The sequence below is a fragment of the Papio anubis genome, chromosome 7 (genome assembly GCF_008728515.1).
Source record: "Papio anubis isolate 15944 chromosome 7, Panubis1.0, whole genome shotgun sequence".
NCBI lineage: Eukaryota > Metazoa > Chordata > Mammalia > Primates > Cercopithecidae > Papio > Papio anubis.
This window is the reverse complement of record NC_044982.1, coordinates 148,621,705-148,910,062: the sequence shown is the minus strand read 5'-3', so window position 1 is coordinate 148,910,062 and position 288,358 is coordinate 148,621,705. Positions and strand designations below refer to the sequence as shown.

At 38.0% G+C, this 288,358-nt stretch overlaps 1 protein-coding gene across 2 annotated transcripts; it reads left to right on the top strand.

The window, feature by feature from the left end:
- The first annotated feature begins 149,143 nt into the window (after positions 1-149,143).
- Positions 149,144-253,119, top strand: SPRED1 (sprouty related EVH1 domain containing 1). 2 transcript variants are annotated; one of them, XM_021940405.2, is made up of 7 exons: positions 149,144-150,038; positions 196,922-197,096; positions 216,683-216,851; positions 219,192-219,238; positions 233,991-234,149; positions 243,938-244,039; positions 246,873-253,119. In XM_021940405.2, the coding sequence occupies exons 1-7, from the start codon at positions 150,007-150,009 to the stop codon at positions 247,521-247,523; spliced, it is 1,335 nt and encodes a 444-aa protein (XP_021796097.1). In that variant the 5' UTR covers positions 149,144-150,006; the 3' UTR covers positions 247,524-253,119. The 2 variants fall into 2 exon arrangements, with proteins under 2 accessions (XP_021796097.1, XP_009208153.1); XM_009209889.4 differs by lacking the exons at positions 149,144-150,038; positions 196,922-197,096 and adding an exon at positions 203,173-205,526.
- Positions 253,120-288,358: the final 35,239 nt, after the last annotated feature.

Genomic DNA, 288,358 nt, shown 5'->3' with positions numbered 1-288,358 from the left:
TTCTCATATGCTTCTTGTGTTCTTTAATCCAAAACCCTGCTGGTTAAACCTCTTTAAAAGATATGCTTTATTTCAACCTTCTGCCAGAGGAGATGGAGGAGTCACAGCTGAACTGATTTGAGGAGGAATCAGGAGATCTAATTCTTCCTTTATAGAACCCAATTTTCAGCTCCACTCATACCCACTTCCGGAGTATCTTGCCTCCAATTCCTGAGTTTTTCTTAAGTTCATCAGCAAGAATCCACTTGTTTCCTTTCATCCCATGTCCTACAGGTGCACTTTCATTTTTGGCCTTCCCTCCTTTACTAAGTCATAATGTCTTTTAAATTTTGATGAAATCTCTCTTTTACACTTCAAATCTTGTTTCTCGTTGAATGAGTTTAAATCTTTGTCACTTCTTTACTGTCAATTTAGTTGACTTGCGTGAGATGACTCATGTGTTTCATCCACCATGTTGACTGCAGATCCCTTAGTCCTCTTTCCGCCATGCTTTGTTAATGTACTTGACCAATATTCCCTCAGTATGAGTATATGCCAGGGGACAATAAGAAATACAAGAAGGCATAATATATATAGTTCCCCTATACATGTGCATTAGAAAATCCTTAAACAAATAAGCACAAATTTTAAAAATATCATGAAGTCCTAATTTGGTACTATATATGATTAAGTGAAAGGAAGTGATATATAGCTAAGCACTGCAAGTATTCAAAATTGAGAAAAATCTCCTTCACCAAGAAAGTGAAGGCAGGTTTCACTAAACACGTAGGAATTAAATTTCACAGAATTTGCAAAACTTTTGAGAGAAGGGAATTCCAGGTGAGAATATAGAAAACATAGAGAAGGCATGGGGAATGAGAAATGAATTTGGCAAGAACAGAAGACTCATGCAAGGAAACTATAACTTGGTTATCATCAATTTCACCACTTAGGTGAAAAATATGCTAAGAAAAATATAAAGAATAATTTTTAAAAAGCATTGTGCTGAGACTCCAGGTTGTGGTCCTCGCTGGACCTTGAACTTGATCTATAATTAGGATGAGTCACTTATACTGCCTCACATTCAAGTTCCTACCCATAGTTGGTGAATTCAATATAACAGGACTGCCCTTTCTTCTTTATAGTGGAACTCCCAGGCACAACAATTAGCCTCAGCTAAAGGAATTAGCAGATTCTACAATACCTGCTTTCTGAATACTTTATACAGAAGATTTGTGTATCAACCTGACTAAAAGTTAAAAAAAAAAAACTGAAACTAAAAGCACGTAGGTGGACTACAACTACAAAGACCATGATAATGAACTTTTAGAAAGAGAGAAAGTGAACGCAGTATCAAAGATTCTCTGGGACAGCAAATATGCTGAAGTTTGTACCTACGTAAGAGTTCAGAGTAGAGTATTTGCACTCCTATGTCTATTGCAGCACTATTCACAATAGCCAGGATATGGAATCAACTTAAGTATCTATCAACACATGAATGGATAAAGAAAACATAGAAAGAAAAAAATATATATATATACAATGAAATATTATTCATCCATATAAAATAATGAAATCCTGTCATTTGCAGCAACGTCGATGGAACTGGAGGACATTATGTTAAGTGAAATAAGCCAGGCATAGAGAGATAAATATCACATGCTCTCATTCATTGTGGGACTGAAAAAAATGTTGATCTCATGGAGGGGGAGGGTAAAATGGTGTGGAAATGGTTGGGGGCGTAGTGGAATGAAAAGAAGTTGGTTAATAGATTTCAAAAATACAGTTAGAAGAAATAAGTTCTAGTGTTTGACAGCCCAGAAAGATGTCTATAGTCAACAATAATTTATTGTGTATTTCAAAATAGCTAGGATTTGGAAAGCTCCCAATGCAAATAAATAATAAATGTTCGAGGTAATAGATATCCCAATTACCTTGATTTGATTGTTGCACATTGTATGCATGTATCAAAGTATCACATATAACCCCAGAAATTTGTACAATTATCATGTATCAATAAAGAAGAGTTCAGAATATAACTTAACACAGTATTAATGCATACTATCAAAAGAAGAAAAAGAGACAGGAAAAAACAATTCAATCTGGAACACTGTACATTTATAAGAAACTAAAATATAATTGATTTATTATCAGGAATGGTTTATAGCTATTTAGTGGGAGAAAAATATTTGTAAATATATGAAATTATAAATACTGTATATGGCATGCCAATATCTTCCAAAATGTACTAAAATCTGGATAATCAATCTGAACACTAGCAAGTTTTGATCCTTTTCTTTTCTTTCTTCTTCTTTCTCCTACCCCGGACCCTTCCAGGACCCTTCAATATTCACAGGTTGATATTCCTCCTTTCACTTTCTTTTAGTTTTCTTGTTTATTTTGTTTTGAAAGATACCAAGAAATCCTTTATAGCAAACTCCTATGGCACCTCTCCAAAAGTATAGATACCTGCCTTTTCCCTGGAAAAGCTGAGAATAGGTAAGTGTTTCCCCAGTGACCTTGCAAGGAAGCTGCCTTTTTCATCAGGGTGTAAGAAGGACCTTGCTTCTAAGAGGCGACCGACTGCCGGATCCCTGCTAAGACTTGCTGCAGGAGTACAGCTCTTCCACTAGCAGCAACAGATGCAGTTGCCAAAGGCAGGCTCAATGCCACACAGTGGCCAGAGAGAGGTCCAAGAAAGCCAAATTTGAAGTCACTTTCTTCACATCTGAAGAGAAACTGTGTTCCTAAATTACATCTCTATTTGCAGAAAAAGCCGACTGTCTGTAATTACCGTCAGTGCATTTTTCATGTGTGTTGTGCTGGATGCCTTCTACTTGGCCTTCCAGATCCAGTCTCCATGGTTCTCTGTGCCTTGCTGGGCTGACCTAGGAGGACCACACAAACAAGACTACCCCGCCCTCTGGCCGCCCACTGGGCTTTAGCCAGTGAGAGCCTTGGCGGGAGATCAGAGGGTGGGATGAGAGAGAGATAAGGTGTGTACTCTTCTGGCCTCCTCCCTGTGAGGTGGCCCTGGGTTGGACAGATCCTTTCATCTAGGGTCAACATGCCTCTCCCGGTGACCTTCTCCACACAATTTTTTGTTCAGGCCCAGGAACTGCTCCCTCTTCTGATCCTTCCAGATCTAGGTGTAGGGACACTTCATCCACAGCCCGTAGCCTCAGGTGGCTGCGTGGTATCTTGTGATTCCATTATGCTGTATCCCCCCACCGCGCACACACCTTTACAGTCTTTTTGTAAACAAACTCTCCTGGAATCTTACTTTGCGTCTGCCATCTGTTTTCTGCTAGAAACTGACAGAGCTAATCACTCAAGAAACAAATCTATTCTTTTTTTTTTTTTTTTTTTTTTTTCCTGAGACAGCGTCTCCCTCTGTCGCCCGCCCAGGCTGGAGTGCGGTGGTGCGATCTCCGCTCACTGCAAGCTCCGCCTCCCGGCTTCAAGCCATTCTCCTGCCTTAGCCTCCCGAGTAGCTAGGACCACAGGCGCACACCACCACGCCCGACTAATTTTTTTTTTTTTTTTTTTTTGTATTTTTACTAGAGACGGGGTTTCACCGTATTAGCAACGATGGTCTCTATCTCCTGACCTCGTGATCTGCCTGCCTTGGCATCCCAAAGTGCTGGAATTACAGGCGTGAGTCACCTCGCCCGGCCACAAATCTATTCTTAATAAAAGATTTTATCTAAAAAGCTTAAACTTGAAAAAAGGTTAAAATATTATTAATATAGTAAGTGAAAACATTCCAGCTTTGAAGTCAGAAAAAGGTTAGTTTGAGTTTAAACAACTGAGCCTCTGAAAGTTTGAGTATCTTGTCCAAGGACACACAGTTTATAAGAGGAACATCTGGAACTTGAACCATCTGAGCTTGCTAACATACTTTTCAGCTACCCAGTCTTGAAGACCGAATTTAAGTTCCTCTTCTGGATTAAGCTTCCTTCAGAAGAATAATTAATCATTAGCCAATAAATATTTATATTATTATTATGATTGTTTTTATTAGCTAATATGAATGGAGAACTTGCTTTATGGAACTCATTTATCTCAATTCATCATTTAAACTCATTTAAAATTATCTCACTTAATCTTCACACAAATTCTATGATGTAAATATCATTGTTATCTTTATTTTCAGGAGGGACTTACTGCAGATATATTTTTTTCCCACAGGATATAAGAATGGCTGCTTTTGATTTTCCATCAGTGTTATACTACTAGACTTCTAAAAGGAAAGTTACTTTGAGATTTTACAGAGTATCAAGATCCAAAGTCACTTCATTTGTTGCCAAATATAGTGACCACCTTGCCCAGAAATCCTCCCCAAGATGGTTATAAACAAGTACCATTACATATATCTGTTACTTCATTGAAAAGGAAAACAAGGACCATCATTCTGCTATCAGTACCATGAATTAATCACTAGCTTTAATTAAGAATCACATTGCAGAGGCCTCTATAATTGGAGAGTTAATTTAATGAGCTATTACAAGTTAAAGTAATTTCCACCTCCTTGAACTTAACTGTGTTGAATGGAGTATTTTCAGGAAAACTTCATTACCTGCCCCATTATCCTAAGCCTTCCAGGCCATGTACTTTTGATCGTGTTTGACTACAACATAGGGAGCAAAATCCTGCAAGGGTTTGAAATCAGAAAGAGGATGACAGTATGTTCATGAAGCAGATGTACTTTTGTTGCCCAAAGTTTACATATGTTAACAGATTTAAATTGATCTATGAACACTGTCAGTTGCCATTTCTTGATTATTCACATAAATTAAAGGATGGCTTAATTTAATTTGTACCATGTGTGCTCTCTGGAAATAAAGGTTGCTAAAGATTTCAGTTCTTCTTTTTCAAGAGATTGGAGAAGAAAGACTACCTACTATCTGCCAGTATTTAGCTATATTTCATAAGGGGCAGTTTATTGTGGAACCTATAATCTAATCAAGAAAACCATGGATCTGATGTAACTTCCCCCCACTCAGTTCCAGTGCCTCTCCTAGAAAAGATCATAAACTGCAAACAAAAGAAATAAAGCTGTATAGGATTTCACCACCAGGCACAGTCCCAAATCAAGACATGCAATTTTAAGGGTCTTGACATCATGGCCAAAATAGACAAAGCAGATGTGGTTAGCTTGGTTGACCATGGATTATTGGAATAAAATGGCAGCAGCATACATTAACCCCTGCACCCAGAATCAAAGAATAAGGTGCACCTGAAGACGAGAGAGTGGGATTTGTGATTCTTCACCCGTATTGCCTTGTATGTATGTGAAAACAAACATATTCATCGAACACTCATGAAATAGCTTCTTTTTCAGCACCTCCTTTTTTGGGGGGGGGGAAAAAAAAAAGCCCAGGTGTGGTGCCTCATGCCTGTAATCCCAGCACTTCGGGAGGCCGAGGTGAGCAGATCATTTGAGGTCAGGAGTTTGAGACCAGCCTGGCCAACATGGTGAAACCCCGTCTCTACTAAAAATACAAAAATTAGGCAGGCGTGGTGGCGGACGCCTGTAATCCCAGCTACTTGGGAGGCTGAGTCTGGAGAATCACTTGAACCTGGGAGGCAGAGTTTGCAGTGAGCTGAGATCATGCCGCTGCACTCCAGCCTGGGTGACAGAGTGAGACTCAGTGTCAAATATACTCCAGTGTATTCTAGCACCTTTTTGATAGAGGGTCTCCAATACGTGATCAAATAAGAAAAAGAGGAAAGTTTTTGACTTATCTCGTATATAGCTCTATCAAGGCTTGGTTTCCACAGTAAGAATGGGTAGGACCTAAAGTTCTTGTCTGGGTTTCCCAATTCAAGATAGATATACTGTGCCTCTACTATACTTGTCCTCTACCCTAAAAATAGGTAGGGAGGGAGGATCATGTCACAGCACCAGAATTGTTTCTAACCTCATTTCTGCCTCTAAGTCACTTTGTGTCTTTGGCCAGGTAACACAACACCAAGCCTCAAAGGTAAAGTTGAATTGTTACATAGACATGAATTATAGAAACTTTAAAGTGCTCTACAAATGAAGGTTGAATGACAAGAAACTTAGCTCTGTATTTCTATTTCTGGAGGCTGAGGCAGGAGAATTGCCCCACTGCACTCCAGCCTAGGTGACAGAGCGAGACTCCGTCTAAAAGGAAGTACAAAATTTTCTCATTGATATTTTTGTAGTCAATAAAAAAGGTAATTATAGGTATAAGGCAATACAGTTATACATTTCATGTAATAAAAATATATTATGTTAAGTTTTTAAAATGCAGCTTATAAACATTATTTTCTGAATCACCTTTATGGAAAAAAGGTTCTTAGACCAATGTCTTAGATAGACTCAAGGGTAATTTTACCAATGGTTTAGATACAATCAAGCTTAATAATTCCATGATAGGTAGCTATGAAAATTGTGATATAGAGTTATAAGAGTACTTTAAAAATAACATTTGGTATCTGATTGCCAGAGTAGCTCATGCTTATTGGAGAACATTTGGAAAATATTTTTTAAACACCATTAATATTTTTAAGTATTATGATTCTTTTTTTTCCCCTAGTCAACTTATGTATATATTGTTCCTTATAAAATTTTCTCCCCTTCACCAAAGATGAGATTATATTGACAATTGTATCCACCTCTATGCCATCTTCTGGTTCCATAATTAAAGTGATGGTACTAGACCCAGTGGGTGAGATCTATTCCTTGATAGTAGTTTTTTTTTGTATGGTCTATGTTTTAACAGAGCAGAGAAAGTAGTCAAGTTAAGAGTGTGGTAGGCAGAATTCTAAGATGGTTCTCAGGATACCCAGCCCCTGATGTACGCACATCTCCCAGGTATTCAATCAAATGCAAATCCAGGTGCTCCTGTAAAAGAATTTTGCAGATATAATTAAGGTCTCAAATCAGTTGACTTTAAGATAAGGAGATTTTCCTCAATAGGCCTGGCCTGACCAAATGAACCCATTAAAAAAGACAGGGCTGGCCGGGCGTGGTGGCTCACACTTGTAGTCCCAGCACTTTAGGAGGCTGAGGTGGGCAGATCATCTTAAGCCAGGGGTTCGAGAGCAGCCTGGCCAACATGATGAAACCCCGTTTCTACTGAAACATACAAAAATTAGCCAGGCGTGATGGCAGGCGCCTGTAATCTCAGCTACTCAGGAGGCTGAGCCAGGAGAATCACTTGAACCAGGAAGGCGGATGTTGCAGTGAGTGGAGATCGAACCACTGTACTTCAGCCTGGGTGACAAGGGTGAAACTCCATCTCAAAAAAAAAAAAAAAAAAAGACAGGGCTATTCTGAAGAAAGAGACTTGAAGCATGAGACAGATTTGATGAAAGAGAGATGCTCCATTGCTGGCTTGGATGATAGAGGGGGACACATGGCCGTGGATGTGGGCAGCTCTAGGAGCTGAGAATAGGCCTCCAGCTGACAGCAAATAAACAGGTACCTTGGACCTATAATTGCCAGGAACTGAATTTGCCTACAACCTGTATGAGCCTGAAGGCACATTCTTCTCTGTGTCCTTCGGAAAGCCCAACACCTTTATTTCAGCCTTCTAAAAGCCTGAGTGAAGAACACAGCCATCCCATGTTTGGGCTTTTGACCTACAGAACCATGAGTTATATATGAGTGTTGTTTTAAGCTGCTATTTGTGGTATTTTGTTATACAACGGTAGAAAACTAACACAGAGTCCTATTTTCAAAGGTCTCTGATTTGCTTTAAGAAAAGTTGTTCATTCCTTTGTATTGTTGCTGTAGTATTCTATTGCATAAATGTACCACCATGTATTTACCCAGTCAGCTGTTGAGGAGCATTTGGGTTGTTTCCAGTTTGGAGCTATTATGAATAAAGTTGCTATGAACATGTGTGTACAAGTCCTTTTTGAGGAACATCTGGTGCTAGTTTCAAGGCCAGCACAGGAAGCATATAAGGAACAATTAACTCCGGGATACATCAGGTCAACATCTCACCTGTTATTCAGTCATCCCTCATATATGAGTTCTGACCCCTGAAAATCAAGGGCCATGCATGGGTCCCTCAGCCTATTTCCCCATCTAGTCCCTGGCCATGCTCCTTAACACCTGCTTTGAACTTTTTGGCAATCCTATACAGATAAAAAGTCCAAAGATAACCAGAGACCACAGCAGCTTACTTTCACATTAGCCAGCAGATGAAAAGAAAGTAAATGAACAGAACAGAAATCACCTGATTTCCATACAAGCTTTACCATGAATGCTAATGCCAGTACCTCTGCAAATTCAATGCTCTTAGCAATGCTAGTAAGACTTTCCACTGGTTATCATTGCATTTTTCCTTCCCCAAAGGAACTACTGGAGAAGCATTTTATAATCACCCATATTTCTCACCCAGTGATAGAAGAGAATAACAATTTCCAGGCTCTTTTTTGTACAAAAAAGTGGAGAATAAGAAGTTTGGCGATTTACCTAGAAATTCAGTAAATCAAGAACAGAGTAAGAATGCAGGTGTCTGGAATTCCCAGAAGGTACACTCTATCTACATAGGCAAATAGTGCTTTTCACATGAAATAAACCTAGAATAAGAAACACTAGAAATATATTCAGCCACAATGAATACTTACATAGTTTTCGCTTAAACTTAACTTTTTTGTGAGTGTTTTTCCCCCCAAGGGGAGGGGTAAGATTTCTTTTTAATCTAGTTGGTTGGTTGAATGAGATTTGCTTTTGTCAAGAGTCACAGAAGACAAAATGGAAAAGGGGAGAGGGAAATACTGACTGGGGTAGCTTTCTCCAGATGCTCCATTCCAAATTTATATTGACTCAAAATGCCTCTTTTGGCTGATAAAAGTATCAAATTATCAGATACACGCACATTTTAGAAATGCTTACTTCAACAATGGTTATCAATCATGAGAGGTAGTACACTGAAATAACCAACATTGAGGAAAGAGAATTGTTACAGAAACTGGCACGATGGGATGTATAATTTATTTGAGAAGAGAGAGAAATTTTTCCTGACACATAAAAGTGGGCTACGTAACAGGAACATGCCAAAAAAGTACTGGAGAGGTAAAATTGCCTTTAGAGTCCAGCTAATTGCAGAAAAAGCATTTTTGGCTAAATACAATCTCCATTTGACCACCCTCTGCTTTTTGAAACCCTGGCTGACTGTGAAGTCCTTTCTTCTGTCTGAAGTCAACAATAACCATCGCCACTTAAATCTCCCACCTGCTTTCAGCATTTGGGCCCCTTCAACGACCTAGCTTGTACTTGTTCATCTCTCTCTCTCTCTCTCTCTGTGTGTGTGTATGTGTGTGTGTGTGTGTTTTTCCCGCCAGCTTATCAGACCTGTTCCCATTCATCCAGCACGAGGTCCTTACCTTGAATCCCTGAACCATTTGCCACTCTCACCTCCTTGATTGGTAGCCACAGGATGTTACTGGCAGGAGAAAAACTTTCAGTAAGGAATCCTTTGACCTTTTTAGTCACTCTAAACTAGGAGCACTCTGTGTGAGTGGGACTCTGGAACTTCCATATCAATTATTCAACTGATTAGTATCCAACCATACCCAAAGCCCCAGGGAATGGCTCATTTCCTTTTGGGATGATTCTTTCTCATATTCATTTGGGCTCCCCCATTGCTTTTTAGCACCCGCCTGTTTTGTGAGTTAAATCTTGTAGAGACTTTATAACCCAAGGGCCAATGCCATGGTTTTGAGACTATCCTTTATTCATTGTAGAACTGTCCCACCAGCGATTTTAGGAAACACTAGTCTTCGGCCTGCAGAGTCGGGGAGGGCAAATGCATTTAATAATACCTGCAATTCTTAAGGGAATAACCCCTACATTCCACTGGAGCAGGCAGCTGCCTCGGGCATGGAGCTTTTATAAATTTCCTGTTGTGTTACAGCCAATTCCAGTTTGTGAAATTGAGTCTTGCAGAGGGAGGTCAGTAATTGGTAGCACCTGGCTTGAATGAAGGGATTCACTCGTGTGTGTGTGTGTGTGTGTGTGTGTGTGAGAGAGAGAGAGAGAGAGAGTAGAGAAATACAGCAGCTTCTCACAGGTAAAAGTTTCTACCACAAAGTAAGACCTTAAGACCATTTTTCTTCATCTTTCTTCTCTGTTTGCCAGGGTTTGATCATTTCTTGAAAGACAGACTCCAATGAGAGGGGGAGCATAGGGGAAACAGCAAGTAACCTTGTGAACTTAAGTTAATAATTTAGTTCTTCATCTGTAAAATGGGAAAGTATCGTTTTGGCCACATGATGCCTCTTGAATACATGATCTCCTAAGAATCTGTAGTTCTATGATTGATCTACCTGCTTCATATGACTAAATACATGACAACCCTAGGAAGTCTCCCATTTGGCCACAAAAATATACACATGTAGGGATATGGGCACATACATTGTATCTACTCAAAGTGTTAACTAGTTATGCATACATATTTAAAATCATATTTATAAAATAATCTGTTGATTTTTAAAATACTGTATTTTTCTGCTTTCATTTTGTAAAACAATGTTATTCCTCACCACTGTCATTTTGTGACTAATCCAACAGTTTTCCCGGCACATCATCGTCACTTCCAAGTTATTTGAGATTTAACACTGAGTCCATGCACAATGCTGTCACTAGAAATGTTATCCCAAGTCACCAACACCCATTTGCATCACATGCAGTCTTTTTTCATTTCCTGTACGACTGTATTTGTAATCCCCATAATGTATCACTTACTGAATTGCAGTTTTACTTGATCTCTAAAAGGACTATTTTTTTAAATATCTAACACTTGCATTTCAGGGCTAAAAACTTCAAGAATAACTACTAAATCAGTGATAAATTTCTTTTCTTCTTTTTTTAACTAGTTCTAATAGATGATCTTCATAAGCATCCACAACAGACATTAACTTAGATCATTTCACCCCCAATTCATCTTCCACTAACAGTAGTTTTTTATTCCAAGTTTGGTATCAAGAGAGCACCAAAAGATGAATAAATAAGGATGTGTTACAAAAGGTGACTTCCTTTTTTTCTGGGAAGTAATTTTAGAGACAAAAAAAATCACCTTATGTTTGGAAAAATGAGTATACACAGGCCATGAATACAAATTAATTTCAGAAATGTAAAAGTAGCATATGCTTTGTTTTTCTCCATTTTTCCTTGGAACCCAAGGTCACATCATTCTAAGTAGAAAGTTTCTTTTAAAATTATATTATTATTATTCTCCATTTAAAAGGAAGCATCAGAATTTGATATATCTGCTCAAACAACAAGCCCCACTCTACACTGCAAGAAAACTAAAAGCGAGCTCTTTCAAAAGGAACCACCCCACTGGTTTATCAGGCACAGCCCAACACGGGCAACGATGGTAGAAAAAAAAGTGAAAATTTCACTCACTACTCTTTGCTTACAGTTTTCCCTCAGAATTCTACTTTACAACAACAATCTGAGCCCTGTCTTCTTCCTCTGAATTTTGCCCTTTACATGGAAGGAAAAAAAAATGTTGGTACCCATAATAGTTGCTGATAGTTACTGCCTTTAATTTCCTCTCCTGGTCATGAGAAAGTGTTTCCACTTTCTAGTGACCCTTCCCAAGTACTAGGGCATTCTTACCAGGACTCAACTATGGAAACTTATTCCAATTAGGCAGGAAATGAAAAGAAACCTGTCCTACCATTTGGCTCAAAGTAAGAACGAGTATATATAGAAGAGTCCCAGGGAAAAAAAAAAAAAAAAAGGCAAGAAAAATAAACTCAGCTTCCTACCACCAACACCACCACTGTTTTTTGTCCCCAACAGAAACCTACAGGCAATCTGTTCTCCGTAGATGTGAAATATTCAAAATTCTGGGAGGGAAGTGTTATGAGTGATTAGAGCAAAAAAGTGGAGCAAAGCTGTTGTGCTCTCTTTGACTCTATGACAGGCAAAGCTATTTGTATGACCCGTTGTCCAAAAGCCTCCTTCACCTACTTCAGCTGGGGGATGGGAAGAACAAAGAGGCTTTGGCCGCAACAACGAAATAAGTCAGTTCTAAAGACACTGAGAGTCACCTTTTTAGAGCTCAACTTTTGTTTCCACCTGAATGGAAAGCTCAGTCTGAGGTGAGAGCATCCTCAGGCAGCCAATCATTGGGATGCATAGTTCCTAACCCTTTGGAGTCGCCGGGAAATCCCAATGATGAATGTCCCCTTCCACATCCTGGACATTAGTCACTCAATTTCACCAGGTCTCTGTTTCCTCTCTTGAGGCAAAAAAAGAGAAAGATCTCCCAGTGTCTTTATTAGGAGAATTTTGAACAGAATTGTTTAAGAAGAGGGTTAATATTGACTTGGTATTGAAAATGGCCAACTCCTCTAGACAGAAATCTGAAAATAATTCTGATAAAAAGAGCAATTCTGCTTGTGAGCAAACCAGATGGCTACACACCCCTTCATCCAGTCTGTTGGTTTTCACATTGCTGCCTTGGAAGTTTCTCCCCAGAAAAACACATGGACGTGAGACTTTCTGACTGAGTTAGGAATCTGTTTTGAAAAAGGGCCTATCCACACTAACCCCTAGGTCTGCCCAACATAATTTCCCGCTTCATTTTCTTAAGGATATTTTCCCTGACAGATTGACTACCCTTCTGGATAACTAAATATATCACTTATGGTCAACAAAGAGGAAACATTGAGGCTTCTTTGTGGAGCATTCAAACCAAAGCTTAGTGTTTGACCAAATTCCCTGGATTCATGCAGTAAGTTGGGTCCAGGTGTGCTCTGAAGAGTTAGAACACTCACATTTAGAAAATTTCTCAGCTTCTACTTGAATGTTTATTTGTAGAGCTGATCATTAAAGTATGAGTAGAAAGAACATCAGAGGCCACCAATTAAGGGAGGCTTCCTGTTTCATCAGGAAGTGGTGATTGAACACCTTACAATCCCACACAATCCCACTTCCTCTAAGTAATTGTCATATCCCAAAAAGATGTGATAATTAAAGTTCAATCTTGGAACTGACACAGTTGGTGCTACAGAGTGTCAATTGCCCAAGACACTGTGGGAGTGCATTAAAAAAAAAAAAAAGTTTATCATCTCAGCAAATATAGGATTACTGACAATAGCTTGGATTTGACCAAAACAAGCATTAGTATGGACTCACCTATTCTCCAGGTTGGTATGGAGTTGTCAGCACTGGGTGAAGAGTCCATGGATGAACTTTAGAGTCAACCTCCTAAAAATGTTGTGGAAAAGCAATGTAGGGATCTGCACATGTGCATTTTAGAGGGAGGGCCCATAGCTTCTTTCATACTGTCATATGTCATGTTGTACCTAACAAAAACTGCTAATGACCATAAGCATTAGTCAAGACCATAAGCACTGTATATTAAGATATTATAACCTCAAGACTTGATGTTACCAAGTCAATCTTTGACATAAATTCGGTGCCCTCTTCCAAAACCCTAACTCTGCCATAAGTTAACGATTATATGTTATAGTTAATCTACTTTAAACCGTAACTGTGTATGAGATATTGATAAGCATATTTCCTTCTCACAGTTAATCTTTTTTTTAAAAAAATCTCTTTTTAATTATGTGACTCAATTAACCATTAATCAGAATAAGCCATATCTTGTGAAACAACTTTTTAAGAAATGAATGTTGGTGATAATTTAGTATCCTTCTCACTAATTCTAATTCAACCTTGATCATCACTATGGATTGTAATCTGTCTCGTACAATGCCTAATCTTGCTTAGGATCAAAGCACTCTCAAATCTTGTGTTATATGTGAAAAGTTTTTTTAGAAGTGTTAATTACCCATTATACATGCTAGATATAATCAAGGAGACCCAGTATATGATAAGATTTTTTAAAAGCATTAGATTTAGGCCAGGCGCGGTGGCTCATGCCTATAATCCCAGCACTTTGGGAGGCCGGGGCGGGCAGATCACGAGGTCAGTAGATCGAGACCATCCTGGCTAACACGGTGAAACTCCATCGCTACAAAAAAAAAAAATTAGCAGGGTGTAGGGGTGGGTGCCTGTAGTCCCGGCTACTCAGGAGGCTGAGGCAGGAGAATGGCGTGAACCCGGGAGGTGGAGCTGGCAGTGAGCTGAGTTCGCACCACTGCACTCTAGCCTGGGCGACAGAGCGAGACAGTCTCAAAAAAAAAAAAAAAGAAAAGAAAAGAAAAGAAAAAAAAGCATTCGATTTAAATAGAACTTCAGCACTTTATTAACTTCATCACTTGATCAATGAATGCTTAACCCAATTTTAACTATCTCAGTTAATACTTATGTACCAAAATTTTCATAGGAGTGTCTCAAAAATTTTTTATGATTAAGAACACTTTTATTGAGATTTAATTTATATACAATAAAATATACCATTTTTAAATGTATAATTTGATGTTTTACAGTATACCCACAAAGGTTGTGAGCCATCAAGTCTGTCCAATTTTAGAACATTTTCATCACTCCAAAAGGAAATCTCATATCCATTAGCAGTCGCTCCCTCCTCCTCTAACCCCTAGCAACCACTGATCTTTCTCTTTCTATTGATTTGTCTATTCTGGACATTTCATTTAAATGGAATCATATACTATGTGGCTTTTGTGCCTGCATTATTTTACTCAGCATAATGTTTTCAAGGTTCATCCACATTGTAGAGTCCATCAGTACTTCATTCTTAGTGACTGGCCTTTTGGAACTTTAAATGAGATTTTATTTTGGCTATTACTAAGCATTATGGTGATGTCTGTCAGATGCCATTGTGCTGAACAGGTCCTGTGACACGGTACACAGCAAGGTGTAGCAGTCAGTAAGAGGCATGGCATGATGTCAAACTCTTTCCAAAGAAGCATTGTGTGTACGTAGTTTGTGTAGGGAGTATATAAGAGAGCTCAGAAAAGGCATCAAGCCATGAGACCTCCTCATAGAATAGCGGAGTACTGAAGTCAGTCTGGTAAGAAGACAGTGGTAGCTGTGGGGTCATTTTAGAACACCGAAACATGGCTTTGGTCCTTCCAAGATTTTTATTCCCTTCAAGCAGGCTGCCCAAAATCTTAAGTGTTCAAATGCATACAAAGGACAGAAAATGGTTGAGAATTACCATTTCATCAACTCTCATTTTCTATACTTAACTAAACGATAACTGCCATCAGTATACACTGAATTCCTTTTTGGCTAAGCACAAAATGCTGTGGATTGATAGGTGCGGTTTGCTTATCTTTTAGAAGAGGATGCTTTGCTGGGTAATAACAAAGGTGGACTATTTTCCATGGCTTTTGCTCTCTTTTTCCATAGGCAGAAGTGGAAGGACAATCTACCTGGTGCTATGATGCCACTGAAACCATAAAAGGCTTGCTCCCTATCACAAAGAGATCCTTTTCCATTTGATTCTTATTAAGCATCACATCACACCCTTCTTCTTATAATGCATCCAGTAGTCACAAGAGTTTCAACTGATTGACTTGGAGGCAGATGTGATTTCATTTGACTAAAATTCCATGATTCTCACGTATTTCAAGCACAGTCCTAGAGCAATGGCTCCCAAATGATCCACGCTACATGTAGAAAGCATGTTAAAAATGCAGATTTCCCAGTCAGGCATGGTGGCTCACGCCTGTAATCCCAGCACTTTGGGAGACCAAGGCGGGTGGATCACTTGAGCTCAGGAATTCGAGAGCAGCCTCAGCAACATGGTGAAACTCTTTCTCTACAAAAAATACAAAAATCAGCCCGGCATGATGGTGCATGCCTATGGTCCCAGCTACTCAGGAGGCTGAGGTGGGAGGATGGCTTGAGCCCAGGAGGCAGAGGTTGCAGTGAGCTGTGATCACATCACTGCACTCCACACTGGGCAACAGAGTGAAACCCTGTCAAAAAAAAAAAAAAAAGTTCAGATTCCCTTGGTTTGACTCTGATTAGGTAAGTCTGAGGTAGAGCCCAGAAATTTGAATCTTAAGCAAGCACACTTGTCCCGTGTTGATGCGGGAGATTCATCAGAAGAGTCTGAGAAATACTGCTGTACTAGCTTTGGTTTACAGATTGCCTCAGGTGCCATTTCAAAAATGTCCTTCTTGAATGTTTATGTATTCCATGAAAAAATAAAGTTGGTGGGGACATAAACTTCAAGTTTTTGTTATTGCATCTCTCTTAGTATGCTCTTCTGTTGCCAATTTTTATTGATTCTCCACCTATGGTGTAAAATATCTCCACACACAGTGTAAAATCTACTTGATGAGAAGATGGTGGCAGTAGAAAAGACTCTAGAGAGATAAAGCTTGTTTAAAAATACGGAAACATGGGTGGCTTGTAAGATGGCCAAATGGGAACAGCTCTGGTCTGCAGCTCTCAGTGAGATTAATGCAGAAGATGGGTGATTTCTGCATTTCCAACTGAGGTACCTGGCTCATCTCATTGGAACTGATTAGACAGTGGGTGCAGCTCAACAGAGGGTGAGCCAAATCAGGGTGGGGCATCCCCTCACCCAGGAAGTGCAAGGGGTTTGGGAACTCCCTCCCCTAGCCAAGGGAAACCGTGAGGGACTGTGCCATGAGGAATGGTGCATTCTGACCCAGATACTATGCTTTTCCCACAGTCTTTACAACCTGCAGACCAGGAGACTCCCTCAGGTGCCTACGCTACCATGGCCCTGGGTTTTAAGCACAAAACTGGGCAGCCATTTGGGCAGACACTGAGCTAGTTGCAGGAGTTTTTTTTCATACCCCACTGGCACCTGGAATGCCAGCAAGACAGAACCGTTCGCTCCCCTGGAAAGAGAGTGCTGAAGCCAGGGAGCCAAGTGGTCTAGTTCAGCAGATCCAACCCTCACAGAGCCGAGCAAGCTAAGATCCACTGGCTTGAAATTCTCACTGCAAGCACAACAGTCTGAAGTCGACCTGGGACTCTCCAGCTTGGTGCGGGAAGAGGTGTCCGCCATTACTGAGGCTTGAGTAGGTGGTTTTCCCCTCACAGTGTAAACAAAGCCACCAGGAAGTTCAAACTGGGCGGAGCCCACCACAGTTCAGCAAAGCTGCTGTAGCTGGACTGCCTTTTTAGATTCCTCCTCTCTGGGCAGGGCATCTCTGAAAGAAAGGCAGCAGCCCCAGTCACAGGCTTATAGATAAAACTCCCATCTCCCTGGGACAGAGCACCTGGGGGAAGGGGCAGCTGTGGGCACAGCTTCGGCAGACTTAAATGTTCCTGACTGCCAGCTCTGAAGACAGCAGTGGATCTCCCAGCACAGCACTCAAGCTCTGCTAAAGGACACACTGCCTCCTCAAGTGGGTCCCTGACCCCCATGTCTCCTGATTGGGAGACAACTCCCAACAGGGGTCGACAGACACCTCATACAGGAGAACTGGCTGGCATCTGGAAGGTGCCCCTCTGGGACAAAGCTTCCAGAGAAAAAAACAGGCAGGAATCTTTGCTGTTCTGCAGCCTCTGCTGGTGATACTCAGGCAAACAGGGTCTGGAGTGGACCTCCAGCAAACTCCAGCAGACCTGCAGCAGAGGGACCTGACTGTTAGAAGAAAAACTAACAAACAGAAATAAATAGCATCAACATCAGCAAAAAAGAGGTCCACACAAAAACCCCATTCAAAGGTCACCAGTATCAAAGACCAAAGGTCGATATATCCATGAAGATGAGGAAAAAACAGCGCAAAGAGACTGAAAATTTCGAAAACCAGAACACCTCTTCTCCTCCAAAGGATGACAACTCCTCACCAGCAAGGGGAAAAAACTGGATGGAGAATGAGTCTGACAAATTGACAGAAGTAGGCTTCAGAAGGTGGGTAATAGCAAACTCCTCCAAGCTAAAGGAGCATGTTCTAACCCAATGCAAGAAAGCTAAGAACCTTGAAAAAAGGTTAGAAGAATTGCTAACTAGAATAGCCACCTTAGAGAAGAACATAAATGACCTGATGGAGCTGAAAAACACAGCATGAGAACTTTGTGAAGCATACACAAGTATCAATAGTCCAGTCAGTCAAGCAGAAGAAAGGATATCAGAGCTTGAAGATCAACTTAATGAAATAAAGCATGAAGACAAGATTAGAGAAAAAAGAATGAAAAGGAACGAACAAAGCCTCCAAGAAATACGGGACTATGTGAAAAGACCGAACCTATGTTTGATTGGTGTACCTGAAAGTAATGGGGAGAATGGAACCAAGTTGGAAAACACTCTTCAGGATATTATCCAGGAGAATTTCTCTAACCTAGCAAGACAGGCCAACATTCAAATTCAGGAAATACAGAGAATGCCACAAAGATACTCCTCGAGAAGAGTAACCCCAAGACACATAATCGTCACATTCACCAAGGTTGAAATGAAGAAAAAAATGTTAAGGGTGGCCAGAGAGAAAGGTCGGGTCACTCACAAAGGGAAGCCCATCAGACTAACACAGATCTCTCGGCAGAAACCCTACAAGCCAGAAGAGAGTGGGGGCCAATATTCAACATTCTTAAAGAAAAGAATTTTGAACATTCATATCCAGCCAAACTAAGCTTCATAAGCAAAGAAGAAATAAAATCCTTTACAGACTAGCAAATGCTGAGAGATTTTGCCACCACCAGGCCTGCCTTACAAGAGCTCCTGAAGGAAGCAAAGGAAAAACTAGTACCAGCCCCTGCAAAAACATACCAAATTGTAAAGATGATCGACACAATGAAGAAACTGCCTCAACTAATGGGCAAAATAACCAGCTAGCATCATAATGACAGGATCAAATTCACACATAACAATATTAACTTTAAATGTAAACAGGCTAAAGGTCCCAACTAAAAGGCACAGACTGGCAAATTTGATGAAGAGTTGACCCATCAGTGTGCCGTATTCAGGAGACCCATCTCACATGCAAAGACACACATAGGCTCAAAATAAAGGGATAGAGGACTATTTACCAAGCAAATGGAAAGGAAAAAAAAAAAAGCAGGGGTTGCAATCCTAGACTCTGATAAAACAGACTTTAAACCAACAAAGATCAAAAAAGACACAGAAAGGCATTACATAATGGTAAAGGGATCTGTGCAACAAGAAGAGCTAATTATCCTAAATATATAAGCACCCAATACAGCAGCACTCAGGTTCATAAAGCAAGTTCTTAGAGACCTACAAAGAGACTTAGACTCCCATACAATAATAGTGAGAGACTTTACCACCCCACTGTAAATATTAGACAGATCAACAAGACAGAAAATTAACAAGAATGTTCAGGACTTGAACTCAGCTCTGGACCAAGCAAATCTAATAGACATCTACAGAACTTTCCACCATAAATCAACAGAATATACATTCATCTCAGCACCACATCACTCTTATTCTAAAACTGACCACATACTTGGAAGTAAAACACTCCTCAGCAAATGCAAAAGAACTGAAATCATAACAGTCTGTCAGACCACAGTGCAATCAAATTAGAACTCAGGATTAAGAAACTCGTTCAAAACTGCACAACTACATGGAAACTGAACAACCTGCTTCTGAATAACTTCTGGGTAAATAACAAAATTAAGGCAGACATAAATAAGTTCTTTGAAACCAATGAGAACGACGACACAATGTACCAGAATATCTGGGACACAGCTAAAGCAGTGTTTAGAGGGAAATTTATATCACTAAATGCCCACAGGAGAAAGCGATAAAGATCTAAAATCGACACCCTAGCATCACAATTAAAAGAACTAGAGAAGCAAGAGCAAACAAATTCAAAAGCTAGCGGAAGACAAGAAATAACTAAGATTAGAGCAGAACTGAGGGAGATAGGGATACAAAAACCCTTCAAAAAGTCAATGAATCCAGGAGCTGCTTTTTTGAAAAGATTAAGAAAATAGATAGACCACTAACCAGACTAATAAAGAAGAAAAGAGACAAGAATCAAATAGACACAATAAAAAATGATCAAGGGGAGATCACAACTGAGCCCACATAAATACAAACTACCATCAGAGAATACTAGAAACTAGAAAATAAACTAGAAAATCTAGAAGAAATGGATCAATTCCTGGACACATACACCCACCCCAGACTAAACCAGGAAGAAGACAAATCCCTGAATAGACAATAACAATTTCTGAAATTGGGGAAGTAATTAATAGCCTACCAAGCAGAAAAAGCCCAGGACCAGACAGATTCACAGCCGAATTCTACCAGAGGTACAAAGAGGAGCTGGTACCATTCCTTCTGAAATTATTCCAAACAATAGAAAAAGAGGGACTCCTCCCTAACTCATTTTATGAGGCCAGCATCATCCTGATAAAAAAAACAGGCAGAGTCACACACAAAAAGAGAAAATTTTAGGCCAATATCTTGATGAACATCGATTTGAAAATCCTCAATAAAATACTGGCAAACTAAACCCAACAGCACATCAAAAAGTTTACCCACCACAATGAAATCAGCTTCATCTCTAGGTGCAAAGCTGGTTCAACATATGCAAAACAATAAACGTAATCCATCACATAAACAGAACCAAGGACAAAAACCACATGATTATCTCAATAGATGCAGAAAAGGCCATTGATAAAATTCAGCACCCCTTCACGCTAAAAATTCTCAATAAACTAGGTATGCATGGAACGTATCTCAAAATAATAAGAGCTATTTATGACAAACCCACAGCCAATATCATACTAAATGGGCAAAAGCTGGAAGCATTCCCTTTGAAAACTGGCACAGAAGAAGGATGCCCTGTCTCACCACTCCTATTCAACATAGTGTTGGAAGCTTTGGCCAGGGCAATCAGGCAAGAGAAAGAAATAAAGTATTCAAACAGGAAGAGGGGAAGTCGAATTGCTCTGTTTGCAGATGACATGATTGTATATTTAGGAAACCCCATCATCTCAGCCCGAAAACTCCTTAAGCTGATAAGCGACTTCAACAAAGTCTCAGGATACAAAATCAATGTGCAAATATCACAAGCATTCCTGCATGCCAATAATAGACAGAGAGCCAAATCATGGGTGAACTCTTATTCACAATTGCTACAAAGAGAATAAAATACCTACAAATACAACTTAAAAGGGATGTGAAGGACCTCTTAAAGGAGAACTATAAAACACTACTCAAGGACATAAGAAAGGATGCAAACAAATGAAAAAACATTCCATCCTCATGAATAAGAAGAATCAATATCTTGAAAATGGTCATACTGCCCAAAGTAATTTATAGATTCCATGCTATTCTCATCAAGATACCTTTCACAGAACTGGGGAAAAAAAAAAACTACTTTAAATTTCACATGGAACCAAGAAAGAGCCCTTATAGCCAAGACAATCCCAGGCAAAAAGAACAAAGCTGGAGGAATCACACTACCTGACTTCAAACTATACTACAAGGCTACACCAGCCAAAACAGCATGGTACTGGTACCAAAACAGATGTATAGAACAGAACAGAGGCCTCAGAAATAAAGCCACACATCTGCAACCATTTGATCTTTCACAAACCTAACAAAAACAAGCAATGGGGAAAGGATTCCCTGTTTAATAAATGGTGTTGGAAAAACTGGCTAGCCATATGCAGAAAACTAAAAGTGGACCCTTCCTTACAGCTTATACAAAAATTAACTCAAGATGGATTAAAGACTTAAGCATAAGACCTAAAACCATAAAAACCCTAGAAGAAAACCTAGGCAATACCATTCAGGACATACGCATGGACAAAACTTCATGATGAAAACACAAAAAGCAATGGCAACAAAAGCCAAAATTGACAAATGGGATTCAATTAAACTAAAGAGCTTTTGCACAACAAAAGAAACTATCATCAGAGTGAACAGGCAACCTACAGAATGGGAGAAAATTTTTGCAATCTATCCATCTGACAAAGAGCTAACATCCAGAATCTACAAGGAACTTAAATAAAGTTACAAGGAAAAAACAACCCCATCAAAAAGTGGGCAAAGGATATAAACAGACACTTCTCAACAGAAGGCATTTATGTGGCAAACAAACATATGAAAAGAAACTCATCATCACTGATCATTAGATAAATACAAATCAAAACCCAGTGAGATACCATCTCACACCAATTAGAATGGCGATCACTAAAATGTCAGGAAACAACAGATGCTGGCAAGGCTGTAGAGAAACAGGCACACTTCTACTCTGTGGGTGGGAGTGTACTTTAGTTCAACCATTGTGGAAGACAGTGTGGCAATTTCTCAAGGATCTAGAACCAGAAATACCATTTGACCCAGCAATCCCATTACTGGGTATATACCCAAAGGATTATAAATCATTCTATTATAAAGACACATGCACATGTATGTTTATTGCAGCACTGTTCACAATAGCAAAGACCTGGAACCAACACAAATGCCTATCAATGACTGACTGGATAAAGAAAATGTGGGCCACGCACGGTGGCTCACGCCTGTAATCCCAGCACTTTGGGAGCCTGAGGCAGGCGGATCACGAGGTCAGGAGATTGAGGCCATCCTGGCTAACACAGTGAAACCCCATCTCTACTGAAAATACAAAAAATTAGCTGGCATGGTGGCATGTGCCTGTAGTCCCAGCTACTTGGGAGGCTGAGGCAGGAGAATCGCTTGAACCTGGGAGGCAGAGGTTGCAGTGAGCCGTGATTGTGCCACTGCACTCGAGCCTGGGCGAGAGAGAGAGACACTGTCTTGGAAAAAAACAGAAAATAAAAGAAAATGTGGCACATATATACCATGGAATACTATGCAGCCATAAAAATTGATGAGTTCATGTTCTTTGCAGGGACATGGATGAAGCTGGAAACCATCATCCTCAGCAAACTAACACAGGAACAGAAAACCAAACACGGCAGGTTCTCCCTCATAAGTGGGAGGTAAGCAATGAGAACACATGGACCCAGGGAGGGGAACGTCCAACACTGGGGCCTGTCAGTGTGTGGGGGGCTAGGGAAGGGATAGCATTAGGAGAAATACCTAATGTAGATGATGGGTTGATGGGTGCAGCAAACTAACGTGGCACGTGTATACCTATGTAGAAACTTGCACGTTGTGCACATGTATCCCAGAAATTAAAGTATAATAATAAAAAAGAAATAAAAAATAAATTAAATAAAATAAAAAATAAGGGAATACACATAACTGTCAACTAAAATTGCCCACCTAAGTCTAAAGCATTCCTTTTTCATCAAAAGGCTATGTTCCAATATATAACAGCCGTTAACAGTCAAAGATTTTCAAGATTTCTTTTCTCCCAGAAGTTTTCTCTAGTTAAGGGAGAGCAGTAAGATTTCTATTTTACTTTGGATTCTATTCTTGGGCATCTAGCACTAAGTTCTACCTGCTCCTGAGATTCAAATTCCTAATTGACATAATGGAATATATGAGTGCACATGTCAGGAAGCATGGAGGTAGTGTGTAAATCAAGGGGCAGAAATATAATTTAAGGCCCTCCAAAAGAAAACATAAATCAAAGGTTAGAGTTAGCAGAGAGACAGGAACTAAGCAAGGAAGCAGAAATCAGATCATGTAAATATATGGGGAAATGAGAAGCAAACAAAGGCAAAATTAGAGGAAAGCTCAACACTAAAAGAAAGCTCAGGGGTACAAAGTTAGAATAAGATAGGAGGAATAAGTACTGGTGTTTCATTGCAGAGGTGGGTGATGATGGTTAACAGTAAGGCACTGTATATTACAAAATAGCTTAGAAGAGAGACTTTTGAATATTCTCACGGCAAAGAAATGATAAATGTATGAGTGATGGATAAGCTAAATATCTGATTTGATCATTATACAACATATACATATACACACATTAAATTGTATATACCACATAAATATGTACAGTTACAAAGTGCAATATAAAAAAGAAAGAAGAAAAAGAAGCTCAGGTAAGTGGTCAGTAACCAGGAGATCCATCTGCATAGAATGCTACGATAGTGCGGTCTCGAAACAGATGGGGTGCATCAGATGCAAAAAATATCTATTCCCAGGCCTTCAACTGTCCTACTCCAACGCTTCTTAGCTCTTTTCTGCTGAGCTTGATCCCAGCAGCTAACCTGGGAGGTAAGTGGGAAGGAAGACATATGAGTGGGAAATAAGAACAAATCATGTCTTTAAAGCTACTACTTATAAATTCAGATATGGATGAGAAGGGGAGCATGATGTGGAAATGGGAGGAAACCATTCTGAAGGACTTCAGTCAGGCCCTATGTCCTTGGGGAAGACATCCCGGAATCCCTTGCCTGGGCTGGAGCCCCTCCTCCTGCTCTCACAGACTCCTTCTCTTCCACCTGCCATGACATCTACCACACCCAGTGGTGACTGTCCATCTCCCATCCAGGTTGCAGTCACCTTGAAAACAAGCATGATGGCTTATTCACCTTTACATGCCCTATCTACAGCAGTTTTGCAATAAGGGCTTATCAAATGTCAACAATTACCTTTATCTTATCAAACCACGAGTTCCTTATAGACAGGAAGTGCACTTTTATGATACTTCATAAGGATGATATTTCAGTTGATAAAGAAGGTGAAGTAATGGCCTTTGTCCTCTTATGACTCATTCAAGCAATATCTAAGAACTTAGGTGTCTACAGTCATGCCAAAGAACTCTTCCTTCTTGACACTAGAAGTATATTCCTCTTACTGTTTCTCCAAAAGTGCTTGTCTGTGTTTGAGACTAAGTTTCAAGAATTTGGGTCTTTCAAATGCATTCCTCTCAGCTCTGTTTTCTATAATGGGCTCTTGGTCGTTTTTCAAAGAGGTAATTTCACATGGTGATTAAGAGGTTGGACTGATGAAACATATTACCAGAGTTGCAACCGAGCTCCTTCTCTTATCATCTGGTGACCCAGGGCAAGTTACATAACCTATCTGTGCCTCTGTTTTTCCATCTGTAAATGAGAACCAAGGTGGTTTTCAGGATTATCTACAATACTGGCAATTTTTGTAAGTACTGGAAACAGTGCCTGGCACATAGTAAGCTATATATGTAATATAAAAATTAGCTATTATATTTTGCTTTGCCAGATGCCAACTGATTAATCAATAATTTTAATAACCACAATATATTGGGGTCCCACCTCAAAACATTACTGCTCTAGCCCAAATTTTGGTAAGAGGACATTTTGTTGTAAAAACAAGTAAATATGCTTAAAATAGGGAAAAACAAGTACAGGTTAATATTTCTTCATTTGTCATGAAAATAAACCATAATAAACTTCCTGAATTTATCATACAAAATTCCAAGGATTTATCTGAAGAAACTAAAATTGAGGAAAGTATGTATCTTTTGCCTTAATCATGTCCTAAGAAGTTACTAAACCTGAGGTCATTACTATTTATATAGAAAGAGAATCTCTTATACTTCTGGATCAAAACATGGCCAACATGTTTTCTGATCATCCCCACTTCCTGTGGTGGGGTTTAAAAACCATGCCAACTTTCATAACTGCTGAGATTTACAGAGAAAAGGCTCATTTGATAATCTTGCAAAATGGATAGGCAGAATTTCTCTTCCTTTTCTAAATGCCACATATGCCAGCTTTGCAGAGAGTTAAAAAAAAAAAAAAATCCAACCAGCTCCAAGCCAGCTTCACGCAGGAGTACACACTATTCCTCAGCTCTGTCTCCAGGGTAGCCTGGGAAATCCCTCTTGCCTCATGATGTCTCCTAGATCTAGTTATTCCAGCCTGGAATCCTTCATACTAAAGGACGAAAGGGTTTCCTCTCCAGCCTCCTAGGTTCTGGCTAGTATCTCTGGTATCTAAGTAATAAAAAATAGGAAAGAATTAATCAGAAAAATAAAATTTTCATTTATCTAAAATAGCAAAGGACTAAGATATAATTTCAAATGATTGTGAATAACTTTCTCAGAATTAGCCATTTTCAAAGATTTTGTAAATAAAATAAAATAATGCATGGTACTAAAATCATGCTTGAACCTAACTTGATTTTTCAAAGATGTGTGCTATGCTTTATGATCGTCTCCAGAAACAGCAGTCCTGGTTTAATGGGATCAGAACGTGTAGCCTATGGAGCTAGAATTAAATGGTTCAAAGCATCCTTCCAACGTTGCTTTTTAAATAAAGCCTTGCTTATTTGTTTATTTTTAGCTTGCCATTTGTCTCAAGTTGAGGGGGAAAACAAATTCCACTTATTTAAGATTTTTATTTTTTTTCTGATTTTGTTTACATTGCTCATCCTGGCCTTTAAAAAATATCTTTTAAATTTTATATGGCTCATTTTGACTTCTTTATATCATGTGCTTACACCCTTCGCCCATTTATAGCTGTGTTAATAGGCATAGACAAGCCAGTAGTATCTCCTTTGTAAAATAGCAAAAATAACTGCTTTTTTTTTTGTCAGCCCAACCAGCTCACACTATTAGACATATAGAGCACATTTGAGTCAAAGTCCTCTTCCTCAGAAACCCTGCTGTTACCATGGGAAGACTGTAAAAATGCTCAAATGTGGGCATGTTATAATTAGAACCAAACGTGGGCTTTATGGGACCTGTCATGATGTTTCTAGGAAGCTAGTTCTGCGTTGGCTTCCTAAGACATCCTTTTCCTACAATCATGACTCACTCCTCCTTCTCCTCACTCACCCCCACTTGTTCTGGGGTGGAAGAATGTCCAAATGCTCCAGAGACAGATGCGTAGGCGGATGTCCAGTCCACTAACGAGAACACACTTCTAGGCATTGTGGAAGTGGGACAAAGGGTTTCGCTGGGCATATTCAGAGCCAACAATGTGATAGTTATATGTTGATCACACACGCAGAGACTCATTTCTTTGGCAACTAACCCTAGCCTACTCACTAATCCACCCAACCCCTCCCATCCCTCCCTCCTTTCTTCCTTTCAGGAAAGCGTGTGCAAGTTCTCCGCAAAATGATGAATCTCTGCTCCTCAGGGGAATGTACAAGTCAGAAAAGCTTTTAAAAAGGAAAGAGGAACCAAAGCCTTTGCATAAGTAGGCCAGCTGCAGAGCCTCAAGAGAGAAGGGAGGGGAGAAATCTCCTTGCGGCCGTGGCCCCAAACCTCCCGGCTGCCACTTGTCTCCATTGTCTTCCCACAACCCCAAACAAGTCAACCCACACCTCCGTGACTGCACCCGCTGTCATTTTCAGGAAAATAGATTTTCTGAGCCCATCTTGGCATTTCTGTGAAATCACAGAAATAATTCATTGAATCACAGAACTGAAAGAGATGATCTAATCACTTTTATTTTTAAGATGATGAAAAGGCCACCAGGGGAGTTTCACTGACCTGTCCATGCTCGCACAGCTCTGGAAATACAGAGCCAGAACTAGAGTCCAGATCTCCTTGTCCTACCCTTTAGTCTTTCTCACATGAGCTTGTAAAAGCAAATCCTGTAAATACTGGCTAGGTTTCCTTTAAAGCTTGCTTCTCCTTTGCCTGGTGTGATGTGTAACCGGGCATACAGTTGAGCGTTGAGCTGAGGCTGATTATAAAGACTTATCTGTAGTAACTGTTTAAAATGGAGATTCCCAGGCCTTTCCCTGTGAGATTCTGGAGTAAGGCTAAGGAATTGTTTAACCAGTTTCCTACGTGTGTTTTATGAAAAAGCCAGTTAAGGGAATAATGTAGTATAGTGACGTTGAAAAAAAAAAAAAGTATGTTTGATGGGCAGGGTGTCCCAATAAGAATAGAACAGGGGCATGGAGAGGACCAGGAATTTTGCCTTCTAGCTGCTTTTTTCAGTGGGTAAACCACCAGACCACACTTCCTCTCTAGGAGAGGCAAGGAATTAAAATCAAAGGTTTACCACTGATTCATGCTGCCTGCTAATGCTGCTTATTGCGCCATGCTGTGACCCTAAGCTCTCTGGCTTGGAAACAGATGTGGGGAGCGAGCAGCCTGAGGTACTAGGGGATGGAGGAGGCGGGCGAAGGCAGACGGCCAAGGAAAGAACTTCCTCTGCTGCTAAATTTCAGGCAGGAGTGGAAGTCAGTTTAAATTGTTACCATGCAGATCTGGAATCATTTTTGCAATCTCCTGGCTCCAATTCCAGGTTTGTGCATTCTGCAACAAGAATGGAAAACTCGTTAATTAATGCTCCTGGCCTGACTTTTGCCTCTGCCCTCATCTGGATACATATTAATATTATGAAGTTACACGTTTAGCTTGACAGTCATTTCATTAGGCAAGAGAGTTTGGTTACCCTCCTACTCTCGCCCCATTCCCTCCCCCGTGCACACTTTAAAAGGAAGTACAGAAAAGTTAAGCAATTTGACCAAGGTTGCGCTGATCTCAATATTGTAGTAGTTTGAGTAAAAATGCAACCAAGACACTTTCAACTAAGCTCTTCAGACTCCCTTCAATATATTCTTATCATTAGGCAACTGAAAAAACGTTTTGGATTTATTTTCTCCTATATGATGAGTCCACAGTATGTCCTTAGGCCTATAATTTACCATGTCAATGTTTATCAAAAACATGTAGCCTTCGAGGGTTAAATATCAATTGTAGACGTAGTTTTTGTACCTTCTGTGCTCATCTGGAAGTTCCATGAAGGCAGGGTGGGAATTTCAGCCTTGGTTGTCACTAGATACTGCAAATGTGGTAGTGCTTAATGGCCAGGGGGTATAAGAGCTGGATTTTAGGTCCGTAGGAAGTAGAGTTCTTAGATTTAATGAAGCAAAAAGCAGGATGGCCAGTTAAATTTGAATTTCGGGTTTTAAAAATGTTAATGTAAGCAAGTCTTATGCAATATTTGGTACATACTTATACTCAACAATCATTCATTGTTTATCTGAAATTCCAGTTTAACAGGTAATCCTGTCGTCCAATCTGGCAACCCTTGTTAAGGGTCATTCCCATTAGCACTAGGGTCTCCAAGGTAAAGATAATACAAATGCAGCCCCTTCTCTCCAGAAGGTTTTCAGCACCGCCCCTGAGGAGAAAGCAGTCTGGCACACAACAGTCCTCCTACATTGCATTAAATAGTGTAACAGAAGACGCAAAAACACCTGGGATCACAAAGCATGGAACAAACAAACAAGACCACCCCGGTCATAAAGGTTTCAATTGCAAATGGAATAAAACTTATATGAATAAATAAGTCAATAACTTGCTGAAGATCAAATTTTAAAAGAAAGAGTACTGCCAGGCGCGGTGCCTCACACCTGTAATCCCAGCACTTTGGGAGGCCGAGGTAGGTGGATCACCTGAGGTCAGGTGTTCGAGACCAGCCTGGCCAACATGGTGAAATCCCATCTCTACTAAAAATACAAAAATTAGCCAGGCGTGGTGGCACATGCCTGTAGTCCCAGCTGCTCGGGAGGCTGAGGCAGGAGAAGCCCTTAAATCTGAAAGGTGGAGGTTGCAGTGAGCTGAGCTCTCGCCATTGTACTCCAGCCTGGGTGTCAGAGTGAGAATCTGTCTCAAAAAAAAAAAAAAGAAGAAAGAAAGAAAGAAAGAAAGAAAGAAAGAAAGAGAGAGAGAGAGAGAGAGAGAGAGAGAGAAGGAAGGAAGGAAGGAAGGAAGGAAGGAAGGAAGGAAGGAAGGAAGGGGTATGAACTTTATCAGACAGAGGTATACAGAGGGTTGAAAGAATATGATAAGTTGAGTGTAGCTGGAGCATCTAGTCTGTGTGTACTTAGCAAGGGGGCAGGGTTGATCAACATCAAGAGGTAAGATTTGAAGTTTTGACCGGGGGAGCCTTGTGAAGTGCCTTTATGCCATGCATATGTTGGTGGAGAGAGGAGCCAGCAAGAGTTTTTCAGCTGAGTGGTATGATCATTGCTGTTTTTGAAAGATAATTCTGTGGCAGATTGGAGTGGGTAGAAATTGTAGGCAGGGAGACCAATTAGGAGCTTATTGAAATAGCCTGGGCAAGGAAGGACGAACTTGTTTCAACTAAGGCAGTGGTGGTGGAAATAGTGAGAGGAATTACAGAGACATGTAGGTGATAGAATCAACAAACCTTGTTGATTGATTGCCTAAGGGCAGTAACATAGAGGATGGAGTTAACATAGTGTAAATCTCCAGACAAATATTAGGCATTGTTTTTAATCTAATTGTCTATCTGTAGAATGGGCTAATAAGACTGACTCTACTGGCCGGGCGCGGTGGCTCAAGCCTGTAATCCCAGCACTTTGGGAGGCCGAGACGGGCGGATCACGAGGTCAGGAGATCGAGACCATCCTGGCTAACACGGTGAAACCCCGTCTCTACTAAAAAATACAAAAAACTAGCCGGGCGAGGTGGCGGGCGCCTGTAGTCCCAGCTACTCGGGAGGCTGAGGCAGGAGAATGGCGTGAACCTGGGAGGCGGAGCTTGCAGTGAGCTGAGATCCGGCCACTGCACTCCAGCCTGGGCGACAGAGCGAGACTCCGTCTCAAAAAAATAAAAATAAAAATAAAAATAAAAAATAAAAAAAAAAGACTGACTCTACTTACTTCATTAGGCTATTGTGAAGACCAATTAAGATCATTTATGTTAAAGTGTTTTTTGACCATAAAGAGCTATAAAATATACCACTGTTAAGAGTATATGGATCTATCTCAGTAGACACTGAACTCTTTCAGGACAAAGATTACATTTTGTTCATCTTTGGTACCCCCAGCACCTAGCACACTGCCTTGAATGTATAGATAACCAACACATTTGGAGCATCGAACAAAATTTGAAATTCTCCCCTGACAAACCAAAATAATAAATACAGTTTTTCAATGGATCTGGCTTGGTGAAAACTTCAACAAAATCAGGGCTACAAATTCCAGGAGAAATACCCACTTAAGGAATGTTGATGCTGAAGACAATCTCTTTCTCTTTGTTCACAGACACACTAAACACTGAGGACCATCTTAGCTGCTCGTCTAGCTTTCCCTCTTTGTATCCCTCCCATTACAAATTATTTAAAATCCTAAAGAAATGATCACTTATCACGAGGTCAGGAGATCGAGACCATCCTACCTAGCACGGTGAAATCCCGTCTCTACTAAAAACACAAAAAAATTAGCTGGGCATGGTGGCACATGCCTGTAGTCCCAACTACTTGGGAGGCTGAGGCAGGAGAATCACTTGAACTCTGTCTCAAAAAGAAAGAAAGAAAAAAAAAAAAAGATCACCTAACCTGTTTTAGGTATCACTCTGGTAGTGTCTGGTAAGTCCCACTAGACTCTGAGCTTAGCTTAGCTTAGGTGGGGAATACTCTGTCCTTTCTCTCTGTATTTCTGTATCTACCACCAAGCCTACTCTGTGGCTGGTGCTCGACAATAATCTCATAACTAAAAAAAGATAATAATTTGCAAATTAAATACCACTCAAACTTTGAATATGACCAAGTCTCTATTTTCAACCAAGCAAAAAACTTGTGAATTTTGTGGCAAAATATAGGTACCACATTTTCAAATAATTTCATTGGAATTTTATCCTCTCATAATAAATTGATCTCTCTTGATGTTTTTTCTTCTTTCTTTCCTTTTCCTTGTTGATTCTGTTTGCTGTTCCTTAGAATATTTTGATTCTAAGGATGATTTTTTATACTTCCCTGTGACTTTTTAATTCTATGTATATTCAAAACAATCTCCAGAGAGACTGCCAAAAGCAGTCTTCCACTTCCATCAAGTAGAAATTATTATATATGGGTATCATTATTATTATTTACTATTGTTTATGGTTCTCATTTATTGAGCACATATGATGGGACAATTATTACACTAAAAGCTTTAGCTAAATTATTTAATTTAAACCTTAATCATAAAACACCTCCTACTATCCCCTTTTTATATATAAAAACCTGAGGCTTTAAAAATGTTAAGTAAGTTATTTCAGGTCAAAGAGTTTAAAGGCGACAGCGACAGTATTTAAGCCAGGTCTCACTGATTCCACAGTCATTTTCTCGCTACTCAACCAATTACTCTCAAACTCTATCAGGCAACAGAGTCTCCTGGAGAGCTTTTTAAACTACAGATTGCTATGTCTCCCCTCCAGAGTGTCTGATTCAGTCAAGCTGGATGGGACATAATTTATAACTCCAACAAGTTCAGCCAGGTGATGCTGATGCTGCTGATCCAGGGATCACACTTTAAGAATCAACAGACTAAACAATACTGCCTAATATTGGCTCATTATTGATCTCTAGTTGTATGACATAGACCTGAGCAGCGAGGATACGAAGATAAGTGAGGCACCAGACTGGGCAACATAAGGAGAGTCCATCTCTACAAAACAATTTAAAAATTAGCTTGGTGTGATGATGCATGTCTGTAGTTCATGCTAGCTGGGAGGCTGAGGCAGGAGGATCGCTTGAGCCCAAGAGTTATAATTGCACCACTGCACTCCAGCCTGGGCAACAGAGCAAGACCCAGTCTCAAAAAAAAAAAAAAAAAAAAAAAAAGATGAGTGAAGCAGTTGTTTCTGTCCAAGAAGTTCCTACACACCCTGCTCATCTGGCTCACTGCAAAAAGTTCCTCAAGACTGCAACTTTTCAGATCAGCCACCCTCCCAAGAACAGTTGCCTAGCAATGGCTGTCTTCACTGATGAGTTAACATCAGCTCCTGCAACAGGTCCCTGTGGCCAATGAGGTTTGTCTCAAAGCAGCTTATGTGTACTTCTTCTTTTTGCCTTTAAGAGTTTTTCCTTACCCCAGTCTCTCCAGACATGCCTATGATTTGTCATAGCATGTGTTTTAACCCCCTGTTTATTCCTGATTAAATGATTAAATTCATTTCTATGGATAGCCATTCTCTCTGTTGTTATTTTAGATTGACACATATGAGTAAACAGAATATCAATAATACAAATATAAGTTCTATGGAGCCGTATGCAAGAGTGCTATGAAAACACTGAGTGGCAAGGTAGGAGGTAGCCAAAGAAGTCATACTACACAAAAGTAATCCTTAAATTGAATATTAAAGAATGATCAAGAGCTAGGGAAAGAGGGAAAGTGGGGAGGGTATTTTCCTTAATGGAAACAACATATTCAAAAACAGAAAGACATTACATTTTTGGTGTACCAAGAAAACTACAAGAATTTTGTTACAACTGGCACATAAGCAGTTGCAGATATTAGGGAAAGTCTTACATGTGACTCTGAGTTTGAATTTTATACTTGAAGAAAGACCATCCTTTTTTGTTATATGGAGACTCCAGATGTGGGAACTAGAGTTACAGTAAGAAACGGGGAAATCAAGAGGGTATTTGAGTATCATAATTATCTGTGAGAAGGTCAATAAAAATTGATGAACCTCTAGCCAAATTGAGGATAAAAAGACAGAAGACAAAAATTACTGATAGTAGGATTGAAAGAGGGTATATCGCTACAGACTCTACAGATATTAAAAGGGAAATTAGGAAATATTAGAATAATTTTAAGCCAAAAATTTGACTACTTAAATGAACTAGATATGTTCTTTGAAATATATATACTAAAGCTTGCTCAAGAGACATAGATAAGCTGAATAGTTCTATATTTATTAAAGCACTCAAATTTGTAGTTAAAAGCCTTTCCATAAAGAAAATGCTAAGCCAAGATCACTGGGGAATTCTACCAAATACTTAATTAAAAAAATATTAATTCTATACAAAATCTTCCAGAAAATTGAAGATGAAATACTTCCCAATTTATTCTATAAAACCAGCATTGCCCTGATACCAAAATGAGGTAAAAGCATAAAGAAAATGACTCCCAATACTTCTCATTGGCATAAAATTCTTAAGAAGATTGTATAAAATCAAGTCCAGCAATATATTTCTAATAATACATCCCAGGAATGCAAGGTTGTTTTAATGTTTGAAAAACAATCAATGTGATTAACCCTATAAACAGAATTTTTTAAAAGACTGCTCCAATGCATCTATAAACTCCAATATACATACTTAATTAAAACTTTCAGAAAACTAGGTGTATTAGTTTGTTCTTGCATTTTTATACAGAAATACCTGAGACTAGGTAATTTATAAAGAAAAGAGGTTTAATTGGCTCACGATTCCACAGGCTGTACAGGAAGCATGATGCTGGCATTTGCTCAGCTTCTGGGGAGTCCTCAGGAAACTTTCAATCATGGCAGAAGGTCAAGGAAAAGTAGGCACATCTTATATGACCAGAGCAGGAACAAGAGAGAGAAAGTGAGAAGGTGCTGCACACTTTTAAACAACCAGATCTTACAATAATTCACTCACTATCATGAGAATAGCACCAAGGGGATGGTAGTAAGTCAATCGCGAAGGACCAACCCCATGATCCAATTACCTCCCACCAGGCCCCACCTCCAACATTAAGGATTACAATTCAACATGAGATTTGGGTGGAGATACAGATCCAAAACATATCACTAGGAATAGAGGAAATTTTCTCAACCTGAAAGGGTAGCTATGAAAAGTATACAGCTAACATGCTTAATAGTATGAGATTGAATGCTTTTCCCCTAAGATAAGGAACAAAGCAAAAATGTCCATTCTTATCATTGCTATTCAACATTATACTAGAGTTTCTAATCAGCACAATAAAGCAAGGGGAAAACAGACATCCAGACTGGAAGGAAAGAAAAAACACTGTTTTCATTAATGGGCAACTTGATTACCTATAAAGAAAATCCTACAAACTCTACAGAAATACTACTAACACTAACAGGTAAGTTTAGAAAAATTGCAGCATACAAGATCAAAATTTACAATGTCTGCTCCTTGGAACACATTGTTAAGATATAAAGAAGAGTCACAGACTGGAATAAAATATTTGTAAATCACATGTCTGATAAAGGTAAATCTGATAAATTTCTATAGAAATGTATTATATTTTTATGTGATAGTAATGGATAATTGAAAATTGAAATAAAAATATAATTTACAACAGCATCAAAAATACTTAAGAATGTGAAAAAAGATGTATATGACCAGTACACTAAAAATTACAAAATATTTCTGAAAGAAATTAAAGAAGACATACAAATAAATGAAGAGCAATAGCATGTCCTTGGACCAGAAGATTCATTTTTGTTAAGATGTCAACTCTCTCCAAATCGATCTATCATTTCCATGCAATCTCAATCAAAATCTCAGCAGGAATTTTTGGAGGAATCAAAAAGGGGAGGCTAAAATTTGTTTGGAAATGAAATGGACCTAAAGGGCCAAAATAACTTTTAAAAAGTGGAGCAAATTCAAGGACTTAATATTATCTCTCAAGATTATTCCTAAAGCAACAGTAATACAGATTGTGTGATGTTGGTATGGAAATAAACAATACATCAAATGAAATCAAATGGAACAGATTAGAGAATAGAAAATACAAAATAGACCAATACATGCATGAACAACTGATTTTTGACAAAAGTATAAAGGTAACTTACTGGAGAGAAAAGAATGTCTTCAACAAATAGATATTCATATACAAAAATAACTACAATCCATACCTCCTACTATATACAAATATTAACTGAAAGTGGATCAGAGAACTCAATGTAAAACCTAAAACTCTAAAACTTTTCTTTAAAAAAGTAAAATAAAATCTTTGTGAAATTAGATTGGGTAAAGATTTATTAGTTACTACCACAGAAGCATAGTCCACAAAAGAAAAAAATTGATATCTTGAACTTGATCAAAATTAACAGTGTCTGCTCTTTGGGTCACACTGTTAAGAAGATGTAAAGAAGAGTCACAGACCAGAATAAAACATTTGCAAATCACATTTCTGATAAAGGTCTTATATTCAGAATACATAAAGATATAAAATAAACACACACCTGTGAAACTATTTTCAAGATAATGAACATATTTGTTACACCTCAAAGTTGTCTTGTGCCTTTTGCAATCTCCTCTCAACCTCCCCTGTATTCTCCCCATTCCAAGGCAACAACTGTTCTGATTTCCATCACTATAAATTAGGTTGCAAAACTCAGTATGACAACAAACATCCCAATTTAAATATTTCGCAAAAGATTTGAACAGACACTTCATCATGAAGATATAAAGATGGCAAATAAGCACCTGGCACCTGAAAAGATCAGTACTCAACATCATCAGTCATTAGGAAATGAAATTAAATTGAAATAACAAAACCACAATGAGATACCCCTACATACCTATTAGAATAGCTAAAATTAAAAAAAAAAAAAAACCTACAAAATGTTAGGAAGGATGTAGGGCAACTGGAACTCTCAAGCATCACAAACGGTAATGTAAGTGGAACCACAATGTTGGAAAACAATTTGGCAGTTTCTTAAACAGTCAATCATACACTTACCATATGACCAAATCATTTCACCTCTAGGTATGCACCTAAGAGAAATTTCCATACAGAAACTTGTCCAGAAATATTCAGAATAGCTGTATTTGTAATATCCAAAAAGTGAAAGTAACTCAAATATCCACCAACGGATGAAAGGATAAACAAAGTGTATTATAGCCATGTAATAAGATAGCATTCAGCAATGAAATCCAACTCTTCACATGTACCACAACACAAATGAATCTCAAAAGTATTACGCTAAAAGAAATCAGCCAGAGAATAAAAACATCACATTCTATGTTATTCCATTTACATAAAATTTTATAATATGCAACCTAATTTATAGTGATGGAAATCAGAACAGTTGTTGCTTCGGAATGGGGAGGACACACGGAAGTTTGAGAGATTACAAAGGGCACAAGAAAACTCTGGGGTATAATAAATATGTTCATTATCTTGAGAATAGTTTCACAGGTGTGTGTTTATTTCAAAATCTGTCATATATAAATTTTAATGTTTTATGTCAGTTTTATTTTATTGCAGTTTATTTTATGTTGGTTATACCTCAATATGTCTATTTTTCTAAAAAAGAACTCAATCTGCATTGTGTGTTTTCAGTGTCTAGGACAGGAGAAGAAAACAACTTTATGATGTATTTCAAGTAGTATATGATGTCTAGATATTATTACTAAGAACTTTTCTACATTACAGAGTATGTGAATCACAATATCATGGTTTCTTGCCATAATAATCCCACAGGAAGAATTAATATGAGTCAAAAGACTATGATTCTAGTTCTAACTCTGCCGTTATCTAATGAGTAGCCTCAGAAATTTTCACATCCCTCCAGGCCTAGTTTCTGCATTCCTAACATAGAAGCATTGGTCTGGATGAAGAGGCATCAAATTATGCTGTGCTCAGAGGGAGAGAAGAAGGGTGGTAAGAGGACCCAAGCTGGCAAAGCTACAGAACCCCTTCTCTCTCCCCACCAACCAGTGTGGTTCTGCTTTCTATCAGTTCTACGTAGTAATTTTGTTCAGAAGATTTATTTCGAAAACATGGTTTTCATGGGTTTCAAAGGAAAATTGACAACTGCTGGAGTGGATGACCTCTAAAATTTAAGGTGCCAAATTCTATTATCCTAATTAGTAAAATTAAATCTGCGGCATCTATTGTGATTCTTCGGGAGTAAGCGTTTGTTTGGAAACCTGGGTTTTAGAATGTTAAAGCACTCTCAGAAATCCTCCAGGAGTTTCCTACCCAAATCCTTTTGGTATTTTGTTCTGCTCCAGAGCGAAGTGGTGCTCTTCCCTGTATTGATCAGAAGTGTGCTCCTGAGGGTTGGTCGCCCGTGCACAGAAGGGCAGGGAGCCGTGGGACAGACAGTACTTCCGGTGCCTCTGCGTGCAGAGAGCCCGGCTGCTGTCCCAGGGGCTCCTCCAGCCACATTTGCTCCTCTGCATTCTCATGGTGGTTCTTGGGGGCTCTAGAATTATTCACCAGTGAGCCTAATTCAGAAAATCAGCATTTAGACAACCATGCACCCAAATCTGCTGATGTGTGGGGGAGTCATGTTTCCCAAGAGACCCCATCTGCCTTGCAGCCTTCACAACTCTTCTTACCGGTTTATTTTTCCTCTAAGATATTTGTACATTGTGCCTGTGTTCTTTTTAATTCCCCTAATTGCAGTGATTCAGTTTGTTTTTCTAGTGCCCACATCCTTTCCCCACAAACTTGGAGAACTGAAAACACGGAATAGTGGAAAGAAAACCTACATTCTAGTCCTGGCTTTGCCATACAGCTTCCTGTATGACTTTGGGGGATTCATGTCATTCTTCTGGACCTCGATTTTCTCATCTTAAAATTAGAGAGTGAGATTAGTTTTTTTAATGTGTATCTACTTACTATTAGTGATATGGCAGGTGATTTTAGGTTGTCCATAACATACACTTAGTAATTGTATTCAATGCATTTATTTATTTTTTTTTTATTTTTTTATTTTTTTGTATTTTTAGTAGAGACGGTGTTTCACCGTGGTCTCGATCTCCTGACCTTGTGATCCGCCCGCCTCGGCCTCCCAAAGTGCTAGGATTACAGGCGTGAGCCACCGCGCCCGGCCTCAATGCATTTATTTTAATGCATATTTTAAAATATTGTTACATCAAACCAGCTTAAAATTCGTATTGATATTTTTAAGTGAATTGATTTAAAGTAAAACATTAAGCAAATTCAAGGAGTAACTGAATATGACAAAAATTAGAAAGATGGTACATAACAGTGACCTGACCATCTTCCCAATTTTTTGCCTCAATGTTTCACAGGAAAACTATGACCCCTAGAATCTTTGATGTTGAATTGGAGACATGTGCCTGAGTTCTGGCCAAGGAAATATGAACACAAATCATGTGTCACTCCTGAGAGTAGCCAGTATGGACCATCCATCTCTCCATTCTCTCACCACAGCAACTTTGGAAGCTGTGGCATTATCATCATATGGAAAGAGCTTGGAATGAGAACACATGGACACAGGGAGGGGAACACACACACTGGGGCCTGTGGGGGTAGGGGAGTGAGGGGAAGGAGAGCATCAGGATAAATAGCTAATGCATGTGGGGCTTAAAACCTAGGTGATGTCTTGATAGGTGGGTGCAGCAAATCACCATGGCAGATGTTTGCCTATGAAACAAACATGCACATCCTGCACATGTGTCCTAGAACTTAAAATTAAATCAAATTAATTTTTTTTTTTTAATAAAAGGCTTCGAACCTTGAATCATCAAGGTGGATGAGAGTGTCCGTCAGCCCAAATTAAACATCTCTCACTAAGAAATAAACTTTTGTTGTGTTAAGCCACAGATATTTCTGAGTTTACTACTGCAGTATAGCTTATCTTGACAAATACGAAACATGGTAAGATAATCAGGCTCCATCTACCTCTAAAACTCTACATTTTATTCTTTTGTCTCTTCTCTCCTTATTCAGTTTTAACCTATACTTTTTTTTTCTGCCTCTCTAACTTCAAAGGAAGTCCCTGCTGAACTAATTTGCTTATATTTTGCCCTTCCGACTGTCTCTGTTTTTAGAAGTGGTATTTATTTTAATGATGGCTGTAGTTCTGGATAACTACATACAGCCCTCCTCACATCCAAAGAGGACATGGCAATTAGCGTCACTGCCTGTTTGTAGTGCCTTTCTGAATAGCCTGGGGTGACCATCAGCTCTTTCAGGACACTTATGCATAAAGATAACACTCTGAAGAGCCTCCTTCGCTACTGGCGTCACCACTTCAAATGGCTTATGATCCTGTTGCCTTGGCTTGAGAAAAAGCCACTCTCATTGCCTTGTGTCAGACGTGCCAGCCTCTATCTATTGGCTCTCAAAGTCCACAAGCCAGATACATTGTTTGAAGTTGTGCTGTAGGAAGCTCATCTATCAACTCTGTTTGTAGTATGAGCCATTTTTAAGCTCCAAACAGCTGAAGGATCCTGCATTCTACCTTTATCATATGCCAGAACAGCCAAACTGTATGAGGAAAATAATCATTTTAATCCTTGGAAACTGGTTACATTTAGGAACTTTATGTTGATTTGTGTTGTCTTGTTTTGTCATTTAATGGCCATAGATTTTTTTTAACTAATTTTTTTGAAGAATTTTGATCAAAAGTCTGGGTCAAGTCACAGCCTCTAATCACTGCCATTGTTTTATATACCTTCAATTTATATAGGTAATCTGCCAAGTTTTTGTCTGCCTGTATTTCAAAAGATATTCACTTTTGATTCAATTTCTTTCTCTAGCGCTTGATCCATGTAGTAAATGCTCGGGCAGCAGAACTAAGAGACGGTTTTTAACAATGTAAGCTGATGAAAATTTTTTGATTATATAAATAGTGTCTTCCTTACTAAGTCAGCATAGAAACCTAGTCCTCTTAAGGCTCAATTTATATACAAGTGGTGACTCTTCAAATGGTCTAGGAAAGCAGCGGCCTTTCCTCTGTTGGCTTATAAAGGGAATGATTATTGGTTTGTTATTTATGCCCTAGAAACTTGCAAAAATAATTTGAGAATTTTCTTAGAACTACTAAGTATCATTAGCAATTAAAAACACCATATGTGTGACAATATTGAAGTCCATTGATAACCACAAAACCATGGAGTCACAGAATGGTGAAAATGGAACAATCAAGTGTATGACTCACCTCCTTTTTTAACAGATAGAGATGAGAAAACTGGGACCCTAACGGTGACATGCAATTTTATTTTTTATAACAAATTTCAGACATAATTCATATTTCACATAATTCGCTAATTTTAAGTATGCAAGTCAATGACTTTAAGTATATTCAAAAAGTTGTACACTCAGTATTACAATGAATTTTGGAACATTTTCATCATCCCAAGAAGAAGCTCATTTCAACTCTCATATCCCTACGCAACCATTAATCTAGTTGCTGTCTCTAATAATTTGCCCATTCTAGACACTTCGCTGGAATGGAATTCTGTACTATGTGGTCTTTTGTGACTGGTTTATTTCACTTAACAGATGTTTTTGAGGTTCATCCATGTTGTAGCATGTAACAGTACATTTTTCCTTTTTAATTATTGAAAAATATTCTATCATGTTGATATATCACATTTTGTTTATTCATTCTTCCATTGATGGACCTGTGGGTTATTTTCACCTTTTGGCTATTATGAACAATGCTATGAACATTCATGTATAAGTTTTTGTGTGAGCATAAGTTTTCATTTATCTTGGGTATATACACTTAGGGATAGAATTGCTGAATTATCTGGTAACTCTATGTTACCTTGTGAGGAAACACCAGACTGTTTTCCAAAGTTGCTATGGCCATTCTGCACTGCTACTAGCAATGTAAGAGGGTTCCAATTCCTCCATATCTTCACCAACATTTGTTATTATCTGCCTTTTCGATTATGGCCATCTTAGGGTCCATGAAGGGGTATCCCATTGTGTTTAGCATTTTCATTTTCCTGATGGTTAATGACATTGAGCATGTTTCCATGCACTGATTCATCATTTGCCAATCTTCTTCGAAGAAATATCTATGCCAATCTTTTGACATTTTCAAATTAGTTTATTTTTAATTTTATTATTGAAGGCGTAAGAGACTTTGTATATCCTAGATACAAGTCTCTCATCAGATACATGACTTATAAACATATTCTCCCATTTGATGGATTGTCTTTTATTTTCTTCATGGTATCCTTCGAAGTACAAAAATTTTTAACTTTGCTGAAGTCCCATTTGACTGTTGTTTTTCTTTTGTGGTTTGTACTTTTGATTTCAGATCTCAGAAACCATTGCTCAATACAAGCTCATGTTGATTTATGCCTATGTTTTCTTCTAAGGGTTTACACTTTTAATTTTTACATTTAGGTCTCTGTTTTATTTCTTACATTTAGTATTTGATCCATGTTGAGTTAGCTTTTGTAATACTGTGTGAAGCAGGGGTCCAACTTCATTCTTTTGCATGTGACATCCAGTTGTCCCAGCATTATTTGTTGAAAAGACTATTCTTTCCCTCAATGGAATGTCTTGAAAACCTATCAAAAATCAATTGATCATAAATATTACAGTTATTTCTGGATTCTCCATTCAATTCCATTGCTCTATATGTCCATCCTTATGCCAGTATCATACTATCTTGATTACTACAGCTTTGTAGTAAGATACAAAATCAGGAAGTATGAGACCTCCAACTATGTTCTTCTATTTTGAGGTTATTTATTCTTTTAGGGCTATTAAAAATGGAATTGTTTCCTTGTTTTTATTTTTGTATTGTTTATTGCTGGTGTATAGAAATACAATCTTTTACACTTATTGATCTTGTATCTTGACATTTTGCTGAGCTTCTTAATTACTTCTAAGAAGACTTTTTCTGATTTTCTTCTCAGGATCTTCTGTTGCAAGTGGTGACTATCTGGGGCTGGTGTCATGAGGGTGGTATAAAGAATTTACCAAAAGGGTTGTAGGTAAATAAAAGCAGATTTGTTAGAGAAAGTATTAAAATACGTTGCAAGGAAGCAATAGGCAGGTCAGAAAGGGGAGCTAACTGCAAGGAGACAAAGGTTTGTTGGGAATTTTATAGGATGGGCCTTGTGCTGTATGCTAAATAGGGCTTTGCACAGTACTGATAATGCCAAGGTTGCAGTAAGCTAACTTGCATTTTTCTATCAGCTGAGGTGTCTAGTGATAGCTAGGCATAGGAAGATTGTGAGTTATTTGCACAGGAGGGCTGTCTGCCCTGGACCATGAAGAAAGGCAGACTTATAGCTTACCTATCTTTTCTCTTTGCCTTCCCCTGCCCCTGCTAGCTTGACTTATTTTCCCTAATTAGAACTCTACATTTTCTTTTTTTTGCTTGTTTTTTGTTTTTTGTTTTTTTTGAGACGGAGTCTCACTCTGTCACCCAGGTTGGAGTGCAGTGACGCGATCTTGGCTCACTGCAAGCTCTGCCTCTGGGTTCATGCCATTCTCCTGCCTCAGCCTCCCGAGTAGCTGGGACTACAGGTGCCCGCCACCACACCTGGCTAATTTTTTGTATATTTAGTAGAGATGGGGTTTCACCATGTTAGCCAAGATGGTTTCGATCTCCTGACCTCATGATCTGCCCACCTCAGCCTCCCAAAGTGCTGAGATCACAGGCGTGAGCCACCACGCCTCGCCAGAACTCCACATTTTCTAAACACAGGATCATGTCATCTGCAAATAATGATAGTTCTACTTCCCTTTTTCCAATCTGGATGCCTATTCTTTCCTTTCCTTGCCTCTAAATTCCCTGGCTAGAACCATCGACAGTGTTGAATAGAATTAGCAAGAGTGAATATCTTTATCTTGTTACTAGTCTTAAGGGGAAAGCAGTCTTTCTGAAAAAAAATATGTTTTAATGAGAAAGCCTTCACCATTAAATATAATGTTAGCTGTGGGTTTTTCCTAAAGGCCATTTGTCAGGTTAGGGAAGTTCCCTTCTATTTCTAAGTTGTGGACTGTTTTTTTCATAAAAGAGTAGTGAATTTTGTCAAATGTTTTTACTGAATCTTCTAGCACGATTATGTGTTTTTTTCTATTATTCTAGTCACATAATGTATCACATTAAATAATTTTCAGATGTTAAGCCAACCTTGCATTCCTGTTGTAAACATAATTTGGTCATAGTGTATAATTATTTTTATAAACTGCTGGGTTTGCTTGCTAATTTTTTTTCCTGAAGATTTTGCATTTATATTCGTAAGAGATATTGGTCCATAATTTTCTTTTCCTGTAATGTCTCTCTGGTTTTGATATCAGGACTCATAGAATAAATTGATATTTTATTTTTAAAGTATTAAAATCCCAGAAAAAATTTAGACAGTAGGAAAAACTAAAAGTTGGAAAGTGTAAATCTCCTGTCCTGTCCCAAGTTTACTGTGTGTGTGTGGATACACATATATGAGTTTCATTCACAGTTTACTTGTATGTATATACATGTATTTATATGTGAGGGGTATTAATTTAGAGGTTTGTGGTTAATAAAAATAAAAGCAATTATCTTAGATCAGAGATCAGATGGTGTAAATTAACACAATCATCTTCTGATTCTTGGTTTTCGGATTCCCAAACCAATGGACCGTACAGGCTCAGGAATCAACATAAATTTTCTAGTCCCTTGTGACACATTCACCTAGGCTCCCAAAAATAGGTTGAATGAAATCAGTCTTTTGATGATGAATATTAGATCATCAAGCTTGCTATTAATTTGAACATGAATGACATACCGTGACAAGCAAAACCACTCTGCTTTTTATTTTAATAAATTTCTCAAACATACTGAATAGCATATATATGTGTGTGTATATATATACATATATACATACATATATATATATATAGAGAGAGAGAGAGAGACAGAAAGAGAATGCAAGACAAGTTTTTTTCTCTTTGGAGAGGGAGTCTTGCTCTATCACCCAGGCTGGAGTACAGTGGTGCAATCCTGGCTCACTGCAACCTCCGCCTCCTGGGTTCAAGCGGTTCTCATGCCTCAGCCTCCCAAGCAGCTGGGATTACAGGTGTGCACCACCATGCCCAGCTAATTTTGTATTTTCAGTAGAGACAGGATTTCACCATGTTGGCCAGGCTGGTCTTGAACTCCTGGTCTCAAGTGATCCACCCCTCTCCGCCTCCCAAAGTGCTGGGATTATAGGCATGAGCCACCACGACTGGCTAAATTTTTATATTTTATCACAAATCATTATATTAGATAGAGTGACATGGGTTGCTGTAACAAATGCCCCCAAAAGAGCTCCCACTGGCCAAAACTGAAACGATTTGAGAAAAAAATAAAAGGTAGTATTAGATCATAAGCCTAAGTATGGAATAAACATCCATGCATCTATACTGATATAAATAATTTAATAAAGAAATGGAGGAAAAGAGACAACTCTCTCATGAAGAAAAATGTTATATAATTTATTACAGAGTTTATCACCAAGGAGGTACAACGTAACTCCCCACTACTAAGCGTGGGTTGCATATAGTGAATTTCTTCCAAAGATATGGTATAGGAAGTCAGGGGAGAGTAAATTTACAGTGGAGAAACCTGACAAACATTACCTCATCCAAATCGTCTAGATGAACATCACAAGGTAAGCAATGATAAGCTTATGTTGATAGTATATACTCTTGATATAATATTATGAAAATGGCACTTCATTCCTGTGTTTTTCCTCCCAAAAACTTATAACCACAGTCTAAAGATGATAAAACCATCAGATAAATTCCAATTTTACAAAATGCATGACCAGTACTCCTTGAGTTGTCATGATCATCATCAAAGAAGGAAAATCTAAGACCTGTCACATCAAGAGGAACGTAAGGAAACATGACAACCAAATGTGATGTGGTATCCTGGATGAGGTCCTGGCACAGGATAAGGACATTAAGTAAAAACTAAAGAACCGGTATAAAATGTGAACTTTAGTTGACATTAGAGTATTAATATCAGTTTATTAATTGCAATCAATGTAACCTATGAGTATATATTACGGGAAATTGGGTGCAGGGTATATGGGAAGTCTCTATACTGTCTTCTCAATTTTTCTGTAAATCTAAAATATTCTAAACAAATGAAGTGTTTTGTTTTCATTCTTTGTTAATTTTAGAAAATCTCATTGAATGAAATAAAGAGTGGTTTGTGCATAGCTGAAAAACGACTTTTTTACCTAGGAAAGAAACTATGCAAAATTCAGCTCAGGGATACCAAAGAGAAGTTAAGAGACATTGCAGATATAGTGAGAAGCTCCAATCACATGTCTAATTGAAACTTTAAAAGGAAAATAAGGAGGGGAAGGAATGAATGATAAAAGTGAAAAATAGAAAGTCTGAGAATTTTCCACAATTGAAGAAGCATACAATTCCTTCGACCTAGGATGTTCAACAAATATCCAGTAGAAAAAAAAAAAAAATCCATACAATAAGACTTATTGTAGGCAAAGGGAGGATCTTAAAAGCAACAGAGAAGAAAAGCCTAGTTACCTATAGAGCAATATGAATTGGACTATACAACAACTTCTCAGTCAGAAGACAATATAATAATGTCTTCAAAGTGCCCTGTGTGAGATATCAACAGTTCAATCCATGGCTTGCTGCGCCAAATCTGATCCAGTTCTTTTTCATTGTCTTCACATATTAAGTGGAAAGATAAGCCTAGCTGCTAACGTGATAAAGATCCAGTGCCCATTTGCTATGAAGAAGTGCACTGGGAACATTGTATGTTAGGATGAACAGCTATAATAAGCAAGGTCAAAAATTTCAACAAAGCACAAGTTATTTAATTGTTTATTTTTTTTTCATTTAATGATCAAAGATAATATTCCAAGTCTGCAGGTCATTTTCCTGTAGCCGCTGAATTGCCCCATACAGGAAAATCACCTGGCACCTCTATACCCTTACTAGCAACTGCATCTATCAAGGGAAAGGAGAAAGAATGTGAAGAAGACACATCTACTTCTTAAAAAGCTTTAGCCTGGAAGGGACACACATCATTTCCACTTACATATTTTTTTACAAGAACCAATCACATGGAAACAACTAATTGTAAGGCAGATTGGAAAATATAGTCTAGCTCTGTGGTCAGAAAAAAAGAGGAAACAGTTTTTAAGCAAACAGCAGTTTTTGCAAACACACTCACATACAAATAATCAAAGAAAAATCTATTTCTATCTATAAGGCAATCTACATTGAGATTTTGAGAGAAAAATTATCTAATTCTGCTGGAGTTCAGTTGTGCTAGTACATTCAATTTACTTAAATTATTTTTAACTCAGTCTGAAGCAATAACAATTATATTACTTCACTGCATTCAGAGTTCTGTAAACAGTAGGTAGGTAGCTGCATGACTGAAAGCAAAATAATCCCTCCCAAGACAAAAAAATTTCCCCTGAAGACTAATTCCTGCTTCTCACTTTATAAGCCAAAATTGAATTCAACCTCAAAATAGTAGCATTTTATGTCCAAAAATTTCAAATTCAGTCTTTATTGACTCCCTGTTATAATTAGATTATAAAGTCTTTTGGGGTTCTTCATCTTCATATGTCACGTGATGATAGTGCATTGGACAAAAAAAGCCTGTCAGTAAACATTTGCAGAGTTGAACTGACTTGATGTCAAGGATCTGCTTAGCAGGTATTTTTGATGTGGGAACAAACCTGGGATAGTGCCTTGCAGAGACCCTTAATCCTTGTGTTCATTCAAAATGAGAGAAAACAGCTCTGGGGAAAGGTTGCTGATTTTTCCTGGCACGCTGGAACCAGATGTGCGTGCACAGGAAGAGGGCTGCCTGAACTAACTTAGCCTGTCCTCTAACAAAAAGTCATAATTTCTATACAGATTTTGGATTCAAACAAGCTACTTAAGCCAAGGTATTTGCAACAGAACTTCAAACACTTTTTTAATCCTGTCATGTTAAGTAGGCATGTCTTCCCACAAATATTTGTGAGTTGTATTGATAATTGTTCATAATTTCACTGCCCATATGTTTCACCAGGCTTTTGGGCTCCACTAGATTGATATACCTGTTTCTTCGAAACTTGAGTATCCAAGGCCTGCATGCACCAACCCAGCATAGCCTCAACATTCAATAAACAGAAACTTTTGGGCAATTAGGTTCTCCTGTGACTCATACTTCCTTTTCTTCCTGATTTTAAAGTGTAAGTCAATAGCTGCAACATTTTCAGCCTGCAATATATTTTAATTAGGTTTATTTTATAAAGAAGTAAACCTTAACCTCTAGCTCAAACAATTCATGAAGGCTTCAAATACGTCCACTGCATGAAGAAAATGTTTTTTTAATTATAACAAACTGGGAACAGAAGGGAATTTCCTAAAATTGTTAAAGAACATCTATTAAAAATACATGAAAGTTAATACTTAGTGGCAAACAATAGAAATATCCCTGGTCTACTCAGAAACAAGACATGCATGCCTGCCATTTCTGACTTTATTCAACATTTCACTGGTCTACCTATACAGTACAATAAAATAAGAAAATAAAGTAGAAATACAAGGATATGAAAGAAACACAATTGTTGCAATGAATAAAAGTACGTTTCTAGACAAAGAATTTGAAATAAAAAATAGTAATGTCTCCATATACTAGCAATAATCAATTAGAAAATATAAGATCTTTTTTTCTAAAGGTTTCATCCACTGTAGGAACAAAAATCCTAACCACCTCAACACACTAGGCACTGAAGGTACATACCTGAAAATAATAAGAGCCATCCATGACAAACTCACAGCCAGAATCATACTGAACAGGCAACAGCTGGAACCATTCCCCTTGAGAACTGGAACAAGACATGGATGCCCACTTACACTACTCCTGTTCAAAATAGTACTGGAAGTCCTGACCAGAGCAATCAGGCAAGAGAAAGAAATAAAGGGCATCCAAATAGGAAAAGAAGAAATCAAACTATCTATTCCCAAATACTCTGCCAAAAGGCTCCTAGAACTGAAAAACAACTTCAGTAAAGTTGCAGGATACAAAAATCAATGTATAAAAATCAGCAGCATTTCTATACACCAGTAACAACTGGTGTTCACTAACAATAGGTGTTCACTAACAATTGGTGTTCACTAACAATTGGTTCAAGCTGAGAGTCAAAACAGAACACAATATATTTACAATGGCTAACGAAAATTAAAATATCTAAAAATACATCTAAACAAGGAGATGAAAGAACCCTGCAAGGAGAACTAAAACACGCTGTTGATAAAAACCATAGAAGACACAAACAAATGGAAAAACATTCCAGGCTCATGGATTGGAAGAAACAATATCATTACTTTGGCCATGCTGTCCAAACTAATCTACAAATTCAACACTATTCCATTTTTCACACAATTAGAAAAAATTATTCTAAAATCCACATGGACCCAAAAGAGAGTCCAAATAACCAAAGAACAAGATCAGAGGTATAACATTACCCAACTTCAAACTACACTACAAGGCTACAATAACCAAAACAGCATGGTTCTGGTACAAAAATAGACACATATGCCAATATAACAGAATAGAGATCCCTGAAATAAAGCTACATACCTACAGCTATCAGATCTTCAGCAAAATCAACAAAAACAAGCAGTAGGGAAAGGGATCCCTATTCAATATATGATGCCAGAATAGCTGGTGAGCCATATGCAGAAGAATGAAACTGGACACCTACCTATCATCATATACAAAAATTAATTCAAGATGAATTAAAGACCTAAGTGTAAGAATTCAAACTATAAAAATCCTAGAAGAAAACTTCATAAACACCATCCTGGACATTGGCTTTGAGAAATCATTTATGACTATGTCCTTAAAAGCAATTGCAACAAAAACAAAAATTGACAAGTAGGGCGTAATTAAACTAAACAGCTTCTGCACAGCAAAAGAAACTATCAACAGGGTAAATGGACAACCTACAGAATGGGAGAAAATTTTTGCAAACTGTGAATCCAACTTAAGTCCAACATCAAAAATTGATAAGGAACTTAATTCAATAAGCAAAAACCAATCTTATTAAAAGGGGGCAAAAAAACATGAACAGACACTTTTCAAAAGAAAATATGCAAGCTACCAACAAACATATGAAAAAATGTTCAACATCACTAATCATCAGAGAAAAGCAAACCAAAACCACAATAAGATACCATTTCACACCATTCAAAATGACTTTAAAACATCAAAAAACAACAGATGCTGGCAAGACTGTGGAGACAAGGAAATACTTATATAGTTTTGGTGGGAATGTAAATTAGGTCAGCCACTGTGGAAAGCCCTTTGGAGATTTCTCAAATAACTTAAAACAGAACTACTATTTTTCTTTTTTTAATTGAGATGGAATCTTGCTCTGTCACCCAGGCTGGAGTACAGTGGCACAATCTCAGCTCACTGCAACCTCTGCTGCCCAGGTTCAAGCAATTCTCATGCCTCAGCCTCCCAAGTAGCTGGGACTACAGGCATGCGCCACCATGCCTGACTAATTTTTTTTTGTATTTTTAGTAAAGATAGGGTCTCAGCATATTGGCCAGGCTGTTCTCAAACTCCTGACCTCAGGTGATTCGCCTGCCTTGGCCTCCCAAAATGCTGGGATTACAGGCATGAGCCACCACACCTGGCCCAGAACTACTGTTCAATCCAACAATCCCATTGCTGGGTATATATCCAAAGGAAAATAAATCATTCTAGCAAAAAGACATATTCACTTGTATGTTCATCACAGTAGTATTCCCAATAGCAAAGACGTGGAATCTACCTAGGTACCCATCAGTGGTGGACTGGATAAAGAAAATGTGTACATATACACTATGGAACACTGTACGGCCATAAAAAAGAATGAAATCATGTCCTTTGCAGCAACATGGATGTAGCTGGAGGCCATCATCCTAAGCAAACTAATACAGGAACAGGAAACCAGATAACACATGTTCTTAGTTATAAGTGGGAGCTAAACATTGGGTACTCATGGACATAAAGATGGCAACAACAGACACTGAGAACTACTAGAAAGGGGAAGTAGGAAGGGGATAAGGGTAGAAAAACTATTAGGTAGTACGCACAATACCTGCGTAAGGGTTTCAATTGTACTCCAAACTTCAGAATCACACGATATACCTATGTAACTAATCTGTACCTGTACCCACTGAATCTAAAATTAAAAGGTTGAATATTTAAAAAAAAAATGTGAAAAGTAAAAACAGCAAAAACTTTAAAAAAATAAACCTAAGTAGGCTGGGGGCAGTGGCTTACGCCTGTAACCCCAGCACTTTGGGGGGTCAAGGCGAGTGGATCACTTGAGATCAGGAGTTCGAGACCAGCCTGGCCATCATGGGGAAACCCTGTCACTATTAAAAATACAAAAATTAGCCAGGCATGGTGGCATACCCCTGTAATCCCAGCTACATGGGAGGCTGAGGCAGGAGAATCGCTTGAACCTGGGAGGTGGAGGTTGCAGTGAGCCGTGATGGTGCCATTGCACTCCAGCCTGGCTGACAGAATGAGACTCTGTCTTAAAAATATATAAATATATCCTAAGTGTATATCTAACCAAATATATTCAAGATATCCCTATAGAAAATTTTAATAATAATACAAAACTCATAAGACAAGGTGTAAATCTATCATGTTTGTGAAGAAAACCCAATATCATTAAAGTAGCCATTCTCCCCAAGTTAAACTATAACTTCAATGCAATTGCAATAAAAATTTCAACAGCATTGTTATAAAGCTCATTTTAAAATTTCTATGGAAAATCAAAGGATAAGACAACTAAGACAATTTTGAGTGGAAGAAGGAGAAGAGATTAAGTGGTTATGTCCCATCAATTATCAAGACAATTATTACAAATCTGTAGTAAATAAAAGTATTCCTGCAGTGTATGCAGGAAGAAATAGACAGACTAATGAAACAAAATTGAGCCCAGGAAAAGATCCACATTTATAGAATGCTGTGGCTTGAATGTGTTCTCCAAAGTTCATACGTTGAAAACTTAATCACCAATGCAACAGCATTGAGAGGTGGGGACTTAAGAGGTGATTAGGTCGTGAATCCTCTGCCTCTATGAACAGACTAATGTCATAATCACAGGAGGGGATTCATTATTGTGGGGGTAGGTTTGTTATAAAGTGAGTTCAGTCCTCTCTTACTTGCTTGCTCTTTCTCTCTCTCTCTTTCTGTCTAGCTCTCTTTCTGTCTCTCTCTCTCTCACTCTTTGTCTTTCACACACACTCTCTTTCTCTCTGTGTGTCTTTCTCTCCTCTCTCTCTCTCTCTCTCTCTCTCTAATGCAAGCATGCACACTCATGAATGCTGTCTTGCCTTTCCACCTTCCACCACGGAATGATGTAGCAAGAAGGCCCTTGCCAGATAACAGTCTCTTGACCTTGGACTTAGCCTCCAGAACTATTAAGAATAAATATTATTCATTACAAATTACACAGTCTCAGGTATTCTGTGATAGCTGCACAAAATACACTAAGACATAGGGAAACTTGGTATTTGCCAGATGGATGGAAATGACAGTTAAATAAACAGTACAAGGGCAATTATTTATCCACATGGAAAAATGTAAAACATGTTCAAAATTATATTCCAGATGGATTAAAGACCTAAATGAGAAAAGCAACATTTTAACACTTTTAAAAGGAAATATTGGAGAATATAAGAAACCCTTTGGAAATAAGACAAAATAAGGACAAGCCTTTAAAAAAAAGACTGATATACTTCATTAAGATTTTAAATTTCCATATTCAGAAGATATCATAACCACACAAAAAAAGACAAACCATATACTGGGAAAATATATTTGCAACATACATAACAGATGAAGAATAGGACCAGAATAGATAAATAATGTTAACAAATCAATTAAAACTTTTTAAAAGCTCAGTAGAAAACCACAGAAGGCTATGACCAGGCTATGACCACACAAGGCTGTGACCAGAGGAAAGCAAGATGCAATTAAAAATGTTGAAAATGTTGACTACAATAGTAACAAAAGAAATGCAAATTAAAACTATGGGATACCACTTCATCCTCAAAAGATTGATAACCATTTTAAAGTTTGATATTTTGAAGGTTGTATGAAGACAGGAGAAACAGTATCTCTCATATGTGCTGGCAGAAGGGAAAACTGATACAACTATGTCATAAAAGGCAATATCTGATAAAACCAAGGAAATAATTTTTACCTAGCTCTCCCACTTCTAGTTACATATTCTAGAAAACATTCCCATATGTGTACTAAGAAGGGTATATAAGGATGTTAATTACAGTACTGTTTATGAAAGCAAAATTAAATTTTTAAAAACCTATGTATTACCTTTGGAAATAAAAAAATAAATTACACAATTGAATACTACACTGTAATATTTTTTAGTGAACCTAATTTTCATGCATTAGCATGGATAGAACTAAAAGCTATGTTTGAGTGAAATATGTATTAAATGTGGTGGTAGAAACATGACTTCCTATTCAATTTTTAACCTTTTTGTGTGCATGAAATATTCTATAATTTAAAAATAATAACAAACTACTGTTTTACACAACATCAGTCAGAGGGTTAAATCTGGGAATTTCCTAAATTATTTTCCTCTTGTGAATTAGTCAGTGGACAGAAGCTACAACATTTAACAACAAATTGATCAATAAATTCCTTCACTAAATTTCTACTGATAGTTTATTGTTCATTATCAGGATGTGTCACAGATAACAATGAATTTGTTAATTATTGAAGTGATAAAATAACTCTTGTCAAAATGGTAATATGGCCACCCTCCTTTGGATATGTTATAAGGGACTCTAAATGAAAGCAACCCATAAATTTTCAAGGTTTCAGGCCAAATCTCTGCCACTAATGAGTCCTAAGAATTTGAGAAAATTGCATTTTCTCTTTGACCCTCAGTGTCATCTTCTGTGTAATAAAGGTTTAAACTAGGGAATTCCTAAGAATATTAATACCAGTAACTCAGTGACCTATAATTTGACTTGAAAACAAAAAAGTAAACTCCAGCTCAAGCACTGAAGCTCAAGTAAAAAATAAAAATAAAAATCAGTATACTAACAATTTCTTAAGAAGAAAACAACTACTAATTAAACAGACATAATGGATTGATTACATTGAAAATGTAAGCCTCATCAACAGCACAAAGCATAATCTATTGATTGCCTGGTTTTTGTAGGTCGGTAGCTGGTTAGCAACTGAATTTAGAATATTTGCAAATATACAACTTTCAAAAACCAGTGCTCTTTTTGAAGTCAGACTCTGCTACAGGCAAACTAAACATAGCTTCAATTTAACTTCAAGATGTGTCCATAACAACTGATTACCCCCAAATCCTTCTATTTTTCTCTCTCAATGGCAAAATGCAAAAGTTTTAAATACCTCTATAATTATAGTAAACACAGACAACCATCTCTAAAATTGCAGTGTACTATTTGGTGTTCCTAACCTATGGGCTGTCTATAAAGAGCTCTATTAAAGGAATCCATCTGGGAAGTGGAATGAAACACCAGATGCCAGGTGTTTAAGAGGGAATGCAAGGTTTTTTCCTTCTTCTTTTCAGTATTAAATGAAAATGGTTTTTCTATAGTCATTTTCTAGATTATATGGGGAAAACTTGGGAAATCTGTCTGAAATTACATTATCTATAATATTAAATAAAGTTTTCGAATTCAAACTAACAATTGGATATGAGTGTAAAATAGTGCCGGTATCTTGAAGGGTTTTCACCTCCTTGCTGTTCCTTCTAAATCCCCAAAAGAAAAAAAAAAAATCTAGAGTAATCCAAAAGTCTATAATATGCAACCCATGATTAAAAATATGTTTGGCAGTCTTTATTCTTTCTGCACTTACATATATTTCACCCATCTTTTTTTGTTTGTTTGTTTTTTGTTTAATGGTTTTTCTTCTCCCTCCTTTCCTGCCATGGGTTAGGTGACATGGTTTTTTGATGGTGTGGAAGCTACCGATTATATTCTTGTTCTTCTAGTGGTTTCCTTGAACGTATATACTTAGCTATATGTTTTTCTAACAGAGTCTAAACCATTCAATATTATCTCCCCTCCAAACAAACAAGACAATGACCCTGGAACACTTGAACATTTCCCACCCCCATAAAGTTATTCCTATCTAGCTTTTGTTTCTTATGTTTAAACACAAGATGCTATTATTTTTAATAGTCAAATTGTTTCTTTAAATTTACCAACATCTTTTAAATTCTGTGCTCACTGTGTTTTTTACATCTCTCCTGTCCCCTCTGGGTACACTTGTCTTTATGGTGTCCTTGCTCTCTTAAAAAGGGTTTGTGGGTGGAATGCATGCCAGAAAATGTCTTTAGTTTACCCTCATCCTTGAATAACCATTTACCTAGGGATCACATTTGAAGGTTGTCAGTCATTTTCCCCTCAGGACTTTAAAGATGTTTACTTCATATCTTCTGGAATCTGTGATTAGATAAGAAGTCTATCGGCCATCTAATTTTCTTGGAACGTAATCTTTCTTTGGGATCAGGTAGTCCTTGAGATTTTCTCTTTATCCTTGATATTCTGCAGTTTTGCTCTGAGGTGGATTTATTTTATTTAAGTTACTTGAAACTTGAATTGCACTTTCTATCAAAGAACTCATGTCTCTCTTCAACTCAGGAAAATTTTCAGCCAATTTGCCTTCAAATATTGCCTCTCCAAGACTGCACTTTAGTCTTGTCCTCTACACAAACAAGATTCTCTAAATTTAACCTCCATATACTTTCAGGGCATATGACTTAGGGCCAGCTCCATTAAAATTCTGAGGCTCAGATAATATGAGAAGATTTCTAAGACATATGTCTCCAAATTTACAAGAGCTATAGATTGCCCAGAAAAATAACTTTCATAAAGAGATTCATAGCAAGGTGCATCATAGTGAAATGACAGAGAAATGGGGAGAAGGAGTCTCTAAAATATTCCTTTCACTGTATTACTGGAAACATAAGAAACCAGAAAATGTTTAGTTGAAAGGAAACTTCATTATCCAAAAGATAAACTTGAGATACAGGGGAATTAAGGATGATCTCATATTATGGTATTGTCAGATTTAAGGACTAAACCCAAAAATGTCCTGAATTTCAGTACAGTATTCTTAATGCCATTTCATATTGCCCTTCAAAAACATCAGAAATATCTTAGCTATCACATCAAAATCCATGTTTCAGATCATTTTCGGATCCATTACAGATGGTCTTGAATATCAGGGGACAATAGAGACCTACTGAGCACCACTGGAATAAAGAGGGATTAACTGACTTGCCCAGAAGCACGGGTAAATTATTCCTCCAACATTAAGCCATACCCAAGCAGCCAAACAAGAGTTATTCACTAACAAAACAAAATGAAACAAAACTATTGGAAATATTGTGAATTATAAGGTCTATTCAGTTGATGAACTGAACATTTGCTCACTGTATAACCAAACCCACACTGGTTTTCTGTGGGTGGTTACAAAAATAAATTTTCTACCAATTTCTCAAGAACTGCATTTAAGAGCTAATTGGTGGAAATTGATTTAATTAGAGGATCCTTTCTGTGGGCTAAAGGGTTTCCAATCATAAGTACCAGAGAAAACTGATGGCTGATTAAGGAGAAGGAAAAAAAAAAAAAAAAGGTAAATCAGGAATGGAGGCAATTAACCAAACCAGATGAACTATGCCAGGAACATGATTGTTCTTTAAAAGGAAGAGATAGATTGGTCCAAACAAGAGTCAGGTGTTACTTTAATCTGTCAATTGATCAGTAATTTCAGTATTCCAGTTTGTGCTGTATGCTCAGCACTAGACTAGAGGTATCATGGAGGAAAAAAAAAAAAAAATTAGCAGCTAAGCTAATAAATACAATACATTGTGTTTTCTTTACCCCTTCACAGCAAAATGAAAAGGAGAGGTTGCATAAAGGAAGGCATTCCATTTTGTCAACTCTGCATGAGGAAAAGCAGAATGTAACTGGACTTTGCCCCTAAGTGTATAAAGAAGCTATTCTAAGTCAAACAAATACAGGTCCTCAACCTGGTAGAGGAGCCCAGAAAGGAGAGAAAGGGTACATTTTAGCTGAGCCTGGAAGGAAGAATCGAATGTAGATAAAGAAACTTGAATATGTTAAAGTGGAGTGGAAAAATAGCCTTAATCTTGCAAAAGAAAGATTAAGATTGTCAGTGTTTCCTGAGTGGTAGAGAAAGCTTGGGGGCTTATAGAGAAAAGAATGTATCTAAACAATTGTTAGGGGATGGAATTAGGCAGGTAATAGACAAGAACAAATAGCAGAGCTGATGTACAGTGATCAGGAAGGAAACATAAGTTTTTTGTGGGCCATTTGGGTTTAATTATGAGTCTTTCTTTAACAGCTTTCTGTGGTTAGGGCCAGCGGACAAAAGAGGTGCCTCTGAAGGCTGAAGAATCTGATTAACAGGACTAAAAAAAGTCAGGCAGGCTGAATAGATCACCCCGAAGTTGCTGAACATTAAGTCCTTGGTGAGCAGGGAGGGGAGTCTAGCATACGTGCCCAGGGAAAACAAATTTTCAAGACTGACAATTACAACTTTCAGTGAATTGGCAAGAAAAGGCTAAGAGGCCAGAATTGATGGTCCTGGGGCAAATGAAACTAAAAGCAGGCCTAACTCCAAAGGAAGCTGGCCAGTGGTGCTAATTTCATTATCCCAAGGGATTTAGAAAACTCAAGTCATCTCTGAGGTAATGAAAATATGCTTGGATCCGTTTTGGGGTAGGGAAGCACAGCAGAAGAGATTAGGCAGCAGTAACGCCTAGTCAAACAGGTTGCAGTCAGAAGTCCAAGGAGGTGAGTACCTGTGGAGTTAAACAGCAACTCAGGCAACAATGCCTTGTGTACTGAGCAGGGTCCAACCCACAGGGGTAGAAGCTGAGCAGCAGTCAGTTCCTCAGCCAAGGGATCAGGGATCGGAACAATGCTTGAATCCCAGCATAAAAAAGAGCACAAATCAGAAACACAGACAAGAAGCCAACCACAAAGACTGAGCACCCAGAATGGGGCCTGGGAGAAAATGCTGAACTAGGAAGAGAACTCAGGGTTCATTCAAGGCTTTTTAAACTACAAACCATTTCTCCATTTCATCATGAATCCTACAGAATAAAAATATTCTTCTGACTCTTAATAATATATGTTCAGGCTTAGTCCTTATCAGCTAAGATTAAGCAGAGCTGGCCTCAAAAAATTATAGGGCTCCTCTTCTTGTCGCTTAGTGATTCTCCAATAGAGGCAATTTTGTCCCCCAGGGAACATTTGGCAATGTCTAGAGACATTTTTTACTGTCATTATAGGTGTAGGGGTTGGGGTTGTGGGGAGCTACCAGCATTTATCAAGTAGAGGCTAGAAATGCTGCTAAACATCCTACATGGACAGGAGAGCAACAAAGAATGGTCAGTGCAAAATGTGAATAGTGTGGAGGTTGAAAAACTCTGTCTAGGGATGGGTCTGGCAGGTACAGGCACCAACAATCAAGTGAGAAAATTGCTATTACATGGTGAGTGTTCATTCATTTACTCAATCACGGCTTCAGCAAACACAGCATTTATTATATAGTAGAGGCTGTACTGGGCACTGGGGAGACAGTGATGATTAAGAAATGGTCACTGAAATCTAAAATGAAAACCTTGACTTTACAGCCTACATTCAGTTTTATAAAAAATGCTGGGAGCCACAAATTAATTATTGTTTCCATCTATTCTATTTGTTGCAGGAAAATTTAAATTATTCCTTTTTTTTTTTTTTGAGACAGAGTCTCGCTCTGTCGCCCAGGCTGGAGTGCAGTGGCCGGATCTCAGGTCACTGCAAGCTCCGCCTCCCAGGTTCACGCCATTCTCCTGCCTCAGCCTCCCGAGTAGCTGGGACTACAGACACCCGCCACCTCGCCCAGCTAGTTTTTTGTATTTTTTAGTAGAGACGGGGTTTCACCGTGTTCGCCAGGATGGTCTTGATCGATCTCCTGACCTCGTGATCCGCCCGTCTCGGCCTCCCAAAGTGCTGGGATTACAGGCTTGAGTCACTGCGCCCGGCCTTAAATTATTCTTAAAGGCAAAATTGGTTTAGGCTTAAAATCACAGTGGGACGCCCTCAAAAGATACGCAATTTGTCTAACATTTCTAAGGGCACTAACTTGAGTGTGCTTTGGAGGCAAAAACCCAAGAACAAGAACGTGGGTAGCGGAAGTTGCAGATGGGGCCAACTTCATGAATAAGCCTCCTGAAGAGTCTCCACGGTTTGGTCACCAACCAGGAAGGGTCACTTTTTTAATGCAGGTCAGAAGTATTTTGGAGGGAATGTTTGGAACTCCCTTTGACATATATCAAATGTAATATGGATTGAAGTTGGATAGAAAGATGATACTTAGATGGAAATTTGAAAAATAAGAATATAACAATGTTAATAGTGGAGTCTGGGTAGTGGGTTCACTGTTAAAATCCTTCAACTGTTCTCTATGCTTGAAAATGTTTATAATAAAATGTTGAACAAAATGCAGCTTAACTCCCCATTCCTTATTTTAAAAGAAATTCAAGACTAAACCATATGTATTTAAATAGAGTATAAAAATGTATCTGGCAAAGCTTAATTACCTTTTGCTTCAGGAGCACAGCTGCAAGAGGGTACTTGATATATGGTCCACAGACCTGAATCATCAGTGTCACCTGAGATTTTGTCAAAAATGCAGACTCTCAGAACCCAAGACATTCTCAATCAAACTTCGTATTTTAACATGATCGCTAGATGATTTGCATGCACCTTAAAATTGGAAAGCACAGGGGTCATTGAAAAATCAATGACCAAGCAGACCCAAGTTCTACTTTCATTCATTCACATATGGTAAAGGATATATTTATTTAGTGCCTATTATGTTCCTGGAACAGTTTGTTTGTTTTCCAACTTTTATTTATTTATTTATTTATATTTTTTAGACAGAGCCTTACTCTGTTACCCAGGCTGGAGTGCAGTGGTAGAATTCTGGCTCACTGCAACCTCCAGGTTCAAGCAATTCTCCTGCCTCAGCCTCTCAAGTAGCTGAGATTACAGGAGTGCATGACTGTGCCTGGCTAATTTTTATATGTTTAGTAGAAATGGGGTTTCACCATGTTGGCCAGGCTGGTCTCGAACTCCTGACTTCAGGTGATCCACCTGCCTCGGCCTCCCAAAGTGCTGGGATTACAGGCATGAGCCACTGTGCCTGGCCTTCAACTTTTATTTTAGAATTAGAGGGTATATGTGCAGGTTTGTTACAAAGGTATACTGTGTAATGTTGAGGTTTGGGATATGACAACCTGTCACCCAAGAAGCGAGCATAGTACGCAAGAGGTAGTTTTTCAGCCCTTCACTTCCCCCATATCTCCCGCATGTAGTAGTCCCCAGTGTCTATTGTTCCCATCTTTATCTCCCTCTGTACCCAATGTTTAGCTCCCACTTATAAGTGAGAACATGCTGCATTCAGTTTTCTGTTCCTGCCTTAATTCACCTAGGATAAGGACCTCCAGCCACATCCATGTTGCTACAAAGTACAGAATGATTTCATTCATTTTTATGGCTGCATAGTATTCCATGATGTATATGTACCACTTTTTCTTTATCCAATCCACTGTTAATGGGCATCTGGGTTGATCCCATGCCTTTGCTACTGTGAATAGCACTGTGATGAACATATGGTGCATGTGTCCTTTTGGTAGAATGATTTATTTTCCTTTGGATATATACCCAGTAATGGGATTCCTGGATCAAATGGTAGTTCAACTGTCAGTGCTTTGAGAAATCTTCAAACTGTTCTCCACAGTGGCTGGACTAATTTATATTCCCACCAACAGTATATAAGTGTTCCCTTTTTTCTCAGCAGTCTTGCCAACATCTGTTATATTTGGACTTTTTTTTTTTTTGAGAAGGAGTCTCACTCTGTCGCCCAGGCTGGAGTGCAGTGGCCGGATCTCAGCTCACTGCAAGCTCCGCCTCCCGGGTTCACGTCATTCTCCTGCCTCAGCCTCCTGAGTAGCTGGGACTACAGGCACCCACCACCACACCCGGCTAATATTTTGTATTTTTAGTAGAGACGGGGTTTCACGGTGTTAGCCAGGATGGTCTCCCTATCCTGACCTCGTGATCCGCCGGCCTTGGCTTCCCAAAGTGCTGGAATTACAGGCATGAGCCTCCGCGCCTGGCATATTTTGACCTTTTAACAAAAGCCATTCTCACTGTTGTGGGATGGTATCTCATTGTGGTTTTGATTTTCATTTCTCTGATGATTAGTGTGATGAGCATTTTTTCATGTGTTTATTGGCTACTTTTGTGTCTTCTTTTGAGAAATGTCTGTTCATGTCCTTTGCCCACTTTTTAATGGAGTTATTTGCTTGTTGATTGCTGATTACAGTTCCTTTTAGATTCTGGCCATTAGCTCTTTGTCAGATGCATAGTTCATGAATATTTTCTCCCATTCTGTAGGTTGTCTGTTTACTGGTAATTTATCTTGCTGTACAGAAGTTCTTTAGTTTCATTTGGCCCCACTTATCAATTTTTGTTTTTGTTGCAATCGTTTTTGAGGATTAACCATAAATTCTTTGCCAAGGCCGATATTGAGAAGGTATTTCCTAGGTTTTCTTCTAAAATTCTTAAATGTAAGATTTCTTACATTTAAGCCTTTGATCCATCTTGAGTTGATTTCTGTATATTGTGATAGATAAGGGTCCAGTTTCATTCTTCTGCATATGGCTCACAAGCTATCCTTGCACCATTTATTGAATAGGGAGTTCTTTCCCCACTGCTTATTTTTGTCAAGTTTGTCGAAGATCAGTTGGTTGCAGGTGCACAGCTTTATTTCTGGGTTCTCTATTTTGTTCCATTGGTCTATGTGTCTGTTTTTGTACCACAACCATGCTGTTTTGGTTACTGTAGTCTTATAGTATAGTTTGAAGTTGGGTAATGTGATGCCTCTGCCTTTGTTCTTTTTGCTTAGGATTGCTTTGGCTATTTGGACTCTTTTTTGGTTCCATATCAATTTTATTTTATATATATATATATGTGTGTGTGTGTGTGTGTGTGTGTGTGTGTGTGTATATTTAGAAAGAGTCTCACTCTGTCACCCAGGCTGGAGTGCAGTGGTGTCATCTCAGCTCACTGTAACCTCTGCCTCCCGGGTTCAAGCAATTCTCCTGCCTCAGCCTCCCAAGTAGCTGGGATTACAGGCACCCGCCACAAGACCTGGCTAATTTTTGTATTGTTAGTAGAGACAGGATTTCCCCATGTTGGCCAGGCTGGTCTCAAACTCCTGACCTCAAGTGATCCATCCACCTCAACCTCCCAAAGTGCTGAGATTACAGGCGTGAGCCACCGCGCCCAGCCTGGTTCCATATGAATTTTCGAATAGTTTTTCCTACTTCTGTGAAAAATGACACTGGTAATTTGATAGGATTAGTGTTTAATCTATAAATTACTTTGGGTAGTAAGGCCATTTTAACGGCATTCATTCTTCCAATCTATGAGCATGACATGTTTCTCCACTTATTTGTGTCATCTCTCATTTCTTTCAGCAGCATTTTGTAGTTCTGCTGGTAGAGATCTTTCATCTCCTTGGTTAGATGTATTCCGTGGTATTTCATTTTTTCTTGCCTGGCACAGTTTTATATGCTGGGGATACAGCAGTAATTAAATCCTTACTTAAATTCTAGTGAAAGATACAGTCAATAAACAAGAAAATAAAATGGTTCAGAAAATGTATATGCAATCCAGAAAATAAAACAGGTATAGATAAAAAGAGAAATTGGTCAGGTTATTTTAGTTAAGGAATTCAATAATTATTGAGTAAAGTCCTGAATGATGAGGTGATAAGCTAAGCAAAGCAAAGTGGGGGAAATATTCCTGACAGAGGGAACAGCAAGGGAACAGTAGGTATAAAAGCCCTGAGGTGGGGCCTGGTGCGGTGGCTCATGCCTGTAATCCCAGCACTTTGGGAGGCCGAGGTGGCAGATCACGAGGTCAGGAGTTCGAGACCAGCCTGGCCAATATGGTGAAACCTTGTCTGTACTAAAAATACAAAAAGAAAAAAAAAATTAGCCAGGCTTGATGGTGCACACCTGTAATCCCAAATACTTGGGAGAGTGGGACAGGAGAATCGCTTGAACTCGGGAGGCAGAGGTTGCAGTGAGCCAAGATCGTGCTACTTCACTCCAGCCTGGGCAACAGAGTGAGACTCCGTCTGAAAAAAAAAAAAAAAAAGCCTGAGGTAGACCAGATGTACCACTTCACATTTCTGAGGCAAAGATTTCATCTGTAAAATAAAGGTATTGGATCTCCCAAAAATCTCTTAAGTCCTTTTTAATTATTTTATTTCATAACTCTTTTAAGATGATTATTCGTGAGTGTTCTAGGAAGAATACTGAGCTATATTTTTAAAGAAAGCAAACAGCTATATATTTAAGTGGTAAGTATTAAAACAGCCACATCTCCAGTAGTTCGGATCGGCATTTGAGATAGCTCATTATTTATAGATCTGTTCTTCTGGTATTATCTTGCCTCCTCATCTTTCAACTCATAAAGACAAGTTAAAGATAATTGCTACTTATTAATCAATGGCTAAAGGCTCAGGAAGCCCTTGTACCTAGGACCCATTCCCATCACAGTTTCCCTCATCTTAAATTTATTAGTTGCTACATTAAATACTGGATTCTACCCGCCAAGGATGCCAACATCCCAGTAGTTGAGACTTGAGATGAAGTTCTGATTTTTTGTTAATTGATTGACTGAGAAATACCTAAATCAGTTAACTGATTTTTTGTTAATAAATTGACCGAGAAATACCTAAATCAGTTAACTGATTTTTTGTTAATTAATTGACCGAGAAATGCCTAAATCCAACTGCATCAAATATCCCTTGAGTTTTCTTTGGAAGCTATTCACACACGGAACAGCAGCAAAAGGGGAAACAAGGAACCACGTTACACATCTATCTGGCAAGATTCCCTTGGAGTGCGTGGCTTGGGCCCAAAATCTACAAGGAGATTTACCTTCCCCTCAATCCTAAATCCAGACCAGCACAAGCTGCTGAAAGAAAGATAATGGGTATCCTGCTAGTCTCATCTTCAGCTATTCCTCCTGTTACATTTGGGATCCAGGTACATTAACCTGAATTTCGTTCCTCAGATCCACTCCACTCTTACTTCCAAGCATTGAGATACAACAGTCTTTCTACCCCTCCCTTTATCTGGCTAAATTCAGCTCATCCAATGAGTCTCCAAGTCCTCTCCTATGCCACCTTGTACTTCTGCGATCACTTTATCACACTGTGTTGTAAGGATGTGCTTACCTGTCTGCAGGTTCTTCTTTGTTAACCCAGAATTGTATATAGTCTCTGCTACAAAATAGGTGCTTGTTTATTGAGTGAGTGCATGTGATTTCCATTTGTCCCTTTATTAATTTGTGTAATCCCCACTCAACCGTCTTTAGATCTATGTCCTGTCAACAAACCTTTCTAATCTTTTCGAACAACAAAAGTTTGAAGAATTGAGAACTTGCTCCTCTGATATCTAATACCCCAAAATGAGTTTCTTTTCAAGAGTCCGTAGGAAGGGAACCACAGTATTTTCAAAAATACAGGAGAATTAGCAAAAAAAAAAAAAAGTTCAAGAATTCATTATTCCTGTGACAGCTGAAATAAATATACTGCCTTAGTCATCACTATTCTCTTAAACCAGCTTAAGGAAACATGTTTTGCTTTTTGTTTTAAATAGGAACAGATTGCTCAGGGTTTGGGGGAGCCAGACACAAATCAGAAAGCCTGTCCTCTTTCATCTTATAAGCCCTTGCTCTCTGCCCAACCCTGAGATATTTACTGACTTACACATTAAAACACCTTCTTTCTCTTCTCCAGGTGGCCTTATTTGAAAGCGGTGCTGAGCAGGAGGAGGTGGGCGAGTCCTGCTCACCTGGAACACAGGAAACTCTGAACTCAGGTAACCTGAATCTAAACTGGGAGAGGGCATTGGGGTTGAAAATTAACTCTTGAGCTGCTTGGCCAAGCTCAGCAAGTTATGGAATGATACTACTCACCAGATCAAAGGAGGAGCAAGCAGCTGATATCTGCTCCAAAATTCCTTCTGGCACTTTCTCTCTGGCTCTGGGCCAACCTGTTATTTTTCTTTTTTTATTTTTTTTTTCAATTTTTGGAGGTTTGGGGTTTTCTGAGTTCTTTTTACGTGTCAGGTACTGTGCTAAATTCTTTACATGCATTATCTAATTCAATCATCCATATGACCACATGAGGTATCTATTTTTATCCTCATTTTACAAAGAAATTGAAACTCACAGAAAGTAACTTAGTCACTGACTTAATAAAATGATAGAGTCTAGATTCAAACCCAAGTCTAATGGATTCAAAACTTAGTATTTTTTTCCTCTACATGTAGAAATTTGTACCTTGAAATAATCACAGGAATGTGTGCAGTCTTTTGGAGTTGGCCTAAGATTAAAATGGGTTCTACACAGCTTATAACACAACAATGTCATTCTGTAGGAAATCAAGAGTTGCTCCTAGCCAGAATACCTCTAACTGTATTGATGGACTAAGACTTTTCTGACAGTATTTTGACAAAGATTAGTTGTTTGCCCAAGTAGTTTAACTTACTTTAACAAAAAAGGATAATCCTAGCATCCAGGAATTAAATATGTCCATCTTAAACAGCAGCCTTTCCTTTCTATATGGTATTTCTCTGAATGTGCTGTGAACATTCATGTTTCAGTTACCTTTGCAAATGCTGTTCCCCAGCCTAGAACACCCTTCCTGTGATTTCCCAATGATGGAATTTAAAACTCTTTTCAAACTGTTCATCACTTAAGTCCCAATTTTATGAAGTCTTCTGCAACATCCCTAGACACTTAGAGTTTTCGTTAGCACTGTGTATCTGTATTTTATAACATCTATCCAGGGATATTGTAATGATTTGTTTATCTTCCTCACTACAGTGTGAGCTCCTAGAGGGCAGGGAGGGCAGAGAAAATATGATTCATCTTTGTGCTGCTTAGCCCAAGACCTGGCACTCATGGCCACTCATTGAGTGTCTGTTGAATTGATCTACACACAACTTTGAAGCCAGCAATTCACAAGTCAGAGACCACAATTGTGAAAACAGCTAGCTATAATGCAATTTGGAAAGAGGTGCCATTAAAATAGGTTCAAGATGCTGTGGAAGCATGTAAAAACAATCCAACAATTCTATTTAGAGAAAGAGCTGCTTCAGAAAGTTACACAACAAAATGATACATGAACTAAACTTTAAGAATGAGTAACACTTCCCCAGATGGAGAGAGAATGAGAAGGAAGGCATTTCAAAGATAGAAAAGCTAAAGTGAAGGCAATAAGGCAGCAGGGTGTGGCAAGATGATGAGAGGGGGACCCTGGATTTATCTTCTTTTTTTTTTTTCTTTTGAGACGGAGTCTCGCTCCTTTGCCCAGGTTGGAGTACAATGGCGCAATCTCGGCTCACTGCAACCTCCGCCTCCCAGGTTCAAGCAGTTCTCCTGCCTCAGCCTTCCTAGTAGCTGGGATTATAGGCACGTGCCACCACGCCTGGCTAATTTTCTTTTGTATTTGCAGAGGGAAAGGAACAAGAGCCAAAAGAGTCAACAATATCAAAGTATACCTACTTACTTCTTTACATTTTTATGTATTATTTTTTTTTTGGCTGATGTAGCAGGTATACCCCTCGATCTGCTGAATCATAATCTCTCCATCCCAGTTACCTACCAGTTTCTCTACTCTTTGGGCAGTAGTTGTCGGGCAGACTTGACTACACATTGGAATCACCTAGATGCTTGAAATGTAATGATGTCTGGGTTCGTCTCCAGACTTGTTTTCTGACTTGTTTTCTGACTTGTTTTCTGACTTGTTTTCTGACTTGTTTTCTGGCTTGTTTTCTGACTTATTTTCTGGAGATGAGCTTCGGGCATGTTACATTTCCAGCATCTAGGTGATTCAATGTATAGTCAAATTAAAATAGCTGCTTAAAGAGTAGAAACTGGTAGGTAACTGGGATGGAGAGATTATGATTCAGCAGATCGAGGGTAAGGCTCACACATCAGCCAAAAAAAAAAAAAAAAACCAGTGATTTTCAGACAGGTTGGCTGTAGATCACCTGAAATGTGCAACAAATTGGCCCATTAGCTATATAGTAAGGACCAATCCAATAGTAAAGTCTATTGGAGCCTGACAACCATGTATGAAAGCCATTATCTAATAATGAATCAGTTACATAACAGAAAATTCTAATCTATTATTCCCAAGGGCAATAATGAAAATATAATTCTAAGAAGAGCCATGGCACTATGTAAGAACATAGAGTATGAAATGTGATATAACACATAATTGCAATTTCACAGATTGCTTGTTCATTAAATTGTATCATTTCTCCAGCATCACCTACACTGCTGAAGGTTTTGCCAAACAAAAGCGTGTTCTAGCCAGAATACAAATGGGTGGGGGGGAGCCTTACTAATTTCAAAAGAAAATGCACTTTGAGGGCAAAAGGCAAATCCTTTTAAATAAATAGGTGTATGCAACTCTGCTTGTAATAGTTGAATATGAAATACAAGGCGTTTCTTTTCTCCTAATCAGGAGAAGAAAAGCTTTTTCCAAGGCTGAATCAAAATATGTCTTTAGTAGTCTTTATGTAATTAGTCTTAGTATAAGATATTTATAGAATTCTTTAAGTCTATAAATTAGAAAAACAGCTTTAGGCTTTAACTATTTAAATGGAACATGTATTGTGTTTGCAATTTTTTTTAATTAAGAAAGATTTTGTTTGACTATATATTTACCTTCTTGAAGAGCGGTTGTCTTTTGAATATATTCATGGGCTGGTATATATGTTGTACTTGATCAACAAAGCTGCACTGCAGATAATTATCTCAAGAACTCCAGGCCAGGCATGGTGGCTCACGCCTGTAATCCCAGCACTTTAGGAGGCCGAGGCAGGCAGATCACAAGGTCAGGAGATCAAGACCATCCTGGCCAACCTGGTGAAACTTTGTCCCTACTAAAACTACAAAAATTAGCTGGGTGTGGTGGTGCGTGACTGTAATCCCAGCTACTCGGGAGGCTGAGGCAGGAGAATCGCTTGAACCGGGAGTCAGAGGTTGTGGTGAGCCGAGATCGTGCCACTGCACTCTAGCCTGGAGACAGAGCAAGACTCTGTCTCAAACAAACAAAGAAACAAACAAACAAAAACTCCAGTCAGGGGTTAGATCCGTTTACAAATTATATGCCAGCTCTTCAGGTGTCTTCTCCAATGGCTAGAGAAAAGAGTTCAGAAGGAAAAAAAAAAATGTCCAGGCGTGCATGACATTGTCTAGCAGGACAATTTCCTACACACATAAGTACTGAGGTGAGTATTTTATGCCTTCAATATTCCCTTTTTATAATGTAGATTCTCCCAGGAGGGGCCACACCAGATGTTACCAATCACTTTTCCCTGCATAATTCACTGGGCTGCAACATGTAGATGCTCCAGAAGAGAGCAATTCTGGTCACTGCAGCACCTCCGAGTAGAGTAGAGCTGGTTAATCAGTACACTCTTCTGCCAAGAACCTTGATGGGTTTGAGAATGAAACTTGGGATTTGTAGATGGTTGGATAGACTAATTTGTAGAACTGGGAGACCCAACTGGCACCTGGTTTACAAAGCTGTTTTATTACTATGCTTTAAAGGAATGTCAAGTTGAAAGCCATGTACAAATTAGGTAAGTTACTTAGAAACCCATTTTTAAATACAATTAATTTGGTAGATTTAAATGCTATTCAGTCCAAGCTAGTCACTGCTGACGTCCTATCACCACTTCTTGTTAACTGATGGACTCTACCTGTAGCTGAAACTGTCCTTATTGCTACATTTTCTCCACTTCTATTCCCAATCCAATAGTAAGTTACTTCTCTGAGTTGTCTCTGTCCCTAGGAAAGCTGTATTTCTGTCCATGACCTTGATAGACTCCCTGATGTTTTAGGTCTTCTCAGTTACCAGATCCTCATCTTTATAGGTTCCCTGAGCTCCAACTACTGCAAACCACATTGCAGCTGCTCATGGGCTGAGCCTCTCTGTGATGGTTAATACTGAGTGTCAACTTGATTGAATTGAAGGATGCAAAGTATTGATCCCAGGTGTTTCTGTGAGGGTGTTGCCAAAGGAGATTAACATTTGAGTCAGTGGGCTGGGAAAGGCAGACCTGCCCTTAATCTGGGTAGACACCATGTAATCAGCTGTCAGTATGGCTAGAATATAAAGCAGGCAGAAAAACGTGAAAGGGCTAGACTGGCCTAGCCTCCCAGCCTACATCTTTCCCCCATGCTGGATGCTTTCTGCCCTCAAACATCAGACTCCAGTTTCTTCAACTTTGGGACTTGGACTGGCTTCCTTGCTCCTTAGCTTGCAGACGTCCTATTGCGGGACCTTGTTATCGTGTGAGTTAATACTACTCAATAAACTCCCCTTTATATATTTATCCTGTCAGTTCTGTCCCTTTAGAGAACCCTAACTAATACATTCTCCATCATAGAAGCCTCTGAATTCTAATGATTTTTCTCTTGGACTAATAATTACAGCTAGCTTCTCCATCACCTTCCAATCATTGTAGGTTATCTTACCAAAGCTCTTTGTGTTCTCTTCTATATCTTATTCAAAGCCATTTTATAATTAAATTACATTTTATTCGAGCTTCCAAGGTAAAGAAACCCATCCATACTTGTCAAACACAAAAGAGGTTTTATTGGAAAGATCTAGGATAAAAGAATCCAATGGTTGCTTCAGGGATGCAGACTATGAAATGGAAAGAAGTAAAAAAGCCTCTGAGACTATTTAATACCTTCTCACCTCTTCTTTGTGCTCTTTAACTTTTCTTTTCTTTCTGCAAAGTGACAAAATTCAGCCATGCTGCAGCTCCCTAGTATATATCAACTCAGTTCAAATTCCAGAGTCTAGCACATAAGAATTCAAATTCAGAACAGCCGAACTTCAATGAGCTTTTCACTCTTGGTTGAATCAACTATGGCCTGATCAAGTGGGAAATCATGTCTTCTGGGGCAACCCTCATGGGTGTGGGTGAAAGAGGATCCATTTTCAAAAAAGGAAAGATCATACAGATATATATTATATTGCAAGAGCCCCTCACCTTTCTCTGGAAATTTCCTTGCCCCTGCTACAATTTAGGATTTTAATGCAGATCATTTTAACAGATGCATCTTGTCCTAGGTAAATGGCTTCTGAGTATTTAAAGCAATGAAATCTGTTTTTTTTTTTTTTTTTTTCCAGCAAAATGTTTCACTGTAACCCAAGATGTAAAACATCTGAAAAGCACAGCTGTTCCTGTTGAATAGGAGAAGGGAACGACAGAGCCCACCTCCTTAGGATATTTTGCTCCATGGTGCTTCTGGAAGCACCTGCTTCAGCTCTCGAGGGAAGCCACTGCTCTTATGTTTATGATCAAAGACAGTCACTTCCATCACTATCAAAAATATGCTTCCATTGCTTCTTCACTTGTCAACTTTCAGCAGTATCTTTTGACTCCCCAACATAAAATATTATACATAAAGCATTTTAATTCAATTCTACTTCCTCCCTCTTTCTTCCTAGTTTTAAAAGGTAACTTATTTTAGTCCTTTTCTTCATTACTGTGAGAATTTTAAATATTATACTTAGACTATTTTGATGTTCTTTTGATTTTAGGAAAAATCTCATCTATCAACTAAAATTGCTTCCTTGCACCGCCCTCTGCCCCTCCCCACTTCCTATATGTGTGTGTGTGTGCATATATATATCCCTGATGGTTTAGGTCTTCTCAGTTACCAGATCCTCATCTTTATACAGTCCCTGAGCTCCAACTACTGCAAGCCACATTGCAGCTGCTCATGGGCTGAACTCCTCTGTGATGGTTAGTACTGAGTGTCAATTTGATTGAATTGAAGGATGCAAAGTATTGATCCCAGGTGTTTCTGTGAGGGTGTTGCCAAAGGAGATGAACATACATATATATATTCATGCGCGCGCGCACACACACACACACACACACACACACATATATATGTTGCTTTTAATGTCTAAACATAGGGAAAGTCACTAGTTTTCTGTCCATCATTTCCATTTCTCAATCCACTCTGTTACATGGTGTACTTATTCTCTCACTGGTCTATGAATGTGAAGTTCATTGCAGAGCATAAGCTCCTATGAGACAATGAGAGAGGTGGTTTGTATTCTTTTAAATGGCATCACTCACAGGAGAAAAAGCAGACAGCTACGGTGTAGGTAGAGATGATAGAAACCTCTGTTACTGATTTCAAGAAGCTTAAAATGTAAATGTGAAGCTTTGAAAGAGAAGAGGAATGGCTTCCTGCAGAAACTCAAGCATCCCCTAGATTTCATGGTCCATTTTCCTTCACAAATGCCTGTATTCTTGTTCTTCTACACAATACAACAGAACATTGCCTCATTCAAGCACTGCTAGGATCATTTCCAATTAGAGGCAGCCTGTTTCCCAGTGGCTTTGTCAGGCAGATCCCATACCATAACCACAGACAGATGTCATCTGTGAGAAGGTCATATTATTTTCCTTGTTTTTGACCTAGAAGAACTTTCTTACCAGTCTCCTCATGTTCTCTTCTACCTTCCTAGCCCTTTAATGAGACAAATAGAGACGCTTTTTCCATCAGCCTTCTCCACTGGCATTACTACTTTCTGTAAATGATTTCTTAATAATTCACTGACTCTCTTGGGCTCACTTCAGTTTCCAGGTAATTGGCCAGTAATTCAACATGCATGTTGGAGAAGGTGCTGAAAAAATGATTTGGAGAAGAAAACTTTCATTAGTGCTAAGTCGTCAATGGCTTTTGTAAGTGGTGATAAAGCATTAAGAATACTCAGGCAGAACAGATTATCCTGGCAGTGTTAGAAACAGGAATGAGCCACTGGGGGATTCTGTGGAATATCCTCTTCTGGAGTTTGTTTTTTTTTCTGTAGCTGTTCTTATTAGCGATGAATTTAGTATGGCTTGCCCCATGGGGAAGAGGGAAATATTTCATGAGCCTTCTAAGTCAAGGTACATCAATCATGAAGCATTTAATTGATTTTGAGTACCTGTAGGAATTTTGAAACCTTTTCAAGTGTGCTGTCTTGTTTGATCTTCCCAACAATACTGTGAAATATAAAGGCAGATATTATGTATTCACTTTATTTTGCAGATTAAGAAATCATGATGTATAAGAATTATGTATGTTTCACAAGGTCACACAGCTAGGATGTAGCAGAAAGCTCCTTATATCAAGCCATGTTGCCTTTTCCACTTCCACCCTGGAGTTCATCAGCAGGGCCTCTGGGAATGAAAAGGTTTAACCAGTATGTAACCAAACAGAAGTAATAGGGTAGGGGTATAATCACCAAGCAACTTTTTATTGTCTGCCCCTCTTCCTTTAAAGGTTAATGGATGGGGAACTTGCTTCCACTAACGTAGATAGAAACTCAAAAGTCCCGTAAAAGTCTTCTCCGGTAAACAGAAGTCTAACAGTCCCTTCGATTGCAAACATAGTCTCAAATTCATAGTTAAGAGTACCCAATTATAGACAATTATCAAAACTTCAAACCTGATTTGAAATGAAAACATCTTCTTCCCCCTTCCCCTGTAAGAATTTCCGCGGGTAGGAAGTAAGGAAGGGATAGGGAGATGGGGAGGAGTCCCTTTTCCTTGTACCACCCGTTTTCCATTTTGTTAATCTGGTTCAAATCTTTTCTTCCAAGGTCTAATGATGTTGAAAAGAGAAGCGAATTGAGGGTGGACAAGAAAACTCTCACCTAATTAGTACCATCATACTCTCTTATAACACTGAGTCTCAGAAGCTATTTTGTGGATTCTTAGAAAGAACTGCATCACTGAGAACTTCTGATCTGAGAGTCCCTTGATATGAGTCAAACATACTCCCCCAGTTCATCCATCTAAAGCAAACCAGCCTATCTCATGCCTGTTAGATTTCTCAAACAGGAGCAAACACTGGTCTACTCTGTGTCTTAATTTCATATCAGGTTCAGTGAGTGCTCCTAATAAGTCCTTTGCACTAGGCTTGAAATGAGATGTAGGTACTTTATCCTTCCCCCTTGGGTAGATTTAGAATCTCAGCACTGCTGTCTCTAAAAAATCCTCTCTAAGATCTTTTCTCCATCCTACTTTTTTAGACCATCCATGTAAGCAAGACTTGTAAGACTCCTGTAATTGGATTTAAAACAACTTTTGAAAATTTACATTTTGATCTGGAGCCTTTCCAGGAAATGTATCTATTAATTCTATGTGCCTTAGTCAAAATTTTCAAATGTTACATCAAGTAAGTATAAAATATAATCTCTGCTCTTTAAGTGTCTTCTCTAACTGGGAAGGCAACCAACATATGAAACTACATGAAAATAGAAGCCACACTGACCGCAAGTTTTGCCAATGCTAAGTGCAGAATTGCCATGGACTGGAATAACACATTCTACACGCCTTATGTTCAAACAAACAAATAACTAGAACAAAGGGGGCATTCCTAAAGATAAATTGCCATGAAGGAAAAAGTATATAATAAAAATGATCATGATATTTTAACTCTCTCTCTAAATTGTCTCTTCTGTTTCTACCACTATTGTCTTACTCTGAGCCAGCACTGTCACTCGCCTTAATTAATGCAATAACCTCTTTCCTGGGGTGCCTAAGTTTCAGAATCCTCTTCTCCGCCACTCCTTCCCAGCTCATTCTCATTATCTAGACAATATTTCTCTCTCAATTCATCTTTTGTTGTTTCCCCTATCCAGCCATCTCAGAAATTCCTCAAAATCTCCATGTTATTTTACTTTTTTTTTTTGTACATACTATTCTCTCCATCTGACTCTCCTACTCCCATCTCATTTTCACCTGGTATGTTTGGTAATTGATTTGCATTCTGCCTTTGTTCTCATCTCCCGGTGTACTCTCCTTCGTACAGCAAAGCCTAGAAAACTACAAATTTTATTTTCCAGACTCCCTTACAGTTAGATTCCTGGGTGTGAAATAGGTTTTATCGGGTGCACTCAGTCAGAGATCGGAAGGTAGAAGTGAAGGAAATACCACCTTCCAACTGCTTTTGACTGCTTCCTTCCTGCGGGCAAGGAGAGTTGTGCAGGTATGGATATTTCTGCATTCCAGCATACAGTTTCCAGTGTTCTGGGTACTGAGTGGTAGATTACTGGTAGTAGTGGCTTCCTGATCCCAGCTTCCCAAACCCTGGGTCGGAATTATAGCACCATGTTTTTTAAGTTAATTGGTCCAGTGAACCTCTTGATTCTCATCTCCTGAATATGGTAAGATAGTAGCTCCCACAATAGGTGGCATTCTGTGATTCATTTCTGGAGGCTCAGAATGGAGCTCATTCTTCTCATCCTTGCAACAAGTGCATAAGCATGTAAGTCCCTATAATAAATCCCTTTCTGCTTAAAATGCCTCAAGTGCCTCTTCTTCCTATACAAGTGCTTGTGTGGTTCACCTATCTAATGCCACGTTATTCTAAAGGCCCAATTCAAATGTCCATTCATCCAGGAAATCTGAGTCATCCACAAGATAGGCAACAACAAAGAGGGGAAGTATTCCAGATGGAAATTTGTGTTTTCTTCTATCTACTGTCATAGCACCCTGTACATACTGCTGTCATTATAAATCAAAGAGTATAAGGTTTTACTAATGTTTATCTTTCTTCCTTACTAGACTTCCCTACTTCTCTTTCAGAAGGAGAGACTTTGTCATACTGATTTTTGTACATTCAGCCCCTACTACATGATACAATTTCAATATATGTAAAATAAATGACTGACTGGATAGATGGATAAAAGAAGTGAGAATAGACCCTCAAACTGAAGTAAAAAATGATAATCTTTAATAAATCAATTATGTTCTAATAAGCTTCTAATAGCTTCTAATTGGTGGGGTTTTTTATCTTTATACTGAAAAAAATTTAGACTACCTCCTATAACTCTTAAAAGTCAGAGGTGAGCGCTCTCTTGACTTTCCTTTCTGAGGCAGTGTTACAGAGAAGGAAGTATACAATTGCATGAATGTTTTCCCCAGATTTAGCTTCATAATAAGGAACCAGAAATTCAAACAGTAGAGAGGTACTTTTTCCTTATCATGATATAATATGGTATTATAATAAGGACTACACTGGAATAGTATTTAATTGGAATGAAAGTGAAAAAAAAATGAATTCTGTATCTTAAAAAATAGATTGGCCAGGCACAGTGGCTCATGCATGTAATCTCAACACTTCGAGAGGCTGAGACAGGCAGATTGTTTGAGCCCAAAATTTCAAGGCCAGCCTAAACAATATGGCAAAACCCATTTACAAAAAATACAAAAAAAAGTAGCCGAGCATGGTAGCATGCACCTATGGTCCCAGCTACTCAGGAGGCCAAGGCAGGAGAATCTCTTGAACCCAGGAGGCAGAGGCTGCAGTAAGCTGTGATGGCACCACTACACTCCGGTCTGGGTGACAGAGCAAGACCCTGTCTCCAAAAAAAAAAAAAAAAAAAAAAAAAGTTGTGCATCTATTAAATAATAATAGTTGACAGTAACATTTTAGTGTGTGTTTGTGTGTGTGTATATATATAGTGTGTATTTTATATATACACACTAATTATACATGTATAATTATAGATAGCATATAGACAATCATATATACATCATCATCTCTACAGTCAAGAAAACTGGGCTTTAGATAACAAAGGGCAAAAGAATTAGGATTCAAGAATGACTCTGACAAGAGACACACCATAAATATAACGACACAGAAAATCTGAATGTAAAACGATGGTAACTTCATCCAAAAGAAAATTGGTGTAGCTATAATAATATCACATTAAGAAGACTCTGAGGCAAGAAGTATGGCAAGAAATTCAGAAAGACATTTTATAATGATAGAAGGGCCAATTCACCAGGAAGAAGTCATACATTTCTATGTATTTAATGACATAGTTTTGACATATATAAAACAAAATAGTCAAATTCGTTGTAATAACTAAAAATCATAACATAGTAGCAGCTGATAGAGCAGGCAACAAAAAGTAAGTATATAGATTTTAACAATATGATTAAAAATTGACATAACTGATACATATGTAAAATGATATGCAACAATTGGGAATATGCATTGTTTACAATGCACATGGAACAGTCACTAAAATAAATCTTATAATGGGCCATAAAGAAAATCTTAACAAATTTCAAAGAATACAATCACCCAGAGTAAGTTTTCTTTTACCACAGTGAGATTAATCCATAAATCAATAATGGAAAAGTAACTAGACTATCCCAAAATATTTGTAAATTAAGCAATATATTTCTAAATGACCAATGGATCAAAGAAGAAATCATAATGGAAATTAAAAAATATTTTTAGGTCAAGCACAGTGGCTCACACCAGTAATCTCAACACTTTGGGAGGCTGAGGTGGGTGGATCACTTAGGACCAGGAGTTCAGGACCAGCTTGGGCAACCTGGTGAAACCCCATCTCTGCAAAAAATACGAAAAATATTAGTCCAGCGTGGTGGTGTGCACCTGTAGTCACAGCTACCAAGGAGGCTGAGGGCGAAGAATTGTTTGAGCCTGGGGAGGTCAAAGCTGCAGTGAGCCATGATCATGCCACTGCCCTCCAGCCTGGATGACAGAGTGAAACCTTGAAAAAGAGAGAGAGAGAGAGAATATTTTGACCTAAATGATAGCGAAAAGATGACATATTAATGACCCCAAAGCACAGACAACAAAAGCAAAAGTAGCCAAATGGGAATGGCATCAAACTAAAATGCTTTTGCACACACAGCAAAGGAAACAATCAAAAGAGTGAAGAGACCATTTATGGAATGGGAGAAAACATTTGCATACAACACATCTGATAAGGAGGTAATATCCAAAATGTATAAGGAACACAAACCAGTCAATAGCAAGAAAACAACCTGATTTTAAAATGGGCAAAAGACCTGAGTAGACATTTCTTAAAAAAAAAAAAAAAAAAAAAGGACAACAGGTATATGAAAAATGTTCAACATCACTAATCATTAGAGAAATGCAAATTAAGACCACAATGAGATACCACCTCACACCTGTAAGGATAGCTTTTATCAGAAAGACAAAAGATAACAAGTGTTGGTAAGAAAAGCAAACCCTTGTACACTGTTCATGAGACTGTAAATTAGTATAGCCATATGGAAAACAGTATGGAAGTTCCTCAAAAAATTAAAAATAGAATTACCATATGATCCGGCAATTTTATTTCTGAGTATAGATATCCAAAGGAAATGAAATCAGTTATGTTGAAGAGATATTTACACTCCATGTTCATTGCAGTATTATTCACAATAGCCAAGATAAGGAATTAACCTAAGTGTCCAATAGTAGATGAATGAATAAAGAAAATATATACACAATGGTATATTATTTGGCCTTAAAAAAAGGAAATTCTGTCATTTGTGACAACATGGATGAACCTGGAGGACATTATGTTAGGTGAAATAAGCCAAGCATAGAAAGATACTATAAGCTGTCACTTATATGTGGAATTAAAAAAAAAATCAAACTCATGGAAGCAGAAAGTAGAATGGTAGTGATTACCAGAGGCTTGGGTTGGGGAGAGGAGTTCTAGAGGGATGGTGAGATGTTGGTCAAAGCGCATAAAGTTTCAGTTAGACAAGAGGAGTAAGTTCAGGAGATCTGTTGTACAGCATGGTGACTAGAGTTAACAACAACATTGTATGCTTGAAAATTGCTAAGAGAATAGATTTTAAATGTCTTCATCACAAAAAAATCAATATGTTAAGTGCTGGATACATTAGTTAACTTGGTTTAATCACTCCACAATGTATACATATATCAAAACATGTATAATGTACAATGTCACATTGTACATTATAAATATATACAATTTTTCATTTGTCAATGTAAAAAATATTAAAATATGATGTATGATTTGTTCTATGCAGCTAATGCAGTACTTAGAGGAAAATATATTACTTCGAGTACATCTTTTAGAAAGAAAGAAGGACTAAATATCAAGGATCTAAGTTTCCACCTCAAGAAACTAGTCTGGAAAAAAAACCCAGCAAATTAAACCCTAAAAAACAGAAAAAAATTAAGAGTAGAAATCAATAAAATAGAAAGCAAATATATATTAGAGAAAATTAAGGCAAAAGATAGTTATTTGAAAACAAATGTAAAAGTCGATAAACCTCAAGAAAAATTAATCAAGAAAATGAGACTATATTTTTTATGTTATATATAGTAAGGGGGACTTTATTACAGATTCCATAGACATTAAATTTGATTTTAGATGAACAAATTCCTCGAAAAGCATAACTTACCAAACATGAATTTCATAATAAAATTTTAATTGACAAAAAAATTATATATATTTGTCTTATATAACAAAATGTTTTGATATATGAATACATTGTGGAGTGGCTGAATTGAGCTAAATAACATATGCATAATCTCATATAGTTATTTTTTATAGTGAGAACAGTTAAAACCTACTCTCTTAGCAATTTTCCAGAATACAATACATTGTTATTAACTATAGCCACCGTCTTACACATTAGATGTCTTTAATTTATTCCTGGTATCTAACTGAAATTCAGTATCCTTTGACCAATATCTCTTCCCTCCTCCAATAGAAAATCTTATAGGCGGATCACGAGGTCAGGAGATCGAGACCATCCTGGCTGACACGGTGAAACCCCATCTCTACTAAAAAATACAAAAACTTAGCCGGGCGAGGTGGCGGGCGCCTGTAGTCCCAGCTACTCAGGAGGCTGAGGCAGGAGAATGGCGTAAACCCGGGAGGCGGAGCTTGCAGTGAGCTGAGATCCGGCCACTGCACTCCAGCCTGGGCGACAGAGCGAGACTCCGTCTCAAAAAAAAAAAAAAAAAAAAGAAAATCTTATAGCCCTATATCTGTTAAAGAAATTGAATCCATAATTAAAACAATGAAAGCTCCAAGCCCAAATGGTTTCGCCAGTAAATTTTTTTAATTATTTAAAGAATTAAGAACAATCTTATGCAAATTCTCCCTGATAATGGAAAGAAAAACTGCTTCCCAACTCATAAGGCCAGGATAACCTTGATATCAAACTTGACATTAGCATTGCAAGGAAGGAAAATTACAGGCCAGGATCGTTCATGAACATAATGTAAAAATCCCAAATGAAATAGTAGCAAATTGAATCCACTAATACACACAAACAGATAATAAATACATTCAAATCCAGTGAAGTTTATTACAAGAATGCAAGATTGGTTAACATTTGAAAATCAACAAACACTAATAGAATAAAGGAGAAAATTCACATGATTATTTCAAGAGGAAAATAAACCTGAGCCAGTCTCACTTACAATTCCAGGCCTTAGATCAGTAATAGAACAGCATTGTGTGGAAAAGAAATGCATTCAGCTTTAAAATAACAGAAAATGATCAAACAACTGAGTAAAATTAGCTTGAAGAGAAGGGGGTTCGTGAAGTCCAGAGATAGACAGTTAAAGATGCTGCAATGTTTAATGATGCCATCGGGGATTCAGATTCTTTCCTTCTGCTCTACTGCTTTTTAAAGCATCCACAACAATGCCTGGTACAATAGCATGTATTCAGTAAATATTTGTTAAATGAAAGAATCAATAAGTTGATCTTCACCCTGAAGATTATTATTTAATGGCCAGAAAACTAGACTCAGGTGCATGTTCCAGGCAGAAGGGCAAAGCAGAAAGGAGTGTGGTGCCTATATCTAGAAAGTCAGAAACCCTCAGCTTTCATCTCCTTGTATAGAACTGACTCATTTGGCCACCTGACTGCAAGGGAGCTTGGAGAGTAAGTATTTTTAGCTGGGCACAGTATCATCCTGGAAAAAAGAAAAAAAAAAAAACAGGAGTTCTGTTACTAAAGAGAAAGAGAGAATAGATGCTGGGTCCCTTTGTATAGAAGATACAGCAACATACACTGTTAAATCTGCAAAATGAGTAAGAACAGGCACCACCTCTAAGGAGACAGATATTTAATAAGTGGATGAGAGAAACAAGTAATCATTATATGAGGGAAGAGTAAGATCACAGGCATGCAAGAGGTTGAAACAAAGAGCTCTGGGAAATCAATGGAGGAAAAGACAGCATCTGGTTAGAGAGACCTGAACTGATTCATGGAATAACACCTTTAAGAAGTTTTCTTGTTGTTGTTGTTGTTGTTGTTTTTTGAGACAGAGTCTCGCTCTGTCACCCAAGCTAGAGTGCAGTGGCGCAGTCTCGGCTCACTGCAACCTCCGTCTCCTGGGTTCAAGCGATTCTCCTGCCTCAGCCTCCCTAGTAGCTGGGACTACAGGCTCCCACCACCACACCCAGCTTTTTTTTTTTTTTTTTGTATTTTTAGTAGAGACAGGGTTTCACCATGTTAGCCAGGATGGTCTCGATCTCCTGACCTTGTGATCCACCCGCCTTGGCCTCCCAAAGTGCTGGGATTACAGGCATGAGCCACCGCACCCAGCTTAACCTTTAAGAAGTTTTGAAGATGGCTAAGATTTCAACAAGTAGCAATGGGCGTATTCAGTATCCTATAGAATAATGCATTCTAGCTGTACAAACAGAAGCAAAGGCAATTAGTCAATAAACCTGGCACCTGAGAGTGGCACATGTATGCTGTAGTATATCAGGTATTCATAAAAGCCTACTTGGAGATAAAGCTGGAAATATAATTTGGACTATATTACGGAGGCACTGACTGCTGGGTGAAGAATTCAAATTTGATCCAATTGACAAAGAAGAGGCAATGCAGGATCTGGGTCAAGAAAGTCTTGAGACAGATGTGGTACTATTGAAAGCATATTCTGATGTGTAAGAAGTTTGGGGCTGGGAGCAGTGGCTCATGCCTGTAATCCCAGCACTTCGGGAGGCTGAGGCGGGCGGATCACGAGGTCAAGAGATCGAGACCATCCTGGCCAACGTGATGAAACCCCGTCTCTACTAAGAATACAAAAATTAGAATCCTTTGGATATATACCCAGTAATGGGCGAGTTGATGGGTGCAGCAAACCACCATGGCACATGTAACCTATGTAACAAAACTGCGTGTTCTGCACGTGTACCCCAGAACTTAAAGTATAATAATTTGTTTTAAATTCTACAGTTAAAAAAAAAAGTACCAGCTGAGCATGGTGGCATGCGCCTGTAGTCCCAGCTACTCAGGAGGCAGAGGCAGGAGAATCACTTGAACCCGGGAGGCGGAGGTTGCAGTGAGCTGAAATCGCGTCACTACACTCCAGCCTGGATGACAGAGCAGGACTCTGTCTCAAAAAAAAAAGTTTGGAATAGGGAGACAAGTTTCCAGGACATTCTGATTGTCTAGCAAAGAGATCTCTGTTCTAGGCATGAAGAAAAGCAAAGCAAAAAGTTCTTTGTCCTATACAGGTTTAATCAAAGTAATATGGGGAGCAAGAAAAGGGCAGTTGGCTGGATGCAGAGGGTTGAAAAATGTGGTACCGTTTTTTGTTGTTGTTGTTTTGTGACAGGGTCTCCCTACGTTGCCCAGGCTGGCCTTGAACTCCTGGGCTCAAGTGACCCATCTGTCTCAACCTCCCAAAGTGCTGGGAGCACAGGCATAAACCACTGCACCCACCCTAGTCTTAAACTTTACTGAAAGACAGTAGTGATGACGTTAACAGAAGGAGACGTGAGAAGAGGAAATCCAGCTGCATTTGTTCAGCTGGGTATGGTAAACATCAGTCTACAGACAGATCTAGAGATTGGACCCAAGAGACAACTTTACTATTCATCCACATGGACACACAGAACTTCTCTGAGGGAAGAAACCCAGGACAAAGTCATGAAAAAAGCTTAGTGGATGGAAAATTTAAGAAGAGCCAGTGAACAAACAAGAGGGGAAATAGAGGGAGGAGGGATTAGAAAGTTGAACATCAACAAGAAGCGGCCAGGGCTTTCCTAGCATCAAAAGCAGAAGCAACAAATTTTTGTGAAGTACTTGCTTGTTTATTTTCCTATGTGCCTCACCTTATCTTAAATTTCTTAAAAACAGGAACAGCCAGCAGGGTGGCATACACCTGTTATCCCACCTACTTGGGAGGCTGAGGAAGAGAGGATCACTTGAGCCCAGGAGTTCAAGGCCAGCCTGGGCAACACATTTAAAGATTGGCAACCCCATCTCTTTAAAAAAAAAAAAAAACTTTAAAAATATTTTTAAAAACCAAGAAGAGTCTAAATAATTCTTGTTTCTCCAGTGCACGGTCTGCAACTAAATAGTCAAATAATATGGAAGAAAAGAGGGAGGTTGGAAGGTAAAAACAAAGTTAGGAGAGACAGAGGAAAAAACTAAAAAGAGTTGGGTTGGAGATTCAGAGAGAGTGTTTTTAGTAGAATGCTAGAAGTAAAGCCAGATTGCAAGTGGTAAAAGGAATGACTGAAATAGAGTGAAGACAATAGATAGTGATTATTTTTTCAAAAGGACTGCCGGTGGACAAAAATCGGGTGCTTATAGAAGAATCAGGGACTAGTTTTTGTTCGCTTTTATTGTGTTTACTGTGATGGGAATACCACTTGATATATCATTCTGATTGTTTCCCTGACATTTAAGGCATTCAGTCCTTCTTGCCCTTATTCAAAAGTCTTTTTGGTTTTTCTCTTGTTGTTTCCCAAACTCTTAAGCCCTTGGGAGAAATTAGAGAAAGAACCCTAACTTAGGGTTTGACTAAGTTTGTCAAAGAACCAATTTCTTGAAAAAAAAAAAAAAAATGAAAGAAGACATATTTCCCCCTAGTAGAGATTTCCAGAGGCAGAGGAGGAGGAGGAAGTAGAGAGAAAGCCAACTGTGGATTCCAAGAGCAGACTATGAGGGTTCTGCCTTGCAGCAACCTCACAGAAGGAGCAGAGACCTGAGATTAAAAGGACTGTGTAATCTGTCTATGAATACAGGACTTTGAGTAGGCTCAGCAAAGTTGCCCCCTTGTCAAGAAGTATTGAAGCAGACTTCTTAATGGTGACCTGTGCAGACCAATAGCCAGGAGAACCATTGCTGCCTTTTCTCATTCTCTCCCCATTCTCAAACCTTCCCACTGCATAAGATCCATTAGGAGCAAAAGGTAAATGCTGAGAAGAATAGAAGTTCCTTTTTTCCCACAACATCAGCAAATTGGGCTCTGAGTTGGAAACTAAGATGCATTATAGAAAAGGAAGAGAGAGAAGCCATTAGCTGAGTTTTTGAACTGAGATCCACTGGAGCAGGTTTGTAGGCAGAGGAGAAGGTGCCACGGAGACTACAGTATAAAGCCAGAAGCACCATGCTCACCTACCATGATGTGAGCTGCACCCTCTGCAGATGTCCAACTGGATGGCCCTGAAAGAGAAGGCAAGATAGAACAGTTGGAAGTGAAGTAAAATCTCCTCAGATGGCCTCTATTTTTAAGAGAAATTTGAGGCCAAGTCATTGAAACAGAGAACAGAAAAGGTTTGAAAAAGCAGCCTTGTGAGGGGTATGAAAAGACAAGCCAGTGTGTACACAGGTGAGCAGCAGAGTGCCCAGCAGCCTTCTGAAAGCATGCAGTCAGTAATAATAGAGATCAGCACCGGTCTTTGCATTGATGTGTTGATTTATGTATGTATTTATATTCTGCTTTGTTCAACAAAGCATAGAGGTTGCTTACAGGGCATACCTAAGAACAGAAAATAAAAAATAAATCAGAGGCAGAGAAAATATATAAATATATATTAGAATAGAGTTCACATGCAGGATGATCCTGGCAACACAATTCTGTATGTTTCTCCAGCCCACAGTCAGCCACCTGTACAAAGGATCAGAAAATGTTAACATCTGGGGTGTTCTATGGGAACAGAGCAAGAACAAAAGGAAAAGTACTGAGATAAAGCCATTAGCTGCTCATGGCACTAAGCTTTGTTCAATGAGTGAAATCAAAGCGGGGTGGATGGACTAAAAGAATGTAGGGGAGGGGCCATAAAACACATTAAGACAAAGACCAGAAAGAGATGGAAAAATATATAGGAGCTTGTGATCAAAGACTGCATAGGACAGAGATATGCTTAGATGCTAGCTAAGGGAAGCCACTTAAGAGACTGTTGTGGATTAGGGAACAATGGCATATCCAGGCAATCCATCCCTTCTGAGCTAAGCAATGTCAGAATACTCAAAACATTCTGTGCTTTTAGCCATTGGGTCAATGAATATTTATTGATCCCCAACTATGTAACAAGCTAAAAAACTGAGGTCAAAAATGTTAATAAATAAGACAAGGTTCCTGAGGTGCTCTAACTCAATGGGAAAACAAGGTAAGCCAACAAATGCAGTGCAAAATGATCAGTGGCATAGTTGTGGATATGAGCACAACGCTATGGGGGAGTGAGCTTGGTTCCATGCACGACTGCCTTACCCTGAGAAGTCAGGGAAGCATCACGGAAGGGACCTCTGCCCTGTGTCAGGAAGGATGAATTGGAATTTCAGGGAGGAAGCGTGACAGAGTGCAAGTGTGTAAAGGCTAGGAAGCATGAATGAGTACTATGTGTTCTGTAAATAAAAAGATTCTGTGCGGCTTATTCAGAGTCCTTAGAGGTGAGTGGCCAATGAGGCTAAAAAGAGAGGCTGGGGCAGACTGTGAAGGGTATTGTGTGCTGCCATGTAACTCGTGGGGACTGAGGAACCATCTGAGGTTTTTATCCGGGAAGTGACAAGGTCAGTGGTGTGGAACAATACCTCCGCCAGCAGCATGGAGAATATCTCAGTGGAGGGAAAGACAGTATTCAGGGAGACCTGTTGGGAGGCTAACAGAACAGTTCATTTGAGATCTAAACTGAAGTAATAATCACAGGCGAGGTGTGCAATAGGTACTAGACAGATAGAATTCTTAACGGTGCAGCAAAATCGACCACCTTGTTCACTTTCAGGGGACTACAAATAAGCATAATCTTTCAGGAAGGTGGCTGCAATATGTACACATGACTTTAAAAATGTTTGTACCCTTTGACCCCAGAATTCTATTTCTAGGGCTCTACCTTAAGAAAATAAATCAGGCTTGAACCCGGCAGGTAGAGGTTGCAGTGAGCCAAGATCTCACCACTGCACTCTAGCCTGGGTGACACGGTGTAACCTTGTCTCAGGGAAAAAAAAAAAAAAAGAAAAAGAAAAAAAGAAAATAAATCAGTACTACAAAAGGAGATTTATGTTCAAGGATGCTCACCATCATGGTTTTTTAAATTTAAAAACATACTACATGTGCAATGATGACAGAATTCTTAAATAAATTATGGTATATTCATACAATAAACTATAATATAGGCATTAAAGAATACATTTTCAAAGAACATGTAATAATAGTCAGGTGCAGTGTTGTATGCCCATAGTCCCAGCTACTTGGGAGGCTGAGGTGGGAGAATTGCTTGAGCCCATCTAAGAGAGTTCAAGTCCAGCCTGGGCAACATAGTGAGGTCCAGCTTCTAAAAAAAAAAAAAAGAAAGGAAGAATATGTAATGGCATGTGAGAATCTCACAATAAAATATTTAGTTAAAAGGATATAAATTGAGATAGTTTGATATAAATTTTCTAAATATACATATGTATGAATTAAAATATTAGATTTAAACTCACCAAATGTTAATTGTGTTCATCTCTGGGTGGCAAGATGATAACGTTTATTTTCCTCTCTCTACCTTTGCATGTTTTACAAATTGTTTTCAGTGAATATGTATTGCTTATGTAATCAGTTATTTTTAAAAATAAATGAATAATGCAAAGCATATTTGCAACTATATAAAAAGAGTTTGAACTACTAGAGAAAACAAACAGTTGAGAGAGAAATAAGTCTGACTTGCAGGCATCAAAGATGAAGCAAGTCTAGATAATCAAATTGATACTGACATTGGCAGTGGTGATGACATCATCAAAAATTCAGAACCTATGTTCTCATTGCTGCTTCACTATCAAGGACAAAGGCAATTGAGAGGAAAAAACAAAACTGTTATCGCAATGCTATCATAGGTACAACCAAGACACAACTGGTGGATTTTTATGACGATAATTCTTAATACATTTAGTGACATCCTTTTTAAATTTTATATCTTTTGGAAAATTCTTGACATAATGTACCCAGATTCCAAACTGTTACAAAACTCAAATAACCAGATTTTCCCCTAAGATGTACAGTGAGCATTGCTTTTCATAACAATGGTACTGAAGTGCTGTTAGATATTTAGGTACTTACTATTACCCAAAACTCTCATGTGATATTCAGAGTAGTTTTTTTTTTTCCTACGGTTAATTCTACAAAAAAAAAAAAAAATAGTCATGGGTGATATAATGGAGTTAATTATCTAGAATATTCAATGAACCAGAAGCTCTCTCACAATTCTCCCATAATCAATGCTAAATGAAGTAGATTTTGCACAAACGCATCATTTCTTAATTATCTTAGTAGCTGGTTGTTAGACGTGAACAAGCATCTATGTTATCCTCACTTGCAGAAATGTTATTCTTAACCTGAACCTGTGCAGCCAAAAGGAGCTAGAAGAAGACATTCATCCGTACTGACAAGTCTGCCTTTAAATTCATGACATTCCTGACTAATGACTTTAAGCATGCAGTTCATGCTGCCCAGCAAGCATAGCACATCTCCCTGATTCGTTTACTATCCTACTCTCCTAGACAACAATTCTCCTGTCTCCTAAAACTTCCAACACCTCCTCCCCCATCTTCACTCTCAGCTCTTGACCTTGATTGCTACTTCCCTGAGAAAATAGAAACAATCAGAAGCGAACTTCCACCAGTTCCCACCAACACACAAGCAACTCCACCCGCCCACAAGCATCTGGGCCCAGATACGCCGCCTTCTCTCCTTTACCAGGGATGAACTTTCCATGTTGCTATCTGAGGCTGAACTCTCCGCCTGTTCACTAGATCCCAATCCTTTTAAATATTCAAGAACATTGCTCCAGAAATTCCTCCCTTTCCTTCTCCTGCATTACCATTTTCCCCCTCTTGGCCACATCATTCCATCAGCATACAAACATGATGCTATTTCTCCCACCTAAGTTGCCTTCCAGCTACGAATTCATATTTCCATTCTTCTTCACAGCAATTCCTCTGAAGACGTATCTACACTCATGTCTGTAAAACCTGTTCTCCCATTCCCTCTAGAATGTTGTTTAATCAGGCATTTGCCTCTTCCATGTTCCAAAACTGCTCTCAGCAATGATGTCTGCATTGCTAAATCTAACGGTCAGTTCTCTCATTTGACGCCTCAGTAACATTTTACATCATCGTTCGCTCTGTCCTTCTGGAAGTATTAATAAAATACTTGTTTCTCAGGACACCACACTTTCTTGGTTTTTCTCCTGCTTCCCAGCCACCTAACATTGCTTACCCTAGGACTTGATATTCCCTCCCATCTTTCCCAGCTGTCTCCAAGGCTCACTCTCTTGCCTCCTTCAGATGTTTGCACAGATGTCACCAGCTCAGTGAGACGTTTTCTGTCCATACTATTAAAAATAATGGCAAAAACTGCAATACCTTTTGCACCAACCTAACATTTAAAATTGCAACCCATCCCTCCTTCAATACCCTAATCTTTTTCTTCTGAGTACTGATTACCATCTCCAGTGTTATCTATTTTGTTCACCTGGCTAGAGGTTACTCTATACGTACTGTTTGCTGTAGCTATAGGTAGCAGAGGTTAAACTTTCCTGCGGTATCCTTATGTTCATATCCTCTGTTGTCCTTGGATTTCCCTAGAGACACCCCAAATACCTGAGATGCACAGTTCTTTCCCGTTATTATTAGACAGGAGCCCCATTGGTGCTGTGGGGAGGTGTGAGGGGAGAAGCAGCATTCTATAGTCCTAGGATTGGGTCTCAGCCTTTTCGTGAGCCTGTGTCCCCGGCCTGTGACCTTTCATGGGCGCTTCTCCATTTTGCTTTGATTGGGTTTGGTTTGTTTTTTTTTTTTTCCATAGAAGAGACAGGAAAGTTACTCAGGGCTGGAGTTGAGTTTTTTTCCCTCTCCCAGGTCAGTTCATCTGTAGGAAGATCCCAGTAGTTTACACTCTGGTAAAATACTTTCTCTTGAAGGCAGTCCTTGTTAGGAAAAACAGAATGCTCCGGGCACATTCAAAATAGCTCATTTTCATCTCCCCCTGCCAGAAGCACAAGGATATATTTCTCTGATCTTCACTATGAAAACCTATAGAGCTCTTGAGGGTAAAACTCATGAAAGCATGGGGGCCTCCCCTAAGACTGGGCCCCTCTGGGGTTTTTAACTCTCAAACTTGTTCAGACTGAGCCTTTGGCAATTTGGCACTTACAGATTAGGTTTTCCTACCCCCATACTGGCTCCCACTGAGTTTTATTGTAAGTTGTGATTCTCTGTATCTGCCTGGCTGGCTGGCCAATCTGGGGGCAAATTTTGCCCTATGACCTCAGTTCTCTGAAGGATCTAGAAAGTTGTTGATTTTCAGTTTGTTCAGTTTTTTTCTTGAGAAAAAAAGCTTGAGAGATGACTTTCACGCTCCTTGTATGTAGGACCAGAAACCAGAAGTTTATTTTACATAGTTTATTTATTTATTTTTATTAGCCTTCTCACCTACTAAAATGTAAGTTCAGGAAGAGCAGGCATTCCTGTCTGTTTGTCCACTGCTTTCTTCCCAGTGCCTGGAACAGTACCTGACACATGGTAGATGCTCAGATAATATTTCTTTGAAGAAATGGAATGAATGAACAAATAATCTCTCAGTAGTTTCCAGTAGAGAAATTTGTTAGTTGGGACCATTGAACATAGACAGTGCCTGCACCTGGAAAGCTCTTTCCTGTCCCCAGCCTTCCTCGTTACCTGGTAAACTCCCATACATTCCTCAAGTTTCAGCTTATATGTCAGCTCTTCAGGGAAGCCTTTCCTGACCTTAGGGTTGAAAATCACGGCACTGATAACCCTATTACCTGGCACACTTATTGTAATTAAATAATTAGATAATCGTTTATTTAAATTTGTATCCATCACAAGATTATAAGTTCTTTAAAGGCAGGTACTATGTTTTCTTCTGTTGATTTTGGTATAAGCAGCACCTAACAGACTGCTTGACTAGATGCTCAATAAATATTTGTTGTATGAATAAAGGCAACACCTTGTCTTGACAACTGGATTAGTGCCACTTCACAAAGTCCTCTAGAACTGAGTGCCTTAAAACAACAATAATCATATATTGTCTCTCACAGATTCTGCAGGAACTCAGAGTGGCTTAGCTGGGTGGTTCTGGCTGGGGAATCGCATGAGGTTACAGTCAAGAAATCAGCCAGGGCTGCAGCCATTTGAAGGCTTGAGTGGAGTTGGAGGAGGCATTTACATGCTGTATCTTCCACATGCAGGCTGTTGACAGAAGGCCTCAGTTCCTCCCCACACAGGTGTCTCTGAAGGCTATTTAAGTATCCTCACAACATGGCAGCTGGCTTCCCCCAAAAGTGGGCAGTATAAAAAGGAGCAAATGGAAGGGGTAATATTTTTTATGGGCTATCTTTGGAAGTCACAGATTATGACTTCTTGCCACATTCGGTCTGTTAAAAGTGAGTTGCTAGGCCTGGCGCGGTGGCTCACACCTGTAATCCCAGCACTTTGGGAGGCTGAGGCGGGCGGATCACAAGGTCAGGAGATCGAGACCATCCTGACTAACACAGTGAAACCCCGTCTCTACTAAAAAATACAAAAAATTAGCCAGGTATGGTGGTGGGCACCTGTAGTGCCAGCTACTTGGGAGGCTGAGGCAGGAGAATGGCGTGAACCCAGGAGGCGGAGCTTGCAGTGAGCCGAGATCGGGCCACTGCACTCTAGCCTGGGCGACAGAGCAAGACTTCGTCTCAGAAAAAAAATAAAATAAAAGTGAGTCGCTATGTCTGGTCGACATTGAAGTAGCAGGGAATTAGACTCCCGCTTTGAAAGGAGTTGTGTCAAAGAATTTATGGACATATTTTAAAACCACCACATAACCCATTAACAAATTAATGGATAAGGAGATGAGGAAAAATTTGATGTCGTGACTCAAAATCAATTTTCCTAGTTTTAGAATAGAAAAGCGAAAATAACTCAATAGTTTAAGAGCAGTATAATAAAAAATCAGACAGTAGATTAATATTTGGGATTACTTCTTTACTTTAATATCAACATGGATTCAGAAGTATAATGTTCACAAATGCTTTGACATCTGAAAGCACCCTGGAAAAAAAAATTTTTTTGACCAAATCCTGGAAGGTCAAAGGCCAATGGCCAGCACAGCTCTGCAGAAAATATCAGTGAGTAAGGTAAGGAACGAAACCACTGCAAAATAATAGCACCTTCTATGCCTACAGGGTTTACAGTCTGTCCACTCATTGATTGCAAGGAACAGGAATATAGAATTTTGTTCTCTGCTGGTTTATATCAGCCGTACATCTGATCCTAGGATTGGAGAACTGTGCTGATAAAGGGCAAGGTAAGAATTTGAAAAAGGCATAAATTACACAAGCTACTGTAATAGTACCATCACATGTATTGCCAAGTAGAACTTTAGCACACACCAAAATCCCTTAATCACTTTTTGTGAAGAAGAGGTTAGTATCAGTGTCCTGGCTCCCAGTTAGGGCATATACTGTCTTGTTAAAAAAATCTCGTTTTAATTGACTGGTGATGTCTCCTTCCCTTCCTTTCCTGGGCCATTTTTGAGCACGGAAGAATGGTTTGTGAACCATGTAAATAATAAATAACCCACACCACACCACATTCACATACAAAATGGTGGCGACTTATAGTGGCAAGAAGTCCAGTTTTAAAAATGTGTGTGTATGTCTGTATTTCTTTTGCATCTGAATTCCTACAAAGTAAAGATTTCACGTAAGTGATTTTTCCATAGGACAGAAACTTACTCCTTCAGGCACTCACACATTGTTATTTAATTTTAACCATTGTTAATGGAAACGTTTGTAAAATACAGTACAAGATTCTACACTTTTAATCTAAGTATCCTAAACTCCAAAAACTTTTCTGGATGATTCTAGATGCTCTTTAGGGTTATCAAAAGTTGTTCTTTATTTTACAAGGCAATGTTAGGCCGGGTGCGGTGGCTCCCTCCTGTAATGCCAGCACTTTGGGAGGCCAAGGCAGGTGGATCACCAGAGGTCAGGAGTTCGAGACCAGCCTGGCCAACACGGTGAAACCCCATTTCTACTAAAAATACAAAAATTAGCCAGGCACAGTGGCACACGCCTGTAATCTCAGCTACTTGAGAGGCTGCTAAAAATTTTTTTTAAAAATCAGCTGGGCGTGGTGGTACACGCCTGTAGTCCCAGCTACTTGGGAAGCTGAGGCAGGAGAATTGCTTAAACCCGGGAATCAGAGGTTGCAGTTAGCCAGGATGGCACCATTGCACTCCAGCCTGGACAACAAAGAGTGAAACTCCGTCAGGCAACATAATGCAGCAGAAAGTTTATTGAATTAGAAATCAGAATGACTTCATCGAGTTCTTTAACCTCCCTGCCACACAGTTTCCTCATCTGTAGCATGGGAATATTATCTTCCTTGGAGTTCTCTTTGTTGATGATAAATATTAAATTATATAACACATGTAAATATTATCAATAATTAAAACTAAGAATGTGGACACTGAAACAAAGGACTGTTTCAGCCCAAGAAGTGTTACATGGCTATGATTTTGGTATTCTTGTGTTTATTGTACATGCATCATGATTCCCCAAAGCAGTTAGATTATGTCTAAAGTTACAGCAAATAGATCTTGAGTAAATGGATTCTACTTTAAAAAAAAGAAAAAAGTATTACTTTTGTTCATATAGGTTTTATTTAAAATGCCATATATTTTTGATATATGGAGTTCTCTTTTGTTTGTTTTTTCCTTCTTTGCTCTATTTAGCTAGCTGAGTTTGATAGATGGGAGATTTCTGAGGAATTGAAGTTTTATAATCTGTGTAACATTTTTGAGCATGAACACAAATGTCATGAATATTTAATGTAATATTTCCCATGTTGACTGTTTCTAAAAATAGATCTAGGTATATAAAAATATGGCCAATGTTGACATATTTTTTTCAGTGTCAGTATAGCCCCTGAGATCAGCATAACCACATACCATGGCCTACATGGTTAAGTTTTCCAAGCATTTGGGGGAAGTGTTACCTTGACATAGTTCTAATATTACCATCAGGCTTTAGAACATTGATTCCTAAGAAACCATAAGTTCAGCCAGCCGCACTACTAAACAGAGTGGATGGCACTGGGGGCATCATCCCTCCAGAGTTGTTGCGTAAAGCAACGTGTCTCTCTTCCAGAGAAAACCCTTAAACCTCACCTTCATAATTTCATCACAGAGCAAAACAATAACTGAGCTACAGAAACTGGCTCCAGGCCAGGCGTGATGGCTCACGCCTGTAATCCCAGCACTTTGGGAGGCTGAGGTGGGCAGATCACGAGGTCAGGAGATAGAGACCATCCTGGCTAACACAGTGAAACCCCATCTCTACTAAAAATACAAAAAAAATTAGCCGGGCGTGGTAGCAGGTGCCTGTGGTCCCAGCTACTCAGGAGGTTGAGGCAGGAGAATGGCGTGAACCCAGGAGGTGGAGCTCGCAGAAAGCCGCGACAGCGCCCAAAAAGAAAAAACACGCAAAAAAAAAAAAAAAAAAAAAAAAAAAAAAGAAAAGAAAAAGAAGAAAAAAAGAAACTACAGGCTCCAAATTTGACAGTGGTTCTGAAAGTCATTTCAGGCAATGTCTAAAGCAGTAGTTTCTAAATGCTGGACTGTGGCTGAGGGCATCAGACTTAGCTGGCAAACTTATTCCTAGTTCTGACATCACACTGCTGAAATCAGATCTTTTGGAGCTGAGGCATAGGCATTTGTACTTTCAACAAAACATCACAATGATTCTCCTGAGCAGACCATATTTGAGAATCACTGGTCAAAATTAGGTAATTGAGGTTGCCCCACTCTGTACTATTTCACAATTGATAGAATGCTCCACAGAGAGGCACCAGACTCTGCCATTATCCCCCCACCAATAAGCACTTGTCAAACAATAGTACTCTGATTTCCATTCCTTCACCAACTATTTACTCAGCTCCTACCACATGCATTGTAATGGATGCCAACTTTACAATAATGAATAAGGCAGAGATAGTCTCTTCCATCCCTGAGCTCAAAACCCAGCAGGAGGAGGAGGGGGAGCTGGTATATTACATATTAAGCAAATAACCACTAAAATTTCTGTATATCATGAGTGCTATAAAGGGAAACAATATAGTGTTTGAGAAAGTATGACTGGTATTCAAATATTAATGGATATGAGAGTTGTCAGAGAAGACTCCATCAAGAAATAACATTCAATTTGAGATTTGAATAATGGGCATCGTTTAGGAGTATGGGCAATCCAAGATTAACAGCAGGTACATGCACCCTGCTGCAAGAGTTTCACTTCTTGCTCATGTTTATTCTCAAATTGTAGTCTTGGATCCACTGAACAATGTGCCTTAAAGCAGCTTAGGAAAAGAACAGTCAGAATAAGAAGGAAGTCCACAGGACCAGTGGAGCCTATTAAGAAATCCCAGACCTAGATGCTTGTTTATTGTCAGTTTCCAATCTAGGGGTCTCTTAATCAGATTTTATATAGTTTAATCTAAAACAGTGGTTCTCAATCTTGGCTGTACATTGGAATCTCCTAGGAAGCTTTTAAAAATTCTGATGCCTTGGCTTCACTCCTAGAAATTCTAATTTAATTGGTCTGTGGTGTAGTCTGAACATGAGGGTTTTCTAAAGCTTTCCAGATGATTCTAACATGTAAACAATTTTGAGAACCACTACTTAAAATAGGAAAATATTATATCTAAATTTATCAACAAGGAAAGTCAAAGGACAGTTATAACAATCTGTGTGTTTTGTGTATCTCTGTTGGAAAGTGAAGAACAGCTGGTAAAATTGAACCTTAAGTCACTAGCATACCAACCACTAAAGATGGCCTCATTTACTCTCTGCTTCACATATAGATGACTCTCTTTGGCACCTGATTTGCTTTTATGAGGCAATCTTTTATGTCTATGGCTCTGTGTGCTGGGCTAAGAAAGAAGATGTACATGAAAGTTAGCAAAATACCTTTTCCTTCAGAAAATTTGAAGTCCATTTGGAAAGACAGGACTAACAACAAAAAATAATAATAAAATGAATACAGTTTCAGGTACTAGCTAAGACAACAGAAGATCAAGAAATGGGGGCAAGAAAAGCTTCACTGAAAGCTGGGCTGATCAAAAGAGAAAAGAATATATGGGATCTAAGTGATATGGGAAGAGCAGAAAAACCAAGGCAAAGAAGCAGGAATAACCATGGTAGAAAAAGAGAATAGGGAAGAGACCTGCCACATCCCCCACAGTGGGAGTTAAGAGTAAGAAGAGATCAGTAATCTCTTCTGTTGAAGTTGGCCAGTGGCCAGCAGCAGCCATTGTATGTCTTGTTTTTCAGAGAACCATTCTTCTTAGGCATCTTCATTCATAGTGAAGAAGAGTGGTTTCATTTTTCCATTTCCTTCTGTAGGAAAGATGACTAAACATTGATTTCCAAATGTTTAGATGTCAACAGCCAGGTTTCACAATTTTTAGTTTCTCATAGATCCCCTTGTCCCCCTGGGCATAGGTAGATAGAATAATCTCTCATATTCAATCTCTCAGGTATAAGTTTCTCCAGATGACATACACAAAGGGAAATCATAACTATTATATGCTTACTAAGGCACTGGGGACCTTGAGGTAACACACATTATCTCATTTAATCTTCACAACATTTCATTAGGAAACTATGATTCCCCATTTTTCAGATGAAAACCATGAGGCTCAGAAAAAGTAAGAGATTTGCCAAGTTCACACAGTAAGCAGTGGAACTGGCACTTTCACCCAAGTTTAACTTGTAGGTACTGCCTTTTAAAAATTTTATAACAGACAAGAAACTGATTCTCTGTATTGCTCTACTAAATCCAAGACCTCAGTGATCACCGGGCAGCAGAACCATCTGTGGCACTTCTTTCAACTATAGAAGTTCGAACCATCCCCCCACCCCACCTCAGAACTGAGAATCTGCAGGGCAGGGCCTAGAAATCTATATTTTTTAAACCCCACAGATGATAATGACGTACAGCTTGGATGGAGAACAATGGTCCTATTCAGTGGCAAGAGCTGGGAAACATTTGTGTAGCTTAAATGCTACTTCCTGTGCTTATATGCTGGTCTATATAAGGCTCCTCACTTTGAAATATGTGTAGCATTTTTCTATTTAAACTGTTGGAAACAACCATGATAAAGAAAACAGCGATGATGAAAACTAATAGAAGCAAGTTTGAAAAGACACACTACTATGGAGAAGCTCAATAAATCCCAAGTTTGGGACACTTGTGAAATGTCACCATTTTTAGTCAGTAATGGCTAGAAAGTTGCATTCTGCAAAAAGTACTAAAACACTTAACCCTGTTTTTTTTGGTTTGCAAATGTGCTTGTGGAGCTGAAGTCTGTTTAAGACTAACCCAGTTGTTAGTTTCAACCTTTTCAGCATATATTTACTGCACCCTTAAAAATTACCTTCTTTAAGGTCGGGCGCGGTGGCTCACACCTGTATTCCCAGCACTTTGGGAGGCCGACACAGGTGGATCACTAGGTCAGGAGATTGTGCCCATCCTGGCTAACACGGTGAAACCCTGTCTCTAGTAAAAATACAAAAAATTAGCTGGGCACGGTGGCAGGCACCTGTAGTTCCAGCTACTTGGGAGGCTGAAGCAGGAGAATGGCGTGAACCCAGGAGGTGGAGCTTGCAATGAACCGAGATCGGGCCACTGCACTCCAACCTGGGTGACAGAGCGAGACTCTGTCTCGGAATAAAGAAGAGAGAAAAAACTTATCTTCTTTAAATACACACTAATAGAGGTCAGATGCTTACCACCATGGAAGAAAATGTGGTTTGAGACAGATTTGAGCATCATCAAATAATGAAGATCTTGTTCACCAGTCACAGTATCAGCATTTTTTAATGTTTTTACAACTAGCATGTGATTATTGCAGGCAAAGGGGTTTGGAGTAATCATGGTAGGCTGGGAGAACCAGAAGCGGACCTTTAGAATATTTGGAAATAAGGTGGGATAGGAAAATTTGGGTCAATCCTTTATCTTTTTGTTGGGTAGCAATTAGTTTTCATGTTGTTCAGAGTATCATTCTGAAATGATCATACTCAAAGCTAAATTTTCTTTCATTTGAAGCAAAGAACTCTCACTCAAGCGCTGTCTGTATGAAATGAGACCTAAAAAGGAAACTTCCTAAAAAGGAAATATTCTTTCATCTTCGTTGAGAACTGAATGAAAGACAAAAATGAAATAAAGTTTTATAAGCTTTATGAAGTCTTTTGCTGAATGTGGCTTTTTGGAAGCTCTACACTAATAAATTGTTTCATAAGCAACTGAAAATTACTAAGAAAGGTAATGCTGTCAAGTTGTTTGCTATTTCCTAAGTATAAATACAAGAGAATATAAGTGATAAGTCAACTTCTGGAGATAAGAGTTTACCTATCATTACATCTTATGTAACAACTTATAACTGCCCCGGTTTTCAACAACAGACAAGGACACAGCAATTAAAGAACAGTTTGGGAACACATTAACTCAATACAAGCAATAAAATTAAGGCCATAAATTCATTTGCCTACCACCTCTTGCATATTTATTTGTCACAAATGGTTTAATATAGATAGGGAGGGCAATCTACCGAGCATCACCACATTCCATGATTCGCTGGGAGGTGGCAATTATCCGTGGCAATTAACACAGAGAAGGTAGAGCAATTAACATCACAACTTCTGTTGCTTTATGTAAGTCCGAATTGCCACCGATTTTTTAGTGTTCGTTTTATACAATTAGAACCTTCTGCCATTTGATGAGACCAAATCATTGAAATTTATTTTTAGAGCAATCTCACCTAGTGGGAACCTCTCAAAAGCATCAGCCAAAATAATGGACATGTACTTAACAGAGGAAAACCTAAGATAGCAAAGAATGGAAAATTAACTCACTACGTAAAGCAGTTTTACCGAAATAACTTTGAAATTGTAGGCTTACAGGGGTCTACCAAATATTGGTGGCTCTTCTGAAAGCACCATCAACAGATAGATCTGGTATGTGCTTCAGAACATCACTACTCCAAGCCCCACTCTTCTCAGTAATGATCTTTTGCTCACAGAGTTTGGGAAGACTCATTTGCAAAGATGAAGACAAAGGTTAAATGATGCTGAAAACATTTTAAGATGAATTCCCCATTTTACACCTTAGTTCTGGGTTTACAGAATCATAAAATTCCATCTGGCGGGGACCTTGAAGATTATCCAGCAATCCCTTCATTTTACAGGTGAGGAAGCTGAAACCCAGAGGAGGTAGTGGCTAGTTCAAGATCATACTCATGGTTTGTTACCTAACTATTCAGTGTATCAGCAGTGCTCCAGCTTATTAGAGAGAGACAGAGACAGAGACAGAGAGAGACAGAGAGATTTCCCCCTCACATTCTACCAACTGGAAATTCCTTGAGATTAACAACTATCTTTTTTTTTTTTTTTTTTTTTTGAGACAGAGTCTTGGTCTGTCACCAGGCTGGAGTGCAGTGGCGTGATCTCGGCTTACTTCAATCTCTGCCTCCCGGGTTCAAGTGATTCCCCTGCCTCAACCTCCCAAGTAGCTGGGACTACATGCGTGAACCATCGCGCCTGCCTAATTTTTGTATTTTAGTAGAGATGGGGTTTCACCATGTTGGCCAGGATGGTCTCGATCTTCTGACCTCGTGATCCACCCGTCTCGGCCTCCCAAAATGCTGGGATTACAGGCATGAGCCATTGTGCCCGGACTTTTTTTTTTTTTTTAAGGTGCTGAACCCATTGGTTATTTCCATATTAATGCCTTGAGTGCTTTTGACGGGCGATATCCAGATGCGTCTGTGAATGTGTAAAAGGGAGGTCTGTTTGAATCTATGTATGTGGAGAGAAGCAGAGAGACTCCATCCTGCAGGGATATAGGAGGCCTGCTGAACCTGCCATTGCATCTTGCCAGGTCGTAAACATTCAATGTGACAAAGTCTGTGAAAGTGCTTTGTGAAGTGTATGCTGTTACACACAAAAGGAGTGAATTCTATCAGCCACATCCTAATATTCCAGACCCAACTTTCTGTTTTCTAATCTGCTTGAAATACCTTCATCTTTCCTCTCCAAGTACCTGATACTCTTCTTTAATCACCAACTTGTATTCTGCTCCAGTAAAATTAACAAACAGATCCCAAGTATGTGATGTGTGCTGGGGTGCTGTGTTGCAACCCAGTGTCTCTGTTCTTCCCAGGGTGACCTCTCCCTCCCTCCAACCCCTTACAGTGCTTGTTTATTGACTCATTTGTCACTTACCACATATTGTTAGCCACAGCCACCTTTTTGCTCTTACATCTTTGGTTTTTTCTACTAGACTATTGGACTCTTCGAGGACAGAATATTCTTTGGTTTTGCTTCTGCTTGTTTTTTGTTGCAAACTCTACAAGTCTAGCAGAGTACTTTGATCAGAGCAGGCTCATAATATCTATCTGTTGAATAATCGACTGATTACAGTATTGAACTTGGCCAATACTTTTGTTTTAGTTACTCTGCTGACATTAAAAATTACTGGAAAACTTAGTAGTGTGAAACAACTATTTATTATGCTCATAGATCTGTAGGTCATAAATTTGGACAGGCACAGAAAGAATGGTTTGTATTTGCTCCAAGATGTCTGATACTGAAAGAATTGAAGGCTGGAAGCTGGAATCATCTGAAGGCCTATTCACTCACAATTAATGTTAGCTGTCGGCTGGGAACTTAATAGCTGTTGACTGGAACATCTATACATGGGCCCTCCATGTGACCTTGGCTTCTTCACAATACTATGGCTGCATTCCAAAAGAGATAGCCAGGCGGAAGCCGTATCCTTTCTATGACCTAGCTTCAGAAGTCACACAGCATCACTTCTGTTATACCCTACTGGCTGGAGAAGTAACAAGCCTACTCAGGTTCAAGGAGAGGGGAAATAAACTCCATCTCTTAATGCAAAGTAGCCTAGTTCTAAAAGAGCATGTAGGAGTGGAAATACTGCTTCGGCCGTTTTGGACAATATAATCAGGTACAAAGATTTTATTGTCCTAATGAGATAACACCAAGTTTTTCTGTGTTTTAAATGTAAGGGAATATCTTACTCTTAAGTCTCTAAATATATGACAAGAAAACTAGAGGCCATTTGTTTTACAACCTGAGAAAGAGGCATGGAAAAGACATGGGTGTAGTAAGCATGAGTCCAAGCAAGCACTTCTCTCTAGCAAATGGTCAACTAGATATTCAGAGAGACAGAAAGGGCTGCCCTCCTATGACTGGCAAACCATCAGTTACTATTTAAGTAATAGGTAATTAGTTGTGCATTTGGCATTTCGTTGGAGCTTCTTTTGCTCCCACAAAGTGCCTTAACCTTGTTGACACGGCAAAACTAGCTCCCTGGTTGATTTCCCTGTCTAAGAGCTGACCCTTTCCTTAGTTCAAATAACAATCCATTCGGGATGCTGTTGTGCCCAGTAGCTTATGATGATTGCATGACTAAGGGCGTATATTTGTCCTGAGAAAGAGAACCAACAGGATATCTATATCTATATCTATAACTGTACTGAGAGAAAGAAAGAGATTTACTATAAGGAATTGGTTCATGTGATTATAGAGGTAAAGTCCAAGAGATGTAGTCAGCAAGCTGGAAAGCCAGGAGAGTCAGTGGCATGGTTCCAGTCTGAGTCCAAACACCTGACAATCAAAAGAGCCAATAGTGCAAGTTCCAGTTCAAGTATGAGTCCAAAGGCAGAAGACCCATGTTCCAACTTAAAAATAGTCCATCAAGAAGAATTCTCTCTTCAGGGGAGTGTCAGCCTTTTATTCAATTCAGACCTTAAACAGATTGGATGTGGCCCACCCACACTGGGGTATGGGTTCTACTGTATTCATTCTACCGAACCAAGTGTTAATCTCAGCCAGCGCAGTGGCTCACACCTGTAATCCCAGCACTTTAGGAGACTGAGGCAAGTAGATCACTTGAGCCCAGGAGTTTGAGACTAGCCTGGGCAACATGGCAAAAATCTCTCTGCAAAAAATGCAAAATTTAGCCAGGCATGGTGGTGCATGCCTGTAGCCCCAGTCAGTTGGGAGGCTGAGGTGGGAGGATCATCTGAGCCCTGGAGGTCAAGGCTGCAGTGAGCCATGATTACACCACTGTACTTCACCCTGAACAACAGAGCAAGATCCCATTAACCTCCCCCCAAAAAAACAATGTTAATCTCATCTGGTAATGCCCTTATAGACACACCAACGTTAACCAAATATCATTTCTAGCTGCAACATCAACATCTGTGCAGTTTCCCAAAGTGTGTTCTGTGGAATACAAGTCCAAAGGGATGCTAATAGGTAATTATCAGTAAAAGGGTCTGTGGAAAAAATATATATATATACTGGATTAAACCTCAAACCTAAATGAAGAATGTTCTATTATGAAGGGGAGCAAGAGCTAAATTCTTCAAAAATGTCAGTCATAAAAGACAAGGTCATCATAACAGTATGCTTATCAGATCTCCTGTCAAGAAGAACCTGCTGCAAGGAATGCAACTGACCTCTGGATGCCACATCTTTGAACTGGTCACAGAATTTCTGCTGAGACCACACCCCCTTAGCCTGCTCCTAACCAATGGCTGAGCATGGAGAGGGAATTACACTGGTCATTCCTGCCCAATGTAGGGCTCCTCTAAGGAGAAACCCTTGCTTTGGAGCTCCTGGTGGACCTGGCTGAGACTGTCTCATGGCTGTTCTACAGTGTCAGCCTCTTCCCACTTAATCTTCCTTCCCCCCACCTCCCTTCACAGGTGTCAGACCTGCATCTCAGCCTGAGGCTCTCTGTGCCTACTTTTACTCTCTTCCCACTTTGTCATTCATAGGCATTTTTTCCAACAAATCTTTTTTCCTTTTCATCCTGGCTTGACAGGATGAAATATTAACAATAGTGAATCTAGGTAAAGGATATATGGATGTTCTTTGTACTATTCTTATTGTAACTTTTCAGTAAGTTTGAAATTATTTCCAAATAAAAACGTTAAAAGAAAGAAAAAAGAAATATAAAGTCTAGAGAAGGGGGAAAGAAACTCCGAGTTAAATAAGTAAAATAGGTTTTCTTAATACAAGACTTCTTGGAACCTTTCTACAGAGGTTATATAATGTTTGCCAATACGTATTTGGCCACTAAAAGCTTGTTTGTGTATAAATCATGAGGGTCAAAAGTTCCAAAGAACCCATTGGAATGGAGGTCAGTAAGCCCAACTGAGGCATGAAGCCCCGAATTCAACTTCCACCCCTGCAATACTACCAGAATTCCTGGTTTCCAGAGGAAAGTAGCTTTATTTAATCAGCCCTGTCGCAATATTGCCTTTTTACTTGTGTTAAAGGTGTGAAATACAGGGGAAAAATATCTGTGATTATAGCATATTTTCAAGGGTTCAACCACAGATGAGGACATAACTTCATAACTATGAACAGCATAACATGTTACATCATGAACACATAACAAGTTATGAGGACGTAACTTCCTAACAACAGACATAACCTCAGATGGTCATGAACACCACTAACTCTAGAAAAGATAGAAGACAATGGACAAAACCTACTCTCTCCAGGAGTGCTCTATGATACCAAATTTTCTTCATTCTTTATGATCTAATTGCTTGCTTATCAAAAGCTATAGCATCTTCTACAATAAGGGTTTTATTTGAAATATTCTGTTATTTGTATGAGTATGGATCCTAACAATACACAGAATTAACAAAGGAGGCCGGGCACAGTAGTTCATGCCTATAATCCCAGCACTTTGGGAGGGTGAGGCAGGAGGATCGCTTGAGACCAGGAGTTTCAGACCAGCCTGGGCAACATAGCAAGACCTCATCTCTACTAAAACAACATTTAAAAAATAGCCAGGCATGATGGTGCACACCTGTAGTCTCAGTTACTTGGAAGGCTGAGGTGGGAGGATTGATTGAGACCAGGAGTTCGAGGTTGCAGTGAGCTATGATTGCATCACTGCACCCCAGCCTGAGCAACAGAATGAGACCCTATCTCAAATAAATAAATAAATAATTTTTAAAATTAACAGAGAAAGAAGGCCTGTTATTAGTAAATTTTAAAATTCACCTTACCTAGAAAAGCATCAGAATGGATAAAAATAAGGACAAATATAATAGACTCTCCTTATTCTCATGAATTTTTAAAATCATTTAACTATTGAAGCAAAGACTGTAATACCATCTGATGTGGTGCTCAATATATGTACAGGAAATACTTAAGACAATTATATTTTTCAAGTGGGGAAGATAAAGGACCTAAATGGAAGTAAGGTTTATTTCATGCCTATAACATTCCTAAAATGACAAAATTATAGAGGTGGAGAACAGATTAGTGGTTGCCATGGGTTGAGGTGGTGGGTAGGCAGGGAGAGAGCTATAAAAAGTGTAGCATGAGGGATCCTTGTGATGGGTTTTGCATCTTGTGTCTTTTGTATCTTGACTATAGTGGCAGCCTTACCAATCTACTCATGATGAAATTGCATAGAACTAAATACATACAGACACACACACACACACACACACACACACACACAAATAGAGGTAAAACTGGGGAACTCTGAATAAAGTCTGCAGACTCTGTCAATGTGAACTTCCTGGTTGTGATACTGTACTATGGTCATGCAAGATGAAGAAAGTAGGTGAAAGGTATACAGGATCTCTCTGTATTATTTCTTCCAATTGCATGCTATCTCAAAATAAAAAGCTCAATTATCTCAAAATAAGAAGTTCACGTGCACACACACACACACATTTTAACTTTTTATAATGCATTAACATTTACCTTTCCTAAGGAATAGATGTGCATTTTAATGGCACCAACCAGAGACAATGTCTTTATCCAGAAAAGCTGTTCTAATGGCTGGCTTCCTTACGGTATCTATGATAGACCCAAGGGATAGATATTTTTGTGCAGGCAAGTCTTTTGGTAATGTTCGAATCTCACGACATCAGCAGCTGCCTACTCCACCTACTCCCTTCAGTGGATTGAAAATAAAAGTTAGTTCTTATTCATGAAGAGCTGTGCTTAGCCTTGTCCAACTTGGGAACTGATTTCTGTACATTTCCCTGTGTTATAGAGTGAAAGTTAAACAGACAACTGTTTTATTCTAATTTTTCTCTTTTGAAGATGAAAGAACAGGTCTATTCTTGAAATATATGTCCCAGGCCTCAAAGTCTGAGAAATAAAAAAGCTGAATTGAAATGGGTGCATAAAAGCTTCCTCCCTTCCCCTCCTCCCTGATGCTATTGGAGGAGTAAAAGCCTTTTTCTCTGTTGACAAGCAATCAACAAATATTTACAACCTTTCAACAAGCTTTTTCCACCATTACTAGATCATTAGAAAGGACTTGAAACTCCCTGGCCCTTTTAAAGGCATTAAGGATTTAGCTGCAGAAAGATGAAACCACACACAGTTAATAGAGTTCCCACTCTGCTCCCATACTGCAACCACAGGTAGCTTTTAAGAATCAATTTGTGGTTCTGGACAAATGGTCTAGACTAGAATGAGAACCCAGGACAGAAGCAACTAGAAAAGGAGGTAGGCAATTAGAAAATTCTAGCTATTCTTAGAATTCTACTCAATTATATTAAACTAAAAAAAAAAAGGTATGTTAAACTAGAACATAAACATTCCTCACTAGTTTTGCTTCTTATTTGAATGATTAAAAGTGCTAAGCAATTAAAACATCTAGTAATTTGCCTTTAGTAATCACCTATGGTCGAAAGATGACAATCGATCTACTTAAAACGCTGATTTCGTAACTTCCTTGCATGTCTGAGCAGTTCTGCAGGTTAGAAATGCTGTGTTTATTCACAAGACTGCGTTTCTTCTTTCAGTAGTTCATGAGTTCCACATCTGAGTACTTAAAACCTCACTGAGTGTGGAGGAGAGGGTGTAGACAGGAACCCTCTGTACTATCTGCTCAATTTTCTGTAACCCTAAAACTTTTCTAAAAAAAACAAAGCCTATTAATTCAAAAACAAAGCAGAAAAACAAACAAAAAAGAGCCTTAGCTCTAGAGAGCCAGAGTTAAGGCTACAAATAGATCTAAATGACTTCCTTATTTTGTGTGCTGATATCCTGGATTCCTTTCCTTTCAAGCAAATGAAACAAAAGTCTGCCCCCCCCCACTTTGCTTCTCCAACCCACACCAAAAAAATGTGCTGGTTTTATTTTGGAAGGAATCTTCTGATGAAAGTGGAAAGAAAGAGCTGGAGGAGGAGATCCTGAGAATGTCACGAAGGGTAGAAAGGAGGACAAACCAGGATGGTTCTTAGGGACCCCACTCCTTCAAGAGGAAAATAAGATGGAACTGGCAGACACAGGCTGCTGAAGAAGAGACGGATAATCTAAGAAAGATCCTGGACGCCAGGGTCAATTAGCCTCTGTGCTTTCTCTAGTAGAGAAATGGCCAAATCCACTGGAAAGAAAGAAGAAAAAAGCATTCTGCACTGGCATGTGGCACATTGAGGCCTCAGAGACAGGGCTGGTAAGACTGGAAGATGGTTCTGCGGCTGCTGGCTAGGTCAGGAAACTAGTGTTGTCAGACACAGCGGTGAAGTATGTGGGAAAGACTGCAGTTCCTGAGACACCCACCCCTCAGGGATTCCCCTCCACTGTCTGAGCAGAGGAAAGGATTGAATTGAGACAGAAGTTCCCACAGGTCATGGGCAAGAGGAGCAGAAAAATCAATTTGCTACAGTAGGACATCCCAGCTCCATCCCATGACTGGTGTGGCCTGAGGGAAAACCTGTTAAGTAATCACTGAAATGATTCACCAAATCATGCAGTGTTGTTAAAATGCTGCATCCTTTGTAATAAAAAATACTCACTAATTTTTAAAAAAATAAACTTGGCCGGGCATGGTGGCTCATGCCCATAATCCCAGCACTTTGGGAGTCCGAGTGGGCGGATCATGAGGTCAGATCGAGACCATCCTGGCTAACAAGGTGAGACCCCGTCGCTACTAAAAATACAAAAAATTAGCTGGGCGTGGTAGTGGGTGCTTGTAGTCCCAGCTACTCAGGAGGCTGAGGCAGGAGAATGGCGTGAACCTGGGAGGTGGAGCTTGCGGTGAGCTGAGATGGAGCCACTGCACTCCAGCCTGGGCGACAGAGCAAGACTCCGTCTCAAAATAAATAAATAAATAAACTTACTTTCAGAGAATCAGATGATGCAACCCATTTCAAAGAGAGGCAAAGGTGAAGACTGCCATGTTCCAGCTGCCTCACTTTCCAATACTGAAAAGACCTTTCCAGGACATCAAACCCATTGGACCTAAAATCCTGGGACTTCTGCCCCTACTATAGACCCATGTCATGTCCTGGGCAAGAAACTCCACTGCAGAGTCTTCTTTTCAACTGTCTGTAAAATGTGGATAATATCTCCCCAGAAGTAACCACCATATCTATGTGCCACTGGGGACACATAATCAGCTATACATATACATCGAACTCTTAATGCACAGGGTAGAGTTTAGGATGTGAGATGCCAACATCTAATCTGAAAGCTCAAACTTTTAGAGTGGGTCACATGGACTTCTCAGAAATGTCAGTTATTCCGTTTCCCCAATCCCAAAAAGCCTAGAAGTGTATAACATAGTCATTTCCTATCATGGGTCAGTGTGGAAGAAGCAACATCTGGGGGTTTCCACAGTTCTTGCACCGTTCAAGGCAGTGGAGATAATATTGGGATTCCCAGCAGCAATCTCAGGAGTAGAGTTTCAGGATTATATATGGTGTGTGTTCAGGATTGTCAATCAACTTTCAATGCACAAGTAGCAGTCTGCAGATCAAGCCATAAGGGCTAACTGCTGCTCTCTATCGTACTTTGCCAGATAAAATTAGGATGACAGCTAATGTCAAAGTCCTACACAAAACTCCAAGCCCCACTCGTCTCTAGGTTCTCTGCTGTGCCAAAAAATGTGTTTTGACTTCCGAATAATCCCATTCTGTTGCCTTGTAAGTGAACATAGCTCACTTACACAAATGCTGGGAGGATATGGAAAGCCTGCCAGCCATAGGCACTCACCTCTGGAAACTGTCTAGACTATTTCCCTTAGACAGATGAAGAAATCTGCCCAAAGTTACACAGCCAATAACTGCTGAAACTGGGGTTCAAATGTAAGTTTGCCTAACTGCAGAGCCTGAGTGAGGATGATTGCATTAACTGGCTCCTAAGTGATCCTGTAAAGGGAAAACAATTCTGCCAATTTGGTTTGGCAGGTGACCTGGTCCAGGCTAAGAGCCCCAGTGTTCAAGAGGCTAATAATAAAACACACAAAGAATCTTAGGTCCAGATTCTCTCAAAATGTCAAGAGTTGTCGTTATTTTACCTGGCAGAACATATTTCATCTGCCTATATTCTACAGTGTTCAGTTTGCTAGTTACTAAATCGTAGTTTATTTTTTTCTTGAGATGGAGTTTTGCTCTTGTTGCCCTGGCTGGAGTGTAATGGCATGGTCTCGGCTCACGGCAACCTCCATCTCCTGGATTCAAGCAATTCTCCTTCCTCAGCCTCCCAAGTAGCTGGTATTACAGGCGCCTGCCACCAAGCCAGGCTAATTTTTGTATTTTTAGTAGACACGGGGTTTCACCATGTTGGCCAGGCTGATCTTGAACTCCTGACCTTAGGTGATCTGCCTGCCTTGGCATCCCAAAGTGCTGAGATTGCAGGCATGAGCCACCATGCCTGGCACTAAATAATATTAGTCAGTTTATGCGTATTTTGCATTTGCTATGTTCACTGCAGTTTACTGAGTATCATATGGGATTAAAAGACTAATAAAACATATTTCTTGCCCTCTGGCAACATAAGTCTAAGGGGCTGGAGGTGGGAGTGCAATTATGAAAAGTAAAGTAAAAACACAAATATCTCTTCAGCCCAGAGTAAGATAAATGTCATGAGAAAAAACAAGTCCTGTGGAAGGAGAGGTACTACCAAAATGATTTTTCCTGAAGTCCCTTAAGTTCTTTGCCATCAAGTCAACCCAAATTTATCTCATAGTAACTTGTAAATCAGTCACTTTACCTCAGTAGAAGTTGCCTGCAAACAGTCTTGACTTGCTATTCCCATAAGCCTCTCTTTCTTCTGTTCTCATAACAGAGAAGTAAAATTCTCCACTGGTGGTTTTTTTTTTCTTTTTTTCCTTTTTCCTCAGCATTCTTAACATGTTAAGACTTAGTTCAGATATTTTGGAGAACAACATAATTGGCAGGAATGTGATCAAGGGCCCTGTTCACTACGAATGTACACACGATTTACATGGCCAACTTATGTTGCTTTCAGTGGCATATTCTCAAGTCACGTAGAGGTAGCTTGAAGATCAATGCACACACACACAAAAAAAAATTCTTTTTTTTGCTCAGATTGTTACAGCAATATAGTAAGATGGTTCTCTCTGCTGAGCTTGTGTCAGCACTTCCAGTGTAACTGTATTTTGTCAAGTCTTTCAGACTTGGCTGTGAATCTGCCCTGTGGGTCTGAAATCCAGGAGACAGGACTATCAGACCATTTTGATTAGATTTTTGCAAGTTTCCCTCTGAGCTGTCTGCTCATTACATGATACCCACCGAAGGTTGCACAATTCTTAAGCTATTGTGTTTCCAGAACGAAATGGAATTATGAAATTATCTACCTGACAACCAAGAGAGGGTTTAGTATTGCTACTTAGGAATCAATTAGGAAACAGTCTCTTTGATTCTTTATAATTATATCTAAAACAGCCTTAAGTTGCATAAAAATAGAACATGAGATTTTAATCTCAATTTTTAATGAAATGTAACAGTATTACATTTTCTTCCCTTCATGCGATCAAACATTTTACGCTCTAAAATCTGCGGCTAACAAAAATTCTGTACACACTTATTCTCACCTTACTCAATTATTCAGAGGCAATAGATTCCACAATTTCCAGACAATTACTCTAAGATTGGTTCCATCTAAAGTACAGAGATAGCTTTCTCATTTCTCTTAGTAGTGTCAGGATTGGATGTGCTTTTAGAGATGAGACAATATGAGAAGCCCACAGATGGGAGTTTTGCCTTTGGTTTCTGCAGGTGCAGAGAAAGACAGATCGGTGTTGAGGAAAGTGCATGGACTCTGGGTCAACCAACCTAGGGTTGAGTATCGGTTTTGCCACTGTGTGACCAAGGGCATATATATCAACCGTGGCTTCCTTAACCTCTAGCCAATGAAAATAACACTTCACTTATAAGGGGTTCAAGTGGTTAGGATTCACTCAATTATTTACTTAATAAGTATCTGGAAGAAGTTTTACTACGTGCCAAGCACATAAGCATTGGAACCACAGGTACAATCCCTGCATTGGTGGAGCTTCCAGTCAGTTGGGGAGACAAATTCGAATCAAATAGTGACCCTAATAAAAGTAAAAGGGTAGAATTACAAAATGGCATTGCTGCAAAGGTGCATGCTGTTTTGAGAACATATCAACTTCACACCAAAACCAAGGAGACTTTAAATCTAAAGGATGAGGAAGTACTGGCTAGATAGACTGGGGAATGCTTGGGTGGGAGGGGGAGTATTCCAGGCAGAGGGATTAGCATGTGCAAAGGCCCTGCAGCAGGAAGAAGCATGGCACTTAAGCAAAGTGAGCAGAGGGGAATGTGGAGTTAGAGGAGGTAAGGGTCAGAACTGACAATATCTTATAAGTACAGGGATCCTATTAACAGCACTCCTCTTAATTCTCAAAAGTGTTCCCATTTGGATAATTATATGATCATGCTAATCATAGGACACATTAATCATTTTGACCGTTTCTTGAAGGCAGTAAAGAATTTTAAGCATATGAACAACATAATAAGATTATGGATTTAGAAAGCCAAGGTGTGGAGAATAAATCACTCTACCTGAGCTCTCCCCTATGACTGCATGTTTCTTATCAGCCTCATGTGGAAGCCTAGCCTGAGAAGTAGAATACAAATAACTATCTTCCACAAATAGGCTTCTAATCAAGTTTTAAGAACAAATTTTAAGGTATGGTCAATGCTGTATTAGCCAGGGTTCTCAAAGAAAACGGAACTGGAGGTATGTATGTATGTGTATAGAGAGAGGGGGTGGGGGAGGGTGGGGAGGGACAGACTGACTGATTTTAAGGAATTGGCTCACATGATTGTGGAGCTGATTGAGGAAGCTGGCAAATCCAAAATCTGCAGCCTACCCAGGGAAGAGCTGCAGTTGAGTCTGAAGGCAGTGTGCTGGCAGAATTCCCTCTTCTTTGGAGGAGATCAGTCTTTGTTTCTAGGGTCTTCAGTTGATCACATGAGGTCCATCCATATTATTAAGGGTAATCTGCTTTATTCAATGTCTACAGACTGAATGTTGATCTCATCCAAAAGCACCTCACAGAAACATCTAGAATACAGTCTGGCCAACATGGTGAAACCCTGTCTCTACTAAAAATACAAAAACTAGCTGGGCACAGTGGTACATGCCTGTGATCCCAGTTACACAGGAGGCTGAGGCAAAACAATCGCTTGAACCCGGGAGGCGGAGGTTGCAGTGAGCCAAGATGGGGCCACTGCTCTCCAGCCTGGGTGACAGAGCGAGACTCTGTCTCAAAAAAAAAAAAAAAAAGATAAAAAAGAAATAAAGGAAAAAAGAAACATCTAGAATAATGTTTGACCAAACATCTGGGTGCTGTAGACTAGCTAAGTTGACTCATAAAATTAACCATCACAAGTGTCTATTGGTACAGGTGAATGAGTGAGGTTTTTGTCCTGCAGGCTTGGGGACAATACATTGACCAATCCCAAGGATAGAGGAGCTACTCCCGTAGATTCTCATGGCATCTCTGTGCTGAGACACCAGTTCAATGCAGACAGTTTCTGTACAGACAAAGCAAAGTTTTAGAAGAGGGACAACTGGGTTTTGTGTTCCACGGGTTTCCCACCTGCCACAGGCCCCATAGGCCCCACATTCCTGAGTGGAGTGGGGAGATGTTCCAAGAAGAGCTGTGGCTGAGAGACCTCCCTCCTTGAATGTTTCCCACCTTGGAAGAATAAGGCAAGAACTGTTTGCTTGTCAAGGAAATTCCCTGAGGGGAACATTAACTTTGGAACTTCACAGTTTCAACAAGGACGTTATAAAGACCAACATCTAAGAGCTGTAACTGTTCCCCCACACTCATTAAAAGAGAGAAGGAAAAAATAGGGAAAGAGAGAAAAGCCTTCTCACGTAAGTAGTTCCCTGTGATACTACTATGCTTATGTAAAGAGACAGGAGTTATGTTTTATAGTTTAAACATAGTTGGAGAGGCCGCACAAACACTGACTGCATTTGTGATACCAAGTCATAATTTTTCCCTGGCATTAGCATTTGAGTTTTTAATTCACAAAACCCCTCCCTTCTGCTCATGAAGAAAAGAATGACATGCTCTGGTTATGTGTTCATATCACCCTCGATTCAAGAAGGTAAGAGGTAAAAATCTGAGAATCCAGGGTGTATGAGGAACTTTCTGAAGGTATTCACTCTAATGACACATCCATTTTGCTGCTTTCTTTTTTCCTTTGTCTTTTTATAACTGAGAGGAACAATGTATTTAATAAAGGCAAGAGAAAGTTTTCAAGGACAAGAATCATTATGCAGACTCACTGACATTTAGCTTTACTGTAGATAGAACAAAAGACAGTAGGCTTACACTTAGCATAAGTGACTGGAGTTTCTTATAGAGAACTATTGGACATAATAGCACTACAGATTAAAAGAGTGCCTGGGAAAGCCTGTGGACTTTGCTCCCTGAAAAGATCAGAGTAATAACAGGGATGGATTTTCTACACTAGTACTATTAAGACACACCAGAGTATTGAACCTCCTATCACTGCATCTCAGCAAATTCGACCTCACGTGCCCCAGGAGCCAGGTGTTCCAGACCTGTAACTGTCCAGAGACCCCATACTCTTTTTTTCTATTACACTCTCAGTTCAAAACACCCACAGGACTTTGGAGAAACACAAGTGGCTTGGGCTACCTAATCTGAGGTATGTCCCCACCCCAAGAGCCAGTACCACTGGTGTTGTTAGATTCCCTTGGTATAGCGTGCACTGTAACAAAACATGAAGATTCGTCTATGTTGACATACCCCGTATATCTACACATGCCAAGTTAAAAATATATACCAATGGCAAATCATTTCCAATAATGTTATCTTACCTTTTTCTCCATGTATAAAATAATACTGGCTTTCTTTTTCCTATCAAAGTGATAAATTACTCCTCTGGAGAGCTATGGTACTTCTACCAGATTAGCCAGATACCTGATGTGTGAAGATTCTTCATTATCAAGTGCCAGCTTTAAGAACTAGCTAACCAGAACTAGTCCACTATAGATAGTCCCTATCTTCTTCTTCAGAGGTGAAGACTGAGCAGAAAGAAATAAACTTGTCAGATTTATGGGAATGAAGAGTAGAAGTAGGAAAAGGAAGATAAACAGCTTCCATGACCACTTTTTTTATCCTATAATTTTTTATCCTATAATTTTTCACAGAAAACACGTTTGTCAAAGGATAAAACATTTCATCTATCCATGGAAGGTAAAACAGCTTCCATGACCACTTTTTTTATCCTATAATTTTTTACGGAAAACACGTTTGTCAAAGAATAAAACATTTCATCCATCCCCTTCTCTTCATCCTCAAAGCTTTTTTTTTTCCTTCTCTTCTCTTAATTAAACACCTCCAAGTGTGTTTTTATCTATGACTGGCAGCTCTCCTCTCCACACCCTTCTCATGTTGTACAAATAAATCCTGGCCACTTCGGAAATGTGTAAGTTCACATAGAATATTAAATATGACATAGACTGCATCTTACTAGGATGACATAATGTTGCTCTGCCTGAAGTTAGAATAGGATGCCTTAAAAGTAAATAGTATGTTAATCAAGGTCCTCATATGTGTACAGTTTAACATAATATTTCTAAATGCTTTTGAAAAAAGTTCACTCATTTATAAGAATTTAGAAAGATTGACACCTTGTAGGTATGAGGGGGAGGGAATTTTTTTCCTCCCTTGGAGGATCTGATTTTTGTTTTTGACCATGATGACTCGGAATCAATGCTAAGTCTGGGTTCCTAAAGAGGTACTGTATGGACTGAATTGTGTTCCCACAGTGTCCATATGTTGAAGCCTTACCCCTCAATGTGAATATCTGGAGACAGGACCTCTAAGAAGGTAATAAAGGTTAAATGAAATCGTAAGGATGGAGCCCTAATCTGATAGAACTGGTGTCTAAGAAGAGTAACAGCCACCAGAGAACTCTCCTCATGTGCACAAAGACAAACTTATGTACACACACACACACAGAGCAACTGGCCTCAGAGCGAAAGTCCTCAGAATGAAACCTAGGATGCTAGTACCTTGATCTTGGACTTCCAGCCTCCAGAACCATGAGAAATAAATTCTATTGTTTAAGCCCCCCAGGAGTATTTTTTATGGCAGACTAAAACAGAGATCAAGCTCCAGATTGGGAGGAACAGGAGATGGGCCAGGACTAGAAGCCCAGTGAGCAGTTTGAATAGCTAAGATATCCCATGGTTTAGAAAACACAAAGGAAGAACCAATGTATGTAGAAACATGGCATATAATGATAGTGAATTCTGAGATCTAAGCCAGAGGATCAGCTGGCATCAGAGCTTAGCAGTTTAGAGCAGAACGGAATTTGAATGCCTGCTCTTCCTAGCTGTGTGACTTTCAGTAGCTTTTTCTGCACCTCAGTTTTCTCATTTGTGACCTATGGACAAAGATAGTACCTATTTATTGTGATGATTTAATAAAATATATAAGTAAAAAAGCTCAGCACAGGACCTGACTCATAGGAAGCACTTACTTAAATTATCCAAAGCAAGACAGAGTCAGAGCAGAGAGGCCAAGGTTGTCACTTAAGCTAATATGGCCAGAAGCTAGAGGTAAAACACAGCAGAAGTGACCATTTATAATGGGAGCCTGTGAATAACATTTCCAAAGGTAGAACAACTACCAGAAACCCACAACACTGTAAAGTATGATTGTTGTATCCAGATCAGGGACTGGCTGTTTGCTTTCTGTTCTTAGTAGCCGTGCTGATATGGATAGATATCCATGTCATAATTCTAGCAGAAAACACATGGTTCATTGAAAGAGTAAGGATGGTGAAACATCTCTGGACTAGCAAAAGAGAGAAGTCACCAGCAATCCTAGGCCTGACAGCTAAGGGAAAGGAGTGGTTGTTGGATCCCGGGGAGACCTGCACAGTGGGAAAGGGTCCTGACAGGAGCTGTGGCCTTTTCTAAGGAACACAGCCACTAATAACCAGAGGGTTGGCAGCAAGGGCAGTAGGGAATAAGTTGATCCACCTCTCTTTCCTGCCACCCTCTGACTTCTTGCCAGTCCTTTCCATTAGCCAAACCCAAAAAGAAGCCAGAGGCAAGGGAGCCCAGTTGATGTAGTCCATAGACATCAGCCTTACAGGGTCCAGAGTGGAAAAGGGTGGGGTATAAATCTGTAGGGGACACAGAAGACACAGTGCAACTCACAAAGGAAAAGAGGAGTGTACTAACCCCAGAATAAAATGATGGTCTGGAAGCAGTGGTTTTAGAATTGAGACTAAGTATTCTTAGGAGCCCTTTTTAGTCTAACTACACACTCATCACTCATCAAGGCAGAAACAAGCTAAGAAATCTCTCTGTTCCCTCAGGGGCATGAAGGCCTCTCTCTCTAGCTACTTTATCCAACACGCATATTTCCTTCTGATGATACTCACCCAAGTGTGTTTCAGAATCTTTAGTACCTGATTTCTGCCTGGTTGGCTGCTCTTTCCCCCTCTAGCTTTCTGGAAGTTTAAATTACTTTCTAGAAATTCTATTTTCAAGTGAGCTCCAATGACTCTATTTTACCATACCTAGGGACAAGTTTGACTTGAAATGTTTTTGGATCTGGTACATATATGAACATAAATCAGAAAAAAATTAAAATCTTCTGTTTCATCTCGAACCTGTGTCCTGAATGAACTACTTTGTTTTCTGTTAGTCATTGAAGAGTAATGAGACTTTGATCATTTTCATCTTGGAATGTATTGCAAAGATGTTGACTTTGGGATCTAGTCCCTTTGCCTCCGCCCCACCGGATATGCACTCATAAGTCTTGTTGACATTAATGAATAGTTGTATATGCACAGCACAAGGATAAGAGAGACAACTGAGGAGTCAGAGCCGCAATTTTTTTGCTAGGAGCAAAAGCAATAAACTTTGTCCAACAAAGGAACTAGTGGAGTAGCAATACAGGCTATTATTTTTTCTTTATTCCATAGGGAGACATTATAAGTTCTTCTAATTAATAGAATCCTTTGTGCATCACTTTCAGAAGAGCTTTTCCCTTTCAAGAAGGAATCTAACAGCACAGCAAACATATGCATTTTTGGCTGCATTTCAAGCCATATTTATTAACTAAGTGCTAGGGTGGAGGATGGTTTTCTTGCCAACAGGATTCATAGGACACAGCACTTGAAAGCACATCAAGGAATGAACCATTTCTATGACAAGCACAATCACTGCCTGTAACTCCAACTTAGCTGATGCTGTCAGCACTAACCACATAAACCACAAACTAACTGAAGAACTTCAGGCACCTAACATTAAACACAGTCTCCCAGTATTACGAGGTGCTGGGGCCGATCCCCAGAGCCACTTCAGTTTACAGAAAATAGCAGCTGGCCATACAGAGACCATTTCCGACTTCTTTCCACCATTTTGGGCACAGAGATCTTCCTGGAGCTGAACTCTTCCATATCCTGTTGTTAGGAAGGGATGTCCTATTCACCAGCAGGTCTGCTTACTACACACAGCCTTTGCAAAACAACATTTCTGGAGGAAATCCAATGACCTATGAAACCCAAGCAGGGAATATTCCAGGTAATTAGGACACAGGCAGGTTTTGGTTTTTTTTTTTTTTTTTTTCTGGTGCCTCCCCCTTCACTCCCCACATTCCCTCCCACCTCTCCCTACTCCCAAAGTCAGAAATCTTCTTCCCTTTGAAGCAGCAGCCCCCTCCTACTCCCCCCTCCCACCTACCACTTCTTCGTAGCCTATGAAGATGAGGCTGGAATAAAAGGTAGTTACAGGGTTCATGTAAGGTGACAAAGCTGGCACATGCTAAACACTTAGCATTATACAGCCACCCCTTAAGAGTGCTCCAAATCCATCAGTCATCATGGAAAAATTAGAAGCTTTGCTGGATTCCTGCCTCTCCAAACAGATCTTCTGAACTCCTTAATGGACGCTATAATTCAGCACTTGAGAATAGAGCCTCAGACCAGCAAGCCTGTCTCTGAAACACACTGTCAGGCAACTTGAAACAGACAGAGAGGAGCAAGTCAAAACAATCAGCAATTTCATTAAGAGGATAAGATAAATCCTGAATGAGGCCCAAGTCTGACTCACATTGTCAATTATTATATATGATCTCTATGAGCAGGCCATTTTCCCAATTCACTAAAACATCTGTGCATGTCAGTGGGCTCAGCTTTACTCTGCCCACTGCCCTCTAGCTGTTTTTGTTGTGGATTATGTAATTTGGTGAGTGATGCAATAAGAAGAATGCTTTCTACCTGTGCTTTGTAAAGATATTGTCCAATGATTAGTGCAACAGGCTCGATGGCTCAGAATGTTGAATTTCAACACTCTAATTTGTTCTATGACCTTGGGCCTATTACTTCCTCTCTCCTGGCATCTGCTATAAAAATAAGAAGGAGCAAATATCCTTGCCTCTTTTTATCACCTGATCTGAAAACCCATTGTAACTGCCATGAAAATAAGCACTGGTCCATGAGACCAATGCCCAGAAAATTCAGGCTAAGATTTCTGGAAAATGGGCAGTGGGCATTATTTAAAACACACATACAAAATTTACCTTTTGTATTTGCTTTTGCCTTTAGCTGTGTGGGAAGCTTTGGTTAAAGGGATTTAGATTTTCATTTAGTGATGTGAAGAAGAGAAAGAGGAGTTACAGAAGTCTAAGAGGCAAAAAGTTTGCTTTGAGGGCTGGGTGTGGTGGCTCATGCCTGTAATCCCAGCACTTTGGGGAGGCCAAGGTGGGAGGATTGCTTGAGCTAGGCAAGTCAAGACCAGCCTGAGCAAAACAGTGAGACTCTCTCTCTCCAAAAAAAAAAAAAAAAAAAAAAAAAAAAATTAGTTGAGTGCATTGGTATGCACCTACAGTCCTAGCTACTCAGGAGGCTGAGGCAGGAGGATCATCTAAGCACAGGAGTTTGAGGCTGCAGCGAGCTATGATCATACCATTGCACTCCACTCTGGGCAGCAGAGAGAGAACCTATCTCTAAAATAAATAAATAAATAATCAATTAAAAATTATTTTAAAATGAAAAATAAGTAAAAATAAACGTAAAAGTTTGCTTTGTTAGGTAAAAATAAGCTCACACTTTACCCTAAAATATATTCTGTAAAGATCAATAACTTAAATGTTAAAAAAAAAAAGTGATGCCATAAAAACACTAGAAGAAAATGGGGGAATATTTTTGTAACCTAAGGATGTCATAAAATCCAGATGCCACAAATGCATACTGATGAATTTACTACATTAAACTGTAAAACTTCTTTGGAGAAGAGAAATAAAAGATACACACAAAGCCAATGTATCAAAGAAGAACTGGAGATGATGTTTGTATTTCACATACCAGAAAATGGCTAATGTCCTTCATGTGAGGTGCTCTTTAAAAATCAATATGAAAATCATGAGTACAAAAATGAAGAAAGGATGTGAAAAGGCCACTTGGAAAAAAAGATATCAAAGACCAAGCAACATATGGAAAGATGTTCAACCATGTTTACAGTTGAACACAAACTAAAATAAGGTAGAGATGTTTTTACCTATCACATTGAAAAACATTTCAATGCTTTTGGTGGAAGTATGGAGAAATGGGTATTCTACTTCTTAATGGCGAGAGTGAAAACTGATAGAAAACTGGCAAATTGGCAAGATACATTAGAGTCCTACTTATGAAGTCAAAGTTATTCTCTCTGTAGAAATTTATTCTGCAGATATGCTTTCAAAAGTGTACAAAGATTGTTCATTTTAACACTGTTTGTAATAATGGAAACCTGAAAATGAACATACAGTGCACAGTTCCAGACCATTAGAAAGACACAGTAATCTGGATGTATGGACAATGTAAGATGTCTAAGATAAGCTCTTGAGTGAAGAAAACAAGTTCCAAAACAGTAAGAATCGTATACTCCCATTTGAAGTTAAGAAAAGGATATACAATATTTAGAAGTGTGTGTGTGTGTGTGTGTGTGTGTACTTTTCCTGTTGTCTCTGAATTTGGGCTGAGGTTTCAAAATTGATAACAGCTGGTAACATGTTCCCCCATGTTCTAAATAGAGGTGCTATCTTATCCATTTAGGACTTGCTAAACGGTGAACGAAACCCTATACTGTGACCCTTAGCCCATCACCTACCGTCAGTCTCTATGTAAGAGGATATTAGAGGTTGATCAGAGTGAGGAAGAAGAGGAGAACCTGGATAAGAGTTGTTGGCCCAGTAGTGTTAGAGCTCCAAGGGGTTGCCCGCCTCATGAGAGAAGCTGCACAGGGTGCCAAGTTAGAGGAAAAGAGAGAACTTTGGAGAGAATGGGGGGCTCACTAGAGGGAGAAAATCCATCCCACCCCCAGCTCGACTGTTGCCAGTCTTCAAAAACTCAGAGGGCTTCCTCCTCTTTTAGAGCGTAGTGAGAGAAGTTTTAGGTGAGTTGACCTTTGTTCCCTAGAACTCAGGGGTACAGAACGAAGTGCCTGCCTGTTGAGGATGAAGCTAGGATGAAGCAAAGAAAGAGGGCTGTGGTGGGAATAGGCTGTTCTTCCAGGCTTCTGTGGGGCAATGATGCCAAGCTCTCCCATGGGCTAAGCGATCCTCCTGGAAGATTGCCAGGCTAGTGCCATCTTGAAAAGAACTTGCCCCCAGAGAGCTGGCGGCCAGGCCAAGATAACCCCAGCTGAAACATTCTGTGGAAGGAGGTGAACCACTCCGCTAGGCTGAGAGAGCATCTCCCAAAACAAATGGTTCAGGGAACAGAGAACAAAAATGCTGCTTCAGCAGAGGGCATTCTCTGAAAAACCTATAAAACCATCCATAAAGGAAAAAGCCAGCATTAGGTATGCACTATCCAGAGGGCACTGGTCTGATTACAAAGCACCTGTTGAGCAAGACCTTGTTCTGTTACCTCTCCTCCTGCCCCTCAGCTCGGTCCTGGAGTAGCCAGGTTCAGCAGGGGATCCAGAGGAGTGGGAAACCCAGGCAGAGTGGACAGACAAGCCAAATCCCACCTTCCTCTTCCTCACTGCAGATTTCTGACCCAAGGCCAGGCCTAAACTAAGGAGAGGGGAGAAGTTTAAAGTGAGATATGAGAAGGAACTTTTGATTTTGATCAGATTGACCTTTTAAATACATTTTAAAATAAAAGAATGTTTTAACATCTAGACATGTTTAGAAAAGCCATAGGATCTGCTCAAAATACTGTCCAAGGTCTATGGAGGGAGACTAGTGAATGGGTTTGAAGGGCTTGGGTTAGAGAAAAAAACAAAGCTGCTTTTCTGATTTCACCCTATTTAGTCTAGCCCATTCACTATACCAGATACACATGCACTAAACACTCCTGGAAAGACAAACAAGACACTGTTAGCTGTGCTTACTCAAATTGTAGGATTAGGGCATCACCACACAGGAGGGGGACTTTTTACCTTATATTCATCTAAGTTTTTATATTTTTAAATGACAAACATAAATTACTCTTAAAAATTAAGATGTTTTAAATAAGGAGCTAATACACACTTTGTGGCCAGATTTAGGAAAACTCATTGCCTGGGGCATTTATAGTATCTTTCCCAGAATCCTCTCCTTCACCTTTCACACAGTTAACTACTGCCTACTTGGCCTAATCAGCTTGTATTGGGTGGAGTTCCCTGACCATCTAGTTGGCCCCACAAGGCACCAGAATCTTCTGGCATTTATCCGTCAAAGTGTGCTAGAGAACAAATAGACCAGGGAGGCAGGCTCCAGACGGCCAGTGCTGTGGCCAATCAGTCTCACCTAACCAGGAGCATCTGCAGCTGTATTCCTTAAGACTTGAAAGCTGCTGTCAGGGCTCCTGAGGTATATATGATGTTTCAGAAGGTGTTCCCAGTATGAACAAGCCCAGGTCGGGAGAATTCCATATTTTAAACTGGGATGCCCTTTCATCACCCATCGATCCTTCATTCAATACATACTGTCAACCTAGTACACTGTATTATGCCCGATACCTATTTAGCATGTCATGAAAAGAAAACAAATTGCTGACAATGTTGAGAAAAGGAAAGAGGAAAGTTCTTCAATGGCCCTTTTTCCTATGAATTATTTTGTTTATATTCTGTTGTCTTTTCATGTCAGGCCAAAGGCATAGATGGTCTACGTACTTATTAACACCTATGACTGTGGTAAGCTAGTTGCTCAGCTTCAGGGCCAATGGTCTGAGAGTGGGCTGCTCACCTGATGGCTCCGTCAAAAAGAACAGAAGGAATCCAAGAAAGGCTAAGCTCAAAGGACTCCATCACAGCCAAAGGCCTCATGCTTTTATTATTTATTATTATTATCATTATTCTTTAGAGACAGAGTCTTGCTATGTTGCCCAGGCTGCAGTGCAGTGGCACAATCTCGGCTCACCGCAACGTCTGCTTCCCAGGTTGAAGCGATTCTCCTGCTTCAGCATCCCAAGTAGCTGGGATCACAGGTGCCTGCCACCACGCCTGGCTAATTTTTGTATTTTTAGTAGAGATGGGTTTTCACCATGTTGACCAGGCTGGTCTTGAACTCCTGAGCTCAGGCAATCCTCTCACCTTGGCCTCCCAAAGTGCTGGGATTACTGGCATGAGCCACTGAGCCCTGCCAGCCTCATGCCTTTAAATGACAGTAGCCAAAAAACACACCTCTCTTTGCAAATCTCTGTCCTCCTTTTCCCTGTGGGGGAGTTTATGTATCTCACTGTATTTCCTCTTCTGAAACCTATGATTACAGAGCGATATACTCCAGCCTCAGGGGGAAACACCAAGACCTCTCTCCATTTGCTCCAGGGAATACTGAGGAGACTGTGGAGAAAAAGGCAGAAGTAGATGGTGTGCTGCTACCTTGCTCAACCCTCAGCCCCTGGAGCCCCTTTCAGGCCTTCGACTCCCAGGGTGCCTAGGCCTCCTTACATGCAAGCACCACTCTGGGGTATGTGCCGGGTTGACTCTTAGCAGCTGTCATCCAGTCCTGTGGGTTGCAGGGCCCGAATCTCTGAAATCCAAGACAAGGTGAGAACCAAGGAAAAGGAGGGCCAGATGTGGGGAACAATCGGAAGGGAGGAGTATAGAGAGAGGCAGCATCTCTAGCAGTAGCCCAAATCCAGACCCATGGTCAGGAGCCCAGGCAGGTGCCTGAGGCCAGTGCAAGGCAGCAGAGGAAAAAAGGGGTTAGCCGGGCGCGGTGGCTCACGTCTGTAATCCCAGCACTTTGGGAGGCCGAGACGGGCGGATCACGAGGTCAGGAAATCGAGACCATCCTGGCTAACACGGTGAAACCCCGTCTCTACTAAAAAATACAAAAACAAAAAACAAAAAACAAAAAACTAGCCGGGCGAGGTGGCGGGCGCCTGTAGTCCCAGCTACTCGGGAGGCTGAGGCAGGAGAATGGCGTAAACCCGGGAGGCGGAGCTTGCAGTGAGCTGAGATCCGGCCACAGCACTCCAGCCTGGGCGACACAGCGAGACTCCGTCTCAAAAAAAAAAAAAAAGAAAAGAAAAAAGGGGTTGAGGGAGGGCCGAGAACTAGATTGTTTTCGAAAAGTGGAGGCAAGAAAGAAACTTGAAGCAGAGGCAACTTCCATTCAGGCCTGGAAGCTGGCTTCCCCTTTCAGTAGGCTCTCACTGTACTTAAGGAACATGACCGGCTGGGTCATGCCACCGACACCCAGCCCCTCCCCCCCGCCCCCCCACCGTGGGTAGCAAGGCTAGAGAAATGGCTAATAAAATAATTAACCTGGATTTTGGAACATGCATATGATGATAAATATAGATCCTATCTCTCTGACTAGTTAAGCACCACCACAAGACTGCTGGAAAAGGAAGTTGCACAAGGCTGAAATATAACAATTAATTAACAATGCAAAAGAACATACTCGGAAAGGTAAGGACAGGAAGCACTCCGTAATCCTATAAATTATTCCTGCTTATTGAGTGCTAAAAGCACAAGTTCCAGACATATATAAATAATATATTTGTATAAATAATTGAAAACACAGGGAAAATTACATAAGCAAGAACCAAATCTAAATTTAGCAAGGCCTCTGGCTTTTAGAACCCCTACACATTACGCTTCTCACCAAGCCCCAGGATCTTATCCAGGAGAAAATCAAGATGAGAAATATTTCACAGTATCATATGGACCTGGCCACAGCATTTCCTTTCTCTGGTTTTCAGTTTTCGCACCTACCAAAAAAAAAAAAGAGAGAGAGAGAGAGAGATCTGAAATCAATGAGCTCTAAAATCCCTTCCAGCTCTAACACAGTCTCTGAGCATCCCAGATATCTCTGAATTTCAAACGAATGGCTTGACCTATCCTTAAGCAGCACTTCCTGTAATGACATTGGTAATCTTGGTTTGGTGTTATTTAAGTAAGCTAAGGGATGATTATCTTTGGCCAAAAGAGTATACTGTGACTACAACCTCAGTTCATGAATTAGCTAATTGTTTCTCCCTCCTTGGGAAATTAGCCTGTTGTCTGTTTCCTCCAGAGGAAGACTTTACATGGTGCCAGAAGCTCTGGTGTAAATTAAATAAATGGGCTTCATTTTCTAAGTTGTGTGAAATATAGGAGTATGCATTCCACAGTCTTCTTTCCTCCAGCAATGGTCATACTTGAATTTAGAGATAAATTATCAAATAACCACCAGTAGCCTTGGTTAATGACAAAGTTAAGTGCACTCCAAATTTGACATAGCTTTCTTTCTCTATAACTCTGTTTGGACTCAGAGATAACAGTTAAATCACAACTACCATGTACTGAATATGGACCATGTGACATTATCTCTAATATTATGACAATACGGCAAAGTAGATATTACCAGGGAACTGAGTCTCAAAGCTTAAGTAACTTGCCTGTGGGCCCGTAAGAGACAGAAATGAGATTTAATCCAGATCTCATCATACTCCAAATCAAATGCTCTTTCCAGTATTCTCACAATAATTCTGAGGTCCTTCTCAAGAAACACGCTGTGCCAATTAAGCCTATAGGCCTTAGAGACAGTAGATCAGTGTTTGAATCCTTGATTTAGAATGTACTAGCTCTGAGGTATTGCATAAGTTTCTTAGCTAACTTGAGCCACTGTTTTGTCATCTGTTGATAGTAACAATATTTATTGCATAAGGTTAAATATGCAATACTACAATAACATAACGACGCAAATATATGCACTTAGCACATTCCTCGTATGCATCCCTTGGGGCTGGAGACCCTGGCATAGTGATCTAATTTTACAAGTCTGTTCACCTTAAGTACACACCCAACTAAATCACATGCAATGGTCACTTCAACTCTTTCCAAAAGTAATAGCTCTTCACTTTGGAATGATGTGGTTTAATCCTCACACAATTACTCTGTTTCAAATTGCATCACAATTCTTCAGGACTTTTTCAATGGCATTTTCAATCCTCATACAGAATTCTGGGATTCATGTTAAGGAACATTACCCAAGTACAAAAGTAACAGCAAAAGTAAGACTATTTCCCAACTACAGTGTAGAATAGTTGTTTTCCACTCCCAAAGTTTTAAGTTTATGTGAGTGAGAACACTATTTCAGATTCTAGTGCCGTACTATCTCAAGATTACGCTCATCCTTACCCAGTGTTATTATTTGAATATTTGTGCCCCTCAAAAATTCATTTAATTTCCAATGCAACAATATTAAGAGGTGGGGCCTTTAGGAGGTGTTAGGTCATGAGGGCTCCTTCTTTACAATGGTTAAGATCCTTCTAAAAGAGGCTTCACATGGCCTTCTGCCCTTTTTGCCCTTCCACCTTCTACTATGTGAGGACACAGAACTCAAGGTACCATCTTGGAATCAGATACCAGGCCCTCACCAGATACTGAACCTGCCAGCACCTTATGTTGGACCTTCAAGCCTCCAGAATGGTAAGAAATACATTTCTATTATTTATAAATTGCCGAGTCTCAGGTATTTTGTTACAGCAGCATAAGAGGACTGAGATACTTGGTCGTACAGCAGTTCTACTCAACTACTCAACTATGCAATTAAGAATGATTTCTTTGATGTCACCAAAATATTTCTACCCTGTATTACTACACATCTGATACCATAAAAAGAGAAAAAAATAAATTGTGTTATAACTACCACAACTTCACACCCTTATTCATTTTTCCCTAATTTTTTATATACATTTTCCCCTTAAAGTTGATCAATAGTCACAAATCAATATAAGTATTTATTACCATTTGCCATGTACATTTATAACTATTGATAACTAGATTAATGAATATAAAACTGAAGGGTTTCATCCTTTTTAAACACAAAACATATGTTGTGAGCTTCAAAATATTTGAAAACTTCTACCTTCAGATTTGTCTTAAAATCAATTCTGTTATCTTAACCAGAAATAATTGAATCTAGCCTGGGGTGGTTGTTAAAATCAAAGTGACTTCAAAAAGTGGATCTAATTCAAGTGAGAGTAGGCATATAAGCCCTAAACTTATCAAGCGTGCATCTAAGAGCATTGGAAATGCTGAATGGTTGTTGTAATGTGTGGAGCTTTCTCTTGATACAGAATTACTTGTAGTGTTGAACAGAGGATTACCAGAACAAATTTTTAAAATCTCATGCAAAAGTAACAGGATTAAATGTGTCTTTGATGAATGATATTTAAAGAAAAAAAATTCTTTAAAAAAAAATTCCACTCATATAAAACTATCCAATCCCAATTGGCCATCATCACTGTGATTTCCTGATCTATGACTTCTTTGTCTCCAACTCCATGCTCTGATTGCAACTGTCACTGAGTCACACAGCCTGCTCTAGGCATGGAGCCAATTTGATTACAACAACTGCTTGTGTGAGAGAGAAAGGTAGTTTTCAGGCCTTAGCAAATGGTTCACCCAAGCTTCTGACTCTGGGGCATAAATTTTGACTGTCATTCACAAGATGTAAAATAAATAGGCACTAACCTAGTAAACCAACAACCTGGAAAATACATATAAACACCAAGTTCTATAACTAGGACACAGAAAGAATGATTAGGTTGATCACACCCTAGTCTTATAAAAAGCACACATGAGCTCAACCACATTCCTCAAAAGCACAATTTTCATGTTCTCAACACTTTGGCAATCTTATTATTTTCCAGGGTTACAATTGTGGCTTGCTCATTTTTGAAACCCAGGAGGCTAGTACATGGTATATGAATAAAAAATATATGTTTAACTGAAGTGGAATAAAAGTAACTAAGCTACCTAGAGGCAGAAAGGTATCTGCTAGGTAGCCTTTTCCATGCAAAAAGCTGCTAATTCAGGGTTTGGGGGGTGGGCGGGGTGAAGAAAAATATAACTACTCTTTTAGTCTTTAAAATTGGACTGAATTGTTCGATTTTAAATTAGTTATTTTTGTTTCATGGCCTGCTTTTTTAAATAACATATAAAATAATATGGTATTCTACTAAGGTAGTTAAGATAATAAAAAATTATGCATACAAATAAGATGTCCTAACCACTATGACAACTGTACAGGATATAACTCTATTTTCATATTTCTATGTTGCTTATGATTTGGATCTCAAATATAACCTACAATACTAAAATTATTCAAACCCCTGAAAAGAAGCCTTTTGTTATGTCGTTCTCTCTAATAGTATATCCTTGTTTCATTCATATATTATAGTTTGCTCAACAAACCTGTATTAAATAGGCACTTGTGGGAGACAGAAAAATAGACTAAAAAATAAGAATAGTAGCTACCATATAATGAACACTTCTTAGTCTCCAGTTCTATGCTAGTGCTTTACATGTATTATCTCATTTTATTATCTCAGCAAACCTATGTGGTTGCTACTATTCTTACTTCCACTTTACAGATAAGGACAGCCAGAGAGGTTAAGTAGTTTGCCCAAGGTCACCTGTCTAATAAGTAGCAGAGCTAAAGTTCAACCCAGAACTCTTTGACCCCAGAATCTAGTTCTTTCCCGTTTACACACAGAGATAGAACCAAAGGGGAAGATACACTTTCTTATTCTAATGCGCAATTTGGATTGTCAATGAGACACGTGCCTGAAACAACTCAAATGTTTCTAAAGGAATATAAAAGGTAGTATAAGACAGCCCAAGTAAGCCAGGCACAGTGGCTCACGCTGGTAATCTCAGCACTTTGGGAGGCCAAGGTGGGAGGATCACGAGGTCAGGAGATCGAGACCATCCTGACCAACACGGTGAAACCCCGTCTCCACTAAAAATACAAACATTAGCTGGGTGTGGTGGTGGGTGCCTGTAGTAATCCCAGCTGCTCAGGAGGCTGAAGCAGGAGAATCGCTTCAACCTGGGAGTCTGAGGTTGCTGTGAGCTGAGATCACACCACTGCACCCCAGCCTGGCGACAGAGCAAGACTCCATCAAAAAAAAAAAAAAAAAAAAAGACAGCCCAGGTAAAGGACCACAGTTTAGTAAAGTAAATCAAATATATTTAAGCAAAGCAGAACTTCGTAAATCCCAGGAAGTAAACCCTAGGCCAGAAAGAATCTGCAATTGTCGTCATCCCCATACTTCCTCCCTTTAGAATACTCATCTCCCAGCTCAGCCCACTCTTCTGCGTTTCTGTTTTGCAGCTGGGCTGTCCCCCAGGGCACTCAGCTTTCCATAGGTCTCATGGCCTCAGTAGAAGCTGATCCTTCTGCCCCCTTATTTAGCTGAGTCAAAGCTACACATTTTCAAAAAATATTCTACTAAGAAATGAAGGGAGAAATGGAATGAAGAGGAGAAAGAAGAGAAAGAGGAAGGCAGAAATTTAAAAAATTAAGAGAGCAATAAAAAAGAACATTTGAAATTAATGAAAACTAATGTTTACAAATGCCAGCTTTTTTTTTTTTAAGTTTTTGTTTTGTTGCTTTGTTTTGATTTGTTTTCTAGTCCTAAGAAAAGCCTACTCAGATATCTATCTATTTAATTTAGTAAATTTAAAGATTTCAAGTTTCTTTCTTTGCATCTGTTGGGAGATGGAGGTAGATGACAGCTAAGGTTTCTCTGTGCCTATTGTGCATATATTATTTAATTATGACAGCACACTGAAAGTGTATTATCAACAGCTTTTTATGGCAGGAAACTGAGGTTCTGAAAAATGAAATACCTTTACTAAGGGGCCTTAGCTAGCCAGAAGCAGAGATGAGCAGGATTTCTATCCAGGCTCTTCTCATGGCTTTACTTTGCAACCATCAGAACTCTCGCTTTATTTTGTCTTAAGGTACTTCTTTGTGCCTCTCAGTCCTTTGCATTCTCTCCTGCACCCACAGCTTCTCCAGCAGTGGAAGCAAAAGTCTCGGCCCTTGGGCAGTATACTTAAAATGGGGGCTTCGAGATTACATGTGAAGACTCTCAGAATTCTCGGGTTCAAATCTTCATGGACCATGCATGTGTGTAACTGTCACTTTGGATAAATGCCTTAAGTTTTCTGGGATCAGGTTTTCTCATCTGTAAAATGGGAGTGAATAATGCTACTACACACTTACAGGGTGAGAGCTAAACATGTAAGTACTAAGACAAAGTGATCTGAGCTGTGCCTGACACAGATAAGCATTACACAATTGTAAGCTGCTGTTATTAGGGAGGTTGTTATGTGGAAAGAAATAAGACATTAAGACTTTAACACTCTCCTTAAAACATGACATATCCACACTCACTGAGTCACTCTGCTGCTGATGGGCCGGGTTTATGGTTTGAGTCAATAATGGTAAACAGCAAGGAATACCCAGAAAAAAAAAAAATCTTAGAATTTCCCAAGTCAATATATTCTATTACATTGGTTTTTGAAGTAATGTGTCATCTGGAAGAAAGAAATCCTGTGCTGGCCATTTTGGGGGTATATATATTTCTTTGAGCGAAACAGGAACTATAGCTACACAGTTATTTCTCTAGAGGCTAGAATAACATTCAGAGTTTGTAGTTAAATGTTTTTACTATACACAACTACAGCCTTCCAACTACCTTTCAATCCAATACAGATGTTATAAAAACACTCCCAGAGAAGGCAGATTGAAAGATAGCCCCAAATGTGAATTATTACCCCAAATGGACTTTTCCTCTTAGAAAAAAATGTTATTTTATTAAAGAGATATCCATAGAAAGATGATAGAGATAATATCTCTCTATCTCTAGTTCTATTATAGAGAGAGAGAGATAGATAATAGAACTAGATGGAGATATACTATCTATCTATCTAATCTAACCTATCTATCTAATCTAATCTATCTAATCTATCTATCCAGAATTTATCTGTCTAATCTAATCTAGCTATCCAGAGAGAGAGGATGATATAATTTAGAGGATGAGAGGAAAAGACTTTTTACAGCGATGGCCATTTAAAGAAACCCTTATTGCATGAGAGACAGCTTTAAGTCAGGCCTGCTTTCAATGACCTGAAGGATTTAATACGTCCTTTTAAAACAGACTGATTGGTTGGGAGATAAGCTAGCTAGGAAAAATCAGTAAGTCTTTGACTTAATATTTTAAGCATAATTAATAGTCCTGCTATACTGTATATTGAGTTCACATAAAGCCAAACTTCTCTCTTATCTCTAGAATTTATCAGTTATTCTTAGAATATTTTGAATGAGGCCCGGGCAATTTTATTTTTAATAAATTCCTCAGGAAATTCTGTTGCACACCACAATTTGGAAACCACCAACATACTTTTTAGGGGCAGCATCTCCTTTTCTTGGATATTTAGGTTTATTTATCTATTTATTTATTTGAGATGGAGTTTTGCTCTGTTACCCAGGCTGGAGTGCAATGGCGCTCTCCCGGCTCACTCCAACCTCCGCCTCCTGGGTTCAAGAGATTCTCCTGCCTCAGCTTCCCAGCTGGGATTACAGGCACGTGCCACCATGCCCAGTTAATTTTTATATTTTTAGTAGAGATAGGGTTTCACCATGTTGGCCAGGCTGGTCTCGAACTCCTGACTTCAGGTGATCCACCCACCTCGGCCTCCCAGAGTGCTGGGATTACAACCATGAGCCACCGCGCCAGCCCAGATATTTAGGTTTGATGGAAATTTTTCACCATTACGAATTACTCTGTGATGACCATCTATATAATAACAGCTAACTTTTTTTTGCATATTTCCCATGTGCCAGCCAATATGCTACATATTTCCTTAGAACAAATTCTCAAGAGATAGAATTACTGAGATAAATGTTGTGTTTTTTAAAGGTTTTCAATGCCCTTTGCAAAGTTGCCAGAAGGTTTCCTCTGTGGCCACTTCTGCGGTACGCTCCACACTTCCACGATGGGAAACACATTGATGGCTGTGTTACATGAAGACTAGCATTCAGCTATCAGTTCGGTAAGCACTCCCAAACAGTGGCTCATTCAAGAGACTTAGAAAAGATCTAGCACAATGCCCTGGCTGGCGCATCATATCTTAGCAGCTATTGTTGCTAAAAGTAGCACTCCTGAGTGGTTGCTTCCAGGAAGGCCTATCCAAAATCCAGCCACAGGGACTGTATTCTGTTTCTGGGAACTGGCACATTTCACATGCTGTCCCTTCTAGGGCCCACCAAGGCGTAGCTATCTCCGGTAGTCAAGGGAACACAGAGTAATGTGGAAATGCTTGGTCCAAGATCATTTTTTACAGAATTCAATATGAAAATGTTCTGATATCAGACAACAAATACATACACTGACCTATGTGCCCAGGTCATAAAGAAATTAAAGCTAGCCTAAAAAAATTCAATCACATAAGCACACTAGAGTGATCCAGTAAGCAAAAAAAGAAACGCTTTTTCTTCCATCCCTCTTTGCTTAGATTTTCAAGGAAGGAAATGTGTGGAGAACTCTGAATAATGTGTGTTACATTTTCATACCATATCTTAGCCTTCTAATGTGAGCAGAGACAGAAAAAATCATTTGGAAGGGTGGGATTTTTGTATATAGGACCAGTGTGAGATGCTTTTCAGTGGCTACCTACATACATATTTTTAGTATGACGGTCGCAACTTATTATAATGCTAGCATTAGAAAACAAAGCCACCTTGTTTTCAAAAACAAGGTTGATTTAATGAACATCACTACATGATCCAGGATCTATATACAAATAGTAAAATGCAGAGCTCTTTACCTCTAAATAAAGCAGAGCAAAACCACTTACTATCGTGGAAGTGTAGAATTTTAATAATGGAATGGACTTTACATTTAATTGGCTTCTCAAATCCTTCTAAGACCGTAGTAAGAGTACAGACTATAATTTCAATAGAGATTTAGCCCGTACTCTTACAAATTATGAAATTAAAGCACAGAGAAGTTAAGTGAACTTCTGAAGGTCTCTTCGCCAGCAAATGGCAAGTGTGATGTCTCACTATAAACCATGACTCAATTTAGTGTTCATCCTTTTATTTTCCTCTTGGTTTTCCCAAACAGCTCCCAAAGAATTTGCAATCTTTACATATAAATGTTTTCCCTTGAGGCAAAAGAGTAAATGGGGTGTAATATAAAAATAAAAGTGTATTTTTTCCTCTCCACTTACAATGTGCCTCCCATATAGTGAAAATATCCTTGTCCTTTCAAAAACCTTGTGTATGTTGGCCGGGCACGGCGGCTCACACCTGTAATCCCAGCACTTTGGGAGGCCGAGGCAGGCGGATGACGAGGTCAGGAGATTGAGACCATCCTGGCTAACACGGTGAAACCCCGTCTCTACTAAAAATACGAAAAATTAGCCAGGCCTGGTGGCGGGCACCTGTAGTCCCAGCTACTCAGGAGGCTGAGGCAGGAGAATGGCATGAACCCGGGAGGCGGAGCTTGCAGTGAGCTGAGATCGCGCCACTGCACTCCAGCCTGGGCGATAGAGCAAGACTCCGTCTCCAAAAAAAAAAAAAAAAAAAAAAAAAACAGGCTTTGTGTATGTTAAATGTGTGTCTCATGACCGTTTGTCTATCAGAGCAAGCAATCTTCATGTAGATTTGTGAGAAGATAATGTTAGAGTCCATTGGCAGATGGGAAAGCAATGAAGGGACAGAATGAAGTGAATATTTTCTGAAGTTTTCAATAAGGAAGACTGGAGACAGTGAGAAAAAGGAAGCTGTTTAGAAGATAGATCAGAAAATAATTTGTTTGCTTTGAGAAGCAGTATAGTGTTGTTTACTACTGCAGCCAACCTGAGCATCTGAAAGCAGGTCTGGCATGTAGTGAATGCTCAGTCAGTGTCTGTTGAATAAAAGTACATGAGTCTGGCACTAAGGAGACCTGGGATTTGTTTCTGGCTTTCTCTCCAGTCCTGGTCAACCCACGTTTCTGAGGCTTAGTTTCATTATTTATTATATAAAGGGCTTGGACTACATTCTTTCTGTGGTAGATACAGATGCTTTCTTTCTGCCAAGCAGCAGCTTAGTGAGGGACCTGCCCCCTCCAATTTCTTTTTTGTGGTTTTTTTTTTTTTTTTTTGAAATCGAATTTCACCCTTGTTGCCCAGGCTGGAGTGCAATGGCACAATCTCAGCTCACTGCAACCTCCACCTCCTGAGTTCAAGTGATTCTCCTGCCTCCTGAGTAGCTGGGATTACAGGCATGGGCCACCATGCCTGTCTAATTTTGTATTTTCAGTAGAGATGGGGTTTCTCCATGTTGGTCAGGCTGGTCTCGAACTCCCAACCTCAGGTGATCCAACACCCCCTTCGCGTCCCAGAGTGCTGGGATTACAGGTGTGTACCACCGTGCCCAACCTCCAACTTCTTTATCTATGTAGTTACAATGGGAACATGCTACAAACCATCAAACTGGTAAAATCTGACCCTGCCCAGATCGGTCAAGGTCGTGCTCATGGTCAAGGTCGATTGATCGAGGCATAGGCACTCCCAAGCTGGGCTGATATGAATCTTTCACAAGGAACTTCAAAACTGGAGCTAAAGAGTAGTATCAGCTTCTTTCTGGTGGCTGAAACTGAGGATATGCAAACCTACAACTGGTTGGTGGCCACCTTCCCCCAGTTTGATCTATGCGGTGAAAATGATCAATAGACAATGAGACAGAAGAAAGAAGTGACACAAAACATAGAACAGAAAGACAGAAACAACTTTTAAATCCATGATCCTGGTTGAATGTGATGCTCAATGTATCCCTGTCCTTTACATAATGAGAGGACTCAGAATCCTTACATTAAATTTCCCACTAAAAAAATTACATTAGCCACTTAGCCAATAAATGATCTATTAGTTGAGATGAAAACAGTTACATGCAATATATTCTAATATCTTTTTTGTTTCTAAAAGTTGAAAGTTTTAAGGACTGTAAAGGCTGAAGACATAGCCAGATAGGAACATTATACTTTGACAGAAAGCAATCGCAATTTAACTGGAACAGACTTGAAAACATAAGATGTCTGCTGAAGGGAGATTTCCTAGAGTTAAGATCAAAGGCGTATTTTTACATCGGGGAGTGAAATAAAGTATCATCTTACCTAAATGTGAAGGTAAATCATGGAGTATCTGGACAGAATGGATATTATTTCCACAGTCCTAGAAAAACTAAGAAGCAGATAGACTCCTCTGTCATTATTTAAAATTTTTCTATTTTGTTCATCATGAATTTTTAAGTATTAATTTGATTTTTATAAAACATTGCATTAAAGTATTATTTATCTTCACTACCGAGTTTTTTGGTCACCCTTTTACATTTTTAGCTTGAAGTCCGTCACTCATCTCATCTTAGGCCTGAGAGTTCCATCTGTACAAAAGTTTAAAGCAAGGGTACTGGTAAGGAGTGAAACAGGAGGAAATTATAGAAGCTTTAGTACTTGGTAAACCAAATTAAATAAAAATATTAAATGGTATATTTATAATTTGCCTTTCTGCACCTAATTCATGTCCCCAAGATTTCCTCACTCTGTAGTAGTTTTAAATTTTCAGTAGTGACCTCAGTATATATTTTGAACAATTACTGTGTAAGCAGTATAGGACGGGGGCCAGGCACGATGGCTCACGCCTGTAATCCCAGCACTTTGGGAGGCTGAGGCAGGTGGATCACGTGGTCAGGAGATCGAGACCATCCTGGATAACACGGTGAAACCCCGTCTCTACTAAAAATACAAAAAATCAGCTGGGCGTGGTGGCACTCGCCTGTAGTCTCACCTACTCGGGAGGCTGAGGCAGGAGAATCCCTTGAACCCAGGAGGCGGAGGTTGCAGTGAGCCAAGATGGTGCCACTGCACTCCAGCGTGGGTGACAGAGTGAGACTCTGAAAAAAAAAAAAAAAAAAAAAAAAAAGGAAAGGAAAGGAAAGGAAGAAGGAAGGATAAGAAATACAGGACATACAGGACAGGAACTAGAAGTGTATTTCCTTGGGACTCTGAGGTAAAGACTTTTGTAATGAAATGCTGGAAAGCTTTCAGTCTTGTGCTGTGGGTCTGCCTTGTCACACTATATTTTTAACCTGATGGTTGATGAGGGGGCAGAAGCCCCCCTCCTACCATATTGCACTGTTCTCATGGATGGGAGTCATACTCTCCTATTACTATTGTGTCATTTAGTTTTAAGTGTGGATCTGAACTGGGATTGACATCCAATACTGATCTGATAAGAAGCTGTTTCTAAGAGAGTTTCTGAAGAAGCACAGATAGGCTGGCTCTCCTAGTCTGATGTATACAGTGAAGAAGAACTGACTTCAGTATTCAAGTGGTCTCTGAAAGGGGTGAAAAAAATCCCAGGATGTACACAAAATGATTTTAAGGAACAGAAATAATATTTGAGAAATTTTATTTTTACTTGTTCTTTGTTGCTTTCATTGTTGAAATTTTATTTTGGAATGTTTATAATGAACATATTTTACCATAGCAATATATTTATATAATTTAATCATGATTTTTATTTAGGGGCATATTTTATAAATTACCAATAGAGATATAGTCCATTCTTTGATATTGGGAACAAGGATAATGAGATTGACAGAATCATATTATGTAAATAATGCTAGATTTGGTTTGAGTCAGAAAACATGAATTAAAATCCTAGTCTGCCTCATGCTAGCCTATATAAGCTTAGGCAAGTAACTTGAGTGTTTAGTTTCCATATCTGCTAAAGGGTTATACGAGGCTAAAATACAATCATGTACATAGGATTGAGCAGAGTATGTGGTATTTAAAATTTTAAATAGTGTATCAATTTCAGATACAATTATTAAATGTTTTTATATTCTTAGAATCTCCACATAAATATATCACATTATTATTATTAGACACATAAAAGAAACAACATTCAAATCTGTAAATTTTTTTTGAAAGAAGGAATATTAATCCAAGTGTCTGGGTCTAATTATTGGGTAATAATTACTCCTTAGACAGTTTCAGTGGAGTAAAGATTTTCCCTTTTTTTCTTCTATTATTATCCCAACAACACCTGCTCAGTTTCATTTTAATCCATAGCTTTCTAAAGAGATACCCAAATAATATCATTCACAAAATCCTTTGGCAAAATATTCCATGATCAGTGGTAGAAACCTCAGACAAGAAATTGCAAGCAAATATATTGGTTTGGATCTTTATACAACCTTTTTTTTTTTTTTTTTTTTTTTTTTAAATAAATGGCCTGGCCTTAGGCCAGACAGGAAGGAGTTGGAAAGGAAAAGAACTGTTTTTTGTTTGTTTGTTTGTTTGTTTTTTTGTGACAGAGTCTTGCTCTGTCACCCCTGCTGGAGTACAGTGCTACAATCTCCTCTCCCTGCAACCTCCGCCTCCCAAGTTCAAACAGTCCTCCTGCCTCAGCCTCCCGAGTAGCTGGGACTAAAGGCAAACATCACCACATCTGGCTCATTTTTGTAATTTTTAATAGAGATGGGGTTTCACCATGTTGGCCAGGCTGGTCTTGAACTCCTGACCTCAAGTGATCCTCCCACCTCAGCCTCCCAAAGTGTTGGGATTACAGGCATGAGTCACCGCTCCCAGCTAAGAAGAATTTGATTGGAAAGAAAAGTGTCACCTGTCCTGTCCTTGTATCTTTGCTAGAGAACAAATTCCCATGCCGCCAGAGAGGAGCTTTCACTTGAGCCTGGGTAGCATTGCCTCATGGAACAAGGTTTCTCATCTTTAGCACTGCCAACATTTCAATCAGATAATTTGTTGTGGTGAGGGGCTGTCTTTAGTAGTAACCCTGGCTTCTATGCACTAAATGCCAGCGGCTTTCCCTCCAACCTTGCCAGTAGTGACAACTAAAAATGTTTTAGACATCACCAACTGTTTCATCACCAAAACAGTTCTCGGTTGAGAACCACTGTCAGAGTGATTCTCATTACCTTCTCTACTCTGCCTAAGATGAGGGGAGCCTAATGAATTAAGGAGAACTTGAAATCCAAATCAGAATTCTATAATGTTTCTGCTATAATTTTTTTTCTATCTTATCTCTGCTATAACTTTTTAAGGGCACACTTTGTACATATGCCACTGGCCTGTATTAAGCCTAAAAGCACAAATCAATGAGTATAGAGTTGATCCCATTTTGCTTTGTAAGAGTTCATCTTTTAAAATTTTTGTCAGCCTTAGAAGTACAGCAGGGGGAGATGCTGGGACAATATTCCCCTATTAGAAGAAGTATGTCTATAGGTGGAGTGAAGGGGGTGGCTAGGCCAAAGACTAGGGAGGATTAGGAAGACCAAATCCAAAATGCAGTGCATTTCATTAGTGCTGATATGAGCAAGCTCGGGTTAGTTGGTCATTGTGTTGGTGGCATGAGAAGGTTGAAGGGTAGTTTTCCCCATTCCTTTTTTATTGCCTCCCTTTTGTCTATATCTCTATTTTTCTTTCTTTTTCTCTTCTCTTATCCCTTACTTCTTTCTTTTCTCCCCTTGTGCATCCTTGTGTATCTTATTCCTTTAGTTCCATTCCCCTCTGTTACTATTTTAGTCAAGCATTGGTCATGAAAGCCCAGCCTCATGGTTGTAAGTGGGGTTCTGGAACAAGATGGCCTGAGTTTGAATCAGAGCTCTGCTACTTTCTTGCTGTGAAACCTACTCAAGCATGTAATTTAACCTCCATGTGTTTTCATTTCCTTACCACTAAAATGGGGATGATATTTAATAGTACCCATCCCATGGTCAGCTTAGTATTAACATATGTAAAGTTCATGGAATGGAGGCTGTGGCAGGCAGTAAGCACCCAATAGATGTTAACTATTATGATTACTTTCACATCCCCTACCCTGCAGGGAAGAACACAACCACACACTTTTACATGAAAGAGTCTAGCAACATTTGCCTGTTTGTATTTATTGAGAGAATTATTCTATATTACTGGTTTGGGAGAGAAGAAAGTTAGGCATCTGTTTAATAACACTTTCAGGAATAAGGCTCATTTAACACCTTTGTGCTGGGGAAAGTGCTGAGGAAACACTATGAACAAATGTACATCTTATAGTAACAGAACAGAAGTAATTTCATTGAATTTCTCCCTGCAGTATGTCTATTGTTATTGCTCGTCTGAATATAATGTATGCAATATTTCTCTGTGGCTAGAGGGAAAGCAAATTTTAAAATTACATAAATAAAAATAGAATATTAAATACAGAAAATGAAATTTTGAAAAGCCTTTCTAGGCCGGGTGCGGTGGCTCACGCCTGTAATCCCAGCACTTTGGGAGGCCGAGATGGGCGGATCACGAGGTCAGGAGATCGAGACCATCCTGACTAACACGGTGAAACCCCGTCTCTACTAAAAATACAAAATTAGCCGGGCGCGGTGGCGGGCGCCTGTAGTCCCAGCTACTCGGGAGGCTGAGGCAGGAGAATGGCGTGAACCCGGGAGGCGGAGCTTGCAGTGAGTGGAGATCGCGCCACCGCACTCCAGCCTGGGGGACAGAGCGAGACTCCGTCTCAAAAAAAAAAAAAAAAAAAAAAAAAAGAAAAGCCTTTCTGAACAAGACTGTTATTTTTCACCTATTATTTTTCTTAGAAAAGACAGTGAGCTACTGCTAATAGTGTTTAATAAATGAATATTCTCTGTATTAGTCAATTTTTACACTGCTATAAAGAACGGCCCTAGACTGGGTAATTTATAAAGGACAGAGCTTTAATTGACTCACAGTTCAGCATGGCTGGGGAGGCCTCAGGAAACTTACAATCAGGGCGGAAGGTGAAGGGAGAGCAAGCCACTTTCTTCACAAGGTGACAGGAAGGAGACGAGCAAGCAAGAGTAGGGAAAACTACCTTATAAAACCATCAGATCTCGTGATAACTCACTCCCTATCACGAGAATAGCATGGGGAAACCACTCCCATGATCCAATCACCTCCCACCTGGACCCTCCCTCAACAGGTGGGGATTATGGAGACTATAATTCAAGATGAGATTTGCGTGGGGACACACAGCCTAACCATATTAATCTCATTACAGTTACTTCACAACAACAGCTAACGGTATAGCTAAGGAAATTGAAGCAAAGAGAAATTAAGAAACAGGTAAATTAGGGAACTCACTGAAGAAGAAACGTAAATAAAATTAAACCTAGTGATTAGGAAAACACAAAATAATACAACAATAAGATACCATTTTGGTAGGGCATCACACTGGCAAAAAATAAGAGGTTGTTAATATCCACTTTGGGTGCACCTATAGAGTAAAATGTACTCTTACACACTACGGGTTAAAAAATATTGGTAAAACGGGCCGGGCGCGGCCAAGCCTGTAATCCCAGCACTTTGGGAGGCGAGGCCAGGCCCGGGATCACCCAGGTCAGGGAGATCGAGAGACCATCACAAGCTAACACAGTGAAACCCGTCTCTACTAAAATACAAAAACTAGCGGAGGCCGAGGTGGGCTGAGGCGCCTGTAGTCCCAGCTACTTGGGAGGCTGAGGCAGGAGAATGGCCAGGAACCCGGGGAGGGCTTGCAGTGAAACCGAGATCAGCCACTACACTCCAGCCTGGGCGACAAGCCGAGACTCCGTCTCAAAAAATAAAATAAAAATAAAAAGTGGTAAAAACGAACACTGTTTTCTGGAGGACAGTTTGGCATTATCTTTCATTATTTAAAATATTCATCATCTTTGATGTAGCAATTTCACTTATATAAATCTTTCTGAAAGAAATCTTTGCCTTTAAGTCCAAATATAAGTGTACAAGGGTAATCACTGAAGAATTGCTTTTGTTTGTTTGAGACAGTCTCACTCTGTTGCCCAGGCATGATCCCGGACCACTGCAACCTCTACCTCCTGGGTGGGTTCAAGGGATTCTCCTGCCTCAGCCTCCTGAGTAGTTGGGATTACAGGTGCCCATCACCAGGCATGGCTAATTTTTGTATTTTCAGTAGAGATGGGGTTTCACCATGGTGGCCAGCCTGGTCTGGAACTCCTAACCTCAAGTGATCCATCCACCTTGGCCTCCCAAAGTGCTGGGATTATAGGCATGAGCCGCTGCATGGAGCCAAAGAATTGTTTTTAATAGAAGTAACAAAATCTAAAACAATAAATGATTCATGTCCATTTATAGACAGAAACAGATATATAGAAATAAATAACTTATAGTATACCCACATTATGAAATACTATATAACCATTTAAAATAATGAATACTCATATAAAAATATACACAGCTTGTTAAAAAGTAGCATTATAATACATAAAACCTGTATTTATTATGTGTGTGTAAATATATGGAAAGGATCTGAAATTATACACTTGTATTCTAAACTGCTAGTAGTGGTCACCTTTGAGAAAAGTGGGATTGGAGTCCTCACTTTTACTCTGCACACTTTTTAAAACAATTCTAAGTTTTTACAAGGAGCACTTGGTTTAAATTATCAAACGAGCAAAAATGCAATTTAGCATATTTGTCTTTGCACTTGGGGATTACTAGGGTTATATATGGAGAGTACATGTGGACTTTAAATTCCAGTATATCTGATTTGAGCTAAGTATTGAAATTTCTTCATCTTGCTATTATTTTGAGCCTTTTAAAATTACTGTTCTGGGCCAGGTGCAGTGGCTCACATCTGTAATTCCAGCTCTTTGGAAGGCTAACGCAGAAGGATCACTTAAGCCCAGGGCTTCAGGAGCAGCCTGGGAAACAAAGTGAGACCCTTTCTCTACAAATATTAAAAAATTAGCCAGGCACGGTAGTGCACTCCTGTGGTTCCAGCTACTTGGGAGGCTGAGGCAGGAGGATTGTTTGAGCCCAGGAGTTTGAGGTTATGGTGAGCTGTGATCATATCACTGCGCTCCAGTCTGGGTGATACAGCGAGACCCTCCTTGTCTCATAAATAAATAAATAAATAAATACATAAATAAAATTATTCCTTTGAATTACACATGAGATAGGTGCACATAAGTGTCTTTTAAATTTCTGAAAGGCAACAGGCAATTTCTACCTATCAACAATACTAGACATTTGGGGAAGATAAAGGAGATTTTAGAAAGTAAGGCTATTGTTTTCTTAATCTGATATTCAGAGCAAACACTAAGAACCAAGAACACTTTTTGGAATAAAATAAACACAACAAAAATATGTCTAGTGTAGAATTTTTACATGCATTCATAAGAGACGAGACAAACAGAAGGCCTAGTAAAAACTATATTGGAATGGGCAAGATGAGAATCAGAACAGGTGGCCCTGAACATGTATAATTTTTTTTTTGTTTGTTTTTTTGAGACGCGGTCTCGCTCTTGTCACCCAGGCTGGAGTGCAGTGGTGCGATCTCAGCTCGCTGCAAGCTCCGCCTCCTGGGTTCAAGCCATTCTCCTGCCTCAGCCTCCCGAGTAGCTGGGATTACAAGTGCCCACCACCATGCCTGGCTAATTTTTGTATTTATAGTAGAGACGGGGTTTCGCCATGTTGGCCAGGCTGGTCTCAAATTCCTGACCTCAGGTGATCTGCCCACCTTGGCTTCCCAAAGTGCTGGGATTACAGGTGTGAGCCACCGTGGACAGCCAGGCATTTAGAATTAATACAAAAAACAACCACTCTCAGTTCTTGGGTTGGGAATCATACCAAGTGCATTATGTAAAAGATAATTTTCTCAGAGTATTTAGGTACTAAATTAGGAGATTGCTGAAATAAGCCACAAAGGACCCACATAATAAATAACTGCCAGAAAGTATAATTGAAAACAAAAAAGTCAGCTACATAAATATCCACTGGGTCACTGTGTGGTACCAAACAGATATTTTCCCAGGGAAAATGAAATAGGTGCTGGTGAAAAGGCTAATATATTTAAATAGGTTAAAGGTTGGGCAATGGCTAAATAGCTTAATTCTGATGAGGTTTCCTCTTAAGCCAAGTCCTAGCCTTGTCATATAAAAGTGTACCTAAAAAAAAAATAACCAAACATGTATCAAATCTCTCTTAGCTTCAATTGGCCCTTTGAAAGTTAAAGTTATACAAATAAATAACAATTAGCAGAATTTTTCTATTTACGTTCTCCTGGAACACATGGTTAAGTCAGTTTAAAGGACTGTTTTTCACTTCATTGTTCTTGTTTATGTTTCACTATAATGCTTTACGGTAACTCATCTGCTGTTAATCCTCTATTTTATGTGAAGCAAAACCAGTTTCTCCTATAGTAACTCTTACAGCACTTACCATGGTAATGGTAATTACCAATTTACACCTTTACTAGACTATAAACTTCTTGAGGTCAAGAACTGCTTTCATTTCATCTATAATAAGAGCCTGGCAAATAAAATAAGTAAGTCAGTAAATTAATGTTGCTGATATAGATCTCTTCTGTGAGTTTATCAAAGATGGACCCTTTGAAAGTTGGACCTAAACACCACTCTCTAATGAAGTCTAGATGGCTCTGATAGTTTCCTGAAGGTTCTCTCTATCGTTTATTGAGTACTGTTGGCTCTGTAAAATAGGATAAATATCAGAAGTGAAGGTGATAAGGAAAAGTTTAAAAAGCACAAAAATGGGCAATAATAATTGTTCAAGTGATTTTCAAGCAAATTTGATATTTTAGATATAGGAAAAGTAAAAATAAACTGGAATTACTCATAAGTAGAGTTTATGAATTTGGATGAAAGAATGTCAAAATTTCTATGCCATTTATACAGTTCAGTGCATAGGAGCTCTAGAGACATAAATTCAAAATATAAACTAAGAGTTGTCCTACTACAGTAATAAATTACTACTCCCACAATAAAATAACATATAATAAGTGCCTATATGACATCTCACTTTACAAGTTATTATAGAAAATAATTTGTGTAATAAATGATATTATGAAATTTGAGACTTTATAAAATTTGGAAAGGATGGTTACCTAAATACAGACATTAAACAAATACATAGTTAAGGACAGTATCATGGAACCTGTAAAGGATAATTACATTTCTAAGACATATTCTGTACCAAATAACTTAAGATTGCAGAAAGCAATTTTATTTTCCCAGATCAATTCCAAAAAGCTTTATGGAAAATATCAGGAGATATATAGTAACATATTACTTAAAGACAAGGATAGATTCTGAGAAATGCATTGTAAGGCAATTTCCTCTTTGTGTGAACATCATAGACTGTACTTAGACAAACCTAGATGGTATAACCTATTGCTTCTAGGCTACAAACCTGTACAACGTGTTACTGTACTGAATACTGTGAGCAGTTGTTACACAATGGTAAGCATCAATATTTGTATATCCAAACATAGAAATGGTACAATAAAAGCGAGGTATTATAGTCTTATGGGACCAGTGTCATATATGCGGTCCATCATTGACTGAAAGTCATTATGAGGCATCTGACTGTACTTGAAATAGACAAGAATAAGACAGGTAAAGAGAGACTGTTCAAAATGCATGGTATCTTGGCAGGGGATCCAGAAGGAAGTCTGGGACGATCCAACAAAAGAAGGAAACTTGACATAAACAAAAATTGGCTAAAACCCAGGAGGCAATGAGGGTGTTAATTGTTTTAGGGCTTTTTGATAAAGAGCTTTAGAGTTGAAGGAGACATTCTCTAGGATGAAGGAAAGCCAGTGTCTTAGGATTTTTAGTCTTATGGAAAATGAAAACATCTCTTTCTGGTGATGTAAGAACTGGCCAGATGTCACTGGACTGAAAATTTCAGCATTTTCAAACACAGAAGTTTTGCTTCGGGTGTGTATTCTTTACTTCTTTACACAAAAGTACTAAAGATAATATCATAGAACTTCAAAACAGACACATTTGAGTATGCTAATAAGATTAGTGTCATTGGAGAAAAACGAGTTAATTTTATTACTTTTTATGGCACTTAGTCATATTGCAATTTATATTATCTAACTGTTTCCTTCTGGTTCTATGTCTCCCTAGCTAGACTGTAAGTTTCTGGAAAGCAGGCCTCCCTGTACCTAAAGTAGTCCTGTGGATTCTACCACCTACATATGTCTATAGTCATCTTCTTTCTAGCCCCATGAGCAGTGTCCTCATTTTTCTCCTGTATAGATGATTGCAACCACCTTTTTACTGGTCTCCAAATCTTACAGTATAGCTAGGGAGACGAGGAAAACCAAATGGAAATATTTAAATAATATAAAATGTTATACAAACATATAAAAATATAATATATAAAAATAACTGCTATTTTTCCCTTGAATGCTGACATTTTCTTTATAGCTCTCCTCCCACCTCTACCTATATTCTGACTTTGAATTATAACTATTAAACTGCACACACACACACTGTCAATACAGAGGGCTGGAAGGGCCAATGTTGTATGAAAATGCAGGGTCTTAAGTTTTGTTTTGTTTAGGTTTCTAAAATTATACTGAATTACATGGAAGCTACAACAAAATGCAAAGTTTTAAGGTCTCCTGAGTGAGTTATGTAGAAACACCAGGCTTTACACATGCCTAATGAAGTGTTAAAAAGTCCGATTAAAAAGTGTGATGTTGCAGTGGGAAGAGGAGGGAATCTTCAGGTAAGCTAGAGAGTTGGGGGGAAAAAAAGACTTTTTTTTTTTTTTTTTAGAAAAGCACAGAGATTTTACAGAAAAGAGTGAAAGCAGGGAGCAGCTGTTAAGGTCACAGTCCCCTACCAGGACTGCAGGGAGCTACAGGTGAGCAGTGGGCTTAATCCAGAGATGAGCAGAGACAAGGTGCTGAGTGGTCCAAGTCACAGGTCAGGAAAAAGAGGTTAAAGGAAAACAGGAATAAAAATCCTGTTTTGGGGTGGGGAGCACAGAAAAAGGGCTGGAAACGGTGATGGGAGTATCCGACTTTTGCATACTTGTAAGCTGAACGAGCTTGAAGAACAAGGTTAGGAAGGGACACTGTTAAAGATAAAGGGATTACTGGCCGGGTGTGGTGGCTCACACCTGTAATCCCAGCACTTTGGGAGGCCAAGGCCTGCAGATCACTGAAGATCAAGAGTTCAAGACCAGCCTGGCCAAGATGGTGAAACCCCATCTCTACTAAAAATACAAAAATTGGCTGGGCGTGGTGGTGCATGCCTGTAATCCCAGCTACTGGGGAGGCTGAGGTAGGAGAATCATTTGAACCTGGGAGGCGGAGGTTGCAGTGAGCTGAGATCACGCCATTGCCCTCCAGCCTGGGCAACAGAGCGAGACTCCATCTCAAAATAATAATAATAATAATAATATTAATAATAATAAAGATAAAAGGATTACTTACAACAGGGCTTCTTAAACTTTAATGCACAGACGAATCATATGGGGATATTGTTAAAATGCAGATTCTAATTCAGGAAGGCTGGAGTGAAGCCCAAGAGCCTGAATTTCTAACAAGCTTCCAGGTGAAGCTTTGCAGCTTTGAGTGGCAAGGATACGCAATATTAAACACGAACACTTAAACATTTTTTTTTTTTTTGAGACAGAGTCTCACTCTGTTGCCTAGGCTGGAGTGCAATGGCGCGATCTTGGCTCACTGCAAGTTCTACCTCCTGGGTTTGTGCCATTCTCCTGCCTCAGCCTCCTGAGTAGCTGGGACTACAGGCGCCCACCACCACGCCTGGCCAATTTTTTGTATTTTTTGTAAAGACGGAATTTCACCGTGTTAACCAGGATGGTCTCGATCTCCTGACATTGTGATCCGCCTGCCTCGGCCTCCCAAAGTGCTGGGATTACAGATGTAAGGCACCACACCCGGCCAAAACATTTTTATATGCTGGGTGTGGTGGCTCGTGCCTGTAATCCCAGAACTTTGGGAGGCCAAGACCTAGGGATTGCTTGAGCTCAGGAGTTTGAGGCCAGTCTGGGCAACATGGCGAAACCCCCTCTCTACAAAATACAAAAATTAGCTGGGCATGGTAATGTGTGCCTGTAGTTCCAGCTACTTAGAGGCTGAGGTGGGAGGATTGCTTGACTCTGGGAAGTGGAGGTTGCAGTGAGCTGAGATTGTGCCACTGCACTCCAGCCTGGGCAACAGAGCAAGAAAAAAAAAAAAAAACCTAAAACTAAACAAACAAAAACCACTTTTTTACAAAATAAATCAGTCAATGAATCTGTGCTTCCCAGTATAGATATCTTCTGTGGGTTTATCAAAGACTTATATATCAAAGATAATTATGAAATTATCCTCCCTTTTACCCTTAGTTAACGGCAATGAAGAGATAATCCACAGTGCCCCAGTTCACACCAATAATAATATATTTGAGAGCATAATCATTGTTACATGTCTATTTTAATAACAAGATAACTACTTTTTTTATTTACAGCAACACGTTTGCACATTAATGTGTCTAAGAAAACAACCTGTGATGACAGAAATGTTCTATATCTAGACTGTTCAATAGGATAGCCACTAACCACTTGTGGCTATTGAGCACTTGAAACATGGCTAGTATACCTGAGGAATAAACAGCCACATATTGCTAGTGGTTACCATGATCATCAATATCTGCTAGCATTACCCAGAGACAACCAGATGTTATTCGCCTTCTGATTGAAGTAGTCCTCCTATCAAGGCTCTAGATTGAGCAACCAATTTACAAAAGAGACTCCAGATGTCCCCAGACCCTACTCTAAGAACTGATGGTATAAAGGAACTTATGTACCTGAGGCCCACAAAAGGCAGCTGATAACAGCCAAGGAATTTAATTCTTTATCTAAAAGTAGGATTCTCCTATTCAATCATTACCCAAAGTAATAATGACTGGAAAGTCTAGCCCACCAAATATCCCATCTTTGAGAAATTATATATAATGCTGAAACATACACACACACATGCACACCCACACACACAGAATTTTGAAGGAGAAGATGATATGGGGTTGAGCTCTAGCCATGCCTTCACTACTGTGTAACCTTTGGGACCTCTCTGATCTTCAGTTTGCAAGTCTCTTTGCAAACTGGAGTTAATAATAATACCTACTGGAAGGGTGTTAGGAAGGTAAGTTTCTGAAGGGCAATGTATATTTTCAATATAATCCTATACAATGGTTAATTAGTAGTCATTAAAAGGGAAGGCAATGCCATATTTAAAGCAAAATTCAAGGAACCAACCTAGAATCTTTTGTTGTACAAAATTTGTGTTACACATGGCCTTGGATTCTTTTATGACAGGTATTTCAATCCTTCATATTTGTTGTAGTGGGACATAACTGTTAAAGAATGAGCATGCTGAAGCCATTTGGGAGAATAATGGTAAGTGCTTTATTTAGTAGTATGGGGTCTGGTAAGCATCCTCCCTGCTAAGATTATACAGAAAATAAAGGAAATTGCAGACTGCTCATTTCCCTTGTACTCATCCTAATCTTGTGGAAACTTCCTGTAAAAGGCAGTTATAGCATTAAAAGTAAACTGATTACATACTCACCGGATACTACCAAACCAACAATTGCAGTCCTTCGGGAAAAAAGGAAAATAACATACTTATCCTTTTTACTTTGTATTAGTTTGGAAGAACATGGAAATCCTAGTGATGGAGAAGCAGACTCATGCCAGAGGCAAGGAAACTATTTAGAAACATGGTTACCACTTAGTAATTCCACTGAGAGGCAGGCCTCATTAGCCAACAGACTGGTTAAACTAAAGAAAAAAAATCATTTATTAAACAAAGTACACCATGAAAATAGGAAGTTCCCATTGATCTAGGCACACATTAACTACAGTTTTAAAATACAAAATTTTAATAACATCTGCTAAGGAGTAATGTTAAGGGTAATTTTAGAAATGGAAATAGGCACTTGTATTTTATGTGCTTTTAGAACCTCATATTTTGGCATGGCTGTCTCCTCTTTTGGCTTCTCAAGAACACAAATATCTGATGAGAGCTTCTAGTGCAAGGCACAGTGTATGTGAAATGCTAAACTGCAATAGTATTAAGTCCCAATAGGAAGCCAGAGGGGATTCCTGATTTTGACTCCAGTGTCAGTCCATATAGCTTCATTTTTATACATAGTCAAGGCTTTGCACCTAATAAGCCTCTATTACTTAAAACCACTGCTAAAAAGGATGCCAAGAAAATATAAAGGGCAGCCTCTACCTTCAAGTCACTAAAATTTAACTGGGAAAACAAATTTAAACTCATAAAAAATGAATCAGCAAAAATAATAATTATCAACACAGGTATAAACAGCAAAGGCAAAAATAAAAGAATCTGAGAAGACCAATTCTGAATTCATAAGAAAGATAATTACTATGGGCTGAGCAATGTGCAAAAAAGAAAAGAAACTTTGAATTGGAGAGTGGCATGCCATCTGCCAGTGTCTCAGTGAGAACAGCCTACTTTTTGCTGTCCTTGTGAATAAACCCTGGTCTGATACCTATATGGAACTCAGAATCCACTTGTACCTTTCTTAACTTGGATCATATCCTATACTGACAATTACTTGGCAACTGTGCTTTTGTTCCTCCCTCTTTGACCCATGGATGCTATTGATAATTAATTACCTCTAACAGGTCATTAAATGGTTGTGGCTAATTCCTAAAGCTGAGTGCAATAATACAGTCACTTATGATAAGCAGTTATTGTGACTAGCTTCCTTCCCACAGGCCCATTTAGAAAACACAACTGAGCAAATATAAGTCTCTCTTTTCTTGCTGAGCCCGAATGTGGCCATAGAATTCTTCTTGATTAGTACCAACTGAATGGCATTGGAACTTAAGACAAAACTGTGATCTATAGTTAGCTTCTCACATCTGGCTGGATCCACCTTTCCTAACTGAACTATCCCTCTGGCCTTCACCAGTATCTGTCTAAGCTCATGGTACACCATGGACCACCCTTTTCTGTGTTTGGCTGGAACACAGCTTTCAATCAGGGATGTGCTGGGAGACAGGATGACAAAAATGGTTTCAAGGAAAGGGGGAGTAGATGATGAAGGACTAAAAAGAGCCAAGTACCTGGCATACTTACAAAAACATGGCCCCATTATAGACTTAGTGATTACAATTTCTGAGCTGGGGTCTAGGATTTTAAGTACTTGCAGTGTATTTTAAAAAAATTATTATAGAACATTTTAAATTATAAAATAGTAAAGAGAATGTGTTCATCATTCATCTATAACCAATCTTGTTTCATCTATATCCTTACCCATTCTTCCTACTCCTCACCTACAATCCACCCCTCCTCAGTGGATTATTCTGAAGCATAATGTTTCATCTGTAAATATTTTAGTACATATCTCTGAAAGGTAAGGACTTGAAGAAAATGTTGCCATAAACCAATACTTAAACAAAAATTCCTTGCTCTCATCGAATCTCCATGTTTCTCCAGTTGTCCCAAATTTAAAAATAATTACGTCACAATCCAAATAAGGTCTCACACATTGTCTTTGGTTGCTGTGTCTCTTTACTCTTAAGGTCCAGACACCTGGATAGATCAGTCAAGACCTCCTGAGTATAGAGCAGCCAGTGATTGACAGTCAGACTAGAAGATCTCTTGGCTTTGAACAGTAGCACCATTTCTGACTGCTTCAGAGTAGAAGACTCTGAGCTCTGCCAAACCAAAGCAAATTTTTTAAAAGCTGGTAAGATCTTTAACAACTGGGTGACAGAACTACAAATGCATTGTTGAAAGAAGGGCACCAAAGTGTCCCAGAAATGGCATAGGACCACCAAAGGTTGTGAATGGTTTGGTGATTATGTCTTGGTCGTAGAGCTGACAGCAATCTTTAAAGCATTAATTTGGGCTATTGATCACCTCTTGCTCCCTTTATGTAAGCTGTGTGTGGAATGTGGAAGTCGCCAGCACAGTGCCTGGCTCATGACAACCAAGATTGTCCCAAAGACTGTACTGACGATTTCCGTGACACACTGGAACCTCAAACAGATGCAAATCTTCAAAAGAGAAAGGCCTTTGCAAATGACCAACTTTCCTTCTATTTAATCATAATAACTGTGATAGTTTCATTTATTGATGGCTTACTAAGGACCAGGCCATGTGTCTAGCAACTGGTAATTATTTGTTGAATGAATGAACAAGAATACTGAATGCTTTACATTTAATCCTCAGAGCACAGAGCCCCTGTCACTATTTTGCCATGGAGTTTATTACTATCTCTGACAAAATAATAGTAAGAACTAGGACATATTCTTACTATGAATTCTTAAATCTGTCCTAAGTAACTATGTATATTATTATCTCGTTCATCAGCACAACAGCTCTATGAGTTAAGTGCTATTATCCCCATCTTATCCAGGCCCAGAGTTTCAGTAACTTGGATAAGAACACAGATTATAACTGATGGGACTTGATTGAAACTTGAGCAGCCTAACTGGTTAACCGTAGTCCTGCAAGGGGAAGAGGCCAGTATCAACACTCCCACGTATAGGTTCTTCGCAAGAATAAGTTCAAAAAGTCAGGTTTAGAGGTCATGTCTAGCACAGACCATCACCAACATTGCCCCTTTCTTTCTTAGAGTAAGGACAATGCCGCTGCTGAGGCAGGAAGCAAGTTACATAAAGAGACCTCAGAAATCAATGGGATGTTTTTTTTGGGCACGTTGACTGGTTTAGCACCTCTGTTCATTCGTCAAACATTTATTAAGCACCTGCTACGTGCAAAAAACTGCTAACAGGGCACTACTGTGCACGCTCATTCTCAGAACAACAATCCTGCGATTCCTGGAGAGGGATGGTAGGAGTGCTGCCTTGTTGCGAGGTTCTCCCAACTTCTTTTTTCCCTCGGGAATTGTTCTCTTCAATGTGGCACCAAGCGGCAACCTTCATTCTTAGGTCGCACAAACCCGAGAAGGAAGAGGAAAACACTGCACGTAGGGCGAGAAGAGACTTATATCTGGGAAGATGCGTCAGGAACTTGGGAGCGCTTGGGATTCAGTCCCCTAGGGTGGTTCATGCATAGGCTGGCTTTCTAAGTAGAGAAGAGATAATAGAATTTGCAGAGCCAGAAGCTCTGACTCCTGTGGCTGGGCTGACCTTAGGCTCCAGCCCGCAACCCCAGTAGGTTTCTGTGCAAATATCTTTTGAGATGAATGCATACATTGTCCTCTAACAATGCATTCGTGACAGCTGTCTATCCAATCGGTCCGCCTCCGTTCGGAGCAGTTCGTGCCACACAAGCATCTCCTGCGCTATAGTTATGCAACCTCACTCGCAGCGGGAGTTATTTCCTCCGTTCTGGCTGCGCCAGATTCATGTAACACGCCTACCCTGGGCTTCAATGGAAGTCGTTCTCCATTAACAATCACTCCGGCTTTCGGAGATGAATGCCCTGACAGCATACCCCTTGCGCAGTAAGAATCCAGGCAGCGAGGCGAGGTGTTAAAACACACATACATTCTCATATTCTCTCTCTCTCTCACACACACACACACACACACACACACACGTCGTGCATGCAGCTAGGGGACTGCAGTAATGCAACTAGGGGGACAGCAGGAGGAGCTCTCTTTGCACAGTCCCTGCTTCTAACCCCCACTAACTAAAGATGAACTCATGCCAGTTCCATTCTTTGCTCTGCGAGGAAAACATACACAAACACACGGCAGAAGAGATTAGCCTCCAGATTTCCCCTCTGAGCCACACTGTCCTTCTAGCCTCTTCGTTCAAGCAACCCGGATATTCCAAGCAGAGTAACGGGGAGTAAAGCGCCACAACAATGCAACCTCCCTAGCAGCTCCCCTCGCAGCTCCCACCCCCGCCCCCTTTCGCGGCGTGCCAAGAGTTTGGAGCGCGCGCACGCACACCGAGCACGGTGCAGGGCGGATATCCCTCCGCCTCCCTCCCCCTTTCCCCGCTAAGTGGCTCGACAACGATTTGGGAAATGAAGGGAGGAGGGAACTACTTTCCTGAAACTTGCTATGCTGCAAACGACTTCGAGTTGCAGTGATTCGCCCGGAGGCCGCGGCTTTTAGTCCTACCCACACACCCTCACAGCCCGGGCACCCCGCTCGGCAGCCCCACCCCGCGCCCGCTCTGGCCTCCGGGGGAAGCGAGCGGCCGGGAGAAGTCGCGAGGGACTACTTCGCCTCCTTCTCTCGCGGGCGCCCCTGGTTCGGGCAGCGGCGGCGGCGGCGGAAGGAGCGGGCGGCGTGAGCGCTTCCGCCGCCCCCCTCGCGGCTCCCCTCTCTCGGGCGTGAGGAGCTGGCCCGCTGAGCTGTTGGTGGGCACCGGCTGGTGGGGAACCTGCGGCCGCTCTTGTCCTCTCCCGCCGCTCTTCGGGATCCTGCCCCCCGGACCCGGGCCCGCCCGCTCTTCTCCGGCCGGGTGGGAGCGATCGGCTCGCCTGCCCCTCGCCTCACACGCTCCCCGCCGCCCCCTCCTTCCCCCTGAGGAGGAGTCCCGGCTGGAGCGTGTCTGGAGGAATCTGCCGCCGCGGGGTCCCTAGCCCGGCTCTGCCCGCGCCTGAGGACCGACCCAGGCGCCGCCGAGGGTTGAGGGGCAGCCAGCGGCGAGGCGGGAGATGGTGGGGTGGGCTCCGGCAGGACCGCGCCGCCGCTGCCCGGAGCCTGGGCTCGGCACCCCCCCGCCGGCCCCCACCGAGCGGAGCTCTGCTTCCTCCTCGCCGCATCCCTGAGGGAAGCGCCGCCTCTGCTCCCGAGTTCTCCGCCCGCCGGCTCCTTCCTGGCCGGACCCCGCTGCGCTCCACCCCAGTGGCTGGAGGAGCTGCTCTCCAGTCAGCCTTTGCAGCCCCTCTGTTTTTCCCTTTCCACCGGGCCTCCTCGGATCCCTTGGCTGGGCACTGAGGCGGGGGAAGAGGCTGGGGTCGCCACGGCGGAGGTTGCTGCCGCCACCCCCCTGTGGGGGTGGCCGGGGTTCCCGGCTGGGGGGGCACCGTTCTGGGTGAGGCATCCACCATGGTGAGGCCCCTGTGCCGCTGCCCCCGCGCCCCCCCGGCCGCCGCTGCCTCCTGCCCCTCGGTGCTGCTGCTGCTGCTCCCCCGCCTGCTGTTGCTCCTCCATCTCCAGATCGGATCACGGTGAGGGAAAGATGAGCGAGGAGACGGCGACTTCTGACAACGAGTAAGCGCCTCATTGATCTCGATTGCTAATCCCCCTCCCCCAATCCGCCCTCGGCTCTCCCCCGGACCCATCCGAGACTTGGGTGCCGGAAAGCTTGCGACCCTGGAGAGTTCGGTGCATCTTCTGGAGATAGCTGATTTCTTTGGCCATTTTTAGTGGCAGCACCCCTCCCCACCCTCCCACATTTAGTTGCTTTATTTTGGGGAAGGCTATTAAGTGTTGGGAGAGGATGGCAATTGTACGTCCATGAGATGGAATAATGTGGGTGGATGGAAGTGGAGCAGAAACTACCCCTTTGCCTGTTAGAGCCCTGTCCCGTCCTTTTTCACTCACATATCAGTCACCCTACCGTCAATATCTATCCTGCTTCCTTTATAGCTGTTTCACTTGGAAACTAATGTGTGGGAGCACCTCCTGCAGCAAACTGCTCTTGAATCTTAATTCGATGAGTCAGTGACTCTTAAATACCGATTAAGCCTTCACCCTCTCCCCCCTCCCGCTTTTAAACTTATGACCTATAAGATTCTTGTAAAAAATAGGGTTAGGGAAACATTTTTAGAATTTAATAGGATTAAGGACACCTGGAGTGTGGGAGATGTTGAGCTAGAGTTTACCTTTGTGAACATTGAACGTGTCTTCATTAGGAACGGAGGAGAATTTTGAACGCTAATTTTTACCTTTCAGCTATGTGAAAACACATGATTTACGTTGATTTAACCGAATTTACATTGCTGAATATGTTGGTGATTTCATCAACTTTTAGAGCATTCTGGTTTAAGTTTTTGCTTATTTGGGCTTTCTCCTTGCTTTCCAAACGAAATACTTCGTCTTTTAAATGTTTTGCTTTAACGTTAACAGCTGCATAGAGAAATAATGGTTGGCAACACTTTTCTATTGAGAAGGGATTTAATTCCAAGCGGAATATTAGCATCCGTTTTCTTGTAATTAGGTTCAACTTTTGTTTACCTTTGGAGGGTTGTAAAGAGTTAAGTGAGTTAGGACTTAGTCCTTTGGATGCATGCCTTTAAATACAGCGCATTACTAAAGTCAAACGTTTTTGAAAGAACTTTATAAAGTCTAGTGCCGAGTCCTGTTTAACGTAAAATAGCTAGAGAAAGGCCAAGCAACATTTCCTCCCCCCTTACTCCCTCCCCACCCCAAAACACACGCTTCTGCTGAGCGGGTCGTAGAAGGAGGTACACTGCTGCAGTGTCAGTGCAGTGTAGAAGCAGAAGTGGCAGCCATGTTCTCTCTCTTTTTGTGAATCGCCCTCATTTGCATAGCACACTCTTCATTCATAAAAAAAATAATTAAACATCCATCACCTTGGACATCTTGAAAGGATTTCCCAAGAAAAAAAATTCGCGACTTGTTTGTCTGTGTGTAGATTTTCGAGTTCAGAAGGTAAGAAGAACGTGAAATTTTAGGTTAAATTTAAAAACACACACACACACAAACAACTACCCCTGTTCTGAGAATGTTGACACAGTTATGTGGGAAATATCAGTTCGGGGAGGTGCTGGGATCACGTGATCGCCTCCATTCATAAAATACCTGGCTGTCCATTCACAGTGCAGTACAGTGTCTCCCTGCCTTCTGCAGATTAGATCTACTTTGAGGGAGATCAAGAAGTCTATTTCAGATAATGGTTATTTAGGAGAAAAGCTGCTAAAAACGCTGAACGGAATGACGGTAACTTTTATTGGCGTCTTTCAAACAAATAGTTTGGATCAAAAATGTTAGGTTTTCTTTTAGAGATGGGAAAAGACTTCTTACCAGTTGAATTTTTTTCTTAAAGCAGTTAATATCTTCTTGTTTCCTTCTTGTTGCAGCTAATAAAAAAAGCAGATGATGGAATGTGAATTCACACGTGTAAAATATATTTTTTCTAAATGGCCGTTTTTTAAATACTTGCCATAAATAACTTGAGAACACAGATTTTTTTGTGTGTGTGTAGTGATAGTGCATTCTACTGCTGTTAAAATAAACTGAGAAAATACTCCCAGTGATTTAATCCCCAAGATGTCGATATTTGAAACACCGAATGGTAATCTTCAGTGGGAGAATTGCTTTAAATATATATTTTTAAATCCAAATGTACTTAGAATGGGACACCTTGGAAATTACCTCACTCACCCAGACTTTTAAAATCGTTTTTTCACAGATTTATCCTGCTTTATTAATAAATTATTCCCTAGGAGCTTTGTAATACTTTTAAGTTTGGGTAGGGCGATAATAATATTTAGCATAATATTTTGGTTAACTCTTCATGGGAACAAAATCTTGGGGGTTTTACTTTAAAAAACTCTATTATATTAGAAAATAATGTGTTCTTCTGATAATCAGTTTTACTAGAGCCAGCAATTTTGTTTGCTTGTGCATTAGATAAACCAGAGTGAACTTATTTGGAATATAGCTTATAATATGGTAATTTATATCGCATCTTTAATAGGTGAACTAATGTTTTGAAATGGAAATTTATTATTTATAGTCATATATTATGAAGAAAGATATGTATCATGGCAGAAGCCATTAAGGCCTTAGCACAGTTTAAAACTGCCCTGTAACATGGATTTTATTTGGGCCTTACATTATTTTCCCCTTTTCTCTTTTTTAAAGCCATTGCTCATAGGGATTTAATTACAGTAGGGACTATTCTTAGCATTCTTTTGTTTCTTTTTCACCTGATTTCAACCTTCAAGAAAAGTGAAACTAACCAGTTTCTTGGGAAACCATTAACCCTTTCTAAATAGCCATTGTGGTAAAATCCAGTAAGGCCTCATTCTGAAATCCTCTAGTACATGCTCTATTATTTGAAATTAAAGTTCTGTATAGAGAAATGGATAACTCCTAGGCTGACTGTGAGAATATATTTAATCAAGAATTAGTGGGGGATCTGTTATGTGTAAGGATTTGCTTTAATACCAGACCAAATAAGGAAGAAATAAATTAGAATAGAGTAAAACATTTCTTAGATGGTTTCACATTTATGTTTAAATATCTTACTTTTCAAAAATGGCAAATAAATGTACTCTAGAGCGAAACAGTTTGTGTTATAAATAGTAGAGGAAATAGCCACATAAATGTTTGTTTTGTAGGTAATTTGCCCAGAGATTGTTTAATACTCCAGTCAAATGTTTCCGATAGATACAACTGTACCATATTTTACATTATTAGCCTTCTAAATAGAGTTTTAAACATTTAAAGGCATATTATATAATACTTAGTTTTTGTCCTTTGGTATTGAGTGTATGTAGCACTACATGTCCTTTTGTCAATTTGGCCAAAACATTTGGAGAAGTGAAGTAGCTGAAATAATAAGCATTTTGCTTATTAGGCTCACATTAGCCAGAAACACTTGCTATGTCAGTATTAGGTTTTCTAATAGCAAGTTGGGATTATATTAGATTTTGGAATTAGGTTAATTAGAATTGGAACACGTATGATAAACGTGCTATGTTGTAATCTGAGTTTGAACCATTTTTCCATAAATAGCAAATTTTTGTGGTTATATCATTTAGTGCCTCATTAAAAAATATACCCAGTGGTGAGTTATTTTTGATGATAAGTGTAAATAAACATATGTTCACCCCATACATTTTACATGTGCATATGTATGTACACATATACACACACATATGTATATAAAATTGGAAAACATTTTAGAAATAAATGGAAGCATTGGAAAGCTGTGTATATACATCTAATGTTTGTTTATATAGATGTGGTGTATACATAATATAAAAATTTGCTTATTCAGTTGACCAATGTAAAAATCAGTTAAATGACTGCATACTTGCTTCAACTTAATTTCCCTCTGCTTTCTCACTTAAAAGTTTATGATCCTGAATTATATATTTTAAACATATTATGATACCATACCTAGAATTCCTCTCCTTACAAACTTTTGTAAATTCGTCATTTTTCCCCAGAAGACCTTCTCTCTTACCCTCTTTCAACACTCTCTCCCTCTATGTTGCCTCTGTACTTTGTACATATGTATATTAGTTTTAAATTCATATAATATTGTGATTATTTACTTATTTATATGACCGCTATTCTGTAATCCCCCACTTTTGTTTGTATGCCTAGCACAGTGCTTGATGGCAAATGCTCTACAAATGTGGTTGAATTAATGGAGCCATATTACCTCACTTTTTTTGTTTTCTCTGAATTTGTACATTTGAGATCATTAGCTGTGTTAGAAAAATAGGCTGAAAAAGAGTATGGGAAAAATAAATTATTACCTGTTTAAGAAGGCTTACCGTATTTTTTTTAAAGAAAAGACCAAAATTGGCCTGATTTTTGACATGTTTTGTTTCTGCAAGTTTGAGAAATAACTTAGATCAGGCTTAAAACTGTCCTAAATGCTGTTGGGATGTTTGGATGTGCTGGGCCTCTGAGTTATGTGGTATATCTGAAGACCCGTGTTGTATCTACAAGAAGGTAGACATTTGTGTCTCTGTCTTTTTTGGCATAGGAAGCCCAACATTTAGGAATATGTATCTCCAGCTATTTATCAGTTTTAAGTTCTTTAAATTGCTCTCTCTTTCCATGGTTCCACATTAGTGCCAAGGGTGAGGAACTGACAAGGGATAAAGAAGTGAAATTGATCAGGAAAGGGTAAACAGCAGCAGATTCCCTGATTTTATACTGCAGCTGTTGGTGACTGAGAAGTGCCTAAGGGGAAAGTGTAACAATTTAGCCTTTTCTGTTGTATAACTTGAACTTGACTAGTCTTACCCAGTCTGGGGAAATGATTGGTAAAGACAAGCCTGCTTTTCTTCTCCATCTTTCAGTAGGAACTGGAACAACATTAAAAATGCCAATTTAAAAAATGCTTCACCCCATGTAAGAGTAGTAGTTTATTTCAGATAATGTACAAAATGATTTCTAAAGTGAATAATAATTTATTTGCAATTCTACCATTAAATAACAGATGTTAACATTTTGGTATACATGGAAACCTTTCTTATGTTGGTGATGAAACATACTCATTTATTAGATTTTTACTGTGTGCCAAGCACTTGCTTTATCAAAGCATTATGTAGTTTATGTAGCTATATATATATGTGTTCATTCTCAGTGGAATGGAATTGCACAGTGGGTACAATTGTAGCTTAATGTGATATTTTCTTAAGTGGTTAAATATTCTAGAATATAATTTTTAGTGGCTACATTATGTTCAGTGTATGATATACGTTAGTTTTAATCAGTCCGCTGTTGTTGGGTATCTTAGTTATTTTTGAACAATATTGCATACCATCCTGAGTTCTGTCTTCATCCATATCTCTTACTTTTCCCTTGAGATAGTCTAAGAATGGAGTTAAAAGAGAGACAAATATTTAATTTTATTCTTTCTGCTAAATTGCCCTCTAGAAAATAAGTATTTAGTATATGAGAGTGCTTACACTTTGAAATGTCTGCACAGTTGTCTGATTTTTCTTTGCCAATTTTGAAGGCGGAAAATGAAGTCTTATTTTTTAAATGTGCTTTATGGTAAAATAAAATTGATTTAAAAACGTATTAGGCTGTTTTGGGGTAACTGGAATGTCTTTAAATATTATAAATAGAATTTAAGTGCTCATGTAAAAGCCATTTGTACATCGTTTATTTAACTCTTACCATCTTCTATGCAGTATGGTATAGTCTAAAGAACACTGGCCTTGAAATTGGTAGATGCATTTCTTTTGTAGCTATTTTTAATTTATTCTCTAATCATGTACTCTGTAGATCTCAGTTTGCTGATTTGTAAATTAAAGAATTTGGACTAAGCATCATATGGGCTCTTCCTTTGTTGATGGTGTATGATTTAGACTTTAATTTTATTATATTGTTATTTTTGACATACTTAAACGAAATACTTAAGAGTAGAAGTGGTAGGATGATGAGGTAAAAGCACGCATTTTGAACAGTTAAGATGCAAAATTTGGAAACAATTGGTATATTAATAATCTTTCAAGACTTATGTTGGGCTTAATAGCCATGTATCTTTGATGACACAAAATTTTGTATTACTCGATTTTGTTTTTTATTTATCAATTTTTTAAAGAGGCAGGGTCTTGCAGTGTTGTCCAGGCTGGAGCGCAGTATAGTGGTATGATCATAGCTCCCTGCAGCCTTGAACTGCTGGGCTCAAGTGATCTCCCACCCACACCTCTTGAGTAGCTAGGACGACAGGTGCGCCACTACACCTGGCTAATCGTTAAAATTTTTTGTGGTGATGGGGTTCTGCCCAGGCTGGTCTCAAATTCCTTGGCTCAAGTGATCCTCTTGCCTTGGCCTCCCAAAGGGCTGAGATTACTGGCATGAGCCACCATGCACAGCCCTCATTTAAAAAAAGAAAAATGTATGGCCTCCATCTGTGGATGAATAAGTAAACAAAAGGCTATTGGGCTTAAACACCAACTTGATTAGTTCTACAAGGAATATGCTAACAAGATACCAGTCTTTATGCTTTACTTACAAAAGTAAACCTTTTCACTAGGTCCTTTATACAAATCAATAATCTAACACTAAGGGATAACAGTATATTAGTTTAAGAAGTTAACTCAGGTAATGAATTTTGTTATTCTTTAATGTTTAGATTTATGATAAGTATTGTGTCATAGCTGCATCTCAGAATCCAGAACCAAAATTATTACATATCTGTGAGATTGTTTTTTTGCGGTACTCAGAATGGAAAACAGTTCATTAATAATGAATTTTACGCTAAGGCGTTATGTTGCTATAGACAAAGGATTCTTAAAATTCAGAGTCTTTGTGGGCTTGAAGGAAAATGTGACATTAATCTTACTAATCTCTAACTGAAATATGTTAACATTCATAAATTAAAGGAAATGTTAACAAGCCATGACAGTATTAGAGATACTTGTGACAGCAAATGTATTAGTTTTAGTTTTCATGGCCGCTGTAACAAAGTACTACAAATTGGGTGGCTTAAAAAACAACAAATTTATCCTCTCACAAATACTAAAGGTCCAAAATCAAGGAGTTGGCAGGGCCATGTTCCCTCTAAAACCAGTAGGGGAATTGTTTCTTTTGTCCTCCTTGCTTCTGGTGGTGGTTGGGAATCTTTCACATTCCTGAGCCTGAAGCTGCGTAACTCCATGTCTTCATCATCACATAGCGGTGTTCTCCCTGTGTGTGTCTATCTTCATTTCAATGATACCAGTTATTGGATTAGGAGCCCACCCTACTGTAGTATGACCTCATCTTAACTAAGAAGGTCATGGGGCTAGGACTTCAACATGTATTTTGGAGGAGACACAGTTCAACCCATAACACCAATAGAAACTACAGATTTTTTTTTTTTTTTTTTGAGACGGAGTCTTGCTCTGTCCCCCTGGCTGGAGTGCAGTGGCGCGATCTCGGCTCACTGCAAGCTCCGCCTCCCGGGTTCCTGCCATTCTCCTGCCTCAGCCTCCCAAGTAGCTGGGACTACAGGCACCTGCCACCGCGCCCGGCTAATTTTTTGTATTTTTAGTAGAGACGGGGTTTCACCATGGTCTCGATCTCCTGACCTTGTGATCCGCCCGCCTCGGCCTCCCAAAGTGCTGGGATTACAGGCGTGAGCCACCGCGCCCGGCCCAGATTTTTTTTTTTATAGCACAATTGCTGTTAGCTGTTACAGCTATCTTGAAATACCATTTATAGTCATCACTAATTTGAAATTATTATAGTTATTAAACCTATTGCTAGAGCATATATTTTAAAGTGTTAATAAGGAACCACATTATTACTGTATCCAAATGAAAAATATTTTGGTCCCTATGTCAATATAATTAATTTCTTTTGTAATACTATATATGTTGTTTTAGGCCCCTAATATTGTTCTGAGAAAGGGGTCATAAGCTTTACCAGACTGCCAAAAACATCCATGACCGAAAAGGTTAAAATCTTCTGCAATGGACAGAAGCCCAGAAGCCTGAACCCAAAGATAGAAATATAAAATAGGAAGAGTAAGAAACATGAGGGTAAGATGAATAACTTCAACATACAGCTAACAGTTCCAAAAGAATAGAATAGAGGAGAGGAAATACTGCAAAATAGTGGCTGCAGATTTTTAAGAAATAGCAACTCAAACCTCACTCAGTGAATTAAAACAAAACAAAGCCTCACAGTCAAATGGGGTTTATCTTGAGGATGTAAGAATGGATCAACATGAGGAAAGCAGTGCATTTTATCACATTAGAAGATTAATGGAGAGAAATGATATGATCTTAATAAATGCCAGAAATGTCATTTAATCTCTGCCCATAATAAAGTCAATGTTCATAAATATAGAGACAAATTATTTTTCTGCTCTCTAGAATTTTAGGTTTTTAATTTTTCTGATTTAAAACAAGGGTGTGGGATTTACTCGACTTTGGGGTTTTAGTCCAAGAGTTCTAGAATCATAACTGATTTTATTTTTTTGTATTTCTGAATTAATATATCATTTCTGTTACTCAGATGTAGGATTGACTGGTGAAAATTGCCTTGTGTCTGAAATTTCTGAGTTACCTTGCAAGGCATTTCTTTCTGTGTTTGGAGAGCAAATAATAACCTTTAGTAAATTAAAGAGTAATTGGAATTAAATTTTAGTCTAATATCAGTTTAATAATTTTATGTCTAAATTTTATCTATATAACAGGAGTCATAATTTGGATAAAGGCCATTATGAACTTGGAATGTGGAATGTAATTCTTTTTCCTGGTAGTATTTAGTGATACCATTGCATGTGATTAAACACATTTTACTTGAGCTGTTCACGTGGTTAGGAATTACAGTTACAAATACACAGTGTTTTTAAATGACTTCTGTGTATTAGCATCCTGTAGCAGGATTACCAAAAATTTAGATAAAATTTAGTGAGTTGTGTCTTTTCTGATGCCACTTTTTCAAAGTTACTGTAACTTTTACCACTTCAGAGTGTTTTATTAACCTCAGCACAGTCATTAAACTTTTTTTTTTTTAACTGTTTTATTGTGTTATTTTTATACTGTGAGATTGGAATTGGGGAGTTCTGGGGTTTCCCCCCTTAATATGTAAAAGCATTATTAAATATTTCAGAATTTTTAGTTGCTGGATTATATATATTGACTTTTTACACTTTCAGGATAGATTTGAACAGGGACCATTAGTAACTTTTTCCCAAAGAAATTCAGTTCAGTGGCATTTGAATGAGTGCTTACTAGGCACTTGACTTTTGCCTTAACTTTGCAGATACAAAGATAAGTAAAACTTTAAAATTGCTATCACAGTCTAACAAGGGAAATAGATACTTCTGAAATGTGATGGGTGTTCTGGTTATAAAGTTCTTCAAGGCTCAAGGAGAAAATGATTCTACCTGGGAGTGGATGGCAGGATGGTGACTGTGTGTAAAGGAAGGCTTCAGAAAAGAAGTGGCATTTTAGGAGTCAGCCATGAATGAGAGCATGGAAAGGGGGAAGGGTATTCCAACCAGGAAGAGCGGGGGCAGAAGACAAGCATGGAAAGAAGGCAAAGTTGGAGAAAAGGCAACACCGTTATGGATACAGTTGTTTGGAGGAATTGTGAGGGGATAAGGAAAGTGTTAAGGGACCAGATTGTGAGTAGTATAGATTTGTGCTTACCTGTGTATCACCAACTGTGGGGCAAGGGGTGGTTGCTAGGCCTAAAATATGAGACACAAGATGAGCATGGCAGAAGCCCCTGGAAATCAGTTTTTCTTGAAAAGTTGAGGAATATTTATCTGACTGATTAGTAATAAGATGAATTTTGAACAGCGTTCCCATTAATTTTATAGATGAAACACTCAAGAGTTCAAAGAAAATTTGTTCTTTGAGCTACCCTCCCTCTTCACCACAACTGTCTTCAGTCAGTAAGCATACTTAATGAGAGGCACCAGGTGAAGTTTTCATTATGTAGGCAGTGGGGAATCAGTATTTTAAGTGAGGGAATGATAATCCAATTTGTGTAAAGCAGGGCTTGTTAGGACAGTTGATTGGAGGCAGAAGAAAATGAACTTCAGTTGATGAGGAAGATGTAATAAGGCAACAAAACAGAGCTGGGAGAAGAGCATTTGGAACTATTGGGGATTCATATGAGAAAAAATTAAAATGGCCAACGATTATTTGACTGAATGTGAAGGAAGGAGTAGGAAGGTTGTGGGATGACTTGAACATTTTAAATTTAGGCTGCTATAATGCTTTTAAATGAAAGTGGGAATAGAGGTGGACCCGGTTTTTTAAATGGGAAAATAACCCCATAATTTTGATCTTTTTTAGTCTGGGTGCTTACTGGATGTCAAGATAGAAAGTGTCCAACAAGGTGCTTTAACTATAGGTTGAGTTCTCAAAAAGGTTAAGAGCGTAGAGTTATAGTGACATCTTCAGCATACGTAGTAGTTGAGGCCAGTGGAAAATTTCCCATGGAGAATATTAAGTAATAATGGAAAGATGACAGATGAGAAACAGCAGTGTTTTTAAGGGAGAGCAGAAGAAAGAAGAGACACCAAAAGATGGAAGTGGCTTAAGTGGTAGGAGAGCTCTGAGAGGAAAGTATTTTAGAAGCCAAGGGAAAAAGAAGTAGTAAGAAAGTGTTAGATATCGCAGAAAAATTATATTGGTGATTTCTAAGACAAGGATTTAATTGTTAGGATGTCACTGACCTTTGTGGGAGTAATAATGGGGACAGAAATCAGGTTTTGCTATAGGTTAAGGGTGTCCAATCTTTTGGCTTCCCTGGTCTGCTTTGGAAGAAGAATTGTCTTGGGCCACCCATGAAATTCACTAACACTAAAGGTAGCGGATGAGCTAAAAAAACTCAATGTTATAAGAAAGTGTACAGATTTGGGTTGGGCTGCATTCATAGCCGTCCTACATGCGGCCCATGGGCCGTGGGTTGGATGAGCTTGCTGTAGATTAAAGAGAAAGTAAGTGCTGGAGCAGAGAAGTCACAGAGTGGATGCAGTCATTTAGGGCAAAGTTAGTAGTTGAAGTTATTTGTTGACTGATGTCAGTAGTGGAGAGGAAGAGAAAGAAAGACTTCAGGAATGGTGTAATTGATGGAGCAAGGCCTAGCACAGCCTATCAAATTGTTTTACTGGTAGTCAGACACTGTTAGGTTTAATCCTTCTAGAGATCATGTGAGCTGAGTATCCATAGTCTACAGATGAAGATATCTGAGACTCATGAAAGGTTTAGTAATTTGCCATGGCCACACAAGAGAGTAAAGTGGTAGAACTGAGATTCAAATTGCACAGTATTTATACCACACTGTATGTGATATACTGTATTGACAGACTAGATTTTAAAGAAAAAATTAGCTTGAAGTGGTAGATTGACACATAGAATTGACAGCTGTTTTGAGGAACTGAAAGTTTTGGTAAAGTTAAAGAGCATGTAGAGTGTAAGTGGGAAAAATGGAAAGACAGACAGATTTTGATCATAGAACAATGGCTCCAGAGTGATGACATGTAAGGGAAGATTAAAGTAGAAACAGGGATGAAGGTTGTTGGAGAGGCCAGGATCTGCTAAATTTCTTTTTTTTTTTTTTTAAGAAGTAAACAATATGGATGTTTGGATAGCTTAGGGTGGTATCAGGAGTTGAGGTGGAGAGAAATCCTAAGCCAGTGCCAGTGTATTTAATGAGTGTGGGTTGAGTGACTTAGAGTGCTAGTATCACTGCTGCCACCTCCCTCTGCAATCAAAAGAGACAGGGGTAAGGATTTTGGAGTTGGAGGTTGAAGAAAAGCGTATTGGGGAAGAGGATAAGGAAAGGGAAGGGTTTAGCTGGGAAGATTTGAGAGTATTAGCAATGATAGGATGTCATGTAATAATGGTCCTATCAGGAACGAGTGATTCTGAGAATTAGGAAGCAGAGGGGAAGAGAGACATGTAAATAAACTATTCAAATTAAAGTCTTGTTAAGAACTTTACGTTTTTATGAGAGGCAAACCAAGATGTTGACTGTATCAGCAGGGTTTTATCCACATAAATTATATTGTCATTTAGGGGATTTTGTAGCCTTTGGGTACTCCATTCTTAATGTGGTTAGAGAAGTCCTTTCAAATAAAAATTTACTAATTTAAATTTTACAGTTAACCTGTTGTTCACAACTAACATAATCCTGGGGTTACTGCTGACTGTAGCATTAAGACATTGGCAAATAACATAACCTGTCTTTGTGCTTGCTTTTTCATCTATAAAACCAGGATAATATGCCCCTGCTTCAGAGGGATACAACCTCTGAATGTAACCTCTCTCCCTACAATAACATTTTTGATTAGAGATAAAAGAATATTAAACAGAACTTTTAGTTCTTGAGAAGGAAAGTACTCTGTTTATAAAATAATCAGTGTTCATTTTCATTTAGCCTGAAGGTGGGGTTGCTTTTTAAAAAGGATTATTAACCTGCTTAGAAAAATTGTGTTTCATTTTAAATGTTAGAAAGCAACTTTTCAGAAAAACTTAAAATCTAAACATTCCAAAATCAGAAAAATAATTTATATTGTGAAAATTTTCTTCCATGTTCTGGGCAAAGACTGAAGAGGAAGATGTAACCAGTCTTGAGTAGGTTAGTAAGAGAAACAACTAGCTCTAGCTAGTTTTTTGTTTAATTTTTAATACAACTATTTAGTTATAAAAGGAGTATATTTCTAGAACTTATTAAAATAATTTTAATACCTGAGCACAGTTTGGAAGTCTAACTAGATTTGGTGTCTTGCCATCATTTTTAATGGAAAGAAAAATCTTTCTTACAGTTCAGTCCAGGAACTTTTTTAAATATTGTTGTATGGCAAGCAGAAATCTATTTTTGTGGGAGAGAATGGGAGAGGAAGATTTTTCAGCTTAGGGAAATTATTAAATTATTAAAGGTTTAAAATTTAATTTTTTTGCAGCTGTAATTAAACTAAGATTCCTACTAGATGGATGCACTAGTTCTGCCACCTAGAAATTCATTGTTCTTGATTTAGTATGTTAACTTTAATTTGGACAGTTGATGGTCTGTAAGCTCATGTTTAGTTAAGTTTTATGGTCATTAACAACTAAAGCAAAAATACATTTACATTTTGCTTTAGCCTGATGTTTAGTCCTAGTATTCTGAAAAAACTGTGTAATTTGTTAATTGAAAAATAATTGCCTTGGACACATAATCACAAACTTGGTTTAGGAATGAGTTATGTGTGAATCAAAATCTTAAATGAGCATAAATCAGGAACCTAAAAATATGATGAAGAATGCACCTACTTTTTCTTTTGCTGAAGGTTATTGGATCCAAAAATGAAACTTAATTAACTTAGTGACAGTTAAGAACATCTAACAGCCCCAAATGATATATCAAATTAGGGCCAGGCACCGTGGCTGATGCCTGTAATCCTAGCACTTTAGGAGGCTGAGGTGGGCAGGTTGCCTGTGCTCAGGAGATGGAGACCAGCCTGGGCAACATGGCAAAACCCTTTCTCTACTGAAAATACAAAAAATTAGCCAGGTGTGGTGACGCATGCCTGTAGTCCCAGCTGCTCAGGAGGCTGAGGCATGAGAAACGCCTGAACCCGGGAAGCTGAGGTTGCAGTAAGCCAAGATCGTGCCACTGCACTCCAGTCTGGGCAACAGAGTGAGACTCTGTCTCCAAGATAACTAACTAACTAACTAACTAACTAACTAACTAAGCTAAAGTAAAATAAATCAGAATATTCTTCAACTTTGTACTATCACTTTTAAAGAGAAGAAAGTGGCGAGAGATGAATGAGACAGACTAGCTTCTAGCCACCTTAGTTTTCCTTAGCAGTGTTTCCTGGTCTCGATACTTGAAGAGCAAGCAAACTTAGCTTCTAAGTGAGCCAAAAAGAAAAAAAAAAATTATCGGATGTTGTATAGACTCTACTGCTTTTGAGTTTGAACTGTGTTTTGTGTACTAGGCCCTAGCATATAGCACATAAGAAGGATAATTTGACTTACAATTACTGGCTAATATCAGATCATCCAATTTTTGCATTTACCCTATCTCAGATTTAGTCAGGTGGTATAAGGAAAAGAATGAAAGTAAGCTAAAACCCTTTAGGAATACAATGAGCAATAATTACATCAAAAGAAATAAACTAAAAACCCAGCATAGCTTTCAATTGCATCTAGTTCCATACACATTTTTGCTTGTGTATATATGCATATTATTTACCTGATTAAGTATATCATCTGATATACTTAATGTAAAGATTTAGGCATATGTATAGTCTTTAAATAATCATTTTAGTACCTGTAATATTTCACAGTTTTACCAAAAGTTTACCTACTTGTTATCTCTTTAAAGAACACTTTAGGTTTCTAGCTCTTTGCTATTACAAATAACATTTTTAATAAGCATCATTTTGCATGTAAATATTTTCTTCTGTTTAATTTCTTAAGATAAATTTACAGGAGTGGGATAACTGTGTCAAAGAGTACAAGTGGTTTTATAAAATTCTTAGTATCAATTACCACTTCTGAAAATTCACATTTTTTTCTATTGTAGATTATTTGTAATGATATTTGTTCTCAAATTTCTTAGATTCCATTTTTGTTCTTTGGTACCTTGTGGTTTTATGTAGCTCTCAGTACATAATTAAATGAGCTTGTATCTAACAGCATTGGCCTAAAATCATTTGATGCATTTAGTCTGCATAACAACCATTTAAGTGTTTGTTATATTGTTACTACTACAAGTTATAAAGCTGAGGAAACTGAGGTGCGGGAAAGTTAAATGACTTGGCAAAGTTTACATTCTTGGTGAAGTCTTATGATTCCAGAGCCTATGCTCTAAAACAATGGCTTTTAGGCTTTTTGACTGAGTCACAGTAACAAGTACATTCTGCATTTTGACATTAGCAGTGTTCCTACATACACATATGCCCATAGGATATACTTATGAAAAGATGTAGTGTTTAAAAAGCTTTCCATCTTTTCCTAATACAAATAATTAAAAACATTTCATATTGGGAAAACAACTGTCCCAGTGATTAGAATTCAGTGTTCACATAAATCTGAGTTAGTTTACTAGATTTAGAAATAATTATATACTTATAAAAGATTAATTTGCAATACATTGCCATATCATTTGGAGTACTTCAGTGAAGACATCTGAAAAAGCAATGATGTAATAACATTTGCTATCTCTTCTCTAGCCACAGCAATTCAATTCTGAATTCTTCTGCAATCTCTCACAGCTCAGCCTTGAAACCCACTCTTGTGAGTGTCCTATGCCTTTTAGTATTATCTCTTATTTTCATGAAATAAGCTAAACATAAATGTGAATCTTCACTACCAACAAGGAGATACATCCTTAGAGGAGAACAACATCCCAAATCACAGTAGTTTAGAGCAGGGACTTTTTCAATGACAGTGGGTCTCCATCAGCATTATCTTTTCATGTAGAATGGAATAGAGTACCAAAGTCAGCCTGTGTGTTGTTACAGTAAATCCTGTTGTTTTGTGAAAAGTTATGTGTGTGCATGATACACTTGCCCTAGTGACTACCAATCATCCCCAAACAAATTCACAAGGATGTTGAGACCATGTAAGGGGCGGGGGAATAGACTAAACATTTAAAAGTAACCAGAGTATAGTAAACGATAAATCATCATACAGGACCTATCATTTAAAAAGATACTGTTAATACTCTGTCTGTTATTTGAGCATACTTTCCTTATTGCTTTATGTTAATGAAAGTAAGGTAATTAAAAGATTTTTCACAGGCTGTGTTAAAAGTTTATGGCTTCAGTCTCTTAACCTTGTTTTCTAAGTTTTTAAGTGTTTACTGTTGGTTCCTTAATAGTAACCGTATCATCTTAGTTGGAGAGGGATTCCTGTCTACCTTAGTACATTTTCAGTCTTTGAAATCATCAGATTATAAAGGAGTTGTAGAAACAGAAATCATATTTATAGTACTAACCTTTTTTTTTTTTTTTTTTTGAGACGGAGTCTGGCTCTGTAGCCCAGGCTGGAGTGCAGTGGCGCGATCTCGGCTACTGCAAGCTCCCGCCTCCCAGGTTCACGCCATTCCCCTGCCTCAGCCTCCCGAGTAGCTGGGACAAAGGCGCCCGCCACCATGCCCGGCTAATTTTTCTTGTATTTTTAGTAGAGACGGGGTTTCACCGTGTGTTAGCCAGGATGGTCTGGATCTCCTGACCTTGTGATCCGCCCACCTGGGCCTCCCAAAGTGCTGGGATTCCAGGTGTGAGCCACTGCGCCAGGCCGGTATTTTTAAGAGACAGGGTCTCTCACTTTGTTACACAGGCTGGAGTGCAGTGGCACAATCACAGCACACTAACCTTGAACTGTTGGGCTCAAGTGATTCATCTGTCTCAGCCTCCTGAGTAGCTTGGACTACAGGTGCCTGCCGCCATGCCCAGCTAATTTTTAAATGTTTTGTAGAGACAGGGTCTTGATTTGTTGGCCGGCCAGGCTGGTCTGAACTCCTGAGCTCAAGTGGTCCTCCCACTTCAGCCTCCCAAAGTGCTGAGATCACAGGTGTGAGCCACCATGCCTACTAGCATTTAATTCACTGTCTCTCACAGTTTTTTCCAAATGTTTGTTACTTTACTGAAAGATACTACCTTTGTTATCTGCTAAAATTTTTACTTCCATTTGCTGCCAGTTGGACTTTATTAGAATCATTTGAGAATCTAAAGCAGTGAGTACAATAGAACATTCTGTGATGATGGAAACATTCTGTTTGTGGTATCCAGTATGGTAGCTACTATATAGTTATTTGGCTGTACTTGAAGTGGGTTTGAGTGACTGAGGAGCTAAATTTTAAATTTTATTTAATTTATATAGCCACAAGTGGCTAGCGATGACTACTGTATTGGATGGCACAAATCTGGAGCATTTCTTTCTTTTCCTTTTTTTCTTTTTTTGAGACGGAGTCTTGCTCTGTCTCCCAGGCTGGAGTGCAGTAGCGCGATCTCGGCTTACTGCAACCCCTGTGTGCCAGATTCAAGTGATTCTTCTGTCTCAGGCTCCGGAGTAGCTGGGATTAAAGACGTGTGCCACCATGCCCGGCTAATTTTGTATTTTTAACAGAGACAGGGTTTTACCGTGTTGGCCACGCTGTCACGAACTCCCGACCTCAGGTGATCCGCCTGCTTCGGCCTCCCAAAGTGCTGGCATTACAGGTGTGAGCCACCATGCCCGGCCCAAATCTGGAACATTTCTGTTCCTTCAAGCCCAACATGTTTTCTGAAAACTATGACATGTTCTCCATTCACTCTGTTGAAGAAAGTTTCTAATTTTCTTTTCATAGAGAGGTAACTTGAGGTAGCATAGCTTTTTCCAAAATGTGGAATTTGCCACTGGTATGTAAGATAATTTTAGATGTTTCACAGACATGGCATTTATATTAGTCTGTTCTCGCTGCTATAAAGAACCATCTGAGATGGGTAATTATTAAGAAGAGAGGTTTAATTAACTCAGTTCTGTAGGCTACACAGGAAGCTTGGCTGGGAGGCCTCAGGAAACTTACAATCATGGTGGCAGAGAAAGGGGAAGCCAGCATTACCAAGGCAGAGCAGGAGAGAGAGTGAGCCAAGTGGGAAGTGCTACGCACTTTCAAAAAACTAGATCTCATGAGAACCCTATCACAAGAACAGCAAGGGGGTAGTCTGCCCCTATGATTCAGTCACCTCCCACCAGGCGCCTCTTTCAACACATGGGAATTACGTATTCAACCTGAGATTTCAGTGGGACACAGAGCCAAACCAAATCAGCATTAAATTTAGAAGTTACTCCTTTCTTAATACTGGTTGAATTTTAAATTTAAAAATGTATGTATGTATATATACTAATTAGTATACTAATCTTCATATATAAGCTTTTGTACATAGTCTCTCAAATTGAGTGAAATGTTTTCTTTAAACATTTCTTGTTGATACCTTTGAGGTCGTTCTTTATAAAGCCAATCTTTATGATCTGCTAGATGAACCATAGATTGTCGTTTGTTTGTTTTGCTTTATTGTACCTTGTAGACACTGGGTTTTAAAAGATAAATATTATATAAAAATGTTTCTTCTGGTGATATGAGAATTTACTTAATAATTATTGAGTGGCAAAGTATTAGACCCAGTAATAAATACCTAATTATCCATATATCATGGCAAAGTGGGATATTATCTAAATGTCAGATGTTAAAGTGTTTAGATTCTATGAAAATAGTGTTTAGACCTGTTTCAGTAAGGAAATGTCTTTTAATTCAAAGTCATGTGTATGCTACATATTTTAGTGGTAATTAAATGTTTCAGTGCGGCAGACCCTGAAGGATCAATCATCCATGTGCATTGGAATGCTGGGCTAATAGAAACAGCCAAACAGATGGAGATCAGGATGTTGCAGCATTTCTTATTAGTCACATTTAGTCCATCTCCTGGATTTTACATTGCTCTTAGGTTTGGCAGTCATTAATGTTGATATTGAATGAAATAGATACAACATACATTTATTGAGCATTTATTATATGTTAGAGAAAGGATAGGAACTAACGTTTTTGAAGCTTATGTGTTCCAGGTGTTTGGACAATAGGCTTTGGAGATGAATAAAATCTAGATCTTTCCATCATGCATTTCTCAATCTAATATTAGAAGTAAATGATTGATTGGTTCTTTGGTAAAAAAGAACTTAGAGATACTGATTCCCTGCTAGGGGAAATACATTTTTCCCAGTAGAGTGAGGAGAAACTGCTGAAAATAAAAATGATTTCATTAAAAAAATTTACATTTGTATTTTAGATTTGGGGAGTACATGTGCAGGTTTGCTACAAAGGCATATATCATGATGCAGAGGTTTGGGGTATGACTGAACCTGTCGCCCAGGTAATAAGCATAGTACCCAATGGTTTTTCAGCCCTTACTTCCCTTCCTCCCTCCTGCCGTATAGTAGTCCCCAGTGTCTATTGTTCTCATCTTTATGTCCAGGAGTGCCCAATGTTTACCTCTCCCTTGTAAGAACAGTGGTATTTGGTTTTCTGTTCCTGCCTTAATTCACTTAGGATGATGGCCTCCAGCTGCATACATGTCGCTGCAAAGGACATGATTTTGTTCTTCTTTGTGGCTGCATAGTATTCCACGGTATATATGTACCACATTTCTTTATCTAGCCCTCTGTTAATGGGCATCTGGGCTGATTCCATGTCTTTGCTTCAGTGATCATATGAATGCATGTGTCTTTTTGGTAGAATGGTTTATTTTCTTTTGGATATATACCCAATAATGGGATTGCAGGGTCGAATGGTAGTTCTTTTTTTTGTTGTTATGAGATGAAGTCATGCTCCGTTGCCAAGGCTGGAGTGCAGTGGCGCAATCTTGGCTCACTACAACTTCTGCTTCTCAGGTTCAAGCCATTTTACTGCCTCAGCCTCCCAAGTAGTAGGGATTACAGGCACCGTCCACCACGCCTGGCTAATTTTTGTATTTTTGCTAGAGACAGGGGTTTCACCATGTTGTCTAGGCTGGTCTCGAACTCCTGACCTCAGGTGATCTGCCTGCCTCGGCCTCCCAAAGTGCTGGGATTACAGGCGTGAGCCACCGTGCGCGACCTCGAGTGGTAGTTTGGTTTTAAGTTATTTGAGAAATCTCCAAACTGTTCTCCACAGCAGCTGAACTAATTTACTTTCCCAGCATTGTGTAAGTGTTCCTTTTTCTTTGCAACCTTGCCAGCATCTGTTATTTTTTAACTTTTTAATAATAGCCATTCTGACTGGTGTGAGATGGCATATCTCATTGTGATTTTGTTTTGCATTTCTCTGATGATTAGTGATATGGAGCATTTTTCTTTAGGTTTGTTGGCTACTTTTATGTCTTCTTTTGAGCAGTGTCTGTTTATGTCTTTTGCCCTTTTTAAAATGAGGTTATTTGTTTTTGCTTGTTCAGTTATTTAAGTTTCTCATAGATTCTGGATATTACATCTTTCTTGGATGCATAGTTTGTGAATATTTTCTCCCATTCTGTGGGTTTACTCTGTTGATAGTTTCTTTTGCTGTGCAGAAGCTGTCAGTTTAATTAGGTCCTACTTGTCAATATTTTTGTTACAGTTGCTTTGGAGGACTTAGTCCTAAATTCTTTTCCAAGGCCCCTGAATGGTGATTTCTAGGTTTTCTTCTACGATTCTTTTTTTTTTTTTTTTTTTTTTTGAGACGGAGTCTCGCTCTGTCGCCCAGGCTGGAGTGCAGTGGCCGGATCTCAGCTCACTGCAAGCTCCGCCTCCCGGGTTTACGCCATTCTCCTGCCTCAGCCTCCCCAGTAGCTGGGACTACAGGCGCCCGCCACCTCGCCCGGCTAGTTTTTTGTATTTTTTTTTTTTTTTAGTAGAGACGGGGTTTCATCGTGTTAGCCAGGGTGGTCTTGATCTCCTGACCTCGTGATCCGCCCGTCTCGGTCTCCTAAAGTGCTGGGATTACAGGCTTGAGCCACCGTGCCCGGCCTCTTCTACGATTCTTATAGTTTGTGGTGTTACATTTAAATCTTTAATCCATCTGGAGTTAATTTTTGTATATGGCTGGGATAGCTGGCTAGCCATATGCAGAAGAATGAAATTGGACCCCTACCTTTCACCATATGTAAATTACCTCATTTTGAAGAAGCATCTTTATGTGTTATACTTTATAGTTCAGTAGTAGTCTTGTGATCTAAGTAGCTACAGTCTTAACTGTTTTTGATTCACTTTGAAGTTTGTATGGCATGATAGATTGTGTAAGAAGGGTTAAAGAGTTATTGTCTGTTAACAACATAGAACTCAGGATCAAATGAATATCATGAACTTAGTTTTTAACCTTAGCCTTAATTTTTATTTTTATGTATTATAAATATATATATATGAATAATTGTTTTTTTCCTATAGGATGTGTAGGACTTCAGTGTTTTTTAAAAAATTATTCCCTTCACTAGCAAGAGCTTGAAAATGGATAATTTGTAGCTAAATGATAATTAGCCCAGTTGGGTCTGGCCTAAGATGTATGAGATGTGTCATTCTAAATCTATAAATGGCCCAAACAGCCCAGATATCTGATTGGAAGATGAAGGGAGGATTTTATGTGAAGAACACGGTTGTAGTTCCCGACTCCTTAAATAACTTGACATGAACCTACTGAACTGTGTTTATTTCTCCCTTTCCCTTCAGTTATTTATATTAAAAACTTGCTAAGACAAGTAATGACAGACAAGCATGCTTAAATAATCCTGTCACTACTTCTGTTTTGACAACCTAGATAATCTTGAGAACTTTTTCACTATCACATATTAAAGAGTTATTCAAAGATATGTGGCCATTATTGGTAATTATGAGCGAGTCCTCCTCCTGTTGCTGTGTTTATTCAGAAAATTCTTATGCTTAGAGTCTACTTTAAGATCACAGTGACAGGGAGACAGGATTCATTGTTAAATGGTCAGATTGCATTTTTAGAAAAAGTTTTTCCCTTTAGAGTAGAAATTTAAGCACCCTTCGATACCCTTGGTTTAGAATAAGAATTCTACATGTAGGACCAGTTAACAATTCTGGTTCTTCCCACAGACTGGAAGGTGTATTGGGGGAAACTGCCAACAGGAAGTGTCAGGCATCTTGCAGCACCAGAGTCGGAAATGATAATGAAAGCTGCTAACATTTGTATATTACTTTAGAATTTACAGAGCACCTTTAAGTGCGTTATCTCATGAGATTCTCAAAGCAGTTTTGAGATTTATGAAACTACATATATATTCATTCTCACTTTGAAATAATTTTAGACCTACAAGAGTAAGAAAAAATATACAAAGAATGCACATATCCTTCAGGCAGCTTCCTAAAATGTCTCACATAGCTAAATCAGGAAACTAGAATCTATACAATATTATTATCAACTGGCAATATTCGTATCTGTTGATATTATTTAAATTTCACCAGTTGTTCAACTAATGTCCTTTTTCCAGTTCAGATTATGATAAATTATGTTGCATTAAGTTGTCATGTCTCTTTAGTCTCCTTTAAGGTGAAACAGCTGTTCAGCCTTTCTGTCTTTTATAACCTTGACACTTTTGAAGAGTACTGACCAGGTATTTTGTAGAATGTTCCTAAATTCAACTTACATGTTTTTGGTAACAATACTGTAGAGTGAATGGTATCCTTGTGCATCAATTCAGCAGGTAGATGGTGTTAATATATCCCATTACTGGTAAATTTTGATCATTTGGTTAAGAGGATGTTTGTTTTGCCAGGTTTTGCAACTGTTCTCTTTGTAATAAGTATCTTTTGAAGAGAGAGTTTGAGACTGCAGATACCCTATTTTCTGTCATTCACTTGTTACTATTTTTAGCATCTGCTGATGATTCCTGCCTACAACAATTACTGTGATGTTTGCCAAATGATTTTTTTTTCTACTTCCACCATTCCTTCCGCTTTTATTAACTGGAATTTTATAGAAGAGCCTTCTTTTCTCACATTTATTTAAATATTAATACAATTATAATCCATCACTGCCATCATTTTTATGCTCTGTTGTCCCAGATTTGGCCACTGGGAACCCTATCAAGTCTGTTTCTGTGTCTTTTTGACATATCCCTTCATTTTTTCAGCACGTCCTTTCTGGTATCACAAGATGTTCCAGGTTCATCTCATGCTTTTCTTGGCCAGCTTTAGAACCATCCCATTACTTGAAGGAGCTGTAGTTCCTTTTACTGTATTTAGAAACTACTCTGTGGGCGCTAGATGTGCTAATTGGCTTTGGAATGAGGCTGGTAGTATTATTATTAGTTTTTTTTTGAGACAGAATCTCGCTCTGTCTCTCAGGCTGGAGTGCAATGGTGCGATCTTGGCTTGCTGCAATCTCCACCTTCCAGGTTCAATCAGTTCTTCCGCCTCAGCCTCCCAAGTAGCTGGGACTACAGGTGCACACCACCATGCCCAGATAATTTTTGTATTTTTAGTAGTGATGGGGTTTCACCATGTTGGTCAGGCTGGTCTTGAACTCCTGACCTTGTGATCTACCCGCCCCAGCCTCCCAAAGTGCTGGGATTACAGGCGTGAGCCAGTGCACCCCACCGCTGGTGGTATTATTAACCCTCTTTACTGTTGGAGAAAACTAAGCTGAAATTAAAAGCCTTGTTCACAATACCTAGGTAGAGCGATCCACTTGAGATGTAAACTTGGACCTTCCTAGTGTAGAGTCTGGGTTCTTTCCTCTTACTCTCCTGTGTACTGTAGTATTCCTTTCTTAACGTTTGCTTTTCCATTAATTTTGTCATTTTTCTTGCCGGACAAGGACAGGACACAATCTAATTAAAATAGATTCAAGAAACTTATTTGTTAATAATAGATATAGTTATTTCAAAACAAAAAATAGTCATTGCAGTGCCACATATATTTATCATATGCTTGCCATGAGTAAGACAGTGTGCCAAACATTGCTGGTATGTATTTGCATATGTACTAGGAGACATTGTGCTGAGAATGTTTTTGTTTTTTTACTGTGGCTCTTTTCCCTGCATATATACTTAAGGGGTAGAGATAGGTGTATGACAATTGTAAATTATGTCATTATCCATTAATTCAAATGGCTTAGGATTTATATATTGTATAAATATACAGAAATGTTATATATATAGTATTTCTTTACATGTGCCTCTTTTTTAGTGCACTATTATTTCATAATTATAATAATACTATACACCCATTACATGATGCCGCTTCATAATTGTAATATTATACACTCATTAAATGATATATATTTGCTACCCACAGTTAAACACTTTATGTTGTTGCATTTAATTCTCACAATAGCTTCATGAGGTGGTCTTATTTTTCCCATGTTTCAGGTGACCAAACAGACTTAAATTGACTCACCCAAGGTGTAATAAATATTATAAGGTGGATTTAAATCTAATTTTTATGCTACCTACAGTGTGAAATACTGTTCCTATTGTAGATGTATTTTGTTCAGGCTTTCAACTATCATTTTAATTCTAATGTTAAGGATTTGGTGAGTACATCTATTCTGATTAAACATATTTTGATTTACATATTTTGGTCCTGTCCTTTCTCAGTTTATGCCTGATTTATGAAACACTGTAGTTTATCCTTAAGAAGTCTTTTCGCAGTATCATCTTGCTAACTTATGGAACATTCTTCTGGTCTATAAAGTTGTGTTAGGTTAGTGATCAGCATTCACAAGTAAAAAGAGATGGATATATTTGTGTGCTAGTTTGTAATAGCAGGCTAATGCTTGGTGTGCATTTCTTTTCTGGGTCACCATGATAGTTTGGGGTCTATCTTTATAAAAAATGATAGTAATATTCATAAAGGTCATCTTTGTGCTTCTACATTAAGAGAAGTAAATTTATTAAAATTTCTGGTGTCAGTATAAGGACTTTTTAAAACTTTTAGATTAAAAGTTACATGTGCAGGTTATATAGGTAAATTTTATATCATGGGGTTTGATGTACAGATTATTTCATCACTGAGGTAATAAGCATAATACTCAGTAGGTGGTTTATTTGATTCGCTTCCTCCTCCCACCCTCAAGTAGGCCCTGGTGTCTGTTCCCTTCTTTGTGTCCTTGTGTACTCAGTGTTTAGCTATTCATTCATTTGTTAACTTAGGATACCCATGGCTTCCAGCTCCATCTATATTTCTGCAGAGGACGTGATCTCATTCCTTTTTATGGCTGCGTAGTATTCCATGATGTATATGTACCATGTTTTATTTATCCAGTCTACCCTTGATGGGCATTTAGTCTGATTCCATGTCTTTTCTATTGTGAGTAATGCTGTGATGAACGTACATGTGCATATGTCTTTATGAGAGGATGCTTTATAATCCTTTGGGTATATACCCAGTAATGGAGTTGCTGGTTTGAATAATAATTCTGACTTCTTTCAGAAATTGCCAAACTGCTTTCCACAGAGGCTAAACTAATTTACATTCCCACCAGCAATGTATAAGCATTCCCTTTTCTTCACATCCTTGCCAGCATCTATTATTTTTTGACTTTTTAAGAATAGCTATTCTGACCGGTGTGAAATGGTATCTTTTGGTTTTGATTTGGATTCTTCTAATGATTAGTGATGTTGAGCATTTTTTCATGTGTTTGTGCTTGTTGGCTGTGTATGTCTTTTTTTTTTTTTTTAAAGTGTCTGTTCATGCCCTTTGCCTACTTTTTAATGGGGATGTTTATGTTTTGCTTGTTAATTTAAGTTAATGTAAGGATGTATTAATGGCAGTGGCAAGTAATATAGAATTAATTATATCTTAGATATTTAATATCAGATTTTACAAATGAAAACAGATAAGAAATAGGAGAAGGTAGAACTATTTGTGTGTGTTTATTCCCTAGCAGTAATGAAAATAGAAAACTCTCAGGACAAAAATTCGTGTTTGTTACTAGAGAGCTCTTAGAAATTATTACTCCTGGCTGGGAGTGGTGGCCTATACCTGTAATCCCAGCACTTTGGGAGGTCCAAGTGGACAGATCGCTTGAGCCCAGGAGTTTGAGACAAGCCTGGGAAATAAGATGAAACCCTCTCTCTACTGAAGATTTAAAAAATTAGCCTGGTGTGGTGGTGCGAGCCTGTAGTCTCAGCTAGTCTGGAAGCATAGGTGGGAGGATCACTTGATCCCAGGAGCCGGAGGTTGCAGTGAGCCATGGTTGTGCCACTGCACTCCAGCCTGGATGACACAGAGAGACCCTGTCTCCCCCTCCAAAAAAGAAAGAAATTATCCCTCCTTTTTGTAAACTTTCTGTGTACGTTACAGATTAATACTGTTATTTGCGGGGGATTGGTTTTAGGACCCCTGACCAAATACCAGAATCTGTGGATGCTCAAGTCCCTTATATAAAATGATGCAGTATTTGCGTATAATCTACAGATATCCTCCTGTATACTTTAAATCATCTCTGGGTTTTTATGTTACCTAATCAATGCAAATGCTGTGTAAATAGTTATACTGCATTTCTAAAGGAAGAATGACAAGGAAAAAAAAGTCTGTACATGACAAACACAACCATTGTAGCCTAACTACATTTTTTTTTTTTTTGAGATGGAGTCTCATTCTGTTGCCTAGGCTGGAGTGCAGTGACGAAAACTTGGATCACTGCAACCTCCGCCTCGTGGGTTCAAGCGATTCTCCTGCCTCAGCCTCCTGAGTAGCTGGGATTACAGGTGCACACCACCACGCTCGGCTAATTTTTGTATTTTTAGTAGAAACGGGGTTTCACCATGTTGGTCAGGCTGATCTCAAACTCCTGACCTCATGACCTGCCTGCCTCGGGCTTCCAAAGTGTTGGGATTACAGGCGTGAGCCTCCACACTCGGCCTCCTAACTACATTTTTGATCCAAGGTTGGTTGCATCCAAGGTTGGTTGAATCTGTGGGTGTGGTACCCACAAATACTACAACCGTGGTATACCCACGATATGATCTTACCATATTTGAATGTTAGTCAGTGACGAAGAAGAATTCTACCACATTTTCTTACTGTTGTACTGTAAATACGGTTGAATTTTCTCTGTAGAGCAATTACCAGTATGAGTCCAAGGCCATGATTTATGTAAGCTATAGCTCTGCAATTTAGATTGTTTACTAAAATTTAGTCTTTTTTTTTTTTTTTTTTTTTTTTTTGAGTCGGAGTCTCGCTCTGCGGCCCAGGCTGGAGTGCAGTGGCCAGATCTCAGCTCACTGCAAGCTCCGCCTCCCGGGTTCACGCCATTCTCCTGCCTCAGCCTCCCGAGTAGCTGGGACTACAGGCGCCCGCCATCTCGCCCGGCTAGTTTTTTGTATTTTTTAGTAGAGACGGGGTTTCACCGTGTTCGCCAGGATGGTCTTGATCTCCTGACCTCGTGATCCACCCGTCTCGGCCTCCCAAAGTGCTGGGATTACAGGCTTGAGCCACCGCGCCCGGCCAAATTTAGTCTTAGGAGTGGATGGCAGAATATTATTTCTTGTTTTCTTAGTCTTATCAGGTTGCAAATTAGCATCTCAATCAAAAGAGGATGTGTGTATGTTGTTTTGTGCCAAACAGAGCTCTCCTATTCTAATCACCACCTCTGAAGTAAACTTCCATGGTACTTTTGAGTTGTTTCTGCCCAGACCAAGGTTCAGCTCTGTTACTTACTGGTTATGTGGTTGTGGACTTCTGTAAGCCATAGTTTCCTCATCTGTAAAATGAGGATAATCATCAGGATTAAATATAATCCTTGTAAAGCATTGAACCATATCTGCACATAGCAGATACTGAAGTGTTGAGTGCCTGTTAATATTAGTGGTAGTAGTAGTAGTAATTCATTGCAAGGAGACATTAAAGTTCCTAATATAGAATAAGAACGAGGTAATACATGACAAACATTTGTAGGGGACTATCTCGGATAATTGTAGGAGTCTTCAGTGTTTCATGGAATCAAAGAAGTTTGAATTGGGAGGGGGTTTTGATTAGCATCTTTTCTTCCTTTTATAGATGAGGGTGCTACGTCTTGGAATGATAAAATAGCTTGCTCGAACTATTACAGTTGTATGTGTCAGTCTCAGTAGAAACTTGGTCTTCATAACTGTAAGTTCAGTGTTGCTTCCACTGAATGTTGCCTTGGTCAGTTTTTTCTATAATTTGCCGCTGGTAACCCCAGTGTCTTTAAAGGGAAATGATTTGTTTGGGAAGTCATCTTTTTGTTTATTTTTAGGGATCATTGATATCAGTAATCAACACTGATTCTTAAAGTGTAGATCATATAAGTTTGAAGAGAAATACCTCATTTGCCTCCTAAGGAACACAATAGTATAATAATTTTTTTTTTGTCAGAATCTCTTCATTAATCACTCCAGCAAGTTAATGAAGATCTCCAAAAGCACTATTCAGATTCTCATGATAGCCGGAAGGGTATTGGCAATAGATTGATTATTTAGCTTATAGATGAGTTGCTTGTTTACTCTTACACATTTAAAAAATACAGAAAGGTACAAAAAAGATAACCTTATCTATATCCTTATCCAAAATTAACATGGACGTCCTCTTTGTGTTAGAGTTTTAAAAATCCATTGTTTTTCGTGGAGATAGTTATAAGTGAATTAGACCATTAAATCTATCTTATCTAAAGAGAAGAGATTTTAAAAATGTTATTTTTAGCTTGGGGCTACTTAGGACATTTGGTTAGACATTGTACTAATAAAGACAGTAAGCGGATATGTGGATCAGCAAACTACGTTTCCTTTGATAATCAAAAGCAATTGTTTGCCAAACCACAATTTAGAATGAATGAGTAGAAATTTAACATCTCTTATAACTTAAAAATAACTACTTATATTGTGAACTCTATAGGCCTTCATTCAGAAAATGTAATTGTAAAATAGATGATACCTTAAAAGAGAAAACAGTGAATCGCTTTGCTAGTGAGTGAGCCTAGCTCATCACCTAAACATCCGTATCTCAAAGGTTATTATTTATTCTTTTTCCAGTACATATATAACCATTGTGATAAATTGATAACCCACCAGTATGATGATATATTTAGAAACTACATTAAATGAGGACAAGTTGTAGGAACTGGTCAGGTTGAACTTGGAGAAGACTTGATCATTGAAATATTAGTTATCTTCAAATAATTGAAAACCTCATATAATAATGAGAGTAAACTTAGACTCTTTTGTCCCTTAAAGTAAAACTAGAATCAGTGGAGGAAAGTAAAAAAAGGTGGGGGAGTAAGTTTTGTTTCTATGCAAAAGAGAACTTCCTAATGATATGATTTTTTTGATAATGGAATGGACTGTCTTGTGAAATTGGGAGCTTCCTATAGTTGTTTTCAAATGGAGAGTGAAAGGATTGACCATCTGTGCATCTTTGTAAAAGGAGTATTGTGTAGTGTGTCAGATTAGTCTAGATCTTTTAGGTTCCTTACAACTGCCTAAGTTCTGTTTTTTTGATTTTTTGAGACGGGGGTCTCTCTTAACCCAGCTTGGAGTGCAGTAGTGTGATCATAGCTCACTGCAGCCTCAAACTCCTGGGTTCAAGCGATTCTCCCCACTCAGACTTTCCAGTAGCTAGGACCATAGGTGTGTGCCACCATGCCCACCTATTTTTTTTTTTTTTTTTGGTAGAGACAGGGTCTTGCTATGCTGCTCAGGCTGGTCTCGAACTCCTGGCTGCAGGTGATTCTCCTCAGCCTCCCAAGGTGTTAGGATTCTAGGCATAAGCTACCGTGCCTGGCCTTTTGATTTTTATACATGTCATACACTGCTCTGTTTCTTACATTTCCACCCTGTGAGAAATGCACATTTTTGTATAAAAATACATAAAATGCATAGCTTTAGAGACATGCTGTACAGTTTGGGATTTATGGATGAAGAAGAAATTTTTGACCTCAATTAATCTTTTGGAATTTACTCAGTTCATGTTCACTTACAGAAGTTCCTGAAACTTCTAGATGTAAAGTCGATACCTAGTTCGGTATGAGCTCTTACAGGACAATAAAGCTGATTTTATTGCTAAAGAAAGTATGTTTTTGTGGTTATCTATGGAGTGAAAAAGCTTTACTTAAGGGATTAATTTGATGCTTTCTGAAGTTGTCATAGTCCAATGGACACCAGCATCACTGAGTTCATACATGGTCCATAATACTCCATGCATGTTCCATAAATACATCTTTTGGGAATGAATGTTGGTTTACATTCATTAAATTAACATTTATTATTCTGGCCGGACTCGGTGGCTCATGCCTGTAATCCCAGCACTTTGGGAGGCTGAGGCTGGTGGATCACTTGAGGTCAGGAGTTTGAGACCAGCCTGACCAACATGCTGAAACCCCATCTCTATAAAAAAAAAAAAAAAAAAAAAAAAAAAGCCTGGCGTGGTGGCGGGCACCTGTAATTCCTGCCACTTGGGAGACTGAGGCATGAGAATTGCTTGAGCCGGGGAGGTAAGTAGAGGTTGCATTGAGCAGAGATTGTGCCACTGCACTCCAGTCTGGGCAACAGAGCGAGACCCTGTCTCAAAAAAAAAAAAAAAAAATTCTTGTTCCATTCCTTATTCTACTCAAGAAGCCATGAATGGTAGGTTTGATTTACTCCAGCTATGTCTGATGTAAAAGCCACTGATGTCGATGGATAAGCAGTGGTAGGGTGGTTTGAGTTTGGGGATCTTGGAAACACTTGAAAATTCTTATCTGTTCCCGTTTCCTCATAGCGATGGGAAATATCTCCTGTACATCTTTACTGTTTTTATTCAGTTTAACTTTGCAGATGAAAAGTTTGTAATTTAAAATTTGTCTGATGATAGCTGTTTTTATTTCTTCATTTTCTACTTTTTGTTTAAGGACCCTGGTTTGTAGGTTTGTAAGTCCCTCACTGTTATGCGTTGTTTTAAACCACTGTTTTCTTGCTGCTTTGGGGACTGTGACACTGATTTGAATCTAGTATTGCTTATAGTTAAAAAGCTTCTTGTAAGTTCTAGTGTATTTCCATTAGATACTGGATTGCTGAACATTTTGGGGTGTAATGAGGTATATTAGTCTGTTCTCACACTGCTATAAAGAATACTACTTGAGACTGGGTAATTATAAAGGAAAGGAATTTAGCTGACTCAGTTCCAGAGGCTTAACAGGAAGCATGGCTAGGAGGCCACAGTAAACTTACAGTCATGACAGAAGGCGAAGGGGAAGCAGGCACCTTCTTTGCAAGGCGACAGGAGGGAGACGAGAGCATGTTAAGAGGGAACTGTCAAACACATGTGTAACCATCGGATCTAATGAGAAGTCACTCACTATCACAAGAACAGCATAGGAGAAACCACCCCCCATCATCCAGTCACCTCCCACCTGGTTCCTCCCTTGACGTATGGGGATTACTATTCAAGATGAGATTTGGGTGGGGACACAGAGCCAGACCATATCTTGAGAGGTATAGGGAATAATGTGAAAGGATATGTAGATAAGGTCAGCATGTTTATTTGTGAAATAGATTATAGATTTTGTGATTTGTTTCCTTGTAGGTGTCAGGGGCATGATGATGGAATCTACTTTTTTCAGTAGGTGCTATGAGCTTACATGTAGACATATAAAATTGTAGAAAATGAAATATATAATTGATGGAGATTATTTACTCCAAATATTCTTACTTTTATATAAGCGAAGCTGAGAGTATGATATGAGCGACTGTTTTCCTTTCCAGTCACAGCAGGACTACAACAGCAGGGATTTAAATCCTTACTCAGTGATGTGATCTTGTGCAAATCACTTACCGTCTTGAAGCTTTATTTCCCCATCTGTAATTTGGAGATAATACCCCTCTCCAGGGTTATTGTCAGAATTAAAGATAGTGTCTTTAACCAAATATTCAAAATAGATTAGGTAGATAGAGCTGCCTTACTATGGTCTAGCTGCCTTACTGATAGTAAAAACTAGTGGTAAAAATTAGATATTTACTATTAAATGTTTATTATTAGAGCTCAGATCACTTTATTTTAGATAGTTTTCTTTGTCCATGTGATTATAAAAGAAGAAAATAAAGATTATCTCTACTTCTACTGCCAAGGGATAGCCATTATGACATTATGTTGTAAATTTTTCCAGATTGTCTTTTAAGGCATATTTGATACATTTTAAAATGTTTTTATGTCTACAAAACTGAAGTTACACTGTTTTATACTATTTGGAAGTCTTTTTATTTACTGTGTCAGCCTGTGAAAATTCACATCATAATAGTGGCTGAAAATTTACTTTTAGTCAATTTCTCAGTGATGGGTCATTAGGCAGTTTCAAGGGTTTTTATTTTACTATGATAAACAATGTTATGATACACAGTTTTGTTCATATGCTCTTGAGTGCATGTCTCTGTTTCCTTAGAATAAATATTTAGATGTTACATTTCAGGGTCTAAAGGTATATATATTTTTAATTTGCCAAATTGCTCTATAAGATTTTCTTTTATATTATGATACTAATCTTTGCCATATATGATAACATGTTTTTTCCTAGTTTGTCATTTGTCTTCTAATATCTTGGTGTTTTTAACAATACAGAGATTTTACATTTTTATGCAGTTGAATATAGCACTCTTGTCTTATAATTTCTGACTTCAGTGGAAGTTTTAAATGGTATTACTCACCACACAACTATAAAAATATTTCTTTTAATAATTACATAGTCTTAATTTTAGTGTAATGTAGAGATTCAAGTTTTAATTTTTTTTTCAGATGGATAGACTTTTACTTCACTTATTCCTTGAGTAAACCTTCTGTTTTCTACAGATTTGATGTTCCTTGTTATTACCTACTAAAAGTTTGTATGCATTTGGATGCTTTCTGAGCTCCTGTGGTTTTTAAACTGTATTGTGCATAAGGGGTTACTTAATCTGGGATTTTTTTTAAAAAAAGCCTGTTTGTGGGCCTTGCCTCCGGAAATTTTGATTCAAAAGTTTTGGTGGGATCTAGGAATCAGTTTTATAATAAACACATTTGGTTATTAAGATGCATGTGTTTTATGAGCCACACATTGGGAAGCCTTCCTCTGTTTCACCTGTACCACACTATTTTGAATACTAGATCTATTTAAAAAAAAAATTTTTTTTTGCTCCCAGCTGCTCCTGGTGCCTGCCTGCCCCCTCCTTCTCCCTCTCCTTCCATTCAAGTAATATATTTTTACATTACACTTGGATAACTACTAGAAGAAGCACCACCTCCAAATTAAAATGTTTATTTATTCAGCAGATATTTTCAGTGCGTATTTTGTGCCAAGTACTCTTCTAGTTTAAGGATGTATTCAAGAACAAAACAAAGATCTTTGAGTTTTTAAGTAGGTGTGAGAGAGATCACAGAAGATAACAATGAAATTATAGTAATTAAATTTTAGTGCTGTGGTAGCACAGGCTACACGGTATGGATGGCAGATGGAGTGGAGATGGTGGCAGTAGGAGCACCCCATTGAGAAAGTGACATTTGAATAAAGCAGAGAGTCTCTTGTGAGGGAATCTGGCATACAGAATATCTGGGAAGGGGTTTAGGTGGTGAGCACAATAAGAGTAAATGTCCTGAAGCAGGCATGTGCTTGGCATGTTTGAGAAGGAGAAAGAACAGTATGTCTGGAACAGGGAATGGAAGGGAGAATGGCTGGAGATGAAGTCACAAAGATTACAAGAGCCAATTTTTGTAGGGTCTGTAGAGTTTGGACTCTTTCCATGCGTGAAATATGTGGCTCATGGAGGTTTTTGAGCAAGACTCACATGACCTGATTCATGTTAAAGGGACCGCTCAAATGTTCTTGGCTTTAATGTATACTTAAGGCTCATGTTTTTCAAGTTATTTTTTCCCAGAATAGTTCATCAGTATTTTAAACTCAATTTCTAATAAATGAGCAGAAATGTTAGAATTGTCATCCTTGAAATACTAAGCTTTGCTTCCAGAAAACATACAATATCTTCTTACTCATTCATACCCTTCATACCCTTATGAATGTTTTGTAGATTAGGCGAGTGTGGAGGCTCAGGCCTATAATCCCAGCACTTTGGGAGGCCAAGGAGGGAGGTTTACTTGAGGCCAGGAGTTCTAGCCTAGTCAGGGAAACATAGTGAGACCCTGTCTCTACAAAAAATGAAAAAATTTAGCCAGGTATGGTGGCAGGTGCCTATAGTCACACCTACTAAGCTGAGAAGCTGAGATGGGAGAATCACTTGAGCCCAGGAGTTTGAGGCTACAGTGAGCTATGATCATGCCAACTGCACTCCAGCCTCAAAAAGAAAGAAAAGTTTTACAGATGGCTTCAGATTAGCTCTGTACATCATTATCCTATCACTTTTATATTATTTTTATTATGAATTGGCTTTTTGTATGTGTGGCAATTTCTAAATCATTGGTAAATAGCTTTTAAACTTTCCTCTATCTAACCACCGTATTGCATTCTCTTATTTTTCTAATGGGAAATCTGCTTGTATCTTCTAAGTAATCAGTCACATAATCTGCAAACAAGAATAATTTTTAAATGAAGATTTATCTTTTTTCACCATCTCCTCGAATCATTACTTATGCCTTTTATTTTTTTTCAGTCTGTGGTAATGTTCTATTTCTGACTTTAATAGAATGCCACAGGTATTTCATTTTTAGGCGTGGTACCAATTATTGAAATAAATTTTTATTACTGCTGTAATTTACATATTATTAATTGAGCCTTTACAGTGTTGATGAAGTATTTCATACTTCTTCACCATGAATGGTTTTAAGAATAAATGTTGAATTTTTCAGTTCTTTTAAACCATCATTCGAGTAAGTAAGGTTTTTCTGAAGCAGTGTCTTTTGATTGCCAGTTTAGTTCCCTTTCCAGTATTTGAATCATGGAGTGCAAACTTTGTAAAAATAATGTTGTCCCACTTTATCAAATTTATGTTTGAAATTTCACTCCTCTTTTCTGTTTTTATGTATTTTTATTCATACTGCACATTATTATATTGCTACTGGTATTATATCTACAATCCTATTTAGATGGTGAACTTCTTGAGGGAAGGTATAGAATCTTTTTGTGTATTTCCCATCACACATGTCTTATGTAATAATGCAGCTGTTACCATGTTAAGTTGAATTGCATTACCTCCTTAATTATTTATTTAAAATGTGTAATAAGGCTTTTATTCTAGAGATTAGAAACAATTGAAAAAACAGAAAAATGCAACAGAGGTCAGAGTTTTAGAAGCACACTGGGTAGCACAGTTTTACCTCCAAAAGACATCTTCAGTCTATTCAGTTTTCTCATTTATTTGTCTAGTTATCTCATTATTCTAGTCCGTATTTCTCACCTGGATTTCTAACATGCCACCTTCATCCGCTGCTGACTCCCTTTCCCCCACTATCTTTTCAATCTGCAAAACTGTGATTTTTTTTAAACATAAATCTCTTTCATTGTTTCTTTGCTCAAAATATGTTTTTTCTTAAGATAAAGAACGAAATCTCTAATATGGCCCTGTATGAGCTGGTCCATATATCGCATTACTGCTCCCTCCCCACTTAAAAAAAAAGTCTATCTGAATCTTCTAGAATATCGTTTTCTCTAATACTCTTTCTTGGCTTGCTGCCTTTGTATCCATGTGTATGCTTCACATCTGTGAATTGAACCAGCTGCAGATTGAAAATATTTGAAAAAAATTGCATCTTTACTGAACATGTACACACTTTAAAATTTTATATCCCCTAAATAATACAGCGTACCACTCTTTACAGATGATTTAAAGTATACAGGAGGATGTGCATAGGCTTAATGCAAGTATTTTGCCATTTTATATCAGGGACTTCAGCCTCGAGGATTTTGATATTCAAGGGAGGTCCTGGAACCAATTTCACACAGATACCGAGGAACAACTGTAGCCTTCTGTCAGGAAAGCCTTTCTTCTCCTTCCTTTATTTTTTCTTGTTTTTCTAATTTCCTCTGTGCTTATCCTTCTGATCTCTTAGGATCCAGAGTACACCTGGTTCCTGGAAAGATTTGAATCATGAATCACTCTGAGATACGAGGTGGTCGTCTGTGAATGATACACAACTGAGAAAAGTTCTATATCTTATGGTTTTTGCTTGGATTGTAACAATATACCTGTTTTCACTTCTCTGTCTTTAAGAGTTGCTTCTGGAGTCATGTTTACCTACCGTAAGTCAAAATTACCTGATCACAAGGGTAAGGGGTAAATGAGTATTGGTGGAGGAATGGAGCTCAGAGGAGGAAGGTAGAGGAAGGTACTGAAAATTTTCTACTTCAGGCTTGTTTACAACTAAAATTTCATAACGTATTTTATTGTCTTCATAGAGATTCATGAATATGACAGGTTAATAAATTGAGAGGAAGGTTGGGAGTTTATATGCTTTTCTATTCATTTACTCAACAGTGATTGATATATTAAGCATCTATTGTGGCCCGGATAACACTCTTATTAGATACAGTAGTGAGCAAGGAAAACAAGGTTCCTACTCATCTGGAGCGTAAATCCTATTAATGGAGGACAGACAGTAAATAAATAAATAAATAAATAAATAAATAAATAAAATAATTTCAGATAGTCATAGGCATTATGAGGAAAATAAAACCAGAAAAAGAAATAGTGGAGAGAAGGTGGATGGATGCTGGTGCTACTCCAAGGAGGATTCTTACTAGCTGATAGTTTAGAAAGGAGCAACCAGTAGAATATCTCGGGAATACCCGAGTAAAGGAAACAGCGTCTAGAGACCCCATGGTAGAAGAGAACTATTACATTTCAGGAGTACAAAAATACTGTTGTTGCAGTATAGTGAGTAAGCAATAGGATAGGTGGTCAGAGAGGTATAGGCTTCTAAGTTATAGCTGTTAGAAGATTTTAGATTGCCAGGCTATGCTAACTCAGTATTTTTTTTTGCTTTGAATATTGTCTTTTTTTAGTGTTTTTCTTTGGAACTCAATATTTAGGATTATCCAAAGCCCAAAACTAGAGTAACTGTTGGGTTAAGCTACATAACCTGCAGTGATATGAGATAAATTATTCTGGATAGAATTTTACGCAACAGATTTTCAGTTAGTTTATTGAAAATGGTGATTAGTTTTCTAGTTTACCAATATTCCAAATACAACATCATAACTTCCTCAGAAACTTAAACTACAGGTTTCCTGGGCCTTAACCCTTAGGAGTCAGGGAATCTGTGTTTTTGGTTATCTCTAAATCAATGGAATTTTTCGCTGAAAGAAGTTTTGCCGTGATTCCTGATTATTAGTGTGGTCATTATTAAATGAATTTGTTGGAGTTTTACAAACTTTGTGTTCCATGTTTAAGAAAAAGTGCAGTCAATGCTTTGAAATGGAAAAAAAGGTCATCTCTTTAATTTGCATTCCTCTTATTCTGAATAGAATTACTTTTTCTGTATTTCATGGCATTTATATTTTTCTTCTGTGGATTTTATTAATGAACTTGGCCTGTTTTTCCTTTGTGTTGTTTGTCTTTTCTTACTGATTTTTGGAGTTACTTTTAAGGAATTATCTTTTTTTTTTTTTCCTTTTATATGCCATTCATGGTAGACAGAATATGTCCTGCCCCTCCCCAAAGATGTCCTTGCCCTAATCTCCAGAACCTGTGAGTATGTTAGGATTTTGCAACTGTGATTAAGGTTGTGAGCTTTGATATAGGGAGATTATCCTGGATTATCTGGATGAACCTAGGCTAATCACATGAGAACTTAAGCGGATAACCTTTCCTGACTGTATAGGACTGTGGTCAGAGAAAGATACAACTACAGAAGAAGGTTCAGAGAGAAGCGGTATTCATGACTTTGAGGGTAGAAGGAGGGAGCCATGAGCCAAGGAATGTGGATGGTCTCTAGGAACTGGAAAAGGCAAGGGAAACTGTTTCTCTTTTAAAGCTTCGAAAGGAATGCGGCACTGCCAATACCTTGATTTTAGCCCAGTGTGAAACTCTTTGGACTTCCAACTCACAGAAGTGTAAAAATTTGTGTTGTTGTAAGCCACTAAGTTTGTGGTAGTTGTTAGGACAGCAGTAGAAAGCTAATACGTGTGTGTTATATATTTTTTTCCCAATTTGTTATTTTTGTCTTTATTGTTTATCGTGTTTTTACCATGCGCGAATATGTTTAATATAGTTGAATTTATCCTTTTATATTTTAATGGCCTCTGGATCTTAGGCTTTCCCTACTATAGGATTATTTTAAAATTTTTCATATTTTACTCTAATGCTTTTATCTCATCATGAACTCTAATATTAATGTTGACTTCCTGTCTTCTGTGTTTTGATCTTTTGTTGAGAATGAATACTTTTTATAGTTCACTTCTTCTGCCACAGACCAAGAGAATTTCAGAATGAAATTATAGTATCAATGCTAGTAATTCAGGAGTCATGGGGAATGGACACTAGTAGTACCAGAAGGCAGGGGACATTCAAAGTAGTTATTGTTTGAACTGTTTCCATAGGTTGATGATACTGTCTAGCAGAACCTAAAATGATTGATTCTAAAGGTGTAGTTTGTGAAAACCTCTATTTATCCCGCATATTTTAGTTTTATTTCTTCTTCTGGAAGAATTCCCAGATGTCTGCATTACATAAACAGTTTGTGGAAGACTTAGATGACTGATATTTGATACTGTATTAGTTTGTTTTCACGCTGCTGATAAAGACATACCCAAGACTAGGAACAAAAAGACGTTTAATTGGACTTACAGTTCCACATGGCTGGAGAGGCCTCAGAGTCATGGCGGGAAGTGAAAGGCACTTCTTACATGGTGGCAGCAAAAGAAAAATGAGGAAGAAGCAAAAGCGGAAGCCCCTGATAAACCCATCAGATCTCCTGAGACTTATTCCCTATCACAAGAATAATATGAGAAAGACCAGCCCTACTGATTCCATTACCTCGCCCTGGGTCCCTCCCACAACATGTGGGAATACTGAGAGATACAATTTAAGTTGAGATTTGGGTGGGGACACAGACAACTCGTGTCATTCTGCCCTTGGCCCCTGCAGTTCTCATGTCGTCACTTTTCAAAACCAATCATGCCTTCCCAACAGTCCCCTAAAGTCTTGATGCATTTCACCATTAACCCAAAAGTCCAGAGTCCAAAGTCTCACTCGAGACAAGGCAAGTCCCTTCTGCTTGTGAACCTGTAAAATCAAAAGCAAGCTAATTACTTCCTAGATACAGTGGAGGTACAGGTATTGGGTAAATACAGCCATTCCAAATGGGATAAATTGTCCAAAACAAAGGGGATACAGGGCCCATGCAAGTCCGAAATGCAGCAGGGCAGTCAAATTTTAAAGCTCCAAAATGATCTGGTTTGACCCATGTCTCACATCCAGGTCATGCCGATGCAAAAGGTAGGTTCCCATGGTCTTGGGCATCTCCACCCCTGTGGTTTTGTAGGGTACAACCTCCCTCCTGGCTGCTTTCACAGGCTGGTGTTGAGTATCTGTGGCTTTTCCAGACGCACAGTGGAAGCTGTCAGTGGATCTACCATTCTGTGGTCTGGTGAATGGTGGCCCTCTTCTCAAAGCTCCACTAGGCAGTGCCCCAGTGGGGACTCTGTGTGGGGACTCTGACCCCACATTTCCCTTCCACACTGCCCTAGCAGAGGTTCTCCATGAGGACCCTGCCGCCGAAGCACTTTTGCCTGGGCATCCAGGTGTTTCCATATATCTTCTGAAATCTAGGCAGAGTTTCCCAAACCTCAGTTCTTGACTTCTGTGCACCCACAGGCTCAACACCATGTAGAAGCTGCCAAGGCTTGGGACTTCCACCCTCTGAAGCAACAGCTCGAGCTCTGTGTTGGCCCATTTCAGCCATGGCTGAAGCGGCTGGTATACAGGGCACCAAGTTCTGAGGCTACACACAGCACAGGGACAGTGGGCTCAGCTCATCCTGTGAGACCAGTTTTTCCTCCTGGGCCTGCGGACCTGTGATGGCAGGGGCTGCCATGAAGGTCTTTGACATGGCCTGGAGATATTTTCTCCATGGTCTTGGGGATTAACATTAGGCTCCTTGCTACTTATGCAAATTTCTGCAGCCAGCTTGAATTTCTTCTCACAAAATAGGTTTTTCTTTTCTGCTGCATTGCCAGACTGCAAATTTTCTGAACTTTTATGCTGTTTCCCTTTGAAAACAGCATAAAGTGGCACCCAAGTCACCTTTTGAATGCTGTGCTGCTTAGACATTTCTTCTGCCAGACACCCTAATCATCTTTTTCAAGCTCAAAGTTCCACAAATCTCTAGGGCAGAGGCAAAATGCCACTAGTGTCTTAGCTAAAACATAACAAGACTCAGCTTTGCTCCAGTTCCCAACAAGTTCCTCATCTCCATCTGAGACCACCTCAACCTGGACCTTATTGTTTATATCACTATTAGCATTTTTGTCAAAGCCATTCTCCCACATTTTCCTGTCTTCTTCTGAGCCCTCCAAACTGTTCCAAACTCTGCCTGTTACCCATTTCCAAAGTCACTTCCACATTTCTGGGTATCTTTTCAGCAATACCCCACTCTACTGGTACCAATTTACGGTATTAGTCCGTTTTCACGCTGCTGATAAATACATACTTGAGACTGGGAAGAAACAGGTTTAATTGGACTTAACAGTTCCACGTGGCTGGGGAGGCCTCAGAATCATGGTAGGAGGCAAAAGGCACTTCATTATATGATGGCAGCAAGAGAAAAATGAAGAAGCAAAAGCAGAAGTCCCTGATAAACCCATCAGATCTCTTGAGACTTATTCATTCTCACTAGAATAGCACAGGAAAGACTGGCCCCATGATTCAGTTAAGACCCCTTGGATCCCTCCCACAACACATGGGAATTCTGAGAGATACAATTCAACTTCAGATTTGGGTGGGGACACAGCCAAACCGTATCACATACTTAGCTGTGATGAATAATTCTTAAAGTTAAAAGTTCTGAGAGGAGACTGTCACCTCAGTTTTTTTTTTTACAAGATCATCATGAATAATGAGACAAATTTAGACAATTTGGTAATGCGGATGTAGTAACATAAAGTTAATTTAATATATTAAGTCATTGTAATAACATTTATTGGGCACCTAACAATGAGCCAGGCAAAATGCTAAGAAATGTACATGCATAACCTCATTTATTTCTTATAGCACTGTGATAAATATTATTATCTCCATTTTATAGACCAGGAAGAGGGATACAGAGAGCTTAAGTAATTTGCCCAAGATTACAACTTTTTTTTTTTTTGAGACAGAGTCTCGCTTTCTCACCAGGCTGGAGTACAGTGGCGTGATCTGGTCTCACTGCAACCTCTGCCTCCCAGGCTCAAGCAATTTTCCTGCCTCAGCCTCCTGAGTAGCTGGGACTACAGGCGCACGCCACTACGCCCAGTTAATTTTTGTATCTTTAGTAGAGACGAGGTTTCACCATCTTTGCTAGGATTGTCTCAATCTCTTGACCTCATGATCCACCCACGTCGGCCTCCCAAAGTGCTGAGATTACGGGCATGAGCCACCGCACCTGGCTCCAAGATAATAACTTTTCAGAGGTGACACTGCCTTTGGAACCTAGATCTGACTTGTTATTAAACAGAGTGCCTTGTTTAATATTTGCTCTAGTTTTTAGAGTTGCCAGTGCTAAAGGGATAATTCACATCTTCATTTTTCTAATCAAACCCAGCCTTTCTCTGTAAGATGAAGAAATCCCTCTTTCATTAGGGTTAATGCAGTAATGTTCTCCTGCTGCTCTTAGAGCTTTTAAAATACAAATCAGAACATTCTACTTTCTTGCTTATTGTCATCCTGTGGTCTCTTTTATCTTGATAGAGTACTAACCTTGAGCATAGTATGCATGGCTTGATACAGTAAGTCAACTACTATTTCTTTCTATCGCTTATGTCTACCATCATCTTTTGGACTTTATATTGGTTCTTAAATATGATGTACTTGTGTCATGCTCTCTCTATTGAGTGTCCTTAGCTTTTTATCTACCTGATATACCACTATTAAAAACCTACATCAAATATGAATATTAGTAATCTCCAGTATTCCCATTATGTGGCAATATATTTTTGCCCACTAGATTATGAGCTTCTACGGGGAGAGGATCGTAACTTTTCAATTTAGTTTATGTGGTATATGAATCTCATGGGTTAAGTGAATAGATTACTGAGTAGTAATGTGGTTATCTTCTGCATATCTGCATTCTACATAGTTTAGAAAGCAAATACTTAAATTGTGAAGTACTGTATCATCCTAACCTACTTTTATTAAATGCTTCCCTTTTCTTTTCTACCTAGTCTCTGTAGTAATGTTTAATATTTGGATGGTTAATATTTACTTAAAGTATATAGAGCGCAAAGGGTGTTTTGTCACTATAAACATCCCTCAATGGATAAATAAGTTCCTGTTATACTGTACAAATCTTAAGGCATCCTAAGAACCTTCTCAATTTGGTGGTTGGTGGGGCAGAGGTCAGGATTTTGTTTTAATACTATTGTAATTAAAAATGGAAAAAGTTATCTTTTTCTCCTGTATATGTATTACTATATATTCAAGAAGGTGTTCCGTCCTTTATATTAGTTTCCTGTTGCTGCTGTGGGCAAATTACCATAAACTTAGTGACTTAAAACAACAGAAATTTATTATATTTTAGCCTGGAGGTCAGAAATACAAATAGGTCTCACTGGGCTAATATCAGGGTATTGCTTGGGTATGTATTATAATAGAAAAGAAAGGTATAGAGAGAACAGAAAGACAAACAATTTATTTTAGAAATGTTAAGCTTAAGAATAGTCAACCAAAACAATATAGATGGCCAGCCGGCTATTATAAATGTATCCAAATTTAGGAAACTGATCTGAGCAAGAGCCAGAGCTGTACTGCTAGTCATTTTGTGTGTATAGCAATGGTTCCTAAATTGGTGGGCCAGGGTGATCATAGATGCTATTGTGATTAAAGCTATATACTATCTCCCCTGAAGAAAATGCATATGTGGCAAAAAACAAAAAAAAAAAACAAAAAAAAAAACTCACATTTGATTATAATTTTGGGGATTCATAATCCTTTCCAGGAGGTTCACAAAATTAATCTTTGGTGTAAAGGGAAAAATTGCTTTGCTACAGATTTATAGGCTCTATGAATTTTGGATTCATCAAGATAACATTTCCTTGCACATTAGTTATTTGAGTGCCAGTTGAGTGGAATTACAGCATCTTCTGTCAAATAAATCGTAAAATTATTGTACGTACTTTCAAGAGAATAAAAGTATGCTAAGTAAAATAGGCGTGTGTTTTGCAATAGGTATGTGCTCTGAGAAATACATTGTTGGGGTATTTCATCATTGTGCACACAAACATCATAGAGTGTACCTACACAAACCTAGATGGGAAAATACACTAACACGATAGCTGATGAGCTTTAAAAAAAATCACACAAAAATTTCATAATGTTTTAAGAAATTTATGAATTTGTGTTGGACCTCATTCAAAGCTATCCTGGGCCACAGGTTGGACAGGCTTGCTGTACGGGATGTTATTGTACTGAAAACTGTAGTCAGTTTTAGCACAATGGTAAGTATTTGTGTACCTAAATGTCAGAAAGGTACAATAAAGATACGGTATTGTAATCTTATGGGACTGTTGTATATGGGGTCCATTGTTGATGGAAACATTATGCAACACAGGATTGTATTTAGAAAATGAAACCAATATAAAATCAATGAGAATTCCATCGGAGTCAATATTGTGCTACAATGCTTGTTAACTTTGTTTTCCTGTTATTAAGTTGAATACATATTATGTGTAACATATTAACTGATAACAATAAGAGGGATGGGGATAGATAGAATTTTAATTTATGAACATCATGCACAATTATTTTACCTAATAATTGAACATCTGGTTAATATAAGTATTATAAGCTTGTAAAAATGTTACAAAAACTTGCATAATATTGTATTGTAGACTCATACATGTGTTAACCAATGAGCTAAAAAAAATCACAAAAAAATTTCACACATACATTAGTATGTATGAGTCTAGAGTACAATATTATGGTCAGTTTCTGCCTTCTTGGTGGAGAGAAAAGGAAGAGTTGGGAACTCTTGGTTGTGACCAGGAAATGGGAAGAATGGGAATCAGTATTAAAACCGTGCACGTGTTCTGTGTTCCAAGAAATGTCCCAATGTATGGTTAGAGCCTTTAGGTTCGTTCTCTAAGGAGCTTGACTATCAAACACTTTAAGTGTTTTAAGCCTGGTGTTTCCTTATAATGGACACAAAACAAGCAAAAAACATATGATAAAATCTCACATCTCCAGACTGTGTCTTCCTTGAGCCTTCTACTTGTCTAGTAGTTGGGTGGGGTATATAATAGGCTTGGTAATCATAAAGCAAGATGGTTCTGTAAGGGAGAAAAGAAACTAAAAAAGCAGGTCACTTTAGGTGAAGGACACTTTGTGTTTCAGACAGTTAAAACTTCTAGGGCTAGTAAAACTTTCAGCAACTGTACTCTTAATTTGATTGTTAAGAAATATTTTGCCAATATATAAATTTGAAATTGCTGCCATACATTTATCCAGAAAGTGCAATAAAGTATAGCTTTAGAGTTTTTCTGGTTCATGTGTAATATAGTACTGTCATTTCAAAACTACATGGTTCAGTACAACTGAGGCAAAATTTGTCTTCGTGTTTGGTCATCTTTTGCTTCTGACTTTATTGAAATACCAGCTGAAAATTTTAGGAAATGAAGCTGATGGATGCCACTAAGAATTTTAGATGATTTGCAACACTTTACTTGTTTTGTAGTTAAAATCTTATCAGCAAGTTCTCTTGGCTCTACCTCCAAAATATACCCAAATCTCTCTATTCCTCTTCGTGTCCATTGTTATCATCCTAGTTCCATTCAATATTACCTCTCACCTGGATTTCTACATTAGTAGTTGCTGTGGATTTAATGTTTTTGCCCCCACAAATTTATGTTGAAATTTAAACTCCAATGCAACAGTATTAGGAGGTGCGGCCTTTTGGGAGGTGTTTAGCGCCTACCATCATGAAAGTAAGAGTTCTACCTTCATGAATGGATGAATATCCTAATAAAAGAACTGAGGGTGCCCATCCCTTTTTGCCTGTCCACCTTCTGCCATGTAAGGACACAGCATTCCTCCCCTCCAGAGTGCACCATCTTGGAAGAGGAGACTGACCTCTTTCCAGACAATGAACCTACTGATGCCTTGATCTTGGACTTCCAAGCCTCTGGAACTGTGAGAAATAAATTTCTCTTTATCATTTACCCAGTCTGGTATTCTGTTAAAGCAGCACAAAACGTACAAGACAGTAGTTTAGTTCTCCTGCTGTGTATGAAAGGATATATTTGAAATTACTGTTCAAATATGATCAGAGATTAGAAATTGAGTTACAGTGTAGGTTTTTAATAAAGAAGGAACATCTTATAAGATTCTCTTAATTTGCTTTAGAATGGAAACTAGCCCACAAATGTGGTTATTATGTAGTCTGCTCCCACTGCCTTTTAAGGTGCATGTTGTGGTTATAGTGGTGGAGTTTGCTCCAGCCCATCTCAGGAGGATTTAATATCTACATCGACCCAGCCTTTATGCACCCACACTTCTCTGACCATTTCTCTGAGTTGAAGATTGGCAAGAATTGGGTCCAGATAAGAATCAGAGCCTCTGAATAACTAAATAATAAAAAGCTTCCACAAAAGAGTAAATTGTGAAGCCAAAACCTTTTAGAGTTTCTATATAGTTATTTTGACCCCAATAATAGATAATTATGGTTCATCATGAAAATTCAATTATTTTCCAGATCCTATCTGATTTTGAATTACCAGGATGGCATTGTCTTCAATTTTCAATGCTTTGTTGTCATAATGATAATAAAAAGTAATACTCATATAGTGTTTATTATGTGTCAGGCATGGTTTACATTTATTGTAAGTGAGTGCTGTTATTTCACACATAAGATTGAGGCACAGAGGTTTAGTACCTTTCTCAAAGTCATACAGATAGTAAGTTTCTAAGCCAAGATCCAACTTGTGGAAGTTTGACTCTAGAATTCTCACTCTTAACCACAACCCAGTGCAACTTTAAAAGTATATTCTCTGAAAAATACTTAGGTCCAGAATATATTTTTAAAACCACTTCTAAAAATAATAATAAAGATAGTGTAATAAAAAATGGTCACAGACGTAAAAACAAGATAAACAAATGGCCAGAAAGCACATGAAAAGATGTTCAACATCATGAGTCATTATGGAAATATAAATTAAAAACGCTGTGGGATACCACTATATACTCAATACAATGAGTAAAGTTAAGACTGAAAACACCGTATTGGCAGGGATATGGTGAATCTGAAACTGTCATACATTATTGATGGGAATGTATAACAGTACAACCACTTTGGAAGATAGTGTCTTGTATAGATAAACATGTACCTATCCTGTGACCTATTCCACTCCTAGGTAATTATTTGAGAAATGAAAAAATGTCTACAAAAAGACGTACAAGAATGTTTATAACAGCTTTATTCATAATTGCCAACAACTAGAAAAATCCAAATACCTATCCATATAAGAAAGAATAAATTATGATTTATTTAATTAGAGGACTACTTAGTTAAAAGAAATGAACTTCTGATACACAAAACAACATGAGAGAAGGAAGTCAGATAAAAAGGGTACAAATGGTGACTCTCTTTGATTCCATTTATTTGAAGGTCCCAAACAGGCAAAATCTCTGTGTTTGGCATAAGGGTTTTGGAGTGATGAAAATGGTCTGTATTTTGATTATCATGTTGATTACACATGTGTCTTACTATCTTTGGACTGCTATAGAAAAATGTCATAAACTGGTTAGCTAATAACAGAAATTTATTTCTTATAGTTTCTACGGACCGATTTGCTTGTTAAGTAATTTAAGCAGAACACTTTTCTTTATATGATTTGTGTAAGTGATTGAGATTCCCAGTTGGTAGAAGAAATTAAAAATGTAGCATCTAAACTAAGCATGTTTGTTTCAGCATTTTATTTATAATATATTCTGGAACTGTTAGGAACTTCTAGATGCTACGGTTGAATGTGCTGAAATACAGCAGTTTGTCCTGGTTATAATATTGTAGTAAATGGACATATATAGACAAGTTTTATGGTAGCCTGTGTAGTTTGACAGTAGTTGTCTTTGGGATCCTTCACAACTTGTTCCATGGCAATAAGATGTGCTGGAACTACTGAAATGATGAATTGAAGTAGTAGTTTTATAGTCTTTTATTACGAGATTAGTCTTCAAAATGAAGGACAACCTTTAAAGTCTGTTTGTGGTTTTTGACCTTTTTCAAGTAGGTTACTTTCTGTGGATTTTCATGGAAGTAGTAAACACCTTAGTCACCACATATTAACTAATGTGGTCTTTGGTTTCTCAAACAAGACTGATGGCTTGGCTGTTTTTTGTTTATGGAAAAGCTAATTCCTGATCTTTGCATCTATTTTAGTAATAGTTATGCACGAGTGCGAGCTGTGGTGATGACCCGAGATGACTCAAGTGGTGGATGGTTACCACTTGGAGGGAGTGGACTAAGCAGCGTCACTGTCTTCAAAGTCCCTCATCAGGAAGAGAATGGCTGTGCTGACTTTTTTATCCGTGGAGAGCGACTCAGGGACAAAATGGTAATGAATAATGTATCTAATACTATAATTTTAGGATACTTCTGCAAAAACGAATTATCTGTTTAAAATTATGATTAGTATACTGTTGTGAGATTTTTTTCACCTATGAATCAATGATTGTTTCTGGAGCTGTTTCTGTGATAAAGACTGTGAAGTACAACATTTTTTTTTCAAACTGAGACTGACATTGATGCATACTTGTTGGGGGTTGGGGTTGCTGCTTTTCCATTTAGGTTTAATGCAGAAGTTAATAAATAGTCTCCCTAGTTATTAAACCGATTACGTCCTGCCTTCCCTTCTCTCTGCTATTCCCTAGACTAGAGATTGGCAAACTGTAATCCATAAGCCAAATGCAAGCCCACCAGTTGTTTTTATATGGTCTGTGAGCTAATAATGATTTTTATATTTTTACATGGTTGGAAAAAATTAAAAAATAATAATTTTGTGTAACGTAAGAATTATATGAAATTCACATTTCAGTATCCACAAATTAAGTTTTATTTGAACATAGCCCAGATGATTCCCTTATTAATTCCCTTATTTTCTAGGCTCGTAAGACTACTTGGTGGCCAGCCTAATTTTTAACACTATTGTCTTCTGTGCAGAGGTGTGGTTTCTTACTTGTATACATTTTAAAATATCAGTTTAACCTTTGATAATGTTATTTGCTCTCTTTTAATTAGTATGGAAAGCTCCTTCACTTTCTTTGTTTCATTTGTGGGCCAGAAACAACTGATTACATCTGAAAAACTGAGTAATGTTAGTGTCATTTCTGTATCAAGAAAAAGAAGAGTGGCCACGTGCAGTGGCTCACGCCTGTAATCCCAGCACTTTAGGAGGCCGAGGCGGGCGGATCACGAGGTCAGGAGATCGAGACCATCCTGGCTATCACGGTGAAACCCCATCTCTACTAAAAATAGAAAAAATTAGCCAGACGTGTTGGTGGGCTACTGTATTCCCAGCTAGTCGGGAGGCTGAGGCAGGAGAATGGCGTGAACCCTGGAGGCGGAGCTTGCAGTAAGCCGAGATCACCCCACTGCACTCCAGCCTGGGCGACAGAGCGAGACTCTGTCTCAGAAAAAAAAAGAGCATACACTTAGAAGCAAAATAAAAATAAAGTGCCAAAATAGAACCTTGAATATAACGAGAATTCCCTTTAAATATATATTTGTGGATCTGTTTATTTAGCATCTTGGTTATTATGTTTTGAGCTCCAAATAATTCTTCCATGCATGAACACTTGAATATGACTTACTTTCAGTTTGGGGGCTTGGTTTCTTCCTTTTTTTTTTTTTTTTAACAGCACTGAATCATCGTAGTAATTCAGAAAGTGCTTAACTTTCAGTGCCCCTATTTCTTCCCCAGTTAAAGGGAGAGTTATCCTAAATCATCTTGAAAGCCTTCTTACACTAATGTTTTGTGAGTTTATGATTCACCCATGCTGCATATTGTATAATGTGTCTCAGCCAGAATATGTTTAAGTAGAGAACCCTGGTTGAAGTCAAAAGTGAAATATGATGCATATGTCATCTTTTAAAAAGTTTAAATTTTTAAAGGTGGCCTGGCCTTGGATAAAATAGGATCTGGCATATTAATGCTTTTTTAAGCCTGGAGACATCTAAGAAGGCACCTATGATGGTGTAATGCTTCTGGTCTGAGCTAATAGTAACTGGGGAATATTGTTGGAGAAATTGTCTATGTTAGAAACTGAGTAAAATGGTGAAAATCTAAGGCATTTTTTTCCAGATAAACTTTTTCTTAAGAACACAAAGTAATAGAAAGTAAAATGTGGAGTAAGAGAGAAAAATGCTTGCTCGAAAAATTATAAGAACAAGGAAGGATGACCTAGATGTGACATAGAAAAAACTCAGTGAAACAGAATACTGGATATAGTAGAGATGGGCAGTTTGGGATAATAAGGGACCAAATATCTGCATAACTAAGTATGAGCCTGATCAGATTGATGGATTGGGTGATTGTTCAGAGTGTGGCTTTAACATAAAGCTAGTGAAAATAAACCTGAGATTCAGAAAGAACACAAACTTTTATTCCCTATGACAGAGCTTAAAAATCAAGAGGACTTACTCTAGTCCCTGGGTATAGAATATTGATAGACTAATAAGAAAATAGATTATTTTGCTAGAAGTACTGAATCAGAACACTTGTTGTTTTACGTAACCATTTTTCTTTGAGGAAGCTTGTTACTTGTGAAATGGGGATAAGAAACATCTCTCAGTGTAGCCATAAAGGAAAAATTGCTTTCAGTCAGAAAGTTGTCATATTTCTTAGAGGGATTAACTATAGTATAGCGTTCTAGGTTTTGGGGACTTGTGTGATTAAAGGCAGAGGCAGCAGCTCATGACTGTAAATTGAAAATAGCAAAGTCTTGTAAAATCTCAAGACAAATGAGACAGTGATATGGAAATAAGATTAATTTCCACCCTCTGCTGGGTAATACACTCTGATCAAGACTACTTCTGAAAAGCCCAGTAGTAGAATTGACATATACATACATTAGTTTCCAATATCACTGCATTTTGAGGTCACTAATGTTCCTTTCTATATTCATTGGTTTTATTCATTGGTTATTCATTGCTTTTATTTTAGTCCATTTTCCTGAGTTCTAGTTTCTTGATTTTTTTTTTTTAAAGAAGTACTGTGATTACTGAGTAGTCTGTAATTCTACAGGGTTCCTCTCAGATTAATGGTAGCTTTCCTTTAAAAGCCTTCTCAGTGAATAAACAGTGCACTTTAGTAGTAGTTCTGATGTAATAGTTATGTGAAAGATAGTTGGCTGAAAACTGTTCTGTAACCATTTTGCCTGTGGATCACATCTTAGAATCCTCTACCTTAGATGAATTCTAGAAGTGAGATTCTTGGCCCTCATATATCCCATATGTAATTTCATGCCCTTGAGGAAAGAATAAATATTGAGAAGAGGAGTATATGACCACTCATGAGGCTAATAAATACAATATTTTAATGAGTGTTTATAAGTCAGAATACTGATAACAATAGTGAAGAAGATGGCCCTTGTCAGTTATGAGAGAACCACTTTCACAGAAAACTTTTCCAGCCGTTGATTTACAATTACAGGTACTAAAAATAAGCCTTGTTACAATTCCCAGAAGGTTATATACTTTACTCTTTTATTTTTATTATTTTTATTTTTTATTTTATTTTATTTTTTTAGGAAAGAGGGCACAAATAAAAGAGCAGGCTGCCTGGGACTTGTTCAAGAAGACATCATTTTGAGTAACTGGGTCAGTGTTTAGTCATTCACTCACTCAGTGATCCTATGTTGCTTACCTGTAAAGCATCTTTATGATGCCCACAAAAGGTGGCGTTTATTTCCTGGCTTATCCTTTGATACTCTAAATTGGAGCTTTCCAACCTGCGTGCCATGAGTGTCTGGGGCCTCCAGACTGCCTTATGTTATTGTTGTATATGTGCCTGAGGAGAGAAGAGTTGAAAAGCACTGCTCTGCATAATTGGCTTTCATGCTTTATGGATGATTGAGAAAGAAAGAATTTGAAAGAAACACCAGGGGTTGGTGTTGTAGCCTAAGGAAGTGAAAGTACTACCTTTCTTTGAGACACTTGGGGATGGAATGATCATTGTCAAGGACAGATTCTGAGAGAGTCTTGGCCGGGTGTGGTGGCTCAGGCCTGTAATCCCAGCACTTTGAGAGGCTGAGGCGGGCGGATCACGAAGTGAGGAAATCGAGACCATCCTGGCTAACACAGTGAAACCCCATCTCTACTAAAAATACAAAAACAACAGCAACAAAACAACAATTAGCCAGGTGTGGTGGCACATGCCTATAGTCCCAGCTACTCGGGAGGCTGAGGCAGGAGAATCGCTTGAACCCGGGAGGCGTACGTTGCAGTGAGCCGAGATTGTGCCACTGCACCTCCAGCGTGGGCGATGGAGCGAGACTCTCTCAAAAAAAAAAAAAAAAGAAAGAAAGAAAAGAAAGTCTTACTTGATGTGTGTGAGCTGTAGCCTCTGTTTCCTTCTAAATCTTTAAAGCCTTGATTTCTTCGTTTAATTCTTTAATGCAAGTTAGTATTACCTTGGAGCACATACAATTTAAATTAACTAAAATTTAACTGTTTGTACACTTGTGTACATTTGTGTACATCATAGAGTTCCACATTGCCTATTTAGTTTTTATTAGATATAATGGTTCTTTTCTGTAAGTAGGACACTTCTGTCTTACATTTTATCAAAATGTTTACCATTTGTACAGGTTATTTGACCATTTTTAGCTGATACATGATATGTGACATGTAAATTTAAAACACTGAATTATAATACAGCTTAAGATTTTTTAAGTTTCTGAATTAACTAGTAACAAAATGTTTGCTAAAATATTTACTACTAAACACAGTTTTTAGTTACGGGGATCTAAAGTAGTTTTTCCTTAGTTTATTTAATAGATAATAAAATATTATAAATTTGCCAGTATTATTAAAATTTGCTAAAGCTGTGCTTTTTAAACCATATTATGGGCTAAGGTATGACAAAAGAATAGGCTGAGTAGAAAGATAGGAGTCTTTTAAAATGCCTGAATTCCTGAAAATGCTCTGTGGGGACAAGAAAAAGCAAGGTTATAAGACAGTTACCATTATAAACTTAGAGTGACAAAGGTAATATTGAAATGGAGAAAGGAAAAACCAGAAATATTTCCAGTTTAAGAAGTTGCCAAAGAGATTAAGGAATTGTTTTTAGGATTAATAAGTAATTAGGTTGTGGATAAAATTGTTTATAGAAATTGAAGTGCCTTTAAGATAATGGTTCTATTGTTTAAAAAGAGTGTGTTTTAAAAATAAGGTTTCTTTCCAGTTACTGTAGCCTAAAACAAAATTAGAATATTTCTTTTCTAGGAAGAAAATAATGTGGTTATAATACACCAGTAGCTTTATTAAAAATGAGACTCACCCTTTCTATCATGGGGGAATCTTAAAAGACCAGGGAAACATCTTTCTGCCTTGGGTTGAACTTTATCGAAGTGCAGAACAAGAATTTCCTGCTAAGCTTTTCCACTGTGCCTCTGAATTATTCCTTTGTGAAACTTCAGTCCTACAGAAGTGCTCCTCCACTAAAAACCAATTGCCCTAACTAACTTTTCCTTAGGATTCAGCCTTCCTAGCAGTTTTGTTTCTTGAAAGATACTAGTTCTCCTATTCACCATAATACTGCAGTTAGGAAAAGAATGGGAGTGGGAGTAGAGATAGTGGAGTATTGTTATTGTTCCTTATTTCCCTTACAAGTTATTACTCTATCACCCACATGTATAAATCCCATTATTGAATCTATGTAGCATTCAAATCAGCATCTATTAGCTTTCATTTTCATCTACTGATCTTAACAATTTCTTCCCAAAGCCAGATTTTCTACATCTGAGCCTCATCATCATTCTTGGCTACTTTTCTTTGCAGTCTCGACCTTCTGGTCTTCATTTCATCAGGCTACTTTCCTGGATCTGGTTGTTACCCAGAACTGTTCCATTTGAGGAATTTTATAATTTCCTGTCGTTTCTTTTTTATTCCTGTCCTACTGCTCTTTAATTTCATATCTTTGCTATTACATTGTGCCTCCAATTTTTTCCTTAACTAGATTCCTTCTGGCTTCAGTATTTTTTTTATTGTTTTCTTTTTTAATTTAATCTAAATCTTTTCAGTCAGTCTCTGAAACAACCCTTTCATTCATATTTCAGTAGACGATATGTTGCTAAAGTTTTTTTTAACCTTACTTGACACTAAAGGAACGTCATTGAATCCTACAGTATTTTCTTTTAATACTCTTTTTTTGGGCCAAACACGGTGGCTCACACCTGTAATTCTAGCACTTTGGGAGGCCGAGGCGGGTGGATCACCTGAGGTCAGGAGTTCGAGACCAGCCTGGCCAACATGGTAAAACCCTATCTCTAAAATATACAAAAAAAATTAGCTGGGCGTGGTGGCGAATGCCTGTAATCCTAGCTACTCAGGAGGCTGAGGCAGGAGAATTGCTTGAACATGGAAGGCAGAGGTTGCAGTGAGCCGAGATCGCACATTTTGCACTCCAGCCTGGGTAACAAGAGTGAAACTCCATCTAAAAAAAGCGAAAAATCTTTTCTCTTTAAAGGTGAGTTGTTCATTCATGCAATAAATATTGTTGAGTGGCTGCTCTGTGCTAAGTACTGTTCTAGGCACTGGGAATATGTAAGTGAACAAAAATAGAAATCTCAGTTCTTAAGAGAATATACATTCCAGTGAAAGATAAATATTACAGTAAGAAAACAGGAAAATGATATGCTAGACAGTACTAAGGGAAAAAAACAAATTAGGAAAAGGGAGTATAGGGGAAGATTTTTGGTGGGGATGGGGATTGGTTAAAATGTATGTAGACACAGTGACCAAGGAAGGCCTTACCAAGAATGTAGGTAACATTCATGTAAAGATTATTTATATTGTGAATAGGGTCTCATATTTTAGTTTGTATGTTCAGATTTTCAAATTTTGAGTATTCTGAAAGTAGAATAAAGTTATCTTGTTTCAGTTCGTATGTTAAACTGTATCATATCTTGAAATTGTTTGGATTTGGTGAATGTTCTCAAAATGTGCATCAACAATAGTTATAAACTTAGGAATTATCAGTGATCCCTCCATTTATTCAAACAGATCTTCTTTATTCTTGATTCTGTTTCATTCTTTTAATCTCTACCCCTCTCATATCTTTCCTGCAAATAAGCCTACTTTTTTTTTTTCATTGCCCAGTTTTACCTGGCTCTTTCTAGCTTCTGTCTTGTTTACCATAATTAAATTTCTAAAACTTAGGTCTAATACTCTTTTAGGATTCACCACTAATTTCCTAGAGACAGTTTCATCTCCACATAGAAAATGTTTATAATCTGGCTCTGTCCTCCTTTGCTTTAATCTGTCTGCCTTTTTTCTCAAAGGTGATCATTTCCATGGTATTGCCTTACTGAGTTACTTGTAGTTCATCAGAAGTACAATGCATAAGAAAATGCCCTTCCCCTTTTACATTAATAAATATGGTACTATACAGATAGCATATTGAGAGATTATGTGGAGTAGAGAATGTTGATAAACATGTTGCTAATGCTCAGAAAACAATAATGGCAGGAAACAGTGGTTTCCTTTTTACCGTCATAGATGGAAAAATAGGAAAACTGGGTTAAAGCACCTTGGGCAAACCAATTTTGCTGTGAAGAATTGGAATTGAGATAAATGGTAATAATAACCAGTCTAGAATCCTGTTCATTTCATTATTAACCCATTGAAAAGGTAATAAATTATGCATTAATTACTTTCTGTGCAGCCATGAATTTTGTAGTTTTCCCCAGCGGTTGTTTTGCAACAGTTAATTATTTAATATTGCTAGTATACCTTGAAGAGGGGGAAAAAGTCTGCCTATTAGCATTTCTGTTTTCTTTCCCTGGAGCCTTGTGGGAACTGGTTCCTGAAAATCAAGATTTAGAAAATGTCCCAAATTATTATACCTTCCTGGTTACCTTTATTTTCTCATTTAGCTTAACACTTTCACCTTTCTTCAGCGTACTCTTCATTACTACATTTCCTCTTTCTTCTTTCAAACCCTGCATTTGGCATCTGAAATATTTCCTCTTTATAATTTATTTTAAACTAACATCATTACATTCTTTAGTTATTGCTTTTCACTGGTTGATTTGGTCTGTCAGCCTCATCAATATTATCGTGGCTTCATCGTTCTCTTTTATACATGATTGTGGTATATTTCATAATTTATTTCACATCCTTTCCATTATCTTCCAATTGCCATTAAACTGTAATAGCTTCCATCATAGCTAAATTAAAGCCCAAACTCTGACCTCAAATTATTGACCATACTTATTAGCTTTCCAAATGTTTCTGCATTACTTTTGTTTTATTACATTCTAAATTATAATTTGAATGTGTCCTGCTTTTCATTGAGTGGTTGACTGTTGTATTCCTTTGTTTAATCAACCACTGAGTGCCTTCTATGTGCTTAACTTCCTGTGTTAGTTTCCTTGGGCTGCCATAACAAAATAACGTAGACGAAATGGCTTAAACAACAGAATTTATTTTCTCACAGTTATGGAAGATGGGAAGTCCAAGGTATTGGCCAATTTTCTGTTTCTGGTGTGGGCTGTCTTCTTGGCTTTCAGACTGTCGCTTTCTCAGGGTGTCCTCACATGGTCTACGGAAAGAGCTCTGGTGTTTCTTCCTCTTATCAAAACACTAGCCCCATCAGATTAGGGCCCCACCTTTATGACCTCATTTAACCTTTATCATTTCCTCACAGGCTCTATTTCCAAATGTGGTCACCGTGGATATTAGGACTTTAACATATGAATTTGAGGGGAGCACAAACCCTTCAGTCCAGAGGACTTCCTATTCCATTCTACTGTGTCTGTTGATTGTCAGTTGAGTAGTATTCTATGATGCGCATGTACCCTCTCTAAATTATTGTAACTTTGATATGAAGTTGATTATCTGCTAGTGCTAGTTTTTCTCATTAGACTTCTTTAACTTTTGTGGGGAGGGGTATATTTTTGCTTATTCTTTCAGAACTCTAGACAGTTTATGTTTTTTCATATATAGGTACATTCACTTAAGTTTTTTCTTAGGGATATAAAAATGTGGCAGGGGGCTATTGTAAATGATATATTTTAAAAATCATTTTTGGTATCTTTTGAAGCTCTTCATGCAGCTTTTAGAATAATATTAGACAGTATTGGTGCGATAATATCTCTTTATTTTCTTTGTGAATTTAAAGGAATTTCTAATGTTGCACAGATAAGTATGATGTCAGCTGTTGTCTTGAGATGTCCTTTATCATGATAAGGAAGTGTTCTTACGTTCTCCGCCTCCCCAGACTGGAATTTGGTGCTAATTTTTATGAAATCTGGTTTTGCAAATGTCTCACAGACTTTTTAAATTGAAGTTTTTGTTGATATAAGTGTAGATTATTAATTGCTGTTGTAAGAAATAATAAAAAGAAATGCTATGTACACTCTACCCTGTTTTCCCAGTGGCAACATTTTGCCAAACTGTATTGTCATATCACAAGGAGGATATTTCTGTTGATACAATATATCATATTCAGATTTCCTCAGTTACTTGTATTCACTTTTGTGTGTATTTAAGTCTGTACAGTTTTATCACGCTTTCACTATCACAGACAAGATGCAGAACAGTTTAACAACCACAAGAATCCCTTCTTTCTGTTGATTTTATCACCACATCTATTTCCTTTTTGCCATGCAACCACTGTTCTGTTCTCTCAATTATTTCTGTAATTTTGTCTTTCAAAAAATGTTATACAAGTGTAATCATAAGTATGTAACCTTTCAGGATTGACCTTTTTTCTTTCATGATCATTCTGTGAGGGTTCATCCAGGTTATTGAGTATCTCCAGAGTTTGTTCCCTTTATTGTTGAGTAGTAGTCTGTGATATATATTTATATGACTTATTGAAGGATGTCTTGGCGGTTTCCAATTTGGGGCTAAATAAAAGGTTGCTGTGAACATTCACATACATGTTTTTTTTCTGTGAATGTAAGCTTTATTTCTCTGGGATAAATGATCAGGTATGCAGTTGCTGGGTTGTATGGTAGTTGCATATTTAGTTTTGTTAAGAAACTGCCAAACTTTTTTCTAGAGTGGGTTTATCATGCCACATTGCCACCACCAGTTTATGAGCAATCCATTTCCTAAGCATCCTCACCGGCATTTCAAGTAGCCACTATTTTTTGTTTTACTCATTCTGAGAGATATGTAGTGATAATAACTTACTGTGGTTTTAATTGCATTTTTCTGATGGCTGATGATCATCTTTTCATTTGATTATTTGTATAATTCCCTATAAAAGGTGGTGACATTCTTGTTTTTTGACCTCTAGTCCTTGCCATATTTCCAAGAGGTGCTGGTGGAGTCCCAGTGTATCTCACCTCACATTCCCTCATCCCATGGCATTCTTGCTTTCTAATCGTTCACTTTTGTTAATAGTTACAGGTCTCTAATGGTTTTCTGTTTAATTTTTCAGTTAGTTTGGTAAGTTATAGATTTTTAGGAAATTGGCTTGTTTCACATAAGTTTTTGTATTCAGGGTCATAAAGCTTTATATTGTATTCTTTATTAATTTTTAAATCTTTACTTTTAGTTTTATCCTTCTTTTTCTTCCTAACATAGTTTATTTGTACTTTTTCTTTTTTTCTTGTCCATTTCACTGGTCTTTGCAACTAATCAACTGTTGGCAAGGATACTCTCAAGACCTTTTGTATACCTTTTACCTAAATTCACCAGTTTTTAACATTTGCCACATTGAATGTATCGTTTTTCCCCTCTCCCAACACACACACACCCACACCCACACACACACAAAAAAAACACTTTTTTTTCTGAACTGTGCGATGTAAGTTGCATTACAGCCTGCTTTTTACCCTAATTGTTAGCGTATTTTTCCTAAGGACAAGAATATTCTCTTACAAAATTATAGTATATTTTTCATATTTAGGAAATTAACATAAATACATTACTTTAATCTACAGTCCCTATTCCAGTTTTTACAACTCTCTGTGTAATGTTCTTCTGACAATTTTGTTTCTTCAGTATAAGATTATGTTGCATTTAACTGCCATAGCTCTTTAGTCTTCTGTAAAATGGAGCAGTTCCTCAGTCTTTAATGACATAGACATATTTAAAGAATACTGGGCAGTTACTTTATAGAATGTTTCTCAATTTAGATTTTTCTAGTATTTCCCGGTGATTAGATTCATATTATTCATCCTTACCCACAATATCATGTAACATCTTGTGCCAGAAAGTAAAGTTGTACTCAAAGGATGAAATCTTGTTGAAAAGACACAAGTCAGCCTGAAGGAGTTCCCTTTATCCAATTAAATTAGGATAAATGATTATAATTCATTGACTAAAACAGGAATTCATATTATCTATATTCTAAACAAGCAAGCAAATGGGGGAAAAGTAGTTCTTCCTTTCTGTAGAATTTTTTTAATGAATTCATACTCTTTAAATTCTTAATACTTTTTTGGGGTTTATTATATTCATTTTTAACATTTTAAATTGGACATTGAGTTCATTTTGTTTTCAGATTTTTATTTTCACTCTAAGCTTTTTAAACTGCAAATTTCCTTTTTGGCTTCTTGTTTTGGATTGTTGCACTACACAACTTTTTATATGGAGTTAATTTCATTATCTTTTAGTTCTAAGGGTTTTCTAATTCTCATGCTGATATATTTGATTCACTTGTCATTTAGAAACAGGTATAATTTCTTTCAAAAGAACAGGTATTGTAAATTAAAATTGTATTGCATTGTGTTTAGAGATTATAGGCTATGCGATAACAATTACATTTGTCAAGATATATGTTATATTGTGGGTAAATGATTAATTTACCTAAGTCTTCCACATATTTTAGAAGAATATATTTTTCAGGTAATTCATACAGGTTTCTGTGTGTGTCCCATAGGTCAGACATTTTAATGGTGGTATTCAAATCTGCTTTATCTTTACTAATTTTGTGTCTATTTCATCTATCAATTATTGAGACATATATTTAGGTGTCTTACTGTGATTATATATTTGTCAAGTTTTTCTTGTGTTCTTTTATTCTTGGTTAATAAAAATATATGGATTATATTTCTACTAATTGAACTTTATTCATATTACCTTTTAGCCTAAGAGTCCATTTTGCTTATTACTCTTGGCATCCACCAGCTTTTCCCAATATTATGATGTCAAGTTTAATTCTAGCAGCACACTTTTTCATATCCTTGTAGTCATGTGAGGCTCCAGTTAAATTTTATTCCTCTATTGGTTGTTTGTTCTAATTTTTATTATTTGCACACTCATGTGTATACTTTCTCGCCTCATTTATTTCAGTAGGAACTAGGTAGGAGTGTGGGTTTACTGGAGTATGGAAACTGTAGATACTGGTGTTCCAGTTACTATCTTTTTGAGTGAAAATAAAATACGTATGTATGTCTGACTGTCGAATATTTGATCTCTTTTGTAACTTGCTGGTTTTTTGTATGAACTATTTAGTCATTAAAAATAATGTGTTAAAATAATGTGCCATAATTATGAAAATATGATACCATTTTCTTTCCTTCTTTCCTCCTTTATTCCTTTTTTCTCCCTCCTTCCCTTCCTTTTGTGGTAGCTGAAGGTAACTGAACTGCTATTGTATGAGAATCACTGCCATTGCTGCTTCTGTTACTATTTTTTTTTCAATTTCTAAAGTCCCACTCAGCTCAGAACACAGTGTTAAGCACAAAGTTATATTAATAGACAATTGTAAAAACATGTATTTGATAAGATAATTCTATATAGAATGTCATAATGTATTTCTTGAAGGGTACAAGTTTTTATATCATTCAGAAAATTAAAGTTCATAATAAGAGGCAACTATTTGAGAGATCAGTTATTGACTTTGGTTATCAAGTAATTTAATTTGAATTTGGAATTATTATTTTAAAAATGAAATTATTTTTCATTGGATTCAAAGGTATTTCAGAAAGTTACTAGTAAAAATTTTTATGTCTGGTTACCAAGGGTACTACTTCTTAGATAACACTATTTGTGAACATGTAATTATCTACTTGTAAGGTAGCAACTATAATATAGTACTTAGTAATTTGAAAGTATATATTTAATTGTACTCTCTTCTTCCAAATTATTAATTGTTATTAGTGAAACAAAAATGCACGTACACCCATTTTTGGCTTGGTCTATTTTAAATGCTTCTGGCGAGCAACACAGTTATTTTACGATGGGAGTTTTGCTCTATATTTCCCAGAATAACTTGGAATAAGTCTTCAGAAGTTGTAGTTATTTAGTAACCACAGTTTCTCCCCCTTTTTTTCCCTCTGTAAATTCTTACCCTGGAACTTTTTTCAGATGAAGGAAAAGGGTTGGAGATTGAAGCATTTTTACAGCCTTTAGAGTCCATTAACTTAAACTCCTCAGAATTTGTTCACATAAATTCTTTGAAGTGCTTACTACTTGTATCTGTCACTCAAACACCTCTGTCTCCATACTCAAAAATCATCACTTCATAAATGATCTCCCATCCTCACATAGCAAGTAACCTATTGTGGGGTAGTGGCATCACCTAGTTACCAACATCACCATCACTACTAAGATGTATTGAAGATTTACTGTGTGTTGGGCAGCATTTTGAATACTTTATGTATTAGCTCATCTAATTCTCAAAAGTCAGCTGGATGGTGAATGGTAGAGACTGGATGGGACCCAGCAGGTGTTGGCTACAAAGCCTACAAGCTTAACTAATTACTATACTGAATTCCTCTTACACAATAGTAACAGTTTTCTTCTTCCTTGGGAAGTGAATGTGTCATGCTCCTGCCCTATTCTATTTTTCATAGCTTAAGCATTATTTTGAACACTTTTCACTCATATAAAAATCCATTTTTGTTAAACACCTTTCTTCTTCCGCTATCCCTTAACCTGGTGTAGTATAAGGAAACCATTTGTCTTCCCTCTCCCTTCATCTGTATCAGATTTTAATAAATTTATATCAACAGTATTTTCAGTTTTCTTGAAGTCCAGAGTTCACCTGTTTATCTGTATTTTCGTAAATAACGTCTGTTTAATGTGAACAGACAAAAGAATAAAAAATAAAAATAGATTTTATAAGTTGTTTTTTTCGCTACCACTGGATTGAAAGATCTTCTTAAAATACCTGTGGTTCCAAAAATATTTACCTTGCTAGTAAAGAATTTAGACTTGTATGTCTTAAGCAAATTAGATTTGTTTAGATCTGTGTTGGAATGCAAAGTTGTGCTACCAAAAACACCTACATGTTGTATTTTCCTCCTTTATTATTATAGTCACTTTCCTAGAGCTGGCTCCAGCCAGTGTATCTGCAGCAATTATATTGTACTCCAACCTGGCAAGATCTGTTTGTATGTAAAAGTCTGAATTTTTCTTCATGCGGTCAGTATAAACATTTAAGTGCTATTGAATTTGTTGCAGCTTTTTCTAGTTTAAAATTTTTCATTTTATATATATGTGTGTGTGTGTGTGTGTGTGTGTATATATATTTTTTTTTTTTTGGTAAATGTCTGTATTTCTAATCCCAGTGCATTTATAGATGATCAAAAGTTCAAAAAGTTCTAGTACTAATACTAAAACATTACTCTAATTTGTTCTTTGTCAACCAGCCGCATTTTTAATGGATCAGTGAAGGGTTATTCTTGTCACATTATTTTAGCAACCTATTCTTTATAGTTACTGTTGATTGAGTCCTACATTTAATATTTACTTTACAGTAGCTGTCTACACTTCTGATGTCTTTCCAGTTTATTAATATGAAGTATCTTTTGAGTAAAAAAGAGGGTGAGGCCACTTACTGGTTGGCTTTTAAATTTATCTTTACTATCTATTTTATGAATGTCTTTCATTAATATAGTGGGGGCCTGATGAAATTCACACCTACAGCTAATTAATACTAGCAAGAAGTTTGTTCAGCTTTTAATTAGAATTAGGTATGTGTTCCAATACACTGAATATTTTTAAGATTATGTTTTCAATAGCTTCTGGCAATGGCCTTTAGGATAGTCTTAACAAGACTTAGAATTATTTATTTCCTTTTGCACCATGTCTTGTCTTACAAAGAAGACAAGACATTAATTGCCATTGGTAATTAGCCTAACTTCCTATTGGCCAGAAATAATGTATCCCTTTACCTCATTTCTCCTACAAAGTAAATAATTCACTTGGTAATATGGGATTGGTTGTTTTTAATCTCTTGTCAAAGATGTAATTGCTATTTTCTACAGTTTGCTAATTATGCCCATCTCAAATATGGTAATTCAGCATTGAACTCTGCTTCCTGTATGACTGTTGTTACTAATATTACTGTTATCTTTTAAGATACAGAATTAATACAGTGAAAACTACATTGGGCTAACGTCAGAACTTAGTGTTCTGATATAGTTGAGAAGGGACATTGAAAATAGGCAGTAGATTTCAGTAATTTTAAGAATCCTCTATCCCTTAAAATTATTTTTGCTTTTCAGGAATGTAGGTTTAGTTCTGATCAGATGATGAGTAAACATCTTCTGAGGCATTCTTTTTCTTTGCTTTCTTTTTCTTTCTTTCTTTTTTTTTTTTTTTTAACAACTTTCAACCCCATTGATTTTTTTTTTTTAAGTTTGAAGTAGATAGTTGGTATCCATCTCTGTTACTTAATCAAGGTGTACTATCCATTGTCTTTAGTGTGATTAAAGTACATTTTTTAAAATGCTACTTAAAAGCAAAACAACTTTCTAATATATTATGTCACTTAGATAAATAAGAAAATATTGTACATTGCATAGGGAACCTGTGAGAATTATGTAAATGAGTGATAGACTCTTCTAGGAGGCATATCCTAAAAAATATCTACAAAGATGTTGGGCAATTGTGCCAACAGATTACCTTTTTTCTGTTCCACTGCCTGTTCCAAAATTCATTTTAGCAACTACCATAGAAGTTTTTACCTAAAGGATAATCAGTTTTATGCTACATTAAATATATAATACCAACAGTATTTTCTCATATTTTATAGATAGAAGTAAACATGTTGAGATCTAGTTTATAATTAGTATGTTTTTGTACTGGTTGGTACGATATTTAAACTCGGTATTTTCATGACTTTTCGGTGGAACACATTTCTGCATAGGTACTGATGTGAGTCAAAGAGCTAGTTCATTAGCCTCTTCATTTCCTCAGTGCATTTTAAAGCTGATTTTTATTGATTTATTTATAATTTCATCTTTTAGATTCAAGGGATACATGTGCAGATTTTGTTACCTGGGTATATTGGATAATGCTAAGGTTTGGGGAATGATGGATTTTGACACCCTTGTACTCAATAGGTTTTCAGCTCTTACCTCCCTCCTTCTCTTTCCCCAGTGCCTATTATTGCCATCTTTGTGTGTCTGAGTATCCATTGTTAGCTCCCACTTATAAGTAAGAACATGTGGTGTTTCGCTTTCTGTTCCTACATTAATTTGCTGAGGATAATGGCCTCCAGCTATATCCATGTTGCTGCAAAGGACATGATTTCATTCTTCTTTATGGCTGTTTAGTATCCCATGGTATATGTTTTATAAGTATATATGTATCACATTTTCTTTATTTAATCCACCGTTGATGGACACCTAGGTTGATTCCATGTCTTTGCTATTGTGAATAGTGCTTAAACTTATTTTTAAAACTACTTTTTCTTTGAGTTTTGGGACGCTCTAAACAATAGATGCCTTTTGAAGACGAGATTAGGGTAGATCACGTTGAAATTTTATTTATCTGAGAGTTAATAGTTGAAAGTATTAATTTTGGAAAACAGAAGAGGGGCCTAATTCAGTAATATTTTCATGTATTAAAAATTAATTTAGTGGTATTATATATTAAAAACTAGAATCAAACTGTTCTTATGTCCTCCCCTTTTTAACAATTCCAATTTAGCATTGTTTTACAAAATACTGCTTTTCCCACTGTTTATGGATATAGTAAAAATGTTGCAGTAATTTCTGACACTAACATTTACTTCCCCTTGAATTCTAGAGCTTAATCCTGAATTGTTGTTGTTGTTGCAAAACAGTTGTAACAAATATTTAATAGTAAATCTGTGTAAAATGCTTTAGCAAAGTGCTGACTCATAAAAGTTCTGGATATATGTACATTCCTTTCTTGTTTTGAGATGGAGTTTCACTCTTGCTGCCTAGGCTGGATTGCAGTGACACAATCTTGGCTCGCTGCAACCTCTGGCTCCCAGGTTGAAGTGATTCTCCTGGCTCAGCCTCTTAAGTAGCTGAGATTACAGGCACCCACCACCATACCCGGCTAATTTTTGTATTTTAGTAGAGATAGGTTTCACTGTATTGGTCAGGATGGTCTCAGACTCCTGACCTCAGTCGATCTACCTGTCTCAGCCTTCCAAATGGCTGGAATTACAGGCGTGAGCCACTGTGCCTGGTTGTTAATTCTTTTGTAATACATGTAGAGTCGTCAAAGTATAGGAAGCAAAACTCTTGAGCGAATTTCATTGCATTGCCTATAAACGGGCAGGACTGAACCTTAGTCACATTTTTGGTTATTTCTGAATTAATAAAAGTTACTACCAAGAATTTTATATTTGGTGGTATGCTGATAAAAGGTTTAGCAATCAGCTTTCAGGAGGGGACACAAGTCAATGATTTATAGCATTTACATACCTCCACCATGGCTGCTTTCAGTCAGCATGCCATCATTGCATATGGCATTGGGAAGAAATGAGCAGTAGTGTGGCATTACATAGTATTTCTACCATACAGATACGACAGACATAAACTACCTCAAGAACATAGGTAATTGTGAAAATAGAGTAAAATAATTTGGAACTGATGAGTTTTGTGTATTATTTTATTTTTAATGTAATTTATTTCATTGTAGAGTTATATATTCTAGCTTTTTAACAATGGCTTCCAAAATTCCTGAAAATTTAATATCTGGCTCTTGGGAGCCAGTATAAGCAGACTCTAGCAGACCTCCCCTCCAAAAGCATAAATTAGAGATTCCTAGTCCATGATCTATGAATGAGTTCCTAGGGAAGTGCATAAAGCCTGAAAGTTTTTCTGAGGAGAAGTATTGGTTTAGTACCTAATGTTTGTCTGCGACTGTAACTTAAGGATTTGGCAAATAGACAAAGATCAGCTCATGCAGGGCCTAGTAGGTCATAGTAGGAATTTTAGTCTTGAAAGCATTGAAAAGACATTGAAACTAGGAAGTGGTCCAGCAAAGTTGCTATTTTTATTTTAAGAAAAATTATTACTCTACCTGCAGAGTAGTGTAATTACTAATAGTAATTCACTACTACTAGTAATATATGAGGGGATCATCAGCAGTGCATGGAAGAGATGTGCAAGTGATAATGGTGATTGGAAAAGAGTGGAGGTAGTGGAAAGATAATCTTTCACCAAATACCAACTGAGCATTTATTATGTGTCATGTGCTACTATGGGTTTCATTTGAATTATTTTTAATTATTTCCTCCTATTTTCTTATAGGGGATTCTTAAAATAATTAAGGTGTGTAGTTCTAGTCTTTTTATTAATTAGATTAATTGCAAAGATCACTGATAGATCCACTTCTGTTTTATATAGTAATAGTGACAACTAACATTAAGCATATTGTGAATATGATGAAAGACAAAGGCCCAGGAACGAAAGATTGAAGGGACCTTATAACTGTCCTGGAATGGATCCTACACTGGAAAGATTTTTAAAATGCTATAAAAGACATTATTAGTATAGTAGGCAAAAATGAAACATGGTCTGTGGAACATGGTCTATAGATTAAAGTTCTGTGTTGATTTTAAATTTCCTGAATGAGATCACCATACTGTGATTACATAAGAGAACAGTATTGCACTTAGGAAATACACTCAAGTGTGTATTAAAGATCAGTAGAACATAATATATGTAACTCCTTTGAAAGAATTCATAATAAATGTTTATACATGGACATATGCATAGAGAATGTTAAAAAGTAATGTGATAGGTCTGGATAAAGGGCAAACAGGAATTTTCTGTGTTATTCTTGTTACAGGTGTTTCTACAAATCTGAAGTACTTTCAAAATAAAAAATTTAAAAACCAAAGGTATATTGCTTCATACATTGCATGAAGCTCTTTACATGAATGCACATTCGGTCATTCCACTCTAAGCTCTGGGATATTTTAATACTGCAATTTCTATTTTAGAGATGAGTAAACTAAGGCTTTAAAAAGTTAGGTAACTCACTTAAATACATATTTTGAGAAAGTGGCAAAGAGTATTTGTTTTACTGCCGTGACCGTTAAATTCTTACACAAAATATAAATACATCTTTTAAGACATTTAGGAAAATGACTTTATTTTATTTTATTTTGTTTTGTTTTGTTTTTGAGACAAAGTCTCACTGTGTTGCCCAGGTTGGAGTGCAGTGACCTGATCTCAACTCACTGCAACCTCCGCCTCCTGGGCTCAGACGATTCTTCTGCCTCAGCCTCCTGAGTAGCTGGGATTACAGGCATGTACCACCACGCCCAGCGAATTTTTTATATTCTTAGCAGAGATGGCATTTCACCATGTTGGCCACGCTGGTCTCAAATTCCTGATCTCAAGTGATCCGCCCGCCTCGGCCTCCCAAAGTGCTGGGATTACAGGTGTGAGCCACTGCCCCCAGCCAAAAATGACTTTAAAAAATTAAATTTCATTACTACCAACCCCCTGCCTCTTTCCTGGAACTAATTCCTGATATATGCCTCCAGAAATTTTGTGTGCAATGGGAGTGTATATATGTGTGTATTCTTTAAAATGGGAGTATAATAAGCATCCTGTTTATAATGTGCATTTTTTTATTCCATCTTAATCTCTTTAGTGAGTGACTTCGTGAAGACTTTATTTAAAATATTAGAAATTATTCATTAAAAAGTAATAGCTTTTTATCACCTCAGTTTGTATTTATGAGCTACATTAGATGCATTTGATACATGTATATTAATTTTTGGTATTTGGCTTTTGTCAGGTGGTTTTGGAATGTATGCTTAAAAAAGACCTCATTTATAATAAGGTCACTCCAACATTTCACCACTGGAAGATTGATGACAAGAAGTTTGGTCTTACGTTTCAAAGTCCTGCTGATGCTAGGGCTTTTGATAGAGGTATCCGAAGAGCTATAGAGGATATTTCTCAAGGTAAGTATTCTTGACTATTTTCTTAATTTATTTATCAGTTATATATAGTAGAGGTTATCTTTCTTAAAGTTGACCAAAAGTAGTTTTCACACTTTGACCATGTCAGCTTTTGTGATATGTGACCTGGCTTTGAAACCTCACAATAGATGAAGAGAAAATAATAGACTCCTTAACCTGATTTGTATTTGTCACATCATAGTCTATGTCAATTGCATGTACTATCTTGAATAGTCCATCAACAGCTGACTTCAGATAATTCAAATGTTTTAAAATAAAAACTTGAAGGAAGGGGGACTAGAAATATACAGCTGTGAGAATCCCAGTTGGTATTCTACTTGTGTATGTATGACACCAGTCACATCCTTTTTTTGGGTAATTATATAGAACTTGTAATATTCAAATGTATGTAGACTGTAGTTATTCCACGACAAAAGTCTTTACTTTATTGATTTCATTATTGAGGATTGGCAGACTTCCAAACCTCATCTATTCCTTTGTTATCTTTTCAGTCTATTAAAATGTTAACTCAAAAGCATACAGGTTTTGAAGGGAAGAATAATGTTTTTTTATTTAAGACTGACTTATGCTTACTTAAAAATCACATTAAAACCCATTTCTTCCCATAAAGGTAGAAATATCTAAGACTTGATTTTTTTTTCTAATTAGGAAGGAAAATTATTTCAATTTAACTTTCTGTATGAAGTAACTGAAAGTGTGCTAGACTACATTGTGATTTGTGTATTTTGAAGATGTCATTTTAATAAGAAAATCTGAAAACATAAACTATGAGACCAGTCACAGGCAAGAACATGGAAATACGTTGTACAAATCTCTTTTGATAGTGCATGAAACTGTAGTTAAGTAATTTATTTAGCTACTTTAAAGGATTGGAATTTGGTAAATGAGTAATTTTTTATTCTGATCCAGAAAAAATTACTATGAAGTAATAGTACCCATTTTGTATTTATTGTAAGACCCCATAAATTCTCCCTAGATCAGTGTTCTTAACCTTGGCTACACATTACAATCATCTGGGAAGCTTTTGAAGCTTAAAATGACTTAGTCTCCACTCCAGACCAATTGAATCTATCTGGGAAATGGAGTCGAGTCACCCATTATTTTTCACAAACTCCAAGTAAGTTCAAATATAGTGAGGAATTGTTCTCTAGTCAAGTAATTGTAATTTGAATTTGAAGAAAAAAAATAAGAAACTTAAAAAAAAAAAAAATACATGATACCCTGTGCCTCATTCCACAGAGATTCTGATATATTTTGGTTTGACGCCATACTCTGGCATCAGTGTATTTTTTGACAATTCCTCAATTGATTCTAACTTTTAGCAAGGTTTGAAGAACCAGTGCTTTAAAGAGAAAAATATTATCCATGGCTGCTGGAATTTATATGATTTAAAGTTTTGAATTACTTTTAAGCTTATGCTCATGTACCATAACAGTATACTTCTTTCACTAGGATCAAATAGATTGGGTTTAATGTTTTAAAAAATGATTTACAAGGAGTAGCTTACAAACTCCCAGGTAGAATAGACTATAGTACTTAGTCTGCCTTGTTATTTTTGAACATTGAAAAACATTAGCTAGCATTATCATCGGCTGTTATATAGACTTTCAACAATCTCAGATTGCTTTTACTTGACCTTCTGTGACAAAAAGATAAAATATGCTGCTCTTTCAAAAGGGCACATTTCTCCTTATCTCATGCCTACTCCATGCTAAGCTGTGCCTCTCAAGGGTAGCATGAACTAAGAATACTAGGACAAATCCTTTCTTATTAGTTTATTGAAACTAAAGGTACCCTTAACAGCATGAAAATCTGTACAGAGACATTGATGCACAAAAGTCAGTAACAACAGTTGGCCTTTAACTATCAATAGTGGATTAAAACTCATTTGTTTTCCATCTTAGCTAAAGCAACTAAAATCCTGGCTTTGGGTACTAAATACTGTTTCCTGGGTCAAAGCATTTAGAAAAATTGAATAAATCGCATCTTAGCATCACCAGAGCAGTGTAATTATAATCTGCCTAGTAATTGGCAGTATTTGGGAGAAACTAGGGGCAGGGGGTGCTAGAGATAGTATACTTTCAGAGAAAACATCTCGTTAGTTAAGCAACTGGAAATTTTCCTATGGAAGAAGGAAATAATTACATTATTCTCCATTATTCTAACGGGCAAATATAAGTGGCCAGTATCTTAATTGCCAGGCAATCCTGAAAGATCTCTGATTAGTCTTTTCAAGTATTATAATGACATAATCAATTAGTCATTAATACTGGACTCTGAGACAAAAATTCTATGCTTAATTAACCTTATCTATTTTCTTAGGATGCCCCGAATCAAAAAATGAAGCTGAAGGGGCAGATGACTTACAAGTAAGTAACGGCTTGGAAGGAATTTGTAAACATAAAGGATGTGGAAGAAATCACTAGCCTTATTAAATAAACTTATCAATTGCTAAGAATATTTCTAAGACACTGTATTTGTCAAATTTCTCCAGAAAAAAATAACCAATACAGGTTGAGCATCCCTCATCTGAAAATTTAAAATCTGAATGTTCCAAAATCTGAAACTTTTTTCTTTTTGAGACAAGGTCTTGCATTGTTGCTCAGGCTGGTCTCGAACTCCTGGGCTGAAGCAATCCACCCACCTCCCCACAATGCTGGAATTATAGGCCTGAGCCACTGTGCCTGGCCCCAAAATCCAAAACTTTTTGAGTATGGACTTGACACCTCAAGTAGAAAAAATTTACACTTGACCTCATGTAATGAATCACACTAAAAATGCAGCCAGAATTTTGTTTCATGCCTGAAATTATTTTAAATCATGTATAAAATTACCTTCAGCCTGTGTGTTATAAGGTGTATAAACATAAATAAATTTCATCTGTAAAGTTGGGTGCTATCCTTAAGATGTCTTATTATGCACATACAAATATTCTGAAATTTGAAACAGTTCTGGTTCCAAGCATTTCAGATAAGAGATACCAATCTTTATATGGAAAGTAAAGTTTCTTTTTTTCTTTTTTTTTTTTTTTTTATTAAGGAAGTGGTTCATAAGATTGTGGGCTGGGTTGGCAGAATGGGCAGGCATGCTGGAAATTGGCACAAGTTGGTGTTGCAGTCATGAGAAGGCTGAATTCTATTCTCTTCAGAGGACCTCAATCTTTTTTCTTATGCCTTTCAACTAATTGCTTGAGGTCACCCACATTATGGAGGATGCCTAACTGCCATATTATAAGGACATTCAAGCAACACTATGTAGTTGTTCATGTGGTGAGGAACTGAAGCCTTCAGACAACAGCCATATTAGTGAGCCACCTTGGAAGCAGGTTATTCAGCTCCAAGCAAGCCTTAAGATGACCAGTTGTGCCATGTTTTCACTGCAACCTTATGAGGGACCCTGAACCAAAACCATCTATTTAAGCTGCTCTTGAATTCCTGGTCAACAGGAACTGTGAAATAATAAATGTTTGTTATTTTAAGCCACTAAATTTGGGAATGATTTTTGACTGATACAGATTCTGGAGACCTGAAAATGAAGTGCTGCTGCAACAAATACTAAAACATGGGAATGACTTTGGACTCAGGACTCAGACAGTAAATAAAAGCTGGAAGGTCTTTGAGGCGAGGTTTAATAAAGTTCCGAAGAGACTGTTACTGGAAGCTTAAAGGTCTTTGGATAGAGCGTCAGTGAGGGTTTAAATGAAAATGAAGAAAATCATATTGGAAAATGGAAGAAAGGGAATGTTTGTTTAGTGTCTGAAAGCTTAGCAACGATGTCACCTGGCAGTAATGTGGGAAACAGAAAATATACCCAATGTACTGGGTGGTTAAGCTAAGGAGTTTTCAAGCAAAAAGTTGAAGCTTTTTGTCTGATTTCTTCTTACTGCTTATGATAAAAAGTAAATGAGAGAAGTAAACTAAGGAAGGACTCCTAAACAAGAACCCAGGACTTCGCTGGTTTTGAAAATTCTCAGTTTCTCAATATGTCAAACGGCTAAGATTAAGAAATGGCTTCTAAGCAAAGATCAAATCCAGGGCCTTCTCAGAAAAGCATTGTCTAAGGATGTGAGTGTAAATTCCTTTGTTAAGACCTCAGGAGGATTTAAGATGAACCTCAGAGAATCTTTCAATTAAAGTAATAGGTCCTATAAGAAGTGTAAATGTATGTCACATAGCAGAAGTTTAAGGTTGAGAAGAGTTTTTCTCATTTATGAGTGTGCTTTTTATCTAACGGAGTGGACCTCTATAAGATTCACAAAGTTTTTTGACGCATTATATTGGCAGAAATACCACCTTTGATTGAAGAGGGGCCCTTTGAATCCCCAAAATTCTACTTGCAGGAAGCAAGTTGAAAACTATACAGATGCAAACTTGGCCCACCCTTCAATGAAAATAGAAGGAAATTAGAAATTAGAACCAAGATCTCAAAGGCCAGAGCCAAGAGTTATGAAAAATTATTCCCAGGTCCTAAGTTCCACTCTAGGAACTTCCAGTGTTGCCACCTTGATTTCAGAATTACGTGCACCAATAACTATGTTGTTCCTCTCATTTTTTCCACTTTTGAACAAGAAGGTCACATGGCAGTTATCCTCTGCCTGTCCTACCATTGTCTTTTGGGTATGTGTTGGGCAGATAATTTGTATCTTTAGTTCCAGATCATCAGATTGAGAGAAGCGATATATATTCAAGGAGCAGCATTTAAGGAACTACATATACCCAGGGAGTTTCATCTGTACCTGCACCTGTTTAGAAGACGGCATCCTAGCTTTGAAGATGTTGCTGTAAAAAGATGAGACTTGTAGGGAGTCATGGGAGGGTAGAATGTATTTTGAATATGAGAAAAATATAAATAATTGGTGTTCAAAGAGCAGTGAATTATGGTCGTTTTAAAATATGGAAATATTTTATACTCCTTTCTTCACTGGAGTCTAATTCCCCTCTTCCTGAGTATAGGCTGTTCCTAGGGACTCACTTCTACCAAACGGAATGTGTTGAAGTGTGACTTCTGAGGGCAGATGATAAGAAAATTTCTGGCTTCCATCTTGCTTTCTGTCTTGTATCACTCTGGGAGAAGCAAGCTACTATACATGAGGACACTGAAGGAAATGTATGAAGAGATCCATGTGAGGAATTGAGGTCATCTGCCAACAACCAGCAAGGAACTGGAGCCTTTTAGCAACAACCACGTGAAGTGAATCATCCTGAAAGCAAGTCCTTCAGCCACAAACAAGCCTTCAGATAATTACAGCCACTGCCAGTCTCTTGACTAGAACTTCATGGGGACTATGAGCCAGAATCACCCAGCTAAATTGGTCCCACATTTCTGACTTACAGAAACTATGAGATAATAAATGTTTGTGTTTGAAGCTGCTAAGTGTTGTGGTAATTTTTAATGCATCTATAGGTAAAGAATGCACAAGCAGAAAGGGAAGTTTAACTTTTTCTTAAGATGATTAGAATGATAGCTAATTTTTTCAGAGTTACAACTGCAAAAGAAAACTCTTAAATTTACTTTAGTACCATTTATTTCATTTATGATGTTCCAAAGGTTTAGAACGTCATTCTTCTTTTGAAATGTATGGGAAGTTGCAGTGTGTTATGATTTATCTAGCTACTTTATTAGGAATAAAATACATGTTAAGTTTCATAATTCATCTTATGGGCTTGACATAAATAAATGTTTTGAATACAGATTATGGTTTAAGGTAGTGTTTATATCAGGTTTACTTCATTGGCAATTGTTTACAAAGACAATATAGTTTAAAAGAATAACGCATTATCTAATTTTTTAACACAATAAAAGTAATGATAATGTTATATTTAAATAAATGTTTTGAAGGTATTAAATGCCAGAGTGGAAATCCTCTCTCTTTTGAATGTTCATTAATTAATTCAACAAATATTTGAGTACCTATTTTTGTGCCAATAACTTTACTAGACATTTCCTTCATAAGTTATTGGACAACTTTCTGCTTTCAACAGCTAATGTCTTCATCAGTTATCATAAGTCAACAGAAAGAAATTTACCTTTCTATTTCATATCTGTCTTTGGAGGGTTTTATAACAGATCATCATTTGAATTTGAAATCCTATCTTGTTCATCTTTTATTCCTGATGTGTAATATAGTGCTAATCACATACATAATTGGCATTCAAGAAAAGTTTTGAGGAAAAATCTTAAAAATTAAGATTTTTAAAAACCTAATCAATAATAAGGTATTACTGTTCTTTTCATTTAGTTTCTTTCTTTGACTATTTTAATGAGGCAAATGAGAGCTTTTGGTTTTTTGTTTGTTTTGAGACAGGATCTTATTCTGTTACCCAGGCTGGAGTGCAGTGGCATGATCTCAGCTCACTGCAGCCTTTGTTTCCTGGGTTCACATGGTCCTCCCACCTCAGCCTCCCGAGTAGCTGGACTATAGGCACGTACCACCACTCACAGCTAATTTTTGTATCTATTTGGTAGAGACAGTTTTGCCATGTTGCCCAGGCTGGTCTCAAACTCCTGGGCTCAAGTGATCCACCCACTTGGTCTCTCAAAGTGTTGGGATTATGGCATGAGTCACTGTGCCTGGTCTGGGTTTTCGTTGTTGTTGTTTAATGCTAGCTTATGCTTTGTTTTAAGATCATTTTTAGTGCTGACAGAGTTGTCACTTACAACATTTACAGCTCTTATTGTTCAGATATACTGGATTGAGAACAAAACCCACAAAACTTACCTCACAACAGGCTTGAGGTTAAAAGAGGAAAAGATCTTAGATATGTTTTGGGGCAGAAGAAAGATGAGATCTGATTGATATGAAGTAAAACATTGTCATGTTTTCTCGTTTGGCCATTGAGAAGTACATGACTAACTTAATCTTTTTTAGAAGTAAGTAATGTCATTTCTGAGCCAAAATGATTAGAAGGCTATGATTTATGTTTGTCTAATTTTGCTTTAGGCAAGGGATATGAATTGTTCATGTAACGATTTTCAAAGGTGGTAATATTTTAATAAGGCTCTATATCTGAAAACTAAGTGGACTGGCTTTATTTAGGTAGTACAGAGTATTTAATGGTACCGCAAGCTATCACAATCCTTTAGTAAGTGCTGCCTTAACAGTTTTCAGAAAGCCTTGATGTGTCTTAGATTGAATTTTATTTATTACCCAATAAGAGAGCAAAAAAATTCTCTGTATAACTTTTTGCATAATGTTTTGTTATTTAAAATTTTATTGACTCTTAGACTAATGTATGCATATTTTGAAAATTATAAAGACAAAATTAGGAATCATTCATTCCTGCCCAAAAATAATTAGTTCATATTTGGATATTTCTGCTTAGGCTTTTCTTTCTTCTGACATCTTGTATACAAATGCATACTTCCTTTTAGAAGCACCATTGGGATCATACTTCTAAAATGCAGTCAGCTTAAAATCTCTTGGCCATTTTCATTGTGTCAGTCTAACTTCAGAGTCTTTGATCTTAGCCATTCCATTATGTAGCTATACTACAATTTAATCATTCACATCATCGAATATTTCCCACAGCCTTTTACATACATTTTAATTTGTGTCTTTGAGTGTGACCTTAAAATAAAAATCCTAGAAATACATTTGTCATTTAAAGGGTTGAAGATTTATGTGTTAGCAGGATGTGTATAACTACTCCTTATTAACTCAAAAGTTGATCTACAGACAGTAAACAGTCTCTGCAAACCTAATACTACATTAAGCCAAACTAACTCTTCGTTAGAAAGGTAGTTCTTCTGTTGAATAAACCAGGTTACAGGACTTGTTTTCCTTTACTACTATTGTCAGACATTGTGTCTTGCTGCATTTTTCATATTCCTTGTATATTTTTTCATCACAGATGGCTGTGTTCAGGTAGCTTAAAGAAAATGCTATATGCTGTTAATGTTTCCAGTCAAAGCTCATAGACAAATAGAAAACTAAAAATTCAAGGGTTGGTTTGTTCTTACCCTTAAGCGAATCAAACTAAAGAAATCTAATGAACAGAATAGGAGACAGTTGTGGCCAAATTTAAAATGAATTGAAACTGGAAACACTACACCACAATGTTAATAATGGTTTTTTTGGGCTTGTGGAATTAGAGTAATTTTTTTCGTTTTTTTCTATGCTTCCTAAGCTAGCCTAATTTGAGCATATAATTTTAAATACCTAAAGAATTGCTATGGTAGCATGTTTAACACATGTAATGCCAAGATATAAGGGCTTTTTACCAAAGAAAAATTTTAAACCACTTCTGTCATTTAATAAACCAATGATATAATTGTTATAAAACTTACTTTAGTAGGATATGAGCCAGCCACACATTTTGCAAACCTGTAATTTGTGATTTACAATTACAAGAATGATGTTCTTGAGCAGTATGTTGACTGTGATGTCCCTTTTTTTCTGCATTTGATTTATTTATTGGGAATCATACATTAACAAGGGTTTGCAAAACAGCACTAAATTTTCTCTTTCTGAGAGCTAGCACTAGAAGATGGGGCGCAAAGGGAGGAGAGAAGCAACTTGTTTTTGTTTTTTCTTTAGCTGTCATCTGGCCTTATGTTCTGCTCAAGAGCTACAGCTGGAATTATTTTATTGCTTTACTCTGTATCCTTTTGCCTCTACACACAAAATTGCTATAGAAGTCTTTGGAAAATAAAAAGTTAGGCACTCACTTATCAACCATAAGAGAATAATTCTTATACCAGCAACTGAGAGAAAAACAGCTTTTCATTGTGCACTATTGGCATGGTTACTTTGTAGACATTACACATTAGCCTGTGCCATCATACAATACTAAAAGCATCGAATGTGAGTATATATAACTGCTATAGATGTTATTTTTTTTAAACTAGAGATCATGCCAGTGATTTTACAGTCTTTGTGCCTATCATATATTAACTTTTTACTTTTGTGGAAGATTTTTGGGATTTCCCACCACCTAATTTTATCTTACCTTCATGTTTCCATAGTAATTGTCACTTTTCAGGGGTTATATAACCCAGTCAAAAAAAATAGAAGTTTGTCTAAGTCTGAACACTTTATGCTTAATCATATCCAAATTAAGAAAATGTTTTGGTTATTACTACAGGTTGAGTATCCCTAATCCACAATTCAGAATGCTCCAAAATTCAGATTTTCTTAAGCACTGACATGTGGCTCAAAATAATGCTCAGATTTTAAATTTTTTTATTAGGGTAGGTATATTATATTATATTATATTATACGCATTTATACTTAGGTTGAACATCCCTAATATAAAAGTTAGGTAAGTGATAAGACCCAGTGTGGGCAGAGATGTAAGGAAATGGTTCCTCTGTCTTATACAATTAAGGGGTTTTCAGTTGATAACATAAGTTTACCAAAGGGTAGCTTGGTAATGTAATTGAATATGTGTATATACTTTATTCAACAATTCCATTTATAGGAACTAATACTAAAGAAATAATACAGGTACACCAAGATATATGTAAAAAGAAGTACATTACAATGCATATAACAGAAATTTGGAAATCTAAATGCCCATAAATAGAGTATTAGCTAAGTAATATATGACATATGCAATACTGGACTTCTCTGCAGCAGTTGCAAAGTGTAACGTGTATACTGATATGGGGAAGGTCCATAGAATGTTAAGAAGTGAAGAAAAGGAGCCCTGTATGGATAGACTAATATAAATGGGATCAAATTGTACATAGCATGTAAACACATATACATGCGTTAGGAAATTTAGGAAGATATATGTCAAATAGTAATAGTGGCTATTCCACAGGGGTAGGATTATGGAAATAATTTTTATTATTTTTATAACTTGAACTTTGAATAACAGTTACTCAGAGATTTTTTTTTGCCAGGTGTGATAGCTCATGCCTGTAATCCCAGCAGTTTGGGAGGATGAGATGGAAAGATTGCTTGAGCCTAGGAGTTCAAGACCAGCCTGAGCAACACAGTGAGACTCTGTCTCTGCCAAAAGCAAAAAATTAGCCAGGTATGGTGGAGTGCACCTGTAGTTCCAGCTACTCGGGAGGCTGAGGTGAGAGGATCATTTGAGCCTGGAAGGTCAAGGTTACAGTGAGCTGTGATCGTGCCACTGCATTCCACCCTGGGCAACAGAGCAAGACCCTGTCTAGCTAACTAGCTAGAGTGTTTAGATTTATTATTGTTTAAGGAGCTCTCTGTATACACTTTTTTTTCTATTATATCACATTTATTCCTGAGGTATCAATGTGATCTGATTATTGGATATTCGCATATCACAGATTATAGAATTCTCAGTGTGCACCAGGCATATAGTTCTATGCTCCAGGGATAAAACTTAGGCAGAGTCCCTCTTTACAGGTTGTCCTAGTTCGTTCTAGCTGCTACAGCAAAATCCCATGACTGGGTAGCTTATAAATAAAAGTAATTTGTCACCATTCTTGAGTCTGGGAAGTCCACTCTCAAGGCACAGACTGTGCCTGGTGAGGGCCCACTTTCGGGTTCATAAGTGGTACTTTTTGGCTATATTCTCACATGGTGGAAAGAACAGGACAGCACTCTGGAATCTCTTTTATAAGGACACTAATCACATTCATGAGGGCTCTACCTTCCTAATTGAATCATAGCCCCACCTCCTAATACCATCACATTGGTAATTAGATTTCCACATATGAATTTTGTGGGGGACACAAACATTCAGAGTATAGCACTGGTTCATGGGAAGAATGTAAATAAAAGAGTACTCAGAATATACGGTGATAGATACATGTAATTTTAAAGTAATTCAAAGGAGAGTGAATAACTTGTGAGTGAATCAACAAAGACTTTTTAATGAGTTTGTGGCTGAGGTTAAGCATAAAACAGTTTTTTAGTGGAAAATTTGAAGCATGTCATTGTTGGGCAGAGGAAGCGACTTGTACCAGAAAATCAGAAGTATGAAACATCAGATGCTAACGGAAAGAAACAGGTACATCAATATTTGTAAAGTAAAGAAATGAGGATGAAAACCAGTAGGAATAAGCCATATTAAGAAAGCATATTGACTCTTTAAGTAACAGACTGTGTATTCATTTATTCTTTTGTTCATTCTTGGAGTTTCTTATTCACATAAGGAAAGCCACTATGTAATTTTTAATAAGATGGATCCATTATAATACGAATTAAATAACAGATATACATATAAGAGTGAACAGTATGGCAGCACCTTGTCTTGGTAAGAATATGGAGCACTCATTGTGGATATATGAATTGTTTAAACCACCTTCGAAAATCATTTTCATTATGAGAACTGGAACATATGTATATCCTGTGACCCAGCATTTCTATTCTTGGATATCTTCTAGAGAAACTCTTGGGTATATATACCATAAGGCCTATAAACTATTATTCCTAGCAACGTTTATTGAAAGAGCCAAAAATTAGAACTGCCCAAACATCCATAGGCAGAGAATAGATGAATAAATTGTAGTGTTCTTATCCAAACTCTGCCACCTAGTAACTTTTATTTTAGGCAAGTTGCTTAATCCCTTTGAATTTTAGTCTCTTCATATGGAATAGGTTGTAATGCTGTGTACCTCAAAAGATGATTGTGAGGATTGAGTTAACCCATGTAAAGTACTTGAGACTGTCTGACACATAGAAAATGCTCAATATATTGCAGCTGTCATTGGTACACAGAGGTCAACATGACTGATTATTGCTACACATGTCAATATGAATGAATTTCACTGAAAAAAATTGAGCAAAGAAGTTTCAGAATATCCCACGATATCAGTCAGTTCGAAAGCATCTATAACTAATATTGTTAAGGGATATTTGTGTGGTGAAACTGTAAAGAAGATAAGAAAATGAAAAACAATATGACTTCAAGATAGAGTTTATCTGCTGACGGTCCAAGTGATACAGGTGGGAGTGCTAATGTGGAGAAACACAAAGGGGTAATTAGTTGTATTGGTTATGTTCACTGAAGTTGGGTGACAAATGTACACGTTCTATTATTATTTATATGGTTATGTATATAGTCCTTTATACATATAAAATAACTCCTTAGAGAACCCATGAGTCCCCTGGTTCTAGCCTCAACTCCCCAGAACTATATTAATAGTTTGGTGTGTAATAATTTCTGGAATTTTAAAAGTAAAAATATATATACATCAATTCATCCTTCTATCAGTTAGACAAATGGGATCATGCCATATTGACTGTTCTGTACCTGGCTCTTTTCATTTAACAATAGCTTGGGAATACTGAAAATATCGTTTTAATCACTGCACAGAATTCTATCATATATTATAATTTTAAACCAGTTCCCTGCTGGTAGAGCCGTAAAATATTTTGATTCTTGTTTTCTTTGTTTTTGTTAAAAAATAGTGCTACTGTGATTGTGTGTGTGTGTCTGTGTGTGTCTGTATATGTAGTCAATCTCAAGGAAATGCTGGGTCAAAAAGTATGAATTTTTTTTTTTCCAGTAGCATTGTCAAATTGCACTCTCACCAACAGTGCAAAAAAGTATTTCTATTTCTCCAAACCCTTGCCAACATTGAGTGTTACTACGTATTTTTTTACGTCTTACCTAGTTAGTATATACAAATGGCATTATACTTTCATGTGTCTTTAATGGTCAGTATGTTTTCATGTACTTACTGTCCATTTCTTTTTCATAGGAAAATAAAATTGGGCTTTATCTTGTGAGTCTCATGTTTCCCAGGGAGAGAGGGCCCATTTCTATGTACTGTGTAAATTATGTACCTTGCAAAAGAGTTCCTTAGCGAATACTTATTCTCCTCCCAGTCCTCCAGTATGTGCCTAGTCTTCCAACAAAGCTTTGGTAATTGGAAACCTTAAGGGGTTTTGAACAGAAAAACCAATTAGATTTGCCTGAAGAATAATGGGACAAAGGCTGGGAGCAAGGAAATCAGTTAGAAACCTACTGAAATAAGACAGGCAAAAAAAGATAATGAGGGCTTTGCATTAAGACGGTGAATAGTGGGTATTGAGAAGAGGAAATGGATTTGAAAGATATTCAGAAGATTACCTTGTTTAGAAAATTATTTTATTGACATAAAGACATATTCTGCATGAATTCAGAAGGATTTGGGCAAAGGTATAGTATGTCTCTCAGTTAATTATTTCAGATGAAGAGGGAAAATGTATTTAAGCTAAAAAGTGATTTCATTGATATAGTATATTTGTATTATACTTTAAATATTATGATTTATCAGGCACAGTGGCCTGTACCCATCTGTAGTATCAGCTACTAGGGAGGACCAGTTGAGACCAGGAGTTTGAGGCCATCCTGGACAACATAGTAAGACCCTGTCTCTTGAAAAAGAAAGGCAAAACAGGAATAGAATTGATGCTAAACCTGTCTCATTCTAGCAATAATATTAATTCATAAACATGGTAATTGAAAAAAAGATCAGTCTCATTGAGTCACCCCTCCAATAAAGTTTAAAATAATAGCAATTTAAAATATAAAATGATTGTATATCAAAAGTAAGGGAGAAAGTATTCAGTACCTTGATTTTAAAATTATATAAAAGTAAGCTTACAAAATTAGAAAATTAATCATACCATCAAGGAGTATTAACCTTCATTTTATTTCCTTCTAACTTTTTATCTTTTTATGACTGTGATAATACTGTAAATAAAATTTTATATACTGAGTTTTTAACACTAAACATTTCCTACATTATATATTACATTATTCCCAAACCTGATTTCATATGACAGCACCATATTTCACTTTATGGGCATATCATAATTTGCTTCACCATTCTCTTATTATGGCATGGTTAAGTTGTTTCTTTTTACTATTAAAAATAGTTCTCTACCTAGAGGAAAAGAAGTCATACGAAAAAGATACTTGCACATGCATGTTTGTAGCAGCATAATTTGCAGTTACAAAGTACGGAACCAGCCCAAATGCCCATCAGTCAATGAGTGGATAAAGAAAATGTGGTATACACTCACACACACACACACACACACACAAACACACATTATGGAATACTACTCAACCATAAAAAGGAAAGAAATAATGGCATTTGCAGCAACCTGGGTGGAATTGGAAACTATTATTCGAAGTGAAGCAATTCAGGAATAGAAAACCAAACGTTATAGGTTCTCACTCGTTCTCACTCATATGTGGGAGCTAATCTATGAAGACACAAAGGCATAAAAATGATACGTTGGACTTTGGGGACTCGGAAAAGGGTGGGAGTGGTGAGGGATGAAAGACTACATACACATTGGGTACAGTGTACACTATTCGGGTGATGGGTGCACCAGAATCTCAGATATCACCACTAAAGAACTTATTCGTGTAACCAAACACCACTTGTTCTCCAAAAAAACTAGTGAAATAAAAAAATAAAAAACTTTAAAACAACAAATAATCTGAGAAAAATACTTTGTGCCTAAAGCTTTTTCCATTTTAGTACTCTTTTCTTTGCCAGATTCAAGAAGTGATCAAAATGTGTGAATGTTTTAAAAGCTTTTGGTACAGTTTATTAAAATTGCTTTCCAGAAAGAGTTGTTCCAGATTTTATTTTACTTCTTTGTGTGTAGATTTAGCAATGAATGAGTATGCCTGTTTTCCTTATCACCACTTCTTAAAAAACTTGTAAATTTAATATGCATTGAAACTTTTAACTTACTGAAAGAGATAATTAGGTAGTAGGAAGATACTTTTTTTCTAGTTTAGGATTCTCTAAAATGTTAATTTGATTCTTACAATTCATGAATAATATATACTTCATTGTAGATTGTATACTTTGCATTTTCAAACAGTGTTTTGTTTGCCATATCAGCCACTTGAATGATGCTTTGGTTATTTTATTCGCTGAGACCCATTTAGGTGTGTAGCTATAAATTCATTGTGCAATATGAACTATTCCTAGTTAATAGGTTAATTCCAGGTACATTGGTAAACATTTAAAAATCATTTGTTACTTAAATATTACAATTTCATGAAGCAACAAACACTTGTGATATTTTCTTTAAAAAAGTATTATTATTTAAAAAGTATTATTTAAAGTAAAATGTGTTAATGTTTAATTTACAGGATATAAATAGAATAACCCAGCTCATTACAGCAAGACACTAAGTTTGTTCATATGCAGATTTGCTTGTCAGCTCTATTTTAATTTATAATTTTAACATGACTTCTCAGTTATAATTTAGTAAAAGATAATCTAATTCAAAAAAAGTCTCAATTAAAAGCAATATCTTTTAATTCACTGATACTACTACTAAAACTTACGCTTGTTTATAGTTTTCAATCTCCTGAGCATCCCAACCCTGAGATTGTTTAGGCAGATATTCAATTTGTAATAAAAAGAAATTGTGCACCTGTAATCCCAGCACTTTGGGAGACCGAGGCAGGTGGATCACTTGAAGTCAGGAGTTCGAGACCAGCCTGGCCAACGTGGTGAAACCCTGTTGCTACTTTAAAAAAAAAAAAAAAAAAAAATTAGCCAGGCATGGCGGCGGGTGCCTGTAATCTCAGCTACTCAGGAGGCTGAGGCAGAGAACTGCTTGAACCTGGGAGGCAGAGGTTGCAGTGAGCCAAGATTGCATCACTGCACTCCAGCCTGAGCGACAAGAGCAAGACTCCGTTTCAAAAGAAAAAAAAAAATTGTGATTTAGAGAAGTTAAAGTAAGACAAAATTCTAACTTAGATCTTTTCTCACCTATTTTTTTCTCCCAATATTTTCTTCTATTCAGTTTGCTTATGATTTTTGACAATTATTTGAGTCATTTATTTTCAAAAATCTCTGGAACAAATAAATACATTTCCTGAAGTTTTCTGCTCTTCCCACTTTTGATTATGTATTTTGAAAGCATGTTTGCTGGATATCAGTGTTCAGCCAACATTTTTCCAATATTTTATCAGCAACTGTCACAACACGTTGGGACAGCTGTTATGAAAATTGGGTAAAAATAACAGCCAGTTTTGACATAATTTTAAGTGACAGTAGATTCTCAGATATATTTTTAATAGTTCAATTGCCTACTCCTTGATACAATAACAGCTTTGAGTTTCAAGAGCATTTTTAATTATTATTATATCCTTGTGATAGCCCAGTGTCATAAAATAGCGTTGGTATTACAGTGATTTTCTAACTGAGTGATTGCATGCCAAAGGAATTAAATGAGACAAGGCTATTTTTTCTCTAGAACAAAAACTAGAACTTGCATTTATACATTTAAAATATCTTAGTCAATTTTGAATTTTATTTGTTAATTTTAGAAGTAGCACCAACAAAATCTTTTAAATCTTTTAAAAAGAAAAGCTTGTGGAAGGTTTGAACCCTTAAAATTGTTAGCCCTACAGTGATTGCTCTGAATTATTTTAGAATAAGCTAGTGAAAGTGTTTCAGCCACTTTTACTTGAATATCAGCTTTTTTCTTAAATAATTACACAGTGATGGGAAAAGTAATATCCCATTTCTTTAAAAAATTAAATGAAACAAAGCCCTTCCAGGACTTTGTGTTTTGTAGTGTACTAAATTTTACTTACTTTGACATTTATTTTATATAAATTATTGTTTATGACATTTTAAAAGCATGTTCTTTAGTGAGTGTCATTTATTGAGCATATCTCCCAACCTAAGTCTAGTGAGAGTGCATGATTTAAATCCTACATAATCAGCAAGTTGAGGCTAATTTATTCATTCACTTATTCAACACAGTAATAGACTACTGTTGTCTTCTGTCTTTTGACTCACTATCAACAGCAGAGTTCTTGGAACATTTTTTTTAACTTGCAAACTAAAACATAGATTTGTGTTTTCTTCCTAATAATTTCTGCATTTTCTATGTACATTTATCACTTTTATTATAGTTAAAAACATTATTATACTTAGATAGCTCTTCTACATGACATGGTTAGCCTTTTAGTTCTTCATGTTATTTTTAATAAAGCCCGTTTTTCTCATGAAGTTGAATTTTTCTAAAAGTTCATATTACTGTATTTTGACATAGCTTTCTAACCACGTACATTTGAGTTTTGGGAATTGCAATTTATAGTGATGGCAGTGATATATACTTACTGACTTGCTAAATACTAATACATTTTTAGTATCTTATTTTGTGGTGGTGGTGGTTTTTATTCTGGCAACTAATGAGTTGAGGGTTGTTCCCAATAGGCAACTGAAGAGGATTCTTCCAGTTCTCTAGTGAAGGATCACCTTTTTCAGCAAGAGACAGTTGTTACCAGTGAGCCTTATAGAAGCTCAAATATAAGACCTTCTCCCTTTGAAGATCTGAATGCCAGAAGAGTCTACATGCAAAGCCAAGCCAATCAGGTAAGAAGATAAAGTATTTTTTCAGCACGTTGTTTGTATGTGTAGAAATTGGATGATGTCTTAGATAAGGACATTAAAACCATCTGCCCTTTACCAGACACAGTAAAACAAACAAAAAAAACCAGGATAATTTGATTTATAACGAATCAAATCCAGAGTGAAACAATAAACATATACACCATAAAGTCCTATATGGGTGTAGTGATTGAGCAAGGGGACATCACAAGCATTCTTATTTTACCCCTTATCTCACAGGAAAGCTTTCAATATTTATCATTAATTATGATGTGTTTACTATATGTTTTTAGAGATCTCTTTATCAGATTAAGGATAACCTTTTGTTCTTAGAGAACTAAATTTTTATTACATGCTTTTTCCGCAGTAATTGAGGTGATTCTATTTTTTTCTTCCTTTATTCTGTTAAATTGCAGTCATTGGTTTGCAACGTTGCAGTCTTGGAATAAACCCATCTTGGTTGTCATGTGATATATTCATTATACACACGCACACACATATATACATATACATTCAAGCATGCGGATTTGTCAATATTTCATCTTGGATTTTTATGTCTGTGCTTATAAAAGAGATCAACATAATTTTTCTTCCTTATAATATTTTTTTTCCTTTTTTTTTGAGACAGAGTCTCACTCTGTCGCCCAGGCTGGAGTACAGTGGCATGATCTCGGCTCACTGCAACCTCTGCCGCCTGGGTTCAAGCGATGCTCCTGCCTCAGCCTCCCAAGTAGCTGGGATTACAGGCACCTGCCACCACACCTGGCTAATTTTTTTGTAGTTTTTAGTAGAGATGGGGTTTCATCATCTTGGTCAGGCTGGTGTCGAATTCCTGACCTCGTGATCCACCCACCTCAGCCTCCCAAAGTGCTGGGGTGTAGGCGTGAGCCCTGCACCCGGCCCCTTACAATGTTTTTATCAGCTGTTGCTATCAGGGTATGCTGGCTTTATAAAATAAGTTGGACAGTATTTCTTTTTTGCATGTATGGAAGAGTTTAAGATTGGTTGTTACTTCTTTCTTAAAGGTTTGGTAGAATTCCCCAGTGAAGCCATCTGGGCCTGGATTTTTTTTTTTTTAGATGGTTTTGAACTATGGAATTTTAGTTTCTTTAACAGGCACAGGACTATTCACGTTTCCTAATTCTTTTTGTGTCAGCTATCACAAGTTATAGTTTACAGTAACTTTGTCTATTTCATCCAAATTTTTAAGTTCATTGGCATAAATATATCCCATTTTTGGTTGCTGATATTGAAACTATGTGCCTTCTCTCTGATTATTCTTGCTTAGGAGTTGATCATTTTTAGCCTTTTCAAAGATAACTTTTGGATTTTTTACTTTTTTAAATGTTTGTTTTCTATTTCATTGATTTCTGCTTCTTCTATTTGCCTACACTATTAAGTTTTAGCTTTACTCTTCTTGGTTTTAGATTCTTGTGAAAGCTTAGTTTCTTGATTTTTGTTTTCAGCTTTTTTCCTCTTTTTCTCTCTTTTTCTAATGTAGGTATTTAAGGCTATAAAACTTCATTTAAGTGCTCTATCCACATTTTACAATATTTTCTAGTTTATTCATTTTTAATGGAAAATTTTAGACATACCAGAGGGAGAATGAATAAAGGAGTGAACTACCATATGCTATTCTGCTTCTAATACCCATCATTGGCAAAATGATGATATGCCGTATTTTTACCATTATTCAGAAGTGGGTTGTTTCATTTCTAAATATTTGGGGTTTTCTAGTTTTCTCTTTAGTGTTACAAATAAAGATGATTTCATGTATGACTTCATTTTTTTGATATTTGTTGGAACTTGGTTGATGGCCCAGCATATAGTCAGTGTTTTTTGTTGTTGTTGTTTTGTTTTATTTTTGAGATGGAGTCTCACTCTGTTGCCTAGGCTGGAGTACAGTGGCGTGATCTCAGCTCACTGCAAGCTCCGCCTCCCGGGTTCACACCATTCTCCTGCCTCAGCCTCCCGAGTAGCTGGGACTACAGGCGCCTGCCACCATGCCCAGCTAATTTTTTGTATTTTTAATAGAGATGGGGTTTCACCGTGTTAGCCAGGATGGTCTTGATATCCTGACCTCATGATCCACCCACCTCGGCCTCCCAAAGTGCTGGGATTACAGGCGTGAGCCACCGCGCCTGGCCCAGTGTTTTATGTACATTCAAAAAGAATGCACATTTTTAGTAGTTGGGTATAGCAGCCTTTTTGTTAAATCGATCCTTTTGTCATTATGAGATATCCTCCTTTGTCTCTAGCAATACTTCTTGCCTACAAATACTTTGTTGATGTCTGATTACATCAATTTTCTTCTGGTTAGCACTTTCACAATAGTTTTTTTTGTTTGTATTTTTCCTTTTACTTCCAACATTTCAGACCTCTCTTTTAAACCATATATAGTTGGGTTTGGGATTTTTTTTCCCCAGAGTGTCTTTGTCTTTTAATTGGAGTATTTAGTTCATTTACTTTTACTACAATTATTGATATAAATCTACCATTTTATTCATTTTTTATTTGTCCCATTTGCTGTGTTTTTTTCCTTCACTGTGCTTATTCAAATATATTTAATTACTTGATTCTCATCCCTTTATTAGCTAATTAGTAATACAGTTGTTCAGTATTTTTAGTGATTATCCTAGAGATTACAAATGTATCTTGCCTCCTTAAAATGTATCGTGTATTAATGTTTTACCATTTTCAGGATAATGCACAGATCTACAGTATCTTAACTCAATTTACCTCCTTTTTACCTTTTATGTAATTGTCATTACAAACTTTATCTCTATAAAATTTAAAACCTTGCAAAAATATTTTAAACAGTCAGCATTCATTTAGGTTTATTCACCTTTTTATGACTTTTGACATTCTTCAATACCTTATGTATTATACTTCCATCTAGGATCATTTGCTGTTTATTGGTGCTTGCTGAACCTCAGTTTTCATTTATCTGAAAAAAAATCTTTTATTTCCTTCATTTTTGAAGGATGTTTTGCTTTTCATTGAATTCTGTTATAATTTATTTTCTTTCATCAATTTAAAAAATGTAATACCATTGAGAAGTTTCTGCCCTTCCTATTAAGAAATAATATCTTTATTGTTTTCAGATGTTTTATTATGCTATACCTAGGTATTAGGTTATGTATTTTGTTTTGGGTGTATAAAGCTCCTGGAGTCTGTGACTTCATGCCTTTGAACAGATTTAGGAATTTTCAGCCAGTAGCTCCTTAAATGTTGTTTGAAGCTCAGGGAGAGTTAAAGACTGGATATAAATTTTGGAAATCATTATCAGAGAAAGAAAATTGAAACTATGGGGACAGTTAGAATTACTTTGGTAGACTATGTTCTATTTTAAAACTATTAACAGTAGGGAATCACTAAATATTGAGTCAGTGAGTTAAGAAAGAGCAGTCACATTAGGCGAACCAGAAAAGGGTGTCTCAGAATCCTGGGGAGGACAGTGATGGAGTAAGGAAAGGAAATGATGGAGTAGTTAGTTAATATTTTACAGCAAAAATGCCCCAATAAAATTCAAATTCATTTCTATAAAGGTAATTGATAACTGTACCACATTTTCAGTGGGATTAAGAGGTGTGCATGACTGGAGAGGAAACAAAGATGATGTTTGCTAGCCACTTCTCTAGAAGCTTGACTGCAAAAGCCTTCCTTAACAAATAGATGGAGTTCGAGGGGTGCAGGGTCAAGAAATGAATATGGTCATAAGATGAAGAAAGTGGAGAAATTAAAAGATTCAGGACAGAGAGAAATTGATAGAGAAAGGTGCAACAGAGACTGTAAAGACAGGAGAATTGCATGAGAAGAGAGAGGTGCAAGTGAAGTTTAGATAGAGTTACAGATTTGCTATGGAGACAGAAAGTTAATGAAATTCAAACTTGATAAATTCAGCATTGTGGGCCGTACTATTCTTGTCCTAAAGTCTTAAAAGTGGGTAGAGAGAGAACAAAAAAACTTCTAGATCATCTAGGACCTTTTCTTCCAGCAACTCTCATACCATAGCAAATACAGTTTGAATTATTCAAGGTAGACATGGATTGTAAAAGTCTCCAGGTAAGTCTCCCAGGCTCCCTGTAGCTTTATTTTTCACTGATCGTTATTATTAATTTTTATCATAGCTGGTAACTACTATGTGCTAGATACTGTTTTAAGTGCTTTACTTATGTAACTCTTAATCCTCACAACAAACTGGCCAACTACCTAATTTTAGTGATTAAAAATTATCTGTAGTTTATGTATGTTGTCCAAATTTATTATGAAATTTTATAAAAAATTAAAGAAAAATTAAGGAAAAAATTGCAAGCCAGTTTTACCTTGAGCAAAATAATTGCAAGAATAAAGGCTAAAAGCAATCTGCATGTTTTCGCTAGAGATTTTGGGATATTAAAATGAACCCACCAGGAGTCATATTTGCTTATAAACGTCCAGGCATCCTATGAGACAGTTGAATCTGGAGATACTCATTTTAACAGTTTTTAATACAAAATATATTCCCACATATTGAGTGGGCAGAAAAACTCATCTCAACGTAGGAGAGAGGTAAAGTATGCATATCCTGAACTAAGTCAGTGATTCATACAGTTGAGCAGGGAAAGAAAACACGGTGAATGGAACACAGGGACGTTATGATATACCAGTATTCCTCATCCCAGGCCCAGGGAATTTATTTGGCCTACCTTCTTTGACTGAAAGAACTATAAATTTAAAGGTGTTCTTTTGATTAATGGGGAAAAAGAACTGAACTCTTCTCCCAAAATAGTAATGGTGGTTATGATGGGGTGGTTGAATAATGTAGTTATCAGGTAGAAAGCACAAAAAGTGCTAAATAACTATAGAGAGAAACGTGAACAACATTTGGCAGACAGCTCTTAGCTTTGGGATTATGACATGGCCTCTAGAGCCTATTCTGTTTGGGTCTGAATTCCAGCTTCTTTACTTACTGACTGTGTGGCCTTGGACAAGTTACTTACGTTCTTTGTGCCTTAGTAGCCTCATCTGTAAATTGGTATAATATCAGTATCTACCTCCTAGAGTTGTTATGAATATTAAATAATTAATATTTTATATATAAAGCACTTAGGAAAAACGTCAAATAAATAGAACAATAATACTTGTAATTGATACTTTTTCTTATCTCCAAGATTGATGTGACTTAGAGAAACAAGGGTTATATTATATGAATTTGCATAAGTAGATGTTTACACATTTGCTGATGTTATAATTGGTAAACTTCTCAATTTAATAGGAATTATAATGGAATGGTTTTCTCTTTTAAAACTGCAGTAGACTATAGCTATATGTATAGTAAAGAAATATTGTAGAAGTTTCTTAATAGGAATAAAACACAGTACCATTCAGCACAGTGCTGTTAGGATAGTGTAGCAGTTGTCCATTTGTATGTGACCCAGAAGGCCTCACAGGATGAGTTTTCCATAGTACAGAATCTGGCCCTCAGCTTGCAGACCAGACACCTTATTTTCATAGGATACTAGGACTAAAGTCATTTTCAGAGATTCAAGTAATTGAGTTTAAGAAAATGATAGGTGAAAATCAGAACATAAAATTTGATTTCAACCGTCCTGAGGACTGTAGTTACTTGTAGTAGCGTGATTAACACATTCTCTACCTAAAATAGGTCTTTATGAGATCATCACTGAAAGCTAGCTTGGTGAGTGTAAATGCTCAACAAAATAACTATGTCCTTTGAATGTTTAATAACATTCAACTGGGGTAAATTGATGGGTCCTTTTCTACAACAGAGGAACAACCTTGCCAAAAGGACTAGACAGTTGCCTTGCTGAACTATAAAGAGTAAGCTAGCAAGTTAACTTACTAGTTTTATGAATGCTGCTAGAAGACATGGCTGCTGGGTCAGAGACAAAGGACTTTGTTATTCTTCACACTACAGTAGTAGCATGAGCTTCATGTTTGTGTTGGTTTCCCTTGCTCCTCCAAATCCCATGGGAATGATGCTCAGAAATACGTTGTCCGCTCGGTGGGTTTGCATCCCAGCTTTGGAACCCTGAACTTAGGGAAGCCAAGTCTTTTATAATGACTTTTAATGCAGTTCAATAGCCTGCCTTACTTGCTGAGGAAGGAGATACTGTCTTTGTTATACTGGACACTAAACAAGCCTGTTTCCAAAGGGGAAACACTATGGCTTTCAAGGGTTTCACTGTACAGATGTCCTTGAAAAGGCAGTTCAAAACAAAAGGCCGGTAGTGCATATGCTCACTAGATCTGCAGAGATGGGACCCATAAAGAATTATCAACTGCATTAGCTTAGGTTCCTTTAGTAAAGCTTCAATAGGCATTGCTAGTGTTTGTCTTTGACTCGTTTTTTAATGCTTTGAAGAGCTAGTAAATCTTTTGAGGCCAGGCATGGTTGCTCACCCTTGCAATCCCAGAACAATGGGAGGTTGAGGTAGGAGGATCGCTTGAGGCTAGGCATTTGAGACCACCTGGGCAACATAGCAAGACTCCATCTCTAACATATAAATTTATGTATATATATATATAAATTAGCCGGGCATGGTGGTACACACCTGTAGTCTCAGCTACTCAGGAGTCTAAAGCAGGAGAATTGCTTGAGCCAGGGAGGTCCAGGCTGCAGTGAGCCACGCACGCCATTGCACTCAATCTGGGTGATAGAGTGAGACCTCGTCTCAAAAAAAAAAAAAGAAAAAAAAAATCTTTTGGATGGATAGATACATTGTTTCAAAGTCTTAAAGGCCTGGAAGCCATTATATAGTTCTTTAACTCAGTTTCTTTTACTTTCACATTACTGGGTTCATTTCACTGTAGACAAATATGACAGCATATGTCAGAGATTTATGATGTGTTTAATACATAAAAAGGAATATATTCACTGAATACTTGAGAAACCACCAAACAAAACAGGAACACCCCCAATCTATACCTTTGCTTTCATCCTAGAGGTAACTATTTCCTGGAATTGAATATGTCTGACATTCTCATGCTTTCCTTGATAGTTCTAAAACTTGTTTCTTTTTATTCTCCCAATTGGATATTTCAGTTGTTTTCAGGTTTTTGTTGTTACAGGCATACTGCTAGTACAAACTTTCTTGTCCGCAACTATTCATGTGCATGAGTTTCTTTAGAGTATTTAGCATTGGATTTTTGACATTGATGTGCTACAGAAGGTTCTGGGACAAATTGGACTTTAGGATTGATGTGTATGTACCGTGCGTACAGGGAATATGTATTGAGTATTTGAAAGACTTTGGAAATAACTCTGATTGTTCCTTTACAAATGGATTTTAACTGCATGCTCTCATATGGCCTTTTGCTAGGTAATCAAATGTTCTGTGTCACTTGTCTGTATATTCTGGATTCAGATCTTTCTGAGTTTTATTTGCGGCTAGTATCTCCTAGTTTGTGATTATTTTTCTCTCTTTGTGGTGTTTTGGTGAACAGACATTATAAATTTTAATGCAGTTGAATTTATGATATCTTTTATTATTTTTACAGACCCCTCCCTATCCTTATCTTAAAGATTTTCTTCCTAATCTAAAAGTTCTAAAGTTTTGTCTTTAATCCACTTTAAATTGATTTCTATGGTAGGGATCAAATTTTATTTTTCCACATAGGTTACTAATTGTCCCCTCACTGTTTATTGGAGCCTTTCTCTGCACTGATACGCAGTACCATATCCGTCACGTCAGATTGCTATGTATGTTTGAGTATTTCTGATGTCTCTAATCGAAATTAGTACCACATTGTCATCTTTACTCTAGAAATGCTGTAGCTCTATAATAACTTAATATTTGTAGAGAAAGTGCCTAACTTTGTTATTCCTCTTGGATTTTTTTTTTTTTTCCCCCCAGATTTGGCTGTTTACCCTTTTAAAAAAATTAGAACCAACTTGTCAAATCTGGTGACGAATCCTTTTGTGGTTTATATTTGAATTGCTCTGAATGTGTATATTAGTTTAGGGGATAATTTATCATCTTATTCGTGAATATGATATATCCCTCTGTTTAGCTCTTTTTCTGTATCTTTACATAAAACTTTGCATTTTCTTTGTGAAAGGATAATACATATTTTATAGTGTTATTTCTTTGTACCATTTTTATTGTTTTATTATAAATGGAATCCTTTTAAAATTTAATTGTGACCAGCTTTGAAGAAGCATCTCTTACGACTTTTTCAGCTGATAAATTTTCCTGAAGATTATAGCAAAAGTACCAAATTTTGAGGATATTAAAAAGCAGAAATTAATTGGGGTGTAACTTATCACATCTGTTTTTAGTAAGTGTGAAAAGGTCAATATTGTCCGTTTATTTGTCTTTTCACTTAGAGATTGTGTGAGAGAGCTAATATTCAGATACCCTATTGACTCAGGTAGTTTTCAAAGTGTGTATTGTTTAAGTGGTGTGTATGACTTTTTTCTGAGACAGTGGTGAGAAAATGGACATTTTTACTCTTTAAAATAGTTCTTAGAAATACATATTTAATATACTAGTTGAGGTCATTGTATTGTACCAGGAAAGAAAATTGTTCTCTCTGCTTCCTTTTGTGTCATGTTCTTCTGTTTTTCACTTGACCAAATACCTAGCTTATTCTGTGTTTCCTTCAAGTCACATTTCCTTTCATGCCTTCCCAGACCATTTAATCCATAGTTATTTCCTCTTGTTAATTTCTAAATTCTTACATATTCTACTTATAAACATAGAATGGCCTCCATATTGTATCATTAAATGCAGAAACCAAGGGCACAGTACAAAGGGTCCTATTTTAAAGGTGTGTGTGTGGGTGTGTGTGTGTGTAAAAATTTTTAGAAGAATACACTAAAAAAATTTTTTTTATGATAGTTAGCTTTTAAAACTGGGACTGAAAGGTCTAAGATGGAAGGAAGATTTTTACTTCATGTACTTTTATACTATTTGAAAATTTTGCTATCTGCATGTATTACTATTTATTTTCAGGGTTATAGTTTTTATTAAGTATATAACAGTAGGAGTTGGATCAAAATTATCTGGAAAAATAAGAAGTAAACAAGATTGCCAAAATGTTGATGATAACTGAAGCTAGATAATAGACCCGTGGTGATTCATTACATTATTCTCTCCTTTTATGTATATTGGAATTTTTCACCATAAAATTTTAAAAATTATTCATACATTTTAGCTGTAATTTAGGTCTGAAATGGGCTTTGCAATTCAAAACACTTGTAAATGTATCAGGACACTAAAGATTCCTATTTTTTCATTGCTATGTAATTCACCTACCACAAAATCATCCTTTAAAAAAGTATATAATTTGGTGGTTTTTATTACATTCACAAGCTTATGCAGCCATCAGCAGTATCAAATTCCTTATCACTTCCCAAAAAACCCACACTGATTATCAGTCATTGCCACTCCTTCCCTATTCCCAGCCCCTGGCAACCATTATTGTGATATGTGTAACTACTTTATTTCTTTTTGTGGTTGAATAATATTCCACTCTATGGATTTACTACATTTTGTTTATCCATTCATTAGTTGATGAGTATTTGGGTTGTTTGTACTTTTTTGACTATGTATTCATTACTTGTTGAAGTTTAAATGTGTAAGAAAAGACCTACAGTTTTTGTTTGTGTTTTAGGTAGGGGGAAATAATTATATTTTATTCTCAAAACCGTTTTTGAAAAACTTTACTGCTAATAGGTTATGAGATTTTGGAATATACACTGTACATAGTTTCTTTAAAAGTAAAAAATTCTTGTGTCATTTAAGTAGAAATTGTTTGTATTTTAGATAACATTTGGGCAGCCAGGCTTGGACATTCAGAGCAGAAGTATGGAATATGTACAGCGGCAAATATCCAAGGAATGTGGAAGCCTAAAGTCCCAAAATAGGGTAAGTAATGTTAGTTTATCTTCTGATTTGGAATTTAACTAATTAGTGTATAGGTGAAGTTTTCCAGTCTTTCTAATTCTCCATATAGTTGAATTGCACTAAAAAGTTTTTCATTGTGTAAATTTGCTGCATATGTGCTTATAAATGCCATTAGTTATTTCCAAACTTCTCATTCGAGTCTAAAAATTTGCTGGAGCTTTTCGTCAGATAGAACCAAAAGGAATTATATATTGTTAATTTAATAAACTGTATCTGTCATCCCACCTTTAGCTCAGACCTAAAAATTTTTTAACCCTAATTCCATATATCTGGGGAAGGGAAGTGTACCCCAAACTGAGTCAGATGCTTACTTGTAGTAGACTAGTCACTATGTCCAGGAACTGGAGCTAAAGATACAAATTTGTCTAGTTAGAAGCCTGCATTTATGGATGATGGAAGGGGTCAAAAGACTTAATTTTGTTCTTTGGCCTCAAAGAGCCAACCTTCCCAGAAGGGTTGTGGAGGTAGGGATATTTTACGTCATTTTTCAGAGACTTTTTGTGTACCAAAGCTATAAACATGTATGTCTTTGTATTAATTTGCTAGGACTCCCACAACAAAATACTACAGACTGGGTAGCTTCAACAACAGAAATTTATTCTCTTAAAATTCTTAGAAGTCCAAGATCAAAGTTGTTGGTAGGTTTGGTTTCTTCTGAGTACTTTCTTCTTGGCTTGCAGGTAGCTGCCTTTTCACTTTGCCCTCACATGGTCTTTCCTCTGCACGTACATCCCTGGTGTCTTTCTCTGTGTGTCCAAATTTCTTCATAAAGAAAACAGTCAGATTGGATTAAAGTCTCTCCTAAGGGCCACATTTTAATTTAGTCACCTCTTAAAAGGCTCCGTCTCCAAATACAGTCACATTACTGGAGGCTAGGGCCTCAACATATGAATTTGAAGAGGACATAAGTCAGACCATAACATTTGGTCCTTTGTCCCCAGATTCACGCCCTTCTCACATGCAAAATACATTCATCCTCATCCCAACAGCCCCAAAGACATAACCCATTCCAGTATCAACTCTTAAGTCCCAAATCTCATCCGAATAACATCTTTCAATCAAGTCTGGGTAAGATGAGGTACATATATCTTGAGGCAAAATTCGTCTTCAGCTATGAACCTGTGAAATTTGTAATTTCATAGTACAAATACTATGATAGGATAGGTTAGAGAATATCATGATAGGAAAGGTACAGGATAGGCATTCCTATTCAAAAAGTGAGAAGTTGAATGGAAGAAAGATGTCATGGGTCCCAAGCAATTCCAAAACTTTACAATAATTCCATTAGATTTTTAAACTTTTTAAAATATTTTAAGATTTTTAAAAAAAGATTTTAGGATTAAGAATAATCCTTTTTGTTTTAATGTTCTGCCGTCTGGGCCCGCTGGAATGGTAGCCCCACCCTCTTAGCTATAGGTGTCAGCATTGCCCCCAGGGCTCTGGGCTGCTACAGCCTGGCCCACTGACACTGAGGAATTGACCCCACCCTCTGGAACTGCCTGCCTTCAGGCTCATTCTTCCCTTTTCTTGAAAGATAGTCATATTTCACATTACTCCCTTGGCCCGTCCTGTAGAATTCCAGAAGTCCAACAGTCTTCCTTCATTTTGTCCTGACTCTGTCCCCTTCAATCCAGATTGACAGCATTTCGTTTTACCATATGATTGTCCAACCACACCCTAGATATTCTCTCTGAACATGCTTTCTCATTTTATTGCAAATGGATAGATGTAGAACGTAGCAAATCTTCATGTTCTCTTCCTTTTTGCTTAACAGTTTCTTCTTTCAATTTCTCTCTCTCCTCTCGAATGTTACTATAAGCAGCAAGGAAAAACTAGACTACACCTTCAACACTTTGCTTAGAAATATCTGCTAAATATTTAGGTTAATCACTCACAAGTTCTACTTTCCAAAAAACACAAGAACACAATTTAGCCAGGTTATTTGCTGCTTTATAACACAGGTTGCCTTCCTTCCAGTGTCCAAAACATGTTCTTCATTTCCGTCTGAGATCTTACCAGAATCACTTTTAAAGTCCATATTTAGAAGCAACAGTCTCTTCAAGGCTCTTTCTAACATGCATCTCAAAATACTTTCCACCTCTACCCATTACCCAGTTCCAAAACCATTTCCACATTTTTAGGTATTTGTTAGAGTGACACCGCACTTTGACTAATACTGACACTAAAAGTAGTATTAGTCAAGGTTTTCCAGAGTAGAACCAACAGGATAGATGGATGGATGGATGGATGGACGGACGGACGGACGGACGGACGGGCGGGCATACGGACAGACAGACAGACGGGCAGGCGTACGGACAGACAGATGGGTGGGCAGGCAGACGGAGGGATGGATGGAGGGAGGGAGGGACAGACGGACGGACGGAGGGACTGACAGAGGGATGGACGGACGGATTTTATTTTAAGGAAATGGCTCATGCAATAGTAGAGGTACAGATCCAAAATCTGCAGGGTAGGCTGTCTGGAGACCCAAGAAATAGTTGTAGTCTGAGTCCAGAGGCACCCTGCTGGCAGAATTTCTTCTTGCTCAGGGGGAGCTCAGCCTTAGTTCTAGTAAAGCCTTCAGTGGATTTCATGAGGTCCACCTACATCACAGAAGGTACTGTGCTTTGCTCATAGTCTACCAATTGAAATGTAGATCTCATCCCAAAAACATATCATGGAAACATCCAGAATAATATTTGAACAAATATCTGGACACTGTGGCCCCACCAAGGTGACACATAAAATTAAACATCATAGCCCTCATTGCAGTTTTTATCTGTTTCTTTTTTAGGTCCCTTTAAAATCAATCAGACATGTCAGCTTTCAAGATGAGGATGAGATTGTCAGAATAAACCCTCGAGATATCTTAATACGTCGCTATGCAGACTACAGACATCCTGACATGTGGAAAAATGACTTGGAAAGAGATGATGCTGATTCCAGTATTCAGTTTTCTAAACCAGACAGTAAAAAATCAGACTATCTGTACTCTTGTGGGGAGGAGACTAAGTTAAGTTCACCTAAAGACTCTGTGGTATTTAAGACGCAGCCTTCCTCATTAAAAATTAAGAAGTCAAAACGAAGAAAAGAGGACGGTGAACGTTCTCGCTGCGTATACTGCCAGGAAAGGTTTAATCATGAAGAAAATGTCAGGGGAAAATGTCAGGATGCTCCAGACCCTATTAAAAGATGCATATATCAAGTTAGTTGCATGCTCTGTGCAGAGAGCATGTTGTATCATTGTATGTCAGACTCAGAGGGAGATTTTTCTGATCCCTGTTCGTGTGACACTAGCGACGACAAGTTCTGCTTGCGATGGTTAGCCCTGGTAGCTTTGTCTTTCATTGTACCATGTATGTGCTGCTACGTCCCTTTGAGAATGTGCCATCGCTGTGGTGAGGCATGTGGTTGCTGTGGTGGGAAACATAAAGCTGCTGGATGAAATGGTCCAGTGCCAAAATGAGCTTAAAATCTTTGTTTCCAGGAATTAGCTAACTTGGATTTGTGGAAGCTTTTGGCAAGCAATATGGAATCTTGCCTGGTATCACTGGGGCCACACATGGAGGAAGCAGAACTCATCAGTTCTTGGCGTTTCACGCCATGCCTAACTTTTCCCTTGAGTGCATGGCATATTTTGTTACAGGTTGTAGAGTATTTGCAGAAGGAAACCATTTCTGGTTATTTGGCTATAAAAAGTCAGCATAAAATATGATCCAACTAAAAGGGATTAATTTTTTGGCATTTTTGTATATTTATGCATTAGGTGATGGGACTTTTAAAGGTTTGAATTTATTAGGACATGAACTAAAAATAAAAGTGCACTAGGGGACAGTTGATTTCAATTTAAGAAAAGTTAACACTTGGCAATTACAAGAAGTAAAACAAGTGCAACTAAATCATTTATTAGTTGTTTTTTGAAAGCAGTTTTATGTATAAATAACAAATGTTTATATTTAACTAAATGTAAGGTACGAATTATTACATATTAAACTTTTCTTCCCCTTCCTAGTTCTGAAGTAGATATATATATATGTATATCTACTGTCACATTCCATATATTTTGAATATTTAACTCATCTAGTTAATAATGTTTTTATTCCATGTGAATGATTTGATATTTTCATCCTTATTTCTCTTTGGCTACAATTTATATTGAGTTATATCTGTACATTCTGGTAATCTAAAATCCTTAAAAATACTCTAATAGCCTTGAGTGACCAACTTTTTTTTTAAAGCACAGATGTAATTGTCTAATGTTTTGATGGGAACGTAACACTTATTTTTATATAAAAAGCCTGAGTAAACAAACATAGAAAAAAAGTGAAGTTTTTTAGTTGTTTTTGTGGTATTCAACCAGCAAGTTGTTTTCTTTCAGAGTTTCCTCCTTCAAAAAATTATATTGCATTTACAAATGTTTTACAAGGCAGAAAGTTTGACTGGATAGTCAGTGTAAAAGCTTCCTCTTGAGATCTTCATTTATCATTCTGCTAAACCAGAATATGTTCAGCTGTGTTACTAATTTTTTAGCTTAATCCTCAGTGCTTATTATTTACATAACAATGATAACTTTTTATCAGTTACATTTTATTTTTATTTAAACTGGCCAAAAGCAAAATTATTTTATGTTAAAATGTGTGCTAAACTATCCCAGGAAAGTATTTAATCCAACATTGTAAATGAAGTATCTTGTACATATAAATGTATTTCTTTTGCAGAGCATTATATTACTGGATGTTTAATTTACAAAATAGTTGGATAAATGTTCCAACAAACCTTAAAGTACCTTGAAGTCAAATTGTCTGTTTTTGTTTTTGTTGTTGTTTTCTTAAGTGTTACATTAAAACTCTAACCAAGGAAAGGGTTCTTTAAGAACATTCCCTTAGAGGGATAAAGTTGAGAAGTGTGCCTTTTTTTTAATGGCTTGAAGTTTCAGAGGTGATAAAAATTAAAATCACACTACCATTTGAAGCTCATTTTCTATGCAGGTTTTTAAACGTCATTTATGTATCGTTCTTTTTATATATCACACTTAAGCTTGTGTTAGCTTTTTTCTTTTGCCCCAGATCAAACGGAACAATGTATATAACACTATCTGTCTGTAAAATACTTTTTTTAAGAAAGCATTTATATTTATATGACAGCTTGAACTGACAACATTGTGTATATAGATCATCTTGAAGTATTATTTCACATTGAAAAGAAGAAAAATATATTGATAACTATAGATGTTATGAAGAAGAGGGTATTTCTAGTTTTGTACTAAAAATCAATTGGATGAACTAAATCCAAAACATGACACTGTAGCAGCAGTTTTAAGTCTTATTTTTACTGTTTATATATTTGAATGCTGCTACAACAGATGATCTTCATCCCTGAAGTTTTCAGCTAAGCTTGGTTTCCTAGAATAGACTGTTAACTTTCAAAATTTTTATTGGTGAAATGGAAATACTGTTTTTCCTTGTGAATGAATTTTCATATTTGTAAGTGCTAAGTTTATAATTCAGGTTTGATCAAGGTGTGAATTACTGAAGAAAATAACTTGCTGGCTCTATAGGAAAATGCTGTGGAAATGAACTGTGTATATACTTCTGGGAGGAACAAATTTAATCATTTCTTCTGTTAAGCACTAATCAGTATAGTGCAACTCCTGGTTCTGTACTGTATTTTATATGCAACATATATGCTTTAATATTTTAATGTTTGTGCATTAATATTTTCAATTTGTTTAACCACTTTGCTGCTAAGATTTTGCCGTCCCATTCCCATTTTTTCCTTTACAATTTTAAACAAGTTTCTTCATTAAAAACTATGGTGATGAAATGGTTTTTATTTTACCTTGGATCTTTATAGTTAACATACCCAGTTTCTAAATCAGTCTACAAGACTAACTGATGATATAATGTTCTCTGAATCCCTATGTGGAAATTTTCTTTTGAGTAAATTAGAATTCCTTTGTGAAAGCAAATGGGTAGTTTAAATCACTGATTCTTAAACATGTGTATAGGCACCTTCAGGAACATTTTCTCATTCTCTGTACAGATTCAGCACTGCCAATTGGCTTTTCCTCTAAAACTTTTCTTTGTTTTTATCTGATATAAGCAGATGGCTCAAGACAGCTGCTTCAGTAATAGATTGAAAATGGAATCATCTAGATGGTATGACAAGCAAGACTGGTCCGATGAACTTGTTTTGTTCAGAATTGATAATTCTTAAATGATATTTTTCCTGGCTTGAAAAGGGACATCATTTGATTTCTGAAGAAGTATGTCGTGTGGAGCTTCAGCACCACCTACTGGATGATTTCCAGGCCAGAGACATGAGATGGCAATAGGGATCCGACAGGGTTCATCACTACTACCATTAAAGGGCTATTTATATGGTGACCACCTCTACCAGGGAAACCAGGAATAAGAACTATCTCAAATGAATTGTAAAATGGTTATTTTCCTAATGTGTCTTGTTGGCTTGCTGAAAGATTTTAAGCACTTTTTTCTTATATATCCTGTTTTAAAATATTGGTTGATATTTGGGACTGGCAATGAAACTTAATGGATGTATTGAGGCATTTATAGAACCAGTTGCTTTAACTCTCAAAAGCCATTACCAAAATGGTATTTTTTTCCTCCTTCTGCCAGTCAGGGAGAATTTTTAAAAATAATTCTCAAAACATGGAAAAACATAATCACACCTGTATTTTATCATGACAACTTCAGAAAGAGTGTGTGTGTACGTTTCTTTCTGGTTTTTTTGAGACGGAGTTTCACTTTTGTTGCTCAGGCTGGAGTGCAATGGTGCAATCTCAGCTCACTGCAACCTCTGCCCCCTGGGTTCAAGCAATTCTCCTGCCTCAGCCTCCCAAGTAGCTGGGATTACAGGTGCCCACCACCATGCCCAGCTAAGTTTTTATATTTTTAGTAGAGATGGGGTTTCACCATGTTGGCCAGGCTGGACTCGAACTCCTCACCTTAGGTGATCCACCCGCCTCGGCCTCCCAAAATGCTGGGATTACAGGTTTGAGCCACTGCCCCCAGCCGTGTGTATGTTTCTGAGATGATGATGGGGCGGGGTTAGAATTTAAAGGGAAAAACTTGAACTACATATTTTCATTGGTTATTCAGCAGTGCCTAAAATGAGCTTTTGAAGTAATGTAAATGCACTTTCAATTCATGTGTGTAGTGCCATCTGGTATCTTGGGTAAGTCTTGCTTTTTCTTTTCTTTTTCCTCTCCCTTGCCCCCTTGATTAAATGGCACAGAAATGTTTCTTAATACGCATGTAAGTCTCTAGAGACAGGAAATGTGCTTTCCTCTAAATGGTCAATGTAAAGAATTTTAAGGATATTTCTTGTGTTGAAATTTATGTTCGATTTTGTGATTACACTTGGAAGTATGTGTTAAATTGGGTTTTTAATTGTAGCCCAGAGGTGCATTAAGAGGTACATTAAGCAAGTGTAACATTTTTTCTGCATAAAACTTAGAAAACTTTAGTTACCTGAAAAGCAAGGATTCTTTACTAATTGTTATGCTCATTCTTGATTTGACTTCCATGATCACATTTTAAAGTGTAAGAGGAAGCACTAGAAACTGGCACTATTGTTGCACTAAAAAAGTCTATAAATCATGATAATAGCACCATGAGGTCTTTTGCAGTGAGACAGACATAAAGAATGAATTTCTTTAAAACAAACACAACCTGAGGTGATTTACATAAACCAAAAGAAAAACAAAAAGGCTTTAAGGTATTAGGTACTGTTTGCCTAGCAGCCAGGTGGTTATAAGACGTTCATATGCTTTGGTACACTGAAATGTTAGCCATTATTCCTGAAAGCTTCTTAAATTGCATCAGTTGTTAGTTTTGAAATTTTTCAAGAATAAACAAGTTGAAAAGTCTTTGTATTAAAAATACACATAGATTTTTGTGAACATTTCCAGTGTGTAGTGTCGTTTGCTTTCTATTTCTGACCTCAAAAGTGCCTCACTTGTATATTATTTCCATTAAAAGCTTGACTGCATTCTTTCTAATGAACAATGAAAAACTGTTTAACTTATGTCATAATGTGTCTCCTCAGATACAGTTAACTAGCTTGATAGTTTTGAGTATATAATGTAAATAATACATTATAAGTTTGTAACCATTTTTGTTACATCATACCCATGTCATTGGACATACCAGATGATTATCATAAGATTTTATTTTAATGGTTTTTTTCCCTCCTGGAATTACCTGATTAAACCTATCATGAATTCTAAAAGGACTTTTTCTTATTCTCCTAGAGCTTATCAAATTATCACATAAGAGATAATTACTGGAGGAGAAAGTAGTAAAAATGGAAGCTTTTGATAATTCTGTTCTTTAAAAGTATATTTTTAAACTGAAAGTTCACATATAGTTCATCTTAATAACATTTGTTCATCCTTAATTCAGATTTTTTTAAAGTCTCTTACCTAATAATGTTATATTTATTGGTTTGATAACATGTCGCAGCTAAGCTAATGACCTTAAGTGGCAAATGTTTAACCCAAGACTACTGATTTTTTTATATTCAAGTCAGTTTCATGGTTTTACTTAACTTACAATATAAACAAAACATAGCGAATAATCTAAATGAGAGGTTATTAGGACAGTAATCAAAAATTATAGTGTATCTCAACACCAGAATAAGTTGGATTACTATATTGTTTATTTGAAAAATCAAGGAGTAACTGTATCTTTACTATTAATTATGAAATGTAGTCTCATGTGCTTATTTACAGGTTTTTCAGAATTCGCTTTACATTCTTCACATCAAGTTAATACCCACAAGTAAGTAGAATAGCTTTTATAACAGGGAAATTGAAACTAGGGTTCTAGCTTGGCTTTCAATAGAAGTGTCATGCACATAATGCTCCTTAAAGAAAAAGACATCAACATCAATGGTATGAAAACTGTAGTCAGTCTCTTTAAATTTGACTGCTCTAAGATTTGCAGTTTTAGTGAGATCTGAAATGATGGTTTAAAAAATACATTCATAATAAAAGTCGAACAAAATCACAGTTGAAATATTGTTTCTTTTGTCTTTATTTTTGTTACATAATATATTTTATACATGATTACTTTTAATCCTCAAATAACATTGTAAGTATTATCTTCCTCATTTTTCTAAGGAAGAGATTTGGGCTTCAAAAGGTCAAAATATCGGATTACATAGAGGCACGAGGTCTGAAACACATTGACTCCACAGCATAGGCTTTTCTTCCCGATGCGGTTTCAGCTTTCTCTTACAGGAGTTACAGATATATTTCATAAAATAATCGTTCTGTTAAAATGAAATTCTGTTGTTTTAAGCTGGAGTAATTTTGTTTTATAAAGGAATAGTTTCCTAATTTCTACTCTTCCCTTGTCCATTTCTGGGCCCCCTATCTCACTAAGTTGTGGTATGTGATCCACAGTATGGCATGGAAATTTTTTAAATTGGAGAATAATTGTGATAATGCTTCAAGATATGTGAGCTGATTCAATGGGAAGCACTAAAAACATACATAGTTCCGTTTGTGGAATTGTTCATTTTGCTCAATTGCAGGTTTATTGGAGGGATTCATTTTCACCAAAGCAGCAATACTTCTTGAGACACTAGGAAACAATGCACTAAAATGAGCCATGTATACAGTACTCTTCCGACCACCCCTCGCTCCCCCTCCAACCGCCAAGTGATGAGCTGTTCATCTGTCGGTTATTCCATAGAGCCTGTTTTGGGAACCAAAGTTGCATTTATTGTCAGGACTACTTTTTTTTATTTTGGAGACACAGTCTCACCCTGTGCCCAGGCTGGAGTACAGTGAGCAATCACATTACACTGCAAACTTGACCTCCCAGGCTCAAACAACCTTTTCGCCTCAGCCTCCCAAGTGGCTGGGACCACAACAATTGCCACCACACCCAGCTGATTTTTGTGTTTTTTTGTAGAGACAAGGTGTTGCTGTGTTACCCAAGCTAGTTTTGAACTCCTGGGCTCAACCAATTCTACTTCGGCCTCCTCAAAGTGCTGAGATGACTGGCATGAGCCACCGCATCCAGCCAGGACTACTACTTAAACATGCTTCAGACGATGAGATTAGTACTCTCTCTTCTCTCAAAATTACTGGTTCTGTTAACCTGGAAATAATTTATAATAACCAAGATGCTATGTGCAATTAGGAAGAAAGGAGGACAAATTCCAGAATATTCAGTATTGAAATGTCAAGACTATTAACTCAATAATAAAATTTAAGTTAAAATTTAATTTAAACCTGTCTTTCATTTCTATTACTTATTTTTGTATTGCCAGTTGCAAGGCATCAATTTAAATGCTGGTTTTTTCCTTTTAAAATGTATTGTGATACATCTTCTTACAGATTTATTTTTCTTGCCAAACATAAACCCCATGTTTTGTGCTCCACGTTTTCCTCTCCCCTCTTTTTCTATTAATAAAAGTAATGTTTCTCCAACTTCTCCAAATCTATGAGAGGAAGAATTCATGGAGAAGAAATTTTCATGAGCATATTATACATTTTCTTTAAAAATTCTTGTATTCATCCCAAGAAGTTCCAGCAAGCTTGAATGTATATCTTCCATTGGTAGGGAAAGCAAATGTTTCACAATCCCTTAAAATTTAAGAGAAAACAAAGTTGTATGAATTTGCAAGCTTCTAACTGGGTAATAGTTTTTGTTTAAAACTGCTGAACTAAAGTGCTAATAATAACATGTTACTCTGGAGTCTAAGAAGAAAATGGGAATCCAAACCAAATTACTTAAATAATAAAATGATAAAGTTAATTCACTGAAGTTTTAGGGCTAAGAGGCACCTTAAAGATCAGATCAGTATGACACCCTCATTTTATAAATGTAGTAATGGATCCAAGAAGGTTTAGATATTAGTGCAAGGTATGTTCACTTAACATACACAGTAACATAACCTACACTCAACTCTATATCCATAACTGCCTAAAATACATTTCTTGCAAGTACCTTAAATTCAATATGCCCAAAACTGACTTCATGATTTCCCTCATTCTTCAAACTTTTTTTTCTTCTCTGCCTTGAGGTGACACCACTGCCTATCCAGTTGGCTAAGCCAGAAACCAGGTCATTAGAATTTTTTTTTTTTTTTTTAAGTAGAAACAAAGTCTCTCTATGTTGTCCTAGCTGGTTTCAAACTCCTGAGCTCAAGAGATCCACCCGTCTCGGCCTCCCAAAGTGCTGGGATTACAGGCATGAGCCACTGCACCTGGCCTTCATCCTTATTTTATCATTTCTCTTTAGTTTTCACTATTGGTTCTCAATTTCCTACAGTTCTGTTTCTTAAGTATCCCTCAAGTCTGTCCATGTTCTTCCATCCCCACTGTAACTATCTTAGTAGAAGTCTTCTCACTATTGACATTAGAAAGTAGGCATTGAATGAATCACTGGGATGCCATTATTTTTAATAGGTAGTCTGTATTTTAAATGTGATTAAGAAGGTGAAAGTACTTCATACTGTAACTAAAAAGTGATCTTCAGATTGAGATATTCCCAGATCTAGACAAGATCTAAAAATGGTTTACAGTGGGATTGCAGAATCAGATGATGGTGACTTGAAAGAACCCTTCAGGACGCAGGACCAACTAGAGAATTAAGACTAAGTTGAACTGTAGAGTACAAACTTACAGAAATGGTAACCTTTAAACTTTATTTTCACTTTTCCTCAAACCCATTATTTTTTCTAAGTAATTTAAACGTATTATTTGTTGTTGTGGGTTTTTTCATAGCACATAGGTGAATGAAAGAGTCCCTTACTGGAAACCATTGGAATCTTATCGCTGGTAGCATTATAAGTAAGTCAGTAGCTCTATAAACACGTGAACCTGTATTCAAAAGATTTTCTTTGCCTTTTCCAACTCACTTTTTGCCAAAGCAAGATCAGAGATAGCCTACCTAGTGCAGATTTGTTTCATAGGAAAAAGGAAACTCCAGGTAAGGTTGACTACCTAAAGGATGTGGAGGAGGTTTTTTTTTTTTTTTTTTAAAGACGGAGTTTTTTGCTCTTGTTGCCTAGGCTGGAGTGAAGTGGCGCAATATTGGCTCACCACAACCTCTGCATCCCAGGTTCAAGCAATTCTCCTGCCTCAGCCTCCCAAGTAGCTGGGATTACAGGCATGCACCACCACGCCTGGCTAATTTTTGTATTTTTACTAGAGATAGGGTTTCTCCATGTTGGTCAGGCTGGTCTTGATCTCCTGACCTCAGGTGCTCTGTCCGCCTCGGCCTCCCAAGGAGGCAGGGTTTTATATACAGTAGTCAGGGAAGGCTATGCACATAAATGGGGAAGTAACCATGCAGGTTGGGGAAGAGTGAATGCAAAGGCTCTTAATAGAAGGGAACTTGGCTTCTTAATGAAGAGCAAGAAGCTAGTAGGGCTGGAAGGGCTGGGTGAGGCTGGTCTTGGATGGAGGTAAGACAGCAACTGCCAGATTTTCTGGGAACCTGGAAATCATGGTAAAGAGTTCAGCTTTTATTCTGAGGGTAATAGGAATCCACTGGAAGATTTTCAACTGGAAAATTTCACAATCTGTTGTTTGGCCTTTTAAAAGGAAAGAAAGCCCAATACTGGTTTCAGATCTTGCTGGGTTGGTATTGTCTTACCTGAGGCTTTGTCCTAAGCATTCCACTGAAATGCTCTCCACAGGGTTCCCCGACTGCCTCCACATGTCTAAATGTGATAGATTTTTTTAGATCTCACCTCACTGAGCAACTTTTGGCACATTCTTCCTTGATGCTACACTATCCTTGTTTCCTCAAATTTCACTTGTCCCTCCTCTAAGCACTACAAGTTGGAATCTTCAGGGTGCAGCAATAAACTCACTCTAGCAATACTCCCTGCTTAGAGACTTAAATGCCGTATTCATGTTTGTGGTATCCACATTTAGATCTTCTACTTGACATACATACCTACTGGGTGTCTTATTGGCATTTCAGTTTTAATGAGGCCAAAACAGAATTCCTGATATTCCCCTCCAAACCTGCTTTACCTCCAGGATGCTTTATTTTAACAAATGATCATAATTCACCCAGTTATTCAGAGAGTTCGTCTTTTTGCTTCATGTTTTAAATACAGACCTTCAACAAGAGATTCAACTTAAAAATAGATTTCAATCCTGAATACTTCTCACCATGGGCACCACTGCCATCTCAGTCCAAGGTTCAATGATCTCTTGCCTATACCTCTGTAACAGCTTTCCTACTTCTACTCGCTTACCTCAGGGTCTTTTATTTTTAGAAAGATTCATTACTTTATGTTCACTGAATATTCGTCTTTTCCATTATCATAGTTTTGGATTAATTGTTAGGTTTTTTCTTAATTGGACAATTATTTTCCTTATTCTCCTTTCCTTCCTACTTGTATTTTGTGCACAAGTAATGAGGAAAGAGAATTTAACATTTATTGTATGCCTATTAGGTACCAGACAATGTGTTGAACACATTCACATATATTATTTAATTACTCAATACCTTTGTAATGTAGGCATGATTACTTCCATTTCACACATGAAACAAGGCAATAAAAATTGAGAAACTTAGCTGTGTTCTTAAGTGTGAGAGCTAAATTTCAAACCCTAGTCTATCTGCTTCCCATTCTTTCCTGGCTTCCATTCTACTCCTGTGGGGTTCGTCTCCATTGTCCCCTTCTGAAATCCCTGGTCTGTCTGCTTTTATTTCTATTAACTGTTTTTGCTCAACCTGCATTGTCTCTTTTTTCCCTTCGAATTTCTGTCTTTGTGTTTTCTCTCATTGTGCATTTTCTGTTATACTCACTGACCTGTCTTACCCATAAGTAACATTAACTACACTAAATTTTTGAAGGACTGACTGTGAGATTAGTTTCATGATGCCCATCAATATCAAAGCCACTTAAAGATGTTAAGTCTATGCTTAGAAAATTTTAGAAAGAAAATGACTGACTAGAAGGTCAGTGTGAGCCTCTGTAGCATGTTTCTGCAACGCCTTATATTCTAACAAAGAGGCTTTTATTTGCTTCCTTGTAATGGGGCAGCATTAAGTCCATTGTGCTTAGCAAATGCTGGCACTTACCCATTACTCTCTGTAGTTTGATCTGCAGTTGATTAAAGTTATCTCTACTTCTGATGACATAGGTTTAACCTGTGTGTATCTTATTAGAAACTATTTCCTCTTAAGTATTTAAAATCCAATAGTTTTAATATGAATACTTTTGTTAGTCTTTTAATTTTCTCCACTTAATTTTTAGTAAAAGCAAACCGAATAATGTATGATGTTTTTAACCAGAAATAAATTACTATATTTTATTTCTTTTTTTTTTTTTTTTTTGAGTTGGAATCTTGCTCTACCGCCCAGGCTGGAGTGCAGTGGCGCAATCACGGCTCACTGCAAGCTCCGCCTCCTGGGTTCATGCCATTCTCCTGCCTCAACCACCCAAGTAGCTGGTACTACAGGCACCTGCCACCATGCCTGGCTTTTTTTTTTTTTTTTTTTTAAGTAGAGATGGGGTTTTACTGTGTTAGCCAGGATGGTCTTGATCTCCTGTCCTCATGATCCGCCCGCCTCAGCCTCCCAAAGTACTGGAATTACAGGCGTGAGCCACCGCACCCGGCCCTATCTATTTTATTTCTATTTTTTAATTTAACTTTTAAGTTCAGGGGTACATGTGCAGGTTTGTAATGTAGGTAAATTTGTGTCCTGGGGTTTTGTTGTACAGATTATTTTGTCATCCAGGTATTCAGCTTATTATCCATTAATTATTTTTCCTGATTCTCTTTCTCCTCCCACCCTCCACACTCTGATAGGCCCCAGTGTCTGTTGTTCCCCTCTTCGTATCCATGTGTTCTCATCATTTCGCTCCCACTTGTAAGTGAGACATGCAGCATTTGGGTTTCTGTTTCTCTCTTAGTTTGCTAAGAATAATGGCCTCCAGCTCCATTTATGTTCCTGCAAAGGAGATGATGTCATTCTTTTTTATGGCTATGTAGTATTCCATGGTGTATATGTACCACATTTCCTTTATGTGGTCTACCACTAGTGAGCATTAAGATTAATTCCATGTCTTTGCTATTGTGAATAGTGCTGCAGTGAACATATGCGTGCACCTGTCTTTATAACAGAACAATTTATATTCCTTTGGGTATATATCCAGTAACAAGATTGCTGGGTTGAATGGTATTTCTGTTTTTAGGTTTTTGAGGAATCACCACAGTTTTCCAAAATAGTTTAACTAATTTGCATTCCCACCACCAACAGTGTGTAAGTATTCCTTTTTCTCTGGAACCTCACCAGCATCTGTTAGTTTTTGACTTTTTAAGAATAACCATCCTGACTGATGTGAGATGGTATCTCATTGTGGTTTTGATTTGCATTTCTCTAATGATAACTGATGTAGAGCTTTTTTTCCATATGCTTTTTGGCCACATGTGTGTCTTCTTTTGAAAAATGTTCTTTTCCTTTGCTCACTTTTAATGGGATTGTTTTTTCCTGTAAATTTGTTTAAGTTCCTTATAGATGCTGGAGATTAGACCTTTGTTAGATGCATAGTTTGCAAAATTTTCTCCCATTCTGTAAGCTATTTACTCTGTTGATAGTTTCTTTTGCTGTGCAGCTCTTTAGCTTAATTAGATCCCATTTATCAATTTTTGCTCTTGTTGCAATTGCTTTTGGTGTCTTCATCATGAAATCCTTTGCCCAACGGACAAAGAATGATATTGCCTAGGTTGTCTACCATTTCTGCATCCAGCATGGTATTGCCTAGGTTGTCTTCCAAGGTTTTATAGTTTTGGGTTTTACGTTTAAGTCTTTAATCCATCTTGAGTTAATTTTTGTGTATGGTGCAAAGAAAGGGTCCAGATTTTGTGTATGGTGCAAAGAAAGGGTCCAGTTTCAGTCTTCTGCATACGGCTAGCCAGTTATCTCAGCACCATTTATTGAATAGAGAGTCCTTTCCCATTGCTTGTTTTTGTCAGCTTTGTTGAAGATCAGATAGTCATAGGTATGCAGCCTTATGTTTGGGCTGTGTATTCTGTTCCATTGGTCTATGTGTTTGTTTTTATACTAGTACCATGCTGTTTTGGTTACTATAGCCCTGTAGTATAGTTTGAAGTCAGGTAGCATGTTATCTCCAGCTTTGTTCTTTTTCCTTAGGATTGCCTTGGCTATTTGAAATTATTATTTATTAACAGTAGTTTTATCTAATTTTCAAATTTACCTTTGTCTCCCAAGAAGTTGTCTGATTTAGAAAATTACAAGAGAAAGTGGAATCAAGAACAAGAACTCTGGAAAAGTGATGTTCAAGGCATAAGACCCACCCTGGACCACTAAATTTCCTCCAGTAAGAAGCAAGCTTAGAAAGCTGTATACTCTCCAAAGGCCCAGTTCAGATAGTTACTGAGAGTAAGAAAAATGGAATTAGCTCCTGTAGTAGGCTGAATAATGGCCCCTAAAGATAACAAGTCCTAATCTTTGGAACCTGTAAATGTTACCTTATATCAGAAAGCAGCTTTTGCAGGTGTGACCAAGGATCTTGAGTTGGAGAGATTGTCCTGGAGTATTCAGGTGGACCCTAAATATAATAATTTCATATGTTCTTATAAGGAAGAGCAGACACACCTTACAAGCATGAGGTGACACACACAAAAATCAATGTAAAGACAGAACAGGGAGATTTGAAGATGCTGGCCTGAAGACAAGGGTTGTAGTCACAAACCAAGGAATGTTGGCCGCCACCAGAATCTGGAGAAGGAAAGAACAGATTCTCCCCTACCTAGAGTTTCCAGACAGAGCACAGCCTTGCTGATACCTTGATTTCAGTCCAAGGTATTCAAGTTTCAGACTTTAAACCTCTAGAAAGAGTGTTAGTTAAAATTTTGGTAATTTGTTCCAACAGCTCCAAAAAAACTAATATACCCCTCAGAAGCCAAAGCAGTGGGTCACAGCAATGGATAAAGGAAATGTTCTGAGCAGAATTAGGGATGAATCAAGGATTCTTTCTCACTTTCAGGGTAAGAGACCTTCCTGTTGTCTCCTGAGTGGAATTTTAGAATTGCTATGGACGATTAATTGCTTTATATCCACTGTTCTTCCTTTTTTTGAGTGAGAGTTTTCTATTACAGTTATCCTGTTCTTGCTGTAGCAGTGTATACGGGATATGTTGGAAAAGTGGACCAGTAAGTTGACTCTTGGCTCGTAAATCTATGGAGAAGAACCATGTCTGAAAGATGAGAAATACACAGGTCCAGGCTGTTAAGCTGACTGCAACAATAGGATGGTACTTCAGGTTGTCTCCCCTGGGAATCCATCAAATGTGTTTTAGTGTGGTGTTAAAGAAAAATTCAGATGCTTGTTAAAATGGTAAAGCAGACTTCATTCAGAACTACTGTGATAGAGGTAGGAACTATAGCAATGGGGATTTTGCAGTAGGGAAGAGAAATTGGACTCAGTTCTGAATATATCCAGGACAAGCAGGGATTTATAGCCAAGGAGTAGCATGGGAGGCAGCGGACAGAAAATTTCTATAAGGAAACATCGGGGTAAGGGAGACTGTGGCTAAACAAACTTGACAAGATCCTTGCTGAAGGCAGACCAGAGAGATAAGATATCAAGGGGGGGGGGGTAGTATGAGAAAATTGATCGTATATCAGAAGGGGGATTTTCATTAAACTGTTCCAGCAGGATTCTTGCCAAAACTGAACTAAGTGGGCTAAGGACAGAGCCCAAGGTTAGGGTCTAGTCTGAGGAGCCTGATTCCAGTTAAGAAGTCTTTGTTAGTAGATGGAAAGAATCAAAGGAATAGTTGATGGCCTGATTAAAATAGAGATTGCTAGTGCTTTTCTAGTATTCATATGCTTCTCTACCTCTCCAAGCTTCCCCTAGAATATGTTGAGGCTGCATGACTACTTCTAGCCAACATAATTTAAAGAATAGTGAGGGCTCACATTTGAGGACAGACAGTTAAGAACTAGTGTGACTTTGTCTTTTTTGCCCTTCTGCAAAATCTTAGTGGTCATGAATAGCTGGTGTAGCTACAAGATGGAGGAGGACAACCTGAATTTCACTGGACTTTGCCTGAATAAGAAATATACCCCTGTTATGTTAAGCTCATGGTACTTTGGAGTTTTTTTGTTTTTGTTTCAGCAACTCAATCTAGCCCTATCCAAATATAAGTGATAAGCACTTAACTGAATTATTTTAGAACATTGATTTGGCTTTAGCCGAGCAGGCAAATTAGAATGTGAATCTCTTTTTTTGTACATTTTGTATTAATCTGCCTCCATCCTCACTTAATAAATTTAAAAAGGATCTGTCTAAAGAAAATGGAATTTGTTGGCTGCCTTAGGTTGTTGATATGACTTTAACCCTGAGTACTGGGAACAGAAGGGCAGGATATGAAGCTGGAGATTCTACACTACTGTATCCCCAAGCACCAGCCCCTGGGGATGAAATGAAAGGTAACCAGTTGTTACAAATATGAAGATTTGTATTTCATGTCAGAAAGTTTAAACTTTATCCTGAAGATTATAAAAATTCATTAAGGAGAGAGAGAAGCAGAAGGAGAAGGAGAGAGAGAGAGGATGATATCTGCATTTCTGAATAATTGTTTTATTAAATTATTTAACAAATACTTACTGAAAGTCTGGGGACTTCAGAGTAAGCAAAGCAAATAAGTTATCTGCTTTCATGGGGCTTACATTCTAGATGAGGGAGAGGGTATTCAATAAACAAAAAAATACAACCAAATCAGAATGTTGCAAGTTATATACAGAAAATTAAATAATTGAAACAAAGAACACCTGGGTGGCCAATGACAGCCTAAGAAGGTGACTTCTGAGATGAGACCTGTATGTCAATAGGGAGCCAGCCATGTGAAAATTAGAGGGAAGCTCATTGTAGGAACAGGAAACCATTCTGTGGTGGAGATTTGTACTCATATTGGGCTCGGCTCTCCGTCTTGGCATACAGGAGGATTATGGTTTCCTACCTGTGGGGTTATAGGTAGTTACTTCTGGAAAATAGGTTCTGGAGAATAGGTTATGAGACAAAGTGATACAAAAATTTGCAGGCTGATGTAAGATCTGCTCGTACTTTCTTCTTCTACCACAACAATCACAGATGAAGCATACTGAGATGGTGAAACCACAAGGCTGAGGCAGCCTGAATTACTGGGTCCCCTTATGGACAGCAGTTGAGCTGGAGAGCTGCCTGGTCCCACTGGATACTTCATGGGATTTCAGGATTGTGTATTACAGTAGCATAACCTACCCTGTTTTGTCTAATGCAGGCCTCAGGTGGAAAGAAACTTTATGGGTTACAAGAAGAGATAGAAGACTAGGATAGGAGCAGAGTGAACATGGGAGAGATTGTCAGAAGCGAGATTATGTAGGCATCGTACACCAAGGTAAGGAGTTTTTATTTTATTCTAGGTGCAAGCGGAAATAATTGAAGGGTTTTACCTAGGGAATGGCATTTTATCATTTACAATTGTAAAAGATTACTCTGGCAACTATGTGGAGAATTGCTTGGGGAAGAGGGAGACAAAACAAAAAGCAGGAAGGCCAATGATGAGATGATTAAAGTAGTCTTAGGGTTTTTTGCTTTGGATCAGATGATGAAAAGAAAGGGACAGATTCTACATATGTTTTGAAGGCCGCTTCAACAGGACTTCGTAATGGAATAAATGGCGTGGGAGGTGGAAATCAGTGAAAGAGTATAATCCTTGACCTTAAATCTGGAGAGATGTTGATGTAAGTGAGCCTGGGGAAGGAGAAAGTCTTAGTGGGAATAGGAATGGTGAGGCCATAACACACCTGAGGGGACTATTAGACACCCAAGTGGAGATATCGAATAGGGACTTCAATATGTAAACACAAAGTCTTGAGAAGCAATCAAGTATGGAGATGTAAAATTAGTACATAAATGATTGTGCCTTCATCTTCAGTTTTCATTTTGTGGGTTCATAGGATTATTACTTATTTAATTAATAAGCTTGATCTAATAACCACATATTATATCCCCAAATTGCAGAATATATTTTTAAACACTTTTAGAAAATTTACAAAAATTGACTATATACTGGGACATAAAGAAATTTCAGTACATTTTTAAAAATTGATTAGAGACACATCTCTGATCTGAATGATGTTAGGGAACAAAAAGGGAATTTGAAGAAATATATAAGGAACATTAGAAACACACTGCTAAATAACTTGTGGTTCTCATTTGAACTTATAATAAAAATTAGAGATTATTTAGACTGGAACCAGTAATAAAAATCACAGATATAGAATATCAAAACATGTAAGAACAGCCAAAACAGTACTTAGAGAAAAAAATTATAGCTTTAAATGTTAATATTAGAAAAGCATAATGTATTGAAATTAATGAGACTCATCGTGAGAAGTTAGAAAAAGAATAACATAATAAAGTCAAAGAAAGTAAAGGAAGGAAATAAGATTGGAATTTAATAAACTAGAAAATAAACGTAGAATGTAGAAAACCAACAGAATCAAACAGTGGTTTTGAAAAGACGAGCTAAAGTGATAAACCTTTGGCAAGACTGATTAAATAAACAAGGAAAAAATAAACAAGGTCAGTGTTCTGTATCCAGCCAAAATACATTTGGAAAGCAAAGATGAAATAACGACTTGTTCAGTTATACAAAACTGAAAGAGTCATTACCATCAGATCTTCACTGCAATAAATGTTAAAAAAAAAAAAAAAAAAAAAAAAAAAGTCTTTTAGCCAGAATGAAGTGACACCAGGTAGAAATCTGGATCTAAAGAAAGGAATGAAGAGCTCTGGAGGTGAGCTATATGAGCAAATAAATACTTTACTCATATTTAATTCTTTTAAAAAGAATATTGACATTTAAAAATAAAAACAAAGTAGTATGTGCTTTATAACATATGTAGAAATAAAATTCATGACAATAATAGCCCAAAGACTGGGAGGGGAGAAATGGAATTATAAAGTTCTTAGGCTATATGTGAAATGTTATAATAGCACTTGAAGATAGACTGATAAATATTCATACTACAAACTCTAAAGTAACCACTAAAATAGCAAAACAGAATTAAGCAAAGATTTTTTCTGTCCGTAAACGAGATAGCCTCTTACAGTAGACTAGGAAACCATTCTCCTCACTTGACCTCAGGACCTAACTTTGCATAACAACAACAAAAACCCCATTAAAATGTTTTCTTAAACAAAGATACCAACCTCTTGATCCTTGGCTATCATCACTACAAGCAAACCAGGGCTTCTACCCCAGCTAATCTCAGTAAAAAGAAAGAGGTCAACAGAAAATTTTGTATTCCCAATCCAGAGCAGCCTATTCATGTACATATTGAATCTTCCCTAAAAAGTATAATTTTCCTTTGGGCAGGGACAGAATGTTATTTAAATATTGTTTATCTTTCAGCCCCACAGAGTACTCCTTATTTTGATTTGTGTCTCTGCTCACTAAATATTTGCAGAATAAATGAATGATTGGCTACATGTTATTTAAAGACATGTGGAAACAATATAAATGAAACACAGAGATGGGAGGAGGCCCTATCCCTGCCACATTCCTAGGCAGTTAGACGTCCATCTTCTTAGAATGCGTCACCTGATTGGGCTGCTTTTGCCTCCTATGCATGACACTCTGCTACTTTTTTTTTTTTTTGTCATTTTTATCCTGGGCTCAACAAAATCATCTGTACTTCTCATTATCTTACTCATCAAATATTACTGCCTGTTCTGTACAGACCTATGTGTGAAGAGAGCTATCATCCCTTACCTCGAACAAAAGGTACATTACTTATTTACCTAGTGTTAGGGTCCCTACTCTGAAGAAGTTCGGAACAGATTTTTAAGGGAATAAAGAAGTAGAGAAAATAGGCCGGGCGCGGTGGCTCACGCCTGTAATCCCAGCACTTTGGGAGGCCGAGGTGGGCAGATCATGAGGTCAGGAGATCGAGGCTATCCTGGCTAACGTGGTGAAACCCCGTCTCTACTAAAAATACAAAACATTAGCCGGGAGTGGTGGCGGGCGCCTGTGGTCCCAGATACTTGGGAGGCTGAGGTAGGAGAATGGCGTGAACCCGGGAGGCGGAGCTTGCAGTGAGCCAAGATCGCCCCACTGCACTCCAGCCTGGGCAACAGAGCGAGACTCGATTTCAAAAAAAAAAAAAAAAAATTGAGAAAATATAGTTGAGCAACTTTTTGTCTCTTTCTGTGTCTCCTAGAGACATTTGTTTTCCTTCTCAGTAAGGTAAAAATAATAATGTTTTCAAATGCTAACTTATATGGTTAAATTTGTTGTTCTTTTTTTCCATTTGGTAAATAATTGTGACTTATAAATAAATATTATGTCAATACTCTTTAAGAAAATTTTTAACATGCAATAATGCCATCTAATATTTAAATAACATATGATTTTACAAATAAAGTTATTATGGTTTTTGTATGACTCAATGGGACAGAAAGGAGTGTGAAGAATGTCTTCTCCACATTTCAAATGTGACATGTCTTATTCTCAACCCATGACTTTGGATATAGTGTCTGAGGGTGGAAGGTTGGGGTTGGAGGACAGAGAAAGGAAGTAGGAACAAGAAGATGGAGATTATTATGGAAAAAGAAGGTGGGAGGGGCTGGGCTGTGGGCCTTCTCTGACCTTTCTTTATTGGCTCCTCATCTAGCTGCTCCTTGAATGCTGGAGTCCTGAAGATTCTATCCCGGGATATCTCTGCTTGCTACTCAATGCATGTGGGGAAATTTTCATTGACTTTGAGGTCTTCAGCCAGCACTGAAATGCAGGCGACACCACCTCTATAATTCTGGCCCAGATATCTTTCATGAGCATAAAACCTGTATTCCCAATTCCCAGTGGACGTAGCCAATCTGATTTCTCTCCAGTAGAGCAGGGGTTGGCAAACTACAGCCTGTGGCCTAAATCTTGCCTGCCACCTGTTCTTATATAGCCTTCAAGTTAAGAATCATTTTTATATTTTTAGTTGTTGAAAAAAAATCAAAGGAATATTTCATGACATGTGAAAATTATGTGAAATTCAAATTTCATTGTCCACAAATTAAATATTCTTGGAACACAGCCATTCTTGTTCATAGGGACTGGTGGCTGCTTTTGAGCTACAACGGCAGAGTTGAGTACTTTCAGGTAGTTATAACAATCCATATGGCTCACAAAGCCTAAAACGTTTACTGTCTGGGTCGCTATAGAGAAAGTTTGTCTATCCCTGCTCTAGAGTACAACTGAAGGGATGCCATGTAATATACAAGTGTAGGTCTTAAAAAGTGGATGCAGCTTCTACCCTGTTGAGTAGAATCCTCAATGTTGAAGTCTTCAGCCACCATAGAAGCAGTCTGAATGCCTTGGGCCACCATGTTGTAAGAATGCTCAAACCAGCTGACACAGAGAGTCCCTAAGACTACCAGAGAGTGTTTCCCTGTTCTCCTACCCCGGCCCCAGCACACTCACACTGCAAGTATGTTATAGACTCCTCAGCCAGGACTGCCCAGCTAAGCCCCTCCTGAATTCCAGACGCACAGAAACCATGGGCAACAATGAAATGAGTGTTGCTGCTTTAAGCTACTACATTTTAGGGTGATTTGTTGTGCAGCAAGAGGTAAATAGAACACTGCCACTCTTTTCATCTAGGCTACTATAACACCCTCTTCCTTGCTCCCCCTTAGTTTATTTGTACATTGTGTCGTCATTTCCAATCATCCTTTTCCTTCCTTTGAAAGAATGTTTTGCATCCCCATCCTTGCTATGCCTTCCTGTAGGTGAAGCAGACTTCCTTATCCCTTTGTTTGTCTTAGCCATGTGGCTTACTTGGGCCAATGGAAATGTGAGTGGATGTAAATTCTAAGCAGGTGCTTTTAGAAATATAGGAAATTTCCTTCATGCCCTCTGCCATGAGAATGATGCGTCTCCATGGGGGTGCTGCTCCTTCAGCCTGAGTCCGAGGATGAGGAGAAATGTGGGGCTGGTGCACAGTCTACCTGCAACCTAGAGCAGATCCTCAGCTGATCCATTGCTGACATGTAGCAGCAATGAAAAATAATCTTTGTTGTTGCCAACGACTGAGATTTTTGAAGTTACTTATTCCTCAGCATGACTGTAGCAAAATGAGCTTCCACTACATGCCAAGAGCCTAAGCTTATATAGAATACATTGCAGTGCAATGCTTCTGTTCTTTAGCATGACTTTAGGAGTCCTTTGTGGTCTGGTCTCTCATCTCCTGCCATGACCTGACAGTCTTTTCCCGGCACTTTCATGTTTATGTGTCCTTTGCACACACTGTTTCTTCTGCCTGGAATCCTCTTGGTTGCCTATCAAATTATGTGTAATTCTTTAAAACTTCCATGAAATACCGTATTTGGTAAAGTCTCTCCCTAGACTGACCCCTAATGGTCTCTCCTAGTATCTTCAGCACTTGCTCACATGCCAATGAGCACCTATCCTTATATGGTGATACTTGTTTATCGGTCTGACTCCCCTCCTAGATTATAATCCCCTTGAGGACAGAAGAATGTCTTTTTCATGTTTGTTTTATATCCCTAGACCCTAGCACAAAGCCTGACATTGATGAGTACTCAAAGAATGTTTGTTGAATGGGTGACTGAGGCAGAAGGAGTCTTGAGGGTGAGGGATAAGATTTAAGTTTAGGGCAAATTCTGTTTAGAGTGGCTGTCACTTCTTCCAGCATTTTTCTGTAGAACAAATCAGATTAAAATAACATTAAAGGCAAGCTTGAAAGATAAAGGAATCACAAAAATTCATTCTGGAAACTACTATGGTCTTAGGAGTTTTGAGGTTGATTTTTCGTATATAAAGCTCAATTGGTTGGTTGGTTGGTTGGTTGGTTGATTTATTTGGCCACCACCCATTATCTCTTCCTCTCCCTTTAGCAGTCTTCTTATTCTCAGATTCAATAACCATTAAATTCCACACAGTCACCCCATTTGCACACCTTCAAAGAACTGCCCTGGGTCCTTGCCAGGGCAGGCATTTCTGATTCACCTACTCACTGAAACCCTTTGGTTGTCTCTATCAGAGTTCTGGTTGCAACTTTCTGAGAGAAGGCAGTCCAGGGGAATGCCTAGTGCGGATCAGTTCCCACCCAGGAGGAGCAGAGGTGAAGGGACTGAGCCTTTTCCATCTTTTAATGCCCACGGCTCATTGTGTTGAGCCACATGCCATGTGCTGATTGATGGGGACTGCTTTTTAGGAGAACTGGCTTATCATATTAGCACCATAGGGACATGTTGAGCAACCTTAGATGGGTCTTACATTTTCCATTTATTTCTTTTAAAACTGTATATGAAAATAACATAGTAACCATCAGAGATTGTGAGTATTAATTGGATACGTATTTGTTTTATTTGACTCTAATCCTGGCTCTGCCTCTAGCTAGTTTTTTGGGCTTCAGCAAAATAAGTGGTTTGGAAGAAAGTGAGAGCTAATGTTCCCTTAAACCTTTGAGAGTCTAAGAGTCATAATGAATTTAGCAGCTGCAGGATTTTGATGATGTGCCCAGAAATACACATCACAATTGGATCAAGATTGTGAATGCACTGATCTTTAAATAAGGAAGGATGGGGGGATCCGATGAAATTTTGGTGAGCATAAAATAAAATGCTGGATGTGAACATGCTTTGAAAATGTTTATGTATTTTGTGCAAAGTTCTGCACAATATTGAAGAGTAAAACACCACATTCAGTAACTTCTTATCATCTTAACAGAATTGATGATTATTTTGTACCCATTGTAGCCAAAGAGAGAAATAGCTGAAAACAGGTTCTAGTGAGAGATACCATAAAAATATAATGTTCCTCACATTATTCATAGTCTCCCACTCCTTCCTTGCTCCATGAATCAGTGATTAACCTCTCCCTCTGACTAGTCTACAAGCTGCAAACACAGAGTCCTCTCGGACACACCCTCTCCTGCACTCCCATTCCTGGACCACTGCTCAGCACCTCCCCGTTAGTCCAAGCTGCTGTCAGCTCTTGCCTGGACTTCTGCTTAATGCCCCAGCCCACTTCCCTCAGTCCTTGCTCCATACTTCAAATCCATTCTGATCTCTTTCGAGGCTCCTCATTGGCCTTAGGACAAAAGTACAACCTCTTAGCACTACTGGGTGGACTCCACAGTCTCATTGGCCTTCAGAACTCTGGCCATGCTGGCCTTCTTTCAGTCTGTCCGTTCATGCTTTCTCCCACTGCAGGACCTTCCCTCATGTAATTTCCAAGCCTGACAGCTCCCATAGCATCTCCCCTCCTAACTAAATCCTACTCATCTTTCAAGCAGCCCCAGCATCATTTCCTCAGGAAAGCTTTTTCCTGGATTTCCTGACAGGTTATGACCTCTCACAACTCTGTGTATGTACCTAACATTTATTTGTGTGATTAATAAATTAAAAACTATAATTTTCATGAGACCAGGCACCATGTTTATTTTTGTTTATCATTTAAATCCGTGACACCTAACAGTGTGTATACACACACACACACACATACATACACACACATATTTATATATACATATAAAAAGAATGAATACTATTAAGCATTGTTCTTTTCCCTAGTCCTCCCTTGATTCACAAGTACCCTAGGACCAGAATACCCCAAGTTCTCATATCTATTTTCCTCAGTGGTAATAACCTAGAGAGGCAGTGAAATCATTTGATACCTAGAATTGTAGGAAAGTCGGAGTGCAGAGTGAATACTGAGAGGGGAAATGAGAAGTGTTGATGATTAGTGATATGCATCTGCTTCCCCAGTGCCTAGGACTGGTTCTGCATCTTGGTTTATCTGATTAGAAATCCTGCCTGGAAAAAGGGCATTCTCCCATTGGTCCCTAAGATATAAGGGCCCTTCCAGTCCTGAAAAATGAAAGGAAGAAAATTCACACAGCCATGGAATAATTAAAATAATTATCTGAGGATGACTGGAAAAATCATGGGCCTCTCTAAATCTCACCCATGTGAGTAAGGCAAAATTAACCCACTAAAATTGCAAGACAGGGATTAAAGTTGATTTTTGTTGTGCCCTTAAGTTCTGAATAAGTCCTGCATATTCAATGAACTTGTTACATTTGTTCATGGTATTATCCTTACATCTCTGCTCAAAAGGTACTCCTATTTAATCTCTTAGCTTCATTCAGGACCTGGACCAACCTTCTACCCTCTTTCTTTCAGCTCTAGGAATTCCACTTACTGGTTTTCCTTCAAACTCACCAGCTGCTTTTTTTCAGGTCCCTTTACTACCTCCTCCTTCTCTACTAAACTGCTAAATTATGGTCCACGGCTCAGGTCTCAGCCCTTTTATCTTCTCAGAGTGATTTCATTTGGAAACATGGCTTTAATTATCATTTATTAACTGAATAGCTTCCAAATTTATATGTCTGATTTTGACTTCCCCCTTGACTCCCAGACTTGCATAACCAAAAGGAAAAAAAAAAAAAAAAAAGCCTTAACATCTCCCCTTGGGTGTGATGCTGGATATTTTCCATTTTCCCTTCCAGGTCCACTCTCCATCCATCTCCTTCCTGTTCTGTGCTTTGGGAGGCTGGCTCATATGGGCTGCATCACCAATCTCTCTTGTCTTCTGGCTTCCCGTTGGGTTTGCCCCATGGGATACATTACCAATAGATGGGAAGGCAGGGGACAGTGAGGTTGTGTATGCCTTCCCTTGTTTCCCCTCTTGCCTGCTCACCATGGGTTAGATGTTTCCCTCTGTTGAGGTGAGCCCTCTCCAACAGCTACAGCTACTCCCTCTGGCTTCTGGTTAGCCCACCTTTTCCCCCATTGTCTCGAAAGCCTAGAGATGGTAACTGTTATGTGCTGTGGCCTGTCCCAGAGTACTTCACCACCCATGGTTAGGGTTTTGGGGGTTTTTTGGTCCATGTTCTTATAATACTCACTTTATTAAACTCCCTGCCATTGTCTAGTGTACATCTGTTTCCTGCCTGATCCTAACTGATATGGACATCTACTAGACATCTCAAATTTAACATAGCCAAAGTAGGATTCATATTCTTCCTGAATCTCCTAGTTTTCCCCATCATAGGACATAGCACCAGCTTGTATAGCCCCTTGTTCACACCACAAACAGGCTCAAGTCTATTATATCAGTATTTGTCTTGGTCTTCAGTTTTTGTTTTAGTTTTGCTTTGCTTTGTTTTGAGACAGGGTTATCTCACTCTGTCTCCCAGGCTGGAGTGCCGTGGCACAAACACGATTCACTATAGCCTGGAACTCCTGGGCTCGAGCAGTCCCCTTACTTTAGCCTCCCCAGTAGCATATGCCACCATGCCTAGCTAATTTTTTCTTTCTTTCTTTTTTTTTTTTTTTTGTAGAGACAAGGTCTTGCTATGTTGCCCAGGCTGGTCTTGAACTCCTAAGCTCAAGTGATCCACTTGACTTGGCCTCCCAAAATGTTGGAATTATGGGCATGATTTTATGGAATTATCGACATGGCCACCACACCCAGCCACTCTCAGGGCTTTTATACAGAGCTTGCTTATCTGTGACTCTCCATCTGTAACAATGAGAATGTATAATTAGAAGATTGGGGCTTGTCTTGAATGCTGTTTGGCCCACCTGCAATGAGAATTTCCTAGCATTTCTTACTACCCTCAATGGCATAACCTTATTCATCTTTGTATCATCATGTAGCTTAGTATTTGAAATATAATAGATATCCCCAAAAATGCATGTCATATTTATGAATTAAGGTTTGTTAGGTACTGATCTAGTTAATTGGGACCCTTTTTGTTCTTATGCGTTTAAACTTTTAATAAAAGGCTATAACTTTTATCTGATACTGCTGCACATTTAGTACAATCTTAACTTACCTAGAGGTAATTCTATCTCAGCCTTAGTATTCTACAGCTTTTAGTTTGGTTTATTCTAAAATGCAAGGGATAAGAATTAAGTAGGAATGTTTTTGGCTTTTGAGTTGTTTCTGAGTGGAATGAAGTTTACAAAACTACTGGGAGACTTCTACACGAACAGCTGTTACGTGACCCTGTAGAAGGAAATGTGCGTTTTAAAAAAGGCAAAGTATAAACAATAAACATGCTGGGAGGTCAAATTGAGAAGAGGAAGAGGAAGGCTGGGAATAGGAGAACTGAGACCAGGGAATATTTCACACTAGATCTGAAGGAGCTAAGCATTTTTCCTGATGTCTTTAAAAGAAGTTTTAGCCATTTATGGAGAAAAGATGATTGTGGCTATTTATGAACATCATGTTGCTAGGTGACACCATGGGATGAGCACCATGCTAACCTATCACTCACTGATTTCCAGAACTAGCAATGAGGGGCTCTATGGGGGTGGGGATATAATTCGGAAAGGAACACAGTGGCATTGGGATGAGAAGTGCGAGGGTTGAATGAATCAGCTTTAGGAAAACCTTCATTTTTCTCTCTCCATTCTAGAAAAATGATCTGTTTAGAATCTTAGGTCCAACCTTTCCCCTGCTCTCTCATTTGGGCCCCCTTGTTGCTAGCAGCCTTTTTTTCTCTATTATGACATTTGGCCTCCTCTGGGAGAAAAGCAGATCTGCTTCCTGCAGAAGCCAAGTCGGGAAGTCACCAGGGAGGAAGCCGAGAAGTCAGGCTCCCGATGCAGCAAGTCTGAGAACAGGCATTTTCTTCTAAGTCTTCCACACACAGCGTGGGAATGTGTGGGAGGCCGGGCGTCTGTGCTTGAGTGTAAGTCGGGGCATCGAGAGAATGACGCTGTGTGTGATAGGGCTGACTTCCAATCAGCTGGACACCTGCCAGATGCCAGCTGTCTTAGCAGCTATTTAAATACATTTTTAGCCATTCTGAAATAATAGTGACTTGAGGCAAAGTCAACCGCAGTTTTGAAATGCATGTATTGAAAACTAGGCTTGTAATGTTCATTTGACTAATAAGCATGGATTTAACATGGGAATACACAGGTTCACATAACTGGTTAGAATCAGTGAATGGCCTCTTGTGGGATATTAACCAGCATCCTGCAGGTATCAACAACTTGTGCATGCAGTGGGGCAGCATGGTGTGTGGGCATGTGTTATGTAGGCTACATTTCCCCGAGGCTACTCCCACCTTAGGGACAAGAGCATGAGTATAATTAAAAGGTAGATGTTTTTTGAGCCTCGTCTAAATCACTTACTGGAAGTGGGAATGGCTTTTCACCCCACTATCACTGAGGCTGCAGTGAGTCTAATGCATCTCCTAGTGGCCATGACTTTGTGCCAACCAGGTCCCTTCCTCCTGTTGCTGCTATTCCTTAAAGAACGATGCTGGTCCTATTCTTTCTCACCTGCTTTCACCTGACTTCTTCTTTTTTTTCTTTTTTTGTTTATTTTACTTTAAGTTCTAGGGTACATGTGCACAATGTGCAGGTTTGTTACATATGTATACATGTGCCATGTTGGTTTGCTGCATCCATTAACTCGTCATTTACATTAGGTATTTCTCCTAATGCTATCCCTCCCCCAGCCTCCCACCGCCCGATAGGCCCTGGGGTGTGATGTTCACCCCCCTCCCCATGTTCAAGTGTTCTCATTGTTCAATTCCCACATGCAGTGTTTGGTTTTCTGTCCTTGCAATAGTTTGCTGAGAATGATGGTTTCTAGCTTCATCCATGTCCCTACAAAGGACATGAACTCATCCTTTGTTGTGGCTGCATAATATTCCATGGTGCATATGTGCCACATTTTCTTAATCCAGTCTATCATTGAGGGACATTTGGGTTAGTTCCAAGTCTTTGCTATTCTGAATAGTGCCGCAATACACATACGTGCCTTTACCTGACTTCTGCTGCTGGTGTCTCCTCCGCTCTGGTAGCTCCACTGAAATTCTCCAAATTAAAGAAGACCTTGTTTTCAGGGATACTAGTTAAATACCACCCCTGTCTAGAGGACCCACAATTTACCTTCATGTAAAACCCAAAAACAAAATGCTTCCCACCATAAAGAGCAAACAGACGGCCCCTCTGGCGTGGACCACTGAGAAAATTATGTCCCTTCCTCGCACCGACACCACCACCCCCAGAGGCAAATGGCTCGGCAGAGAAACCAGAGCTGGGATTCTGACCGTGCTCATCCCCTCAGCCTGACTGGTGCCCTGGACAAACCATATGCGATGGCCTTGTGTTTAACTGAGATTAGATGCTAGGCTTTTTTTTTTTTTTTTAAAGTTTTATTATGGAAAATTTCAAACTTATACAAAATAGATGGAATAAGAAGAATAAGATAAAGCATTCAGTATACAAATCACTCATCTTCACCAATTTTCAGCTGATGGTTCATCTTACTTATATATACCTTAACTCCACTCCCCCAAATATTCTAAGGAAGATTCTAAAAGATTGCATTGAATCTGCACCATTTCTTCTGGAAATATTTCAGTACGTATCTGTAAAAGATCAGGACTTCTATAAAAATATAAATAATACCATTATTGTACTCCAAGCAAACAGTAATTCCCTAATATTCACAAATATCCAGGTTGACGTTCATATTTTTTATCTCATAGTTTTTTTAACAGCTTGCTTGAGTCAGGATCTAAATAAGGTCAGTACTTTGTGATTAGTTGATATGTCTCTTATATCTCTTTTAATTTATTTTATTTTTTCTGCCTTGCAAATTTCTGTTGAAGAAAGAAACTTATTTGCTGTGTTGTTTTGCATAGTCTGGATTTTACTGATTTCATTTATGTGATGATTTAACATATTCCTATATGTAGTTTTCTAAATTGAAAATTGGGTATACAGTTTTGGTCAATGCAGGTTTGTGTTTTCTGGATGAGATGACATCATAGGTGGAGTGTGCTGCTATCAGGAGATGCATAATGTGTGGTTGTTTTTCTTTTTGTGATATTATCAGCCATGAATATTCACTGCCGGGTTCCATTAATTCATTAAAGGCTGCAAACGATGCTTTTCTAATTCCGTCATTGTTTATGAACTGGAATGCTTCTGTAAAGGAAAAGTTTTCTCAGCAACCATTTAGTTACCTTGAGGTTTAGATCCTATAGACAAGGCAGAATAAATGCTTGGTTCTTTTCCTTCATTTACCAGTTTTCAAAATAGTGAGATGGTTCCCTGCAATTCATCAAAAGTAGCCGGTAAGATTTGAGGGGTTTTTTAAAAATAAATTCTTGGATGAAATGTTCATATTTGATATGTTTCAATTCGTTATAGGTACTGTTTTTATTGATGTTCAAAGTGTCCTATTATTGGTATCATTAGTCAGTGGAAACTCACACAGTGTGGCTTTTGCAGTATTACCTTTTTGTTGTTGTTGTTGTTATACTTTCATTTATTTATTCGTTTATCAAAGTCGTCAAACCTTCCCCTATTAGTTTTAACATCCATTTCTACAGTTATTATTGTCATTCTACAAGGTGAAGCTTTCCTTTTCCCACATTTGTTTGTTATTTCTTTTTCAAAAAACCTTCTTCACTTTGTGGGACATTATTTATTTCATGATGTAAGTGTCATGGTTTTTGAGTTATGACACATTATTACTATTATTCATCTGCTGCTCTGTTGTCCCAGATGCGGCCAGTGTGAGCCCCTTCCAACTAATGTCTTCTGTGCCTTTTAACCTGTGCCCATCATGCTTTGAGTACTCATTTTTCTCTGACACAACAGATATTTCAGGCTCATTTGAACGTTCCCTGTCCCAACCCTGAAACCAGTAATTTTTCCAGTTAGCTCTATACATTTTAGTGGAGAATAGCATTTAGAAATTGAGATCTGGGTACTAAGTGCCTTGCTGTTATTGAGATATTGCTGCTCCCAGCCTTCTCAGTGGACAGATCCAGGAATATACATACGTACACATACACACATGTTCACACATTTGCATCTGTATTTATTTCTGTATCTCTCTATATATATGTATTTAGAAAACACAACTTCATTCTGATATCTCTGTTTCTATTTCAACACAACAGGATTCATTCTAGCCTTCCTCCTTCCCATGTTTGTAAGTTCCTTCAACAATGAGAAAACTTAGATCCAATTATCATCAACATTTGTACTTAGTTGTTCAGTCTTCTTCCACCCAACTTAGCACATATTCCTTGTCGGTCCCTTACCTGCCTCTGATATGCCACTGCCCTTGTTGGCATAATTTTCTTGCACGGGTCCCTAGCAGCCCCAGGGATACTAGCTGCATCGTCTTCACCCAGTTCCCTGACCTTCAAAAATCTTGGGATTAAACTAGGAAGGAAGAGAGGGAGGAAAGAGGTGGGAAGAAAAGAAGAAGAAAGGGGGGAAAGGGAGATGGGAGGGAAGGAGGAAGAGAGAGAGGGAGAGACAGGAAGTAAGTAAATATTTCTGTTTTACAAAAAAAATTTCACAAAATTAAGCTCTTCAAAGAGTCCATGTCTTAAAAAGGCTAAGAGCTATTACTTATAAAACTTGTAGGAGCATAGTTAAGTGTTTTTGGAATTCTCAGATGAGAAAAATATATTTTAACAGAGCAGGGTACTGTTGTTTTGGAAGTTCTTTAATTTTTACAGCCATGGTTACAGTAGGGGACTAATCATCCAGGTAATAACTAAAGATTCTCTGGAATATGGTAAGAAAATGATAAAACTTCTATGTATATTCATTTTTTAATTAAAATATTGCAGAGAAATTAAGCTTTATAAATGTTTACTAGAACAGTGAAATTTGTATGTTAGTCACGTGACACAGATGTTAACCAAGATTACCTAAGACAAGACTATTAATAGAAGATCACCATTTCAGAGGTCTATCCTTTTGTTAACACCATTTCAGAGGTCTATCCTTTTGTTAACTAAGTGCTAATTTAAAGGGACTAACAGGTAATACTAGTTTTTAGCAAATAAACTGTTATGAACAAATGTCTTTAAAAGATTCCTGCACAGAAACTTAAGACTGAAGATAATTCTATTTTCTTCAATATAATTATGTAAGCACATGTTTATATTCAGGAAATGTTATGTCTGGCACTACTGTAGATAGTACAAGCTCCTTGACAGCCACATGAGATTCAAACAACGATGTCGTAAAGTCAACCCAAAGAATCAGAGACTGTCAAAAAGACCATTTCAGGTATGCATTTCTATCCCCTGCCCTCAATAATTACCCTCTTCCTGTATTATTATTTAAGACGTTAGTTAGCCAGTGAAAATGTGAAGCCATCGTGATTAGAAGATAAAAAACTGATTATCTACATGTGAAGACAGGCCTTGACCTTTTTTCCAGCAATGTTTAAATTTATGTAATACTCAATCCAGTGCCAAATATAATTTCTCTAAACTCAATTGTAAATGTTTAGAAGACTACTTTCTTAGCTGTTGTTATTTTTAAAAATTATTGTTGGGAAGCTCTTGGTATGTTGAAATGGTTGATATGATGTATAGGAACTGATAGGGCAAAGACATAAATTGCATTTTGTTGTTAGGAGATACTGTTGGAAGGCAAAGACATCACTGCTGATATATGAAGATACAAATATGTGAAAAAATTATGTAGAGTGGGAACGTTCCTAAGCAGATAGATCAGGAGTGGGCAAACTATGGCCCACTTATCAAACTGGCCCTTTGCTTATTTCTGTAAATAAGGTGTTATTGGAACACAGCCACACTCATATGTGATGTATTGTCTATAGCTACTTTCATGCTATTATGGCAGACTTGACTGGTAATGACAGAGACTACAAGTGGCCTGTAAGGCCCCAAATATTTACCATCTGTCCCTTTACAAAAAAGTTCGCCGGTCCCTGAATTAGATGAAAGGAAGTTGGTCCTAATATATCAAAGTATGTATTGTATTTCCTAGAACGTTTTAATAATGAAATACAGTTCACCCTTGAACAACATGGGTTTGAGCTGCATGAGTCCACTTATACAAGAAATGTTTTCAGTAAATATATTGGAAAAAGTTTTAGAGATTTGCAACAATTTGAAAAAAACTCATAAACTGCATAGCCTAGAAATATTGAAAGAAAGAAAAAGGTATGTCATGAATGCAAAAATATATGTAGCTACTAGTATATTTTATCATCACTCATGAAATGTGATGAGTGTAAAATAAATGAAATCTATTATAAATAGTTAAAATTTATTGAAACACACATACACTTACAAACTGTACATGGCACTATTCTCAGTCTAGAGAAATATAAATAAAAGATACAGTATTAAAGATGAAGTATTAAATCATAACTGTACAAAATTATAGTACATACTATACTACTGTAATAATTTCATAGCTACTTTCTGTTGCTATGGTAGTAAGCTCAAGTATTGCAAGTATTCACTTAAAATGCCCTTTGATGCTAATCAGTTCATCTCTCCAGTAAATTGTGTATCTCAGTAAAAAAAAAACTCTCACAGTTCTTGAATATGTATTATTGTGTTTAGTGCAATAGAGTAAACTTTGAATAACACCATGGGACCCATATGAAGCACCACTAATGATGCTGCAAGTGTTCCCAAGAAGCAGAGAAAAGTCATGACATTACAAGAAAAAATTGAATCACTTGATGTGTATCATATATTGATGTCTGCAGCTACAGTTGCCCACCATTTTAAGACCAATGAATGCAGCAGCAGGACCACTGTCAAAAAAGAAAAGGAAATTTGTGATATCATCACTGCAGTCATGCCAGGGGGTTTGGAACTCTTGCACTTTTTACAAAATATCTTTCTATATCATACTGAAAATGCAGCTTTTATGTGGGTGCAGGGTTGCTGTTAGAAAGACACACTTACAGACTCATGCATGATTCAAGAAAAAGTGGTCTTTATATGACAACTTAAAGTAAAAGGAAGGTGAAGGATCTAAAGCTGGAGAACTTAATGCCAGCAAATGAAAGTTTGATAATTTTAGAAAGAAGTTTGACTTTCAAAAAGTCAGATAACAGGAGAAGCAGCTCCTGCCAACCAAGAGGCAGCAGGTGAGTTCCTGGATGCCATTAAGAAAAATCATTGGGAAGAAAGGATATCTGCCTGAACAAGTTTTTAGTGCAGACAGAAGTGCCCTATTCTGGAAAATGATGCCACAAGGGCCATTGATTAGTAAGGAGGAGATGCAAACACCAGGATTTAAGACAGAAAGGGATAGGCTAACTCGACTGTTTTGTGCAAATGCAGTCATGTTTATGATCAGGACTGCCCTTATTTATAAAGCTGCTAACCCTCGAACTTTGAAGGAAAAAGATAAACACTAGCTGCCAGTCCTTTGGTTGTACAACAAGGAACTATGGACAAAAACCCCTTTTCTAGATTGGTTTCTTCAGTGCTTTGTCTCTGAAGTCAGGAAGCACTTTGCTACTAAAGGATTGCCTTTTAAAGTTCTTTGGATATTGGACAATGCCTCTGGCCACCCATAACTCCCTGGGTTCAACAGTGAAGGCGTTGAGCTGGTCTACTTGCCCCTAAACACAACATCTCTAAGTTAGCCTCTGGATCAGGGGGTCATAAGGACCTTTGAGGCTCATTCCATATGGTGCATCGTACTCTGTGGACAGATTGTCAATGCCATGGAAGAGAACCCTGAGAGAGAAAGAACATCATGAAAATTTGGAAGGATTATACCATTGAAGATGCCATCGTTGTTACAGAAAAAAACTGTGAAAGTCATCAAGCTCGAAACAGTAAATTCTCGCTAGAGAAAATTGTGTCCAGATGTTGTGTGTAACTTCTCAGAATTTATGACATAGCCAGTCAAGGAAACCATGAAAGATATTATGGGTGTGATGAAAAGGTTGGGGGTATAGGGTTTCAAGATGCAGATCTAGGAGAAATTCAAGAACTAACAGACAGCACACCAGAGGAATTAACAGAAGACTACTTGGTGGAGAAGAGTGCTTTCGGACAACTGCCAGGTGATGAGGAAGAAGACGCAGAATAGGCAGTGCCAGAAAACACCAACTGACATGGGAAAACCTGGCGGATGGGTTCCGGTTATTCAAGACTGCTTTTGACTTCCTTTATGACATGAACCCTTCTATGATAAGGGCATTGAAACTAAAGCAAATGAAAGGATTGGCACCATATAGAAACATGTTTAGATAAATAATTTTTTAAAAAGATATAAATTACAGTGTATTTTTGTACAGTTATACCTGGGTGCCTGCCTTCCTCCCTCACCTTCCACCTCCTCCACTGAGCAACCCCTCCTCATCTCTCCCTCCCCAGCCTACCCGATGTGAAGACGACGAGGATGAAGACCTTTACAATGATCCACTCCCACTTAATGAATAGTAAGTACATTTTCTCTTCCTTGTGATTTTCTTGATGTTTTCTTTTCTCATCTTACTTTATTGTAAAAATACATTATATAATATACAAAATATGTGTTAATCAACTGTTGATGTTATTAGTAAGGTTTCCAGTCATTAGCGATTAAGTTTTTGGGGAGTCAAAAGTTATGCTCAGATTTTTGACTGCATGGGGGCCGGGTGGCATCTCTAACCCCTGCATTGTTCAACGGTCAACTGTAGACAAAAGTCTACTTTTCTTGTGAGCTTCTATGTAAAATTGTATTACCGAATGTATGATTTCAATAGTAAATGACATTTTAAGGTTGGCAAACACCAATGTTCATAAGAAAGTTTGTGTACATGTAACCACTGAAAGAAGTGGATCCTTTGACGAGAATAAATAAATAAAAGATTCTGGAGTTACAAATATAGTACCATATATGAAACTCATTCTCCACATGATTCACAGGCAAGCTGTTACTCAAAAAATGGGTGAAGGCTAAAATTTACAGAGGCCCACCAGATGCTATTAATAAGTTAATTTTATACAAACGAACTGTTTTAAAAACCGCTGGTACCTCACAGAAATTTACCAGTTACCTGTGCCAAAGTACTAGAACCTGTAGCTTAATGCCTATCATCAGTTTTGGAAAATTCTGTTATTATCTCTTCAAATGTTTCTTCTGCTTTCTTTCCTCTGGTCTTCTTCTATGACTCTAATTATAGATCTTTTCCTTTTTTACCACATACTCAATGTCTCTTTTCTTTATTTTCTATATTTTTATCTCCTCATGCTTCAGTTTAAATATTTTCTTTTGACCTACTTCCAGCTTGCAAATTTTTTAACGCTGGGTATGATTTTGTGTTAAATCCATCCATTCGAGTCTCGATTTCATTTATGTTTTATCTACTTTAAAATTTTTATTTGATTACTTACTATACTTCCCAATTTCCTGCTAACATACTCAGACTTGTCTTTTAGTTATTTGAACATACTAATCATATATATTTTAAGTTTATATGTATTTAATAACTTTATTGTCTGGATACTTGTATGTTTGTGTCTATCATGTTTTGTTTTGTTTTGTTTTTTCTTGATTTTCCATTACACCTTGTCTGCTTATATGCCTAATTGCCTGATTGATTTTTTTTTTCTTTTTTGAGACAAGGTCTCACTCTGTTGCTCAGGCTGGAGTGCGGTGGCACCATCTCGGCTCACTGCAACCTGCATCTCTCAGGCTCCGGAGGTCCTCCCACTTCAGTTTGCTGAGTAGTTGGGACTGCAGGTGCATGCCACCATGCCTAGCTAATTTTTGTATTTTTTGTAGAGATGGGGTTTCAGCATGTTTCCCAGGCTTGTATTGAACTCCTGGGCTCAAGTGATCTGCCCACCTCAGCCTCTCAAAGTGCTGGGATTACAGGCATGAACCACTGTGTCCAACCTGCCTGATTTTTTATTTAGTTATTTATTTTTTTACTGAGATCTTGACATTGAAGAAATATTTTAAAGCTCTGGATTATGTTATCTTCCTCCAAGAAGATTACTTTTACTTAAGCAGGTATCGAGGTTAGGAGTGCTAGCAATTACCAATCATCGTAATTCAAACAGGAATTGAAATGATTTGATACTGGGCTTCAGTCTTTGAGAGGAATGATTTATTTCTAATTTGCTTTACTCTTAGGGTTCATTTCCTGAAATATTTTCCAGGGCCCCTCCTCTGATTTTTCCCTGAGTCCTGTGAATCTGTTGAAAGCTTATTTAGCCTTTCAGCTGTTACTTTTTAGACTGTCAATTACCTACAAAGGAAAAGCAGCTCTAACTGCTGTGCTCACCTCTCTGCACTTTCTTGCTCTCTTGGATCTTGGTCCACAATTTCTTAGCACTTTAGTAGCACTGTAATACCTTCAAACAAATTTAAAAGAATTTTGAAAATTTTTTCTAGTTGTTTTTAATGGGAAAATACTTCTGAAACAACCTAGTCTACCAAAGCTGAAAGCAAAATTTCATTGAAAGGGAAAGATGAAGCATGAGCTTTTGCTTTATGAAAGATCAAAGTGTACCAAATTTGCTGATGTTTTCTCTGATGCTATATAGTTATTGATAGTATGCTCCCTTGCAGATTTCTTTGTAAAAAATAAGCATCTTGATCTAGGCTTTTGAGGTAAATGTGAAGTTTAACAGTGAGTAAGAAAGGGACCAATTTTCGAAAGAACTTTGTACTATGGAGAGAGAATTTTCAAAGAAGCATTTGTAAAACATTTCCATTATTTTAAGATTTTGTTGTTACACATACCAGGTTAACACTTACAAAGTCTCTCATCTGCAAGACAGTTCCAAATTAGGAATTATAGTTTTTTCAACGGTTTAAATCTTTCTAGCTGAAAAAAAATTTATTGAGTCTGGAAGCCATTTGTTAAAAATAAGAAAAGCAACATCTTCTAATTGTTTGCCCAATAGTAGCAGAAATGAATATTAGCTAACTAAATTTTCTCTTCCCTCCAAAAAACCCTTTGCATAAGTGGTAGATGGGATTTTACAAATAACAAGTATAGTTTCATAAACATAACCAACAATGAACTTCTTTAATTTGGATTTACATCTTTGTGAATTTTTTCTTTTTTCTTTTCCATTTCTTTTTCTTTTTGGGACAGTCTCACTCTGTCCCAGGCTGGAGTGCAGTGGCTTGATTGTAGCTCACTGCAGCCTCAAATTTCTGGGCTCTAGTGATCCTTCCATCTTGGGATCCTCCCTCCCAAGTAGCTGGGACCAAGGTGCATGCCACCATGCTTGGCTAATCTTTTTTTCTTTTTTGAGACAGAGTCTTGCTCTGTCATCCAGGCTGGAGTGCAGTGGCGTGATTGTAGCTCACTGCAGCCTCAAATTTCTGGGCTCTAGTGATCCTTCCATCTTGGGATCCTCCCTCCCAAGTAGCTGGGACCAAGGTGCATGCCACCATGCTTGGCTAATCTTTTTTTCTTTTTTGAGTACAGAGTCTTGCTCTCAGCTCACTGCAACTTCTGCCCCCCAGATTCAAGCAATTCTCCTGCCTCAGCCTCCTGAGTAGCTGGGATTGCAGGCATGTGCCACCACACCTGGATAATTTTGGTATTTTTAGTAGAGATGAGGTTTCACCACATTGGCCAGGCTGGTCTTGAACTCCTGACCTCAAGTGATCTGCCTGCCTCGGCTTCCCAAAGTGCTGGGATTACAGGCATGAGCCACTGTGCCTGGCCTAATCTTTTCTTTTTTGTAGAGATGAGGTCTCCCTATGTTATCCAAGCTGGTCTTGAACTCCTAGGCTCAGGCAATCCTCTTGCCTCAGCCTCCCAGTGTAAACTTTTTCTAATTATAGCAGCCATTCACATCAAGTATAAAAATAAGCTGAACGTAGGACCAGACATTTGAAGCATATTCAGTAACTTTCTCACATTAATAATTTATTAATGACATAAAAAGTGACTTTGTGCCATTTTAATAAATGTATTTAAAAGTGTTGTTACTTCATCATTTTTTTCTTTTTTAGGTGTTAGAATTCCATGTATAAGTATTGTGGTGTATATGTAATTTATAAGTAAACTTATGTATATTAGAAGTAATACTAAAAAATATTAACTGGTGGGTATATGATCAAAAAAATTTGGATGCTACTTCTCTAGAGAATATAGCAGCATAGAGGCAGCATAAACTAAACAAACAAACAAATAACAAAAAAACAGTGTTTATACTTCAAAGATAAAATAAAGTCAAACTATTAACAACAACAAAACAAAACAAAACAAAACAAAACAGCTGAGTTAGCATTCCCTCAAATTGCAGAGCCAGGCGGAAGTTGGGGTTTTTGCTTCCAATTACTTCTCTTCTTTGTTTTCAGACAGTCACCATGGTTTCCACAAAGCTCTCCCAAAGCCAGAGACATTTCCAACTGACCTGTAGTAATTAGGAGCACAAGCCTTGAGTCCTGGTGAAGTGATGTGATCTCAGGGAAGTTATAGAAATTGTGCACACCTCAGTTGTCTTATCTGTAGGATGGGCTAATAATAGTATTTAATTTATTTATTTTTACCAACTGACATCTGAGCACCCCTCCCGTTTATAGCTGTTGTCTCTCCATCCATTCTGGGACTCTCTGTGGAGCCAAAGGGTCCAGATATTCCCTGCCCCTGGCAGATGGAACACAAGTGGCTGTGGTGGAACTGAAGGCCCGGTGTTGGCAAGGACAGTGAGGGTTCTAGCCAGAGCAGTTTCGTAGTATCGCCTTTCTGGTCCTAGTTCTTTTCCCTTCTTGTCAATTCTGTGAGCTAATCAATAGTCTTCACATAAAACACTTTTCTGCCTACGTAAGCTGGAGTCACTTCTGACACTTGCATCCAAGGACTTTGAGAAGGGCACTATCTTACTCTGGTTTTGTTGTTCATTCTGCTTTTAAAATTATCATGTATAAATGGTTCAAATACGTTTTTGGCATACAATGTTATGAATTTTAACATCTGTATGGATTAAAGCACCACTGCAATCGGGATACAGAACAGTTCCATACCTGGCAAAACTCCTTTCTGCTACCTATGTAGTCATGTGGGCCCACTTACCCTCATGTGTACCACCCAGTGGTCAGCCTGGGTAGTGGTCTATCATTAGTTCAGTTCTCAAAGCCTTTTTGGTAGGCCAATTGCGATCAGATCCATACATGTACAACTAAAGGGTAAGCCCAGTAGTTCACAAACAACTTTATGGGGTCGCTTTCCTGAGCTTATACCTCTCTGCAATTTTCCGGTAATTTCTGGTTCTCAAGCTCTCCTCTTTGGGCCTGTGGCCAGCATGCAGAGGCTTTACTTACCCCAGTTTTCCATCCATGGGACCAAGTGGTGGAAGGTTGAGAGAGAGAGAGAGAAAAGGCAACAGGGTTTGCTCCATCCTCTTGGGATCACAGCTTCATGGTTTGGGGAGGAAATCTCCCCTCTATCACAGTTTTGGCTCCTGTTGAATTGCAGCCTCTACCTCTATTACCATGGGATTGTGGGGTATAAGCAAATTGAGAGAATGAAAAATGGTGAGGTGGCTTATACATCATCTTGGAGTTTTAGGAGCATCCTTTTCTGCTCCTGAGCCAGATCTAGAGGCTTGCTCTTGGACCTCTAGAGAGAGATCATGCCAGTGCCTGCTCCCCAGTTCAACACTGCATTAAGTTTAGGCCAGGGCATACAGGAAAGAAAAAAATGACAAGCTCCACCAGTTTGGTGAAACTTTGAATTCTGGTCTTCTTCCTCAATCAGTCTGCTACCATTTACCTTCCAAAATCCTCAGATAGGCTCATACACTCTGTCCAGAATTCATAGTTGTGTTTACTAAGAGACTTTTTTGTTTTTTGCAAAGATCCAAGGTGATGTTGCATGTATTATAGCAGAATGCCTTATATAAATTGAAAGATCATTAAATATTAGATATTTTTAACTCATTTATTCTGCTTAATTAAGCTATTAACCAAAATTAATTATTAACGTCAAATTTCTTTTAAACTATTTAAAACCAAGAGACTGACTTAAAAAGAATTTAAACTTACTTTAATTTAAATGTTAAACAATTTAAATGCCCAGGACTAGGTGTGATATTATGTTCTTTTGAAAAGAGTTTCCCTGAAACACTTTTTCTCCTCCCCCACCCACATTTTAAACTTGATTTAGAGGTCAGGCTTATTTATAGTTGTGATGTACTATGATATTTATGTCACAGGATAAAACGATTTGAAGATAACCCTATACCCCTATCATCTGTAGATCAAAATGGAGAGGTGAGGAATAGATGGGGCAGGGAAGCTCTGGTTCAAGGATAGTGTTTTTCTCCCTTCTGAGTCGTCATTTGTGACCACAAGTCCATTAGTGTGGAGATTTTCAGAGGATTGTTTTGTTTGTTTGTCTGTAACTTAGGCCAGTGAAAAAAGAACAGGAATTAGAGTCTGAAGAATTCAGTTCATTTAGACTAGGAGCTGACAAACTATAGTTCATGAACCAAACAAATCTGGCCTACCCAACCTGAAAATCAAACATATGCACATAAAGTAACAATGTAATATATAATGTAATTAGTAAAATGCAGTGCTGTATTGAACGTAATATACTTGTTTCTTTACATATTGTCTATAGTTACTTTCCTGCTATAATAGTTACTTTCCTGCTATAATAGCAGAATTTAGTAGTTGGAACATAAACCATTTTGCAAAACCTAAAATATTTACTGTATGGCTTTTTACAGAAGAAGTTTGTGTAGAAAATCCAAAAGAATTGACAAAAATACTCCTGGAAGTAATAAGTTATTATAACAAGTTTGGAGGATATAAGGTTAATATACAAAAGACAATTGCTATCCTATATGCCAGCAATGAATAAATGGAATCTGAAATTTAAAACATAATGCCATTTGCATTAACACTTAGGTATAAGTCTTAAAAAATGTACAAGATCTATATGAGGAAAACGACAAAACTCTGAAGAAAGACATCAAAGAAGATCTAAATAAATGGAGAGATAGTTCATGCTTATGGATGGGAAGACTCCATATTATCAAGATGTCAGGTCTTCATAACTTGATTTATAGATTCAGTGCAATCTCAATCAAAATTCCATCAAGTCATTTGTGGATATTGACAAACTGATTATAAAGTTTATATGGAGCAGTGAAAGACCCACAATAGCCAACACAATATTGAAGGAGAACAGAGTTGGAGGAATGACACTTGAGAACATCAAGACTTCCTAGAAAGTTACAGAAATCAAGACTGTGTGGTATTAATGAAAGAGTAAACAAATTAATGGAACAGAATGGAGAGCCCAGAAACAGATTCCTATAAATACAGTCAACTGATTTTTGACAAAGGAGCAAAGGCAATAAAATGAAACAATGGACATCCATATGCAAACGAATGAATTTAGACCCAGACCCTTCATTAAAATTAGCTAAAAATGGATCACAGACCTAAATGTAAAATGCTATATTATAAAATTCCTAGAAGGTAACATAGGAGA

Bases quoted from the DNA above. Each gene is read 5' to 3' on its own strand.
- SPRED1 (XM_021940405.2), top strand. From the start codon at position 150,007: ATGAGCGAGGAGACGGCGACTTCTGACAACGA. The intron at 150,039-196,921 runs GTAAGCGCCTCA...CATCTATTTTAG, and splicing joins ACGGCGACTTCTGACAACGA to TAATAGTTATGCACGAGTGC. The intron at 244,040-246,872 runs GTAAGTAATGTT...TTTCTTTTTTAG, and splicing joins GCCTAAAGTCCCAAAATAGG to GTCCCTTTAAAATCAATCAG.